The sequence below is a fragment of the Muscardinus avellanarius genome (assembly GCF_963383645.1).
Source record: "Muscardinus avellanarius genome assembly, chromosome: 1".
NCBI classification, from domain to species: domain Eukaryota; kingdom Metazoa; phylum Chordata; class Mammalia; order Rodentia; family Gliridae; genus Muscardinus; species Muscardinus avellanarius.
Window position 1 is genome coordinate 233,384,868 of NC_137786.1, and position 286,190 is coordinate 233,671,057.

At 49.0% G+C, this 286,190-nt stretch overlaps 6 protein-coding genes across 8 annotated transcripts; 3 read left to right on the top strand and 3 right to left on the bottom strand.

Annotated features, from left to right (window-relative positions):
* Positions 1-550: 550 nt before the first annotated feature.
* LOC308273676 (RNA-binding protein 4B) lies at positions 551-15,917 on the bottom strand (the record flags this gene model as incomplete). Its single annotated transcript, XM_080710931.1, has 2 exons — positions 551-1,218; positions 15,506-15,917. The coding sequence occupies 2 exons, from the start codon at positions 15,915-15,917 to the stop codon at positions 551-553; spliced, it is 1,080 nt and encodes a 359-aa protein (XP_080567057.1).
* A 7,991-nt stretch (positions 15,918-23,908) lies between these two features.
* SPTBN2 (spectrin beta, non-erythrocytic 2) lies at positions 23,909-63,329 on the bottom strand (the record flags this gene model as incomplete). Of its 2 annotated transcripts, none has more annotated exons than XM_080703042.1 (36): positions 23,909-24,142; positions 24,437-24,479; positions 24,955-25,128; positions 25,372-25,592; positions 25,760-25,810; positions 25,883-25,958; positions 26,049-26,191; positions 26,721-26,917; positions 27,135-27,219; positions 28,927-29,065; positions 29,153-29,397; positions 30,712-31,086; positions 31,655-31,859; positions 32,086-32,216; positions 32,302-32,562; positions 32,809-32,898; positions 33,194-33,418; positions 36,321-36,584; positions 39,337-39,483; positions 39,638-39,728; positions 40,938-41,140; positions 41,788-42,544; positions 42,732-42,869; positions 43,502-44,372; positions 44,542-44,695; positions 46,392-46,694; positions 46,984-47,142; positions 47,554-47,671; positions 51,708-51,895; positions 52,044-52,156; positions 55,042-55,157; positions 55,461-55,541; positions 56,792-56,883; positions 57,795-57,968; positions 58,381-58,532; positions 63,173-63,329. In XM_080703042.1, 36 exons carry the CDS (start codon positions 63,327-63,329, stop codon positions 23,909-23,911), a joined length of 7,173 nt encoding a protein of 2,390 aa, XP_080559168.1. The 2 variants fall into 2 exon arrangements, with proteins under 2 accessions (XP_080559168.1, XP_080559167.1); XM_080703041.1 differs by lacking the exon at positions 63,173-63,329 and adding an exon at positions 60,625-60,802.
* A 28,720-nt stretch (positions 63,330-92,049) lies between these two features.
* TOP6BL (TOP6B like initiator of meiotic double strand breaks) lies at positions 92,050-181,113 on the top strand (the record flags this gene model as incomplete). Its single annotated transcript, XM_080693503.1, has 17 exons — positions 92,050-92,079; positions 96,440-96,578; positions 111,941-111,994; positions 117,891-118,000; positions 129,798-129,881; positions 133,938-133,993; positions 134,346-134,417; positions 138,955-139,150; positions 141,145-141,304; positions 143,382-143,528; positions 152,052-152,173; positions 164,509-164,619; positions 166,252-166,350; positions 176,461-176,556; positions 178,756-178,879; positions 180,765-180,967; positions 181,048-181,113. The coding sequence occupies 17 exons, from the start codon at positions 92,050-92,052 to the stop codon at positions 181,111-181,113; spliced, it is 1,869 nt and encodes a 622-aa protein (XP_080549629.1).
* A 172-nt stretch (positions 181,114-181,285) lies between these two features.
* Positions 181,286-184,189, top strand: RCE1 (Ras converting CAAX endopeptidase 1; the record flags this gene model as incomplete). Of its 2 annotated transcripts, none has more annotated exons than XM_080703895.1 (8): positions 181,286-181,470; positions 181,563-181,665; positions 181,747-181,830; positions 182,080-182,158; positions 182,679-182,846; positions 182,965-183,036; positions 183,230-183,323; positions 183,877-184,189. In XM_080703895.1, the coding sequence occupies 8 exons, from the start codon at positions 181,286-181,288 to the stop codon at positions 184,187-184,189; spliced, it is 1,098 nt and encodes a 365-aa protein (XP_080560021.1). The 2 variants fall into 2 exon arrangements, with proteins under 2 accessions (XP_080560021.1, XP_080560022.1); XM_080703896.1 differs by having other exon boundaries at positions 183,261-183,323; positions 183,877-184,112.
* Positions 184,190-186,478: 2,289 nt separating this feature from the next.
* Positions 186,479-217,632, bottom strand: PC (pyruvate carboxylase; the record flags this gene model as incomplete). Its single annotated transcript, XM_080704816.1, has 21 exons — positions 217,558-217,632; positions 206,281-206,416; positions 206,015-206,199; positions 205,712-205,877; positions 205,453-205,598; positions 205,197-205,314; positions 204,790-204,941; positions 203,584-203,702; positions 200,915-201,077; positions 199,005-199,187; positions 190,451-190,595; positions 190,091-190,180; positions 189,784-190,005; positions 189,181-189,337; positions 188,503-188,743; positions 188,174-188,423; positions 187,760-188,004; positions 187,498-187,677; positions 187,173-187,421; positions 186,804-186,944; positions 186,479-186,727 (listed from the first exon to the last, which is right to left on the bottom strand). Exons 2-21 carry the CDS (start codon positions 206,414-206,416, stop codon positions 186,479-186,481), a joined length of 3,537 nt encoding a protein of 1,178 aa, XP_080560942.1. The 5' UTR covers positions 217,558-217,632.
* LRFN4 (leucine rich repeat and fibronectin type III domain containing 4) lies at positions 193,560-196,181 on the top strand (the record flags this gene model as incomplete). Its single annotated transcript, XM_080715118.1, has 2 exons — positions 193,560-195,139; positions 195,623-196,181. The coding sequence occupies exons 1-2, from the start codon at positions 193,791-193,793 to the stop codon at positions 196,179-196,181; spliced, it is 1,908 nt and encodes a 635-aa protein (XP_080571244.1). The 5' UTR covers positions 193,560-193,790.
* Positions 217,633-286,190: the final 68,558 nt, after the last annotated feature.

Here is a 286,190-nt window from a genome sequence, read left to right on the forward strand (position 1 = left end):
TCTGGGTAAAATTCTCTTTATGATACCATCGTTAACTCCTGAACCTGTAATCTTCAGGTTAACACCAGTGTCTTTGGTATAGAACAAGTCTGGGTTTTAGACTCATAGACTTGAGCTTGAATGCAGCTCTACGTCTCATACCAAATGACTGGAGGCAAACTGCTGAACCTCTTGAGCCTTAGTCTCATTCCCTGTGTAATACAATCCATACAAAGGGCGGGTGAAAAATGTTCTTTTAAATGCTTTTCTGTAACTTACATATGCTTACAAACCGATTAAAGAATAGTACCTCTAACAAATTGTTCCTTTTCAGAAGAAACAAGTTGGGGTTACAACTCAACAGGCCAAGTGAATTTGCAGTCTAAGGCAGAGAAATACTGAAAACTAACACAGGACTTTATACTTTTTGGATATTGTCCCAATAGCAAACAGGTGGCTGTATCCTCTATGAAACAAGGGTCATGTCTGCAAGGAAAGTAAATCTTATCATTTCTGCAAGGGAACTAAATGGGATCTCAACCAATGTGCAGCCCACTCTCACCTCCAGTTTTTAAAAGGCTGAGTACCGCGCTCGGTCCACATACTGCTCCCGCTCATATCGGGCCATGTCATACAGAGAATTCCGTGTAGCTGCTGAAGCCTGAGACAGCTCGCTCTCTGGCCCATAACCGTAGCCCTCTCCAACTGTGGGGAGCACGGCTGCAGCACGACGCAGCGGGCTCCTATCCCTTCCATAATAGGAGGAAGAAGTGGCAGCAGCAGCAGCCATAGCAGCTGAGGTGGCAGCAGCACCAGAGTTCGGCAATAAGTGTCTGTCGTAGGGATCAACAGAAGTAGAGTTGAGGTGACTGGTCACAGCTGAGCTCTGGACTTGAGGCAGATGAGACATGCCCTGCTCTGCATAGTTGTATGCAGAAGCAGCAGCTGCCGCTGCCACTGCTTCATAGGAGCGGACTCGGTAGCGCTTATAGTAGTCGAGTGCTCCGTAGGCATCGCTGTAATACATGGATTCCCCGTAGCCCATGGTGTAGGGTGTGCGCACTGCTCCATACTGTTCGTTATACTGCTCAGTAAAGTCTGCCACACGCCCAGTGCGGTCTACTGGGCACTCTTTGGACCAGTGCCCCTCTTTCCCACACCGATAGCAGCCACTCTGGTCCCCCATCCCAGGAGCAGTCCGAAGCCGGCTGGTAGACAACTGCACATGCATTCTTTTGCCTTGAGGAAATAGATTAAGAAGATTTATTATAACTCATATAACTCAATGACATTCATTTTTTTTGGGGGGGGGTACTGGGGATGGAACCCAGAGGTATTCTACCTCTGAGCTAAAACCCCAGCCCTATTTTTGAAACAGGGTCTCACTAAGTTGCAAAGAGCCTAAGTAGCTGAGGCTATCCACAAACTGTGATCCTCCTGTCTCAGCCTCCCAAATGCTGGGATTACAAGCATGTGCCACCACACCTGGTTTACTCATTGACTTTTTTTTTTAATGTGTGTGTGGGTCTGAGCATGGAACCTAGGGGCATTTGACCTCCGAGCTACACCTCCTGCCCCATTTTGTATTCTCTCTCTTTTTTTATTTCTTGTGGTACTGGGGGGGTGGAACTCAGGGCTTTCTACCTCCAGGCTACACCCCCAGCCCTATTTCATAATTTATTTGGAAACAGAGTCTCACTAAGTTGCTGAGTCTAAGTAGCCGAGGCTGGCTTTGAACCTGTGTGATCTTCATGTCTCAGCCTCTTAAGTGCTGGGATTACAAGGGTGTGCCACCACGCCTGACTCAACTCAACTCATTGACATTGTTAATCCTCCCCCAAATGAAAGTAAACATAGATGCACACACGCTGACAATCTACTGTCCATTTTGTTTCCTCTAGCAGTTTGTGCAAGTATCCCCAGAAGACTGTCTATGTTGGATAACCAAATCATACTGGCTCATCATCTCCTTCATCAGGGGATGAAGAGTTGTAACCCTTAAGAGTTGTAAAATCTTCTAGATTTTAAGCCTCCTCCTGCCATCCCCCCCCAAAAAAAAGGTGAATCCATGACTATTGCAGAAAACCATTTGACCAAGACCTTGAAACAGTACTGGCTTCTTAGGGAAAATGTGCTCCCATGCAATGAAATGATCATCCTGCTACATAGCTACGATTCTTTATAGGAGACTCTACACTTGTTACAATAAACGCAGCATTGGCCTACAGGCTTCTGGGCATCCATTAAAGTCAAACCCATCCGTCTAAGAAATGACCAGCTCTGAGAAGAAATACTCTTTGTCCAGAACCTTATAAATGAGAGCATCCATACTTTTTCTGGTACTGGGGATTGAACTCAGGAACATTCTATCTCTGGGCTGCAACCTTAGCCCTATTTTATTTCTTATTTTAAAACAGGGTCTCATTAATTTGTGGAGAAGATCTCTAATTTGCTGAAGCTGTCCCTCTAACCTGGAATCCTCCTATCTCAGCCTCCCAAGTATTGGAACCACAGGCATGCCCCACCATGCCCAGCTCCCCAAGCCCCTTTAAAAAACTTTTATGCTGGCCAGGTGTGGTGGCGCATGCTTGTAATCCCAGCATTCGGGAGGCTGAGACTGCAGGATCGTGGTTTGCGGACAGCCTCAGCTACTTAGTGAGGCCCTCCACAATTTAGTGAGACTCTTTCAAAAAATAAAAAAAAGCCGGGCGTGGTGGCGCACACTTGTAATCCCCGCACTTGTGAGGCAGAGACAGGAGGATCGTGCAGGTTCGAAGCCAGCCTTGCTGGCTTGAGACCCTGTCTCCAAATTTAAAAAAGTATAAAAATAGGTCTGGGAGTGTAGCCCGGAGGTAGAAGGGTTTCCAGGAACCCCAGTACCACCAAAATAAATAAGGCAAGGGGTGTATCGTGGAGGTCAAATGTCCTGGGTTCTATTCCCAGACCTGCAAAAAAAAATTTTTTTTTAAATTCTAAAACAGGGTCTTGCTAAGTTGCTGGGGCTTGCCTTAAAACTGCAATCCTTGTGTCTCAGACTCCTAAGTACTGGGATTACAGGTGTGCATCACCACACCTGGCTATCCCAGTCTTCAAAAGTATTTTAGGAAATGTAGTCTTAGCAGTAATACAGTTCCAAACTACCTAACTGTGGAGAACAGGGGCTTCTCATCACTCTTTTTATTTATTTTTTTGCGGGTCTTAGGATGGAACCCAGAGGCATTTGACCTCCGAGCTACGCACCCTGCCCTATTTTTTTTTGGAAATTTTTTTGGTGGTATTGGGGCTGGAACCCAGGGGCCTTCTACCTCCTGGCTACACTCTCAGACCTATTTTATATTTTATTTGGAAACAGGGTCTCTCTCTTAAGCCAGCTGAGGCTGGCTTCGAACCTGTGCAATCCTCCTGTCTCAGCCTTCCAAGGCGGGGGGGGGGGGGATTGTAAGCGTGCACCACCACGCCCAGCTACCCTGCCCTATTTTTAATTCTTTACTTTAAAACAGGGTCTCACTGAGTTGTGAAGGGCCTAAGTAGCTGAGGCTGCCCGCGAACCGTGATCCTCCTGTCTCTGCCTCCGACTCAGCCTCCCAAATGCGTGTGCCACCACACCCTACTTTCATCACTAAGAGCTGCTCAGAACGAAAACCTCCATGGACATCAGCATATTGCACTCTCTGTAACAGACCTTCTGGGTGCAACTATGTGACAGGAAGCCTCCTGCTTGGAATCGGATCCACTCAGGATGGCAGCCTGAGTGGTTTCACACACTGACACTCAGAGAAGAGCAGGTTAGTGCAGGTCTTAGTCCAACTCAGTTCTGCCCAATGTCTAAGACTCCTATTATTCCACTTTCCAGTACTTGTTGCCTCCAATTTAGAAGTCACTCTTTACTCTGGGCATGGTGGCACATGTCTGTAGTCCTAGTGCCTGGGAGGCTGAGACAGGATGATTGCAGGTTTGAGGCCAGCCTTGGCAACTTAGTGAGGCTGTCAACTTATTGACACCTTGTTTCAATATAAAAAATAGGGCTGGGGGTACAGCTTGAAGGTATAATGTTCCTGGATTCAATCTCTAGTAGCACAATCTCTAGTACAAAATATAAAACAAGTCAGTCTAAGCAGAAACAAAGGTGGCAGGCTTGTGACCTCCAGTTGCTACCAGACAGGCAGCTTGTCATGCCCTGATCCAGTCAACAGACATGAAACAGCAATAATTCTCTGCAAACAGCATTCAGCCAGTCACTCCACTGTGCTGAGATTTAAATATTACCATCTAATTTTTGCAAGTTATTAAGGGCCACAATGCTGCCTATACTTACAAGAGAAACAACGATTTCTGTTCCCATTTATATAAAATGGAGAGCTCTCCATAACTTAGAATAGAGGATTATAAGTATCTTGGGTTTTCAGACATGTATGGTGATGTTAAGCTATGGTAGACACAAAATGCTCCAGTTTAGAAGTCAGACTTAAAAAGCACCCAATCTAGAGGGCTAGAAGCAACATTTGTAGGAAAAATCCAATTAAACTTGTGCTTTTAGCTAGGCGTGATGGCACATGCTTGTAATCCCAGTACTTAGGAGGCCTGAGATGGGAAGGTCACAGGTTCAAACCTAGCCTCGGCTCTCGGTAACCTAGTGAGACCTTGTTTCCAAGTAGGAAATAAATTTGGAAGCTGGGTGTAGTGGCTTGTAATCCGAGTACTCGGGAGGTTGTTACAGGAGCATTGCAGGTTCAAGAACAGCCTCAGCTACTTAGTGAGATCCTGTTTCAAAATAAATAAATTTGGGCATGGTGTGCACACTTGTAATCCCAGCATTTGAGAGGCTGAGGAGGATCGTAGTTTGAGGACTGCCTCAGCTATTTAGTGAGGCCCTATTTCAAAATAAAGAATAAAAAAAAAATTAGGGCTGGGTGTGTTGCTTGGAGGAAGAATGCCCCTGGGTTCCATCCCCAGTACTTAAAAAAGAAAAGAAAAAAAAAGAAAAGAAGAAAAAAGGCTGAGGGTATAGCTCGGAGGTAGAATGCCCTCGGTTTAATCCTAAATCCCATAAAAAAAAAAAATTGAACTGGGAGTGTAGCTTGGAGGTAGAATCAATCAGCAGTGCCCCCCCCCAAAAAAACAATTTGTGCTTTTATAGATTCTTTTTTTTTGGGGGGGGTGGTACTGGGGTTCCTGGAAGCCCTTCTACCTCTGGGCTACACTCCCAGACCTATTTTTACATTTTTATTTGGAAACAGGGTCTCCTAAGCCAGCACAGGTGGCTGGCTTCGAACCTGCGCGATCCTCCTGTCTCTGCCTCCCAAGCACAGGGATTACAAGTGTGCGCCACCACGCCCGGCTGCTTTTATAGATTCTGAGTCTTATTGTTTTGTACTGGCGACTGAATGCAGGGAGTGGGGGGTTTAATCACCTAGCGATGCCCCTAGCCCTTTTTATTTTTTTGTTTTGAGACAGTGTCTCACCAAGGTGAACTTGTGATCCTTTTGTCTGGGCCTCTCATAGTACTGGGATTACAGATGTGGCCAAGGTGCCTGGCTCTGAGTCTATTGTTTAGCAAACAAAATCTAGTGATTTCGCCTTGATGTTTCTGATATTAAGCCCAATCTTCATTCATATTTGTCTTAAAAGGGAGGCACTGTTAGGTTTATAAACATCTGCGGCCAAATCTATCTCTATGTAGTTGCAAAGAGAATGTAATTTTTTTTTTTTTTTTTTTTGTTAGTAGTACGGGGGTAGGGGGAGTTGAAGCCCGGGGCCTTATTTTTTTTAAAATACCATGCCCTATTTTTTTTTCTTTTCCTGGTGGTACTGGGGATGGAACCCTTTTACCTCTGGGCTACACTCCCACACCTATTTTATATTTTTATTTGGAAACAGGGTCTCTTAAAGCCAGCGAGGCTTGCTTCGAACCTACGCGATCCTCCTGTCTCTGCCTCCCAAGTGTGGGGATTACAAGCGTGTGCCACCACGCCCAGCCAGTTACATACCCTATTTTATATTATTTTTGAAACTGGATCTAAGTTGTGGAGGCCTCTCTAAATAGCTTACTATGAACCTGTGATCCTCCTGTCTTAGCCTTCCAAGTACTGGAATTACACACTTGTGCCACTGCACCCAGCTACTTTTATTTTTTAAGTACTACAGATTGAACTCAGGGGCAATCTAGCTCCAAGCTTTACCTACAGACCTTTTTTAAAAAAATTAAAATAGGTCTCACTAAGTTGCAGAAGGCTTCACTAAACAGCTAAGATTGGCTGTGAACCTGGGATCCTGTCTCAGCCTCCCAAGTACTGGGATTACTCTCAGCTCTAAGTTGTTTTTTTTTTTAAAATCTCAGAACTAAAATCATCTGCAATAGAAATGATATTCTTTTAAATGATCTTTCCAAAGGTTATAACCAGGCTCCTAATTTATTTCATTTAATTAATTTTTTTGGTGGTACTGGGGCTCCTAGAAGCCCTTCTACCTCCGGGCTACACTCCCAGACCTATTTTATACTGTTTTTAATTTTTGGAAACAGGGTCTCTTAAACCAGCGTGGCTGGCTTTGAACCTGCGTGATCCTCCTTTTTCTGCCTCCCAAGCACGGGGATTACAAGCATGTGCCACCACGCCCAGCAGGCTCCTAATTTAAATACTCCAAAGTTCTTTTTTCCCCCCTCAATACTGGGGATGGAACCCAGGGACATTCTACCTCTAAGTGTCACCCCCAGCCCTATTTTTGATTCTTTTTTAAAATTTATTTTTATTTATTTATTTTGGTGGTACTGGGGGTGGAACTCAGAGGCTTTCTACCTCTGGGCTATACTCCCAGAACTATTTTATATTTTATTTGCAAACAGGGTCTCACTAAGTTGCTGAGCACCTCACTAAGTAGCTGAGGCTGGCTTCCAACCTGTGCGATCCTCCTGTCTCAGCCTCCCAAGTGTGGGGATTACAAGCATCCACCACCACACCTGGCTTATTCTTTAATTTGAAACAAGGTCTCAAGCCGGGTGTGGTGGGGCATGCTTGTAATCCCCCGCACTTGGGAGGCGGAGACAGGAGGATCGCGCAGGTTGGAAGCTAGCCGCGCTGGCGTAAGAGACCCTGTTTCAAAAATATAAAAGGTCTGGGAGTGTAGCCCGGAGGTAGAGGGGCTTCCAGGAAGAAAAAAAAAAAAAAAAAAAGAAAGAAACAAGGTCTCACTGAGTTTCAAAGGGCCTCACTAAGTAGCTGAGGCTGTCCCAAATGTTAATTCTCCTGTCTTAACCTCCCAAGTGCTGGGATTACAAGCATGCGCCACCATGCCTGGCTAAAGTTCTTATAATAACTAAAAAGTACTGGAGCAGGGCGTGGTGGCCACACTTGTAATCCCAGTACTTAGGAGGCTGTGACAGGAGAATCGCTGGTTTACGGCCAGTCTCAGCTACTTAATAAAGCACTCCAAGCTGGGCGTGGTGGCACAAGCTTGTAATCTCTGCATTCAGAAAGATGAGACTGGAGGGTCCCAGTTTGCCAACAGCCTCAGCTACTTAGCAAGGCCCTTTGCAACTCAGTGAGACCATGTTTCAATTTTTTTTTCCGGGTCTGGGGATGGAACCCAGGGGATTCAACCTCTGAGCTACACCCCCTGCCCTATTTTTTCTTCTTCTTTTTTTTTTTTTTTGGTGGTACTGGGGGTGGAACCCAGAGGCTTTCTACCTCTGGGCTATACTCCCAGACCTTTTTGTATATTTTATTTGGAAACAGAGTCTCACTAAGTTGCTGAAAGCCTCACTAAGTAGCTGAGGCTGGCTTCGAACCCCTGCGATCCTCCTGTTTCAGCCTCCCAAGCGCGGGGATTACAAGCGTGTGCCAAACCGGGTCTCACTGAATTGTAGAGGGCCTTACTTAAGTAGCGGAGGCTATCCAGGAACCGCAATCCTCCAGTCTCAGCCTCCCGAATGCTGGGATTACAAGCGAATGCTGGGATTACAAGCGTGAGACAGCTGTTTCAAAAGTTAAAAAAAAAAAAAAAAAAAAAAAAAAAACCTAAAAAGTAGAGTTGGACGTCACTTGGAGGTAGAATGCCCCTGGGTTCCATCCCCAGTACCCCCCCCCCCGAAAAAAAAAGGGTACCACACAACTTAGAGAGACCCTGTTTCAAAATAAAGAAAAAATAAAATAGGGCTGAGGATGTAGTTCAGAAGTAGAATGCCCCTGGATTCAATCCTCAGTACTACAAAAAACAAACAAAATGCTGCAGCTGAGCTGGGTGTGGTGGTGCATGCTTGTAATCCCAGTATTTGGGAGGCCAAGCCTAGAGGATCCCTGTTTTGTGGCCAGCCTCAGAAACTTAGCGAGGCTGACTGCAAATTAGTTGCACCCTTTCTCAAAATTAAAAAAAAAATTAAGTAAGCGGGGTGTGGTGACGCACGTCTATAATCCCAGTACTTGGGAGGCTAAAACAGGAGGATCATGGTTCTCAGACAGCCTCAGCTACTTAGTGAAGCCCTCCAGAACTTAGTAAGAACTTGTTTCAAAATAAAGAATAAAAAATAGGGCTGGGGGTGTAGCTCAAAGGTAGAATGTCCCTGGGTTCCATTCCCAGTACCGCGAATAAATAAATAAGCCATACACACGAAAATGCTAAGGCTGGAAAAATGGGACCCTAATTTCTGAGCTCCTATCATGTCCCAAATTCCAAGGATGGTTGGAAACAGAGCTGATATACGATAGTATTCTAACCCTGAAAAAGAGACATCTAAAATCTACTCTTCCCAATCTGGCTGCCTGATTAGTTTCTTGGCAATAGCTTTAGTGTTTTCTCATGCAACTATGTTCACAGCTATTTATGGAGAGAAAGAGATCATGAAAGGCCTAGGTAATCTCGGAGTCTATGCTGCGAGAGGCACTTTTTGTTATACTAGGGATGGAATCCTGGGCCTTCTACCTTGGGGCTACACTCCCAGACCCAATGTTTTATATTTAATTTGGAAACAGGGTCTCACTAAGTTGCTGAGAGCCTAAGTAGCTGAGGCTGTCTGTAAACCGAGATCCTCCTGTCTCAGCCTCCTGAATACTGGGATTACAATTGCACCACCACCAAAGAGGCACCTTTCAGCGACTACCTTCATTAGAAGATGAAAAGGCTTTATTTAGTGTGTGTGGGGTTACTGGGAATGGAGCCAAGGAGCTTTCTACCTCGGAGCTCTAGTCCCAGACCAATTTTACTTATCTAGAAACAAGGTCTTGCTATGTTACAGAGAGTCTCACTAAATTGCTGAGGCTGACTTCGAACCTGTGATCCTCCTGTATCAGCCTCCCAACTATTGGGATTATTGAGCATCCACCACACACCCAGCTGATTCAAAGATTTAAACTGAAAAATGTAGCCAGACCCAGTGGCACATGCCTGTAGTCTTAGTACCTGGGAGGCGGAGATAGGAGGATGCAGGTTTAGAGCCACCCTCAGTAACTCAGGCCCTCTGCAATTTAGTGAGACCTTGTTTCAAAATAAAATAATAAGCCAGGTGTGGTGGCCTCACTTGTAATCCCAGCATTTGGGAGGCTGAGACAGGAAGATCAAGGTTTGCAGACAGCCTAAGCTACTTAGTGAAGTTCTTTTCTTTTTCTTTTTTTGCAGGTCTGGGGATGGAACCCAGGGGCATTTGACCTCTGAGGACCCCAGAGGCATTTGACCTCTGAGCTACACCCCCTGCCCTATTTTTTATTCTTTATTTTGAAACCAGGTCTCACTGATTTGCAAAGGGCCTCACTAAGTAGCTGAGGCTGTCTGTGAACCGCGATCCTCCGGTCTCAGCCTCCCAAATGCTGGGATTACAAGTGTGCGCCACCGCACCCGGCACACAGTGAGGTTCTTTGCAACTCAGTGAGACCCTGTTTCAAAATAAAGAATAAAAAATAGGGCTGGAGGTATAACTCAGAGGTAGATTGTCCCTGGGTTCCATCCCTATTGAAAAAAAAAAAAAAAAAAGAATGAGACAGGTGTGGTGGTGCATACTTATAATAGCAATACTGGGAGACAGGAGGATCACAAGTTTATAGTCAGCCACAGCTACTAAGTGAAGCCCTCCACAACTCAGGGAGACCCTGTTTCAAAATAAAAGTAAAACAGGGCTGGGGGCATAGCCCAGAGGTAGAGTGCCCTTGGGTTCCATCTCTAGTACTACTAAATAAATAAATAGAATAAGACAGGGCTGGGGGCATAGCTCAAAGGTAGAATGACCCTGGGGTTCCATTCCCAGTACTACACCCCAAAATACTTTTATTTTGAAAATGCACTAGTATCAAATATAATATAAAAAAGCAAATGTAAATGTAAAACACAAATAAGGAAAGTTAGCTGGGCATGGTGACACATGATTGTAATCCCAGCATTTGGGAGGCTGACAGGAGGATCCAGGTTCGCAGCCAGCCTCAGCTACCTTAGTAATGCCCTTTGCAACTCAGTGAGAGCCTCTTTCAAAATAAATTTAAAAATAGGGTTAGGGGTGTAGCTTGGAGGTCAAATGCCCCTGGGTTCCATCCTCAGTACCACAAAAACAACAACAACAACAACAAAAAAAACAAAACAAAAAAAAGCTTAACACATCATTTTTTGGGGGTGAGTCTGGGGATGGAACCCACGGGCATTTGACCTCCAAGCTACACCCCCTGCCCTGTTTTTTATTCTTTATTTTGAAATAGGGTCTCACTAAGTTACAGAGTGCTTAAGTAGCTGAGGCTGTCCGCGAACCCCCGATCCTCCGGTCTCAGCCTCCCAAGTGCTGGGATCACAAGTGCACGCCACTACGCCCGGCTTAACTATCACATTTTAAATAAAATTTTAAGCAGAACAGAAACACTTTTGGTTGCAAATGGCACTCACCTTTCATCATATAGTTTTTTTTTTTGGGGGGGGGTAGTACTGGGGGTGGAACCCAGAGGCTTTTCTACCTCTGGACTATACTCCCAGACCTATTTTATACTTTATTTGGAAACAGTGTCTAAGTTGCTGAGAGCCTCACTAAGTAGCTGAGGCTGGCTTCAAACCTGTACAATCCTCCTGTCTCAGCCTCCCAAGCGCTGGGATTACAAGCATGCGCCACCACGCCCGGCTCATCATACAGTGTTTTACTATCAAAACATTTTCACAACTTATTACTTCACTGTTGTCTATCATCCCGTGAGAAATACACTACAAGAATTACTAACTCCTAAATTTAAAAACTGGGCAATTAGGCTGGGTATGGTGGCGCACGCTTGTAATCCCAGCATTTGGGAGGCTGAGACAGGAGGATCGGGGTTTGCGGACAGCCTCAGCTACTTAGTGAGGCTCCTTGCAACTCAGTGAGACCCTGTTTCAAAATAAAAAGAATAAAAAATAGGACTGGGGGTGTCACTTGGAGGTAGAATGCCCCTGGGTTCCATCCTCAGTACTGCAAAAACAAAAACAAAAAAACCTGGGCAATTAAAACACTTCTTCACTTACTAGTTAACAGCAGTCATGCCCCTGGTTTTGGGGATGGAACCCAGGGGCATTCTACCCCGAACTATATCCCTAGCCCCCCCCCTTTTTTTGCGGGTCTGGAGATGGAACCCAGGGATATTCGACCTCCGAGCTATACCCCCTGCCCTGTTTTTTATTCTTTATTTTGAAACAGGGTCTCACTAGGTTGTGGAGGGCCTTACTAAGTAGCTGAAGCTGGCTGTGAACCTGGATCCTCCTGTCTCAGCCTCCCAAATGCTAGGATTACAAGCATGTGCCACCATGCCCAGCTACCTGCAACTTTTGCCTTATGCTCCAAAGAGTAGCTAAAAGTCAGGGCATCACTGGCTTAAACCAAAGATACTTGATGGGGCTCCTCCACTAATCTCCTTTATTTTCACACTTTCTTACTTTTTGTGGTGAACTTTTCATTTTCTTCCACTATGTCTTCTAGGTTTAACAGAGGACTTTGTGTGTGTGTGTGTGTGTGTGTGTGTGTGTGTGTGTGTGTGTGTGTGGTGGTGCTAGGGGTTGAACCCAGAAGCATTCTACCTCTGAGCTACATCTCAGTCCTATTTTTTATTCTTTATTTTAAAACAGGGTCTAAGTTTCAGAGGGCCTAAGTAGCTCAGGCAGGGAACCCAGATCCTCCTGTCTCAGCCTCTCAAGTACTGGAATTCCATCGTGCGCCACCACATCTGACAGCAGAGTATTTTTGTGTGTGTTTGTGGGATTCACACACAAGCATGTGCCAGCTACCCATGGGTTCCAGGACTGAACCCAGGAACATTCTGCTTCTGAGCTACATCCAAGCCCTATTTATTTATTTATTTTTGCAGTACTGGGGATGAAACCCAGGGGCATTCTACCTCCGAGTTTCACCCCCAGCCCTATTTTTTATTCTTTTTTTTTTGGAAACAGGGTCTGAGTTGCAAAGGGCCTCACTAAGTAGCTGAGGCTGGCCGCAAACCACGATCCTCCTGTCTCATCCTCTAGAATGCTGGGATTACAAATGTGCACTACTATGCCCAACTTCTATTTTTTTTTTTTGGTGGTAGTGGGAATGGAACCCAGGGGCCTTCTGTCTCCGGGCTACACTCCCAGACCTATTTTATATTTTTTATTTGGAAACAAGGTCTCTTAAGCCAGCTGAGGCTGGCTTCAAACCTGCGCGATGCGATCCTTCTGTCTCAGCGTTCCAAGCACAGGGATTAAAAGCATGCACCACCACGCCCGGCTCCCAACTTCTTTTTTTTTTTTAATTTTGAAACAAGGTCTCACTAAATTGTAGAGGGCCAGCCGGGCGTGGTGGCACACGCTTGTAATCCCCACGCTTGGGAGGCTGAGACAGGAGGATCGCATAGGTTCAAAGCCAGCCCCAGCTACTTAGTGAGGCTCTCAGCAACTTAGTGAGACCCTGTTTCCAAAATAAAATATAAATGGGTCTGGGAGTATAGCCCGGAGGTAGGAAGCCTCTGGGTTCTACCCCCAGTACCACCAAATAAATAAATAAATAAATAAATAAATAAATAAATAAATAAATAGTAGAGGGCCATACATACTAAATTGCTGAGGCTGTCCTCAAACAACTGTAATCCTCCACTCTTAGCCTCCTAAGAACTGGAATTACAGACATGTGCCACCATGCCAGTCCCCCCCCCCCAACAACCGCAGTACTGGGGATGGAACCCAGGGACATTCTACCTGTGAGCTACACCCCAGCCCTATTTTTTTTTTTTTTTTTGGTGGTACTGGGGTTCCTGGAAAACCTTCTACCTCTGGGCTACACTCCCAGACACCTATTTTTTATATTTTTATTTGGAAACAGGGTCTCTTAAGCCAGCGCGGCTGGCTTGAAACCTGCGTGGTCCTCCTTTCTCCGCCTCCCAAGCGCGAGATTACAAGCATGCCCACCGCGCCCGGCTCATGCAAGCTTTTTAAGTACTTCTTAACAACTCTTTTAGTAGTACTCAGGGCAAGAAGAATGTTGACTTAAGAATCAGAAAAGTGGCTGCAAATGTGTAGTCCAACATAGCACGGTTAGCAAAAACCCTGGAGAAGAGTGCTACCCAAAGAACTTTCTGTAATGGAACTATTCTATACATGTGCTAACCCAGCAGCCATTACCCACAAAAGACTGAGTACTTGAAATGTGTCCAATACAAGTGAAAAAGTAAATTTTAGGTTTTACTTAACTTCAATTAATGTAAATTTACTAGTCACATAAGGCTAGTGGCTAACACCTTAGCAGAGTTTTCAAGACAATCTGTAATAGTCATACCAAAAACACATGTACTCTTTTTAGAGGGGAAAGGGTACTGGGGGTTGAGTCCAGGGACATTCTACCTCTCAGCTACACCCGCAGCCCTATTTATTTCATTTATTTTGTTGTACTGGGGATTGAACCCAGGAGCATTCTACCTCTTAGCTATACCCCCAACCCTATTTTATTTTGAAACAGGGTCTAAGTGCTAAAGGCTTGCTAAATTGCTACAATTAGCCTCAAACCTGTGATCTTTTTGTCTCAGCCTCCCAAGTACTGGGATTACAGGTGTGCAACGCTGCCTTGACCACATGTTCCTTATTTTTTTTCGGTTGTACCTTATTCTCCCCTCCAACCCCCGTACTGGGGATGGAACCCAGGAGCATTGTCCCTCCGAGCTACACCCAGCCTTATTTTTTTATTCTTTATTTATTCATTTTCTTTTTTGCGGTACTAGGGACAGAATCCAGGGGCATTCTACCTCCGAGGTACACTCCCAGCCCTACTTTTTATTCTTTATTTTGAGACAGGATCTGAGTTGCAAAGGTCCTCACTAAGGAGCTGAGGCTGTCCACAAACCTCAATCCTCCTGTCTCAGCCTCCCAAATGCTGGGATTACAAGCATGTGTTACCACGCCCAGCTTTTTATTCTTTATTTTGAAACAGGGTTTAAGTTGTAGAGGGCCTACAGGGTTTAAGTTGTGGAGAGCCTAAGTAGCTGAGGCTAGCCACAAATTTATGATCATTCTGTCTCAGCCTCTCAAGTACTGAGATAAGAAGTGTGAGCCACCATGCCCGGCTCTTATATATGTGCCTTTATCTGTGTAAGCAATCTGATATATTCTTTGATGTACTTAATGAAATCTCCTTATAAGCAAGGCTACCATTCTCATTCAACCTTGAATGTTTATGGAGATTTTCTTTTTACTTCCCTTAGTAAGGAGAGCAGACCTTTATTATCTGTATAAACAATATATGTTCTTTGATGTGCTTAATGAGATCTCCTTAGAAGCAAGGCTACCACTCTCATTCAACCTTGAATGTTTATAGAGATTTTCTTTTGCTTCCTTCTGATAGAGCAGAAGAGTTCATGGCATTTTTTGGCTTTGCCTGCATCGTCCAGACTTAAATTTGAGCTACCAAAAGATTATATCCTAACTCACCACCCAGATTTATAATATAGGGCAGCCTCTATATACCTTTTCCCCTCTTTCCTTTTACTATCACCCAAGGCAATAGAGTACAATTCTTAAGCATTTAAAGCCTCAAATGAAAGAAGACTTCTTAGTCCTAATAAAAGCAGATTAGCCATAAACCTTTACCCTATCTCTTCCCTTTGCCAAGGCAGATTAGAATGAAAACCACCAGATAAAGTAACCCAGTTTGTGATCCTACACAGTTGTTGAACATCTCAGCAAATCTGAAAAGAAGTGTCTGTTTCCCCAAGAGTAAATTATGCTTAAGAGCCAGGTGTGGTGGTACATGCTTGTAGTCCCAGTCCTTGGGAAGCTGAGACTGGATCACAGGTTGGAGGACAGCCTCAGCAAGTAGGGAGACTCTCATCCACTTAGTGAGACCCTGTTTCCAAATAAAAGTAAAATAGGGTTGGGGGTGTGGCCTGGAGGTAGAATGCCCCTGGGTTCCATTCCCAGGACCCCCCCAAAATTATGCTTAGGAGCAATAAACATGATCTATTATTTGTAGCTTAGAGAATGGAAGAGACCACCCTCCCAGCCCATGGTCTTGTGTTCTCGTCCCTGTCTTGAGCTAGACCCCACTCAGCTCTGCCACCCAGAACCCAGAGCAGTTCACCTTGAAACTCTGTGTTGTCAAGGCCTCTGATGGCCTCCACTGCATCCTCTGCCCGCTCCATGTGTACAAAGGCATAATCTTTCACGATGTCACATTCGATGACCGGACCATACTCTTCAAACTTGGCCCGAAGCTCTTGGTTGGTACAAGTGGGACTGATGTTGCCCACGTGTAACTTGGTTGAAGCTTTGCTCTTATTCTTGCTGGCTTCTACGTTGATGTTCACCCCATGCAGCTTGTAGTGGTGCAGGTTGCGTATGGCATCCTCGGCCGCCGTCTTGTCCTCTATGTGCACAAAGCCGTAGTTCTTAATGATGTCACATTCCAGCACCTTCCCGTACTGCTCAAAGAGTGAGCGGATCTCCTGCTCTGTGGCCTCCCGGGGCAGGTTTCCAATGAACAGCTTCACCATCCTGACAAGAGCCTGGGAGAGAAAAAAAACAAGATTTCAAGAAAGTCAGAGGTGGAGTGGGAGATTTCAGTGCACTGCAGCATTTCAGTTTAAGCCTCCAAAGTTCTCGGAAGATCCTCACAGAGAAGTTCATTATTCTTCGATAGCAGAAGAATGGTTTGTTAATGAATAAATAGTTCAAGCTGTGTGACATGTAACCGGGTGTCGGGGGTCAACAAGCACAACACCGTCCAACACCTTGGTGAGATGAGGAGTGTTTAAGTAGCCTGGCTAGCTACTACTTGTCTTTAAAAGAGGAGAAAGAAAATCCTAAGCAGAGGAGGCTTCTGAGTGTCCCTGGTAACAAGGTTTTGGAGGGAACTCCTGTGTACCTCTCCACCCGGCCGTATCACATTCCAGCTTATGCTAAGAAAAAAAAAAAAGGCCTCCTTGGCCCCAAACCGAGACCTTCCCCCCAGCCGCCCCACCTCCGTCTTTCTCACCCCAACAAAGAGTCGGGCCGACCCCTGCCCCGCCCCCTCCGGAGACCCGGCCCCGCCTCCTCTCGTTGTCTTCCCGGGACCTTCTGCGGCAAGATGAGGAACCCAAAGCTTAGGCCGTCCGGTCCGCGAGAGGCCGGGCCTGGCCCACCCGCGGGATCCCTGCGCACCCACAGGACCCCCTCATACCTCCGGGTGGCGGCGGCGGTGGCGGCGGCTCCCGCGTCAGAGAGAACCCTACAAAATGGCGTCGGCCGCTCGAGCCTCGGCGCGACCGGGCGCTTTCTCGCGCGCCAGCTCACGCACGCGCGGGTGCGCGCTGCCTCCTCCCTCTCCCTCGCGGTGGCGGGCGACCAATCACGCGGCGGCATGTAAAGGCCCGCCCAACACGGGGGAGGGGCCACCTGATGACGGCACTGCGGAGCGGACGTCAGCCCGCCCCCAGCCCCGGCTGGCCAATCACCGGCCTCGGAGGGGGTCGCGGCTCGCGCGTCAGAAGGGCTCCGGACGCTACCACGGCCCGGGTGAAATGGGAAGCTCGGGGAGTCGAGCCATCACAATGGGTCGTGCTATTGAGCCAGCTGGGGAGGGGGGGCTGATGACAAAGGGTTATCTCACTGGGTCCCCTAAAAGGGGCTTTTCTTAGCCTGCTTGCCAGCCTTTACGGCAGCTAAGGGCAACATTCCAAAAATACTGGCGCGCCACGTTTTGAGGACACCTAGATTTTTTTTTGCTAGTGCTTTAAACAATTTAAAATCTTTTCATTGCAAACGAGTTAATCATTAGTGATTAAACTGAGAACCAAGGAGCAGAAAGAGGATCTGTTGGCAGAGCTGTAGTAAGTCTAAGATGCATTTCTACCCAAACTACATTTCGTCGTGTTTTGTTCGATAGTGTACATGTTTTCTCTCTAGCTGATTATGTGTTCATCACGGTCCCTCGTCGGTGGTGAGCACGCCAAAGGAATACTTTGCAGAGACCCAGAGAGATCCTTTGAGTGGGGAGCGGCGGCAGAGGAACTGGGTGTCCCTAGTCCACACCGGGCCGCTGGAGTTCCGGATAACTGGCTCTCCACCGCCTGCCATTCAAAATTCAGCTGGGGCCCCAGGGCACCTCCTGGTGGCCAAAGGGAAACTATCCACTGTCACTCTCCCAACAAAGAACGGGCGCTTTGGGAGACTGCTGGATTGGATTTATCTCAATCCAAGATTTCAGGGTGGTTGTCAGTCGCCATTCCCCGTTGTGGTGGCTCCCCCACAGTTTCTCTGAAACCTGCAAGGCACAAATCTTCCAAGTTGCCCTCCTCCACTCCCGTTACTTGGGTCTGTTTTTTCACTGAATTCTTTTTGTTTCCTAGCCATTTCAGAAGAGGAACTACCCTTCCGGTTTTAATAACCTACACGCACGCTGTTTCCTACCTGATTCTCTGTACCTGTCCCCTTCCTTTTTCCAGATCCCTGACATGTCCAGTTTGTCTCTGCACCCGGAATTTCTACTCTCAGACACCTTTAGAGAGGTAATCATTTCTGAGATAGGTTTCATGAATCCACACTATTGTTATCTAATGGCTTCCTATGATGTTCCAGGGGAGACTTCTCAAAGACAGAGTCTTTATCTCCTGTCATCCACCCTCATGCAACTGTATTTTGGGTTCCATCCCCATCTTCAATTCCTCCAATTTTCTGAGGTCTCTGAACCTAATATCTCCTTAACCGTTTTTATCCTTCAAAAATTTCATTTCACTTACTATCCTTTCCGTGTGTGTGTGTGTGTGTGTGTGTGTGTGTGTGTGTGTGTGTGTGTTGGTACTAGAGACTGAGCCCAGGCCCTCATGAAAGCTTCACAAGGTCTATATTATTGAGATTTATCCCCAGCCGTGTGTGTGTGTGTGTGTGTGTGTGTGTGAGAGAGAGAGAGAGAGAGAGAGAGAGAGAGAGAGAGAGAGAGAGAGAGAGAGAGAGAGAGAGATTGAGATTAGGGATTGTACCTGAAGACATTCTACCTCTGAGCTACACCCCCAGACCTTTTTTTTTAGTGTGTGTGTGGTACGGGAGATGGAACGCAGGGACATTCTACCTCCAAGCTACATCTCCAGCCCTATTTTTTATTCTTTATTTTGAAATAGGGTCTTCCTAAGTTGCAAAGGGCCTCACTAAGTAGTAGCTGAGGCTGTCCTTGAACCGTGATCCTCCTGTCTCAGCTTCCCAATTGCTGGGATTACAAGAGTGTGCCACCATGCCCAGCTTTTTTTTTTCTTTTTTCTTTTTTACATTTTGAAACAGAGTCTTACTAGTGCTGAGAGTCAGGACAAGTTGTTGAGGCTGGTCTCTCAAACCTGTGATCCTCCTATCTCAGCCTCCCAATTACTGGGACTATAGGCATGTGCCCCCATGCCCACCTTGTCTTTTCCATTCCTTAAAAACTTATTATTAGCTGAGCGTGGTGTATGCCTGTAATCCCACTGCTTAGGGGACTGAGACAAGAGGATCACACGTTTGAGACCAGCCTCTCAGCAACCTAGCAATACCCTGTTTCAAAACAAAAAATAAGAAGGCCTGGGAGTATAACTCAGATGTTAAACACCCCTGGGTTCAATTTCCAGTACCACAAAAATAATAAATAAATAAATAAATAAATAAATAAATAAATAAATAAAGCGAGCTGAGAAGACTGGAACTCAGAGGTAGAACTGTCCTGGATACCTGCAATCCATAGTAAAAAAGAAAAAAAGAAGAAGAACCCTAAAACTTTTTTTTCTGTAGCACTGGTGATGGAACCCAGGGGCATTCTAACTCCGCTATACACCCCAGCCCTATTTTTTATTCTTTATTTTGAAACTGGGTCTCACTGAGTTGCAAGGGCCTTGCTAAGTAGCTGAGGCTGTCCTTGAACCATTATCCTCTTGTCCTAACCTCCCGAATGCTGGGATTACAAACCTATGCCACCACACCCAGCTACTCTAAAACTTTAATAGATGAAATTTTCAAAAGGGCACAGATAAGCCAGGCATGGTGGCGCACGCTTGTAATCCCAGCATTTAGGAGGCTGAGACTGGAGGATCTCGGTTCGTGGACAGCCTCAGCTACTTAAGCCCTTTGCAACTCAGTGAGACCCTGTTTCAAAAAAAAAAAAAAAAAAAAAAGACTAAAAAAAATGCTGGGGGTGCAGCTCGGAGGTAGAATGCCCCTGGGTTCCATCCCCAGTACTGAAAAACAAAACAAAACGAAACACCAGCGCTACAAAAATAATTAAACACTGGTGCTATGATTTTTTCTCTTTTTTTCTTTTTTTAGTGCTGGGGATCGAATCCAGGCCCTTCCAAATGCTAGGCAAGTGGTCTACCACTGAATTACACCCCAGCCCGTATGCTGTTACTATCTTCTAATATTTATGCTCAAATTTCCCCTAGATTGTCACAGACGTCTCTTCACAGTTGGCTTCTTGGAGTCTGGACCTAAACAAAGTCCACCCGTTGGATGTTTGCATAAATTATGTAAATGGTGTGGTGTTTTGTTGTACAGCTCATTGTTTCTGACTTTTTCCCACCAAACAGGGACGTTGAGTGATATCTAACTCCTGAGCCAGGCGTGATGGTGCACACTTGTAAATACTGTTATCCCAGTATTTGGGAGGCTAAAACAGGAGGAGCCCAGGTTTGCAGCTACCCTTGGCAACTTAACAAAGCCCTCTGCAACTTAGTGAGACCCGGTTTCAAAATAAAAAATAGAACTGGTGAATAGCTCAGATGTTGAATAACTGTAGGTTAAATCCTCAGTACCACCAAAAACAAAAATATTTTCCAGTAGGGCTAGGGATGTAGCTCAGCAAAAGCATTTACCTAGCATACACAGAAACCCTAGGTTCAATCTCCAGCAGGACAACAAAAAAAATGACAAAGAAAATCCCAAAGCTGGCATGGTGGTGCACCCTTGTAATCCTAGTACTTGGGAGGCTGAGACAGGAGGATCGCAGGTTTGTAGCCAGCCTCAGCTACTTAGGCCCTCTGCAATTTAGTGAGGCCCTGTTTCAAAAATAAAAAGAATTACGCCGGGCGTAGTGGCGCACGCTTGTCATCCCCGCGCTTGGGAGGCGGAGACAGGAGGATGGCGCAGGTTCGAAGCCAGCCTTGCTGGCTTAAGAGACCCTGTTTCCAAGTAAAAATATAAAATAGGTCTGGGAGTGTAGCCCGGAGGTAGAAGGGCTTCCAGGAACCCCAGTACCACTAAAATAAAAAATAAAAAATAAATAAATAAATAAAAAGAATTAAAAATAAGCCTGGAGGTGTAGCTCAGAGGTACAATGCCCCTGAGTTCAATCCCCAGTACCGAAAAACAAATTCCAATAAATATACCCAAAAGGCAAATATTTGAAATCTACTTTAATAATATTTTGGCTTATTATTTCAACACTTAATCAATATAAAATTTGAGATATTTAAAAAAATTTTTCCACAAAGGCCTTGAGATCCAGGGAGTATTTTCTCCTTGCAGCATATCTTGGTCTGGGCCTGCCACACTAACATCCTCAGAGTCACGTGAGGCCACGGGCTGCCACAAGGGCAACACAGGTCTTCGTCTGTTCCTGTTGGCAGTGTTCAGTAAGAACACAAACACGTTTATCTCTAAATGACTCACCCATATGTTTCTGTCTGTATCCCCCACACACGCAGTCCCTGCAGTAGTGGCATTTTGGGGACCTAACTTGTCACTGCCCCTTTCTACCCGTTCTCTCCCACGCACAGCATGGTGTCTCCAGTGACTTACTTCCTGACCCTCTGCTGCTCTTCTCCGTGCTGTCCTTTCAGAGCCATGCCCTCAGGTACCCTCAGCTGTCCTGTGTGTGCAGGTGATTCTTGGACCACGTTTTCTGTCTTACCTTTCCATCCATGACAGCTGTCCTGTAAGACCACTTCCATTGGCTGCCCTGTATACACATATTTTACATTACAATGACCATTTCTCTTCCCTGTGTCCATATCCTTCCGAAATTTCCAGTTTTTGCTTTTGTACCACGGCTTGCCATTTAGGGTTGCAAATACCCAGATTCCCCAAGCACTCTGCAATGTCTGACCGTCTCCTTCATACAGTGGAGGTTTTACAGCTGTACCCAAAGTACAAGAGAAGGTGTCTGTGCAGTGCTGATGCATTATTCCACTTGGTCCTATGACAGGCTCTTGCAGTTATATTTATCCACATGTTTACTGTGGAAGACAGAATCCATTCATCTTAAGAGAAAGGGGTAATTATCCTGTGAGCTATCTGGTCTACCAGCTTTCATGTCTGGACCCCATTCTGGGACTGTGCTGTGCTAGTCCTGGGCCTGCAGGCATCTGCCTTTCTTTGTCTTCACTGATGATAGTCATTTGGGGGTCTGTCTAGGGCCTTTGGCAGGATCCCAACCCACTGGTCAGTAGAATGACAACACGCTGGGAAGCCATGAGGTACATCCTCACAAACACATACAGGATGATGCATTCTAGATCCAGTGCAATATTTAAAAAGGAGCAGGGGGTGCTGGGCGTGGTGGCGCACGCTTATAATCCCTATGCTTGGGAGGCTGAGACAGGAGGATCGCACAGGTTCGAAGCCAGCCTCAGCTACTTAGTGAGGCTCTCAGCAACTTAGTGAGACCCTGTTTCCAAATAAAGTATAAAATAGGTCTGGGAGGATAGCCCAGAGGTAGAAAGCCTTTGGGTTCCACACCCAGTAACACCAAAAAAAAAAAAAAAAAAAAAAAGCAGGTAACCCAGGTGTGGTGGTGCACACTTGAAATCCCAATACTTGGAAGGCTGAGACAGAAAAATCACAGGTTTGAGGACAGCCTCAGCTACTTAGTCATTTGCAAATCAGTGAGACCCTGTTTCAAAATAAAGAATAAGAAATAGGACTGGGGGTGTAGCTCAGAGGTACCTGAGCTACATGCCTCTGGGTTCCATCACCTGTACTGCAAATAAATAAATAAATAATAATTTGTGAGCTCTGGACTCTGTTAGTGAGGCAATAGCACACAGCGCCAGCAGCCATCCTGTGTGTGCTCGGCCTTTTACTGTGAGCTGAGGGTGAGCCTACTGCTAGCAATTCCCCTCTTTCATGATTGAAGACAGTGGAAAGAATCGTGGTAGAAGAAAGCTGAGCAAGGCAAGCCCCCCCAGGCAAGGAGGTTCATGCCGCTTTTACACATAAATACAGTTGTCAGCATCACCCAGGCCCAACCCATGCTGGATCTTTGGGCTAAAGAGGCTTGGCATGTGCTTGTAATCCTAGTATATGGGAGGCTGAGACAGGAGGATCACAGGTTCGAGGACAGCCTCAGCAAGCAGCGAGACTCTCATCAACCTAGTGTGACCCTGTTTCCAAATAAGAAAATCTGGCTGGTAGAATGCCTCTGGGTTTAATTCCCAGTACACACACACACACACACACACACACACACACACACACACACACATGCACGCGTGCATACCCACACGTACACACATGGTTTGGCATCTCGTAACCAAGTAAGTTGCCGGGCGTGGTGGTGCACACCTGCAATCCCAGTGCCTGGGAGGCTGAGACAGGAGGATCACACAGGTTCAAAGCCAGCCTCAGCTATTTAGTAAGGCTCTCAGCAACTTAGACCCCGTTTCCAAATAAAGTATAAAAATAGGTCTGGGAGTATATCCTGGAGGTAGAAAAGCTCCTAGGTTCCACCCCCAGTACCACACACACACACACGCACGCACACGCGCGCCTTGGCATCTAGTAACCCAGCAAAATGGAAGTCACATCACGGGGAAATGAGACCTAGACAGGGAGGCGCTCGGGCTCCTTTGGCTCTGAGGGCTCGGAGGCTGGGGGCAGAGTGGAGGCCTGGCACGCAGAAACAGAGCTCGACGAAGAACAGGCTTTGGTGGAGAGGCTGTGGACGGGAAAGCAAAGACACCCAGAGGCAGTGAGAGAAGCTGAGCTGTTTAATCACCTCAAGGCTGTGGTTGCCTCTGGATACCCCACCTGAAAGCCACTGAGAGCAGCTGGAGATGGGGTGGCCCCTCGAGCCAGTGCTGAGGCAGGATGGGAAGGGGAGAGCCTCCGTGCCTCCGACTCCATCATCTGGCACTCCTGCCCGGGCCTGCGTCACTCTGAGAGGTTCCTGGCTGGTCCCCAGGGGCAAGGAGCCTGGCCGGGGTTGATGGCCGGCCCAAGCAGTGGTGGGAGAATGACCCTGAGGCGGGAGCACCCCTCCCCACTGGCCTGTCCACACTGGTGGGGGATGGAGCCTTGAGGCCTGGGGAGAGGGAGGAGGAGGTTGGGGGTTGCCTGGGTCCCACCACCAGTCTGGAATTAAATAGAAGAGAAGGTTGTTCTTGGGAACACTGGCTCGTCCCCGGTGACAGTTCCTGGCGATGGGCTGACCTTGGCAACACACCCTAGCAGCAGGCAGTTGTCCTGACAGGAGGGTGGTCCCTGTTGACAGTCCCTGGCAGTTTCCTGAACAGAGGGAGGGAGTTGGCCTGGGAGTCTTGCCCCCAGACTACTTGTTCTTCTTGAAGAAGCTGAACCGTTTCTCTCGCTCTCGTTCCCTGCCGTCCTTGCCACGCAGCACGACAGGCCCCTCCGCCCCCGCCGGTGATACCGGAGGCATGGTCATGGCCCGAGTCATGCCCCGGGTGACACTGGGCACTGCCGGCTCTTCTGGCTCTCCAGAGGCTGAGGAAGCGGCGGTGATGGCTGCGTTCACCACCCGCAGCCAGGAGCTCATCTCTGCCTGCGGGGACCGGGAGAGAAGCGGTCAGCCTCAAGGACCCTGTGCCGGGGCAGCCGGCGGCCGACCGCAGGGAAGGCAGGAAAGCGGTCAACTGGCTCATCTCATCAGGAAAAAAGGGCCCTTTCAAGACAGCAGGGTTTGCATGGCCCATGTACATCCCCTGGCACCGGGGGCCACACAGTCCGAGGAATGAGAGGCGTAAGATGAGGGAGGAGAGAGGGGAGAGAGGAAATCTGTCACTAGAGGGGCCTCAAAATTGCAAGGAGAGGAACACAGGGTGGGAGGGGACCTCACCTCATCCTTGGCCTGGAATAAATATTCTTTTCCATCCTGTAAGCTGTCAGGAGACAAAAGTCACAGGGAAGAGCTGAGTCTGCATTTGCCAGGCCAGTGCTGGGGAGCGCTCAGGCCGGGAGAAGACCCCAGGGCAGGGTTGGAGCCAGATCAGTCACTTTGCATAATTTTCAGATTCCCAGGATTTTGCAGCTGTGCGAAAGCAAATCCCTCCTGACTGGCTATGGAGGGCCAAGGTGAGCTCGCTTCCTCACCTGGGCGACCCGGAGGCAGGGGAGGGCCGGCACCTGCCTTCACACTTCCCACCCAGGATGAGTGCTGACATCAGATGTCAGCCTACACCTGGGGTCCCCGGTACCCCTTTGCTGAGTACACCCAGAATCTGGCCTCTCCCTTGTCTACAGTACACCTGGCTTGGTACTCCTCAGGGTGACTCCACTCTGTCTGACCCGGCTCGTGGTCCACCTGTGTCATGCCCCCAGGCCCCCTCCGGAGGGCACTGTGTACCCAGGACCTACCCCAGCTTGAAGACATGTTTGCGCTTCCGATAATCGAAGGCCACGCTGCCCTGGGCCCTGGCCAGGCTGACAGGCACTTCTCCGTGGTATGGCACTCCCGCACTGGCTGCCTTCGCGTCCTTATAGAAGCCGAGGCTCCCGTGCCGCAGGACGCAGTACACGTTCTGCCAGGACCTGGGTGGGCCATGGTGCAGGTCAGGCAGACCAGCCCGGGTGGGCCTGTGACCAGGGCTCCCTGGGTTCCTGGGGCTTGCAGTTCCACTGCTGCCCTGCCCCCTTCTGTCCTGAGTCCAACCCTGTTCCCAGACAGCACACTCCTACAGGATGCCCCCTGCCCCCAGCCTAGGAAGAGGCTCTGGGAAAGCCACCTGAGAGGCAGAACCCGAGGCCGCAGTGCTGCCCAGCCAGGCTGGGTACCTGTTGGCGGCCTTCTTGCCGACGGCCTCCATCTCCTGTTTGCGGCACAGCATCCCCTCCATCTGCTCCTGGGCAGAGAGCTCGGGGCCTCGGGCGGGCAAGGTGGCCACGTGGGCTGACTCAGACGACCTGCTCTGGGGCAGGGTGGGAGGGGCTGGGCCCCGGGGCCGGCTCTGCCTCTCTCCCCGTGGTCCATTGGCCTCATCCCCTGCGCCAGACCCCTGCGGGGAAAACAGTATCGGCCTCAAAAGATGAGACGACGTGCCGCGCTGAGGGCACCTCCAAGGGTTCTCCTGCACCCCAGTTTCCTTTGAGCCTCTGCCCTCGTCCATCCTCGGGATTCCCAGCCCCTCCCAGGCACCATGCCCACACCTCCAAGGGGACTCACAGGCCCTTCTGGGAAGCTGCCCTGCGCAAGTCTCTGCTGTTCCAACAGGAGCTGCAGGGACAGGATGCTGTGAGGGGTGTGGGGGTGGGGTGCTCCCGGGGAGGTTTGGGAACGCAGGGTTACCTGTGAGGACTCTGCCTCTGTGCAGACCCCATTGACACTGGGCACCTGTGTGGATGGTGGCAGCTGAGGCTGGGTTCTAGAATGGCCGAAAGTGGCACAGGATAATTAGTCCCTGGCTTGCTTGGGCTCAGCCTCATCCTCCCGGCCCAGGCATCCCGGCTCTCACCCGTCCCGGGCCGTGCTGGGAGCAGGCTGGCTGTCCACCACGTCCCCTGCGGGCAGACTGGCAGCGGGCTCGGGAGCAGGGGGCTGTTTCCTCCGTTCTTCTTCCTCCCTCTTTCTCTTCCTCTCCTTCTCCCGCTCCTCCAGCTGTGAAGAAAAGCTGAGGTCAGCGTGCGAAAGGCTTCATTTAAGAGGGGCAAGTGCTGGGTGTGGTGGCGCGCGCTTGTGATCCCCACGCTTGGGAGGCGGAGACAGGAGGATCGCACGGGTTCAAAGCCAGACGTGCTGGCTTAAGAGACCCTGTTTCCAAAAATAAAAATGTATAAAATAGGTCTGGGAGTGTAGCCTGGAGTAGAAGGTCTTCCAGGAACCCCAATACCACACACACAAAAAAAGAGGAGCAGAGCATGGGGGAAGTTAAAATGTCTGAGCTCTGGTTTGACAGAACAGGAAGGGTGGAGAAGAGAGGCTGAGAAGGAAGCAGAGACAAGAAGCCACAGGGGCAATGGGGTCTCAGCATCACCCAGGCAACTGACGGCTCCCAGAGTGGGGAGCTCTCAGCTGGCACCTAGGAGGTGCCGGTGCAGTGGGAAGGGAAGAAACGTCTTCTCCAATCAGAGAGGGCGCGGGCCTGGGGCAAGATGGGGTCGGGCACCCTGGGGTCCCGGGCCCTCACCGCAGTGAGTTTCTCCAGCGCGCTGAAACGCTCCTCCCAGGCCACCGCTGACTTCTGGAAGGCTTCGTGCCGCTTGATGAGGCTCTCTACTTCATCGACCGTGCAGCCCAGCTCCGCACTGCGCACTAATGGCTCCTGGCTGCACAGCCAGGCCTCTGCCATCCCTGCGTCTCTCCCAAACACAAGCACCTCCAAAACTGTTGGGATTGGGAGTCACAGATGGAAGGTCAGAGTGGGCACTGACATGACATAGTAGACACAGCAACCTCAAGACCAGGGACGGAGAAAGCCACTGGCCCAGAGCACTGCCAGGTGGCGCCAGGGATAGATGCCTGGACTTCCGTACCCACTCTGGAAACCAGAGCTCGGGGTTCCCAGCCCCTCCTCCCAGGGCCTGGTGCCCCAGCAGCTCACCAAGCTGGAGCCAATCCATCTTTTCCTGCCACTTGTCAGCTGTCTCCTGGCGCCGGGCCTGCAGCTGAGACAGCTTGTCCGTGATCTGGGGGACAGAGACGTGAGTGGGAACCTAACAAAGCCTTTCCCGGGCTCTTGGGGCTCGGCAGGGGGACTGGCAATTTCCTTTTAGTTTTTTTTATTTTTGTGACACTGGGTATTAAACCCAGAAACATTCTACCTCCGAGCTACACCCCCAGCCCTATTTTATTTTTATATTATTTTATTTTTATTTTTGTGGTACCAGGGATGGAACCCAGGGGCATTCTACCTCTGAGCTACACCCTCAGCCCTTTTACCTATTTTTGATTCTTTATTTTCAAACAGGGCCTCACTGAATTGCAAAGGGTCTCACTAAGTAGCTGAGGCTGTCCGCGAACCACAATCTTCCTGTCTCAGCCTCCCGATTTTATTTTTATTTGGAAACAGTCTCACTAGGTGGATGAGAGTCTCACTACTTGCTCAGGCTGTCCTTGAACCTGCAATCCTTCTGCCTCAGCTTCCCAAGTACTGAGATTACAGATGTGTGCCACCACACATCTGTAGTACTGGGGTTCCTGGAAGCCCTTCTACCTCCGGGCTACACTCCCAGACCTATTTTTATATTTTTATTTGGAAACAGGGTCTCTTAAGCCAGAGAGACTGGCTTCGAACCTGCGTGATCCTCCTGTCTCCGCCTCCCAAGCGCAGGGCATGCGCCGGGCATGCGCCACCACGCCTGGCCCTTATTCTTTTATTTTGAAACAGGGTTTCACTAAACTTCAAAGGGCCTCACTAAATTACTGAGGGTGGTTCAAACCTGTGATCCTCTCATCTCTGCCTCCCAAGTACTAGGAATACAAGAGTACACCACTACACCTGGTTGGGACAAGTGATTGTGTGTGTGTACGTATAGATGTGTGTGTGTGGTACTGGGGACTGAACCCTGGGGCATTTATACCTCTATGTTACACCCCCAGTCCTAATTTGTGTTTATTTTGAAACACAGTCTCACTAAATTGAGGGCATCTGACTAAATTGCTGAGGTTGGCCATGAATTTGTGATCCTCGTGTCTCAGCCTCCCAAGTACTGGAATTACAAGTAGTGATTTTTGTGTGTCTGTGTGGTAATGGGGGTGGAACCCAGAAGCTTTCTACCTCCAGGCTATACTCTCAGACCTATTTTCTATTTTATTTGGAAACAGGTTCTCACTAAGTTGCTGAGAGCCTCACTAAGCAGCTGAGGCTGGCTTTGAACTTGTGCGATCCTCCTGTCTCAGCCTCCCAAGCGCGGGGATTACAAGCGTGCGCCACCACGCCCAGCTACAAGTAGTGATTTTTAAGTCAAGAGGTAGACAGAGCCAGATGTGGTGGTACACTCCTGTAATCCCAGTACTTAGGAGACTGAGACAGGAGGATCACAGGTTTGAAGCCAGCCTCTGCTACTTAGCCAGGGTCTCAGTAACTTAGTGAGACCCTGTTTCCAAATAAAAAATAAAATAGAACTAGGGGTGTAGCTCAGCTATAGAATGCCCCCACCCCCAAATTCAATCCCCAGCACCGCAACACACACACACACACACACACACACACACACACACACACACGCCATACCACACACACGGGAAAGATGGGATTTGGGAAATCCCTGAACAGCTGGGGGACAGAGAAGAATTCTTGCAAAGAAAGAATGAGAGAGAGAAGGGAGAGCAGGAAGAATCAGCCAGCACTGCCCTTCTCTTGAGGCTGGCCGGCCTCGCCAGGTTGAACCCACCTCCTCGGCCGCATAGTGGCTCCTGGCCAGCAGCTCCTGCCCCATGTCGATGCAGGAGGAGAAGCGGTCTGCCCTGGCCTCTATCTCTGCTTTGATGCCTTGTTGGTTCTTGATGACGAGATCCGCAGAGGACACGTCCCTGGGGGAGAGAGACAGTGTCTCCCACTGCCCTCGCCCCATCACAGCCACCAGCGACACCACCTGAGGAGGCTGCTGGGCGTCTCACCGGGGCCGCTCCTGGGCATCCATCTGCAGGTTAACCCCGTCCATCCACAGCATAAGCTCCCGGACAGCCTTGAAGAAGCGGAACTTGTCCGTGGTGTCCAGCAGCAGCTGGCGGCGCGCGGCAGAGCTTCCCTGAAGCTGGGCCCAGGCTTCGGCCACAGCCTGCATGTGGCGGCCTATCTCCTCAGCCTTGTCTCCAGCGTAGGCCTTCTGGAGCCGGTGGCCATCATCCTGCACCTGCTGGACCTGCGGGGCCCAGGGCAGAGTCAGGCAGAGCAGGGAGCCTGGAAGGAGCTCCAGTGCTTCAGCCTCCCTTGGCCTCCATTTCCTGCTGTTCCACCAGCCAAAGCGGCAGGAGGAGGAACGGGGCAGGGGGCAGGAAGGTGAAGGCAGGTGCCTTGCCAACTCTGCCCTCTTGGATCTCGTGTGGGGCCAAGGCTCTAAAATGGTCACCAGCACAGGTGTGGTGGTGTACGCCTATAATCCCAGTACTTGGGAGGCTGAGACAGGAACATCACAGGTTCCAGGATGGATTCAGCAATTTAGCAAGGCCCTTAGCAACTTAGCCAGACTGTTTCAAAATGAAAAGTAAGAAGAGCTTGAGGGTGTAGCTTGGAGATAGAATGGCCCTGAGTTCGATCTCTAGAACTAAGCGAGGAAAAACAAACAAACAAACAAACAAACAAACAAATAAATGGACCACTAGCCAGATGAGCTTTCAAAGCCTATCTAGGACCTTGAACATGGCTAGAAGGAGACAAGCAGCGTGCAGAAGAGATTTGGGTGGGGCTGACTGGGTGTAACTGGATGAAGGATCTCTGTTTATTGGGTCCAGAGCTGTAGCTTAGATGGCATCAATAGGCAGATTTCATTAATACATAAAGAATCTTTCAGTCATTGGGATCGCTTGAAATTGTCATGAGCCCTCAAGGAGGTTTGTGATTAGAGTATGGATATGGCTGACGCATGCCAGTAATCCTGGGAGGCTGACATAAGATCGCAGGCTGGAAGCCAGTGTCAGAGACTTAGCGGGACCCTCACTCAGCAACTTAGTAAAACCCTGTTTGAAAAATAAAAAAAATACAGCGGAGTGCGGTGGCGCACACTTGTAATCCCAGCATTTGGGAGGCTGAGATAGGAGAATCATAGGTTCACAGCCAGCCTCAGCTACTTAGGCCCTTCGCAACTCAGTGAGACCCTTTTCAAAATAAAGAATAAAAAATAGGTCTGGAGATGTAGCTTGAAGGTGGAATGCCTTTGGGTTCCATCCCCAGTACCACAAAAATAAATTAAAAAAATAAAATAGGGCTGCAGGTCTAGCTCAGAGGTAGAACCCCTCTGGGTTCAGTCCCCCTAACCCCCCACCAAACACAGACAGAAAAGTGTAAATACAGAGGCTAGATGTCCTTTGGCTGGAGATGTATTCCTGGAGCGATTCTAACCTCATCTCTGAATGGCGCTCCAGGGGTGCCATCTTCTCAGCATCTCTGAGATCTGCCCCAGCAGCCAAGACACCCTCTCTCCCCACTTCCCCCACAGCCTCCTCGGCTCGGGTCAGACCTGGGCGCTGAGGGCCTGGATGTCGTGCTCATAGGCGCAGTGTCGGCGCTGCAGGGCCTCAGCGGCATTGAGGTCGCGGCCGGTCCCGTCTGGGAGCTGCTGCTGCTTGTGCTGCACCCGCGCCAGGGCTTGGCGGGCCCCGTGCAGGAAGCGCTGCAGCTCGTAGGCCGCGGCCAGCACCTGACCCCGTGTGTCCAGCAGCTCCAGCAGGTCAGCCCAGGCCTCGTTGAGGCTGTCCTTCCACTCTGCCACGGTGGCCCGCGCGGCGTGGCCACCCACAATGAGCCCGTTGGCCAGCGTGTTGGCACTGTCTACGCGCTCCTGACCGATGGTGCTTGTATCCCGGGAGAACTCGCGGAATTTGTCCCGGAGCATCTGGCGGAGGAAAGAGTTGTGGGGTCAAGGAGGTGATGCTGGTGGGTGAGGTTCCTGCCCGATGAAGCCAGCCCTCTCCTCCCCAGGTGTGCCAGAACAGGTTAATTCACCAGCGCCCCATCAGCAAGCAGGTGGCTGCTTCCCATCCACTGTTTAGTGTGTCGCTTGGTGAGCACACATTCTGAGAAGTGTGTCAGAGTGTGCTTATACAAACTAAGATGGCTGAGCTGTCACTCGGTGATAGTCTTATGGGACCACTGTGGGATGTGACTGCATGTGCCTGGTCCCCTTCCCCCAGCAAAGGCAATGAGGTACTGGAACCGTGAGTCCTCAGACAAGGGTACCCTAACATGGTCCTGATTTCCACACCATGAGAGTCTGCACCCCCAAGCCATAGAAGAGAATCTCAAGGCCTGTTTGGGAGCATTCTTTTGACAGAGTAATTGGTCATTAATCTCCTTTTTTTTGCCTATGCTCAGACCCATGCACCCCTTTCTGCACAACCTCCAAACCCCCAGAGGCTGGCGCCTGCTCTGCCTGGAACATGCCCTGGTCTCCCCACACTCACGGTCACGTGCTCGTAGTCCTGGCCCAGCTCGTGGGAGGCCGCCACCACCTCACGCTCCTGGATCCACTGCTCCAGGTCGTCCAGCTCGCGGCGGAGCTGGCACAGGCGGAGGTGCTCCTGCAGGCGCTCGCGCCGCTCACCCGCCAGCTCCTTCAGGCTGGCGTACAGCTTGTCCACCTGGGCCTGGCGGATGGATATCCGCGTGCTGTGGAAAGGGTGGGGAGGCTCAGGGGACATTGCTCTGATGCCCGGCTTGTTCTGTGGTGCCCCGACCCTCTTGGGCCCCCAGCTGCTCTCTGAGTCCCTGCTTCTTTGGCCTTCTGGAATGTCTCTCACATATATAGTACAGAAGGCGCCACAATCCCTGCAGGTCCCCAGTCCTGGCTCCCCCTTCCCCCGGGGCCGGGCCCCTCGGCTGGCTGCACGCTCACCTCTCTGGGTGCTCGTGGTCAATCATGTCTTGGCTGCTGGCCGCGAGCTGGTGGATGGTCCGGGCATAGTCGGCCAGGGCTTGCTCCAACACCTGATGTTTCTTCACTTCTGCCTGGGCGCTCAGCTCATCCTGGGGAGGGACGCTGGGCCTCAGGCAGTGGGCACCGGGGCGTGGGGAACAGGCCACGCAGCCCGGCCTCCGCCCCAGCCCCAACCTTGGCTTTCTCCTGGCCCATCATGTGTAGCTCCTGCTCGCCCATCCAGGCCTCCGCCTCCGCGGCGTCACGGTAGAACTGCTGGGCCCGCAGCGCGTCCTCCAGCCGCTTCCCCCGCAGCTCCAGCTCGTGGCCCAGGCGTTTCCACATTTCTTGGAGCTCAGCCAGCTCCGGGCCTGCCGCGGCTGTGCCGAGAGCCCGCTGCCGCTCCGTGAGGTCCGCGATCCGGGGCTCGTGGCCCTGGATCTCCTTCTGCAGGGTCTGCAGGAGGGGAGGCACCGTGAGGCCTCTTGCGTCCCCTCTCCCCAGGACGCATGGTGATGCCCCTTCAATCCTGTTCCCCTATAGAGAGAACCCACCCTCCCAAGGTAATAGAAAGCAAGTCACTGAAGTCTGGGGCTGCCCGGCTTCAAGGCAGAGCCAGAGAATCCTCCCCATCCTGAGAGATAAACGCCCCAGGCGGGCGGCTCTCGGGAGCTTTTCTTGCACCTGCAGCCCCCACCTCACCTGGTTCTTCTTCATGAGGAGCTGGACGCTGGGCAGGTCCTTGCCATGTTCCATGGAGCTGGCCATTGGCAGCCGCTCCGTCACCCACAGCTGGATGAAAAAGAGGGCGTCAGTGGAGGTGCACAGGGCAGAGCCAGCGCTGGGGATGGGAGGGGGGATACTGAGGGCCACAGGAGCCAGTGAGGAATGGCCACTTCTAGCTTTGGGACACAGGGATCTAGAGGGCATCCCCGAGGATCCTCAGAGGAGAGACCCTCAATGATGAAGGGAAGAGGGAGCGGAGCATTGCTGGCTTCTCCCCTGGTCCAGGAAGGTGGCTGGAGAGCCATGCGGAGGTGTCAACTTGCCAAGATGAAAGCTCTCCCTTCACTGGCCCGTGACTCACAATCTCATCCTCCACGTCGCGGTGGAACTGGTGCTGCTCACGGGAGGCTTGCAGGCGCTGGCAGCGCTCCTTCATGGGCTGGCACAGGGCCCTGAACTTCTCCTCTACAGCCCTCGAGGTCCTCTCCACCTCCCCTGCACCCTGGTCCTCCTGGGCCAGTGCCTTTGCCTGGGCCTGTATCTCCTCCACCTCCTTCTCTCTTACAGCCATCTCCCGTTCCAACATCTGAAAACCGGGAGGAGGAAGGATATGTGAGTGCGGTGCATCCACCTTTCAACCCAGTCTATTGAGCCAATCATGGTTTCTTACCCCTACGCCCACCAGAGAGAGCATCCCTTCATGGCCCGGTGGATCTTGAATTTGAACATACATAAGAATCCAGGGTTGTGTGGATTATGTACCTATTATGAGTTTGTTACCCCTCAGTCCCAAATCCACGTCTGGTCCAGATCCCTCTTTGCTGCTCTGTGATGGCAAAACGACCCTATAAACATTTCTTCTTTACCAGATGATGCAATACCAGGACTTGTCAATAGAGGGCACCAGAGATATCACAACACAGCTCAGGAAGCCTTCCGGGGCTCCAGAAGACTAAACATAGGTACTTCCCTTCTTACTTCTACAGCAGAACTGCCCCAAGTGCGCAAGAGATCCTGAGACGCTCCTCCTCCAGAAAAACTTTGCTGGGCCAAGAAGTTGGCCAACCCTGGCTGGCCAGCGGTAGACCTGCTCTGCCCTATGATACACCGGCAAGTTCTAGGGCCATTCAGTAGCCCTTGCCAAGGTGATCTGAAACTCAGCCACCTCATGTTTACCTTGGGTAATCCTTCTTAGTCCTAGAGAAGTAACTGCTCCCTCGTTTTCTTTCTTTCTTTCTTTGTTTCTTCCTTCCTTTCTTTTTCTTTCTTTCTTTCTTCCTTCCTTTTCTTTTCTTTTCTTTTCTTTTTTGTTCTGGGTTTAAACCCAGAAGCACTAGGTTGCTGAGGCTGTCCTGGAACCTGCAATCCTCCTATCTCAGCCTCCTAAAAATTGGGATTACAGGTGTCCACCACCACATCTGGCTTCTACTTTCTTTGATTTATTCTATATAGATGTTATTTTTTTAAACCTTACAAGGACAAAGTTGGATAGTTATGACAGAGACCATATAACCCACAAAATCCAAAATATTTATGATTTGGACCTTTACAAAAAAAAGCGTGTCCTGGCCCTGCTGTGGGCTCTCCTTCCACTTGCTAGGAATTAATGCAGCACCAAACCTGGCTTCCCTCCCCCCCCTTTTTTTTTTTTTTTTTTTGCAGTACTGGGGATGGAACCCAGGAGCTATACCCTCAGCTCTATTTTTTAGTCTTTATTGTGAAATAGGGTCTCACTGAGTTGCGGAGGGCCTCACTAAGTAACTGAGGCTGTCCTCGAACCACGATCCTCCAGTCTCAGCCTCCCAAATAATGGGATCACAAGCGTGTGCCACCATGCCTGGCTATTATTATTATTATTATTACTATTATTATTAATCACCATCATCATTATTATTTGTGGTACTGAGGGTTGAACTCAGAGGAGTTCAAAATCTGAGCTATGCCTTCAGCCCTATTTTACTTTTTTTTTTTTTTTTGGTGGTACTGGGGTTCCTGGAAGCCCTTCTACCTACAGGCTACACTCCCAGACCTATTTTTTATACTTTTTTATTTGGAAACAGGGTCTCCTAAGCCAGCGGTGCAGCTGGCTTCGAACCTGCGCGATCCTCCTGTCTCCGCCTCCCAAGCGCGGGGATGACAAGCGTGCGCCACCACGCCCGGCCCCTATTTTACTTTTTGAAACAAGTTCCCATTGAATTATCATGCACTGGCCTCTCATCTGAGATTCTCCTATCTCAGCATCCCAAGTACTGGGATCACAGGCCTGAGCCACTGTGCCCAGTTTAAAAGCTCTATTCTTTATCAATTACCTAGTCTCAGGTATTCTGTTATAGCAAGAAAAAAACGACTAAACAAAACCCTTAGTAGTTCACCATCTTTTGCTTATATGTTTGTTTTGAGCCGGGCGTGGTGGTGCACGCTTGTAATCCCCGCGCTTGGGAGGCTGAGACAGGAGGATCGCACAGGTTCGAAGCCAGCCTCAGCTACTTAGTGAGACCCTGTTTCCAAATAAAATGTAAAAAAAAGGTATGGGAGTATAGCCCGGAGGTAGAAAGCCTCTGGGTTCCACCCCCAGTACCACCAAAAAAAAAAAAAAAAGTTTGTTTTTCTGAAAGTTTCCCTGTCCAGATCATTAGTGTGGTCAGTTTCCTGACTTTGTCCTGACTGATAACCCAGCCCTGAACATTCGGATACCAATGGTCTGTAGAAATCACTTGAAAAATACAAGCTAATCTGGGCGTGATGGTGCAAGCTTGTATCCCAGTACTTGGAAGGCTGAGACAGGTTTGTGGCCAGCATTGGCAACATGTGAGGCCCTCTGTAATTTAGTGAGACCCTGTTTCAAAATAAAGAATAAAATAGGGCTGATGGTGTAGCTCAGAGGTAATTCTACCTCTGAGTAGATCCCTGGATCCAATCTCTAGTACCACAAAAGCAAAGCAAAACAAACAAAAATACAAGCTGGGTGTGGTGGCCCATACTTTTAATACCAATACTTGGGAGGCTGAGTCGGGAGGATTGCATGTTCAAGGACAGCCTCAGCAAGTTAATGAGGTCCTCAGCAAGTTAGTGAGACCTTGTGTCAAAAATAAAAAATAAACCAGGTGTGGTGGCGCACACTTATAATCCCAGTACTTGAGAGGCTGAGACAGGAGGATCGCACAGGTTCGAAGCCAGCCTCAGCTACTTAGTGAGGCTCTCAGCACCTTAGTGAGACCCTGTTTCCAAAACAAAATATAAAATAGGTCTGGGAGTGTATCCCAGAGGTAGAGGGTCCCTGTGTTCTATCTCCAGTACCACTAAAAATATAAATATATAAAAATAAATAAATAAAATTTAAAAATTAAAAATAAAAGAGGTCTGAGATGTAACTCAGAGGTAGAATGTCCCTGGGTCAGTCCCCAGTGCCCCAGTGTCATCTTCCAGACCTTAGATGACCTCCTCCTCTGTCCTGCTGTCATCCTCCCCCACAAAAGCCCAAGGCACACCTGCTGCTTTTTGAGCAGGATGTTGACACTGGTGAGGTCCTTGCCATAGTCGTCCGAGTGCAGCTGGGCCTGCAGGCTCTCCAGCCAGCTCTCCAGGGCAGAGCAGCTCTGGGCAAACAGCTCGGCCCGGTTGGCATCAAAGAGGCTGCGGGCCTTGGCCTGGGTGGTGGTCTCCAGCTCGTCCCAGCGTGTGTGCAGCTTTCCCAGCTTCTCCGACACCAGGGCTTGCAGCTCTGGCTTCTCCAGGGTCAGCTCCCGCCCTTCCTGGGTGGCAGGACAAAGACGTGTAAGTGCCAGAACTGGACACCACTGAACATTACAGGCCAATAGTGAAGCAGGGACCGAAAGGGTAATAGAGGGCCGAAGTGTGGGCAACAATTCCAGGAGCTCCTGTAAGCTCGTGAACGCACCGGGCGCTGCTTAGAAGAGATCCCTCATCAACTCCCCGCTGCGGGTTAAACCCCGCTCCTCCTTCAAGGTCCAGCTCAAACCTCGCTCCCAGGAGGTGCGGAGGCCCGCGTGGAAGGCCAGCCAGCAAGCCACAGAGCCGGTGCTCGAGCGCCCTCTGCTCTGGCCGATGGCCGCGGGGAGGCGAGGCCTGAACACTGGCACGCGCGGGTAGGATGGTGCTGGCACCTGTCCTGTGCTGTCTCCCCGAGCCCCGCTTGCCTGCCGGAATAGCCCACTTGAGGATGATCTGTCCTTCCTTCCTGTCTTCCTCCTGTCCTCCCTCCTTCTCTCCTGTTGAACCCAGTTCCTCACGCTCACTAAGCATGCTCTCTACCACTAGGCTCCACCCTCAGACCTGAAGTACCCTGCCGGGTCCCCACTGCTGCTTCCTGGGACCCCCCCTCCCCGCCCCCCGCCAGGCAGCCTGCACTAAAATTTTGGTTTCAGGTCTGCTTCTGGGGGCACAAACCCAGACAGCACTTCAAGCCCTTTTTCCATGGCTGTTAGGCTCAGACAATGTCACAAGCCAGGCGTGGCGGCGCATGCATGTAATTCCAGTACTTGGGAGGCTGAGGCAGGAGGATTGCAAGTTCATGGCCAGCCTCAGCAATTTAGTGAGGCCCTGTTTCAACATAAAAAGTAAAATAGGGCGTGGAGGGGGGTAGCTCAGAGTTGGAATGGCCCTGGGTTTCATCCCCCATAGCGCAAAAAAATAAAACAAACAAAAAAAGAGCGTCCCAGACGAGCAGGGCACAGGCAGCCTCACAGCCTTCAGCAACCCACTTCCAAGCAAAGTCCTTCTGTGCTGACCGGGCTCCCCCGGCCGGTCCAGCACGCTCTGCCCACCTTCACTTCCGGGGGCCCCTTCGCCACTGTGTTCTTGCTCCCGCCATGAGGACGTTCCCCTCGCCCCCCACAGGCACCCCCTCCACCCGTGGCTTTGTGTCCACACTCATCTCTATGTAGTGACTGAGGCTAGTCCCGAACCTGCGGTCCTCCTGTCTCAGATTCCCAAGGACCGGTGTGCGCCACCACACCCAGCTTCTTTTCCCTATCAAGATACATCTTTCTCCTCATAGCTCTGTTAGTCCACATTCTCATGGACCACCTTGATGGTCCTGCTCCCAGAATTCCCACTGGCCTCTCCTTCACGCCAGGCTTTCTCGACTCTCTCAGGTCACCCACTATCATCTGGTGTGGATTCAACTTAGCTGCCATGCATAGGTCTCGTGTCCTGGTCAGGATTGTTCCTGGAGGGTGGAGCCTGCAGCAGAATCGCCTTTCTCCCCACCCAGGGCCTCAAATAACGCTTTGTATATGGTGGCACCAAGCAAATATTTGCTGAACAAATGGAAACACTGCAAATGGTTTCTTCCTCTCCCGATATCATGATCTAAGGAGAGGAAAAGTGTTCTTTGACACATGTAGGACCTAGCAGAGTGCTGAGTCTGCTAGGTCCCCAGGAAATAATGGTCCCCAGGAAAACTTGCTGCATACAAGTAGTTTTACCTGTCCTTAGCTCTAGAGGAAAAGCTGCCTGGGAGAACCAGTCCTAGGAGCAGCACATCTCAAAAACAAGGGCGGGCAAACCAGGCCTATGATGGGCCAAGTCTGGCCCACTGCCTATTTTTTTTTTTTTCCCCCAGTTGTGGGGATGGAACCCACGGGCATTCTACTTCTCAGCTACACCCTCAGCTCTATTTTCTTATTCTTTATTTTGAAACCTGGTCTTCCTGAGTTGCAAAGGGCCTCACTAAGTGGCTGAGGCTGTCCATGAACTGAGATCCTCCAGTCTTAGCCTCCCAAATGCTACAAGCATGTGCCACTATGCCTGGCCGATTCTTTATTTTTAAAACAGTCTCACTGAGTTGCAAAGGGCCTCACTAAGTAACTAAGGCTGGCCGAAAACTGTGATCCTCTTGTCTCAGCCTCTCAAATGCTGGGATTTTAAGCATGCACCACACCAGGCTTATATTCTTTATTTTGAAACAGGGTCTTACTAAGTTGCAGAGGGCCTCACTAAATGGCTAGGGCTACTTGAGAACTGCGATCCTTCTGTCTCAGCCTCCCAAATGCTGGGATTACAAGCGTGCGCCACCAAGCCCAGCCCGCTGCCTGTTTTTATAAATAAAGCTTTATCGAAAGACAGCCATGCTTGTTTGCATATGTATTCTCTAGGACTGCTTTTGAACTACAATCGCAGAAACGAGCAGTTGCAGCGGGAACTCTGGCCTGAAAAGCCTAAAATATTGACTATACAGCACTTTTGCGGACCCCCCTCCCACCTCCAGTGAAGAGAATCATCCCACTCTGGACTCAGGAACAGGTGTGGCTTTGAACCACAGCTTGGCTTCTTAAGCTGAACTTTCTCAAAGTTCTGAAATCACTGTCCCACAGTCCCAAGACATCTGCCCCGCCCGTAGCTCTCTTGGCTGCGTGGCCCCAGAGGCCCACGCTCTCTCACCCTGAAAGGCCGGTGGCTGGGAGCAGGGCCCCCGTTGCCTGTGCTGGGCCGGGCAGCCCGGAGGCCATCCCAGTGGATTCTTGCTGCTTCCTGGCCACCCACCTCGTCCACCTTGCCCAGCCAGCCCTTGTTGGCGGCCAGCTCAGCCATGAACGCCTGGTGCTTCTGCCACTTGGTGTGCAGGTTGCGGGCCTCGTCGTAGGACACGTCCTGGGCCGTCAGCATCTTCTCGTCAATCCAGAGCTTCAGCTGGAGCAGACATAAAGCAGGGGTGGAGAAGGCGGGGGACGTGGGGGGGAGACACAGAAGACCAGGGAAGACGCTGTGAAGGGGCTCACAGGCGGCGGCCTGGGCCCGGGGGGTAGGGGGGAGTAGCGGGAGGCCCCAGGGGCGGGCGTCTCACCTCCTGGCAGTCTTGCAAGAAGTGCTGCTGCTCTCGGTTGTCCCGCAGGCGGCCCAGGAGCTGCTGCACCGCCTCTTGATTCTTCCTGTGTCTGCAATGGCAGCTCCTTGTGAAACCTGCGCCTCACAGCCAGGGGGCTGTGTCTCCCCCTGCCTTTTTTGTGGTATTGAAGACTGAACCCAGAGGCCTTCTACCTCCGAACTACATCCCCAGTCCTATTTTTTTAATGTATGTATGTATGTATGTATGTATGTGTATGTGTGTATAATGTGTAAATATATATGCACGTATGTGTGTTTTTTTGTGGTACTGGGGATTTGAACCTGGAGCATTCAATCTCTAAGCTACACTTCCAGCTCAGAGATTTCTTTTTTCTTTCTTTATTTCTTTCTTTCTTTTTTTTTTTTTTTTTTTTTTGGTGGTATTGGGGGTGGAACCCAGAGGCTTTCTACCTCCTGGCTACACTCCCAGACCTATTTTTTTATTTTATTTGGAAATAGGGTCTCACTAAGTTGCTGAAGGCCTCACTAAGCTGAGGCTGGTTTCGAACCTGCGCGATCCTCCTGTCTCAGCCTCCCAAGCGTGGGGATTACAAGCGTGCGACACCACACCCGGCTTTCATTTTTTTGAAACAACGCCTCACTATGTTGCTGAGTCTGTCCTCAAACCTATGATCCTCCTATATCAGTCTCCCAAGTACTTATTTTTTATTTTTATTTTTTTATTTTTTTATTTTTTGGTGGTACTGGGGTTCCTGGAAACCCTTCTACCACCAGGCTACACTCCCAGACCTATTTTATATTTTTATTTGGAAACAGGGTCTCTTAAGCCAGCGCGGCTGGCTTCAGACCTGTGTGATCCTCCTGTCTCCACCTCCCAAGGGCGGGGATTACAGGTGTGCGCCACCACGCCCGGCTTTATTATTATTATTTTTAAACAGGACCTCTTTAAATTGCTCAGAGACCTTGCTAAGTTGCTGAGGCTGGCCTCAAAACTGCAATCCTCCTGTCTCAGCCTCCCAAGTACTGGATTACAGGCATATGCCACCATGCCCGGCTGACTGTGGCTTCTTGAATAACTTAGAGGCCTCCACCTTCCTCCTGTGGGCTAATGTCTCCCAGGGGCCCTAAAGTCACCCAGGAGTCTGATTCCTGGGCTGCCACCCTGGCAGACTCCACTCTGCCTCTCAGTCCCTGGTCCAGCCCCCCTCCACCACCCTGCTCTTCCTCCTCGGGTTGCTGTCGGTCCCCCTCCTGCCAGCCTTCCTGTGCCCCACTCCCATCCCCGAACCTCGTCCCACCTCCTCTCGATGGAGTCGGCTTTCTCTTGGATCTTCTCCGCATGGATGTTACCCTCTGCCACCAGCTGGCGCCCGGCCTCCAGGAGCCCTCGGATGCGCTCCCCGTTGGCGTCCATGGTGCTTATGAAGTCTTCCAGCTTCTTAATGGCAGCGTCGGCAGCCTGGAGCGTCCCCGGCATCTCCGTGTGAGAAAGAACGTATTCCTGTGTGTGGGGGGAGCCAGCTCAATTCTCAGAACCCGTAGGCTCCAGCCTGAGGGGGGACCCCGCCAGAGGGCCAGAGGCCCGGCCTGGGCGGGGGGCAGGCTGGCTCTGAAGACAGAGGGGGAGGGTCACTCATATGGGAATCTCAGAAAGGTCCAGGGACGTTGGGCTGGAAGACCTTTTCAGTCCAAATCCTGCCCACCTTATTTGTAGCTACTTATTTGATTTTTTTTCAGTCCTGTGGATTGAACCCGAGGTGGGGGGGGGGGTCTATCACTGAGTTACACCCCCAGCCCTTTCTTATTTATTTTGAAACAGAGTCTTGCTAAGTTTGTCAGTTTGGACTCGAACTTTTGATCCTTCAGTCTCAGCCTCCCGAGTACTGGGATTAAGGGGATGTGCCACGGTGCTGGCTGATTTTTAAAATAGTTATGTGACTAGCCAGGTTTTCCATTTCTTCTAAAGTCAGTTTTGGTAAGTTGTGCTTACATTCTTTTTTCTTCCTCCGTGTTTCTATTTCTAAGGTGTTCTTCCTGCCCCTCTTGCTTCCTCACTGGCTCCACCCCCTGGTGCTGACCCCCCACGCCCCTCCCCTGGTCCCTCTTTGCCTCTTCCTCCTGGTTGGGACACTGCCCCTGGGCTCTCACCTGGCTGCTGAGCACGCCCTCGGCCTGGCGCGCGTCCCGCAGGAATCCCTGGAAGCCGTGGGCCTGAGCCAGGCGGCCCTGTCGGCTCTCCCACATTCGGCCCAGCTCCTCCCAGCCGGTTCCCAGGGCTTCTAGCCGCTGCCTTAGGAAGAGGCACTGGGGATCGGCCTGGTCCCGGGTCACCTCTTCGCCCACAGCCCGCAGGCGGCTGTACTCGCTCCGGGCCCGCTCCACCTCTTCCCGCAGGGCTGCGTGCTGGGCCAAGAGGGCCTCTGCCTCTGGCAGGGTGGCCGGCCCTTCCTCAGAGGCCACTGCGGTCTGCGTGCGGCCTAGCCAAGCCTGGAAGTCATCCAAGCTGCGTAGGAAGTCCTGCAGCCTCCGGGCCTCGCCCAGGGACTCCTCTCTGCGCCGCATGGTGGCTCGCAGATCCTCCCAGCCGGCTTGCACCTCTCCAAGCCGGGAGTTGATGGCTGGAGCTTGGGCCGGATGACCAGCAGCCAGGGCACTGGCCTCTCGGGTCAGCTCACCCACCCGGGCGGCGATGGCCTCCAGATCCCGCTCGGTGCCGGCCAGCTTCCGCTGCAGGGCCAGCACCCCGGCCAGGTCGTTGCCCAGGTCCTGGGTGGACTCGATGACCTTGGTCTTTTCTCTCATCCAGGCCTGGGTCTCCGTGCACTCCAGGTGGTAGTTCTGGATGCTCAAGGCCGATGTCAGAGCTGCCTTCTTGCCGTCTGCCAGGGACCGAAACTGCTGCCACCTGAGAGTGGAGGAAGGCCTGGCGTGTGGAGCTGTTCCACCTCCCTACCCTGGCCAGGTCATATTCTAGACAAGTTTCCTTCCTCATGTCTAGCTGCCCTTCTAGGCCCTACTGAATTCTCTCCTAATCACCACTCCCAGCTGCTTGCTGTTTCTAGGGTGCCTGGGGCTCCCCCTCCCCAACCCACCTGTGGTTGAGCTGCTTCTGGGTGTTGACGATTTGGTCCTTCCCTGGGGGGTTGGCCTTTAGCAACTGCTCGGCGATGTCATTGACAGCAGTAATTCTCGCTGCCAGGGCGTTCATTTCAGGCTCGAGGGTCTCAAACCTGAGTGGGTGAAAGAAGAGGGCCGTGGATGACAGGAGGCGGTGAGGCACCCAGCGCGCCTCCCGGGACCACAGGGACTTCCACGCCAGGCCTGTCCCTACATTGGTGTCTCTAAGCCTACAAGATCCCCAAAACCTGTGGACCAGGGGAGAAGCCCCTGTACCCCCTAAACAAGTACAAAAACTATCCTCTCTAGAGTTGCTCAAGTCAGGCGTGGTGGCGCACGCTCATAATCCCAGTACTTGGGAGACTGAGACAGGAAGACCACAGTTCAAACACAGCTTCAGCTACTTAGTGAAGCTCTCTGGAACTTAGTGAGACCCTGTTTAAAAATAAAAGAATAAAAAACAGGGCTGGAGGTATAGCTTGTTTGTAGAATGCCCCTGGGTTCTATACCTAGTACTCAAAAAAATAAAATAAAAAAGCAGGACATGCTTAAAGACAGAATCAGGGTGAGAGTGAAGAGAAATTTGTTGTAAAATGCTCTCTTACTTTTGAATAAGTTTAACATTAAAACTTAAAAAAAGATACCATTAGCATCCAGAGAATTAGAGTTAAGGCTCAGGGTGAAGCAGCGGGCAGTTTATGCCAGGAGCTGCCCCCGCCCACCCTGGCCCAGCTCACAAGCCTACCTCTGCTGTACCACCTCCAGGTCCTCCAGGCGCTCAGGCAGGGCCAGCCCATTGAGCCACTGCTCCTTCTCCTCCACCCAGAGCCCGCAGGCCCCCGCCTCGCTGAGCATGGTGTAGAGTGCCAGGGCGGCCTCCAGGGCCCGGGCCCGCTCGCCCGCTCGGGCCTGCAGCTCCTCATAGTGCCGCTCCAGCGCGGGCACCCTGCCCTGCACCTCGGGCGTGCGGCTGAGTACGGGGGGCAGGGCCGCAGCCTGCTCCTTCAGGGCGTCCAGGGTGGGCCGGTGGCCTCGGATCTCCTCCTCCAGGGCCCGGTGCTGCCGCGCCAGGGCCTGCGTGGAGAACTCGTCGTGCCCCAGCTCCGGGCTGGACACGAGGCGCAGCGCATCCACCAACCAGGCCTCCATGTCGTTGGCGTCTGCCTGGAACTGGTAGAGGCTGGCGGCCTGTTCCAGCCGCTGGGCACGCTCCTCCGCGAGGGCCTCCAGCCGCTCCCACTGGGCCTGGAGCTCGGCTGCACGGGCGGCGGCCTGGCTGGCTCCTGGGTGGCCCTCAGCAACCAGCTGCTGGCCCTGCTCCAGAGTGAGCTTCAGGGGCCCCAGCCGGCCGCTCATCTCGCCCCGCAGGGCCTTGTGTTTGTTGAGCAGGCGGAGGACGCCGGTCAGGTCCCGGCCCGTCTCGGCTGAGGACAGGAGGTGCTGCTGCTCCCGCACCCAGGCCTCCGTCTCGCCCACCTCCCAGAGGAACCTCCAGAGGCGTCGAGACTCCTCGAGACGGGCCCGCCGCGCCGCTGCCAGCTCACATAGGGCCTCGTAGCTCCGCTCCAGTGTGGCCACCCGCTCCGATACCAGCTGTGGGTCACAGGGTCTGTACTCTGAAAAGGTCATCCCGGAGGTCAAGAGCTCCGACTCCCACCCCTAGCCTCCCTCCCTGCCTCCAGCTCTGTCACCCATCAGCCCCTGAAGCCCCAGGTGCTCGTTCAGCCAGGCTCTTAAGGTTCCCCTTCCCAGCCCTCGGTCTCTAGGGCCTTCCCCGGGTTTCACCTTTCCCTGGCTCGCAGAAGCGCAGGGCAGAGGCGCTGACGGCCCGCACCCTCTCGGCCTGCACGGCGATGTCTGCTTCCACCAGCTCATGCAGCTGCAGCAGGTCCTCCACTCCGGCCAGGTGCTTGCCCAGGTCCTGAGACTGCAGCCGGCCCTGCCAGGCACACACCGCATGCGGTGCCCCTTTGAGAGCCGCGTGGTTCCCTCCCAGCCAGCACACATGCCAACTCCCCGTGTCCTCCTTCCAACCTCTCTGGGTGGCTCCAGGTGTTGCATCCAGGTGAGCATACCTGCCTAATCACACGCACGGGGATATCCCAGTTCCTTCCTGGCATCTGCTCCTTATCCTCAACTTACCTCCCATGGAACAGCTTCCTTACTCAGCCGCAGAATTACTGCTCCCCTCCTTTGTCCCTGCTCTGCCTCAACACTCCAGAACCTTCAGTGCTTCTCCCAAACTTATCCACACCCCGGCTCTGCCCTGGAAGAAGCCTCTAAGTGTTTTTTCTACCTCCTCTCTGGCTGCCCCCAGGCCTTCTCAAGGGATCCTTTTCAAAACCTTATAAGCAATTTTATTTTTTGGTACTGGGGATTGAACCCAGGGGCATTCTGCTTCCAAGCTACAGCCCTAGCCCTTTTTATTTATTATGCTGAAAAAGAATCTTGCTAAATAGCAGAGTCTGACCTCCAGCTTGGGATCCTCCTGTCTCAGCCTCCCAAGTACTGGTATTACAGGTGTTTGCCACCATGCCTGGCTTCTACTTACTTTAAGTACTCTGTGTTACTCTGAATAAAATTCAAATTCCTTGACCAGGACTGAAAAGCCCTAGTGGGCTGTCTGTTTCCTCCTTTCTTGTTCCATAGCTCTCTGTTCTCCTACAGCCCACAGTCCCTGGCCTGCCTTTTTTTTTTTTTTTTTTTTTTTGATGGGGCGGGGGGGGGATGGAATACTAGGGATTGAACTCAGGAGCATTCTACTGGCCCTATTTTACCCTTTTAAAAAAATATTTAAACGGGGTGTAGTGGTGCACACTTGTAATCCCAGTACTTGGGAGGCTGAGACAGGAGGATCTCAGGTTCATAGCCAGCCTCCGCTACTTAGTGAGGCCCTCTGCAACTTAGTGAGACCCTATTTCAAAATAAAGAATAAAAAATAGGGCTGGGGTGTAACTCAGAGGTAGAATGCTCCTGGGTGCCATCCCTAGTACCACAAAAAATTATTTATTTATTTACTTATGTATTTATGTATTTATTTATTTATTTGCCGGGCTATTCTTTCTGGGCAGAACTTTCTCTCTTCGCATCTCCCTGTACTGTTACTTACCTCATTCATTCATTCATTCATTCATTCATTCATTATGATGCTGGGGATGGAACCCAGGGGCATTCTACCTCTGAGCTACACTCCCAGCCCAATTTTACTCTTTTATTTTGAAACAGAGTCTCACTAACTTGCAGAGGGCCTCACTAAGTTGCTGAAGCTGCCTGAGTACCTGCCATCCTCCTGTCTCAGCCTCCCACGTACCGGGATTAAAAACCGTGTACGACCACGCCCGGCTCAGCCCTCGTCTTATTCTGATCTCAGCCCAGTGGCATTTTCTCAGAGGCCTTGCTTGACCACCCTGTCCCAGTGTCCTCAGAGGTTCTATGAGCACCTATCCTGGTGCCTGCGGGTTTTCACAGCCGTGTCTGGCTGGGCCGTGGGAGCCCTTGGTAGACAGGGGCCTGTCTGCTTGGTTCGTCAGAATGGGGGACCTGCATTGGTACATGCCCTACAGAGCAGGTGAGAGTTGCCACGTCGGGCCCCCACAATTCCCGACCACCCGAGTCCCACCAAGCGCGCCCGTTACCTTCATCTCTCCCATCCAGTCCATGAGGTAGAGCAGGTCCTGAAACACCTTCTGCAGCTCCAGGTTGAGGAGCAGCCGCTCCCGCCGCGCGGCCACCATCTGCCGCAGGAAGTCCCAGAGCCGCGCCACGTTGTGCTGCCGCGCGGCGATGCGCTTGATGTCGTGGTAGCGCTCGGCGGCCAGCTCCGCGGCCACGGCGTCCACCGCCTGCACCCGGCCGCTGTAGGCCGCGATGTCCGTTTCGATGGCTTCATGCTTCCGCACGGCTGCCTCCACTGCCGCCAGCTCCAGCCCAAAGTTGTCCTGCGGCAAAGGCAGCGGGGGAGGCTTGGGGGCCAGGGGCGACACTTCTACTGCAAGGGCTGACCCCCAGAGTGGCCGAGCTGTGAGATGCCAGCTCTCAACTTCCTCTCCATCCTCCCCTCCATCCCGTCTCCTGTTCCAACGGTGGCCACTGGCTCCTGGGTTCTTTCTACCTCTGTGATGGATTTCACGGTTCATCGTCTCCCCACCCTGAGGCCCCTAACCCACCGCTGTTTCCCTCCCTTGCCTCCCACCCGCCTGGATGTCCCTGGCACCCTCTGGGTCCTACCTGGGACACGAGGCGCTGGTTCTCACTGAGCCAGGTCTCCCGCATGGCGGCCTTGCGGTCGAAGCGGGCGGCCAGCTGCTCCAGCTTCTCCTGGCGGATCAGCTCCGTGCGCAGGGCCAGCTCCCGCTCATGCTCTGCCTTCTCCAGCCGCTCCCAGGCCTGCACCGGGCGGACAGGGTTGGTGCGAGGGTCAGGGCAGGGGGGGTCAACGGGGCGGGGCGGGGGCCGGCAGGTCCATGGACCGCTGGAGCTGCCTGCCTGTGCTTAGAAGCGTGGGAAACGGAGGCAGCGGGGCGGGAGGGTGCGCGACTACGTGGGCTTCCCGTGGGCTGGAGGGAAGTCAGCAGGAGCCAGCGGGAGCTGCTTGGGCTAGACAAGAAACTTAAGGCCTAAGTCCCTTATGTGACATAAGGGAAAGGGTGACGTGCGTCTGAGGGCAGACCAGAGTCACATCAGGGCGGGGACAATGAGGAGGAGTGTTTAGTTAGGGTGGCGGGCTCGGTGGCGGTCAAGACGGCCGGGCCTGGGGCTGCCAAGCGTGGCCGTCTGGGAGCAGGGTTGGCCGCGGACCTTGTTGATGTCGGAGATGAGCCGGCCCTCGCGGGGCGTGTAGACCTTCTGGTTGTTGGCCCGCAGCTTGCTCTGGATGGTGAAGAGCAGGACCTCTAAGTTCCCCTTCTCGGTGAACCTGACGGGGACCAAGGTGGGGTCAGAAGCAAAGGCCACGCGGGCCCGGGGACCCGACTCTACACCGCGGGGGGTCCTATGCTGCTTCTCTCCTCTCCGAGGCGATACACGCTCTTGTGTGGAAGCCAGACAGGCCAAAAGAACAGCCCTTTAAAGCAACCAGACGCCACAGGGAAATGACAGCCACTGCTACCCCTTTGCACACGAGCGTTGATTTGTGTTTCGCACACATGGGGTCCGAGGATCAAGGACTCCCTCGTGGGAAGACGGCTGCTCGAGGCGCTCCACATGCGGTGAGTCTTCTACCCCTCACTGTGGTCTGTGTTCTCCTCTCATTATCCCCATTTGACAGAGGTGGAAGCTGAGACACGACGCTTGCAACTGCTAAGTGGCAGGGCCGGGATCGGAACTCAAGAAGCTCAGAAGCGGGTCACCTAGCATTTTGTTTTCTGTGGCCCACAAAGATTATTTCTCCTGAATATATTTTCATGTCAATAAATACATCCATTCAGTCTATTCAATAATATTTTCAGTGGTTTTCTTATCGCCTTTCTTTTTTGTTTTAATTTTGGTCCTAGGAACTGAACCCACCGAGCTCTACACCCAGCTCTTTATATTTTGAGTAGGGTCTCCTAAGTTGCCCAGGCTGGCCTCAAACTTGAGATCTTCCTGCCTCAGCCTCCCAAGTCACTGGGAGTACAGGTATGTGCCACTGTGCCTGGCTTCATAACTTTCCAACCTTCCTTCTTTCTTTCTTCCTTTCCTTTTTCCCTCCCTCCCTTCCTTTCTTCCTTTTTTTATTTTTTTGTGGGTCGGGGAATGGAACCCAGGGGCATTCTACCTCTGAGCTACACCTCTTGCCCTATTTTTTATTCTTTATTTTGAAACAGAGTTTCACTAAGTTGCGGAGGGCCTCACTAAGTATCTGAGGCTGTCCATGAACCACAATCCTCCTGTCTCAGCCTCCCAAATGCTGGGATTACAAGCGTAGCCCCACCACGCCTGGCTTTTCTTCCTTTTTATTTTCCTTTGAAGACAGATATTTTTTTTGTGTGTGTGTGCGTGGTACTGGGGATTGAACCTAGGGGCATTCTACCTCAAAGCTACATTCCCAGCGCTATTATTTATTTATCTATTTATTTATTTATTTATTTATTTTTTGGTACTGGGGATGGAACCAGGGGTCTTCTACCTCTGGGCTACACTCCCAGACCTACTTTATATTGTATTTTGAAACAGGGTCTCACTGAGTTGCAAAGGGCCTAAGTAGCTGAGGCTGTCTGCGAACCTGGATCCTCCTGTCTCAGCCTCCCAAATGCTGGAATTACAAGTGTGCACCACCACACCCAGCTTATTCTTTGTTTTGAAACAAGGTCTTACTAAGATGCGGAGGGCCTCACTAAGTAGCTGAGGCTGGCCCTGAACCGTGATCTTCCTCTCTCAGCCTCCCAAGTATTGGGATAACAAGCATGCACCCTCATGTCCTGGGTCCTGTTTTATTTTTATTTTTTGTAAGGTTCCCAGAAGCCACTCAGAAGGTGTCCTCTCCCTCTGACTCCCTCCGAGGAGAGAGAAGAACGATCATTAATGGCAGATGGCGTCGCCAAGCAGCAACACCAAGGGCCGGCTTCACGCTCAGGAGAGAACACTGCGCCTCCTCCTCACGGTTTCCGGTACTCTACACAATCAGAGAAACTTTTCTAGTAACATACTATAGAAATGATCCTTAAAAGTATAGTCTTTTTATTTCTTATTCTAAAACAAATAAGACTTGTAGGTTGCTGACTTGCAGGTTGCTGAAGCTGGCTTTGAACCTGTGACCCTCCTATCTTAGCCTCCCAAGTACTGGGATTACAAGTGTGCACCATCACACCCAGCTTGAAGCCAGGGACTTCCTACCACCCTCAGCCCTATTTAAAAAAAAAAAAAAAAAAAAAAAAAGTACTGGGATCACAGGTATGCCCCCCAAAAAACACCTGCTGGCTTATTTTTCTTTTACAAAGTTCAAGCTGGTGAAGATCCTCAAAGTTGTGTCTTTGTTTATTGCCCAGGAGAGAACTTTCTAGGCAAAAGGCATGGTTCAAATCTTTCCCTACACTGAATAGGAACAGCTATTTTCTGTTTTAGAGCTAATACACAAAGTATTTTAATGAGAGCTCAACATTAGTAAAAGAGAAATAAGTTTAGCATTTACTGTACGGAACTGCCTAATAACAATTCCACACATAAAAACAACACATTGCAGCCAGGCATGTTGGTGCACGCCGGTAACCCCAAGACTTGGGAGGCTCCGCTGTCTTGTGAGGCCCTCTGCACCTTAGTGAAACCCTGTTTCAAAATAAAACAAAAAGCTGGGCGTGGTGGTACACGCTGGTAATCCTAGTACTTGGGAGGCTGAGAATGAAGAATCGCAGGTTCGAGGGCAGCCTCAGCAATTTGATGAGGCTCTAAGGAATCTTGTAAGACCCTGTTTCCAAATAAGAAATAAAATTGGTCTGGTGGTGTATCTTTTTTTTTTTTTTTTTTTTTTTTTTTTTTTTTTTTTTTTTTTTTTTTGGTGGTAGTGGGGTTCCTGGAAGCCCTTCTACCTCCGGGCTACACTCCCAGACCTATTTTTACATTTTTATTTGGAAACAGGGTCTCCTAAGCCAGCGCGCGCAGCTGGCTTCGAACCTGTGCGATCCTCCTGTCTCTGCCCCCCAAGCGCGGGGATTACAAGCGTGTGCCACCACGCCCGGCCTGGTGGTGTATCTTGAAGGTAGAATACCTATGGGTTCAATTCCCATATCACAAATAAATAAAGAGATAACAAAACATAAAAATAGCCGGGTGTGGTAGTGCATGTTTGTAGTTCCAGCATTTGGGAGGCTGAGACAGGAGGATCACAGTTTGCAGACAGCCTCAACTACTTAGTGAGGTCCTTTGCAACTCAGTGAGACCCTGTTTAAAATAAAGAATAAAAAATAGGGCTGAGGTTAGAGGTCAGGGGTAGAATGACCCTGGGTTCCATCCCCAGTGCTGGAAAAAAAAAAAAAACATAAAAATAGAGCTGGGGGTATAGCTCAGAGGTAAAATGCCTCTGAGTTCAATCCTCAGCACCCCAAAAAGCAAAATAAAATAAGTAAATAAGAAATAAACCAATTCATTGCTGGCCAGATATGGTGGCACATGCCTTGCAATCTCAGTACTTGGGAGGCTGAGACAGGAGCATCACAGGTTTGAAAACAGCCTCAGCAATTTGTCAAGATCCTATTTCAGAATAAGAAATAAAAGCTAGGTGTGGTAGTGTACACCTGTAATCTAAGTACTTAGGAAGCTGAGACAAGAGGATCAATGGTTTTGGGCCTTAGCAACTTGGCAAGACCCTGTTTCAAAATAAAAAATAAAGCCAGGCGTGGTGGCGCACGCTTGTAATCCCAGCATTCGGGAGGCTGAGACCTGAGGATTGCAGTTCGCAGACAGCCTCAGCTACTGAGTGAGGCCCTCCACAACTTAGTGAGACCCTGTTTCAAAATAAAGAATAAAAAATAGGTCAGGGGTGTAGCTCGGAGGTGGAATGCCCCTGGGTTCCATCCCCAGACCCTCAAAAAACTAACTAACTAACTAACTAACTAACTAACTAAGAAGAGCCAGCCGTGGTGGAGCACGCTTGTATTTCCAGCACTAGGGAGGCTGAGACAGGAGGATCTAGGTTCGCGGGCAGCCTCAGCTACTTAGTGAGGCCCTTTTGCAACTCAGTGAGACCCTGCTTCAAAATAAAGAATAAAAAATAGGGCAGGGGGTATAGCTTTGAGGCACAATGCCCCCTGGGTTTCATCCCCAGTACGGCCAAACAAAGGTTGATCATTTAAAAAATTAAAAAACGTTATTTTGGAAGCACTATGTTGTTTGGATATTTCTGGTGCTTTGAGCTGGGGAAATGAGCTTACTCTGCATTTATGTATTGCCAACGTCTGTCCCTCCCCAGAGGCTGCCCTGATGTAGGCTTCCTCTCTCGTGAGCGTGGCCTGGGGCGGGCAGGCCCGGCGGGCACCTACTTGGGTGGCTTCTCCACGGTGCGGTAGGAATTGAAGGACTGCAGCTGGTTCTGGACCCCGCTCAGGGAGTTGGCCAGCTGGCGGTCGTTGAGGGTCACGATGGTTTGCTCGATCCACTGCAGCAGTTCGGAGGCCAGGGACTCGTACTTTTCCACCAGCCGCTCTGCCTCCATGGCGTGGTCCAGCACCTGCGTGACAGGAGGCCGGGCCGTGGGGCTCTTGCCCACGGGACTCCCTGGCCCAGTCCCCAACGCCACCCTTCCCCTGCTTTGGGGGCATAGGCCCCCTGGACCGGGCTTCCTCTGGCCCCTCCAGTCCTCTCTCAGGCTGGGGTACCTTGCCAATTCTTTTGCCCTCCACAGCCAGGGCCTTCATCTTGGAGAAGTAGTGGTAGTACGTAGCCACATAGGTGATGATCGACTTCTCATCTGGCTGGTCCACATTCACATCTAAGACACCGGAACACTCGGATCAGACAGACATCAGAAACCTGCCTCCTGGAGGCAGGCCCCAAACCTGAATCCCTGGCCCCGTGCCTGGCCTCTCAGCCCTCAGGCCGGCATCCTTCCAGCTCCCTTTGGAGCCAGGGATAACTCAGCCATTCAGACTAAGACATCATGGAAAACGCTCGCTTGTTTTTTCTTTTCCCTGGACATGTGAAACGCCCTGCAAGCAGCAAGCAGAGTACAAAAACCCAGAAGCTCAGCCGGGCGTGGCGGTGCACGCTTGTAATCCCAGTACTTGGAAGGATCGCAGGTTTGTGGCCAGACTCTGCTACTTAGTGAGGCCCTCTGCAATTTAGTGAGACCCTGTTTCAAAATAGAGAATAAAAAATAGGGATGAGAGTGTAGCTAGGAGGTAGAACACACCAGGGCTCAATCCACAGTAACACACACACACACACACACACACACACACACACACACACAAAAGATAAAAAATAAAATAGGAACCAGGTGTGGTGCTGTAAGTTTGTAACCCCAATACTTGGGAGGCTGAGACAGGAGGATCCGGGTTCACAGCCAGCCTCAGCTACTTAGTGAGACACTCTGCAACTTAGTGAGACCCTATTTCAAAATAAAAATAATAAAAAATAGGGTTGGGAACGTAGCTCGGAGGTAGAATGCTCCTGGGTTCAGTCCCCAGTATTACCAATAATAATAATAATAAATTAATTAAATAAGTAAATAAATAAAATAGGGCTGGAGGTGTAACTCAGAGGTAAAATGCCCCTGGGTTTAATCCCCACTACTGCAAATCAAACAACAACTAAAACCCAAATCGATGCTGGAGGAGGCTTTACCCAGTACTCCCAGTGGACACAACAACTAGATGTTTGGGGAAGAAAAGCAAGGAACAAGGCAGCCTCCGCGTGCCCATCTGGGATAGCTCGTGGAGTTCTAGGCCGGAACGATGTCTAAGAAGTCAGCGGAGTCCAGGCTGTGGGACAGAAGGTGCAAGCTAACTCTCTGGAACCTGGCTGCAGCACAGCAGGGGAGACATCAGCTCCTGGCTGCGTCTTGGGACGAGGCTGTGGCTGTTTCCAAACGCAGGGCTCAGTGACGGGTCCTCCTGAGGAGGTGAGCACCCTTCAGGCCAAACACCTTTTTCTAAGTGAGCACGGCTACCTGTGACTTCAAATCCGTGGGTTCTTCATTAGGCCAGATTTTAGTAAAACTATGAGACTGGAAGCCCCTTACCATTTCTTTCTTTTTTTTTTTTTTGGTGGTACTAGGGGCTGAACCTAGGAGCACTTTTCCTCTGAGCTACACCCCCAGCCCTTTTTATTTTCATTTTTTAAAATTGGTGCAGTGTTGTCATACATCTTAATGGGGCCCCAGCCCTTTATAAAAAAAAAATTTTTTTTGTACTGGGGATTGAACCAAGGGTATTCTACCTCTGAGCTACACCTCCAGCCCTTTTTATTTTGAAATAGAGTCTCATGAAGTTGTTGAGGTTGGCCTCTGACCTGCAATCCTCCTGCCTCAGCCTCCAGGACTGGTATTACAGGCATGTGCTGCTGTGCCCGGCCACTCCTTGACTACTTCTAAAAACATATAGGTAGGCAGGAGCCGCCAGAGTCATCTCAAAAGTCAGGGTACTTCGCTTTACTTCTGTGCTCTCCATCCCAGCTCCGCCTCTCCAGTGCGCTTAGGAACTTTGCATTCAGCCTGCTTCTGTCCCTACGTAGCTGACGCTCATCCTTCAGTGCTATGAGGGCCCAGGAAGGACAGAAAAGAGAAAGTGGCCAAGACACAAACCCGCCAGCGAGTGTTAGCAGGAGCCTCAACAGGCCGGCACTTGGCCCTTCCCGTCTCTCCCTCTGGCTCCCGCGCCCTCTGGCTCTGCTCTGCCAGACGCGGCTAGGAAACGGGCTGTGGAGCCAGGCTGCCGGCACTCAGCTCGGCCAGTGGTATGACCTCGGCGAGTCGCCGAACCTTTATAGGCTCTGTTTTCTCTTCCATAAACCGAGGCTAATAATGGCCCAGATTTCAAAGGGGGTGTTGTGAGGACTCAATTCATTAAAGCCTATCAGGTGCAGGGCAACGCCAGGTTCGGAGTTACAGCCAAGTGGCCGTTACTGATCTCATCGCTTTCATGGCCAGAACCGCAGGAGCCAGGCAGCAGCGCAGCTGACCGCGGGCCAGTCCTTGGGGAGACCTCAAGGCCATGTGCTTAGTGAGAGCCCTAGAGGTTTAGGATGAGGAGGGCCTCAGACCACGTGGACCAGTCCTCTTATTTTAGAGATGAGGAAACTGAGCCGCGGAGAAACGACGAGCCTGGCTCTAAGTCACAGAGCCTCTCTGCTGGGCTCGCACAGACTCCCAGAACCCTGGATTCCTTCTCCCTCAAGTCTCCCTTTCTTCTTATGAACTATTATTTTAATTGAAATATAATTTTTCATAAAATTTGCCCTTCTAAAGTATACAGTTCAGTGGTTTGCAGTATATCCACAAGGCCGTGCAATCGTTACCACTACCTAATTCCAGAACATTTTCATTCCCCCATTCAAGAATCCGTGTGCCCAGTGGCAGCTACTCTCTCTCTTCCCCTCCCCTAGCCCTTGACAACCACCAATTTGCCTTCAGCCCCTGCCCTACGATGGTTTTATTTGTTTTTGTACTGGGGATCGAACCCAGGAGCCTTCTACCTCAAGCTACAACCTCCCTCCGCCCAGCCCTTTAATTTTTTTTTATTTTGAAACAGGGTTTTGCTAACTGGTTGAGGCTGGCCTCAAACCTGTGATCCTCCTGTCTCAGCCTCCCAAGCTCTTTAACGACAGGTGTGTGCAGCTGTGCCCAGCTGTTACCCATTTTACAGAGCTCTGTCTCACCTTCCGGATCCAACAGCTTGGTCAGTCCTAGCTCCTTTTCGGCCAAATTGAAAGCATTTTGCAGATTGTAATGCGCGTTACACTTCTTCAGGGACTCAAAATCCAGCAGGTCTGGCCTGGAGTTGGGGGGAGACAGAGATATCAGAAGCACGTGAGATCTTAAAGAGAAAAAGGAAGCCCGCTCCCTTCTTTATTCCTAAGACTCCAACTCAAGCTTGTTCAGAAGGAAGCACCCCAAACCCACGCCCTGCTGCCTCCAGCTCCTTAGTTCCACCCCGCCTCCCATCACAAGCCCTGGACACCTGCTTCCTCCCAGGGCTTACAGCGTGGTCTCGCCCCGCTCAGCCCATCCGGCCTGTGTGTCGTGTGCGCACACCCCTAGCCGCCAAGTCACGTGCTCCCCAACCCCATCTTCTCACCGGTGTTTGTGCACGATGGCGTTGAAGGCCAGTCCATCTCTCCAGCTGGTGGTGAAGTTGTGCACGTTGACGTTGGGATAGCTATAAATGGAGGGAAGGAAAAAATGGGGAGTGGGGCTGAGCCCTGCTCTGGGAAGCAATGGCAGTCCCCAGGTCATGGAGCCCTTCTTTCTTCTTCATTTTTAATTTTTTTTTTGTGGTACTGGGGTTCCTGGAAGCCCTTCTACCTCCAGGCTACACTCCCAGACCTATTTTTACATTTTTTATTTGGAAACAGGGTCTCCTAAGCCAGCGTGTACGGCTGGCTTCGAACCTGCGCGATCCTCCCGTCTCTGCCTCCCAAGTGCGGGGATTACAAGCGTGCGCCACCACGACCGGCCTTCATTTTTAATGTGTGTGTGGGGGTACTGGGGATTGAACCCAGGGGTATTCTCTTTTTTTTTTTTTTTGGTAGTACTGGGGATGGAACCCAGGGGCATTTTACTGCTAAGTAACACCTCCAGCCCAATTTTTTATTTATTTATTTATTTTTTGCAGATTTGGGGATAGAACTCAGGGGCATGCAACCTCCGAGCCACACTCTCTGCCCCATTTTTTATTCTTTATTTCGAAACAGGGTCTCACTAAGTTGCAGAGGGCCTCGCTGAGTAGCTGAGGCTGGCCGCGAACCGTGATCCTTCTGTCTCCGCCTCCCGAATGCTGGGATTACAAGCGTAATGCCATCAGGCCAGGCTCTCTATCTCACTTTTATTTTTTTTATTTTTTATTTTTTATTTTTTTGGTGGTACTGGGGTTCCTGGAAGCCCTTCTTCCTCCGGGCTACACTCCCAGACCTATTTTATATTTTTGAAACAGGGTCTCTTACGCCAGCGCGGCTGGCTTCGAACCTGCGCGATCCTCCTGTCTCCGCCTCCCAAGCGTGGGGATTACAAGCATGCGCCACCACGCCCGGCATCTATCTCACTTTTAAACAGAGTCTCACTAAGTTATTGAGGCTGGCCACAAACCTGTGCTCTTCCTGTCTCAGCCTCTCAAGGACTGGGATGATAGGCATGGGCCACTGTACCTGGCTGACCCTATCCTTTCTTTGGGTATGTGTGGGGGAAGGTTACTGGGGTACTGAAGATTCAGCCCAGGGGCATTCTACCTCTGGGCTATACCCTTAGCCTTTTTTATTTCTTATTTTGAAACAGGGTCTCACTAAGTTGCTGAGGCTGCCCTCAAACCTGCAATCCTCCTATCTCAGCCTCCCAAGAACTGGGAGGCCCAGCCTTTACCACATAACTGGGTGCAGCCAGCCCTCCACCGCCACGCTCCCTGCGTCTCCTCACCCTGCGGTCTTCATCTGGCACCACAGCAGCAGGGCGTCCTTGGCTGACTTCTTCTCCTTGTTGTCTTCTGTCTCCACACTGATGTCCTGGATCTAAGAAGGAAGAAAGCAGAGCCCTCACTCCCTGCACCGGGGCACTTGATATTGTCAGAGACTGGGAGAGATGACAGGAAACAGATTTGGATTGCTGTCACAGGGGCGAAGGGACAGCCCAGGGCTCTTTCAACCGGCACTGGTGATGTAGGAGCCTGAGGATCCGAGAAACCGCGGCAGCAGGATGGGGTAGGAGGCCAGAAGAGTGGAAGTGCCTGTGAGTGGAGGTAGCTGGTTCTCCGGGTGGGGACCGAGGGTGGGGAGTGTTTTCTGAGAGCTGGCTTTCAGGGGTAAAGCTGACCAGCCTTTGCTGAGGGCTGGAAGGAGCAGAGAGGCCAACCCAGGGAGGACCGGGGAGACCAGGAGAGTCAAGATGGCACCGGGCACTGAAGCACAGGAGGAGAGTTGAAGTTCTCCAGCTCTCTGCCATGAAGGACCAGTTTATAAAAACTTCTAGTCCACGCTGGTCGAGGTAGCACACGCCTGAAATCCCAGTACTTGGGAGGCTGAGATAGGAGGATTGCAGGCCTGAGGACAGCCTTAGCAAGTAGTGGGACTCTCATCAACCTAGTAAAACTCCGTTTCACAATAAAAATAAAATGGGCCTGCGGATACAGCTTGGAGGTAGAACGCCCCTGGGTTCAATCTCTATTACCAAAAACCAGAAACCAAACAAACAAACAAACAAACCCCTTACAGTCCCTATGGACCAACCCAGGGTCCCTGTCACACGGCAGGCTGTGGGAAGTTGCCCCAGGAGCTGCACAACTCCCGGTGGGGTGCGTGGAGGCCACGGCAATGGCGACCGCTCCACACGGTCCTCGACACGCCGTGCTTGCCCCGGCCGCGGGCCAGCGTTCCCGCTCATGATGCAGAACCGGCGCACGGCCCGACCCTGAGCGAGCCGGTACCTGGAAGCGAAGGATGATGGTCCAGACCAGCCCGAGGGTCAGCCGGTGGTTCCCGTCCACGATGTCATGGGAGCCCATGTTTTCCAGGTGTACCTTTTGCTCCTTCAGGAACTGCAGCGCCTTGTCCACGTTCTCCAGGCAGTGGATCCGCATGCGGCCCTTCGTGGGCTTTGGCTGTTGAGGGGTGGGGGGCACGGGGGCATGGGACCCGGGGCTCTTCCTCCCTCCCAGCCTTCCTGGAGCCCTGCTGTACACACCTTCCTGTCCTCCCGATGGAACCCAGGGGGGCAGCCCCGGGGCAGGGTCAAAGGTCATAGAGCCAAAGCCGGGGAGGGGGGTTGTTACAGATGAGGCTTGGCAGATTAAGATTCCCGAGGGAATTAATGGCACTTAGAGTGGGCGGGAAAAGCAAGGTTTTCAATGCAGCCACTGTTCCTGTCTTCATTAAGCAAGGCTCCTGTGCAATCCAGGCAGCAAAGCCCCTCGGGATGCCTCTGAGAGGCGTGCGGAGGGGATCTCCGCGCGCCCTGCGGCCACTCTTTCCTCTAGGACCCCTCCTGCGGCGCGGCCCGATGCCAGGGCTCACCAGTGTCTCTCCCGAGAGCACCTCCAGGAGCCTCAGGAGGTTGCGCCCATCGCGGAGGTCGCTGTACAGGTCTCCCACCCGACACGTGACCCGGGCCAGGTGCGAGTTGACCCACTTGGTGAAGGTTTTCTTCTGTACGGCTTCTCGCTCATCTGTGGTGGCGACAAGCGGTCATTACTGTCCTCAGAATACAGTTTGCCGGCTCCTAAAGGCCCGCTGGCGGGGCGGGGGCTGGGAGCAGGAGGGCCAGGAAGCTAACTGCTACCTTACACACTGGGGCTTGAAGAAATGGAATCAGCTCATAAAACAAAGTACAACAATAACAAAAAGGAGGGACAGGCACAGGCCTTGAGGAGGAAGAACGAAAGAAGCTGTCCAGGGAGGGCTGGGCTGGGCTCCACCACGTGACAGCGTGAGACCTCAGCGGGGTACCTGGCCATCAGAGCCTCACTTTCCCCACTTGTAAAGTGGGCACGTTACTCTACTTTAGCCGGTCTCTGTGTTTATTAAACCAGATAGATGGCTATGGGGCACGGAGTGGGGGCCTGGCGCAGCGTGGCTCCCTGAGGAGGTGCCGCAATAAAGGCGCATTCTTGTCCTGTCAGCTGTGGACGGAGCAGAGGGTGTGGTCTGAAATTACAGCAGCTGTGCTTCCAAGCCGTCATCAGAAGGACCTGACAGCCCTTGTCCTTGGATCATGTACAGAAAGGACGGGGCACTCTACTTCAGGGTGGGGTCACTCAGTTGGCTGGAGGGGACCCAGCTGTAGGGCACCAACTCCCAAGACTAGGGAGAGAAACTAGCCGGGCATGGTGGCCCATCCTGTAATCCCAGTACTCGGAAGGCTGAGACTAGATTACAGCGTGGAGGATAGCCTCAGCAGCACGGTGAGACTCTCGGCAGCCTAGTGAGACCCTGTTTCAAAAACAAAAAATAAAAAGAGCTGGGGTGTACCTCGGAGGTAGGATGCCCCTGGGTTAAATCCCTAGCACCACAAAAATAAACAAATGAATAAATGAATAAATGGAGAGAAACAAGATCTTGCAAGTTGGGGGGAGGGTCCAAGAAACAAAGGTGGGTGCAGGCAGAGTTAGGGGGCAATCTTGAAAAGAGATGGGGCTCTTGATGAGTGGATGCTGTTGAGCTCCACAGAAAAGTAAAAATTAAAGATTTTGAAAATGGCAATGGGAAGGAAGAGGGTGAGGTCTGCGGGAGCTGCCCTGGTGGCAGGATTTCTCCCCACGCCCCTCGCAGGCCCAGCCCGAGGACCCAGCCCAGGGGCCAGGTGTGAATTCACTTTACCTCCACCTCTGCACCAGTACCTCGGAAACCAGAGGACTCACCCCTTCATCTCACATTCCTGCGTACCGCACCCACGAAGAGCCACAGCCCCTGCCTATTCCTGTCCTTCTCACCTCCAGCCCCGGTGCCTGCGCCAGCCCGGGGGTCCTCATGACAGCCTGCCTCGGGGGCCCCTCCAGGGTCTAAACACCCACCTAAGCAGGAGATGGCTCAGGTCACCCAGCCATTACTGGATCCAGAGGGGACAGCCCTGGTACCGGGCACACTGGGGCGAGGCCATTTGGGCACACAGGTAAGACAGAAGGGGAAGACGTGGAAACACCAAGCACCAAAGCACGATGTCACAAGACACCCGCAATATCCCTAGAACTACACACCGCGAGACACGGCGACTGCCAGAAGTGCAACTAAACGTGTGTGTCAGGATGAACATGCCTGTTCAGACACCTACCTGGCCAGTGTGCACAGCCCTTTCCTTTGACACACTCTCCCCAGTTCCCACACACGCCCCCTCACACGCATTCACACGCCTGCTCAGAAGCTGGGGAAACACAGGCAGGCTGCGTCCTGGGCTCTGCCCACCCCTGGGGAGCATGGCCAGACCCAGGGAGCCGGCTGAGGCCTCCCTAGTTGATGACCCTAACCCTGAATCTGTCCAACCTCATTAACTCTGCATCCCGCAGCGATCCTCAAGGTCACCCCCACACAATACTCCCCCTGCACGGTCCCTTCCAGCCAGTGGGTCCCCATTTCTCCCAGTTCCATCCACATCCGTGGATTTCCTGGCCACCTGTAATGACTGCTTCCAAGCCTGGTCACACTGGCTCCCAACAAAACATCTGAGCCACAGAGAGTGTTGGGCTGCCGCTCCTGAACCCCGGGGCGCCTCCAGCCCAGGCCCCCCTCTCGCTCCTGGCGGCCCCTCTGCTGGGGGCAACTCACCTTGAAGCTGTTTGAAGCGTCCTTCCAACACGCTGGCATACTGAGCGGGGTTGATGAAGGCAGCTGGCGAGAGCAGGAGGCCCCCGGGGTTCTGAGACCCCTCCACAGCCTCATAGTAAAACTCCCCGGCCCCGTTCAGGCCGTTCCCGTGCGCCCTGCCCACTCCGTTCCCACTCATGGTGTCTCCTACACGGCCGGAGGCCCAGAGTCCATGCTCCCCTGAGCCTGGCTGGCTGGCAAGTGCCTGTCCCCTTGAGCCCGCGCTGGGATCCCGAGAGGCGGCCGTCCCAGGTGGGGAGGATTCAAGGATGCTGGGAGTTTCAAGGAGTGGGGGGAAAGAGATACGCGATGTCTGAGCTCCTGAGACGAGTGAGCCGGGCACACCTGGCCGGGCGAGGAGTCGAGGCCGCTCCCGACAAACAGGTCGGACAGTGGCGGGGGAGGGGCGGAGGCTCGGGAGGCGGAGCCGGCTGGGGCAGGGCCAGACCCTGCGGGGGCGGAGAAGGGCGCTGCCTGCGCGGGGAGACCTGCCAGGCAGGCCCCGAGTTGCCTAAGCCTACGGCGGACCGTGAGAGGGGCCCGAAGCCAGCCCCGGCTTCCCGAAGGTCTGCAGGCACGGCACCGCGGCCCCTCTCTGGGCGACTCTGGGCCGCCTGGCTCCGGGTCGCGGGCTTTGATGTGGGCTCAGAAAGGAGAGAGAGAGAGAGGGAAAAAAAAGAAACTGGAAACAAGGAGATCCTGGAAGAAGCAGGCCAGGCGCCCTTTTGTCGCCTCATCTGGGGAATAGGTTCTGCGACTGTCTTCTCCACTGTCTAGTTTTCACCCCTCACCAGGACCCTCCTCAGCCAGCAGCAGGTTGGGTGCATCTACCAGACCCCTTTCCCACCTCTCCCTGGGCTTCAGCTCCTGACACCTGCAGCCTACACCTGCTCCCCCCCTCCCCCGTTTGTGTGGCACCTACTGGTAGGGGGCAGATTGCTGGGCAAAGCCCGAGCAGAGATGCCTCTTCAGGGGAGCCCAGCTGAGTGGTGGGATAAGCACCTATCCAGAACTCCGAGTGGCACAGACACATGTCAGTCCTGGTAGTGCTGGTCTGTGCACACAGATGTCATGGAGGTACTGGGTGGCGTGTGTCATGTGCACATGGATGTCACGGCCATAGAGGTTGGCGTGCATCTCCTGCACAGACACAGTGACAGTCCTGGGTGGCGTTGTGTTATTGCAGACATGGGAAGCCCTGGGTGGCACATGCTGAAGATGCAGATACCATGATAATTGTAAAGGACACATGAATCTCAAAGCCGGGTACCAGATATGCTTTCCCCCCAGAGAGGTAGCATTTTCTATACCCACATCTTCTGTCTTCTCTTGAGCTAGAGAAGCGCTGGTGTGGTTTTTTGCCAGTCAACTAAAGACCCGACCAGGAGGACCAAAGACAAGAGGAAAAGCAGCTGGGGTCCGCAGAAGCTATGGTCACCACATGACAGGGGTCCTCAGGCTGGTGCTGGGCTGGCTGAGAATGATGGGGAGGGGGGCTTTTTAAATATTCTGAGTTCTGGATTATAGGTCCAAAGATTATAATTCACTGTGTCCGGGGAAGGGCGTGGGAACCTGTATTTGTCAAAATTGACCCTGGGTTAAAGATGCTGCCAGACATGGGAACTGTTTCTCGCTTCTTCAGGGACCAACGGCCAGGGCACCACCTCTAAGGTGAGGGCAGCCGAGGCTTCTCTCGCTGGCCTGGGCGGGGCCACCCCGCAGGTCAGTGGGCAACGAGGAGGCTGGCATGGAGGAGGCAGCCAGACAGGGTGGGTGGCCTTGGGTGTGTGGGTGACTCAGCCCCACGCCAGCCGCTGGTGGTGTCAGGTGGCAGCCGCACACTCTTGTTGCCACGACAACGCCTCCCCCGGAACGCGGGGAGGCCCGTTGGACGGGTTTGTTTGTGCTCAGAGCCACGGAAGGGGAGAGCCCTGGCTGCAGGGAAGGGCAGGGGCCGAGGAGGTGGAGAGCTACCCCAGGAGAACGGGCAGCTGCAGCTGTGGACAGCGGTGGTGCAGGGGCGGAGAGAACCCGCTTCGGGGAACAGGTAGATGAAATAAAGGGAGGAGCCGGCAGCAGGTGGAATGCAGGGGTGGGAAGGGTGCAGAGAGCACTGGGCCGGGAGGGAGAGCAGGTGTGGAGAGGACAGGGGAGTCAAGGCAGCCCGGAGCAAGCAGATGCAAAGCGAGGGAGAGGGGTGGAGACAAGTGACAGAGCCAGTGTGCACAGGCTGGAGGGACGTGACAGGCAGGGAAGCTGTTTCAGTCAGTGGAGCGTGTCCAGGGGCCACTCACAGCTGGCATCTCTGGGCTCGGGCTGAGGGGAGCTGGGGAATGTTCTGGATTGTGTGAAGTTTGTTTTCGAGGCTGGATACGGGGACCAGGGGCTTGGCAGGGGGCTCTGGGTCTCCTACTTTAGTGCAGTAGCTTAGAAAGAAAGATCCTCCCGTAGCGGTAAAGGACGGTCCACCCACAAGCGTAGGAACCGGCACGACACGCCCAGACCTCACCTGCCAGGGCCTTAATCCGAGACCTCTCAAAGAGGCGCGCCGAGCTGCTGTCATTGTCCCAGTCTGAGTCGGGCAGATCCCAGCGGTTGTTGATGTCACTGTATTGGCCCTGGATCTCCAAGCTGTCGAAGTCTGTGGGCGACAGAGTGCTGCTCATGGTGGTGGGTGGCTTCCTGCTCCTGCAAGAGACGTGGCTGGTGAGGGGCGTCTTGGGGCTGCCGAGCCCTCCGCGCCCCCATGTCCTCTGTCTTCCTGTCCTGGCTCTTGCTCTCCAGTGGCCAGGGGCTGTGGTTGGGCGCTCATTTCTTTAAATTAGTGGACATAAACCTCTGCTGGGAGAGGGGAGCCACTATGAGGAAGCAGAAAGACAGGAATGCAGAGAGACAGGGACATGACGGGTGCACGTGGAGGGAGGCAGGAGGCTGCAGAGCGCTGGAGACAGACAGGGCTTCGGAGCCTCAGGCCAGAGAGGGGCAGGCGGAGCAGGAGCCGGAGCGCTCCAGGACGTTGGTGGAGATACCGGGCGACTGGGCAGCAGCTGTGAGTCCCTTTGGGCAGTGATGAGTAGAAACTGGAGTTCTTTTGTTCCCCAGCTCTATCTCGGTTCTGGGCCTTCTATGTCCTGCAGGCAAATGAAGATGAAAAGACCCACATTCTGCTCTCCATCTAAGACAAATCTACAATAGCTACGCCAGGAAAACCCAGGCGCCGCCGACAGGCAAGCATGGAGGACGCGCCCGAGAATTCAGAGGAGGACGTGCTATAGTTCTCTCTCCTCTGGTCCCTTTTGTTTGCTACAGAAAATGCTTAACTAGTGCCCAATAAATGTCAGCTGTGATACGTGTCCCGGCCTTGTCCATGCGTCACCTTATCACAAACATCTTGGGGCAGGTCCATGGCTGGCCCCGTTTCATAGTTGGGGAAGCAGCGCAACAGAGGTTAAAGCACCTGTGCAGGGTCATGATAAATCCCAGCTAGGTTTTCATTTTTGTTGTGTTTTGCTTTGTTTTGTAGTACTGGGGATTGAACTGAGGGGCATTCTACCTCTGAGCTACATCCCCAGCCCTATTTTACTTTTTAATTTAGAAACAGAGTCTCACTGAGTTGCGGACGGCCTTGTTAAGTTGCCCAAGCTGTCCATGAACCTTCGATCCTCTAGTCTCTGCCTCCCAAATACTGGGATTACAAGTGTGAGCTACTCTCCCCGGTCCTTTTTATTATTTATTATTTTTTGGTACTGGGAAATGAACCCAGTAGCATTCCAAGCTTACATCCCATCCCTTTTATTTTATTATTTTTTGTTTTATTTTATTATTTATTATTTAATTTATTTATTTATTGGTGGTACTGGTGTTCCTGGAAACCCTTCTACCTCCGGGCTACACTCCCAAACCTATGTTATATTTTTATTTGGAAACAGGGTCTCTTAAGCCAGCAAGGCTGGCTTTGAACCTGCACGATCCTCCTGTCTCCGCCTCCCAAGCATGGGGATTACAAGCGTGCGCCACCACGCCCGGCTATTTATTTTGAAACAGGGTCTTGCAAAGTTTCTGAGGACCTCACTAAGTTGCTATGTCTGGCCTTGAACCTGCAATCTTCCTGTCTCAACCTTTCAAGCACTAGGGATTATAGGCTTGTACCAATATGATTGGAATGTGTGTGTGTGTGTGTGTGTGTGTGTGTGTGTGTGTGTGTGTGTTACTGAGGAGTGAACCCAGAAGCACTCTACCTCTGAGCTATATTCTCAGCCCTTTTAATTTTTGGAAATAAGGTCTCACTGGGTTGCTGAAACTGGCCTTGAACCTGCACTCCTTCTGTCTCAGCCTCCCAAGTACTTGGCTTATAGGCGTGTACTGCCATGCCTGGCCCGGTTTACTTTTTATTTTTTTATTTTTTATTTTTTATTTTTTATCTTTTGCGGGTCTGGGATGGAACCCAGGGGCATTCTACCTCCGAGCTACATCCCCTACTCTATTTTTTATTCTTTATTTTGAAACAGGGTCTCATTAAGTTGCAGAGGGCCTCACTAAGTAGCTGAGGCTGTCCGCGAACCGCGATCATCCGGTCTCAGGCTCCCGAATGCTGGGATTACAAGCGTGAGCCACCATGCCCGGCTCCAGTTTACTTTTTAATTTTTGAAACAGGGTCTTGCTAAATTGCTGAGGCTGGCCTTGAACCTGCAATCCTCCTGCAGTGCTCCCAAGAATTGGGATTACAGGCATGCACCACTTTCTTTATGGCTTTTAATTACATTCTTTGGGATAGAGACCATTTGCATATTTCCTGAACATCCTGGCTGTCAGTGATACCCCAGAGAGACCAGCACCTAGAGCAGCCCTCTAGAGCCTAGGCCAGGGAAATTTGGACCATGTATGCTTGCCAGGGCTATTTATGACCTTAACTTACGCAAACACATTCTGTCTTCTAAACTAACAAATGAGCTTTGGATTAGTTGTTGGGGAATTTTTTAAAACCTGCACGGTCCAAAGTTCTTGTGTAATGCAGCATTCGGCAGCCATTCAAGGGAATGGGGAGGTGGGGGGTAGAGGTTTGTAACTGGTAACAGGTTCCCAAACTCTGCATTGCTCATTTTCCTAGTGCCTCTCCAAGACGAAGGCATTCTAATCCTGTGCATTACTTCCTGTGTCCAGGCTGTGAACTCGGCAGTCTCTGGTTCTGCAAAGGAAGAAGGTAAGGAGAACCTCTCATGTGATTTGGGGCAGGAAGAAGGGAAGTGAGATCTGGGTGGGTAGGATGGTGTGTTCCCATGGCAGCGCAAAGGCAGAACTTGGCTTCTATCATTAACTGCTTCCATGAGCTGAACCTGACCTGCTCGGAGGGCAGGGGTGTCCGCCCCTCCCTTCTCTGCGCGCCAGGATTTCCCTGGGAGTAGCACTGATGAGAGTGAGGGAGCCGAGGTGGAAGGCTCCTAGATCTGGGCTTTTCATTCTCTGGAATAGAAGAAAGGAGCTTAATTTCCACTAGGCCTACGGCTCCTTTCCCATCGTTTTCCCCCAACAGATTCTTCTGGATTCGCTCTGTAAATATTTATATAAAAATAAATTCTAGGGCAGAGTTGAATCACCCAGAGCAAAGAACACTGCGGGCCAGGCATGACCTGAACCAGTCACCTTACATGCTCAGCTGCTGGAGGGGAGAGGAGTTGCGTCTCAGAGGCGCCACCCTTAGCCCTTTGGAGCAGGGCTTCCTCAGCAGCAGCCCCTCTCCTGCTTAGCTCGTGGACCAGCGCTCGGTCCACGCACAGACCTCCCCACGAACACCCACATCCAGCTGGGCATGGTGGTGCGTGCTTGTTATCCCAGTTCTTGGGAGGCTGAGACAAGAGGACCACAGATTTGAGACCTGCATCAGCAACTTAGCAAGAGCCCTAGCAACTTAGTGAGACCCTGTTTCTTTTTCTTTTCTTTTCTTTCTTTCTTTTTTTCTTTTCTTTTTTTGGTGCTGAGCCTTGAACCCAGGGGCATTCTACTTCTCAGCTACAGCCCCAGCATTTATTTTATTTTATTTTTTCATTTAAAATTGGGTCGTGTTGCCGGGCGTGGTGGCGCACGCTTATAATCCCCGCGCTTGGGAGGCGGAGACAGGAGGATCACTCAGGTTCAAAGCCAGCCGCGGTGGCTTAAGAGACCCTGTTTCCACATAAAAAAAAAAAAAAAGTATAAAATAGGTGGTCTGGGAGTGTAGCCCGTGGTAGTGTAGCCGGAGGTAGAAGGGCATTCAGGAACCCCAATACCACCACCACCCCCCAAAAATAGGGTCGTGCTAAATTGCTGAGGCTGGCCTTGAACTTGCAATCCTCCTGTCTTTGCCTCCCAAGTACTGGTGTGTACCACTATGGCTAGTTAAACTTACTATTTTTTTTTTTTTTTTGCAGTACTGGGGAGTGAACCCAGGGATATTCTACCACCGAGCCCTATTTTTCATTCTTTATTTTGAAAAAGGGTCTTACTAGTTACAGAGGGCCTCACTAAGAAGCTGAGGCTGGATAAGGGCCAACTGGATAATGTGTGCTTGGAAACCCTCACAAGTCTTGTACCCCGCTGTAACGTTTAACTACAATGCACCAATAAAAATATATTTAAAAAAAAGCTGAGGCTGGCTGCGAATCTGTGATCCTCCTGTCTTAGCCTCCCAAGTCCTGGGATTATAAATGTGCACCACCACACCCAGCTCACACTTACTATCTTTGATAATATATTCCTGACAACAACATTTTTTTTTTTTGAAAAGCTATTCTCTCAGTAAAGAGAGTTAGAGATTTGTATTTGTAAACAGTTTGTCAAAATGAAAATGCCAGCTGGGCATGGTGGCGCACGCCTGTAATCCCAGTACCTGAGAGGCTTGAGACAGGAGGATTGCAGGTTCGAGGACAGCCTCAGCAAGTAGTGAGACTCTCACCAACCTAGTGCGACCCTGGTTTTTTTCTTTTTTCTTTTCTTTTTTTTCTTTTTTTCTTTTTTTTTTTTTTTTTTTGCAGGTCTGGAGATGGAACCCAGGGGCATTTGACCTCTGAGCTACACCCCCTGTCCTATTTTTTTTCCTTTATTTTAAAACAGGGTCTCACTGAGTTGCAGAGGCCCTCACTAATAGCTGGGGCTGTCCGCGAACCGCAATCCTCCGGTCTCAGCCTCCCGAATGCTGGGATTACAAGCGTGCGCCACCACGCACGGCTGCGACCCTGTTTTCAAATAAGAAATAAAAACAGAAGCCGGGCATGGTGGAACCAACCAACCAACTAACCAACCAATCAATAAACAAATAACAATAACAACAACAACAAAAAACAACAACAACCCACACCCAGTGCCCCTTGATGGTCAGTTTATATGGTCCCTTTTCCTGGAGGCAGGCTAAACCCAGGGCATTCTACATCTCAGCTATGCCTGCAGCCCTTTTTCTTTTTCTTTTGGAACAGGATCTTGTTAAGTTGTTGCAGGTCTCTCTAAACTGCTGAGACTGGCCTTAAACAATCCTGTTATCTCAGCCTCCCAAGTACTGGAATTACAGGTGTGTACCATCATGTCCCACAGATTCCTTTTGTTTTTACCAGGAATCATAGACCTACTAAAGCCAGGCCCCAGGAGTATTTTGTTTGGCCAACAGCTGCTAAAAAAAAAAGAAAAAAAAAAAGGAAAAAAACAAAAAAAAAACAAAACCCGACTCTGAATTCTTTTAAGTGGGGCTGTGCTTCCTATTTCTCTGCACACCCTACCATATAAGCATCACATATTTATGTTACCTTCTTGGTCCTTAAGACCTGTGAGGTTTCCAAATGCTACCTAATGTCCCTGGACTCCACAAAGAACAGACACTTAAGGAAACCAGTTGCCTGCTACTGAGTCCAAATGACTGTCCCCACGCTCTCCCCAAGCCTGCACTGCTTTTGTTTCTTTTCAGTGATCCAACTCGGTCCTTCCAAGTACCTGTTGGGGTGCAGGCATGGGACCCAGACCTTCCAGGGAAGCCTGGATAGTACAGCCTCTCTGTGGGGTCCTATAATTTAGGAAAAATTGGATCTGGAGTTCCCTCTCCCCCCAAAACAAATTCAGCCACATAAATTCTCCTCTCCACAAATCAAGTTTGAGACACCCTGAGTCCCCAAGGATGCCATAATCTAGAGAAGGAACAAGATAGCCTGGTGTCCTTAGGCCACAGATCCCCATACTACCACCACGCTGCGACTCCCAGGAGCTTTTCCCCATAGACTTTCTGAGAGCAGTGCTCTCTGGCACTGTTTGTTACTGTGGCTCTGAGGTAGTTGAAAGTTTTGGTTTCCAAGCATTCTGGCTTGCCAGGCATGGTGGCGCATGCCTATACTTGAGAGGCTAAGAGACGAGGATCACAAGTTCAGCCTCAGCAACTTAGACTCAGCAATTTAGCAAGACCCTGTTTCAAAATAAAAAGAGCTGGAAGCATAGTTCAGAGGTAAAATGCCCCTGGGTTCCATTTTCAGTACCAAAAGAAAAAAAAAAAAGGCATTCGGCTCTGCAGAATCCTAAGTTTTTGGACAATATGTTCTTTACTGGTCTCCCCAGCTGCCATCTCCAGATAGATTCCTAAGGTCTTCTGAGTTTCTCCTACACAGACCCTGTTCTGGTCCCTTTTCACGGAGTAGATCCTCACTCGCCTATGACCTATCTCCCAGCTCAGACTCCCTTAGGCTGCCAGTGAGCCCGCCCTCCCCCCCCCCCGACCCCTGACCCTGTCTCTCTCTACATTGGAGAATCCCCAACCTCATTCCCCAAGGATTCCCAGACCCTATCGGGCGGGAGGTGCATCGGCTAATCCAGATTACAGTTTCACCGGTCCCTTATTCTTAGCCACTGACCTCGAGGCTGGACCCAAGTAGCTTATATCGTTAGTGTCAGAATAACACCAACTCCCACCAGGTGCAGACTTGCCATCCTGCTGGAACCAGCCCCCAAGCGAAGCAGACTCCACTCAGCCCTGTGCAGGTCCTTAGGAGCAGCCGTCCCTCTCCCACTTTCCTCTGTATTAGCTAGTGTGTAAAGCTAGAAATTGTGTCCCCTAGCTAGAGGCTATCTTATACCCTAATTCTTCTCTCACCACATCCTGCCCCTGATTAATTCTTTACCTCTCAGAGAGAGCTGATCACTCCACCTTCGTGCTCCCCACGGCGCCTCCTGTGCTGTGCTTATCACGTTATATTACAGTTAGATGCGTTCGTGTCTCTCTCCCCACTCCACTTTTAACTCATCGAGGACTGGCTCTTATTCCTTTTTGTGTTTTCTGGACCCGGCACAATAGGTATCAATAAAGAGTCACTGCATGAACTGACTAATTCATTTCTTTTTTTCCCCCCTTTGCTACCCAATCAATCTCTTTCTTAAGGATGGAGAACAGCTCAAGGAAAGAACAAAAAGGGGATCGCAAAAGACCTTCTGCCCATCAGCTAGAGTATTTTGAAGACTGAGCCCTATAGGCAGGACTAGGGATTCTCAAACTTGTATGAATCAAAATTAGTTGGGGCAGAGGGCTACAGAAACAGACCACTGGAACACCCTTCTCTCACCCCGGGCCCTATGTGTTTCTGGTTTGGCAGATCTGGCTTGAAGCCTGGGGATTTGCATTTCAAAACTGTTTCCAGGTGATTCTAAAGCTGCTGGTCTGGAGAGCACACTTTGTGGGCTGCTGTTGCCCAATGGTCACGGTAGCTGGGATTGGTTAGAGGATCTCTGGAGGACTGAGAAGCGGTCATTACAGGAGGGAGGGAGGGTTAGCTTGTAGGTGCGTCAGGTCCTATCCCAGGCTAAACTTGGATCTAACTCCCCCTCAGGAGGCACCCAGGCCCTGAGGGAGAAAAATGAATATGGAGTGGGCTCCAGAGCTCATGAAACCAAGCCGATGCCCTGACACAGCTAATCACAGAGGTACCGAAGGAGGACAGGGCTGGGGCGCCAAGAGACGGCAGAGTGGAATATATGACAGTAGGATAAATAATAGATTAGGAGAGGGACTCTGGCAAATTGGAAATCTTATTTGACTCAAAATGTAAATGGATGAACTGGCAGAGAGAGAAAGTAAAAGAGAAATCACAATTAAACCCAGGGCTGCTAAGAAGGGAAAAGAAACATGCTCCCAGGCCATTTCCCGGCCATGGACCTAAAAACCTCAGGCAGGCTATTCTAAAGAATAGAACCTGAACGGAAGAGGGAGGACTGAATTTTTTATTCTCTCGTTTAGAATCCTCCACTTAGGGAAGAATTATTCAGGCTCAATTTTTTCTTTCCCTTCCCCAATCCTGGGCTGAGATCAGCTTCTCTACCGGACAAATCTAAGATTCATCTTGACTAGCCTAAGCTCTTCTGAATGTGCCAGAGGCCGCCCCACATCTCGAGCTAAGAAACAGACTTAGAACTCATTCTGGCCTCCTCACCTTCAAGGAAAACTGAGTCTCTGCTACCTTGACCAAGCTGGTGACTACCAGCTTCCAGGGTTGGGATTGTGGCTGCTCTCAAAGGGGAGGGGGTGAGGCTGCTGAGAAGCCACCAGAACGGGGGGGGGGGGGGGCTTGGAGCAGGTTGGGAAGGAAGGGGGCGAGCCTTGTCCTCACACACAGGCACGCAACGCCAGGAGGTTGATGGGGGTAAAGTTGGAGTCAGAGTGGATGGCGATCGTGGGCCTGATGTGGAGGTGGACGGCCCCCTCCAGGAGGCCTTGCAGGCTAACTGTGTGTCAGCTGGACTCCATCCACAGCCCTGTACATGTCCCTGCGTCCCTGAAACATCTTACACAACGCTTCCCCACAGCCCGAAGGGAAGGGGCTTCACTCCGCCTCTGCCGGCGCTGCGGGCACCACGGCCGACGTGCGGCGAGCCTCCAGACGGCGCGAGGCGAGCTCCCGGGAGGCGAGGAGAAGCCCACGCAGCTCGGGAGCGAGCCCCCTGCAAGGGAGGTGCCGGGCGCAGCCGGCCGAGCGCCCCCCCAGCTCGGGACCGCGGCCAGCCGGCGCTGTCAGCCACGCGCGGGGCCCCCCGACCCCATCCGTCAGCGCATCTGCCCGCCCCAACTTCCCCGGGCTGCAGAGAGGCCCGCGCGCACCGAGCCGCAGCCCGCCGCCCTCCCCGGTGCCCGGGAGGCGGGCGCGTGCCGGCTCTGCACCCCGCGCCCCGCGCCCGGCGGGGGCGCATCCTCCCCCCCCCTCCGGGTGCGCACGGGCTGCACAAAGCCGGGACAAAGCGAGGGCGCGGCGCCTACCTGGTCCTGGCGGGCGGCGCGGGCGCGGGCGGCGCGGGGGGCGCGGGCGGCGGGACTGCGGCGGCGCCGCGGAAGGAGGACAATAGCCTCCCCCGCCGCAGGCCGCCGGCTCCCGCGGGAGGCCCGGGACCATCTGGAGCCCGCGGCCCCGCGGGGCCGGGGCGGGGCCGAGGCGCCCCCTCCCCGCCGGCGCCATGGCAACCGGGCCCCTCGCCGCTCCCGCCGGGTCCCGACCTTCCCCCGGCCCTCGGCGGCTCCGACCCCCACCGCCGTCCGCGTGGGCGCCCGGAGCCCCCGCCCTCCACCCCCGCGTCACCCCTCGGCCGTCGGGGACCCCCGCGCTCCCGCGGCGCGGGCGGGCAGTCCGGACACTCCACCTTTGTCCCCATCCGCAGCATCCCTGGGATGCGCAGACCTTTCAACAGTCACTCACCGCCGAGGAGGTTTCCCGAGATGCGGCCCCTGTTTTCCTCTTCAGATGCTCCTCTTCGGGCACCTCCAGGCCATCTCCCCTAAGCCTTCCTCTCCGCCAGCCCCCCTCTCTCGCGCCCTCCTTCCGGCAGGTAGGCTGGCCCGCTTCCCAAAAGCATCGCCATGGTCCTCCTGGAGATTCGCCTTCTCACAAATCAGATTCTCGAACAGTCATCGCAGCAGCTTCTCAGCTCCTCTCATTTATCAACCAGCAGAATTCCGGCCTAGTCACTGCCTTAAGGGGGGTGGGGGCGGGGGTGGACATTTCTAGGCCTGGCCCTGCTGGGTTTCTCCTTGGCTTGTTGGCGGCCGAGTGGTCCAAGGTCTAAGGTCATTAACCAAGGTGAACCGCGCTCTCTGCTTCGGAGAGAAAGCAACTGCTCCCGAGAATCAGAATGCATAGGGTGGGTGCTAGCAGTGGGTGCTAAAAGTGAATTCTGTCATGTGACTCCACCCCCACCCTAGCTCTGAGAAGTAGGCACTGTTCTTCCAGACTAGGAAACCAAGCTCAGAGATGATAAAGAGTGCGCTTTGTACAGAGCCAATAGGTTATATTCTGCCCATTTCTACCTGGGGAATGTCTGAAATAGCCATGCAAGGGTAACTGGAAGAATGTGCTTTCAGTGAGTTAGAGGGTTTAAGATGTGTGTGTGTGGTGGTGGTGGTGGTGGGGGTTAGCTGGGGTCTTAGTAAGTTGTCCAGGCCGACTTAGAACTCAGGATCCTCCTACCTGAGCCTTACCAGTACCTGGCATAACAGGTGTGTGCCACCCTGCCACGCTGGGTTTAAGGTTTTATAATGGTTTTATGGGTGAATTGAATTTTAGGATTTTGCTTCATTCTGAAAAGGTACACATACTGAAACAAATAGATGTCATCGAGCTATTTTCCAGATATGATTTTTGGCGAAGTGAACTTATTAAATGTACTTGAAAACATCTGGGAGGTAAAACAAAATCCTACTACCAACCCTAACAACTAGTTCACAGGATTAGTTCATGGAGTGGGGTGCGGTGGTGCACGCCTGTAATCTTAGTGCTCTGGAGGTTACCTGGCCGTGGTCTGCTAGTGTCTGAAATGGACTGGGACCCTGAAAGTCTCTTCCAGCTCTGATATCTGTGATTCTGCCACTAACCTGGAACTTGGGCTTCTGCTGTGCATCTTACCATTAGCTGTAATTCCAGGCTATTTATGATTTTTCCCCCCTCAACAGATCACTCCTTCAGGCCACACAATGTAAGAAGCAAGGGCATAAACTGCAACTGTCCTCAGAGGTACAAGTGTGTGCTGGAAAGTTCAGGAAGAAAGAGGCCAAGCGGATAATGGTCATCAAGGAGACTAGGGCATTAAACTTGATGGGATGACGATAGACGGGCCTTACAACGCTTGGGAAGCACCAAGTGCTGCTGCTGTACTGGGTGTGGAAAGTGAGGGGTCTCGGCGACAGCCTGTTAGACTGTGACCCAGTTAGAAGTCATGGATATCAGGCTTTATGATTAGCATAGCAATAGCTTTAGTAGAGTCATTTCCTATTTTTGGCGTTTCATAATCCTTCAAAAGGTCTTATGAAGTAAGCATTCTAATTTTCATTCTCATCTGATTGATGGGCAAACTGGTATTCGGACACCCAAGTGAATGTCCAAGTTCACAGAATTAGTTCATGGAGCCGCCTGTAGTTTCAGGACTTGGGAAGTTAAGACAGGAGGATCGCAGGTTCGAGGACAGCCTCAGCAATGTACCAAGACTCTCAGCAACACAGCGAGACCCCGTTTCAAAACAAAAAATAAAAATGGTTGGGGGTGTAGCCTGGATGTAGAATGAGCTTGGATTCAATCCCTGGTACCCCCCCCACCATACACACACACAGAATTAGTTCCTAGTAGAAATACCAAGTCTTTTGTGTGTGTGTGTGGGGGGGGGGGGGGAGTATACTGGGAATTGAACCCAGGGGCATTCTGCCTCTGAGCTACAGCCCCAGTCCTATTTTATTTTTTAAAATAGGGTCTCGCTAAGTTGCTCAAGTTATGCCAAGTCTTTTGTATCCTAATATGTTCAGAAAAGGAGAATGGCAGAATGATTAAAAGTACTATTATGGCTGGGCATGGTGGTACACACCTATAATCCCAAGAAGGCTGAGACAGGAGGATCGCAGGTTAGAGGCCAAACTCAGCAACGGAGCAAGATCCTGTTTCAAGATAAAAAGGAACCTTGTGTGGTGGTGCACATCTATAATCCTAGTACTTGGGAGGCTGAGACAGGAGAATCGCAGGTTTGTGGCCAGCCTCAGCAACTCAGGAAGGCCCTCTGCGGTTTTAGTGAGCCCCTGTTTCGAAAATAAAAAATAAAATAGGACTGGTGCTATAGCTCAGAGGCAGAATGCCCCTGGATTCAATCCCCAGTACAATACAGCAATAACAACAACAACAACAACAACAACAACAACAACACAACAAAAACAAGTAAAATAGGGCTGAGGTCTAGCTTAGAGGTAGAATAACCCTGTGTTCAGCCTCCAGTACCAAAAAAACAAAACAAAACAAGCAAACAAAAAAAAATGATTTTGGAGTTAGGCGCCTGTGTTTAAAATTTAGTTTTGACCGGGCATGGTGGCACACCCTTGTAATCCCCACGCTTGGGAGGCGAAGACAGGAGGATTGCGCAAGAGACCCTGTTTCAAAAAATAAAAAAATTGGTCTGGGAGTGTATCCCGGAGGTAGAAGGGCTTCCAGGAACCCCAGTACCACAAAAATAAATAAATAAATAAAATAAAATAAAATTTAGTTTTGTGTGCCAGGCACCGTGGCCCATGCTTGTAATCCCCCTACTTGGGAGGCAGAGACAGGAGGATCCCGCAGGTTCGAAGCCAGCCCCACTGGCTTAAGAGACCCTGTTTCCAAATAAAAATTTAAAATAGGTCTGGAAGTGTAGCCCAGAAGTAGAAGGGTTCCATCCCCAGTACCACCAAAATAAAAACAATTAGTTTTGTTTTTGCCACCTATTAGCTGTGTGGCCTTGGACACATACTTACCCTTCCTTTGATTCGGTTTTCTCACCTGTACAACACGGGGATCAGAATCGGGCGTGATGGCTTATGCACACTTATAATCCCAGTATTTGAGAGGCTGACACAGGAAGATCACAGGTTCAGGCCCGGTGTGGTGACACACGCTTGTAATCCCCCTTGGGAGGCGGAGACAGGAGGATCACGCTGGTTCGAAGCCAGACCCGCTGGCTTAAGAGACCCTGTTTCCAAAAATAAAAAAAAGTATAAAATAGGTCTGGGAGTGTAGCCCAGAGGTAGAAGGGCTTCCAGGAACCCCAGTACCACAAAAAAAAAAAAAAAAAAATCACAGGTTCATGGCCTGCCTTAGTTTCTTAGTGAGGCCCTTTGCAACTCAGTGAGACCTTGTTTCAAAATAAAGAATAAAAAATAGGGCTGGGGGTGTAGCTTAGAGGTAGACTGCCCCTGGGTTCCATCCCTAAAACTGTAAAAAACAAAAGAATAAAAAATAGGTCTGGGGGTATAGGTCTGGGAGTGTAGCTCAGAGGTAGAATGCCCCTGGGTTCACTCTCCAGTACCACAAAAACAAAACAAAATTCACGGGGATCAGATGAGTTACTGCGGGAGGCAAAGTGCTAGTAGGATATTCTGCCCATAGTAAGCATTCAATCAGCGTCAGCCATTATTATTTTACCATATTATTCCTTTACTGTACTGTTTCCCAGATTGGAAAGGAAGCCTGCTGAAAGGGAACACTGCGATCACTTGTCTCAGCTCTGCCACTGGGTTGCTTGGGAAACTTGTTATTTTGCTCTGTAGTGAATCAGTACAGTCAATGACGAAAAGCGTCTGCTTCCTTTTTTTTGTGATTTGCGAAAGTGAATGGAATGATGCCCACCAAGTATGCTGAACTTCTAGGAGAACCCAGAGTTGGGTGCCTAGATTCCCAAGATCCATGGGAAGGTCTTCGGGCTTACCACCGAGTCTATAGATGTAGCTGAATTCTCTAAGTTTCTGTTCCACGGAAGAAGGTGTCCCTCCTTCCATCTGAGATGGATTCTTCTGGTTCCTGCTCTAAGTCTCACTGCCTCCCACACCTTCGTGGTCCTCACTCCTTCTGGCGAGCTCTCTGCTGGCTCCTTCCCAGCAGAGAATGCTTGTTTAATTAGCATTTAAACAAGTTCAAGTATCTGCCAGCTTGAGAAGTAAGAAACCCAGATGCCCTGAATGCATTGCCCTTAGTTGTGTGTGTGTGTGTGTGTGTGTGTGTGTGTGTGTGTGTGTGTGTGTGTTTTGGAGGGGGTATTAGGGATTGAACTCAAGGGCATACTACCTCCAAAGTACACCCACAGTCCCCCTTTTTGTGGTACTAGGGATGGAAACCAGGGGCATTCTGCCTATGAACTACAACCACAGCCTTGTTTTATTTTTTTATTTTGAAACAGAGTCTCACTAAGTTGTGGAGGGCCTAAGTTGCTGAGACTAGCTGCAAACCTGTGATCCTTGTTTCAGGCTCCCAAGTACTAAGATTACAAGCATCCACCACCATGCCAATTCCCCCATCCCCTTTTTATTTATTTATTTTTTTATTTTTTGTGGGTCTGGGGATGGAACCCAGGGGCATTTGACCTCCGAGCTACACCCCTGCCCTATTTTTTTATTCTTTATTTTGAAACCGGGTCTCACTGAGTTGCAGGAGGTCTCACTAAGTAGCTGAGGCTGTCCGCGAACCGCGATCCTCCGATCTCAGCCTCCCGAAATCTGGGATTACAAGCGTGCGCCACCGGCACCCCCATCCCCTTTTTGATTCGGGGGCTCAGCAATTTAGTGAGGCCCTCCACAACTTAGTGAGACCCTATTTCAAATGTTAATAAAAGAGGTATTCAGGTGTAGCTCAAAGACAGAACACTCCTGAGTTCAATCCCCAGCACCACACACACATATAAAAGAAAATGTAACTCTAGGCTTAGAGTAGACTTGAAGGGGATGGGGACAGGGGAGCAGGAGAGTTTAGATGGACCTGTGGGGCTTTATCTCCACTACCAATAGTAGCAGATGGAAGAGGCCTAGGCTTCATTTCTTTCCTGGAACTCTGTGAAGATAAAGCTTTTGGGCCAGGCATGGTGGCGCACACTTGTGATCCCAGCATTTGGGAGGTGGAGATTGAGGATCGCAGTTCATGACAGCCTCAGCTACTTAGCAAGGCCCTTTGCAAGTCAGTAAAACCCTGTTTCAAAAATAAAAAAAGACTAAAAACTAGGGCTGGAGTTGTAGCTAGGAGGTACTATGCCCCTGGGTTCCATCCCTGGTACCACACACATACACACACACACAAATAATAGCTTTTCAGAGACCCCCATGCCACCAAGGGGCAACTGCCACAGAATAGAAGTAGCATCGTTACTGATAGGCAAAGCAGGCCTAGGATAATCATCTCCTCCTGCCTCACCTGGCTTTCCTACTTCCTAAACTCCAATCTCCTTGGCATTGAGGGAAGTCTGAAAAGTTTCTTGGTGCCAAACTCTGGAGAGGAGAGGAGAGGACTGAAAGCCAGGGTACCTGTGGGCACAGGTGTGAAATTTGGCTGAGGATGGATGGCCCAGGCCAGGGACCTGATGGAGGTTTAGTAGTTCCTGGAAGAGCTTAGATAGAAGCTCAAAAAATCATCACTGTATTTTGCCTACACCAAGAGCCCAGCTCAACCTGACAGGGACTTGGCTGAAACGCCAATGGCTGTAGAGCCCAAGGACCAAGACCAAGTGCAAGCAGCTGTGCTTTATCAGTTAAGCAAGACTGACAAAAGATGACAGACACCTGGTCTTGATGTCAGGAGGATACAAAAGCTCCCAACTAGAACATCATGAGAAGGGGACTGAGGTGAGAAATCTAAAGAGTTTAAAATTTAGGATTACGCCAGGCGTGGTGGCGCACGCTTGTAATCTCCACGCTTGGGAGGCGGAGACAGGAGGATCGCACAGGTTCGAAGCCAGCCGCGCTGGCGTAAGAGACCCTGTTTCAAAAATATAAAAAAATATAGGTCTGGGAGTGTAGCCCGGAGGTAGAAGGGCTTCCAGGAACCCCAGTACCACCAAATAAATAAATAAATAAATAAATAAATAAATAAATAAATAAATCTTAGGATGATTAAGCTGGGCGTGGTGGTACATGCCTGTAATCTCAGTACTTGGGAGGATGATACAGGAGGATCGAAGGTTCAAAGCCAGCCTCAGCTACTTAGTGAAGCTCTCTACAACTTAGTGAGACCCTGTTTTAACGTAAAGAATAAAAAATAGGGCTAGGGGTGTAGCTCAGGGGTGTAGCTCAGAGATAGAATTCTCTTGAGTTCAATTCCCCAATACTGCAAAAAATAAATAAATAAATAAATAAACTTAGAATGATTGAGTTGTCTCGAATGTTTTTTCTGCCATCAGTAGAAACAGGGGCTGAGGAATAAAGAAAAGATTTCCTCACCCATGACTTGAAATTGTAAACAAGCCTGCCACACAAGGAAAGGTTTTTGCAAGCAGAGCTGGTCATCTTTTAAGAATTGGTGTAGACCAGAACACCAGCATGATCCTGGTCAGCCTGGGACATGATTTGCAAAGGATAAATGTGTATTTGAAAGCAAAAGTCTACAGATAACACTGCAGGTAATGTCTGGTGTCAAACGAGCATAATAGGTGGAGGTGGGTTGAGGTGGGGCTTGGAGGATGGAAGAGAGTTCTTCCTTGAGCCTTCTCATACAGCATGAAAAAGGTTTGGGGTCTTGGGAGCCCCAAGGGTTACCTTCTGATATTTTTTTTGTGTGTGTGGTACTGGGGATGGAATCTAGGGGTCCTCTACCTCTGGGTTACACCCCCAGACCTATTTTATATTTTATTTGGAGACAGGTTCTCTTAAGCCAGCTGAGGCTGTCTTCGAACCTGCACGATCCTCCTGTCTCAGCCTCCCAAGCGCGGGGATTACAAGCATGTGCCACCATGCCCGGCTTACCTTCTGATCTGAACGGTGTTGAGAGTACATGCTGCTGTGGGCCAAATTGGGGAAACTGAAGCTGATTTGAGGACACAGAAATATTACATCCATTAATCTTTGTCCAGTTTGGATTCAAAACAACACTTATTATGGACTATCTCTTCCAAACTATTTTTAACTTTGAAACCTAAATGTCATTAAGAACTGGCCTGTTTGGATGATTCTGACCCATCTAGGAACAGGCTGGCACCAACCATGATTCTAAGTACTTTGGATTTTACCAGTCAATAATGAATCACTGTTTTTGTTTGTTTTTGTTTTGTTTTGTGTTTTATGGTAGTACTGGGGATTGAACTCAGGGTCATTCTACCTCTGAGCACACCCCAGCCCTGTTTTATTTTTTATTTTATTTTTGGTGGTACTGGGTGTGGAACCCAGAGGCTTTCTACCTCCGGGCTATACTCCCAGACTTATTTTATACTTTATTTGGAAACAGGGTCTCACTAAGTTGCTAAGAGCCTCACAAAGTAGCTGAGGCTGGCTTCGAACCTGTGCTATCCTCCTGTCTCAGCCTCCCATGAACGGGGATTACAAGCGTGCGTCACCACTCCCGGCTTATTTTTTGTTTTGAAACAGGGTCTCACCAAGTTGTGGAGGGTCTCACTAAGTTGCTGAAACTGGCCCTAAACCTGTGACCCTCCTGTCTCAGCCTCCCAAGTACTAGGATTACAAGCATGTGCCATCATGTTCAGCATTACTTCTTTGTTTAAGAATATCTGCCAGCTGGGTATGGTGGCACACATCTGTGAGAGGCTGAGACAGGAAAATCTCAAGTTTGAAGACAGCCTCAGCAAGTAGTGAGACTCTCAGCAACCTAGGGAGACCTTATTTCAAAATAAAAATATACCTTTTATTTCTTTTTTTAATTTTTTATTCTTTTGGTGGCACTGGGGGTGAAACCCAGAGGCTTTCTACCTCCGGGCTATACTCCCAGACCTATTTTATATTTTATTTGGAAACAGGGTCTCACTAAGTTGCTGAGAGCCTCACTCAGTAGCTGAGGCTGGCTTCGAACCTGTGTGATCCTCCTGTCTCAGCCTCCCAAGTGCGGGGATTACAAGCGTGCGCCACCACACCTGGCTTACCTTTTATTTCAAAATTTAAAAAATACCCCTAAGCTGGGGGTATAGCTTAGAGGTAGAATGCCCCTGGGTTCAAGTCCCAGTACAACAACAACAACAACAACAACAACAACAACAACAACAACACAGCAACAGAAACAGAAACAAAAGAGACCATGCCACTAACCCTGTAAAAACACACATCTTTTTTTTTCTTTTCTTTTTTTGGTGGTACTAGGGATGGAACCCAGAGGCCTTCTACCTCCAGGCTATACTCCCAGGCCTATTTTATATTTTATTTGGAGACAGGGTCTCTTAAACCAGCTGAGGCTGGTTTCGAACCCACATGATCCTCTTGTCTCAGCCTCCCAAGCGTGGGGATTACAAGCGTGCGCCACCATGCCTGGCTCAAAACACACATCTTTTAAAAATAGGTCATCTCATAACCATATGCCTGAAATAAATTTTGGGAGCATCTACTTAATGCTAACAGCTAGAGGGATAGTTTTGGAGTTTCTTAATCAATTGCACTGGAAGCTGAGTATGGTGGCATATGACTGTGAACCCAGTACTTGGGGGATTAAGACAGGAGGATCGCAGGTTCTAGGATCTAGATTTCAACAGCCTAAGTGATTTAGCGAGGCTCCCTGCCATTTAGTGAAACCCTGTCTCAGATTAAAAATAAAGTAGGGCTTGGGGTCTAGCTCAGAGATAGAATGTCTCTGGGTACAATCCTTGGTAACACACACACATACACATACACACACACATGTGCACTAGAAAATGTGAGTTGCTATGAGAAACCTACAGTTCCAGAACCCCCGCCCCCAAACCAAAAGCATAGGTTTTGTGTATATCATTGAAGACATTTAGGTCTTAGCCTAATTTATTTGTGCTGTGGTATATAACAAATAGTTGGTTCAACCATTACTAGCATCTGAAAGTTCCTGGTTGTTAAGACACCAGACTTTAGACTATCTGACCTTGTTTGAACTCTGGCCCATCACTCTCTAATTGTGTGACCTTGGACAAGGTATTTAACTTTTCTAAGCCTGAATTTCCTTATCTGTGAAAAAAAAATAGGGGATAATTTTACAGAAGGAAGTTGTGGCAAGAAATTAAATAATGCGTGTCAGGTACATGGCACCAGATGCCAGATAAGGGCCCAGTTGAATGTTAGCTATTTATCTCATCATTATTTTACATGTTTGGTATGCAGGCAAATCTCACCTTAAGTAAAACATAATGTATAAAAAGCCTGGGTTTGCATGAAATGTTAATGGGGAGATTACTTGCATCACCAAAGGTTTCTTCAGCTTATGAAAGAACTGATAACAGGATACTTTTTTAAACTGTCAACTTCCCAGCATGTCTAAAACGATTTTATTCAAACAAAACTTGATTGAAACAATGTTTTAGGAACACAGCTATTGTACCAAGCACAGGACATCTGTGATACAATCATTCAGGCCAGGTCTGAGCCACTGTGACACATTAACAATAAAAATCCTGAGTGTTCCCCAGGCCCCTTTATAAAGGGATTAGATGGATTCTCTGTGGTTGCAAAGAGTGGATCTGGGACCAATAGATGGAAGATGCAGGGCTGGGGAGATGGGAAGAGATTTTAGCTTGATATAATGGAAAACTCTCTTCTACCAAACCACTGCTGTCCGAAGCTGGAATGGGCTGACTCTGTGGTGGCAAAATTTCTAGCACATAATATTCAAATAAAGGCTAGATTTCAACTTGACGTGATGATTGGCATGACTGCTGTATGAAATAGGGAGGTGAAATAGGTCAGTGTTACCCAACTCTAAAGATACAAAGTGCCAAGATGGTGGCGCACATCTGTAACCCCTGTACTTGGGAGGCTGAGCAAGGAGGATCGCAAGTTTGAGGCCAGCTTCAGCAAGTAGTGAGATTCTCATCAACCTAGCAAGACCATGTTTCCAAATAAGAAATAAAATCAGGCTGGGAATGTAGCTCAGAGGTAGAATGCCTCTGGATTCCATCCCCAGTATCACACACAAAAAGATACATATACTAAATATGCTATGCAAATGAACAGTTCTCTACCTTGGATACTAAAAAGAGTTCAAGGAAGGAGATAGAGGGAGGCTATTCAGGAGGAGGTGTGGGATGAAGGAAAAAAAGGAGAACAAACACTGCTCCTCTGGCTAGGAAATACTGGATTAAATGACCTCTAAGATTTCTTCTAATTTAAAGATTCAAAAACTCTCAAATTGTTTCATAGATATTATTTTAACTATATTCCTAGGAGAATTTTCCTATTTTAGTTGTGGAAAACTAGAACATAACACCTAAAGTAAGTGGTAAAATGGGAAAAGAATATAGACATCCTGACCCCTTTTACACTTTTGATCCCACAGACTCTTTCAACTGGTAGGAATGAAAATTTGTGAAACAAATGGCCTGTAAGTTAGAACCGATGAAAATCAAGTCAACTTAAGAGATCAGTGTGAAATCAGCTCAACTAAGATTCCATAGTACCAGCTTTAAAGACTGTGACAAGAAGCCGGGCGTGGTGGCGCACGCTTGGAATCCCCGCGCTTGGGAGGCTGAGACAGGAGGATCACACGGGTTTGAAGCCAGCCTCAGCTACTTAGTGAGGCTTTCAGCAACTTAGTGAGACCCTGTTTCCAAATAAAATATACAAAAAGATCTGGGAGTATAGCCCGGAGGTAGAAAGCCTCTGGGTTCCACCCCCAGTACCACCACCAAAAAAAAAAAAAAAAAAAAAAAAAAAAAAAAAAAATATATATATATATATATATATATATATATATATATATATATATATATGTTGGGGGTGTAGCCCGGATGTAGAAGCCCCTGGGTTCCATCCCCAGGACCAACCAACCAACCGACAAACAAACAAGCAAGCAAAATAAAGACTGTGACAAGCTGGGTGTGGTAGTACACACTTATAATCCCAGTACTTGGGAGGCTGAGACAGCTACTTAGTAAGGCCCTCTGAAAATCAGTGAGACCCTGTTTCAAAATAAAAAAATTAAAAATAGGAAGCCGGGTGGGGTGGCGCATGTTTGTAATACCAGCATTTGGGAAGCTGAGATAGGAGGATTGCAGTTTGTGGACAGTCTCAGCTACTTAGTGAGGCCCTTTGCAACACAGTAAAATTCTGTTTCAAAATAAAGAATAAAAAATGGGGCTGGGGGTGTAGCCTGGAGGTAGAATGCCCCTGGGGTCCATCCCCAGTACTGTAAAAATATATATATATATATACATGTATATTTTATATATCTATATCTATATATATCTCAGAGGTAGAATGTCCCTGGGTTCAATCCCCAGTACCACAATAAATAAATAAGTAAGTAAATAAATAAATACTACACCACCACCATTCCTGGTAAATACCTCAGAATACTGGTTATCAAAGCCGGGCATGGTGGCGCACGCCTGTAACCCCAGTACTTGGGAGGCTGAGATAGGAAGTTCTCTGTTAGCGGACAGCCTCAGATACTTAGTGAGGCCCTCGGTAACTCAGTGAGACCCTGTTTCAAAATAAAGAATAAAATAGAGGGCTGGGAGGGTAGCTCAGAGGTAGAATGCCTCTGGGTTCCATCCCTAATACCATAAAAAAAAAAAAGGAATACTGGTTATCATGCAAAAACCAATCCAAGAATGAACATGTAGAGCCTCCATTGCTTTCTTGTATTGAACCCAGGGGCACTGTATCTCTGACCCATACCCCAGCCCTAGTTTATTTTTTATATTTATATCTATCTTTTCTCTCTCTTTGTGGTACTGGAAATTGAACCCAGGGGTATTCTCTCTCTGATCTACACCCCCAGCCCTACTTTAATTTTTAAATTTGAAACAAAATAAAGTTCCAGAGGGCCTCGCTAAGTTACTAAGCCTGGTTGTGAACCTCCGATCCTTCCGTCGCAGCCTCCCAAGTATTGGGATACAGGCACGGGCCACCACGCCTGCTGGCTGCCATTCTCTTCTTTCATGAGGTTTTTGGAAGAAGAATCTTTGTCCTCGTTAGACTATTTGTCTTTCAAATAATGTTGATCATCTGGCCTTTGGATCAATACACTTGGCCATGTGTGACCAGATGATACCGCCATTTCCTTCCCAAGGTCTCTAGGCCACCAAGCACACTTCCCTCCCAGTGGACATCAGCTGGCAGGACAAACTGAGCCCCGCTTAAGAGAAAGTAAGGAGGCAAGTATGAGGCAGAACCACCTTGAGATATAGATTTTCTTGGTGATTTAGGCAAAGGAGAATCGGGCATGAACAGGAAAGGAATGAAATCTCCCGGGTTGGTCCAGCACTTGCGACGGGTGGTTGAGAACCCAGAGACTGTGTGAAGGGTGACTCAGTCAGGAAAAGCATGCTTCGTGCTATCACAGTCGGATCTTCTAAGAAGGAGAGCGAGAAAGCCTGGGGAATGGGGGCGAAGAAGAAAACGTCAGTTCTGCAAACCTCGGGAATGTCCTGGCGAGAGCTCTTTCCTTTGCCCACGAGTCCCAGGAAGAGGAAGAATGTCCCATGGACTGGCACAAGAGTGGGCACCACCATGGCCTCTGGTCCCCCCTCCCCAACCACCCTGTGCGAGAGTATCCCGGTCTGACCCCTGAGAGGAAGGTGGTGGAGCGGAGCTGCCCCAGATTCTGTGCTCCAGGTGGAGAAGGCCTCGAGAAGGTGAAGGGATGAACTAATCTGAGCTTCATGGCCCCATTTCCAAGGATGTGATTAGTGGAGAGGCATCTGGGACCTGCTCCATTTTAGGAAACCCGGTTATGGGAGCTGATGGGGGACAGATTTTGCTTGGGATCCGATAGAAGCAGTTAACCCTTTCCTATTGCCTGCATGGGAAACAGCGTCTCTTAATAGTTGCTGGATTCTCCCAGGGGAGAAAGCCCTCAAATGGACATTGTTTTACATCAACCCTGAAGACTTCAAGGACATTTTCCACTTAAGTTTCTAGGGTCACCTTCTTCAGGGCATTTGACTGCTCTGGGGAAGCCTGAGAATAAGATGTGATCTAGGGCCGGGCGTGGTGGCGCACGCTTGTCATCCCAGCATTCGGGAGGCTGAGACCAGAGGATCGCAGTTCATGGACAGTCTCAGCTACTTAGTGAGGCCCTCTGCAACTCAGTGAGACCCTATTTCAAAATAAAAGAATAAAAAATGGGGCAGGAGGTGTAGCTCGGAGGTCAAATGCCCCTGGGTTCCATCCCCAAACCTGCAAAAAAAAAAAAAAAAAAAAAAGAAAGGATCTAGGAAGAGTCTGGGAATGATGTACACGGAGAGGTACATTCAAAAGGAAAGACAGTCCCTAAAATGTCACTGTTCCCTGGCTGCATTGCTATGATGGTGGGGCTCCATTCAAACTTTGGTTTTGGGTCAGAATCAATCTGGAGCTCCTGGGGTGGGGCCTCTTCTGGCCAAGCAGGAGACTTCTGCTGAGAGTAAACAGAATATCTAAAGTGGACAAGAAGCAGTAATTCAACTCCTGAGGTGAGTGGAAGGACAGAACAGAGTGTACCTCAGTCGAAGAACTGGGGAGAACTGATCCCCTAAAGACGCTGCAGTAAGACTGAGGACCAGGGTGGAAAATATACAGAGCCTACTCAAAGGCTTCTTCGTTGATCTGGCTGACTAAGTGAGCTTGACCTTGGGCAGGTCTTTTAATTTCTTTAGGCCTACCATTTTTTCATTTTTTTCTTTTCTTTCTTTACTCCTTTCTTTCTTTTTTTTTTTTGGTGGTTTGGTGGTACTAGTAATTGCCTCTAGGGGCATTCTACTTCTGAGCTATACCCCCAGCCCTATTTTTTATTCTTTGTATTGAAATTGGGTCTCACTAAATTGCTGCAAACCTGCAATCCTCCTGTCTCAACCTTCTAAGTACTGGGACTACAAGTGTGTGCCACCATGCCTGTCTCCACAGTCTCTTCTGACAGCAACATGCTATTGCTCTAAGAATAACATGGAGACACCTGTAATCCCAGTACTTGGGAGGCTAACACAGGAGGATCTCAAGTCCAAGGACAGCCTCAGCAAAGTAATGAGATTCTCAGCAACCTAGAAAGACCTTGTTTCAAGATAAAAAATAAAATGGGCTGGGGGTGTAGCACGGAGGTAGAATGGAGGGTTCAATTCCCAGTAAGCCCCCCATATATACACACAGTATGGAGACCAATAGCATAATAGTTACTAGACCGAAATGGGTTGGGACACACATTGATGGGTGAGAGAACTGGGAGCTGTGGCCCATTTGGCCTCGGTTTGTGAGATATGAGGATATCCGAGTTCATTAGTTCCTCAACTCTTGCATAGAGCGGGTGGCGTCTCAAGGTAACACGAATGCTCCCATACTGCAGGACTCCCAAGTGGCGAGGCAGGGCACATCAAGGCGGGGGTGCACTGGGTAGCTGTGGGGAAATGGAGAAGGGGTTAAGAGATTTTTGTTTCTGATGCTGGCTCTGAAATTTAATTAATTTTTTTGATTTTGTGATATTGGGGATTGAACCCAGGAGCATTCTACCTCCAAGCTACAACTCCAGCCCTGTTTTATTTTTATTTTGAAACAGGGTCTCACCAGGATTGGTGGCACATGCTTGTAATCCTAGTACTTGAGAGGCTGAGACAGGAGAATCACAGGTTCAAGGACAGCCTCAGCTCCTTAGTGAGACCCTGTTTCAAAATAAAGAATAGCTGGGCGTGGTGGCGCACGCTTGTAATCCCTGCACTTGGGAGGCGGAGACAAGAGGATTGCACAGGTTTGAAGCCAGCCTCGCTGGTTTAAGAGACCCTGTTTCAAACCAGGCGTGGTGGCTCACGCTTGTAATCCCAGCATTCCGGAGGCTGAGACCGGAGGATCACAGTTCGCGGACAGCCTCAGCTGAAACCTCTGCAACTCAGTGAGACCCGGTTTCAAAATAAAGAATAAGGCAGAGCGAGGTGGCAAACGCTTGTAATCCCCGCGCTTGGGAGGCAGAGACAGGAGGATCGCGCTGGTTTGGAGCCAGCCTTGCTGGCTTAAGAGGCCTTGTTTCCAAATAAAAATATAAAATAGGTCTGGGAGTGTAGCCCAGAGGTAGAAGGGCTTCCAGGAACCCCAATACCACCACCACCATCAAAAAAAAAAAAAAAGAATAAAAAACAGGGCAGAGGGTGTAGCTCGGAGGTCAAATGCCTCTGGATTCCATCCCCACACCCACAAATAAATAAATAAATAAACCCTGTTTTCAAATAAAAATAAAAAAATAAGTCTGGGAGTATAGCCCAGAGGTAAAAGGGTTTCCAGGAACCCCAGTACCACCACCAAAAAAAAAAAAAAAAAAATAGGCTGGGAGTATAGCTTTGAGGTATAATGTTCCTGGGTTCATTCCCCAGTTCCGCAGTAAATAAATAAATAAGAAAGAAAGGAAGGAAGGAACAAGGTCTCGCTAGGTTGATATGAATCTCACTACTTGCTGAAGCTGCCCTCCAACCTGTGTCAGCCTCCCAAGTACTAGGATTGCAGGCATGGGCCATGCCACCACACCCAGCCGGGCTCTAACATCTACCAACTGAGTGTCATACAACCTCTTCTTGGAATCTCATTTTCATAATGGATATGAGATAACACACTTCCCTTACAGGGGCGTATTACTGAAGATAAATAGGAGAAAGCCAAGCGTGCTTATCAATCAGTGCTCATCAAATGCCAAACCTGCATGAACCTCTCTGGACCAGGAGGGTAAATGTTAAGGAGTCCCGCTGGTGGGCCCTAATGTTGAAGGATTGTTTCTTAACTCCTGCCCATCTCAGGTAGGGAGGATGCTGTGTCCTTGGCTACCTTTGTTAGACCTCCTCTTCCTCCGATGGCACTGGGCATCCCCCTGCGGCTTCAGTCCTGAGGTTTTTTTCCAAGGACAATGGCCCACCCGCCTGAAGGGCTTTGCCTGGCAACTGTTCCTCCGCCTCTGTTCCTGCCGCCATTCCAAGGTGGAGCGTTTCTGTTTTTTTTTTTTTTTTTTTTTTTGGTGGTACTGGGGTGGAACACAGAGGCTTTCTACCTCTGGGCTATACTCCCAGACTTATTTTGTATTTTATTTGGAAACAGGGTCTCACTAAGTTGCTGAGAGCCTCACTCAGTAGCTGAGGCTGGCTTCGAACCCGTGCGATCCTCCTGACTCAGCCTCCCAAGCGCTGGGATTACAAGTGTGTGCCATCATGCCCGGCTTCAATGGGAAATATTTTAAAGAGTCATTCTCAGTACCTTGGTTTCTCACCTATCAAATAGCGAAGAGAATTATTTTACGAGAAAAGTTGTGAGTTTGAGAAATACTTCTTGTCAGAAGTCAGTTGTGGTACTGGGCCTGGTAGCGCATGCCTGGAATCCCAGGACTTGGGAAGCTGAGATGGGAGGCTGAGATAGAAGGATCACAGGTTCTAGGCCAGCCTCAGAAATATATCAAGACCCTGATTCAAAATTAAAATAAGCCGCCGGGCGTGGTGGCGCATGCTTGTAATCCCCGCACTTGGGAGGTGGAGATAGGAGGATCGCGCTGGTTTGGAGCCAGCCATGTTGGCTTAAGAGACCCTGTTTCCAAAAAAAAAAAAAAAAAAGGTCTGGGAGTGTAGCCCGGAGGTAGAAGGGCTTCCAGGAACCCCAGTACCACCAAAAAAAAAAAAAAAAAAAAAAAAAAAAAAAAATTAAAATAAGCCAGGTGACTGATGCATGCCTGTAACTTGGGAGGCTGCAACAGGGAGGATCCCAGATACGAAGCCAGCCTCAGCAACTCAGTGAGGCTCACATCAATTTAGCAAGACCATGTTTCCAAATAAAAATAAAATAGGTCTGGGGGTATATCTCAGAGGTAGAATGCCCATAGGTTCCATCTCTAGCACTACAAAAAAAAAAAAAAAAAAAAAAAAAGCCAGGCATAGTGGCACACACTTATAATCCCAGTACTTGAGAGGCTAAGACAGGAGGATCCCAGGTTTGAGGCCAGCCTCAGCAACTTAGGCCCTCCACAACTTAGTGAGACCCTATTTCAAAATAAAAGAATAAAATAGGGGTGGGTGTGTAGCTTAGAGGTTGACTGCACCTGGGTTCCATCCCCAATACCAAAAACCAAAAACCCAAACAAATAGCTGGATGTGGTGGCACATGCTTGTACTCTCAGGACTTGAGAAGCTGAGACAGGATGATTGCAGGTTCCAGAACCACCTCAGCAAAAAGACTCTCATCAACTTAGTGGGACTCTCTTTCCAAATAAAAATAAAGTAAGGGCTGGGGGTTAGTTAGAAATAGAATGCCCCTGTGTTCAGTCCCCCGTATCAAAATAAATAAGTTTAAAAAATAAAATAGGGCTTGGGGTATAAAATAAAAATAATAGGGCTGGGTGTATAGCTCAGAAGAACGATCACACACACACACACACACACACACACACACACACACACACACAGTAGTGGTCAACAACAATCATTTAATGTTAACTCCTTTCCCCTTGGCAAATCCTCTCCCAAAAGGGGTTGAGAAGAGAGAATGAAGAGGGCAAAAGGGTAAAGAGGACCTCTCCCCCCTTGTTCTCTTACCAAATCTGATAGAGCCAGGCCTGGTGGCACATGCCTATAATCACATACTTGGGAGGCTGACACAGGAAGATGGCAGTTTGTTAGTTTGGCAGTAAGGATTGAACCCAGGGACATTCTACCTCCCAGCTACACCCCAAGCCTATTTTTTTTTTTTTTTTTTTTACTTTGAAACAGAGTCTCACTAGGTTAATGAGAGTCTCACTAGTTGCTGAGGTTGTCCTCAAACTTGCAATCCTCCTGTCTCAGCCTCCCAAGTACTAGAATTACAGACATGCACCACCACGCCTGGCTAGGATGGCAGGTTTGAGGCCAGCCTCAGCAACTTAGCAAAACCCTCAGCAATTTAGTGAGATCTTGTTACAAAATAAAAAATAAAGAGGGCTGGAGTGTAGCTCTGAGGTGGAATGCCTCCGGCGCTTCAATCCCCCAAAACACCGCCCCCAGAACACCAAAACATATCTGATGGTTATGATGAATTTTCAAGAAGTAAAAGCTACCTTTTTCCAACAGGTCTACCTGTGAGCACCTGAGGTGAGGAGGAGGGGCACCAGCGCTGAGCAGAGTAGAGAAGGGTATGATTCAGGTCTCCAAAGATGTGTTCTCTGGAGCAGGACCAGGGCAGGCACTTGGCCAAGTCCGCAGTCTGTTCTATCCAATCCTGGCTTCTAGGAGCTGGCGTGGAAGAATTTTCCCTGAAGGAAAGTAGCCAACACCCTGTCCCACCCTTCTCCTTGGGCAACTCTTGGCCAGGCAGGAATCTCTCCAGCGTTTTGACTGCCCAAGGAACAAGCTCCCAGATCACCCGCAGTTATGGGCTTAAGCCCTTTCCTCGGTGTCCCTCCCGGCACCTGCTGGAGTCCCGCAGCTGGAGCCTGCAGGACTACCCCTTCCTCCCGGCAGGGAGCACTCAGAAAACCCTTTCAGGAGCTGCTTGTCAGAGTTTTGAGAGCAGTCAAACGTGGGGAAGGTGGGGCGGGGGAGGCTTCCGGGTCCCTCCCGGGAGAAGGCCTAGTCCCCTGAATAGGCTGGGGACAGCTTTGGGACAGATGACTAGATAAAATACAGGGCGCCTCGTTTTGAATTTCAGATTGACAAGTAATGTTCTTAGTACTTGTCTCAAATATTGTATGAAACAGACGTATATGAAAAAATATTTATTTTATCTTGCTATTAGGGATCGAATCCAGGGGCACTCTACCTCCGAGCTACACCCTGATAAGTAAAATAAAAAATTAAATGCGAGTAAAATAAAAATAAGTGAGTACGGCGGAGTGTGACCCAACTTAACACACCCCAAGCCCCTTTTATGTTTTCGGTTTGAGACGGAGTCTCCCTAGACTGCTGAGAATCTCGATACGTTGTTGAGGCTGTCCTCAAACTCGAGATCTTCCTGTCTCAGCCTCCCAAGTCCTGGGACGACCACCACGCGCGGCTGTGAAGTTCAGTCCTAGCAGGCCGTCGGGCGTTCCTCTGCTCCAGCTTGGAGCGGGAGGCTGGCCGGAGACAATCCCGCAGGAGGTGAGGCCAGCTGGGGATCCCGCACCTTCTCGGGCCGAGAGAAGGGCCTCGGAAAGCGCCGAGAGCGGTCAAAACGCCTTGAAAAGGGCCAAGGGCCGCGTCTCGGCGGGACCGTGGGAAAGTCTATTCGGGAGGAGCGGCGGCCTGGCCCCGATCCCGCTCGCCTCCAGCGCCGGCCGCGCCGCCAGCCCACCCATCCGCCCACGGCCCGCGCGGCTCGGGCGGCGCCTAGTGCGCAGGCGCGGCGGGCGGGCAGGGCGGGGCCTAGTGCGCAGGCGCGGTGGCCGGGGCCGGGCGGGGCCCAGTGCGCAGGCGCGGCGGGCGGGGCGAGAGCGCGCGCGGGCTGCGGGCGGGAAGGCTCGGGCTCGCGCGGCCGGGCGTGAGCGCCGCGGAGGTCGAACCCGGGTGGAGGAGGACGCGGCTGCCGCGGGCGGGCGCCTGGTGCGCGTCGCTGCCGCTTCCCTCTGCGGAATGGAGGGGACGGCCGTGGCCGTCTGCGAGGTGATGCGGAGAAGGGAGAGGACGCAGAGCAAGACACTTTTTGAGGAAAGGGGCGGTGTGACCGCGCAGTGGTCTGGCGAGGCCTGAGGTGGTGGAGGAGGGGTCGGGGATGCCGAGTGGCGGGGTCGGCCTCCCGCGGCCTGCGGGGCGGCGGGGCTGGGCCCGAGCCCCGCGAGGAGCAGCTGCGCACGTGGGGCGCGCCCCGCACCCCGCTCTCCGGGCCCGGAGGTGGCGGGTCGGTGGCCGCCCTGCTGGGGGGGCGTGGGAAGGGAAGGCATCACTGGGGACCCGGAGCCCGAGTGCCCACACGCCTGGGCCGGACGCAGCTGGATGATGGGCGGCCCCCACGTGGGTGCATTCCATTGCACACTTTGGCAACCATTACCAAATGGGCACCGAACACACACAAACACACACACACGTTTTGAACAGGGTCTTCCCAAGTTGCTGAGGCTGGGGTCCAACCTGTGACCCCTCCTGTTTTAGCTTCTTGAGTTTTCCCCAGTACCCCTACCCTTCGCGCCTTTTTTTTTTTTTTTTTTTTGCGGTACTAGGGATGGGACCCAGGGGCATTCTACCTTCGAGCTACACCCTCAGCCCTATTTTGTTTTCCTTTATTTTGAAACAGGGTCTCATTGAGTTGCAAATGGCCTCACTTAGTAGTTGAGACTGTGACCCGTGGTCCTCCAGTCTCAGCCTCCCAAATGCTGGGATTACAAGCCACCACGCCTGGTGTCTTTTTTTTTTTTTTTCTTCTTTTTCATCTTTAAAACAGTTGGAGGATGCCGGGCGTGGTGGCGCACGTTTGTAATCCCCGTGGTTGGGAGGCAGAGACAGGAGGATCGTGCAGGTTCGAAGCCAGCCTCAGCTACTTAGTGAGGATCTGGGCAATTTAGTGAGACCCTGTTTCCAAATAAAATATAAAATAGGTCTGGGGGTATAGACCAGAGGTAGAAAGCCTCTGGGTTCCACCCCCAGTACCACACACACACACACACACACACACACACACACACACACACACACAAAGCCGGGCGCACGGCTTGTAATCCCCGCACTTCGGAGGCGGAGACAGGAGGATCGCGCAGGTTCGAAGTCAGCCGCGCGCGCGCGCGTGCTGGCTTAAGGAGACCCGGTTTCCAAATAAAAATGTAAAAGTAGGTCTGGGAGTGTAGCCCGGAGGTAGAAGGGCTTCCAGGAACCCCAGTACCACCAAAAAAAATGTTGGAGGATTAGCTTTACAGCTGACCGAATTTAGAGTAGAAACCAGGGCTCTGACTCACAGGCCAATGTTCTTTTCCCAACTGTTTTCATATGGTTAAAGACACTGTGGGAAAATCTGAACAGAGGGAGCACAGGAAGTCAAAGGATGTGTGAAGGAAGATGTTAAAACTAGAAAATGCTTGAAAGAGCGGGGTGTGGTGGCACTTACTTGCAATCCTAATACATGTAATACATGGGAGGCTGAGACAGGAGGATCACAGGTTTGCCACCAACCTCAGCAACTTGGGCCCTCAGCAGTTTAGACCCTGCTTCAAAATAAAAATAAACCAGGTGTGATGGTACATGCTTATAATCCCAGTATTTGGAAGGCGGCTGAGACAGGATTTCGATTGGAGGACAGCCTCAGCAAGTTGTGAGACTCTCATCAACTCAGCGAGATCCTTTTTCAAAATAAAAAATAGGGCCCCGGGGTGTAGTTTATAAGTAAAATGCCCCTGAGTTGAGTCTCCAGTACCACAAAAAGGGGGGAGTAGAGCTGGGTATGATGGGACATACCTGTACTTGGAAGGCTGAGACAGGAGGATCATAGATTTGAGACCAGCCTCAGCAACCCAGGGAAACCCTGTTTCAAAACAAAAAAGGGTTGGGAGTCTAGCTTGGAGATAGAATGTCCCTGGGTTCAATCCCCAGTGTCACACAAAAAGGGCAAGTAATAATTTCCCTTGTGGTGCCTGAACTTAGGGTAGAAGTGAGTCTATTTTTCATAAATAATAACAGTTAAATATAATTTGTGTCATCAAGATTGAATGTTTTTAGCCATGCCTGGTGGCGCATGCTTGTAAGCCCTACGCTTGGGAGGCTGAAACAGGAGGATTGCGTATGTTCGAAGCCAGCCTCAGCTGACTTAAGAGACCCTGTTTCCAAGTAAAATATAAAATAGGTCTGAGAATGTAGCCCGGAGGTAGAAGACCCCTGGGTTCCATCCCCAGTACCACCAAAAAAAAAAAAAAAAAAAAAAAAATTGAAGGTTTTAAGTCGGGCAAGGTGGTACACGCTTGTAATCCACAGCGCTTGGGAGGCTGAGACAGGAGGATCACACAGGTTCAAAGCCAGCCTCAGCTACTTAGTGAGGCTCTCAGCAATTTAGTAGATCCTGTTTCCAAATAAAGTATAAAATAGGTCTGGGAGTATATCCCGGAGTTTGTAGAAAAGCCCCTGGGTTCCACTCCCAGTACCACACACACACACACACACAAAAAAAAAAAAAAAAAAAAAAAAAAAAATTGAATGTTTTAATCAGACATCTTGGTCTCATTCAATTTAAAATATTGGGTAAAGTGGGGGGGGGTTGGTGGCTCAGGCTTGTAATCCCAGTACTTGGGAGGCTGAGACAGGAGGATTATGCAGGTTTAAAGCCAGCTTTAGCTACTTAGTGAGGCTCTTGGCAACTTAGTGACACCCTCTTTCCAAATAAATTATAAAATAGGGCTGGGGGTGTAGCCTAGAGGTAGAAAACCCCTGGGTTCCATCCCCGGTACCACACAGACACAAAAAATAATCCTAAGATATTGTGTAGTTTTTTCTTGTTTTGCAGTGCTGGGAATGAAAGGCCAGTCAAGCACTTAACACCCTCAGATGTTTTGTGCAGTCTTTACTGCAGAAACACTTGATAGAAATTAGAGCTAATGAATTGGGCGTGGTGGTGCACGCTTGTAATTCCAGTACTTGGGAGGCAGAGACAGGAGGATTGCACAGGTTAGAAGCCAGCCTCAGCTATTTATTGAGGCTCTCATCAACTTAGTGAGACCCTGTTTCCAAATAAAATATAAAATAGGTCTGGGAATATAACCCGGAGGTAGAATGCCCCTGGGTTCCATCAACAGTACCACACACACACACAAAAAAAATTAGTGCTAATACCTATTAAACATTTACTATATGTTAGGCACTGTTAGACATTTTACGTGTATTAGTTGGGTGTGGTGATGCACACCTGTAATCCCAGTATTTGGGAAGTTGAGAAAAGAGGATCACAGGGTTTAAGAACAGCTTCAGCAACATAGGAAGACTTAGCAAACTAGGAGACCCTGGATCAAAACAAAAATGGGCTGGGATATAAATCTGAGGTAGAACACCCCATCCCATTTATTTACTTATTTATCCATTCATTCTATTTACACCCCCAGCCCATTTATTTATTTACTCAGTCTACTTCTGAGCTATTCCCTCAGTGTTATTTTACTTTTTTAGTTTGAAACAGGGTCTCACTAATTTGCAGAGGGTCTTGCTAAGGCAAAAATGTTAATGAAAGGTAAAATTCATAATGTCTTTTTTTCCCCAGAACTGGGGATTGAACTCGGGAGCATTCTATGAACTATATATCAAGTCCTATTTTTTTATTCTTTATTTTGAAACAGTGTCTGACCAAGTTGCAGAGGGTCTCACTAAGTAGCTGAGGCTGGCTGCAAACTTGCCATCCTCCTGTTTCAGCTTTCCAAGTACTGGGGTTACAGGTATGCGTTACCACACCAGGCTCCCATTTGAGATGTCACTCTTATTTATAGTCTTCATATTGGCTTTTATTTGAGAAGAAGAAAAATTCCCACATAATTTTTCCTTAAATTTTATTTTCAGATGCACTTAGCCTCTGAATATAGCAATTTATTGTCTGAATTTTCTGTCTTGGGCATTCAAGCATCTGGTTTTGAATTTTATTGTTCTTTTTCTTAGCTCACTCCCCTAGCTCTTTATTTTGTTTAGACAGTACTTTGCTCTAACCAAATGTAAATCTGATATTCATAAGCAAGTGTACAGTACTTTGGGGGAAATTCAATTTTATTTTTTATTTTTTATTTTTGTTGGTACTGGGGATTGAACTCAGGTGCATTCTACCTCTAAACTATACCCACAACCCTTTTTATTTTGAAAAAGTCTTGCTGGGTTGCTGAGAATCTACTTGCTGGGGGTCTCCTTGAACCTGTGATCTTCCTGTCTCAGCCTCCTAAATCCTGGGATTACAAGAATGTGCCACCATGCCCAGCTGAAATTAGATTAACTAATTTAGCTATCATACAAGCTTATTGCTACCAAGATTTTAAAAGAAGATTGTGCTTTGTTTATATTGTACTTTTTTCAGATTTTGAGATATTTAATAATTCACTGGAGATGTGAAACAGGAGTATCAAAGGGAGCGTTGCTAGAAGGGCAGCTAGTGATTTCCATAGAAGCATTCAATTCTAAGCACCAGCCAAATGCTCTTCATTGTGTAACAACTAGTAAGTAGAGGAAGAAAAATGACTGATTTCTATTTTTGTTTTGTTATGATGTATGTCATAGTTATGTAAATTTTTGTGTGTATGTGGTACTGGGGTTAGACCCAAAGGCAATCTACCTTTGAGCTACACCGCCATCCCTATTTTATGTTTTTTTTATCTTGAAACAGGCTTACTAAGCTGCTAAGGGCCTGGCTAAATTGCTAAGGCTGGCCTCCAACCTGTGATCCTGTCTCAGCCTCCCAAGTACTGGGATATGTAAAAATTTCAATTAATCATTTCAAAGACATGACATGATCTGCATCTCTCCTCCAAAAACTAACCTCATTTAAAAAAATTAGTTTTCTTTTCGTGGTACTGGGGATTGAATCGGGGGCATTCTACCAGTGAGCCACATCCTCTACCCTATTTTATTTTTTATTTTGCTTTTGTGTGTGTGTGTGGTACTAGGGATGGAAACCAGGAACATTCTATCTCCTAGCCACACCCCCAGCCCTATTTTAATTCTTTATTTTGAAACAGGGTCTCACTAGTTGCAAAGGGCCTCACAAAGTAGCTGAGGCTGTCTGCAAACTGCGATCCTCCTGTCTCAGCCTCCCAAATGCTGAGATTACAAGCCTGCACCAACATACCTGGCATCTTATTTTTTATTTTGAAACAGGATCTTGTTAAATTGCTAAGGGTCTGCTTCAATTGCTGAGTTAAAAAACCAAAACGAAGGGCCGGGCGTGATGGCGCACACTTGTAATCCCCACGCTTGGGAGGCAGAAACAGGAGGATGGCGCAGGTTCGAAGCCAGCTGCGTTGGCTTAAGAGACCCTGTTTCCAAAAATTAAAAAGTATAAAATAGGTCTGGGAGTGTAGCCCAGAGGTAGAAGGGCTTCCAGGAACCCCATTACCACAAAAACAAAAACAACAAAAACTGAGCCAAGCATGGTGGTATTTTCCTATAATTGCAGCAATTTGGGAGGCTGAGGCAGGAAGATTACAACCTTTGATGCCAGCTTAGGCTATTATTTATTTTTTATTTTTTTATTTTTTTTGAGGTACTGGGGTGGGACCCACGGGCTTTTTCTATCTCTGGGCCAGATCTATTTTATTTTATTTTATTTTAAATTTTATTTATTTATTTTTTTTTGCGGGTCTGGGAGTGGAACCCAGAGGCATTTGACCTCCGAGCTACGCCCCCCTGCCCTATTTTTTATTCTTTATTTTGAAACCGGGTCTCACTGAGTTGTAGAGGGCCTCACTAAGTAGCTGAGGCTGTCTGCGAACCGCGATCCTCCGGTCTCAGCCTCCCTGACGCTGGAATTACAAGCGTGCGCCACCACGCCCGTCTCCCAGATCTATTTTATACTTTATTTGTAAACACTAAGTTGCTGAGATTATAAGCATACACCACCACGGCCGGCTTTAATTTTTAATTTTTTTGTGTGTGATACTGGGGATTGAACCCAGGGGCATTCTACCTCTGAGCTATACCCCCAGACCTATTATTTATTTATTTATTTATTTATTTACTTATTTTTGTGGTACTAGTGGTGGAACCCAGGGGCTTTTCTACCTGTGGACTATACTCCCAGACCTATTTTACATTTTATTTGGAAACAGGGTCTCACTAAGTTGCTGAGAGCCTCACTAAGTAGCTGAGGCTGGCTTCGAACATGTGCAGTCCTCCTGTCTCAGCCTCCCTAGCACTGAGATTGCAAGCATGTGCCACATGCTCCACCACCTAGGCCTATTTTTTATTCTTTATTTTGAAACAAGGTCTAAATTGCAGAGGTTGTCACTAAGTAGCTGAGGCTGGCCATAAACCTGCTATTCTCCTGTCTCAGCCTCCCAAGTAATGGTATTACAAGCATGGCCACCATGCCTGGCTAGCAGTTTGGGCAATTTAGACTAAATCTCAAAATAAAAAATAAAAAGAAAGGAAACCGGGCATGGTAGCTCACACTTGTAATTCCAGTACTTGGGAAGCTGAGACAGGAGGAACACAGGTTCATGGCTAGCCTCAGCAGTTTGTGAGGTCTTCTGCATTTAGTGAAATCTGTTTCAAATTAAAGAATAAAAAAATAGGAGCAGGCGTGGTGGCGCGCGCTCATAATCCCAGGATTTTTTGGGAGGCTGAGACAGGAGGATCGCGGTTCAAAGACAGCTTTAGCTACATAGTGAGGCCCTTTGCAACTCAGTGAGACCTTGTTTTAAAATAAAGAATGAATAATAGGGCTGGGATGTAGCTTGGAGGTAGAATGCCCCTGGGATTGATCCCCAGTTCCACAAAAAACAAAATAAAGAAATAATAAAAATAGGGCTAGGGAGTCTAGCTCAGAGGTAAAAATGCCTCTGGGTTCAGTCCCTAGTACCACAAAAAAGAAAATATCTCTTCCACTTGGTTCTTATTTTTTCATCATTTTTTGCCTGTTTTTTCAAGAGAATGCTGATTGGCTCTGAATAAATGATTTTCTTCAACTTGTAAAGTGCTAGTGTTTTTGTTTGTGTGTGTGTGTTTATTTTATTTTATTTTTTTTGCGGGTCTGGGGATGGAACCCAGGGGCATTTGACCTCCGGGCTACACCCCCTGCCCTATTTTTTATTCTTTATTTTGAAACCAGGTCTCACTGAGTTGCAGAGGGCCTCACTAAGTAGCTGAGGCTGTCCGCGAACCGTGATCCTCCAGGTCTCAGCCTCCTGAATGCTGGGATTACAAGCGTGCGCCACCACGCCCCGGCTCGTGTGTGTGTGTGTGTGTGTGTGTGTGTGTGTGTGTGTGTGTGTGTGTGTGTTTATTTAAGGATACTTTGTAATGAAGTTGTCCCATCAGCTTTAGGAAAGTCTGAAAACCCCTTGAGCTGGGTGTGGTGGTGCACTCTTGTAATCCCAGCGATTGGGGGAGGCTGAGACAGGAGGATCACAGGGTCCCATCCAGCCTCAGCAACTTAGACCCTGTTTCCAAATAAAGTATAACATAGGTCTGGGAGTATAGCCCACAGGTAGAAAAGCCCCTGGGTTCCACCCCCAGTAACACATGCCCCCCAGTAACACATGCACATACACAGACACACAAAGAAAACCCAGTTGCGTTGGATACACTATTCTATATTTGCTTACCTAGAGCCAGGCATGGGCACACACCGCTAAGCCTAGTACTTGGGAGGCTGAGACAGAAGGATCATAGGTTGAAGGTCAGCCTCAGCAATTTAGCAAGACCCTATTTAAAAAAAAAAAAAAAGATAGGGCCAGGCATGCTGGCACATGCTTTGTGATCTCAGCATTCAGGAGGCTGAGACCAGAGGATCGCGGTTCAGGGACAGCCTCAGCTACTTAGTGAGGCCCTCTGCAACTCAGTGAGATCTGTTTTAAAAATAAAAAAGACTAAAAATAGGGCTGGAGGTGTAGCTCAGAGGTATAATGCCCTTGGTTCCATCCCCAGTAACAAAAAGAAAAAGATTGGGCTTGTGTAGCTTAGAGATAGAACATCCCTGGGTTCAAATCATAGTAACACACATTTGCTTACCTAAATTGGAATGACCTGCTTATTTACTTAGTATTAAACATCCTTAGATATGTGATAGATTGGTTTGCTGTTACTCTGTATGAACTCACTATGACTGGGCACAGTTCCCACCATTCATGAGAGAAATGCATGACTAGGGTGATGATTTGTTTGTATATAATTGGATTCACTTGTGCATTGACAAACTGTGGCCAGGGTCTTGAGCCACACTAACTTTTGGCAAGAAACCTAATTCCATAGGCATTTTGAGCCATTGAATGTCTTTAGCCTATCTTAATAGGCTTTTTTTTATTGTCTCTGATCATTATGTAAGTTTATATTTTTGGCAAAAAGTTGATGCATGCAGCCAGGCGTGTTGGCGGACGCTTGTAATCCCCGTGCTTGGGAGGCAGAGACAGGAGTATCTTGCAGGTTCAAAGCCAGCCTCGCTGGCTTAAGAGACCCTGTTTTCCAAATAAAAAATATAAAAATAGGTCTGGGAGTGTAGCCCGGAGGTAGAAGGGTTTCCAGGAACCCCAGTACCACCACGGGAAAAAAAAGTTGATGCATGCTAGACATAAAATATTACATTATAGAAACTTGGAGAGAGACTTTCTAGTTATTCTTTGAAATATTATTAAGTATATATTTCAGATTTTTCTGTGCATATGTTCATAGTTACCAGATGTGTGTGTGTGTGTGTGTGTGTGTGTGTGTGTGTGATTCTAGAGATTGAACCAAAGGCATTCCACCTATGAGCTAAACCCCCAGTCAGATTTTATTTCTTTGGAAACAGGGTCTCACTAAGTTGTGAAGGGCCTCACTAAGTTGTTGAGGCTGACTCTGAATCTGTGATCCTCCTGTCTCAGCCTCCCAAGTACTAGGATTACAAGCGTGGGCAACCATGCCCAGCCAATTTTTTGTTTTGAAACAAGGTCTTCCAAGGTTGCGAGAGTCTTGCTAAGTGCCTGAGGCTGGTCTTGAGCCTGCAATCCTTCTATCTCAACCAGTTTATGTGTCTGGGTAGGTATTGAACCCAGGGGCATTCTACATCCATACTACATATTCTTTTTCTTTTTTTCTTTTTTTCTTTTTTCTTTTTTTTTTTGGTGGTACTGGGGTTCCTGGAAGCCCTTCTACCTCCGGGCTACACTCCCAGACCTATTTTTTATACTTTTTTATTTGGAAACAGGGTCTCCTAAGCCAGCGCGCGCGGCTGGCTTCGAACCTGCGCGATCCTCCTGTCTCTGCCTCCCAAGCGCGGGGATTACAAGCGTGCGCCACCACGCCCGGCTTCTTTTTTTCTTTTTTCTTTTTTTTTTTTTTTGTGGTACTGGGGATGGAACCCAGGAGCATTCTTTCTCCGAGCTACACCCCCAGCCCTATTTTTTATTCTTTATTTTAAAACAGCATCTCATTAAATTGCAGAAGGCCTCACTAAGTAGCTGAGGCTGTCTGTGACCCACAATCCTCTTTGTGTCAGCCTCCCAAGTACTGGGATGACAAGTATTCTTTTTATTTTGAAGCAGAATCTATCTAAATTGTTGAGGGTCTCACAAAATTGCCCAGGCTGGCTTTGAACCTGTGATCTTGTCTCAGTCTCCCAAATACTAGGATCACAGGAATGTATCATAATGAGTGGCTATAGTTACTAGTTTTTTGTTTTGGTACAGGGGATGGAACTGGAGGCATTCTACTTCCAAGCTACTTGTTTTTTTATGTATGTTTGTATGTATGTATGTATGCATGCATGCATGTATGTATGTATTTATTTATTGTTTAGAAACAGTCTCGGCCAGGCGTGGTGGCACACACTTGTAATCCCTGCGCTTGGGAGGCTGAGACAGAAAGAGTGCGCAGGTTCAAAGCCAGCCTCAACTAGTGAGGCTGTCAGCAACTTAGTGAGACCGTGTTTCCAAATAAAATATAAGATAGGGCTGGGAGTATAGGCCAGAGGTAGGAAGCCTCTGGGTTCCCCTCCCAGTGACACACACACACACACACACACACACACACACACACACACACACAGGGTCTCACTAGATTGATTAGAATCTCAGCCTCCCAAGAAATGAGATTATAGGCATGCACCACCACACCCAACTACCAGTTTTTTTAAAAAATGGGATTTACACCAAGCATAGTGACTCATGCTTGTAATCCCAGCATTTGGGAGGCTGAGGCAGGAGGATTGCAAGTTAGCGGCCAGCCTCAGCTACTTAGGTCCTTTGCAACTCACTGAGACCCTGTTTCAAAATAAAGAATAAAAATAAGGCTGAGGGTATAGCTTGGAGTTAGAATGCCCCTGGGTTCCATCCGCAGTAACACACACACACACACACACACACACACACACACACACACACACACACACACTAAAACAAAATAAAAATGGAATTATATAGGCTGATGGCTATGCTATGTGTTTTTTGGTAACAATACTTTGTGGGCAGCATTTCATGTAAGCTCACAGAGTTCTTTTTTTTCCCAAACAAATATGCACACAAATTTATTTAATTAATTAATTTATTTTTGTTTGTGGTACTAGGGATGGAAACCAGGGGTATTCTAGCTCTGAGCTACACTCTCAGCCCTATTTTTTATTCTTTATTTTTAGGTTTGTCCGTGATACACATGCACATGGGTGTTGTTTTGTTTTTTGGTAATGGGATTTAAATCAGGAATTTTTCTTTTTGGTGGTGGTACTGGGATTGAACCCAGGAGCATTCTACCTTTGAGCTATATCTCCAGTCCTATTTTGTTCTTGATTTTGAAACAGGGTCTCACTAAGTTGCAGAGGGCCTCACAAGTTGCTGAGGTTGGCCAAGAACCTGTGATCCTTCTTTCTCAGTCTCCCAAGTACTGAGATTACAAGCATGTGCCACCACGCCCAGCTTCTGAACATAGACATTCCCTCCAAGCTACACCCCTTGCCCTTCTTCCTTCCTTCCTTCTGTCTGTCTGTCTGTCTGTCTGTCTATCTATCTATCTATCATCTATCTATTTATACTGGGGATTGAGCCCCCCAGGGGTATTCTACCTCAGAGCTACACCCTCAGCCCTATTTTTTTTTTTTTTTTGTATTGGGGATGGAACCCAGGGACATTCTACCTCTGAGCTATACCCCTGGCCCTATTTTTTATTCTTTATTTTGAAACAGGTTCTTAACTGAGTTGCAGAGGGCCTCACTAAGTAGCTGAGGCTGGCTTCGAACCTGTGTGATACTCCTGTCTCAGCCTCCCAAGCGCTGGGATTACAAGCGCGCACCACCACACCCAGCTGCAAACATGGTTTTAAAAGTGGAATAGTTTGCCGGGCGTGGTGGCGCACGCTTGTAATCCCCGCGCTTGGGAGGCAGAGACAGGAGGATCGCGCAGGTTTGAAGCCAGCCGCGCGCGCTGGCTTATGAGACCCTGTTTCCAAATAAAAATGTAAAAATAGGTCTGGGAGTGTAGCCCGGAGGTAGAAGGGCTTTCAGGAACCCCAGTACCACCACAAAAAAAAAAAAAAAGTGGAATAGTTTAGCCAGGCATGATGGTGCATGCTTATAATCCCAGCATTTGGGAGGCTGAGACAGGAGGATCACTACTTAGGCCCTCTGCAACTCATGAGACCCTTTTTCAAAATAAAGAATAGAAAAATAGGGCTGGGGGTGTAGCTTGGAGGTAGAATGTCCCTGGGCTCCATCCCCAGTACGGCAAAAAAAAAAAAGTAAAAGTGGAATAGTTCAATGAGACTTGTTACAAAACCTATAATTCCCTGTATGCTTCCACTGTTCAAGCATTTTTCTTTCTAGAAGCCAATACTTTGAACTCTTTTAGATGATAATATTAGCCTGTTTTTATTTATTTATTTATTTATTTATTTTTAATGAAAACTTAATAATTTATTTCCAGTCATTTTACAGTGAAAACTTTTAGCATATCTCTTCTTAATATTATAATTTTTTAAACAATTTTTTTATTGAACATAAATAGTATACATTTAAACTATATTTGGTGCCCTCTTCCCCCCGCCCCCGTTTTCCCTTCCCCCCTCCCACCAATGGTTGTCCAGGTTAACCATGTCTTATTCATAATTTACACATGTTCAGATGTAGACCCTCATTAATCAAGATCAGTCTTCCTCCTCTCCTATCTTTCCATTCAAACTTTGCTGGTATTTCCCCTCCATTATCTGGAGTCCCACTGGTATCCTTTGTGTTTCCTAGTTTGGGCATATTAGAGGAAACATATGTACCTTCTCCTTCTGTGCTTGGCTGATCTCACTTAACATAATCTCCAGGGCTTTCCATCTTCTTGCAAATGATATAATTTTGTTCTTCTTTATGGCTGAATAGAATTCCATTGTGTGTATTTCCCACAGTTTTGCTATCCATTCATCTGTTGATGGTGGTCTGGGTTGGTTCCATATTTTGGCTATTACAAATTGCGCTGCTATGAACATAGGTATGCATATGTTGCTGTATTTCTCTGAATTCAACCCCTTTGGAAAGATACCCAGGAGTGGGTATAGCTGGATCATATGGTGGATCTATTCCCACCTTTCTTAGGAATCTCCACACAGATCTCCATAGTGGTTGAACTAGTTTGCATTCCCACCAACAGTGTAAAAGAGTTCCTCTTTGCCCACATCCTCGCCAGCATTTGTTGTTGTTTGATTTCTTTATGCTTGCCACTCTGACTGGGGTTAGATGGAATCTCAGTGTAGTTTTGATTTGCATCTCCCTGATGGCCAGTGATGAAGAACATCTTTTCATGTATCTATTGGCCCTTTGTATCTCTTCTTTTGTGAAATGTCTATTTAGTTCATTTGCCCATTTCTTGATTGGGTTGTTTGTTTTGTATTAGCCTGTTTTTAAACATGTTTGTGTTGCTATATCTGGATTTTCTTCTTTTTAGACATTATTTATTGACCTCCCATATAGAAGAAGATGATAGCTGTGTGTGTATGTGTGTGTGTGTGTGTGTGTGTGTGTGTGTGTGTGTGTTCGTTCCTTGGGATGAACACCAGGGGCATTCTACCTCTGAGCTACACCTAGTGCTATTTTTATTTTTATTTTGAAGCAGAGTCTCACTGGATTGATGAGTCTTACTACTTGCTGAGGCTGTTCTTGAACCTGTGATTCTCCTGTCGCAGCCTTCCAAATACTGGGATTACAAGCATGTGCCATCATAACCAGCTTGGTAGCTGTCTTTCTTATTTCCAACTATACTATATGTGTTTTTCTAATATAATTTTCCCATCAAAAATAAGCATCTATATTTATTTGTTAGTGTGAGCATAAAATGCTATTAATAGTTTAATTTTATGGAAAGCTATGATCACTTTTCTTTATATTTTCTCTGTGGTTAATAATTTTTTGTGCTTTTATCATCTGGGCATTGCAAAAACTTCCAGAATTTGTCTAAATCTATTTTCTTTCTTCCTGTTTTTTTCCCTTGCATTAGAGGTTGAATATACAGAGGCATTTTATTTCCAAGTTACACTCCCAACTATTTTTTTTTTTTTTTTGGTGGTACTGGGGTTCCTGGAAGCCCTTCTCCCTCTGGGCTACACTCCCAGACCTATTTTATATTTTTTTAATTTGGAAACAGGGTCTCTTAAGCCAGTGAGGCTGGCTCCGAACCAGCACGATCCTCCTGTCTCCGCCTCCCAAGCCTGGGGATTACAAGCGTGCGCCACCACGCCCGGCTCACTCCCAACTATTTTAAGTGTGTGTGTGTGTGTGGGGGGGGGTTCTGGGGATTGAACTCAGGAGCATTCTATCTTTGAGCTATACCCCCAGCCCCACTTTTTTTTTTATGCTTTATTTGAAACAGGGTCTCACTAAATTGCAGAGGGCCTCACTAAGTAGCTGAGGCTGGATGGGAACCTGTGATCCTCTTGTCTCAGCCCCTTAAATACTAGGATTATAGGTGTGCACTACCACAACCAGGCTTTTATTTTTTTATTTTATTTATTTACACATATGCATTTATTTAATGGTACTGGGGATCGAACACAGGGGTATTCTGCCTCTGAGCCTGGTGGTGAACCTGTCTCAGCCTCTCAAGTACTGAGGTTACAAACATGTGCCACCACTCCTGGCTCTATTTTTATTTTGAAACAGGATCTTGATAAGTTGCTGAGGGTCTCACTTAAATTGTTAAAGTGGTCTTTGAACCTGTGAATTCTCCTGTCTCCGTCTCCCGAGTACTGGCATTACAGGAATGCACTACCACGCTCAGCTTAAATCTACTCTTAATCTATTCAATACATTAAATAGGTTGTCACTTTCATCCTCATGAAAAACTCCTTCCCAGAGATTCTGACCTGCTCAATTATTGACTTGATGTGTTCTGTATGTGGTACATACCTTTTTAATTTATTTATTTATTTATTTTGGTGGTACTGGGAGCCCTTCTACCTCCGGACCTATTTTTTATATTTTTATTTGGAAACAGGGTCTCTTAAGCCAGTGTGGCTGGCCTCGAACCTGCGCGATCCTCCTGTCTCCGCCTCCCAAGCGCGGGGATGACAATCGTGCGCCACCACGCCCGGCTGGTACATAGCTTTTCACTTCATCATTATTCAGAATGTTTCTTCTGTTTTTCTCTTGTGTTTGATTTTTGATTTAGTTTCCTAAATCCCTATAACTTCTTTTTTCTTGGCTTACTCCTTATTTTTGATGGTTCTGAGGCTCTACTCCATAAAAATGTTTTGGGGAAGTAAATTTCTTGAGTCTCTGAAAATATCTATGCTTCATAACTAATTGATAATTTGAGTATAGGAGTCTAAATTAAATTTTATTTTAGATTTTTTTGGATGTGTGGTACTGGGGATTGAACCCAGGGGCATTCTACTTCCAAGATACACCCCCAGCCCTATTTTTTTATTCTTTATTTTGGAATAGGGTCTCACTAAGTTGCAGATGGCCTCACTAAGTAGCTGAGGCTGGTGCTGAATCTGTGATCTTCCTGTCTCAGCCTCTTAAATACTAGGATTACAGGGATGTACTTTCATGCCTGAGTCATTTCAGAATTTTGGGGGTGTTTTTAGGATACTGAGGATTGAACTTAGAGGCATTCTACCTTCGGGCTACACTCTGAACCTGATTTTATTTCTTATTTGGAAACAGGGTTTCACTAGATTGATGAGAGTCTCCCTACTTGCTGAGGCTGACCTTGAACCCATGATCCTCCTGTTCTAGCCTCCCAAGCACTGGGATTACAGGAGTGTGCTACCACATCTGGATTTAGTTGAGATTTTTTTTTTTTTTTTTTTTTTTAGGTACTGGGGATGGAACCCAGGGTCATTTACCTCTGAGCTATACACCCAGCCCTATTTTTTATTATTTATTTTGAAACAGGGTCTCTGAGATGCAAAGGGCCTCACTAAGTAGTTGAGGCTGTCTTTAAACCCCAATCTTCCTCCCAAATGCTGGGATTACAAGTGTGTCACCATACCTGGCTTTATTTGAGATTTTGATGACATTGTGACATTGTTTTCTAACTTCAGGCGTTGCTATTGAAAATTCTAAGTCTTTTTGATTACTCTGTATGTGACCTGTTGTTCTTTTTTTCTTCTTCTTTGTAAGCTTACATGATCTTCTCTTTATCTTTGTATAATTACAGTAAGTGATACTAGGTGCTGTAACAGATAAACCCTGAAATCTCGGTGGCTCAACACAAACTGTTTGTTTTCATTTCACTATCAGATGAGTGTGTGTGCAGGGATGTACTTTGTTTCATGCAGGATCCAAGCTACTTATCTTGTGGCTCCATTCTTCCTTATGCCCTCTAAGGTTTCTCTGTTCAGCTAAGGATGGGGAGAGAGAACATGGCTTATTTTAAATCAGAGGTTTTCATGGTATATACCTGGAAAGTTTTTTTATTACCTCCACTTCCATTCCATTGGCTGGTACTTGGTCTTGTTGCCACAATTGTCTTGCAGTTGCAAGTGAGACTGTAAAATGTAGTCTAATTGCATGTTCAGGAACAGTGTATTTGTGAACACCAGCAACCTCTGCTTTAGTCCTCATTGTTCTGAAGTTCACAGCTGTGTGCCTTGCTGTGGGTCTGTTTTCATTCATTGTGCTCAGCACACAGTGGGCCTTTTCAATCTAGAAAATTATGTCCTTTGGCTCTGGGAAATTTCCCCCTGTATTCCTTCTTTTTCTCTTAACTTCTATATTTAGATATTGGACTTACTAAAGAGTTTTTATTTCTTTTCAGTATTGGGGATGGAACCCAGGGGCATTCTACCTCCGAGCTACACCCCCAGACATATTTTTTATTCTTTCTTTCTTTTTTTTTTTTTTTTTTTGCAAGTTTTGGGGATGGAACCCAGGGGCATTTGACCTCTGAGCTACACCCCCTGCCCTATTTTTTATTCTTTATTTTGAAACAGGGTCTCACTGAGTTGCAGACGTCCTCACTAAGTAGCTGAGGCTGTCGAATGGCGATCCCCTGGTCTCAGCCTCCCGGATGCTGGGATTACAAGCGTGCACCACCACACCCAGCTTAGTCTTTTTATTTTTGAAACAGGGTCTCACTGAGTTGTAAAGGGCCTCACTAAGTAGCTGAGGCTGTCCGCAAACTGTGATCCTCCAGTCTCAGTCTCCCGAATGCTGGGATTACAAGTATGTGCCATCACCCCCGGCTCTAAATACTTTTTTTTTTTTTTTTTTTGGCAGTAATGGGGTTCCTGGAAGCCCTTCTACCTCCAGGCTACACTCCCAGACCTACTTTTATATTTTTATTTGTAAACAGGGTTTCTTAAACCAGCGAGACTGGCTTCGAACCTGCACGATCCTCCTGTCTCAGCCTCCCAAGCGCGGGGATTACAAGCATGCACCGCAAGCCCCGCTTTTGTGTGTGTGTGTGTGGGGGGGGGGGGGGTCTGGGGATGGAACCCAGGGGCATTTGACCTCTGAGCTACACCCTCTGCTCTGTTTTTTATTCTTTTTTTTTTCCTGAAGATTTAAAGAAGTTTATTAAAAAGATAGAAATACAGAAAATAGAAATACAGAAAATAATTATAGCCCCATGCCAAAATGGCATGAGGGGGGAGGGTGGCCCAGGCCAACTCACCACTCCCCTTATTCTTTGTTTTGAAACAGGGTCTTACTAAGTTGCGGAGCACCTCACTAAGTAGCTGAGGCCATCTGTGCACTGGGATCCTCCATTCTCAGCCTCCCGGATGCTGGGATTACAAGCATGTGCCACCACGTCCGGCTAAATACTTTTTAAAAAAATATTTTTTGTCCCCCGGGCGTGGTGGCGCAGGCTTGTAATCCCTGCACTTGGGAAGCGGAGACAGGAGGATCGCAGGTTCGAATCCAGCCTCTCTGGTTTAAGAGACCCTGTTTCCAAAAAAAAAAAGGTCTGCATCCCCAGTACCACCACCAAAAGAAAAATTGTCCTGTTTTTCATCTTCTACTTTCTAGGCAAATTTCTCAAGTTTTTCTTCCAATATTTTATGGACATTCTCATTCTGTTATCACTGTGTGTGTGTGTGTGTGTGTGTGTGTGTGTGTGTGTGTGTGTGTGTTACTGAGGATTGAACTCAGGGGCATTCTACTTCTGAGCTACACTTCCAGCCTTTTTTTAAAATTATTATTATTTTTGTTTTGTTTTGAAACAGGATTGCTAGGTTACTGAGGGTCTCACTACCTGCTGAGGCTGGCCTTGAACCTGTGATCCTCCTGTCTCACCTTCCCAAGCACTGGGATTACAGGTGTGCATTACCACAACTGGCTTGCTATCACAGTTTGTTTGTTTGTTTTTTGTTTAGTAGTACGGGGGGATTGAACCCAGGGGCGTTCTACCTCTGAGCTATACCTCCAGCTCTATTTTTTATTCTCTATTTTGAAACAGGATCTCACTAAGTAGCTGAAGTTGTTCTTGAATCGAGATCCTCCTGTCTCAGCCTCCCAAATGCTGGGATTATAAACCTGTGCCACCCTGCCTGGCTAACTATCACAGTTTGTATTAACAAGAGCTCTTTATGACCCTTTTTATTCTCAGCTTTAGCATCTTTCATGTATTTTTTTGTGTGTGTGGTCCTAGGTATTGAAGCTAGGGGCATTCTACCTCCAAGATACGCTCTCAGCCCTACTACTTATTTATTTATTATTTATTTATTTATTTATTTTGAAGATTTAAAGAAGTTTATTAGAAAGATAGAAATATAGAAAATAGAAATACAGCTCCATACCAGACTGGCATGGAGGGGTGACTCGAAATGAATACACCCTACTACTTATTTATTTATTATTATTTTTCTGAGATACTGGGGATGGAACCCAGGGGCATTCTACCTCTAGCAACACCCCCAGCCCTATTTCGAAACAGGGTCTCACTGAGTTGCAAAGGGCCTGACTAAGTAGTAGCGAGGCTGTCGGCGAACTACGATTCTCCTGTCTCAGCCTCTCAAGTGCTAGGATTACAAGTGTGTGTCACCACTCCCAACTCTTCTTTATTTTGAAACAGAGTCTCACCAAGTTGCAGAGGGTCTCACTAAGTAGCTAAGGCTGGCCTGGAACCTGCCATCTCCTGTCTCAGCCTCCCAAGTACTGTAATTATAAGCCTGTGGCACCTAGCCAGCTCCCTTTATTATTATTATTATTATTTTGTTTTGTTTTGTTTTGTTTTTTTTGGTGGTACTGAGGTTCCTGGAAGGCCTTCTACCTCTGGGCTACACTCCCAGACCTATTTTTTATATTTTTTTATTTGGAAACAGGGTCTCTTAAGCCAGCACGGCTGGCTTCGAACCTGCGCGATCCTCCTGTCTCCGCCTCTCAAGCGCGGGGATTACAAACGTGCGCCACCATGCCCGGCTTCCCTTTATTATTTTGAAACAGGGTTTCGCTAAATTACAGCACACTGGCCTTGAACCTGTGATCCTCCTGTCTCAGCCTCCTAGCATTATAGGCATTTCACAGTGCCCTCAGCAAAATATCTACTTAGGAGTGAAATTGGTTAAAAGATGGCCAGCTGGGCGTGGTGGCACACGCTTGTAATCCCCGCGCTTGGGAGGCGGAGACAGGAGGATCGCGCAGGTTCGAAGCCAGCCGTGCTGGCGTAAGAGACCCTGTTTCAAAAATATAAAATAGGTCTGGGAGTGTAGCCCGGAGGAAGAAGGGCTTCAATTGGCTTTTATGCTGGCGTATGAATTATTTGTATCATATACTCAGATTACTAACTGCAATTTGCAATTTCTCATAATCCTTTTATGTCATATATGGTCGAATCCAAAGGGAAGTCCTGATATTAATTGTAAGTAGTTGTTAAATACAGGTAAAAAGATTTGCCACTTGTTTATCATCTCCAAGAAAATATTTTGCCCCCAAAAAGTCATTGTAGACGTATAGCAATTCCTTAGTACTTTCATTTTCTCCTAAACTCACTAGTAGGGTCAATTTTTTTAATGTTATATAACTATAAGTAATATTTTCAGACTTGCATTTGTGTGTGTGTGTGTGTGTGTGTGTGTGTGTGTGTGTGTGTGTGTGTGGTGTTCTGGGAATGAGCCTATGGCCTCACATGTACTAGATAAACTACCACTAGCCTTGATTTTTAAAATAAAATCCATTTAATTATTACTTGTGATATTTCTTTTTTCTTTCTTTCTTTTTTTTTTTTTTTTTTTTGGGTGATACTGGGGGTGGAACCCAGGGGCTTTCTACCTCTGGGCTATACTACCAGACCTATTTTATATTATTTGGAAACAGGGTTTCACTAAGTCGCTGGGAGCCTCACTAAGTAGCTGAGGCTGGCTTTGAACCTGTGTGATCCTCCTGTCTCAGCCTCCCAAGCGCGGGGATTACAAGCGTGCGCCACCATGCCCGGCTTACTTGTGATATTTCCTTGTATTCCATTTTTTACAGTTGCTTCTGCCCGAAGCATTTATAGTGACTTGGTCTGCAAGAAACTACTAAAAGGTAATGAATTACCAAACTTCTGCATGTGTGTGGGCAGGGGGTGGAGGTGCTGGGGATTTAACTCAGGAATATTCTACATGCTACATGTCCAGCCCTATTTTCATAATTTATTTATTTTATTTATTTTGTGGTACTGGGGATTCAACCTAGGGGTATTCTAAATTCAAGCTATAACCCCAGATCTATTTTTTATTCTTTATTTTTTCAATCAGGTTCTCACTAATTTACGGAGGGCCTCACTAAGTAGCTGAGGCTGGCTGTGAACCCACCATCCTCCTGTCTTAGCTTCCCAAGTACTGGGATTACAAGCATGCACCACCATACACAGCTACTTTTTTATTTTGAAACAGCGTCTGGTTAGATTGATGAGAGTCTCACTACTTGCTGAGGCTTTCCCCAAACCTGTGATCCTCCAATTTCAGCCTCCCAAGTACTAGAATTATGGTACATGCCACCACACCAGGCAGAATTATCCAACTTCTACAAGACTAAATCTCTTCCTGGCAATGAATTTTTTTTTTTTTTTTTGAGGTACTGGGGATGGAACTCAGGGACATTTTACCTTGGAGCAACACTTCCAGTCCTATTTTTTATTCTTTATTTTGAAATAGGGTCTCACTGAGTTGCAAAGGGCCTCACTAAGTAGCTGAGGCTGTCTGTGAATTGTGATCCCTGTCTCAGCCTCCTAAATACTGGGATTACAAGTGCACCACCACACCCAGGTTGAATTTGGTATTTTCTAAAACAAACTTATACTGAAAGTTAGAGCTGCCAGATTTAGTAAATAAAGATACAGGATGCCCACTTAAATTTGATTTTTTTTTTTCTGTACTGGGGATGGAACCCAGGGGAATTCTTTCTCCAAGCTATACCCCCAGCCCTATTTTTTATTTTGAAACAAGGTCTCACAAAGTTGCAGAAAGCCTCACTAAGTAGCTGAGGCTGTTTGAGAATCTCCATCCTCCTTTCTCAGCCTCTGAAGTACTGGGATTACAAACCTCTGCTGCCAGGGCCCAGCTACATTTGAATTTCTGATCATTTTTAGTATGTGCCATGTAATACTTCTATATTTTATCTGGGAACTCCACTGCACTATAATATATAAAACTGTATAGATTCAAGAATGAGCAAGATACCAGAGATGTAGCTTCTCTGAATACAACCTCAGGCAAAAGTTTCTCATATATAAAATCAAAATTTTAGCAAAGTATTTGTTTTCCTCTACTTTAAAGAAAGAATATGTAGAGAATGCTTTTACTGTAAAAGATTTGGGCTAGTTTTAATACTATTTCTCACATTATATGCCAAAGTTGGAATGGTTAAAGAACTTTTGGTGATCTTTGTTTTAAGAATTTCTTCTTTCCTTTGACTTAAGAGTAATTTACAAGCCAAAGAACATAGCATTTACTTTAAGGAAGCCAAAATTATCTAAAGATTGTGTTTTCATTTTTATTTCTGTGGTCATTTGGTTCCCAAATATCCATTAAGCCTATCTTTTCCTACTGACTTGTTAAATTACAAATTTTACAAAATAAATTTGTGTGTGTGTGTGTGGCACTGAAGATTGAACCTAGGGGCATTCTACCTTTAAGCTATACCCCTAGCTCTTTTTTTTAATTAGCAAGTTAGGATGCAAAGTAACTAACTTTATTGTTAAACTTATAAAATGTGAAGACAGAGCTGGGCGTGGTGGCGCACGCTTGTAATCCCAGCATTCTGGAGGCTGAGACCAGAGGATCGCAGTTCGTGGACAGCCTCAGCTATTTAGTGAGGCCCTCTGCAACTCAGTGAGACCCGGTTTCAAAAATAAAAAAGAATAAAAAATAGGGCAGGGGGTGTAGCTCGGAGGTCGAATGCCTCTGGGTTCCATCCCCGGTCCCACAAAAAATAAAATAAAATAAATAAATAAATAGTGAAAACATGATGCCGAGGCTAAATATTACATAGCTCTCCCAAACTGCACGCTCTGAGAAGCTTGGGTTCTATGTGAAATACAAAACGCCTCCGAGGGCAGCTGGGTGGCCTGGCTGCTCTGAGGGCCTTGACTAGAGGAACCATAGGTTCAGTTGGTAACATCCCTTTTTCTCCTTGGTGAGGGTTTAAAAAACTTGAGATGCACGGTTCTAGTCTCACGCTGAGTGCTCCGTGCCAAAGGTCTTCTGGGAGGCATACACCATGTACGGGAACCTGTCTTCGTCCTTCTTACTCTTGTACACCTCCGAGATGGGTGAGGACACACTAACCTTGCTGTGCCCATTCACCAGGAGAAAGAAGCCTTGCTTAGTGTTGAGCTGCAAGTGCCTTCTAATTTTCTTGATAAGCTAGCTCATGTTGACGTGGTCAGGTACGAGGAACTTGGACTGGCAGCAGTTTCTCACCCTTGTAGCATCTATTATCACTAGGATCTTGGTGGGATGCTGTGGCGCTGCTTGAAGGCCTCCGATGGCATGGTGCAGGAGGCCCTGGGATGGTTCGGAGGGTCCAACTCGGGCACGACGACTTCCCTTGTCTATAGCCCTATTTTTAATTTTTATTTTGAAACAGGATCTCATTAAATTGATGAGAGTCTCACTATTTGCTGAGGCTGTCCTCAAATCTGTGATCTTCCTGTCTCAGCATTGCAAGTACTAAGATTACAGGCCTGTGGCACCACACCCAGCCAAAATAAACTTTTATATTGTTGTTGTTGTTGTTGTTGTTATTATTATTATTATCACCCCAGTATTTTATTGTTGTTTTGGTACAGGGGATTGAACTCAGGAGCATGCCACCTCCAAGCTATACCCCAGATCTTTTTATTTTGTAACAGTTCTCACTAAGTTGCTGAGAGTATTGCTAAATTGTTGAGGGTAGCTTCAAACCTGGAGTCCCTGTCTCAGCCTCCTAAGTACTGGAATTACAGGCATGTGCCATCATATCTGGCTACTGCTGATCTCAAACCAGTGATTTTCCTTTCTCAGCCTCCCAAGTTCTGGGGTTATAGGTGTGTACTATGGTACCCACCTTTTTTTGTGTGTGGTACTGGAGATTAAATTTAGAGGCATTCTGCCAGGCGTGGTGGTGCACGCTTGTAATCCCCACGCTTCGGAGGTGGAGACAGGAGGATCGCGCAGGTTGGAAGCCAGCTGCGCTGGCTTAAGAGACCCTATTTAAAAAAAAAAAAAAAAGTGTAAAATAGGTCTGGGAGTGTAGCCTGGAGGTAGAAGGGTTTTCAGGAACCCCAGTACTACCAAAATTAAAAAAAAAAAAAATTAGAGGCTACACCCCTAGCCCAGATTTTTTCTTATTTGGAAACAGGGTCTTGCTAGGTTGTTAAGAGTCTTACTTCTGCTGGGCGTGGTGGCACACGCGTGTAATCCCAGCATTCAGGAGGCTGAGAACAGAGGATCGTGGTTCGCAGACAGCCTCAGTTACTTAGTAAGGCCCTCTGCAACTTAGACCCTATTTCAAAATAAAGAATTAAAAAAAATAAGGCAGGGGGTGTAGCTCGGAGGCCAAATGTCCCTGGTTTCCATCCCCAGACCCCCCCACACACAAAGTCTTACTTTTGGCTGAGGCTGTCTTGAACTTTTGATCTTAACTCAACCTCCTATGAACAGCAATTACAGGAGTCATTACTACACTGGCCTACCCAGCTATCTTAAAAGTTCTTAGTCCTCTCTTATGTACCTGTGTGGAGATGATGTAAAGAGTGGCATTTTTTTTTTTTTTTGGTGGTACTGGGGTTCCTGGAGACCCTTCTGCCTCCGGGCTACACTCCCAGACCTATTTTATACTTTTTTATTTGGAAACAGGGTCTCTTAAATCAGCGTGGCTGGCTTTGAACCTGCGCTATCCTCCTGTCTCCGCCTCCCAAGCGCGGGGATTACAAGCGTGCGCCACCACGCCCGGCAAGAATGGCATTTGTTTGTACTACAGATTGAACCCAGAGCCATTCTACCTCTGCACTATACTCCTAGCCCAATTTTATTTTATTTTATTTTTAATTTCTGAAATAGGGTCTTACTAGGTTGTGGAGTTTACAAGGTTACCAAGGCTGGCCATGAACCTGCCAAAGGATAGAATTTTACAAAAAGTGAGATTTGATTTTTTTCCTTTGTAATATGAGTGCCAAAGTATGGAGAAGAAAGATGGTGCATACTTGATGCTTTTTTCTTTGCTTCCTTCTTCCAAAGCTTGAAAAGAACTTTAACCAGTGTAGCTATAGTGAGAAGACAAGGGGATCTATGTCCTTAGCCCTCTCTTCCAGAGACTGGCAATGATTTTGAGATGTTTCTTGGATTTGTTTTTTGGTACTGATGATTGAACTCAGGGGCATTCTACCTCCAAGTTATACCTCTGGTCTTTTATTTATTTATTTATTTATTTATTTTTGTTTTGTTTTGCTTGGTTAGAAACAGAGTCTCACAAGATTTCTGAGAGTCTTGCTAAGTGTTTGAGGCTGGTCTCAAGCCTGGATCCTCCTGTCTCAGCTTTCCAAGTACTGGGATTACAGGTGTGCACCACCACATCTGGCTGACTCTTAGGTCTTTAGAAAGGAGAATGAGAGCCGGGCGTGGTGGCGCACGCTTGTAATCCCCACGCTTGGGAGGCGGAGACAGGAGGATCGCAAGGGTTCGAAGCCAGCCTCAGCTGCTTAGTGAGGCTCTCAGCAACTTAGTGAGACCCTATTTCCAAATAAAATATTTAAAAAAGGCCTGGGGGTATAGCCCGGAGGTAGAAAGCCTCTGGATTCCACCCCCAGTACCACCAAAAACAAACAAACAAACAAACAAAAAAAACAAAGAAAGGAGAATGAGGATCTGGGCATGGTGGTACATGCTTGTAATCCCAGCATTTGGGAGGTTGAGACAGGAAGATCACAGTTTTCAGACAACCTCAGCTACTTAGCTACTTAGTGAGGTGCTTTGCAACTCAGTGAGACCCCGTTTCAAAATAAAGAATAAAAAAATAGAGCTAGGGGTGTAGCTCAGAGGTAGAATGCCCCTGGGTTCCATCCCTAGCAACACACACACACACACACACACACACACACACACACACACACTATTAGATACATGCCTGAGACAATCATTCTTTAATTTTTCTTTTTTCAGTTGTAAATGAGTTCACTTACCTAGATTTGCGTTTATTAAATAACAAATTGATTTATTATTATTATTTTGTGTGTGGTACTGGTGATTAAACTTAGGGACATTCTACCTTTGAGCTATGCCCTCAGTCTCTAGTTTGCTGAGAGTTTCTCTACCTGCTGAGGCTGACTTTGATCCTTCTGTGTCAGCCTCCCAAGTGCTGGGATTACAGGTATATGCCACCACACCCAGCATGAATTGATTTATTGAAAAATACACTAAGCCAAGAGTGGCGGTGTGCGCTTGTAATCCCAGCATTTGGGAGGCTGAGACAGGAGGATCGTGGTTTTCGCGGCCAGCCTTAGCTACTTAGTGAGTCCCTTTGTAACTCAGTGAGACCCTGTTTCAAAATAAAGAATAAAAAATGGGGCTGGGTGTGGAGCGCGGAGGTAGAATGACTGGGTTCCATCCCCCATACTGAAAAACAAAAAACAAAAACCCCCAGTAATATCAGCTAGAGCTATCAATTCTGAAGATTTCTGGCCTTGAACATAATCTTGTAGAGATTAACTCAAGATCAAATTGATTTAGTAAATGTGAAAAGTTGAAAATATGAGATTAAATTTCTTAAACCCAGAAAATAATTCTAAATGTTCAAACAATTTGCTGATGCACAGCCATTTCTAGTCATATTTAAAATTTTGCAGGTCAATCTTTTCATCAGGTAAAAGCTTTCTTGGCTCTCTAGTTTAATAAACTATTCCAAACACCTGGTGCATATCCAAACTGATCATTCTATCTTGTTGCCATTTCTTCTTACACAGAAATACAATCTATAGTGCCCAGATTTTCTGCAAAGCTGGTTTGGACTTCTGAGGAAAGTAGCTGCTCTCAGGACACATCAGGGGCAGCACCCTTCCAGATTATTTTTGAGGCAAGTTTTGTTGTAATTCTATAAACTATTGATGATTTCCTTCTTATTTTCCCACAAATCTAAAAACAATAAGGAAAAGCCTAGGCCCATCATAGTTCCATGAAAAGTTGCATTGCTTCTCAAACTTGCCTCTGCAGATTACCTCGGAGCTTATAAACTGCTCTCTGTAAGAGGTTGTGATTTAATTGATCTGGGCAGTTGCAGTAGACAGCTTGGGCTGCCAAAACAAAATACCACAGTCTGGGCAGCTTAAACAACAGACATTTATTTTCTCACAGTTCTGGAGGTTAGAAGTCCAAGATCAAGGTGCCACCAAGGGCAGGTATTATGGTTTGTGCCTGTAGTCCCAGCACTTAGAGGCTGAGGCAGGAGGATCGTTTGAGTCCAGCAATGCGAGACCAGACTGGACAACATAATTGTCTCAGAAAAAAGAAAATAAACTGCTGTTAGGGTTGCTTTCTAGGGAGGCCTCTTCCTGGCTTGCAAACCACTGCCTTGTCAATATCTTTACATGGCCTTCATCAGTATTTGTGTGGGGAGAAAGAGAAAGAGAGATTGCTGATGTCCTTTTTTTGTTTGTTTTGTTTTGTTTTTGTTTTTGTTTTTTGCAGGTCTAAGGATGGAACCCAGGGGCATTCGACCTCCGAGCCACATCTCCTGTCCTATTTTTTACTCTTTATTTTGAAACAGGGTCTCACTTAAGTTGCGGAGGGCCTCACCAAGTAGCTGAGGCTGTCCATGAACCTCGATCCTCCTATTTCAGCCTCCCAAATGCTGGGATTACAAGCTTGCACCACCACGCCCATCCTTTTAAGAGTCACCTTGATACCTTATTTATTTCTGTAGCGCCTTCACCTTCAAATCAGTCATATTGGGAGTTAGAGCTCCAATGTATGAATTAAGGGAAACACCATAGAACTGGTGTGGACTAGACTTTTTAATATGGTTAAATTTTATGTGCATACTTGTAATCTCAGTACTTGGGAGGCTGAGACAGGAGGATCACCGGGTCGCTGCCAGCCTCCAGGTACTTAGTGAGGCCCTCTGTAACTTAGTGAGACCCTGTTTCAAAATAAAGGATAAAAAAATAATGGTGGGGTATAGCTCAGAGGTAGAATGCTTTTGGGTTCAATCCTCAGTACCACTAAAAAAAAAAGTTGGTTTTTTTTTTAATGTGTGTGTGTGTGTGTGTGTGTGTGTGTGTGTGTGTGGCACTGGGGATTAAACCCAGGGGCATTCTACCTCCGAGTTACTTTTTGAGCTCTATTTTATGTTTTATTTTGAAATAGGGTCTTTCTAAGTTGCAGAGGGCCTCTAAGTTGCTGAGGATGGTTGTGAACCTATGAATCTCTTGTCTCAATCCCCCAACTACTGGGATTATAAGCATGCACCACCATACCTATCTTGAATATTTCTTAAATTCCAGATGATTCCTACTGTACAGATAAATTTTGGAACTGCTGAAGTAAAATCTTATTTGATTTGGATCTCCTGACATAGAAAATAAAAATTGAAGCCAGGTGTAGTGGCACATGCCTGTTATTCTCAAACTTGGGAGATGGAGACAGGCGGATAGCAGGCTGGAGGACAGCTTTGGCAATTTAGTGAGGACCTCAGCAATGTAGCAAGACCCTATTTCTGCCGGGTGTGGTGGCGCACGCTTGTCATCCCCATGCTTGGGAGGCGGAGACAGGAGGATTGCGCAGGTTCGAAGCCAGCCATGCTGGCTTAAGAGACCCTATTTCCAAATAAAAATATAAAAAAATAGGTCTGGGAGGGTAGCCCGGAGGTAGAAGGGCTTCCAGGAATCCCAATACCGCCAAAAAAAAAAAAAAAAAGAAGACCCTATTTCCAAATAAATAAAAAGGCCTGGCGGTGTAGTTCAGAGGCAGACTGTCCCTGGGTTCAACCCCCAGTACCATAAATAAATAAATAAATAAATAAATAAATAAATAAATAAATAATAAAATAAATCAATAAATTAAATTATAAATTAATAAATTATTAAATAAATAAACAAATAAATTATTTTGCAGTACTAGAGATGGAACCCAGGGGCATTCTACCTCTGCGCTACACCGCCAGCCCTATTTTTTATTCTTTATTTTGAAACTGGCTCTCACTGAGTTGCAAAGGGCCTCACTAAGTAGCTGAGGCTGGCTGGAAACTGCTAATCCTCTTCCTGTCTCTCCGCCTCCTAAATGTTGGGATTACAAGTGTTCGCCACCATACCCGACTAGTTAATTTTAAAAAGAAAATAAAAATAGATTCTCAGTGCTGATCCTTTTGTGTAAATTTTTATTTGGTTGGTTTAGAGGTCTCTTTGTTGATCTACTTGTAGTACACATGTATGAGAGTGGTAATTGAGTTTTCCATTTTCTTTAACAATATTCTGGCCCCCTCTCTTTCCTTCCTTGGGGTTGATGGAGATATAAAGAATTAGAGTACTTTAAGCACTCAAGAAGCTTTTCTCCATGTTTGAATAATGATATGTTCCTTCTGATAGGAATGGATACAATATCAGCACAGCATTACCCCTGGCTGTGCTTTATCATGGTTAAACAATGCGGAAAATTAATGGTTAGTCAGCTCTGAAACTACTAATGTCAAGTAGCGTAAAAAAGTGGTTCCAGTGAAGCAAGGACAACAGTTCTAGGAAAGAAAGCCCTGTGTTTTAGCCAGTCTGAACAAACATAACTTGTATACCTAACATTGCTAGTATTATTTATGTCTCCCGACAGCTCTATGAAGTGGATAGGATAAGTAGTTTTGCAGGTAAGAAAACTGAGATCCAGAAAATTTGACTGACTTTCCCAGTATCATACAAATGTTAACTTGAATCAAAGTCTGACTTATATAGGTCAGTGCTACTTCAATATTTCTTTGTTCATTCATAAACTTGTGTTCTGTGCAAGCCAGTCTTTGAGCGCTAGGGACTGTAAGTACAGAGTTCCAAGCCATGTGACATGATCCCAAGGAATTCACATCCTGACAGAGGTAAGCACTAAGTGCTGTGGTAGCACTGAAGAAGGGCACCTAACCCAGCAGGAAACAGTCAAGGTCTAGAAGTGTTGATGAAACTGAAAAGTAGACTTACTGGGCACAAGAGGTTTAGACATTTGCGAGAATAGGAGGTTGTTATTAGGGAGATAAAGTTTCACTTACTTGTTCCTTATTGCAATAACATGTTTCCCTTAGAAAAGTCAATCCCAGAACCGGGCCTGGTGGTGGATGTTTGTAAGCCCGGCTTTTGGGAGGTTGAGACAGAGGATTGCAGTTTGCTGATAGCCTCAGCTACCTAGTGAGGCAAATGGCCTTTCTTTATTTTGAAACAGTGAGACCCTGTTTCAAAATAAAGAATAAAAAATAGGGCTAGATGCATGCCTATAATCCAAATAGGCCAGCTTTATTTATTTATTTATTTATTTATTTATTTATTTATTTTGGGGGTGCTGGGGATGGAACCTAGGGCATTGTATCTCTGAGCTACACCCCCAGTCCTTTTTTTTAGTCTTTTTTATTTTTTGAAACAGGGTTGCGAAGGGCCTCACTAAGTAGCTGAGGCTGTCCACAAACCACCATCCTCTGGTCTCAGCCTCCCGAAAGCTGGGATTCCAAGTGTGCGCCACCATGCCCCGCTGAAGCCTATTTATTTTTATTCTGGGTTTCATCCCAGTACCTCAAAAAAGAAAAAAAGAAAAAAAAAAGAAAAGAAAAAAAAGAAAAAAATAGGGTCTTGCTAAGTTGCTCAGGGCCTTGCTAAGTTGCTGAGGCTGGCCTCAAACCTATGATTTTCCTATCCCAGCCTCCTAAATTCTGTGATTATAGGCATATACCACACACCTGGCTTAATAGCTTTTTCTAATTACCCACACCTATTATGTAGCTCTTGACCTCTTTTCAGCAAATTTATAAAAATATAAGTTTATTCTTTTAGATAATTCCATATTTCTTTTTATTGTATTATGAGATTCTGAACTCTGGGACCATTTTTCTCTCCAAAAATATACCTAGTACATACCTCTATCTTCTGAGCCATTACTAAGAACGTGCTGGTCATCCCCTCTTTCTCCTCCTCCTTCTCCTTTTTGATTGAACCCAGGGGCATTCTACCTCTGAGCTGTACCCACAGACCTTTTTTTTTTTTTTTTTGGTGGTAATGGGAGTGGAACCCAGGGGCTTTTTTACCTTCAGGCTATACTCCCAGACCCCCCCTTTTTTTTTTTCCAATTCTTTATTTGGAAACAGGGTCTCACTAAGTTGCTGAGAGCCTCACTAAGTAGCTGAGGCTGGCTTTGAACTTGTGTGATCCTCCTGTTTCAGCCTCCCAAGCTTTGGGATTACAAGCATGCACCACCAAGCCTGGCTCTTTTTTTTTTTTTTTTTTTTTGGTACTGGGGATTGAACCTAGGGGCATTCTACTTCCAAGCTACACCCCAGCCCAATTGTGTTTCTTATTTGGAAACAGGGTCTCATTAGGTTGCTAAGAGCCTTGCTAAATAGTTGAGGCTGGCTTTACACCTGTGATCCTCCTGTCTCAGCCTCCCAAGTCCTGGGATTATTGGCGTGCGCCACCATGGCTTCTGACTGTACTCTCATCATTATGTATTTCTCTAATTTCTAGGATTTTTTTTTTCTGGTGGTACTGGGGTTCCTGGAAACCCTTCTACCTCCAGGCTATACTCCCAGACCTATTTTTTATTTGGAAACAGGGTTTCTTAAGCCAGCAAGGCTGGCTTCGAACCTGTACGATCCTCCTGTCTCTGCCTCCCAAATGCAGGCATTATAAGCGTGTGCCACCACCCCCAGCCAATTTCTAGGATTTTTGTTTTTTGTTTTTTGCGGCACTGGGGATGGAACCTGGGGGCATATTCTACCTCTGAGCTACACCCCCAGCCCTAATTTTTATTCTTTATTTTGAAACAAGCTCTCACTAAGTTTCAGTGGGCCTCACTGCAAACCTGGGTTCCTCTTGTCTCAGCCTCCCAATCATGGGGATTATGAGCATGCACCACCACATCTGGTTCTAACTTTGGTTTTAGGGATACTGTATTAAATGCAGTGAGCCAATGTGGGGAAATGGGTAATAATAAAGGTCTGGAGCCACATTGACATGATTAACTTGGGGCAAGTTGTTTAACCTCTTTAAGTCTCTCTTTCTGCTTTCATTTATAAAATGTGGGTTATATATAAAATTTAATAGGGTTTTTGTGAAGGTTAAATGAGGTAATATAAGTGAGATACTTTAGCACCATTCCTACAATGGATAGAAAACCATTCCTAAATGGCAAATCTTACATTTGTAGTAAAGCATAGTATATTTCAAAAGCCATGGACAGTTGGTCTTATAAAGATTTAGGATAGCCGGGCGTGGTGGCGCACGCTTGTAATCCCCGCGCTTGGGAGGCAGAAACAGGAGGATCGCGCAGGTTCGAAGCTAGCCCCGCGCGCTGGCTTAGGAGACCCTGTTTCCAAATAAAAATGTAAAAATAGGTCTGGGAGTGTAGCCGAGGTAGAAGGGCTTCCAGGAACCCCAGTACCACCAAAAAAAAAAAAAAAAAAAAAAAGATTTAGGATAAACTAAGCACAGGGACACACACCTGTAATCTCAGCTCTTGGGAGGCTGAGACAGAAAAATTACAGGTTCAACACCAGCCTCAGCAACCCTATTTCAAAGCAAATAAATAAACGGGGCTTGGGGTCTAGTTTAGAGATAGAACTCTGTTGGTTTTAGTCTTAGTACCAAAAGAAAAAAGAAAAAAGGAAAAAAAGGAAAGACTTAGGGTAAAATCCATCTCTGAAGAGCTGAGTGGCATAGACAAGCTGCCTAAATCCTCCAAGCCTTTTTTTTTTTCAGTCTAGAAATTGGGGAAGGTAATACTTACTTTACAGGATTGTTATGAGGTAATGTATACATTAGCACATACACAATTCTTTTTATATAGGATTGTGTGTGTGCTTTGTGTGTGGTATTAGGCATTCTACCTCCGAGCTATACTCCCAGCCCTATTTTATTCTTTATTTGGAAACAGTGTCACACTAAGTTGCAGAGAGGCTCTCAGGATTGCCGAGGCTGACCTTTAACTGCATCCACTTGCATCAGACTCCCAAGTACTGGGGTTACAGGTGTGCACCAACACGCCTGGCTGCTTTTCTTTTAAGAACATGCAACAGGCCAATTTATTTTTTATTTTTGTGTGGTACTGGGAATTGAGCTCAGGGGCATTCTATCTCTGAGCTACACACCCCATCCCTATTTTTTTATTCCTTATTTTGAAACAGGGTCTCAATAAGTTGCTGAGGGTCTCACTTAAATAGCTGAGCCAGGCCATAAACCTGTAATCCTCCTGTCTCAGCCTCCCAAGTACTGGGATTACAAGCATGTGCCACCATGCCTATTTTAAGTCAGTTTAAATTGGCAATTTTTTTTTTTTTTTAGTTTTTCTCAGTGTTTTCCCTTTTTTTGTTTTTGTTTTTGTAGTCCTGGGGATTGAACTCGGGGGCATTCTACCTGCAAGCTCCACCCCCAGCCCTATTTAATTTTTATTTTGAAACAGGGTCTCACTAGGTTGTTGAGTCTCACTACTTACTGAAGCTGTATGTCTCTATCACTATGAACTACATTATGTGAGACTAAAATGCACCAATAAAAGTATTTTAAAAAAAACGGGCTGGGCCCACACCTATAATCACACTACTTGGGAGGCCAAGACAGAAGGATTGCAGGTTCAAGGCTGAGACAAGAGGATTGCAGGTTCAAGACTCAGCAACCTAACAAGATTCTCAGTAACCTGGCAAGACCCTGTTTCAAAACAAAAAATAAGCCAGGCATGGCGCACGCTTGTAATCCCTGCATTTGGGAGGCTGAGACCGGAGGATTGCGGTTCATGGACAGCCTCAGCTACTTAGTGAGGCACTCTGCAACTTAGACCCTGTTTCAAAAAAAAATAAAGAATAAAATAGGGCAGAGGGTGTAGCTCGGAGGTCAAATGCCCCTGGGTTCCATCCCCAGACCCGCCCCCCAAAAAGAAATTTAAAAAAAAATTAAAATATGGGGTTGTGGATATAGCTCAGAGGTAGAATGCTCCTGCGTTCAATCTCCATCCAGTTCTATGACAGCAACAACAAAAGATGGAATTTATTTTGACACAGGGTCTCATTAAGTTGCAAATGGCCCCACTAAGTAGCTTGACTACTGAATTAATTTAAAATTTGTTCTAAACCGGGCGTGGTGGCGCACGCTTGTAATCCCCGCACTTGGGAGGCAGAGACAGGAGGGTCGCGCAGGTTCAAAGCCAGCCGCCCGCGCTGGTTTAGGAGACCCGGTTTCCAAATAAAAATGTAAAAATAGGTCTGGGAGTGTAGCCCGGAGGTAGAAGGGCTTCCAGGAACCCCAGTACCACCAAATATATATATATATATATATATATATATATATATATATATATATATATTGTTCTAAACGGCAGTTTGAAGCTGGGAATGGTGGTGAATGCTTGTAATCTCAGTATTTGGGACACGGAGACAGGAGGATTGCAGGTTCAAGGACAGCCTCAGCAACCTAGTGAGACCCTCATTAACCTAGTGAGACCCTGTTTCAAAATAAATAATAAAAAATAGGCCTGGGGGTATAGCTCAGAGGTAGAATGCCCCTGAATTAAATCCTTAGTAACACACACATACCACAGGTGGTTTGACATTTTGGGTTTTACACTAATTTTTGCTTATATGTCTCCTATAGTTCCATGAAATAGGTGCTTTAACTCAAGAAATGATTGCTATTCTGAGTCCCTTTTGTGTACCCTTCTCATTCTTGAAGATGGTTCTCGCCAGGCATGGTGGCACACACCTGTAATCCCAGTATTTGAGAGACTGAGACAGGAGTACAGTAAGTTCAAGGCCAGCTTCAGCAATTTAGCAGACACCCTCAGCAACTTAGTGAGACCTTGCTTCAAAAACAAAAGAGTAGCCAGGTGTGGTGGCGCATGCTTGTAATCCCAGTATTTGGGAGTCTGAGACAAGAGGATTGCAAGTTCAAGGCCAGCCTCAGCTACTTAATCAGGTTCATAATGAGCTCTCCATAACTTAGTGAGACTCTGTTTCAAAATAATAACAAATAGGGCTGGGAATGTACCTCAGAAGTAGAATGCCCCTGGTTTCAATGCCCAGAATGGCAAATAAATAAATAAATAAATAAAAATAAAATTGGGAGGCTGAGACAGGAGGATCATGGGTTAGAAGCTAGTCTCAGCAATTTAGCAAGGCTTTCAGCTTAGTAAGGCCCTATTTCTAATAAAAAGATAAAATAGGGTTGGGGTATAGTTTGGAAGTAGAATGCCCCTAAATTCAATCCCCTGTTACAACCAGCAAACAAGGGCCAGTGGTATAGCTCAGAGGTAGAACACCCCTGGCTTCAATTCCCAATAAAATAATAATAATAAAAAAAGATCTTTCTCAGCTGAGCGCGGTGACTCACGCTTGTAATCCCAGTGCCTGTGAGGCTGAGACAGGAGAATCATAGGTTTACTGCCAGCCTCAGCTTCTTAGTGAGGCCCTCTGAAACTTAGTGAGACCCTGTTTCAAAATAAAGAATAAAAAATAGAAGCCAGGCATGGTAGCACACACTTTTAATTTCAGTACTTGGGAGGCTGAGACAAGAGGGTCACAGCCAACCTCAGCTACTTAGTAAGGCTTGCCACAATTTAGTGAGACCCTGTTTCAAAAATAGAGAATAAGGGACTTCCGGGAAGATGGCGACCGAGAAAAGCGGGGCTTAAGAGTCCCGCTAACAACCAATCTCCATTACCACAAAAAGAGCACCTTTCATAGCCAGAAAACACCATCACCAGAAAAACAAAAAAACCACCAGGCTCCAGAGAGAAAGCGGACTGAGAACAGAGCTCAGGGCCACAGAGGAGACACACACGCCCGAGGACGCGGCAGCAGCGCCATACTGCCGGCGGCAGCGGCAAACTCAGCGGACGGCTACAGCAAGCCGAGGTGAGCCGATGCGGAACAGCCAGGTGGGATCTTTCGGCGCAGACAGCATTTAAAGCTCCCAGTGGCTGAGCTCAGCACACGCTGCAGGGATTCAGAGTGGAAATCAAAACCAGAGAAGAAAAAATACGCCAGCCTCATGGCCGAGGGCGTGACAGAGGCGCCATATTGCCACCGGCGGCGGCAGCAGCAGTGAATTCACCGAGTCCAGTACAGCTACATCTACGTACTCAAGAACAGTGAGTCAAATTGCGGGTCACAGAGGAGAAATCCCAGTATTGTGCCTCCTGGGACTTGACCCAGTGAGGGAGTGGTGGTGGCAGAGATATCACACCATAGGAGAGCGTGCAACCTGGCACCCCCCATAGTTTAAAGCAGCCTCTATCGACTCCCTGGGTCGGAGACTCTGTGATACAACCCAGCAAAGGAGTAGTAGGGTCTGAGATAATACAGACTCGAGATCCAGAGCACCTTAAGTGAAGCCATAGTGACCCAAGGGAAGAACCCAGAGAAGGCACAAACCTCCGAAATCATGGGAAAGAGGAATAACACTGAAGTAATGAAGGTGCACAACCCCACAACATCAGAACCTGATAAAACAGAAAATCAGAGATTTCTAGAAGATCAAATCAGGAAAATAACTGTAGAAATAATAGAGGTGCTTCGAAAAGAACTCAGAGAGAGCCAAAAAGAGATAAAGGATGCAATTAATGAAGTAAAGGCCTCAATTCAAAGCACAAACAACCGATTAGACCACATGGAGAACAGAATCTCGCTCTTAGAAGATGAGCAATCCAAAAATGAATGCATAGTTTCTAATCTAGAAAAAGATATCCAACAGCAGGAATCTGACATTGAAGAAATATGGGCCCATCTTAAGAGAGCTAACCTAAGAATAATTGGAATAGAGGAGGGAAAAGAAAGTGATACCAAAGGGATCAACAATCTCTTCAAGGAAGTAATAGCAGAAAATTTTCCAAATATAGAGCAAGAGGTTGATACACAGATCCAGGAAACTTATAGAACTCCCTTTAGACAGGATCCGAGAAGAGGATCCCCACGCCATATAATTGTCAAAATGACCAATGTGGAAGCCAAGCAGAGAATCTTAAAGGCAACAAAAACAAAGGGCCAAGTGACATTCAGAGGCAAACCAATTAGAATCACTCCAGACTTCCCAAACCAAGTCATGAGAGCCAGAAGGGCTTGGAGTAACATATTCCAAACTCTGAAAGAAAACAACTTTCAGCCAAAAATTTCCTATCCAGCAAAACTTTCTATCAAATTAGATGGAGAAATAAGAAGCTTCCATGACAAACAGAAACTGAAGGAATTTATGTCTTCAAAACCAGCGCTAGAGAAAATACTCAAAGAGATTAACTACAAAGAAGAAATAGGTAACACTCACCAGAACCAGAGAAACAAGAGTTTCCATCCAACAGACAACTAAGATTGGTTATCTGTGGAGATTCATTATTTATGTTAGTCTTTTACCTATCTCTAAATTGTATTGTTTGCCTTTATTGTTGTTAATTTTTAGGATTTCTAGTTGGAATATTAATATACCTTCAGATAGAGCATTTGGAAATATTTTATCCAATTCTATTAGTAACTTTTAACTCTGTTTACATTGTCTTTGGATATACAATATTTTCTTTTATTTTTTAGGGAGTTTGTATATTCTTCTGTTGCCTGTGCCATTGAAATCATATCCAAGAAATCACTGCCAATTTCAATGTTGTGAGGTTTTATGACCCAGATTTTCTTCTAAAAGTTTATAGTCTTAAGATTTATATTTAGGTCTTTTATCTAGTTTGAGTTAATACTTGTATGTGGGATTAGGTAAGGGTCCAATTTTATTCTTTTCCATGTAATTATTATTTTTCAACAATATTTAGTTAAAAGATTATTATTTCCACCACCAAATCTTCGTGGAAACCTTGTCAAAAATAACTTGACAATATAGGGAAGAAGTTAGCTCTAGGCTTGCATTTAACTCCAATGGTCTATATATCTGCCTTTATAACAGTACTACACTGTTTCAATTATTGTAGCTTTATATGGTATGAAATCAGAAAATATACATCTTCTAGCTTTGTTTTTGCTTCGAGATTGTTTTGGGTAACTAGAGTCCATATTCCATATCAGGATAGATTTTTTTCTGAAAAATAAATATATGATAGTTTCACCTAAAAAAAAAGAAAAAAATATTCTCTGGTAAGAAAGAAAGCAAAAAGAAATATTGAAATGTTATCTTTAAGACATCAAAAGCTTGGTATCAGACAAATAAAACTGTTATGTGAGATTATCATTTTTAATTTTGGATAAATTGCTATAATACTAGATGTCAACCACTAAGCCAAGCATGGGAGGGAGGGATGGGGAGAGAATGGGGTGGGGATCGGGTGGGGGCTGACTGGGCGATGTGTGCATGTATGTCTACAAAAGTTTGTATCCCACTATAATGTATGAATACAGTGCACCAATAAAATAAAATTTAAAATAATAAAAAAAAATAGAGAATAAAAAATAGGGCTGGGGGTGTAGCTGGGAGGTAGAATGCCTCTGAGTTTAATCCCCAGTACTGAAAAAAATAGAGCTGGGGTATAACTCAGAGGTAGAATGCACTGGATTCCATCCCCAGTACTGGAAAAAGGAAAGATGTTTCTCTTTGGATGTCCAAAAATATTTCTGAGGTATAGCTATCTTTTTTTTTTTAGGAAGAAACACCATATTTGATTCATTAATGATCTTGGTTTTGTATATAATGTGATGGGTGTGTTTTGTTGTATTGTTATAGGTTGATGAAAAGCCCAGAACTTTGATGACAGATTGTCTGGTTATAAAGCATTTTTTACGCAAAATCATAGTGGTATATCACAAGGTAAGCTATTTTTCTGAATAGTAATGATTATAATACATATGACTTAAACATAAGTTCTCAAGAAACCTTTACTATGTAGGACATGGAAGGTTATGATTGCTTTTCTTTTTTTCATTATAGATGATTAAAACTCTTAATATTTGAACTGATTTGGTTTCTATGCCCTTAAGCCAATTATTCTTTTCTTGGGGATTAAACCCAGGACCTGTACATGCTAAGCACACACTCTACCACTGAACTGTAATCCCACAAGGGCAGTCTTATTGTTGATCATGTGACATAACTGAGAATAAACTTAATATAGAGAATTTTTTTTGGTGGTACTGGGTGGGTAGAACCCAGGGGCTTTCTACCTCCAGGCTATACTCCCAGACCTATTTTCTATTTTATTTGGAAACAGGGTCTCACTAAGTTGCTGAGAGCCTCACTCAGTAGCTGAGACTGGCTTCAAACCTGTGCAATCCTCCTGTCTCAGCCTCCTAAGTGTGGGGATTACAAGCGTGCACCACCACACCCGGCTTAGAGAATTTTATTAAGATAAAAACTTAATATAGAGAATTTTCTTTTGGATCGTTTTATCACCTCCTTACTGCTTCATTATATCACTTTAGATACCTCTTTTCTGTCCTCTGTGTCCTTTTTGTGTATGCGCTAAACATAGATAATAAACCTTACAGATAGTTACCTTTTCTAAAGTTACTGTGAAAGCAAATCAGGAACTCGAGATAAGATATTTTGAACACTGAAAAGCTAAAAAGTTTATGATTACATATGGTTAGATATATTTAGACATGTAGTTAGATCTATTTATAAGAGGAATACGGAATACAGTTAAGTATGTCATATAACTTTGTTCTTTTCTCATGCTCTCTTCCTACTTTTTCTATTTTCCCTTCTTTTCCTTCTTATTCCTTCTTCTCCTTCTCTCTCTCTTTCTCCTTCTTCTTTTTGAAACAAGGTCTCACTAAGTTGCACGGGGCTTCACTAAGTAGTTCAGGCTGGCTGTGAACCTGCGATCCTCCTGTCTCAGCCTCCCAAGTACTGAGATTTCAGGTGTGTGTCACCACCACGCCTGGCTTACTTTTTCTACTCTCAGCAGAGTTCAGGGTTTATTTATATATTTATTTATATATTTATTTATTTATTCATTTATTTATTGCAGGTTTGGGGATGGAACCCAGGGGCATTAGACCTCCGAGCTACAGCCCCTGCACTACTTTTTATTCTTTCTTTCTTTCTTTTTTATTTTTTTGGTGGTACTAGGGTTCCTGGAAGCCCTTCTGCCTCCGGGATACACTCCCATGGGCTACACTCCCAGACCTATTTTTTAACTTTTTTATGTGGAAACAGGGTCTCTTAAGCCAGCAAGGCTGGCTCCGAACCGGTGCGATCCTCCTGTCTCCGCCTCCCAAGCATGGGGATTACAAGCGTCCGCCACCACGCCCGGCTTTATTCTTTATTTTGAAACCGGGTCTCACTGAGTTAGTTGCAGAGGGCCTCCCTAAGTAGCTGAGGCTGTCTGCGAACCGCCATCCTCCATTCTCAGCCTCCCGAATGCTAAGATTACAAGCGTGTGCCACCATGCCCGGCTTCAAGTATTTTCATTCATTTAACCCTCACAACAGCCTTTATGAAGTAGGGTTTGTTGTTATTATCCCCATTTTATAGCTGAGAAAACTGTGTTACAGAGTTTAAGTAACTTGCAGAATCAGGATCTGAACCAAGGAAATCTGGCTCTGGAGTCCTTGTTACCTTATGTTACACAAAAAGAAAAATGTAGCTTGATGGCAGGGAATAATTAGAACAGTGATGTATACTGGAGAGAGGACATAAAGTGAGATGAAGATGGGAAGGAAAAGCAAAGGAAAGCCCCATAGTGATTCATGTATATAAAACAATAGACATAAACATTGAAGTTCCTTTAAAATCAAAAAAAGGGAAATAGGTTGGAAGAATGGAAAAGAGGCAGGGTTTTCTTATAACTTGAGACCACCTGCAATTGTAGGATGGGACTCAATGTATTTAAGACTGAGAGTTTGAACAGAGGAAGGTATTAAGTATGTTTAGTGAAAGTGCAAGTGGAAAAGGGTGATAAAGAATATCTTTTACTTCCAGGTTCATTTATGTTGTCACAAACAATAGGATTTCTTTCTTTTTTTTTAAGGCTAAATAGTATCCCATTGTGTATACATGCCATTTATATGTTTGTGCTGGAGATTGAACTCAGAGGCATTCTACCTCTAAGATATACCCCCAGCCATATTTTATTTTTGAAACAAGGTCTTGCTAAGTTGCTGAGACTAGTCTCAAACTCTTGATCATCTTGACTCAGCCGCCCAAGTACTGGTATTACAGGTGTGCCCCATTGTATCTAACTACCATGTATTCTTTTTCCATTCAATAAGTCAAGCATAGAAATAAAAATAACACATGATTTTCACTTATATATGGAATCTAAAAAGTTGAATTTAAGTCTGGTGTGGTGGCACATGCCTATAATCCTAGTACTTGGGAGGCTGAAACAGAAGGATTGCAGATTGGAGGACAGCCTCAGCAATGTAGCAAGACTCAGCAACCTAGTGAGACCCCTGTTTCAAAACAGAAATATTAACAAAAAGGGCTGGGGATGTACTTGGAGGTAGAATACCCTTGAGTTCAATCCACAGTAACACACACACACACACACACACACACACACACACACACACACACGAATTCATAGAAGTAGAGAATAGAAGCCGATGTCATGGCACTTGCTTGTAATTCCAGTACTTGGGAGGCTGAGACAGGAGAATCCAGGCTTACAGCCAGCCTCAGCTACCTAGTGAGGCCCTCCGCAACTTAGTGAGATCCTGTTTAAAAAATAAAATATAAAAAATAGGGCTGGGAGTGGAGCTCGGAGGTAGAATGCCCCTGGGTTCAATCCCCAGCACCACAGACAGACAGACACACACACACACACACACACACACACACACACACACACACACACAGTAGAGAGAAGCTGAGAGAAGGTGGGAAGGTGGGAAGGAGAGAATAGGGTCAGAGGGTACAAAGTTTCAATTAGATAGAACTGATACGTTGAACATTTTAAGTATCTATTACTATTCCAGAGCAACCCAGCCCTAGTGTATGAGGACCAGCCCTCACTGTGCAGTGAGACTGAAGAAAGAGAAACGGGCGTTCTAGGATGGTGGGGAGTGCAATTGGGGGACATCTCAAAGCCTGGGCAGAAAGAGAGGTTGTATTTATGGGCACAAAAGTGACGTCGTTCTAGCTGTAATGAAGTGCCTGGTTTATCCTAAGATAATACTGAGGAGTCAGTATATCCTTTGAGCCAAGGATCCAGTTACAGAGCTCCATATATGACTCTAACGATTTTTATCTATTTTAGTTCCTGGGAAATTATGCAGGAAAACCCAACTAGGATCACTCCTGGCGATCCTGGGAGTTCTGACTCAAGACGGCTGTAGTCATGGCAAACGGAATTTATACAATTGCACAGCAGGGTGACTGTAGTCAATAATAATACATTATGTATTTCAAGATAGCTAAGAAAGTAAATGTCAAAAGTCCCACCACACATACAAAATAAGCAAATTAGGTGATTGATTTAATCATCCCATGCCATATCAGCTTGACTTAATCATTCCATATTGTACACATATATAAAAATATCACATTGTGTCTCATTAATGAATATAATTATGGCTTATAAATTATATGATAATAATTTTTTTGAGGGTCTGGGGATGGAACCCAGGGGCATTCAACCTCTGAGCTATAGCCCCTGCCCTATTTTTTATTTTTTATTTTGAAACTGGGTCTCACTGAGTTGTAGAGGGCCTCACTAAGTAGTTGAGGCTGTCTACAAACTGTGATCCTCCGGTCTCAGCCTCCCAAATGCTGGGATTACAAGCGTGCGCCACCACGCCCAACTTTATGATAATAATTTTTATAGTTAAGTAATACCATTTTCCTTTAGGGATTAGGTATGGACATTTTCATCTCTGGCCTGGCTCACATGAAGTCTCTCCCCTCATTTGTTTTTTGCAGGTCAGGTTTCACTTCAGTGTGAAGGTGAATGGAATCCTTTCCACAGAGACCTTTGGGTATGTCCAGGACTTAAGATACCATGGCTCTGCAATTTTTCTCACCCATAATTATCCTATTTCCAGTAGGTTCACATTTTGTGATCCTCCTGTCTCAGCCTCCCAAGTACTAGGTTTACAGACGTGTGCTACACGTCTGCTACCATGCACAGATATTATGGTACATTAGCTTTTAATGAGTAAACTCTCTCACTAGAGAGGGTAGATGAACTAAAAAATTGCTTTTTCTCCTCTCTTTATGTGGTTAGTGAACTCCAGTACTCTCTGGGGTGGTAGTGGTCACGGGTCAAGCAAGCTTTGTATCAAGCACAGCTGGATTTGAGAGGTGGCTTACTTTTCCTTTGCTTTGCAGGTTAGAGAATGAACCCACTTTGAACCTGTCGAATGGACTTGCTCTTGTCGTAAACTATCAACATTATGTGAGGTGAAAGCCAAAGCATTATTGACCTCTTCATCTTTTACTCTGTTATGTGTATGAATGTGGGAAAAAGTTGACAACAGTCTCCTTTGCCATGTGTTTTGACATTTCTTTTCCTGCAGTACTGGGGATTAAACTCAAGGGCCCTCTACTACTGAGCTACATCCCAGCCCTCCTTTTAGTTGGTACTGGAGGTTGAACCCAGAGGCATTCTACCTCTGAGATACATCCCCAGAACTATTTATTTATTTATTTATTTATTGTGGTACTGGGGATGGAACCCAGTGGCTTTCTACCTTCAAGCTACACCCCAAGCCCTATTTTTTCTTTTAATTTTTTTTTTTCGTGGTACTGGGGTTCCTGGAAGCCCTTCTACCTCTGGGCTACACTCCCAGACCTATTTTATACTTTTTTATTTTTGGAAACAGGGTCTCTTAAGCCAGTGCGGCTGGCTTCTGAACCTGCGTGATCCTCCGGTCTCCACCTCCCAGACCCGGGGATTACAAGCTTGCTTTTGCCACCATGCCCGGATTTATTCTTTTAATTTGAAACAGGGTCACACTGACTTGCAAAAGACCTTACTAAGTAGCTGAGCCTGTCCTTGAACCATATCCTTCTGTCTCAGCCTCCCAAATGCTGGGATTACGAGAGTGCACACCATGCCCGGCTTTATTTTTTATTTTGATAGAGGGTCACTCTAAGTTTCTGAGTCTCTCTAAGTTTCTGAGACTGTCCTTGAACCTGTTATCCTCCTGTCTCAGCCACCAAGTAGTAGAATCACAGTTATTACTGTTTTTTTGTTTTGTTTTGTTTTGTTGGTTTTTGTTTGTTGGTTTTTGCTGATGAAGGATCTCACTATGTTATCCAGGTTTGTCTTGAACTCCTGGGCTCAAACGACCCCCCCCCCCCTTAGCTTTCTGTGTAACTATTGGTATGCACCTCATGCCCAGCTACCCTTGTAATTTCCTTTCCTTTTTTTGCATTAAGGATCGAACCCAGGGGCATTCCCAACCCACACCCTCAGCCCTTTCTGTGTGTGCATAAATATATATGTATATTATTTTGAAAATAAATATATTATTTTGAAATAAGGTCTCACTAAATTGCTGAGACTGGTCCTAATCCTGCGATCCTCCTGTCTCCGCCTCCCAATTACTAGGATTAATAGGTATGCGCCACCATGCCCACCTACCCTTATCATTTTTCTGTGTGTGGTACTGGGGGTGGAACCCAGGGGCTTTTTTTACCTCCGGGCTATACTCCCAGACCTATTTTCTATTTTATTTGGAAAAAGGGTCTCACTAAGTTGCTGAGAGCCTCACTTAGTAGCTGAGGCTGGCTTTGAACCTGTGCGATCCTCCTGTCTCAGCCTCCCAAGTGCTGGGATTACACACATGCGCCACCACGCCCGGCTACCCTTATAATTTTTAAGTGCCAGTTTTAGCTTTTCAATGAGAAAAGTAGAAGCAAAGCTTTTAGGTTATTTTGTTGAAAACTTATTATTCCTGTTTCCTTGAATATATTCTAATTGGCCTGAGGGTATGCTTCTCCTCTCCGTGCCTTATTTTCTTCTGTAAAGGAAATAATACAAGTTCTGCTAATCCCAATCCTATTTAGACATGAAATTTTTAAAGCTTACTTGAACTCATGGCTACAGAGATACTATGAATGCCAAGGACTTTGTTCTGTATATTATTATTTTGGGGGCATCAGCCTTTTGCATAGGTTTGGAAATTATCTTTCTCCTCAGCTCTACCTCCTTTCGACTCTAAAAAAATAAGTCTGTGGAGGAGATGATAAATAATCTAGACAGACTCTATCTTGTTTTCCATTGCATCCAGCTACCAGAGAGAAAACATGAAGTATATCAAGGAAAGAACTAATATGTGCTTAACTTCAACCAGAGGATAGCGGTTCGCAGGCAGCCTCAGCTACTTAGCAAGGCCCTTTGCACTCAGTGAGACCCTGTTTCAAAAATAAAAAGACTAAGCTGGGCATGGTGGTGCATGCTTGTAATCCCAGCATTCAGGAGGCTGAGACTAGAGAATCGCGGTTCACAGACAGTCTTAGCTACTTAGTGAGACCCTCTGCAACTTAGTGAGACTCACTTTAAAAAAAAACAAACTAACTAAAAAATAGGGCAGGTGGTGTTGCTCGGAGGTAGAATGCCCGTGGGTTCCATCCCACAAAAAAACAAAAACAAAATATTTTACTTTTTTTGTGTGTGGTACTGGGGATGGAACCCAGGAGCATCCTACCTTCGAGTGACACCCAGCCCTATTTTTTATTTTTTATTTTGAAACAGGGTCTCACTGAGTTTCAAAGGGCCTCACTAAGTAGCTGAGGCTGCCAGCAAACCATGATCCTCCTGTCTCCAGCCTCCCAAATGCTGGGATTGTAAGTGTGCACCACTATGCCCGGCTCAAAAAACAAAATATTTTAAAAGGGCAGGGAAGTAACTCAGAAGTAGAATGCCCCTGGGTTCAATCCTCAGTACCATACATACACATAAAAAAAAATAATAAGCCAGATGTGGTGGCACATGCTTATAATCCCAGCACTTGGGAGGCTCAGACAGTAAGATCGTAGGTTTGTGGTCAGCCTCAGCTACTAGTGAGGTTCTCTGCAACTCAGTGAGGCACTATTTCAAAATAAAGAATAAAAAAATAGGGCTAGGAAGTGTAGCTGGGATGTAGAATGCCCCTTTGTTCAACCCCCAGTACCGCAAAATAATAATAATAATAATAATAATAATAATAATAATAATAATAATAATAATAAATATAATATTCCTGTAGTATCATTCAATCTTTACAGTAAGACAGATCCTTATCATAGCTTTACTGAGAAGAGTTTAAGCCTTTAAATCAATGTTTATGGACACGTTTCCTTGGATGACCTGATTTGTTTAGAAGATCTAATTTGTTTAGAAAATGTTTATTAGCAGGGCGTGGTGGCGCACGCTTGTAATCCCTGTGCTTGGGAGGCTGAGACAGGAGGATCACACAGGTTCGAAGCCAGCCTCAGCTACTTAGTGAGGCTCTCAGCAATTTAGTGAGACCCTGTTTCCAAATATAATAGAAAATAGGTCTGGGAGTATAGCCCGGAGGTAGAAAGCCTCTGGGTTCCACCCCCAGTACCACAAAAAATAATTTAAAAAAAGAAGATGTTTATTAGAAGCTGGGTATGGTGGCCAGCCTCAGCTACTTTGTGAGGCCCTATTTCAAAATAAAGAATAAAAAATAGGCTCAGGGTGTAGTTCAGAGGTAGGATACCCCTGGGTTCTATCCCTAGTAATGGAAAAAAAAATAGGGCTAGGGGTGTAGCTCAGGGGTAGAATACCCCTGGTTTCAACCCCCAGTATGAAAACAATAACAATAAGGATAACAACAAAATAAATATTAGTAAACATTTTCTTTTTTATTATTTATTTTGAAGCAGGTCTCACTAAGTTGTTGAGAGCCTCACTAAGTTGTGGAGGGCCTCACTAAGTAGCTGAGGCTGGCTGTGAACCTGGATCCTCCTGTCTCAGCCTCCCAAGTACTGGGATTGCAAGCATGCGTCACTATACATGGCTCTAATAAACATTAAGATATAAATAGAAAAGAGCTTTTGAAAAGTAAACAAAGTTTTACTAGATTCTTTCTAGGAGAAAAGACAACTAATCTTTTCTTATCATTCCTAAACAGTAACCTGAGACCTTGGCCAGGGAAGGTGAGGCACATACGCAAACAGACTTTTGAGCATCACAGGGCCGATTTTAAGTGATTTGTGATTCACAGACCCATCACACAATGCTGATATTTGAATGATCTTTGAAACTTTTGCTCAGAACCAGAGAGTAATTTAGTGAAAGACTGAGAATAAGAAACTGCCACTAGAAATAGCAAAAGCAAGCCGGGCGTGGTGGCGCACGCTTGTAATCCTCGCGCTTGGGAGGCAGAGACAGGAGGATCGCGCAGGTTCGAAGCCAGCCGCGCTGGCGTAAGAGACCCTGTTTCAAAAATATAAAAAATAGGTCTGGGAGTGTAGCCCGGAGGTAGAAGGGCTTCCAGGAACCCCAGTACCGCTAAAAAAAAAAAAAAAAAAAAAAGAAATAGCAAAAGCATGAGCTATGATACCATCTCTGAAATGTTTTCTCCCCTTTCCATGGCTGTGATTCCCTAAGTGAGACACAAGTTACATTTGCTAGCAAAACTGGTATTATGGGTTATATAGCCATGAATCTCCTGAAGTTATAAAAGGAATTTCGAATGCTTTTAAATAAGTTCTTGCCAGGTGTTGTGGCGCATGCTTGTAATCCCAGCATTCCAGAGACTGAGACTGGAGGATTGAGGTTGGCAGACAGCCTCAGCTACTTAGTGAGGCCCTTTGCAACTTAGTAAGACCCTGTTTCAAAATAAAGAATAAAAAATAGGGGAAGGGGTGTAGCTTGGAGGTTGAATGCCCCTAGGTTCCATCCCCAGACTCGCTAAATAAATAAATAAATAAATTCTTAAGAGAGACAAGAGTTAAATTTGTCATGTCTGTTTTCTGATTATAGACCAAAATTTGTTACAAGTGAATCACACTGCAGCAGAATCCACCCAGTGGTAGGACATCCAGTAACACTTTTCATCCCTGAGGATGTGGCTGGCATGGACTTGTTGGGAGAACTGATACTGACTCCAGCTGCTGCTCTGTGCCCCAGCCCCAAGGCCTTCTCCAGCCAGCTGAACAAGCAGAACAAGATTTCTTCAGTTTCCATATCCTTTTGATGACAGATTCCAGCCAATTGCCATTGGAGATGGGTTTTTATTACCCCAATTTTAGGAAAGACGTTATATACTAATTCTTTATCTAGAAGCATGAATGATTTGTGTAAAAACATATAATCCAAGATAAAAGCCAAGTTGAAAATTTTGTCAGGGAACTGAAAGCTGTAAAACATGACACATGTGCCATGCATTTTTTTTTATATATATAAACCAGTATGACTGAACCATGGACTGGATGGTACAAGGAGGAGAGATGAAGCCAGCGTGGTGGTACACACTAGTGATCCCAGTACTGGGAGGCTAAGACAGGAGGGTTGCAGGTTCAAGACCAGCCATAGCAACTTAGCAAGGCTCTCAGCAAACTAGTGAGACCCTGTTTCAAAATAAGAAATAAAAAGGACTGGGAGGCTGGGAGTGGTGGTGCACACCTGTAATCCTAGTACTTGAGAGGTTGAGACAGGAGGATCACAGGTTCAGTGAAATACTATTTCTAAATAAAAAATAAAAATAAGACTAGGAGTATAGCTCAAAGATTAGAGTACCCCTGAGTTCAATCTCTAGTACCACCTCCCCCAAAAAAATAATAAAAAAATTTTAAAAATTTAAAAAGAAGATGGGCGTGGTGGCACACACTTGTAATCCCAGCACCTGAGAGGCTAAGACAGGAGACAGGAGGATGGCACAGGTTCGAAGCCAGCCTCAGCTGCCTAGGGAGGCTCTCAGCAACCTGTTTCCAAATAAAGTATAAAATAGGTCTGGGAGTATAGTCCAGAGGTAGAAAAGCCCCTGGGCTCCACCCCCAGTACCACAAACACACACACACACACACAAAAAAAAAAAAAATTATAAAGAAGCCAGGAGTAGTGGCACACGCTTGTAATCTCAGTACGTGGGAGGCTGAGACAGGAGGAGCCAGGTTTGTGGTCAGCCTCAGCTATTTAGTGAGGCCCTCCGTAACTTAGTGAGACCCTGTTTCAAAATAAAGAATAAAAAATCGGCTGGGAGTGTAGCTCAGAGGTGACATGCTCCTGGGTTCAATCCCCAGCACCACACACACACACACACACACACACACACACACACACACACAAAATTAAGCCGGGTGTGGTGGCACAAATTTGTAATCCCAGCATTTGGGAGGCTGAAACAGGAAGATCTCAGTTTGCGGACAGCCTCAGCTATTTAGTGAAGCAACTCAGTGAGATCCTGTTTCAAAATAAAAAATAGGTCTGGGGGTATAGCACAAAAGAAGAATGCCCCTGGATTCCATTTCCAGTACTGACCCCCCAAAAAATTAAAAATAAACCGGGCATGGTGGCATGCGCTTATAGTCCCAATAGGACAGGAGGACAGGAGACAGGAGGATTGCAGATTTGAGGACAGTTTCAGCAAATAGTGAAAATAGTGAGACTTTGATCAACCTAGTGAGACTCTGTTTCCAAATAAAAATAAAATAGGGCTAGGGTTGTTATTTGGAGGTAGAATGCCCCTGGGTTCAATCCACACATACACACACACACACAGAAAAAAAGGAAGCCAGGCATGGGGGCGCACGCTTGTGATCCCAGCATTCGGGAGGCTGAGACCGGAGGATCGCAGTTCGTGGACAGCCTCAGCTACTTAGTGAGGCCCTCTGCAACTCAGTGAGACCCGGTTTCAAAATAAAGAATAAGAAATAGGGCAGAGGGTGTAGCCTGGAGGTCAAATGCCCCTGGGTTCCACCCCAGACCCGCAAAAAAAAAAAAAAAAAAAAAAAAAAAAAAAGGAAAGAAAGAGAAATTAGGCTAGAATAGAAAAGTAGTTGGAATTGAATAACCAATAGTGGGTTCCGTACACACACACACACACACACACACACACACACACACACACACACAGATGAGGCTAGAAAAGTAGTTGGACTTAAATAACCAGTGTTGTATTTGTTTTATACAAGTGATATAGTCATAAGAAATAAATTTGGCAGATTTCTTTAGCAACTCTACATATTTCTCTATGGACCTTCTGGTCTGCCTCTGATATTGTCAGATCAGAAGGAGCCAAGCGCCTCTGTCTTTAAAGATACCTCATGCTTCATTGACTGGAAGAAATACCACTTGTGCATGGTGCCCAATCTGGATCTTAATTTGGATGAAGGTACAGCACTCCTTAGCCGGGCGTGGTTACGCACACCTGTAATCCCTGTACTTGGGAGGCTGAGGCAGGAAGATCACAGGTTCGCGGCCAGCCTCAGCTACTTAATGAGGCCCTCTTCAACTTAGCGAGACCCTGTTTCAAAATAAAATAGGTCTGGGGGTGTAGCTCAGAGGTAGAATGCCCCTAGGTTCCATCCTCAGTGCCCCCCACACAAAAGAAAGTTGGAAGCTATTCTGGTCATGTGGAATCTGAGGAAAATGACCAGTAGGCAAGAAGTGTTCTCAGGAGTGACTGGCTTGAAAAGACTGAAGTCTGCTGGGGTGGGCAGTGTCTCAGGGAAATGCAGAACCTGCACCTAGCAACTAAGCCTCTGAATAAGGTTTCTTTTTCTTGAGTGAATAGTTTTCCAGAGAATGGGTATGAGAGGAAGTGTCCTTAGACAGTGTATGGACATTAGTTTTGTGAGGAAAGAATGTTTGGTCTTAAGAGTTGGGATGTTCAGCCAAGCGTGGTGGCGCACGCTTGTAATCCCCGCGCTTGGGAGGCTGAGACAAGAGGATCGCACGGGTTCGAAGCCAGCCTCAGCTACTTAGTGAGGCTCTCAGCAACTTAGCGAGACCCTGTTTCCAAATAAAATATAAAAAAATAGGTCTGAGAGTATAGCCCGGAGGTAGAAAGCCCCTGGGTTCCACCCCAGTACCACAAAAAAAAAAAAAAAAAAAAGAGTTGGGATGTTCTGCCATCGGGGTTTTGAATAGAGGAATTTCTAGAGATTGCCATAACTCTTTAATCTTTATTTTCAGACTTTTTTTTAAACTTTCCTTTAGTTTTTTCCCCCAATCTATGATGCCTGAACTTGCTCACTTAACTTTGGAAATGAATAGTTTTGAAAATATCCCTTCTTCTTCCTCTTTTATTTCTCTAAAGGACAGAGCCAGGATTCATATAGAAGTACTTCTCTGTAGCCTGGTGGGGTGGTGCATGCCTGTAATCTCAGTACTTGGGAAGCTGAGACAGGAGGATTGCAGGTTTGAGGCCAGTTTGACCCTTTTTTAAAAAAAGAAAGGTCTGGGGTATAGCTCAAAAGTATAATGCCACTGGGCTCAATCCCTAGTACTGTTCCCCCACATCCCCCCCAAAAAAGTACTGCCTTATGTGGATCTGGAATATAGAACTATCCAGACTGCATGCTAAAGGATCAGCCTGGTAGAAAGTGACCCCAGGGCATTACTTGGGAATACAAATGTCATATAATATTGGTATTAGTTTTTTAAAAATTATTTATTTATTTATTTATTTGGGTGGTACTGGCGGTGGAACCCAGGGGATTTCTACCTCCGGGCTATACTCCCAGACCTATTTTATATTTTATTTGGAAACAGGGTCTCACTAAGTTGCTGAGAGCCTCACTAAGTAGCTGAGGCTGGCTTCGAACCTGTGCGATCCTCCTGTCTCAGCCTCCCAAGCTCGGGGACTACAAGCGTGCGCCACCACTCCCGGCTTAACATTGGTGTTAGGAGCACAGATTTTGGAGTTAACCTGGCAAGGCCTTTAACTTAGTTCCACCATTTCCTAGTTCATGTTGAGAAAGGTATTTAACCATCTATGCCTTTTTTTTTTTAATCTACAGAAGGGCATCAGAATAGGCCCCACTTCAGAGTGTTGTGAAATCGAAACGCTGAGATAGTACATGAAAAGAATTTAGTACGGCACCTGGCATGTAGAACAATTAGCTGCATCGCTGTCATTATTCAGAATTTGACCTCCGCCTCTTGTTAGCCAGATCTGCCTTTGCATGAGGAGCAGACGCGTTTATCGTGCAGCGCTTCCCAGTGAAGGCAAAGGAGTGCTGTTTGGTTTGTTTTACATGCTCGGTTGTTATTTTGAGATTCTTCCTGTGACTCACTATTTTTTGCTTCTATCTTATAGATAAACAAGTTTAGGAGTAGGACTGAGTGTTCAGATTTAGCTCTCTTATTCTCCACTCCATTTTTGTTCAGGATGTGAGTTATTTTGTCACTTAGCCCTTGGGGAGCTAAACTTACCCTATAAATCTGTGTAAAATCTGATCCTCTAGATCTGGTGCTTCCACATGTGAGTTACCAGGTGGAATCCAGTGAGGGTGGTGAGCCTCAGAATATGGACACTCAGGGACAGACTCTGCTGCTCTTCCTCTTCGTGGATTTCCACAGTGGGTTTCCAGTCCAGCAAATGGAAATCTGGGGTAGGTACAGGAAAATGGGATGTCCAACTCAGTGTGCCAAGTACTAAAAGGATTAAGGAAGGGGAGATGTTTAATGCACATAACTGAATTAGATATATCTGTGTAAAATAAAGAGTCCCAGTAAAAGACCCACCTTAACAAATAAAATAAATTATATGCCTTATGGAAAAGTTAAGTATGTTGATGCATCAGTTATACAGTGCCATTTCCAGATTTGACTGACCAGAAGTCAGCAGACACTCCTATAATGTGCTTTAAGGAGTATATTACCTTAGAATATTAGCTCTCGACTTTAGTTCACAGTACCTTACCTGGGGAGCATTTAAAAAATGCCCAAGCTTCGCCCCAGGGCTGGGGCTCAGGTTTCAGTGGGTGTATTTGTTTATGCTTGTTTTTGGTGCAGGGAATCGAACGTAGGGCCTCGTGCTTGCAAAGCACATGCTCTACAGTGACTCACATCTCATCCCCTCTCAGCATGCATTTGTTATTTATTTATTTATTCATTCATTTGTTTGTTTTTGGTGTATGGAAATGGGGATTGAACCCAGAGGCATTCTACCTTTGAGCTACCCTCCCTCTCTTTCTTTCTGTCTTTCTTTCTCTCTTTCTCTCTTACTTTCTCTTTCTTCGTAGTGGGGATTGAATCCAGGGCTTCCTTTCTTCCTTCTTTTCCTTCTTTTTTCTTCCTCACTCTCTCCTTCTGCCCTTTCCTTTCTTTGTGGTACTGAGGATTGAACCAGGGGCATTCTACCTCCTAGCTACACTAGAGCCCTATTTTATATTTAATTTTGAAACAGGGTTTAAGTTGCGGAGGGCTTCACTAAGTAGCTGATGCTGGCAGCAAACCTGTGATCCTTCTTTTTCAGCCTCTCAAGTACTGGGATTACAAGCTGTGCTACCATGACAAGCTCTTATTCTTTATTTTGAAGCAGGGTCTAAGTTGCAGAGGGCTTCACCAAGTTGCAGAGGCTGTCCTTGAACCTGAGGTCCTCCTGTTTCAGCCTCTCAAGTACAGGAATTATAGGTGTGAGCTACCATGCCCAGCCAAGACATTGTTTTAAAATTAAAAAACTACTGAGTGAGGCTCTCAGCAACTCAGTGAGACCCTGTTTCCAAATAAAATAGAAAATAGGTCTGGGAGTATAGCCCGGAGGTAGAAATCCTCTGGGTTCCATCACCAGCACCACCAAAAATAAATAAAATAAAATAACAAAGTAAGACTGGGGATGTAGCTCAGAGGTAGAATGTCCCTGGATTCAATCCCCATTATCAGCTGGGCATGCTGGCACACACTTGTAATTTCAGTAGTTGGGAAGCTGAAACAGAAGGATCACAGGTTCCAGCCTTGGCAATTTAGTGAGGCTTTCTGCAACAAAGTGAGACCCTATTTCCAAATAAGAAATAAAATCAGGCTGGTTGTGTACCCCAGAGGTAGAATGCCTCTGGGTTCAATCCCCAGTACCACAAAAAAAAAAAAAAAAAAAAAAAAGCAAAAACGAGGTAAAGCGGTGCTTTCAGTTTGTGGTCCATAAAACGCATGCATCAAAATTTTTTCTTTGGTGGTACTGGGGGTGGAACCCAGGGGCTTTTCTACCTCCTGTCTATACTCCCAGACCTATTTTATACTTTATTTGGAAACAGGATCTCACTAAGTTGCTGGAGAGCTTCACTAAGTAGCTGAGGCTGGCTTCGAACCTGTGCAATCTTCCTGTCCCAGCCTCCCAAGCCTGGGATTATAAGCGTGCACCACCATGCCTGGACACCTAGATTATTTGAAAATGTGTAGTTTCCTCGCCAAAATTAATTCATGATTTTGCTATAATATAAAATATTTGAGTCAGTGTGGTGGCTCATGCATGTGATCTCAGCATTTGGGAGGCTGAGACAGGAAGATCGCCATTCACGGTCAGCCTCAACTACTTAGTGGGGCCCCTTGCAACTCAGTGAGACTGTTTCAAAATAAAGAATAAAAAAAATAGGGCTGGGGGTGTAGCTCAGAGGTAGAATGCCCCTGGGTTCCATCCCCAGTACTGGAAAAAAAAATCTGGTATGGCTTTTCAGGCATGGTAGAACACACCTGTAATGCCAGGTGTGGTGGTGCATTCTTGTAATCCCAGTACTTGGGAGGCAGATACAGGAGTATTGTGGACTTGCCTCCAGCCTCAACTACTTAGTGAGGCCCTAAGTGAGGCAATTTAGTGAAACCTTGTTTCAAAATAAAATAATAAAAATAGGGCTGGGAGTATAGCTCAGAGGTAGAATGCCCTTGGGTTCAATATCCAGTACTGCTCAGCATGATGGTGCATGCTTGTAATCCCAGTACTTGGGAGGCTGAGACAGGAGGATCTGGGTTTGCAGCCAGCCTCAGATACTTAGTGAGGTCATCTGCAACTTAGTGAGATCCTGTTTCAAAATAAAGAATTAAAAATAGGGCTGGGAGTGTAACTCAGAGGTAGAATGCCCCTGGGTTTCATCCCCCATACCAGAAAAATAAAATCCAGTACTTGGGAAGCTAAAACAGAAGGATTGCAGGTTTGAAGGTAGCCTTAGCAACTTAGTGAGACCCTGTTTTAATATAAAAAATCAAAAAGGTATAGCTCAGAAGTAGAATGAAGTCAGGCATGGTAGTATACACTTGTAATCCCAGTATTTGGGAGGCTGACACAGGAGGATTGCAGTTTGAAGACAGCCTCAGCTGCTTAGTGAGTCCCTTTGCAATTCAGTGAGACTCTGTTTCAAAAAGTAAAGAATAAAAAGTAGGGTTGGGAGTATTGCTCAAAGGTAGAATGCCAAGCCGGGCATGGTGGCGCACACTTGTAATCCCAGCATTCGGGAGGCTGAGACTGGAGGATCGCGGTTCGCGGACAGCCCCAGCTACTTAGTGAGGCCCTCTGCAACTCAGTGAGACCCGGTTTCAAAATAAAGAATAAAAAATAGGGCAGGGGGTGTAGCTCGGAGGTCAAATGCCCCTGGGTTCCATCTCCATACCTGCCAAAAAAAACAAAAAACAAAAAACAAAAAACAAAGGTAGAATGCTCCTGGGTTCCATCTCCAGTATCCCCCCCCCCAAAAAAAAAGTAGAATGCTCCTGGGGTCAGGTTCTCAGTAACACTAACACACACACACACACACACACACACACACACACACACACACACACCTGGTTTGGTTCTGTCTGCATTTTTAGCAACATTCTCAAGTGATTCTTAAATATAGTAAGATTTGGAAACCACTGAGTGTGAGTGGGAGTTGGTGTATGCATTTTAACACAATAAACCATGGGACATAAGAATTTTTCAATGTCTTCCTAAACTTTGAGGAAGATATGCTGTGCAGTGAAGCTTCTGTATGTTTGGGGAAAGGTCCATAAGCCTCCCTTTTGGTGCTCCTTTCTCTGTGGGCTGGTGTGTTTTCTGGTGCTCTGTCCTTCAGGAGTTCTAATTACTCTTTGGTGTGGTGCTGCTCTGAGTCCATCAGGAAGGAAATAAGACCCCTTACAACCCCAAATCAGAAACACTGTGTTGACTGGTGCCAATTACTTGTTATTGTCAGCTGTGAGATTCTTCCTGTGGCCTGCCTTCCAAGACTGTGTGTGTGTGTGGGTGTGTGTGTGTGTGTGTGTGTGTGTGTGTGTGTGTGTGTTACTGGGAATTGAACCCAGGGGCATTCTACCTCTGAGCTACACCTCCAATCTTTTTTATATTTATTCTGAAACAAGATCTTACTAGGTTAATGAGAGTCTCACTATTTGCTGAGGCTGTCCTCAAACCTATGATCCTCCTGTGTTAGCTTTCCAAGTACTGGGATTACAGGTATATGTAATGACACTAAGCTTTTCCAAGATTCTCCCACCTTTTCCCAAAGCATGCATACTTTGGAAAATCATTACTATTTTTCTGGGCTTGGCTTGCACTTGATTTGAGGAGTGTTCTTTGCTGCCCCTATGCCATTGATTAAAGCCAGGAGACTCTGAAATAGAAGAGACCCAGACTAATGAGGCTTCACCACCGAGGGCTCAGGTGAATTACCTGATGTGTGCACACAAAAACAGAAGCTGATAAGAGCAGCAGCTTAGTGTTGTTGTGAGGACTTTAGGAACCAGAAGAGCTGTGTTTAATTTTAGCTCTGACACTAACTTCCTTAATGATGTTTTAGAAGCAAGTCACATAAATCATCTGAGCTTCTCTTTTTGTTTAACATGAGATTGTTATACTAGGTAATATCAAAGGCCCTTCCAAAGGCTCTTTGAGATGTTTTAAGATCTGCTACCTTCTGAAATTAAAAAATAAAATGTCTGCCAGAGGATAACCCTAGGGTAATTCAAGCCTGCCATCATGTTCTGAGTTCTATTGAACATACCTTAAGAACTCAGATTCCTCAGAAACAGTGTTACCTGTCATTTTTGGAGTACTGTGATACCTTATACACCTGTGTTTAGTTTTTTTTTTTGTGTGTGTGTGTGGTACTGGGGGTGGAACCCAGGGGCTTTCTACCTCTGGGCTATACTCCCAGACCTATTTTATATTTTATTTGGAAACAGGGTCTCACTAAGTTGCTGAGAGCCTCATTAAGTAGCTGAGGCTGGCTTCGAACCCGTGCGATCCTCCTGTCTCAGCCTCCCAAGCGCTGGGATTACAAGCATGCGCCACCATGCCTGGCACACCTGTGTTTAGTTTGACTCTAAAGGTCTGCAGTGTCTCAGTAGTTGTATTCAGTATTAAATTAAAAAGAAATTCATCACTGCATTAGTAAACATAGCAAGTGTGTGTGTGTGTGTGTGTGTGTGTGTGTGTGTGTGTTACTGGGGATTGAACTCAAGGGATTCTACTACCTCCAAGCTACACCCCAGCCCTATTTTTATTTTTTTGCGGTACTGGGGATGGAACCCAGGGGCATTCTACCTCCGAGCTACACCCCCAGCCTTATTTTTATTCTTTATTTTGAAACAGAATCTCACTGAGTTACAAAGGGCCTCATTAAGTAGCTGAGGCTGACCACGAACCTCAATCCTCCTGTCTCAGCCTCCCGAATGCTGGGATTACAAGCGTGCGCCACCATATCCGGCTCCCTATTTTTATTTTTGAATCAGAGTCTAGCTAGGTTGATGAGAGTCTCACTACTTGCTGGCACTATCCTCGAACCTGTGATCTTCCTGTCTCTGCCTCCCAAGTACTAGAATTATAGGTGTATACCACCATACCCAACTTAGCAAGTGTCTTTTTAAATCTCACACATCTGGTGATTTAGGATTAGCCTCTGGAGAAGATGTACAGAGCGGGGAGGTAGAGGGAGACATGCCAGTTTTACTTTGTTTTTCTCCCTCTTTCTCCTATTCTTGAATGCTATCTCCAGAGCTCCTTCTTTTAGAAAACAGATTGTGTAGAATTATAGCCTGCTTCCATGTGTCTTTTTAAAAGTCACTTAATTGGCCTTCTGCCCACCTTGTCATGGTAACTTTTCTATGATTAACTCATTTTGCTACAACGTCAGATGCATCTGGTGGTACCCACATTTTTAGAGATGAACTCTGGCTTTTTAATTAAATGCCTACTTTCAGAAGGGATTTGATTTTTTTTTTATTTATTATAGTCTAGGATCTGACTTTCTGAGGTTCTTCTTAGGACCAAGCAATTGGAAATAGTAATCCATATGCTTTATCATCATAACAACTGCAGTATTCCCCCTCTGGGATATTGCATGTACATTTTTTTGTGTGTGTGTTAGAAGGTTCTGGGGATTGTTCTGCCTCCGAACTACACTCCAGCCCTTTTTATTTTTTATTTTGAATCAGGGTCCCACTAGGTTGATGAGGGTCTCACTAGGCTGAGGCTGTCCTCGAATCTGCAGTCCTCCTGTCTCAGCCTTCCAAATACTGGGATCAGAGGCATGTCCACCATGCCCAGCTTTGCATGTGTATTTCAAAACACTTTATATATACTATCGATGTGTATCTACACAACACATCTGAGAGAGTAAGTAAAATAGAGCCATTTCTGTACCAAAATGAGAAAAGTGCTGTGATCTGGTTACCACTATCTGGTAGCAGACGTGACCCTCAGTTCCAGACTCCTTTGAGTTCACATGTAGCCTCTACCAGAGGAGTATCATGGTGCCTTGTGGTAGGAAATGTTCCTTCTGACTTGCATTTTTTATTGAGGCCCTAAGAAAATCTATCCAGCCTCAGGCTGCTCTACCATGGAATCTCTTAACAGCTTATCCAAAAGGACTAGCTGGGCGTAGTGGTGCACACTTGGAATCCCAGATCTTGGGAGGCTGAGACAGGAGGATCGCACAGGTTCGAAGCTAGCCTCAACTACTTAGTGAGGCTCTCAACAACTTAGTTAGACCCTGTTTCCAAGCAAAATATAAAATAGGGCAGGGCGTGGTGGCGCACGCTTGTAATCCCCGCGCTTGGGAGGTGGAGACAGGAGGATCACGCAGGTCCGAAGCTAGCTGTGCTGGTTTGGGAGACCCTGTTTCCAAATTTAAAAAAAATATAAAAAATAGGTCTGGGAGTGTAGCCCTGAGGTAGAAGGGCTTCCAGGAACCCCAGTACCACCACCACCACCACCACTACTACTAATACTAATACTAATACTAATAATACTAATACTAATAAATAAATAAAATATAAAATAGGGGGGCCGGGATGTAGCTCAGTGGCAAAGCACCTGCTTTGCAGGTGTGGCACCTTGGGTTTGATCCCCAGTTCCAAAAAAAACAGAAAAAAAGAACCCCTTTTAAAAATATATAAAATAGGTCTGGGAGTATAACCTGGAGGTAGAAAGTCTCTGGGTTCCAACACCAGTGCCTCCAAACACACACACACACACACACACACACACACACACACACACACACACACACATAAAGCCCCTTTAAGAAACATTTCTCCAGATACCCTGTAAAGTGAGTTTGTCTTTCTGTCTTCTGCATCTGCATTAGGATCATTAAAAGCCTATTATTTGACAACTTTTTTTTTTTTTTTGGTACTGGGGATCAAACTCAGGAACATTCTATCTCTGAGCTATAACCCCAACCCTTTTATTTTATTTATTTTATTTTTTATTATTTTTGTGGTACTGGGGGTGGAACCCAGGGGCTTTTCTACCTCCGTACTATAATCCCAGACCTTTTCTTTTCCGGTGGTACTGGAGTTCCTGGAAGCCCTTCTACCTCTGGGCTACACTCCCAGACCTATTTTATATTTTTATTTGGAAACAGGGTCTCTTAAGCCAGCAAGGCTGGCTTCGAATCTGCGCGATCCTCCTGTCTCCGCCTCCCAAGCAAGGGGATTACAGGCGTGTGCCACCATGCCCGGCCCAGACCTGTTTTTTATACTTTATTTGGAAACAGGATCTCACTAAGTTGCTGAAAGCCTCACTAAGTAGCTGAGGCTGGCTTCGAACCTGTGCGATCCTCCTGTCTTAGCCTCCCTAGCACTGGGATTACAAGCATGTGCCACCATGCCCGGCTTTATTTTTTATTTTGAAACAGGGTCTTGCTAAGTTGCTGAGGCTGGCCTCAAACCTGTCTTAGCCTCCCCAGAACTAGGATGACATATTTTGCCTGTGTTTCTCACATGCCAGCTTTTCTGAGCGATGCTGAACTGGAGCACCTGTTGTTACTTCATCAGAGATCATTACCCACTTAAAAGGACCTATCAGAGTCATCTTTGTGCATTTTAACCTCTTCACCACAGCACATCTGAAAGAAATGGCAGTGCTGATTACAGTGGCTTGCCTCAATGGTGGTGTTCAAGAAGGAATGGAGGAGAGACACAGTCTTTAGGAGGCTTTCCCTTCCCCCCTTTCTCCTTCCCTTTGAGAGTCACAGGATCATTGTTTTTCATTTTGTTTTTGTTGTTTTTTTTGTGGTACTGGTGGTGGAACCCAGGGGCATTCTACCTCTAAGCTGCACCCTCAGTCCTATTTTTTATTCTTTATTTTGAAATAGTATCTCACTGAGTTGCAAAGGGCTTCAACTAAGTAGCTGAGGCTGTCCTTGAACTTCAGTGCTCCTGTCTCAGCTTCCCAAATGCTGGGATTAGCCACCACACCCAGCTTCTTTTTTGTTTTGTGTTTTCATTTTGTTTCATTTTGTGATACTGGGGATTGAACCTAGGAGAGTTCTAGCTCAGAGCCATACCCCTAGCCTTATTTTATTATTTTTTAACACAGGGTCTGGTTAAGTTGCTGAGATTGGTCTTGAACCTGTGATCCTCCTCTCTCAGCCTTCCAAGTACTGGGATTACAGGCATGAGCCATCATGCCCAGCAAGTGTCACTGTTTATAGCATGAAGTAAGCAGGATCCTTCATTTATATTTAAGAAATAGTGTAATTCTTCAGTTTAATTTAACTGAGCTTTCTTTTAAGTAGGAATTGGTTGGGTTTGTAAATTGCTGAGGGGTATCTAAACAACAATTACTTATGGGTAGGCAGAAGTGGCTGCTTCTTCCAGGACGCATTTTCCCTGGTCTCAGCCTCCTCACTCGTGGCCACCCACATTCTGTGTCCTCTTAGGAGTTCATGCCTTCCTCACCGCTCATCTCAGCGCCATCCTTATGGAGAGCCACAGTGTGGTACAAGACTCCATCCAGCTCACTGTGGACCACGTCTTAGAGCAGCATCACCAGGCTGCCAAGGTAATAAGAAATTCACAAGTTCCTTTTTTTTTTTTGTGTGTGTGTGTGTGTGCGCTCATTGTACTGGGATTGAATTTAGGGGCATTGTACCTCTAACTACACCCCCAGCCCTATTTTATTTTTTAGTTTGAAATGCTCTCACTAAGTTGCTGAGGCAGGCCACAAACCTGTGATCCTCTTATTTCAGCTGCCCAAGTACTGGGATTACAGGCGTGGGCCACCACATCCAGCTCCTTCTCCTACTTTCAAAGGAAAGGAGAGTGTATAGCAACAGGGCCTTAGAACTCCTCCTCCCTTAATGCCCCTTCCTCTCTTCTCCTATCAGCTACATGATGTTGTGACACTGCATCTAGCCTAGAAATTCATGCTTTCACTTAGATGGGTCATCTAGCCAGTTTGCTTACTTTTACCCTGTTCTAGGTAGGGTTGAGTAAATAGGGACAGAAATAATATAGAAAAATAACTGGAGAGTGGTGAGTTGGCCTGGGCCACCCTCCCCTGTCATGCCATTTTGGCATGAGGCTGTAACTATTTTCTGTTTCTATTTTCTGTATTTCTTTTCTATCTTTTTAATAAACTTCTTTAAATCTTCAAAAAAAAAAAAAAGAACTACTTAGTGAGGCCCTTTGCAACTCAGTGAGACCCAGTTTCAAAATAAAGAATAAAAAAAAGGGCAGGGAGTGTAGCTCGGAGGTTGAATGCCCCTGGTTTCTATCCCCAGACCTACAAAAAAAAAAAAAAGAAAAAAAAAAGAAAAAAAAAAAAAAAAGAAAAAGAACTGATACAGGATCTTTTCCTTATCTGTACATCTCCCTGTCCTATAGTACTCTAGAGCTTCTGTTTTACTAAGCCTTACCTTCTTTCCCCATTTCCCTGATTTTTAAAAAAATATATTAAATTAAGCTGGGCATGGTGGCGCACGCTTGAAATCCCAGCATTCAGGAGGCTGAGACCGGAGGATCGCGGTTCATGGACAGCCTCAGCTACTCAGTGAGGCCCTCGGCAACTTAGTGAGACCCTGTTTCAAATTAAAGAATAAAAACTAGGGCAGGGGTGTAGCTCGGAGGTTGAATGCCCCCAGGTTCCATCCCCAGACCCGCAAAAAATTAATTAATTAATAATAATACTAATAATAACAATAATATTTGTGGTGCTGGGGATCAAATCCAGGGCCTTGCATATACTAAGCAAGCACTCTACCATTGAGCTATACCCCTACCCTAATAATAACCTTTTTTTTTTTTTTTTTTTTTTGGTGCTGGGGATTGAACCCAGAAGCATTCTACCTCCGAGCTACATCCCCAGCATTTTTTTTTTTTTTTTTTTTTGGTGGTACTGGGGATGGAACCCTTCTACCTCTGGGCTACACTCCCAGACCTATTTTTATATTTTATTTGGAAACAGGGTCTCATAAGCCAGCAAGGCTGGCTTCAAACCTGTGAGATCCTCTTGTCTCTACCTCCCAAGCGCAGGGATTACAAGTGTGCGCCACAACGCCTGGCCCAGCCAATTTTTTTTTATCCTTTATTTTGAAACAGGATCTCACTAAGTTGCAGAGGGCCTTACTAGGTAGCTGAGGCTGGCTGTGGACCTGTGATCCTCCTGTCTCAGCCTCTCAAATACTGGTATTACAAGCATGCACCACCATGTTCGGCTCCCATAATACCTATTATATGTTTAACACAGTTTTAATCCACAAACACAAAACTTTTTTTTTAGTACTGGGGATTGAACCCAGTGGCATTCTACCTCTGAGCTACACTCTCAGCCTTATTTTTAATTTTTTTCTGGTGCATTTAGTCATACATCATTTATTTATTTATTTATTTATTTATTTATTTATTTATTTATTTATTTTGGTGGTACTGGGGTTCCTGGAAGCCCTTCTATGTTAGGGCTACACTCTCAGACCTATTTTATACTTTTATTTGGAAACAGGGTCTTTTAAAGCCAGCGCGGCTGGCTTTGAACCTGCGGGATCCTCCTGTCTCTGCCTCCCAAGTGCGGGGATTACAAGTGTGTGCCACCACGCCCGGCATAGTCATACATCTTAATGGGGTACAAGATGGTAGAGAAATACATGTACACATCATTCATTTAGCCCTTCCCCACTTCCTACCCCATTTCTTCCCCTCTTCCCTCCTTCGCATGTTTGGCTTAGTGATTGACATTGATATTTTTGTGAATGTACATCATGTACATTATGGAGTTTCCCTCTTCCCCCACTCCTATCAACCTCAGTTAGACTGTCTTATTTTTGTTGTTGTTGTCCTCCTCCTCCTCCTTCTTCTTTTTCTTCTTCTTCTAGAACCAAGGGCATTATACCTCCGAGCTACACCCCCAGCCCTATTTTTTATTCTTTATTTTTGAAACAGGGTCTCACTAAGTTGCAGAAGTCCTCACTAAGTAGCTGAGGCTGTCCCATAAACTGCAATACTCTGGTCTCAGCCTCCCAAATGCTGGGATTACAAGCATGCGTCACCACACAGCCTTATTTGTTCTTCTAATGTTTCTCCTTCTTTGTCTAGAGTTCCTTATGACCCATTGTCTTCCTAGATTCCACATATTAGGGAGAACATCTGACTTTTTAATTTTTGTGACTGTCTAATCTCACTTGGCATAATGTTCTCCAGTTCCATCTATTTCCCTGCAAATGACATAATTTTGTTCTTCTTTATGGCTGAGTAAAATCACATTGTATACATATCTCAGTTTTGTAATCCATTCCACTTACACTTCAACACATAGGCATAGGTAAAAACTTTCTCAACAGACTCCAAAGTACAAGAAGTTAAAAGGAGGATCAAGCCGGGCGTGGTGGCGCATGCTTGTAATCCCCTTGCTTGGGAGGCGGAAACAGGAGGATTACGCAGGTTCGAAGCCAGCCTCGCTGGCTGAAAAGACCCTGTTTCCAAATAAAAAATGTTAAAATAGGTCTGGGAGTGTAGCCTGGAGGTAGAAGGGTTCCATCCCCAGTACCACAAAAAAATTTAAAAAAAGGAGGATCAATACATGGGATTGCGTTAAACTGAAGAGCTTCTCAACAGAGAAGCCGACAGAATGGGAAAAAGTTTTTGCCAACTCCTCCTCTGGTAGAGGACTAATATCTAGAATATACAGAGAACTCAAGAAACTCACAGCTAAGAAAAAAAACACTCAAAAATTGGGCAAGTGAACTAAATAGACACTTCACAAAAGAAGAAGTACAAATGGCCAATAAATGTATGACAAAATGTTCAACATCATTAGCAGAGAGATGCAAATCAAAACTACCCTGAGATTTCACCTTACTCCAATTAGAATGGCAGTCATTCAAAACACAAACAACAGCCGGGCATGGTGGCGCACACTTGTAATCCCAGCATTCAGGAGGCTGAGACTGGAGGATTACGGTTCACGGGCAGCCTCAGCTACTACTTAGTGAGGCCCTCTGCAACTTAGTGAGACCCTGTTTCAAAATAAAGAATAAAGCCCGGAGTGGTGGTGCACACTTGTAATCTCCGCGTTTGGGAGGCAGAGACAGGAGGATCACGCTGGTTTGGAGCCAGCCCCGCTGGCTTAAGAGACCCTGTTTCCAAAAATAAAAAAGTATAAAATAGGTCTGGGAGTATAGCCCGGAGGTAGAAGGGCTTCCAGGAACCCCAGTACTACCAAAACAAAAAACAAAAACAACAACAACAAAATAAAGAAAGAAAGAATAAAAAATAGGGCAGGGGGTGTAACTCGTAGGTCGAATGCCCCTGGGTTCTATCCCCAGACCCGCAAAAACAAACAAACAAACAAAAAATAAAACCCACAAACAACAAATGCTGCTGAGAGTATGGAGAAGTGGGAACTCCAATACATTGTTGATGGGATTGCAAATTAGTGCAACTACTTTGGAAAACAGTTTGGAGGATCCTCAGAAGAATGGGAATGAACCTACCATATGATCTAGCAATACCACTTCTGGGTATCTACCCAAAAGAATGGAAACCAAACTATCAAACGAATGTATGTGTATCTATGTTTATAGCCACACCATTTACAATTGCCTAACTAGGGAACCAGCCAAGATGTCCATCAACAGATGAGACTCTAGCCAAAATAATAAGGCAAGAGAAGGAAATCAAAGGAGTACACATAGGAAAAGAAGAACTAAACTATTCCTATTATTAGATGGCATGATACTATACTTAGAAGACTCAACAAATTCAACCAAAAGGCTTATAGAACTGATAAAAAAAAATTCAGAGGCTGGGCGTGGTGGTGCATGCTTGTAATCCCAGTGCTTGGAAGGCTAAGACAGGAGGATCACATAGGTTCAAAGCCAGCCTCAGCTAATTAGTGAGGCTCTCAGCAACTTAGAACCTGTTTCCAAATAAAGTATAACATAGGTCTGGAAGGATAGTCTGGAGGTAGAAAAGTCCCTGAGTTCCACCCTCAGTACCACAAAAAGAAAAAAAAATCAGGAAAGTGTCTGAATACAAAATCAATCTTAAAAAATCAGAAGTTTGCTAGAAGATGGCGGCGGCTGTGGTCCCAGTGGCAATAGCAGCTGCAGCAACAATAGCTGGCAGCAGCCAAATAGGACAGGTATTCCTCTGAGAAACCCCAGACATCAGATTTTGGTTTAATATCTGATCGGGGCAATATTATAGAGACATTTATAGCCATGACTTTCTAACTAAAATATAAAAAAGAAGAGACAGACCAAGATGGTGGAGACAGCCATGGCGGCGGCCAGTATTCGGGAGGGGTAGATAAAACCAATCCAACCTGCCTTGAACTGTTAGAGAAATCTCCCCCCCAAAAAAAGACTGCTCCTGCCCCACATGCTCAGGAATTCTGGACAACATACTATGTAAGAAAAATAGCCCTTTCTGCACCAGGCCCCAGACAGGAGGGGGACTCAGAATGGAGCTCAGAGCCACAGAGGAGATACGCCGGCCTCACGCCCGAGGACACGGCAGCAGCGCCTTACTGCCAGAGGCAGCGGTGAGTTCACCGGACGGCACCAGACCAACGCACTCAACAGCCCACCAGGCTCTAGAGAGGAGTGGCGGACAGCGAGCCGAGGTGAGCCGCTGCGGAACAGCCGGGCGGGATTTGGCAGATTTTTCGGTGCAGGGAGCATCTAAAGCTCCCAGTGGTTGGGCTCAGCATACCCTGCAGGGACCCAGAGTGGAGCTCAAAACCAGAGAAGAAATACACCAGCCTCACAGCCGAGGGTGTAGCAGCGGCGCCATATTGCCACCGGCGGCAACAGCAGCAAATCCACCGAGTCCACTACAGCTCCATTGGCGCACGCATCAACAGTGAGTCAAATTGCAGCCCCTAGAGGAGAAATCCCAGTACTGCACTCCCAGAGACTTGACCCAGTGGGGGAGTGGTGGTGGCAAAGATATCACACCATAGGAGAACGCCCAACCTGGCACCCCCCCCCCATGGTCTAAAGCAGCCTCGTTTGACTCCCTGGGTCTGAGACTCTGCGATACAACCTAGTAAAGGAGTAGTGGGGACTGAGATACCACAGACTCGAGATCCAGATTAAGTGACCCAAGGGAAGAACCCAGAGAAGGCACAAACTTCCTAAATCATGGGAAAGAGGAATAACAATGGAGCAATGAATGCCCACAACCCCACAACATCAGAACCCGATAAAACAGAAATTCAGAGATTTCTAGAAGATCAAATCAGGAAAATAACTGTAGAAATAATAGAGGTGTTTCGAAAAGAATTCAGAGAGAGCCAAAAAGAGATAAAGGATGCAATTAATGAAGTAAAGTCCTCAATTCAAAGTAAAAACAACTGATTAGACCACATGGAGAATAGAATCTCGCTCTTAGAAGATGATCACTCCAAAAATGAACGCATAGTTTCTAATTTAGAAAAACAATCCAACAGCAGGAATCTGACATTGAAGAAATATGGGCCCATTTTAAGAGAGCTAATCTAAGAATAATTGGAATAGAGGAGGGAAAAGAAGGTGAAACCAAAGGGATCAACAATCTCTTCAAGGAAGTAATAGCAGAAAATTTTCCAAACATAGAGCAAGAGGTTGATACACAGATCCAGGAAACTTATAGAACCCCCTTTAGACAGGATCGGAGAAGAGGATCCCCACGCCACATAATTGTCAAAATGACCAATGTGGAAGCCCAGCAGAGAATCTTAAAGGCAACAAAAACAGAGGGCCAAGTGACATTCAGAGGCAAACCAATTAGAATCACTCCAGACTTCCCAAACCAAGTCATGAGAGCCAGAAGGGCTTGGAGTAACATATTCCAAACTCTGAATGAAAACAACTTCCAGCCAAAAATTTCCTACCCAGCAAAACTTTCTATCAAATTAGATGGAGAAATAAGAAGCTTCCATGACAAACAGAAACTGAAGGAATTTATGTCTTCAAAACCAGCACTAGAGAAAATACTCAAAGAGATTAACTACAAAGAATTAGGTAACACACACCAGAACCAGAGAAACAAGATTTTCCATCCAACAGACAACTAAGATTGGTTATCTTTGGAGATTCATTATTTATGTTAGTCTTTTGCCTATCTCTAAATTGTATTGTTTGCTTTTATTGTTGCTAATATTTAGGATTTCTAGTTGGAATATTAATATACCTTCAGATATAGCATTTGGAAATATTTATCCCATTCTATCAGTAACTTTTAACTCTGTTTACATTGTCTTTGGATATACAATATTTTTTTATTTTTTTAGGGAGTTTGTTTACCCTTCTGTTGCCTGTGCCATTGAAATCATATCCAAGAAATCACTGCCAATTTCAATGTTGTGAGGTTTCATGATTCAGATTTTCTTCTAAAAGTTTATAGTCTTAAGATTTATATTTAGGTCTTTTATCTAGTTTGAGTTAATATTTGTATATGGTGTTAGGTAAGGATCCAATTTTATTCTTTTTCATGTAATTATTATTTTTCAACAATATTTAGTTAAAAGATTATCATTTCCTCCACCAAATGTTCATGGAAATCTTGTCAAAAATAACTTGACAATATATGGAAGAATTTATCTCTAGGCTTTTTAACTCTGATAGTTTATATATCTGCCTTTATAACAGTACTACACTGTTTCAATTATTGTAGCTTTATATGGTTTGAAATCAGAAAATATACATCTTCTAGCTTTGTTCTTTTTCGAGATCGTTTTGGGTATCTAGAGTCCATATTCCATATTATGATAGATTTTTTTTCTGAAAAATAAATAAATAAATAAATGTATGATAGTTTCATCTAAAAAAAAAGAAAAAAAATATTCTCTGGTAAGAAAGAAAGCAAAAAGAAATATTGAAATGTTATCTTTAAGTCATCAAAAGCTTGGTATCAGACAAATGAAACTGTTCTGTGAGATTATCATTGTTAATTTTGGATAAATTGCTATAATACTAGATGTCAACCACTAAGCCAAGCATGGGAAGGAGGGATGGGGAGGGAACGGGGTTGGGATCGGGTAGGGGCTAATTGGGCGATGTGTGCATGTATGTCTACAAAAGTTTTTTTTTTATCCCATTATGATGCAGGAATACAGTGTACCAATAAAAAAGTAAAAAAAAAAAAAAAAGAACTAGCACAATATACCAAACGAAGTAGACACAGGCATGAATAGAAATTTTTAAGCATCCTTGAGCAAATCCACGCTCTTATCAGGGGAATAATCCATATCCATATGCTCAATGTCCTTTTTTCCTAACAATCTTATCTAAACCTCCATAGCCACTAACAATAAGAGATATTTAATCAGTTTAAAACCCATTTCTGTGTTTAAAGTATAAGTGCCAAAAATGACTTTCGAGATTTTATTTCATTTAAATAGAGGTAGAGGTGAAAGGAAATGTTGGGTCATGTTTAACTAAAAACTAATTTATTTGCAAAATGCAAATAACTTTCCAAAGATGAAAATTCAGATTATAAAAGATCTTTCAAAAAAAAAAAGAAAAAGAAAAATGGTCGGGAGGAGGGCCAAGATGTTGGCGGCGGCAATGGCCAGTATCAGGGAGAGGCAGCTATGACTTCCTACATAAAATGTAAGAGAGAAGAGATGGACCAAGATGGCGGAGACAGTGGCAGCGGCGGCTAATATTTGGGAGAGCTAGATAAATCCAATCCAACCCACCTTGAACTGTAGGAGAAATCTCCCCCAAAAAAGACTGCTTCTGCCCTACATGCTCAGGAATTCTGGACAATATACCATGTAAGAACAATGCTCAGGAGGGGGGCGAAGATGGCGGCGGCAGCAGTGGCCAGTATCAGGAAGAGGCAGGTAGATTCATTCTAATCTACCCTGAACTTTTGAGGAAATCTCCCCAAAAGTAGACTGCACCTGTCCCACATGCTCAGGAACTCTGGACAACATACAATGTAAGAAAAATGTTTGGGGCACATCAGATGGAGCCCCGCATAGTTGGGTCGGCTGGCGCCATGCATCCAAGGAGCCAAGGGTGCTCCTGGATGCCGCGCTCCTCTGCACAGCGCTGGGGCTGGGTGAGCTCGAAACAGCAGAATCCGCTCTCCATGGTGAAGCTGTGGGCCTCCACTCTTGGCGGGGAGATAAAACACATTGCTACTAAGTACTTGGGCCCCCGACTCCTGCAAAAGACATGTACTGTTTTCTTTTATTAAAAAATATTGAAGAGGGAGGAAGATGGCGTGGCTGCAGTTGCAGCTGCAGCAGCGACCACGGCCATAGCAGTGATGGTTAGCAGCGGCCGAATAGGATGTGCATCCCCCTGAGAAACCCTGGACAACAGATTTTGATTTAACAGCTGATTGGGACAACACACAGAAACATTTCCAGTCATGACTTCCTATCTGAAATATAGGAGAGAGAGTGGAAAATGGTGGAATTAGAGGCAAGACTGCAATACGGCACCCGCCACTGCAAGAAAAGTGATTTTTGGAGGGATATTGCAGAAGAGATCAGAAAGCAGACTGTTCCTACCACACATGCACAGGAATACTTAACAACAACATACTCTAGGAGAGACCAAGAAGGTGGCAGTGGCGGACAGTATTCAGGAGAGGCAGACAGATCCAACCAAATCCACCTTGAATTTTTTAAGAAATCTCTCCAAAAGTAGACTGTACCTGCCCCACATGCTCAGGAACTCTGAACAACATACTATGTAAAAAGAAGTTTTGCGGAGACGAACAAAATGGCGGTAGTGGTGGCGGCCAGTATTCAGGAGAGGCAGACAGATCCAATCCAATTCACCTTGAATTTTTGAAACTATCTCCCCAAAAGTAGACTGCTCTTGCCACACATATGCAGGAATTCTAGACAACATATTATGTAAGAAAAATTTCCAGGGCAAGTCGGAGGGAGCGCCTCCCATATTGCTGGGCCAATTTGCTGTACCGGGTGTGCCGGGAGACTTCAGCTCATGGCCGCTGCGCTCCTCTGTGCTGCACTGAGGGTCAGGGCGTGCTTGGAGTAGTGGATTTCACTCTCCATGGTGAGGCTGAGTCTCCTCTTTCAGTGGGGAGATAAAATCCATTGCTGCTAGAGAATTGGTCTCTCAGCTTCTACAAATGACACATACTGTTTTGTCTTACTAAAATATATATGGAGGGAAAAATGGGAACCTCTGTAAACTTCATGCCCACAGTGACAGGAACCAGAGACTGCCAGGCAGCGAGGCCAGTTTTGGAGCCAGCAAGGCTGGGCCCAGAGCCTGTCGCAGGGTGAGGCTAGGTCTGGAGTCGGCTTCACAGCAAAGGGCCAGCGGGTTTCTACAACTGTGTGGCCAGGAAGCAATAGAAGCTGCCGCTGCCTCACCTAATCCCTTAGCAGATTTCCAGATCCAAGTGACCTCTATTTAAAAAACACTTGGTTGTGAGTGGATCATCCTGTCAAAGTTACTCACCTTCTGGCTTTCAGGCTTTCAGTAAATGGGAATAAGTGTGGAGAAATAGAAGCTCTAATACATTGTTGGTGGGATTGCAAGTTGGTACAACCACTTTGGAGAACAGTATAGAAGATCCTCAGAAGAAGGAAAACAAACTTACCATATGATCCAGCAATACCACCTCTGGGTATCTACCCAAAAGAATGAGAACCAAAATACCAAACTAATGCATGAATAACCATGTTCATAGCTGCACAGTTCATCATTGCCAAACTGTGGAACCAGCCAAGATGTCCTTCAACAAATGAGTGGATTTCAAAACTATGGGATAGCTTGTAATCCCCGCGCTTGGGAGGCTGAGACAGGAGGATCGCACAGGTTCAAAGCCAGCCTCAGCTGGCTTAAGAGACCCTGTTTCCAAATAAAATATAAAATAGGTCTGAGAGTGTAGCCTGGAGGTAGAAGGCCCCTGGGTTCCATCCCCAGTACCACAAAAAAAACAAAACAAAACAAAAAACTATGGAATATGTACACAATGGAATTTTGCCAAGCCATAAGGGAGAACAAAATTATGGCATTTACAGTGAAATGTCACACAAAAAAAAAATCAAAAAAAGAAATCAGATACTTTTCTTCTTTCTTTCTTTCTTTCTTTCTTTCTTTCTTTCTTTCTTTTTTTGCAGGTCTGGGGATGTAACCCAGGGGCATTCGACCTCTGAGCTATACCCCCTGCCCTATTTTTTAATTCTTTATTTTGAAACCGGGTTTCACTGAGTTGCAAAGGTCCTCACTAAGTAGCTGAGGCTGTCTGTGAACTGTGATCCTCCAGTCTCAGCCTCCCAAATGCTGGGATTACAAGCGTGCGCCACCATTCCTGGCTTGATGCTTTTCTTAATGTGCAAAATATTAAGAGAAATGGATAACAGGAGGAACTCTAGATGAAGAAGGGACCCTATAGAGGAGCAATGAAGGTGACATATCTGAGGGGATAAGACGGAGGAAAAGGGAAACTCTTTAAAGTACATGATGTGCTTAAACATAGAGTCAATCAGGAAGTCAAGCATGGGTAGGAAGGAGGAGGGAAAAGGTTAGAGAGTGGGTAGGGGCTGATTGGGTGATGTGTGCATGTGTATCTCCACAAGTTTTTTTTATCCCATTGAGATCTATGACTACAATGCACCAATAAAAATTTATTTTAAAAAATCAGAAGCTTTCCTGTATGCTAGCCATAAATCCACTGAAAAATCCAGAAAACACTTCTATTCATGATATCCCACAAAAATGTAAGATACTTAAGAATAAACCTCAACCAAGGAGATAAAATTCCTCTACAAGGAAAATTATAAAACATTGAAAAAAGAAATCAAAGAAGACCTTAGAAAATGGAAAGCTCGTGGACAGCCTCAGCTTAGTGAGGCCTACCGCAACTCAGTGACACCCGGTTTCAAAATAAAGAATAAAAAATTGGGCAGGAGGTGTAGCTTGTAGTTCAAATGCCCCTGGGTTTCATCCCCAGACCTGCAAAAAAACAAAGGAAAGCTCTTCTATGCTCTTGGATAGGCAGAATAAATATCATCAAAATGGCCATTCTTCCAAAAGTGATTTATAGTTTCAATGCAATCCCCATTAAATTACCAAAATCACTCCTCACAAACATACCATAGAAAAATCAGTCCTTAAATTCATTTGGAAAATCAAAAAAACCAGAATAGCCAAAGTAGTTCTTAGCAACAAGAACAATGCAGGAGGCATCACAATACCTGACTTCAAACTATACTACAAAGCCATAGTAATAAAAACAGCATGGTACTGGCTTAAAAAAACAGACGCATAGACCAATGGAGCAGAATAGAAGAGTCAGAAACAAATCTACACTTACAGACAATTGATTTTTGACAAATGAGGCAAAAACATATACTGGAAAAACTCCTGTTCAACAAATGGTGTTGTCAAAACTGGTTAACCATATGTAGAAAAATGGGAATAAACCCCACTTTCTTAACCTGCACGAGAGTCAATTCAAGATGGATCAAAGACTTGGAAATCAGACCAGAGACCTTGCAGCTCCCTAATCCTTTAATATTGCCTCATTCTCTTCTTCCCTGACTTCCTCCGCCCCATGCCCTTTTGGAAACATATTTTCTATTTGGTATAGCTCCTTTTTTTCAGAGAAAAAGCCATCCATCCAAAGAAAGCAAAACTTAAAGCCTTTTTAAAGAACAGAAAATGTACCTGTTTTATTGCCTGTTTAATGTCTATTTTTGCTGAATGTGCCTGTATCCGTAATCTCTGTGGAAGGAAAAAGCATAACATTTTTATTTTAAGGGTCATGACGTAAAGATATATCATGATCTCAGTAAGTATTGTTGTAGGGGGCAGGGACTGTTGAGGTCCTGCTGGTTCTGAAATCCTTGGCCCTTTTGGGATTCTCTGAGCCAGCAGTTTGGGCTTAATGCAGTCTTCTCCTCATTTGTCATATCTCCAGGCTCAGCAGAAACTTCAGGGCTCACTCTCTGTGGCTGTGAATTCCATCATGAGTGTGGTGACTGGAAGTACCTCCAGTAGCTTTCGAAGGACATGTCTCCAGGCCCTTCAGGTTAGTAGGAGATTCAGGATGATTAAGAGTGCCAGGGTGTTTTATGTTTTTTTATTTTTATTTTTATTTTTTTGGTGGTTGCACTGGGTATTGAACCCAGAGGCATCCTACCTTCAAGCTATACCTCCAGCCCAATTTTTTTCCCCCTGTTTGGAACCAGGGTCTTGTTAGGTTGATAAAAGTCTCACTACTTGCTAAGGTTTTCCTCAAATCTGCAGTCTTCCTGTTTCAGCCTCTCAAGTACTGGAACTACACGTGTGTACCATCATACCTGGCAATAAATGCCAGAGTTTTAATGACATCCTACTACCTATCTTTATAACATGTACAATGCTTTAGAAACATTATTTTGTTTTCTTTTACTATAAAGCTGTATAGTACCAAGTCTAAGTGTTTTAAGACATATTTGTAGCTGGTCATGGTAGTGCATGCCTATAATCCCAACGGCATGGTGGCACAAGCTTGTAATCTCAGTACTTGGGAGGCTGAGACAGGAGGATTATAGTTCACAGACAGCCACATCTACTTAGTGAGGCCTTCTGCAACTTAGTAGTGAGATCCTTTTTCAAAATAAAGAATAAAAGTTAGGGCTGGGGTTGTAGTTCAGAGGTAGAATGACCCTGAGTTCTATCCCCAGTACCGCAAAAGAGAAAAAAAGCATAAAAAATAGGACTGGGAGTATAGTTTGAAGGTAGAATGCCTCTGGGTTCAATCTCCAGTACCACAAAAAAAAAAATTTTTAAATAAAACAAAGAAAGAATAATAAAAGGCTGGGTGTGGTGGCTCAGGCTTGTAACCCCACCATTCGGGAGGCAAATACCAGAGGATCACGGTTCGAGGACAGCCTCAGCTACTTAGTGAGGCCCTTCACAACTCAGCGAGACTCTGTTTCCAAAAAATATAAAATAATAATAATAATAATAATAATAATAATAAAAATAAAAATAGGGCTTGGAGTGTAGCTCAGAAGTAGAATGCCTCAGGGTTCAATCCCTAGTACTGAAAAGAAAAAGAAGCCCTAACTTTTGTTCTACCTGTGAGATCGTAGGGGGAGGAGGGGTTACTTATTTTTGAATTTCATTTTCTCCTCTATAAAATTGCTATGTTGTATTAGGTGATTACTCAGGCCTCCTTTCATAATCTCTATGATTCTATGTTTAAGTGTCAAGAGATGTTACCCATTCTCATGTGTGCAGACTACTATTCGGTTGCTTTCCTCCCTAAAGGCTTGTCTGAGGAAGAGCTCTCATATCAGCCTACCTGGCATAACAGAGCCTCTGCTCTCTTGGTACTTGTTTTATAGAAGAGCAATTTATATAACCCCTTCATGAGCGGATGAACCTCTGGGATATTTATTTGCTATAGACACAGAAGAGTAAAAACGTTGGTTGAAGAATATTGTCTAGTGACAGAAATGGGAAGACACATGGGAGCCATTATAACCTATCCCAGGCCAAGTATCCCAGGCCCTTTTATTGTATGTGCTCCCGTACAGATGCAGGAAACTCTGGACACAATGTGAGGGATGTCAGTGCCTTGTCTGCCTCATCCTTTCCCCACTTACCCATCCTGTGAATACTTCCTCCTTGGTTTCATACTGGAACTCAGTACCTTCTATCTGGCCTGTTTTAGGCAGCTGACACACAGGAGTTTGGGACCAAACTGCACAAAATATTTTTTGATATCACCCAACACCGATTTCTTCAACAATGCTCATGTAATATAAAGCAAGTAAGTGTAAAGTAATAATCAGTACTTTGGTCAGCATCTTCCTTTTTTTTTTTTGGTGGTACTGGGGATGGAACCCATGAGCTTTTCTACCTCCGGGTTATACTCCCAGACCTATGTTTTATACTTTATTTGGAAACAGGGTCTCACTAAGTTGCTGAGAGCCTCACTAAGTAGCTGAGGCTGGCTTCGAACCTGTGCGATCCTTCTGTCTCAGCCTCCCCAGCGCTGGGATTACAAGCATGCGCCACCACGCCCAGCAGCATCTTCCATTTTGATATATGGGAATTCTGAATTCAGGGTGGGGAAGTGCTTTAGACTGCACAGTCTGAGGCTGGCCTTTGATCAAGGAAGACTGTGGTCTGGAAAAACTTTATAGAACAAAATATTACATGGAAGTTGAGAACATGGTTAGACATGCTTGAATTCCAGTTCTGCCACCAACTAGTTGTTGGCATTATTGTGGAAGCTACTTAAACTTTCTAATCCTCAGTGTGTGTGTGTGTGTGTGTGTGTGTGTGTGTGTGTGTGTGTGTGTATTTGATATTGAACCCTTAAGCTACACTGAGCTACATCCCCAGCCCCTCTCCTTTTGTATGGTACTTAGGATTGAACCCAGGGTGGGATTTTACCTTCACACCATACCTCCAGCCCTATTTTATTATTTATTTATTGGTACTGGGGATCAGTCAGACCCAGGGGCATTCTACCTCCAAGCTACACACCCAGTCCTATTTTTTATTCTTTTTTTTTTTTTTTTTTTGGTGGTGGTACTGGGAGTAGAACCCAGGGGCCTTCTACCTCTGGGCTACAATCCCAGACCTATTTTATATATTTTTTTATTTGGAAACAGGGTCTCACTAAGTTAATGAGAGCCTCACTAAGTAGCTGAGGCTGGCTTCGAACCTGTGCAATCCTCCTGTCTCAGCCTCCCAAGCACGGGGATTATAAGCGTGCGCCACCACGCCCGGCTTTATTCTTTATTTTTTGAAACAGAATCTCACTGAGTTGCAGAGGGCCTCGAGGTTAGCCTTGAACCTGCAATCCTCCTGTCTCAGCCTCTCAAGTACTGGGATTATAAGTGTGCACCACCATGCCCAGCTTTATTTACTTTTTATTTTGAAATAGGGTCTTGCTAAGTTGCTGATGGTCTTGAGAAGTTACTGAGGCTGTCCTTTGAACCTGTGATCCTCCTGTCTCAGCCTTTCAAGTATTGGGATTACAAACACTCACCACCAAGCCCAGATCCCCAGATCTTTTAATTTATTTACTTATTTGTTTTTTGTGGTATTGGAGACTGAACTCAGGGGTATTCTAGCTCTGAGCTACACCTCCAGCCCTATTTTTTATTCTTTATTTTAAAAGAGTCTCAGCCGGGCATGGTTGCACACGCTTGTAATCCCCACGCTTGGAAGGCTGAGACAGGAAGATCACACAGGTGTGAAGCCAGCCTCAGCTACTTATTGAGGCTCTCAACAACTTAGACCCTGTTTCCAAATAAAATATAAAATAGGTCTGGGAGTGTAGTCTGGGAATAGAAAGCCCCTGGGTTCCACCCTTAGTACCACCAAAAACAAAAAACAGAGTCTCACTAAGTTGTGGAGTACCTCACTAAGTAGCTGAGGCTGGCCATGAACCTGCAATTCTGTCTCAGCCTCCCAAGTACTGGTGAGGGAGAAATCAAGAGAGAGAAGACAATGCTATTACATTGAGGATCAAGCCTCCAGCATGTGAACTTCTGGGGAACAAACCATGGCCAAACCAAAGCAGATGCCAGGGTAGGTAAAGTTTTAAGGGAAAAGTGCCAGAGAGGAGAGCATTGCACAGAAAATTCTGGAGACCTGCCATACAGTTCCCCCTCTAATAGTCAGTCCAATTCTAATCAGGCCAGTCCTGTGACAAAACTATTCCGGTAAAGAACCACTCAGAAAAATTAGAGAATAATATGTAGGGCTTACAGGGCAACAGATAGGCTGTTCCCACCATCCAGAAAGGAAAACCTCATAATTTGTGGAACATCAGGTAGAACACTAAAAAGAGGCTTACCTCAGAAGTGGGGAAAAATTAGACCTGTAATAAACACTCCTCTGGTCCTATCTAACAAAACTTAAAAGTAAGAGCAAGACACAAAAGGATGGAGCTGTTCCCAAGTAACCAATGGTTTTACAAAACGAAGTTCAGGAACATTTATAGGAACAGCCCGTTAGGGTTGTGCACCACCTACATGGGAGACTGAAGCAGGGGGATCACAAGTTGGAAGCCATCTCGGGCAACTCAGTGAGATCTTGCTTCAAAATAAAAAATAAAAAGGGTTAGGGGTGTCTCTCACTGATAGAGTGCCACCAGGTTCAATCTTCAGTATTTAAAAAAAAAACAGGCATGGTGGTACACGCTTATAATCCCAGTACTTGGGATGCTGAGACAGTATTTCAGGGTTAAAACCAGCCTCTGCAATTTAGTGAGGCTTTTAGCAACTTAGTGAGACTCTGTTTCCAAATAAGAAATTTTAAAAATCAGGTTGGGGATGTAGCATGGAGGTTGAATGTCTATGTTGGGGTCATTCTCAAGTTGGATCTTTACTGTAATTTATTTTTATTTTTTAATTTTTTATTGGTGCATTGTAGTCATACATCTTAATGGAGTACAAGATCTTATTGTAATTTTTTTTGTGTGTGTGGTACTGGGGGTTCCTGGAAACCCTTCTACCTCTGAGCTATACTCCCAGACCTATTTGTTTTATATTTTTTACTTGGAAACAGGGTCTCTTAAACCAGCACGGCTGGCTTCGAACCTGCGCGATCCTCCTGTCCGCCTCCCAAACGCAGGGATTACAAGCGTGTGCCACCACGCCAGGCTATTTTTATTTTTAAAACGGGTTTTGCAGCTTGTAATCCCCATTCTTGGGAGGCTGAGACAGGAGGATCACGCAGGTTCAAACCAGCCTCAGCTACTTAGTGAGGCTCTCAGCAACTTAGTGAGACCCTGTTTCCAAATAAAATAGAAAATAGGTCTGGGGGTGTATCCTGGGGGGTAGAAAGCCCCTAGGTTCCATCTCCGGTACCACACACACACACACACACACACACACAAAATAGGGCTGGGGGCTACCTTCAAGCTACAACTCCAGCCCTATTTTTTTATTCTTTATTTTGAAACAGGGTCTCACTGTGTTGCAAAGTGCCTCACTAAGTAGCTGAGGCTGTCCTTGAACCACAATCTGATCCTCCTGTCTCAGCCTCCCAATGCTGGGATTACAAGCGTGGGCCACCATGCCCAGCTTATTCTTTGTCATTTCAAATGAAAGAAATGATTAAAAGTTACTGTATAAGCCAGGAGTGGTGACTCATGTTTGTAATCAGAGTACTTAGAAGGCTGAGACAGGAGGATCACAGGTTTAAAGCCAGCCTCAGCAAGTAGTGAGACTCTCATCAACCTAGCAAGACTCTGTTTCAAAATAAAAATAAAATAGGGCTGGGGGTATAGCTTGGAGGTAAAAGGCCCCTGGATTCGATACCTAGTACCGCAAACAAACAAACAAACAAACAAACAAACAAACATAGCTCAGGTCCTGGTTTATCATGTGACACAGATTTACAGGACAGGATCAGAGATCTGTTTTGTAGTGAAATCTTTCAAGTGATAAAGACAAGATATCAAGGTTGAAATCATTTCTGGATAAACCGTGACAGTTTCTGCACAAATACACCTGTTCACATGCATAGATCCACATTTTTAGATGAAAGGAGTGTGTGTGTGTGTGTGTGTGTGTGTGTGTGTGTGTGTGTGTGTGTGTGTAGGGATTGAACCCAGGGGTACTCTATCTCCAAGCTACACCCCTAGCCCTATTTTTTATTCTTTATTTTGAAACAGTTTCACTAAGTTGTGTAGGGCCTGACTAAGTAGTTGAGCCTGGCCTATGATCCTCCTGTCTCAGCCTCCCAAGTACTGGGGTTACAAGCCTATGCCACAACACCCAGATGAAAGAAGAGATTTTATCTCCTGGGGAAGGAAGCTATTGTTGACTTCTTTTTCAGAAGTCTTGGGACATTTGTTATTTTAAATATTTTCTTCATGAGCTGGGTATGGTGGGACATGCCTGTAATCCCAGTACTTAGGAGGCTGGACAGGAGGATCTCAGGTTCGCGACCAGCATCAGCAACTTAGTGAGACCCTGTTTCAACATAAAAAATAAAAAGGACTGGGGGTGTAGCCTAGAGGTAGGCGCCACTGGGTTCAATTCTCACTACCACACACACACACACACACAAAAAGACACTTGTCATTGGACTTAAGGCTCACTCTAGGCATGAAGTATTGATCCCATCTCTAAATCCTTAATTATATCTACAGAGACCTTTCTAAATAAGCTCATATTCACTGGTTCTGGGGATTAGGATTTGGTGGATATGGTGGCACATGCCTATAATCCCAGTACTTGGGAGGCTGGACAAGAGGATCTCAGGTTCGAGATTTGGAAATATCTTTGGGGTAGGGCACAATTCACTACTGCTATCTATATCTTCAGAATAGGCATGTGCCGTTGTCACAGGACCCAGGACATACAGGCAAAGAGGGACTCCTTGGGATCTAAAAGTGTTTCAGCTTGTGAAGTCTTTTGCGTGCGCATGTGTGTGTGTGTCTGTGTTACTAGAGACTGAACTAGAGCATTCTACGTGTGAGTTACACTCTCAGCCTTATTTTTTTGTTGTTGTTTTGAAACAGACTCTATTAAATTGTGGAGGGCCTCATGAGGTTGCTGAGGCTAGCCACTGTGATCCTCCTATCTCAGTCTCCCACGTACTGGAATTACAGGCCTGTGCTACAGTGCCCAGCTGGATCTTTTTGATATCTTGGTGAGAGCTCAGAAGGAAATGATCAAGATGGTTCAAGCCTGTAATCCCAGTACTTGGGAGGCTGATACAGGAGGATTGCAGGTTCAAGGACAGCCTCAGCAAGTAGTGGGACTTTCATCAACCTAGCAAGACTCCCCCCCCCCTTTGGTACTGGGAATTGAACACAGGGGCATTCTACCTCTAAGTTACACCCTCAGCCATATTTACATAAGTGTGTGTGTGTGTGTGCGCGCACGCGCATTTTTTTGAACTACAGTCTCACTGGGTTGGTGAAAGTCTCATTACTTGCTGATGCTGTCCTTGAACTTGCAATGCTCCTGTCTCAGCCTCCCAAGTATTACAAGCATGTGCCGTGCCTGGCTAAGACCCTGTTTCAAAATAAAATATAGATTTTTGTGGAACTGGGGAGAGAGAGAGAGAGAGAGAGAGAGAGAGAGAGAGAGAGAGAGAGAGAGAAGGGAGGGAGGGAGGGAGGGAGAGGGAGAGAGAGAGAGAGGGAGGGAGGGAGGGAGAGAGAGAGAGAGAGAGAGAGAGAGAGAGAGAGAGAGAGAGAGAACACGAACTGGCTCTTTACCCTTACTCTAGTCTTTGGCTCTAGTGATGTCTCAGAGCCTCAGGCCTTTTATAACCCAAATAATTAGGCAGTAGTCATAGGTCTTGGAAGAAAGTATTTAGTGAATTTCTAATCTGTGCCAAGATTTCCACTTTAATCTCCACAAAGATAATTTGAGTTAGGTCATACTTTTCCTACTTTTCAGATAAAGAAGCTGGTTATAAAAGTTTTGTAATCTGCCGAGAGCTGCACAGCTATTAAGTGGCAAGGCTACAGTGTGTACTGAGATCTCCTGGCCTCCAACTCAGTAACACTTGGCTATGTGGGACTGGGCGGCAAGGCCGGGAAGAAGAGGGGAAGAAGAGTGGCCCGGGCATGGGCTAGATCAGTCGGGAGCACCGCTTCCCTCCACTAATGAGCACTTGGAAGTAATAACTTGTTTGTGGCACAAGAGTGTCACCTGGTGGCTTTAACTACAAACTACAAGATCAAGGATCTTTCTAAAGAGGACAGTTGATCTTCTTGAGTAATATAGAATAAAACCATCTATAGCCACTGGAGAAATGGAATAAATGAGGGACTAAGTATTTAGAGTGCTCTAGAGCATGTTCAGGGAAAGGTCACACAGGAGTGGAAACGTTAAGCCTCAGTGTTGGAAGTGCTTAGTGCACAGTTGTGTTTGAGGATTGAGAGCTTACGCCCAGAATGGGCAGAAGACCCAACAGGAAGGCTGTTTTCTAAGGAAAAGCCCTGTTTCCTAAGGAGCAGACTGGAGTCAGGTGTCCCAGGAGAGTGTTAAGTCCAAGGAGGTATATCCCGAGGACAGGCCTGCCTCTTCTAGGGGCTTGGATGCATGATGGGCAGAGCTCTTATAGGGCCAGGGCTTTATATGTCAATGTGGAAAGTTCTTTGATAAGACCAATTTCAAAAAGGAGAAAATATGTTACACAAGATTTTCCAGACTAGAATGAAGTGGGAGGTGGCAGGTGGGGGGGAAGCTTTCTTGAAGAAGAAGAAAAAATGTTTGGAAAATTTCCAAATACTAGCCAGGTACAATAGCATCTGCCTGTAATCTCAATACTTGGGAGGCTGAGACAGGACAATCACAGGTTTGAGGCTATCCTTGGCAACCTAGCAAGACCCTTTTCAAAATAAAAAAGGTAAACTTAAAAGTGATAGAATTTTAGTACAATAAGATTTACTATTTTCAAGTATACAATTCAGTGGTTATAAGAAAATTAACTGTGTTTTGAAAACATTATCACTAAGTTCCAGGACATCTCCATCATACCAGGAAAAAACCCTGGAGATAATTAGTCCTTTCCCTCCAACTACCCCTGGTAACTACTAATCTACTGTCCATTTCTTTGGAGTTTCCTACTTTATTTATGTATTTGTTTATTTATTTATTTATTTATTTTTGCAGTACTGGAGATGGAACACAGAGGCATTCTGCCTCTGAGCAACACCCCCAGCCCTATTTCTTATCCTTTATTTTGAAACAGGGTCTCACTGAGTTGCAAAGGGCCTCACTAAGTAGCTGAGGCTGTCTGTGAACTGCAGTCCTCCTGTCTTAGCCTCCCAAATGCTGGGATTACAAGCGTGCATACCACACTTGGCTTGGAGTTTACTATTTTACACAGTTCATATAAATGGAATAATAAAATATATGAATCCTTTCCGGGCGTGGTGGCGCACGCTTGTAATCACTGCACTTGGGAGGTGGAGACAGAAGGATCGTGCAGGTTCGAAGTCGCCTCGCTGGCTTAAGAGACCCTGTTTCCAAATAAAATATAAAATAGGTCTGGGAGTGTAGCCCGGAGGTAGAAGGGTTCCATCCCCAGTACCACCACCAATATCTATCTATCTATCATCTATCTATCTATTTTGCAGGTCTGGGGATGAAACCCAGGGGCATTCGACCTCTGAGCTACACCCCCTGCCCTGTTTTTTATTCTTTATTTTTTGAAACGGTCTCACTGAGTTGCAGAGGGCTGCACTAAGTAGCTGAGGCTGTCTGCGAACCGCAATCCTCTGGTCTCAGCCTCATGAATGCTGGGATTACAAGCGTGCGCCACCACACCCGGCTGGATCCTTTTATTTTACACGTTTACAAGTTTCATTCACACTGTAGCACATAACAGTACTTCATTCATTTTATGGCTGAATAATATTTCATTGTGTGGACAGACATTTTGCCTGTCTAGGAATAATGCTGCTGTAAGCACTTTGTAATTCTCTTGAATATGTATCTAGGAGTAGAATTACTAAGTCATATGGTAACACTATGCTTAACTTTACTGGGTGCTAGGTATTGAACTCAGGACTTTGTGAATGCTAAACTAAGCATGTGCCCTATATGCCCAGCCTGTTTAAATTTTGGAGAAATTTCTAAAGCATTTTCCAAAGTGCCTGCAACAATTTATATTCCTGCCAGCACTGTAATGGTTATAATCTCTTCACATCCTCATCAACAGCTGTTTCTGTTCCTCTTATTATTATTGAAATCCTAGTGGGGAAAAAGTAGTATCTCGCCGGGGTGTGTTGGCGCATGCTTGTAATCCCAGCAGTTGAGAGGCTGAGACAGGAGAATCACAGTTCGAAGACAGCCTCAGCTACTACTTAGTGAGGCCCTTTGCAACTCAGTGAGACCCTGTTTCAAAATAAAGAATTAAAAAAAAGGCTGGGGGTATAGCTCGGAGGTCAAATGCCCCTGGTTCCATCCCTGGTACTGCAAAAAATGAAAAAAAAAAAAAAAACAACAACAAGTAGTAGCTCATAGTGGGTTTTCTTTTGCATTTCCCTTATAAAACAATGTTGAAGAGCTAGGCGTGGCGGCGCACGCTTGCAATCCCAGCATTTAGGAAGCTGAGACCGGAGGATCGCGGTTCACAGACAGCCTCAGCTACTTAGTGAGGCCCTCTGCAACTGAGACCTTGTTTCAAAATAAAGAATAAAAAATAGGGCAGGGGGTGTAGCTCAGAGGTCGAATGCCCCTGGGTTCTATCCCCAGACCCACAAAACAAAAACAAAAACAAAAAACCAGTGTTGAGCATCTTTTCATGTGTTTATTGGCAATTTATACATCTTCTTTGGAGAAATGTCCATTCATTTTTTTGTCCATTTTTAAATTGGGCTGTTACTTTATTGTTGAGTAATGAATTCTTTTTTCTCTCTTTTTTTCTTTTTGGTGGTACTGAGGGTGGGACCCAGAGGCTTTCTACTTCCAGGCTATACTCCCTGACCCATTTTATATTTTATTTGGAAACAGGGTCTCACTAAGTTGCTGAGTCACTAAGTAGCTGAGGCTGGCTTCGAACCTGTGCGATCCTCCTGTCTCAGCCTCCCAAGCACGGGGATTACAAGCATGCGTCACCATGCCCGGGGAGTAATGAATTCTTTACTCTGGGTAAATTAATTTTGTGATGCTGGAGATTGAACCCTAGGGGTTTCTACCTCTGAGCTATACCCCCAGCCCTGTTTCATTATTTTGAATCATGGTCTCATTAAATTGCAGACCTCACTAGGTTGCTAAGACTGGCCTGCAAACCTGCAGTTCTCCTGTCTCAGCTTTCCAAGTACTGGGATTACAACTGTGTACCACCACCTGTAAAAAAGTCGCTTATCAGATATGACTTGCAAATGTTTTATCCCATTTTTGTGAGTTTATTTTTCATTTGCTTCACAATGTCCTTTGAAATATGTGTTTAATTTTGATGAAGGAGCTATATATTTTTAAACTTTGTATTCTTGAAAAGAAAAGTGAGGAGTTTGGGATGACTGGGTTCTCGTCTTAGTAAGTACCTCTGTTTCTCTATCCCGATTTGACCAGCCAGGGTGGCAGGGCTCTGAAAGGTGGGGGATGTGCCTTCTGCTTCCTGGGTTTGACTCCCCCGGTCAGTCCTTTGTGAGCACTCAACTGCACAATGCTCTCTGCTAGCTGTAAAGAGACAGAGGCAGGAGGACCCCACCTTCTAAGTGACTTAAGGTGTAGAAAATGGCCGGGCGTGGTGGCGCACGCTTGTAATCCCCGTGCTTGGGAGGCAGAGACAGGAGGATCGCGCAGGTTCGAAGCCAGCCGCACTGGCGTAAGAGACCCTGTTTCAAAAATATAAAATAGGTCTGGGAGTGTAGCCCGGAGGTAGAAGGGCTTCCAGGAACCACCAAAAAAAAAAGTGTAGAAAATGGACACATGGAGCCACGCGCGTTGGTGCACGGTTGCAATCCCAGCGGTTGGGAGGCTGACATAGGAGGATCCCACAGGTTCGAAGCCAGCCTCAGCTACTTAGGGAGGCTCTCAGCAACTCAGGCCATTTCCAAATAAAATATAAAATAGATCTGGTGAGAGTATAGCCCAGAGGTAGAAAGACCCTGGGTTCCATCCCCAGTACCACAAAAAAGAAAAAAGAAAATGGACATATGTACATAAAAAGGATGAGCAGGGCCATGCGGAGGGGGCAGGCATGGGCAAGCACCTGGAGTTCAGAGGACAGGGCAGCAGTGCTGGTGTGGGCTGCAGAGGAGGCCGCAGAAGAAGGCAGCCGTGAAGGCTGGAGGCCGGGCAGGGAGCTCCATGATCCAAGAAGAAGCTCCGGGAGAGGGAAGACGGCCCCGTGAAGTCAGCCATGCCACCAGGCTTGCTCTGGACTCATCAGGCCCCTTCATGCTTCTTCAGACCTCACTTGCGACTTCTAATGTTTTAAGCAGCCAGACCCAGAGAGAAAGGACTCAGCCCAGACCACTGAGAACGCGCACGAGAACAGCAGCCCCGAGCCGCCCGCAGGTAAGGCTGCGGCTTTTCAGGTGAGCCCGGGGGGTGAAACACACGGCTTCAAGCTTCAGAGGATCCTGCTGCACCTTCTGCCGCAGTGACTCCTGACTCCTCCGGGGCTTTGCCTGGCCCCCACGCCTTGTGGGTCTTTTGGGACAAGTGCAGGCATTCCCTCCCCAAAGCTGGTAGAGCAGGACTAAAAGTTTCTGATATGTGCAGTTATAGATAGCCACACACCACGGCAGGGGAGTGACAAGCAGGTTTGGGGCCTGCAGCTGATTCCTTCACATCGTTTCTTTTTATTTTATTCTATTTTTGGTGGTACTGGGGTTCTTGGAGGCCCTTCTACCTCTGGGCTACACTCCCAGACCTATTTTTTATACTTTCATTTGGAAACAGGGTCTCTTAAGCCAGCGCGTGCGGCTGGCTTCAAACCTGTGCGATCCTCCCGTCTCCGCCTCCCAAGTGCGGGGATTACAAGCGTGCGCCACCGCGCCCGGCTCACATCCTTTCTTGATCCTTAGTGTTCACGTTGCAGCCCCCCCCCCCATCTCGGCGACTACTCTGTTCTGGGCTCTGGAGGCTGCTCCCACCTCACACACAGATCCCACCTCAGTGTTGATGTTGATGAGGAGGCGTCAGAGTGTGCCGTGATGCGGTCATGTCAAGTCCTTGCCTTGAGGGCCAGCGGCTGCGGTGACTGCAGTTCTCTGGTGCAGTCTCTGGCAGGTGCCAGGCACTGTCCGGGGCTTTTAAGATGCAATAGTGCTGCTCTCAGTTCTCAAGACAGTCCTGAGGTAGGCACTATTATTATTCTCACTTTACAGATGAGGAAACTGAGGCTCAGAGAGGTCAATACATTTTCACAAGGTTGCAGAGCTCGTAAGGCACAGAGCCAAGTACAGATCCCCACTCTGGTCTGTCTCTAAGCCAGTTTAGAAGAGACACCCCACTATAGATCCCGAGTCCTTCAGACAAAACAGCGAGTGCGCGGGGACTTGGGACTGCGGCATTGCCTCTTCTGCATTGTTTCCAGGGTACGACTATAAGGCGCTGCGTTCTGTCTGTGCCTGGGCCCAAGATGTGTTCCTGAATCATGCTGTCAACTGAACTGTTTTCAGTGTTGTGGGGGCTGTTGCTACTGAAAAGAATCTTGCAGTGAAGGCTTATAAAGCACATAATCTATTGTTACAAATTTAGATTAGGGTATTAAAAACACAATTTTTTATGCAGTGAGTAAAGTAAAAGAATAAGAACCTTCCTTTCAAAGGAAGAAAATTATCATTTAGTTCAGTACCTTCTGCAGACCCTGGGGAGATGCTGGGCTCGTCCACAGACCTGCTCATCTAGTCCTTGTGGTGACCCGCAGGTGGCATTGCTCCTCTCACAGATAAGAGAGCCCAGGCTCCAAGCACAGGCAAAGGGCACAGCAGGAAGAGGAGCTGAGTTTTAGTTCCTCCAAAGCCCATGCTTTCTTCATTGTGCAAGAAGAGCCTTAAAAATCTAGGTACCTGGCAGGGCATGGTGGTGCTCACCCGTAATCCCAGTATGCAGGAGGCTGAGACAGGAGGATCGCAGGTTCGAGGCCAGCCTCAGCAACTTGGTGAGCCCCTCTGCAGCTTAGTGAGACCCTCAGGTGCTTGGGCTCATCAGCCCTTTCCCGTGTTTTTCTGGCTTCTGTCCTCAGTGGATTCTGCATCCTTTCACCGACCCAGCCCCGTCCCGATCTCAGCCTCCCACACCGAGTCTTTTCTCGTCCACTCGTCCAGCTTGTATTTCTCCCGCTACAGAAACTCAGCAGCTTGGGGACCTGTTTGTATCAGTTATCACGTCCGCACCTTCCGCTCTCTTCTCAGTTCTTACTCCTTAGCAGGTCAATTTCTCATCTCTTCAGGAGGACATCTCCCATGACCTTGAACGTCCTCCACCAATCGCCGAGCTCTCCCGGCCCATCTGAGCCCACATTCTCAAAGGAGCAAGCTGCCTGCGCGCGCTCCGCCTTTCCGCCCCTCTCACCTCCCTGAATCCCGGGCACTTGCTTTCCCTGTGGCTTCTGCAAGGTCTCTCCTTCAGGAAGTCCTCTTAATTACCAAGCTGTGTACTTACCTTTATCGTGTCTGAACTACTTGGCAGAATTCGGCACTGTTAAGGCCACAGCTCACCTCTTCTGAGCGTTTCTCTTCCACCCTCTCTGGCGTCATCCAGCGGTGCTCACCTGCGCTCCTCTCTAGCTTCTCTCCCATTTGCTGACCACTGTCTCTGGGCTTCCGACTCAAACTGGAGAGACGGCCCAGGGCGCTCCTGAGCCGGAGGGAAGCCTGACCTGCTGGCTGCAGCTCGCTGGAGAGCCCCGCTGTACCTCGGCTCCCTCCAGACGCCTCGTCTCCGGCAGCCCCAGGCCTCTCACTTTGCCATCAGTAGCACCACTGTCTATGCTGCTTTTCACATGTGAAACCTGCTTCATCGCAGAGGCGCACGGCCGCGCCCCACATCCTGCTGGCCGCCACACCTGCCAGTTGGTCCCATGAGCCGGTGACTCCTGTGGCTTCTCCGCCCCTGCTGCCTTCGCTTCTCCGGGCTCTTGTCTTCCTGCCGCTAGCTTAATGCCAGGCGACCTTTGACAGGGTTGCCTTTTCAAAAATATAAAACCCACACTGTATTTCGCCAGTCACCACACGCAGCTTATCTTTTGTTTTGAAACAGGGTCTTGATAGGTTGCTGAATCTCACTACAATGCTGAGGCTGCTGTGGTCCTCTTGTTCCAGCCTCCCAAGTACTAGGATTACAAGCATCTGCTACCATGCCTGAATATGTATGGGGGGGGGGGAGTTCCGGAGGTTGAAACCAGAGAAAAGCTATCTCCAAGCTACACTCCCATTCTTTTAAAATTTTTTACTTAGAAACAGGGTCTTACGAGTTGCTGAGGGATCTTGCTAAGTTGCTGAGGCTGGCCTTGAACCTGTGATCTTCCTACCACCACACCTGGCCCCTATATATTTTTGCATAGCTTATTTGCATGGTTTTCAGCATAAAACTCCTCTCCCTTATCTGCCTGGCACATTTCTCTCCATCCTTCCAACCCGCCTCAGTGTCCTCGGGGCAGCCTTTCTCCTCCCATGGTTACAGCTCCACTCTGGGTTCTGCTCCAGCCTTTGCGCACACTTCCTCACTCCTCCCGACGCCTGTGATCTTTGAACCACATTTCTAGCACTTGCTCAGGAAAAATCTATTGATAAAAATGTGCTTTAAGTGTGCATAAGCAAGTCAGCCAAGAATAGGAAAACCTATAGGCACAGCCCAGCTCAGCAGAAGAGAAAGGCGAGGCCGGGCGCGGTGCGCATGGCTGTGATCCCGTACCTGGGAGGCTGAGAAAGAAGGACCGCAGGTTTGAGGCCAGGCTCCGCAACACAGGGAGACTCTCAGGAACCTAGCGAGAACCTATTTCAAAACAAAAATAAAAAGGGCAAGCCGGGCGTGGGGGCGCACGCTTGTAATCCCTGTTCTTGGGAGGCTGAGACGGGAGGACCACAGTTTGCAGCCAGCCTCAGCTACTTAGTGAGGTCCTCCACAACTTAGTGAGACCCTGTTGCAAAATAAAGAATAAAAAATAGGGCTGGAGGTATAGTTCAGAGGTAGAATGCCCCTGGGTTCAACCCCCAGGACTGCAAATAAATAAATAAAAATAAAAAGGACTAGGGGTGTAGCTCAGAGGTAGAATGCCAGAGTTCAGACCCTAGTACCACAAAACAACAAAACAGAAGAGAGAAGTGAGGCCTGCTTTGGGTCAGGCAGAGTGCAGCTTGATAGTGCAGACTCCGTGAACAATCTGTGGGCAGGGTCACTGAGGGAGCCCGAGACAGGAGGATCGCCGGTTTGAGGGCAGCCTCAGCAAGCAGTGAGACTCTCATCAACCTAGTGAGACCGTCTCCAAATAAGAAATAAAATCCAGCTGGGGATGTAGCTCGGAGGTAGAATGCCCCTGGGGGTTCAATCTCCAGTACCGAACAACAAACCAACAAAACTCGCTGGAGGGCCGGAGTCTCCAAGAGAGGGCTGGGCAGGTTCCCAGCCGCCGCTCCGGGAGGGTGAAGCCTGCAGTCGTTCTGCGGCCCCGCCGGCTCCGGAAGGCCCCAGAGCTGCGGGGTCCCGGGATGTGCTGACAGGACTGGGCGGAAGGCGGGTGCCGGGCGAGTCCGGCTCCCGCCGGGGAGCAGGGTGCAGCGGGCTTGTTTTCTCCTAGACACCAGCGGGCAGGCAGAACCCAAGAGGATTAAGAGGGGCAGCCTCCGCCGGGGCGAGGAGATGCCCGCTGTCCGCCCTGCCAGGGCCCCGCGCTGCCTGGAGCCCACCGCAGCCTCCGCGGCCCCGAGCGGAGGGGAGGCCCGCGCGGCCCACACCGGGCCCCCGGCGCCGGGACGGGCGAGCCCCGGGGGCGCCTTCGAGGTGACGGGGAGGCGCGGCGGGACGTGCGGGGACCCCGGAAGCCGAGGGGTCCTCACCCCGGGCCCCCTTTGCTCCCTCAGGACGCGCTGTGGCTGCAGGAGGTCTCCAATCTCTCCGACTGGCTGAGCCCCGGCCCCGCGCCCTGAGCGGGGCCCCGGCCCGGGCAGCCGCCCGCGAGCGCGACGAGTCTGGGCTTCCATAAAGACGCTGGGCGTGCGCCGCGCCTCGAGCGCCGGGCGGGGCGGGGCCCTGCAGCGCCGCCTGACGTCACGCGCCGCCGCGGTCGCGTCATTGGTGCGCGCCGCGGGTCCGGGCGCGATGGCGGCGCTGGGCGGGGACGGGCTGCGTCTGCTGTCGGTTTCGCGGCCCGAGCGCCAACCCGAGTCCGCGGCGCTGGGCGGCCCCGGCCCCGGGCTGTGCTGCTGGGTGTCCGTGTTCTCCTGCCTCAGCCTCGCCTGCTCCTACGTCGGCAGCCTCTACGTCTGGAAGAGCGAGCTGCCGAGGTGCGGGGGCCGCGCGGAGCCGGGGCGAGCCGGGGCGGGCCGCGCGCACAGCTGGCGGCTGCGGGTCCCCTCAACTTACTGTCCCCTCGCAGGGACCACCCCGCCGTCATCAAGCGGCGCTTCACCAGTGTCCTGGTGGTTTCCAGTCTCTCGCCCCTCTGCGTGCTTCTCTGGAGGGAACTCACGGGCATCCAGGTGCGAAGGGGCGGGGCTCGGTTACTGGGGGAGAGGATGCACGGGGGGCCTTCGACTGATGCCCCCTTTCCTGTGGCTCAGCCAGGCACATCCCTGCTCACCCTGATGGGCTTCAGGCTGGAGGGCATTTTCCCAGCCGCTCTGCTGCCTCTGCTGCTGACCATGGTGAGCTCTGCATTTGTTTTCTCCTCTGTTCTCTGTCATTGGCATGGTGTGCCCTCGATTGTGTCTGGCTTTCGCTAATGGGAGACAGGAGTTAAATCATGCCCCAGAGCCCTTACAGGTGCATGGGTGGGAAATTCCAGAATTCAGGAAGCCTGAGGTCTCAGGAGGCCGGCCGAGGCACAGGCCTGGGCAAGGTGAGTGGGTACACTGAGAGCCTTTCCTTTGACCTCTGCTGGCTTTCTGCCCTAGATCCTTTTCCTGGGCCCACTGATGCAGCTCTCTATGGACTGCCCACATGACCTGGCAGATGGGCTGAAGGTTGTCCTGGGTGAGTCTTCAAGACTGAGGGGAAACAGTAGGCACAGCAGTTCAGGACGAGAGGAAGGAGAGTCAGTGGGCTCATGGTTGTATCCAGACAGGAAACATGTCTCTCACTGCCTCCTCATCAGTAAAATGGGGTGTATTGCTTGTTGGCACCTAAGACTTGGTTCCTGGTGTTCAAGGAGGTCCCTCTGGATCTCCAGCAGTACTTGGCGTGGGCCGGGGAGCATTGTCTGTGGCTTCCCCAGCCTCCGACTCCCCAAAGCAGAACTGGTCTTGGTTAAATTTTGATGTCTTCAGAGTTTAGTTCCACTGGCCTGCCTCAGCGGCTAATGCCTTCCCTTTGAGTCATCTTAGACACTGTTTTGGTTGGATCTGGACAGTTTGCTACTGTCCTTCCTCACTTCTATTCACAGGAGCCCTGGTGCCTGACCTGCATTTGGCTAGGGAGAGCTGTGGAGAGGGGCTCTTGGATCTCATTGTTGAATAACTAGTCACTTATTGCTTGTCCCGAATCTGCTCCTTAGCCCCTCGCTTCTGGGCCCGCTGCCTCACAGACATGCGCTGGCTGCGGAACCAAGTGATCGCGCCCCTGACAGAAGAGCTGGTGTTCCGGGCCTGCATGCTGCCCATGCTAGCACCGTGCACGGGCCTGGGTACTGCTGTGTTCACCTGCCCACTCTTCTTTGGAGTTGGTGAGTTCGTCTAGCCTCATCCTACTAAGATGCATGAGAGTTGAGAATGGGCCACCGTGAGAGGTGGGCCTAGAGGCAAGGCCAGAGGGATACGATGTGTTCCTCGCCTTCCTCCCAGCCCATTTTCACCACATTATTGAGCAGCTGCGTTTCCGCCAGAGCAGCGTGGGGAACATCTTCTTGTCTGCAGGTGAGTCCTAGAGAGCTTGCCTGGGGCAGTCCTGGTTGGGGTTCCCCTAATAGCCACTCTGGAGAAAGGATTGGAAACAGGGCCGTAGTATTGGAGGGGCACTGGGAGTTGGGGTGCAGAGGACAGCTGTTGGTGATGGGCGAGGGGATGGTCTCTGGCTGATGGGTGTGCAGTGGGGCAGGGGAGTGTGCAGGTGTGGTCACTCGCGGCCTCCCCGTCTCCAGCGTTCCAGTTCTCCTACACAGCTGTCTTCGGTGCCTACACTGCTTTCCTCTTCATCCGCACAGGTTGGTCCTCAGTCTCTCATGAGCTCCAGGGGCTCAGGGGCCCACAGGAGTGGGTGGAGAATGGGAATACTCTGTTTGCTCCAAGAACAAGAAGTGTCTTTTAGCCAGGCGTGGTGGCACACATCTGTAATCTCAGTACTTGGGAGGCTGAGGCAGGAGGTTCGCAGACCACCTCAGTTACTTATTGAGGCCCTCCGCAACTTAGTGAGACCCTGTTTCAAAATAAAGAATAAAAAATAGGACTGTGGATGTAACTTGGAGCTAGAATGCCATGGGTTCAATCCCCAGTTCTGCAAAACACACACACACACACACACACACACACACACACACACACACAAACACACACGTTTCTTTTACCACAGTCCTTGACAGTCTGAGCCAGAGCCCTCGGCTTGGTGAGGCCTGGGGGGGCAGAAGCAAAGTCACGGTCTGCCAGTGGCTGGGGTTGACGGGGAGGCACTGAGGTGCTGGGGTGCTGAGGGTCACTAGCCCTGGAAGGGCCAGAGGAGGGGATGGGCTGCCCCACGAGCTGTACTGTCTCCCTCCGCAGGACACCTGATCGGGCCGGTTCTCTGCCACTCCTTCTGCAATTACATGGGCTTCCCTGCCGTGTGCGCTGCTCTGGAGCATCCGCAGAGGTGGCCCCTGCTGGCAGGCTACACTCTGGGCGTGGGACTCTTCCTGCTTCTGCTCCAGCCCCTCACGGACCCCAGGCTCTACGGCAGCCTTCCCCTTTGTGTACTTTTGGAGCGGACAGGGGACTCAGAGGCCCTCCTGTGCTCCTGACCTTCGCTCCTGTGTGCACTCCGGTGAACTCTGATGGCTCTCCAGCCCCTCCCCATCAAGGAGTACTGCAGGGGTAGGGCTGGCTGGAGTCCCCGAGATCTCAGGAATTTTTGTAGGGGATTGAAGCCAGAGCTAGTGGAATAGCAGGGACCAAGAGAGAGGAGCAGATATCCAAAGGCTGCAGCCCCCCTCGCACGGGGGATGAGCAGCTGGGAGCGCGGGGACGCGGGCAGGTCCCAGGAGCCGCGCACGCCCTCGCTTTGGACTGCTGCTGTTTTTAGCTCCTCTGCCCCCTCTGCTTCTGAAAAGCTGCTCGGGGGTTTTTTATTTATAAAACCCTTCCCCTGAATCTCCCAGGGTTTTCTCATTGTCTTTTTGCATCAGAACTTTGTATTGGGGTATTAAAGAGATTTAACTTGGGTAACACGGCCTTGGAACTGTGGAATTGGGGGTCTTGGAGGAAGATTCCAGGAGCTTATGGGACAGTGCCCCCATCCCAACTGCCTGAACACTGACCTCTGGGCAGTTCACCCAGCAGGCAGCTCCTGGGAGTGGGGGCCTCTGGCTGCTGAGGTGATGCTTCCTCCCTGAGCCGCCTCCTTCCTGAGCCGCGCTCCAAGTCCTAGCACAGGTGGGCCTGAAACTGCAGGTACCACGTGCAGGCCCAGCTCTTCTTAGGGCTTGGATCTTGGCTGCCAAGGCCAGCGAGTGGCGCCAAGGGGCCCCAGTAACCCAGTGACAACACCTCCAGCCTGTGCCCTTTGGCGCCTCCAGAGTCCACCAGCCTCATTCAACACAGAGGTGCAGAGTGGGGGAAGAACACTCCGTCTCCCAGGAGTAGAGGCTTCTGATAATTTCCACCAGATCTCCGCTGCCATTGGCCCCTGGAGGAGCCCAGAACGAAAGCCCTGTCAGACCTGAGAGCAGCAGGGATTCTGCCCAGCAAAACGGCAACCCGAGGCTCTTAGGACCTGCTGGGTTCTACTTGGTCCTTACTTCATGTTTAGAATGCTTCTCACTGTCCTGCCCGGGAGTCACACTGCCTCCTTTTCTGATTCTTAACATTCTTTGAGGTCCCTGTCCCTGAGGCTGCTTGAAGGAAAGGAAATGGACGTGCAGTCGCTCTCCCATGATGCCCCGGGGCAGCCACGGCTGAACCATGGTCACCCGGGTCTAAAGGGCAGCGTGGCGCCATACATCTGCCTCCTTGGGGCGCTTTCCTCTCCCCAGCCTGTGTAGCAGCTGTTGGGAGCAGGAGCCTGTTTAGTACATCTGAGATCCTGGGTCTGAAGAGGACAGGCTCGCAGGCTACCAAGGATGCGCTTCCTGCCTTGGTGTCCCTGGGCCCAGAAGGTCTGGGCTTCATCCCTCTGCCCGGCATGCCTCGCTGTGCTGGTGCCCGGGGTGGGGGTTGCAGTGCAGCCAGGGTCACTGTCCCCACTGCAGGTGAGGGGACTGAGTACTCCCTCGAAGGCCAGTTGTGGGGCTGGGACTCAGTCCAGTTTGTTTGCCAACATCCCACTAATGTCTTCACACCCGGAGCAGCCACAAGAGCCTCCATGGTGACCCAGCCCCTGCGGGACTCCAGTGCCCAGAAGGTGCGACTAGTTCTGAAGTAACGAGGTGAGGCTGGCTGCAGGTTGTGAAAGTAAACCAGCCTGGCTAGGAAGCAGGTCTGCCCACAGCCTGGGTGTGCCCTCTCGCTCTTCTTAGTTACGGAGTCCTGGGAAGTTACATAATCTCCCTGTGATTTGTGTACAGAAGACGGGGATGGAATGAGACCCTGCATTATAGTTCACTGCTTAGAAGGAACCCCGCCCCTAAGCAAGTTCATTGCAGCTGGCCCTCTCTGGGTAGTGTAGCAGGCAGGCAGCAGTGGCATAAACCTCAGCCCTGAGCGCCATCTCCAGGAGTTGAGAACCACCGTGCCAATGAGTGAGAGGCGGCCGCCCAGCTGCCCCTGGCTGGGGTGGCACTAGGGCTTGGCAGGCAGTGCACAGGACCAGCATGGAGGGCAGGGCAAAGCCAGTTTTATTGAGTGAATGTCCCAAGACCTTGGGAAGTACCCCCAGGAGGCAGGACCCCTGACCTTTCCCCGAGGTCAGAAGACACCTGCTTCACCACCTACAGTCCCCCACAGGAGAGGAGCCTTATTTGGCAAGAGATGAACGTGGCAGCAACTGTCCACCGCGGGGAAAGGGCAGCGGCGGAGGGGAACGGCTGCTGCAGGCGGTGTCTGCGGTCCCACTGAGGACGGGCCCGATGGGCCGCCTGCCCCCAGGCGCTGGCTGGCCCAGCCTGCCCAGTACACAGCTGCTGTTGAAGGCATGGCGATGGCACGGCCAGGCTGCCAGTCCGGGGCAAAGTCACTCGATCTCCAGGATGAGGTCGTCGCCTTCTAGCGTCATGTCCTTGGCCACGTGGACCTTCGAGACGGTGCCCTCCATGGGCGAAGTCACCACAGTCTCCATCTTCATGGCGCTGAGCACGCACAGAGGCTGGCCCTTGGATACCTTGGCTCCCGCTGCGACCTTGATGTCGATCACCTTCCCGGGCATGGGCGCCCCGATCTGGCCCTTCACGTCCTTCAGGGCCTTGGGGTGGAAGTGCATCTCCTGCAGACAGGGCAGAAGTGGTGTGAGACGCCGCCAGCCCAGCCCCACCGCCCGGCGGGCCCTGGGGAAGCCGCACCTTCATGGCCTGGGTGTCCTTCACCAGGATGGATCGCAGCTGCCCGTTGAGCTCAAAGAAGACCTGCCGCTGGCCAGCCCGGTTCAGGTCGCTCATGGCCAAGGCTTTGATGTGCAGCGTCTTGCCCCGCTCCAGCTCCACCTGCAGGGAGGGAATGGGGGCCGGAGGTGGGGGCCAGCCGGGAGAGCAGCCTCTGACCCCGCCACGGGGGCTCCTACACTGTAGGGGCGGTCACAGGAAATGGCCTCGCTGCTGTCCTCTCAAGGGCCCTTTCTGCTTCTGAAGCTCCTGAGGCCGGGTGAGAGCCAAGCCATGGTCTGGAGCCCTAGGGCTGGGTGCTGGGACAGTGGCCAGCACCGGGCCACTGACCTCAAACTCCTCTGCGATTTTGGGTCCCTGCAGGAAGAGGCGGGTGTTGAGGCTATCCAGGGGGCCAAAGGTAGCCGTGAAATCCTTGAACTGGGCGAAGACGTCAGGATACATGGCGGCTGAGAGCACGTCCTCCGGGGTCACCTCGTCCCCGTGCCGCTCCACCAGCTCCTTCTCCAGCACTTGCAGGTCGAGGGGAGGCAGGGAGGCTCCGGGCCGGCCCTCCACCCTTGGCAGGTCCTTTAGCACCTAGGGAGCCGAAGCGGAGGCTCAGTCCTGATTCCTGTGCCCAGCCCCCACCCTCGTCACACTGGGCCCCCCCTACCTTAGAGCGAAAGGGCTCCGGGAACCCCCCATGGGGGACACCAATGTAGCCCTGCAGGAACTCCACGACAGACCGCGGGAAGGACAGCTCTTCCGCCTGAGCCTCTGCGTCGGCCCGGCTCAACCCGTTCTGCACCATGAACTGGGCCAGGTCCCCCACGATCTTAGAGGAGGGCGTCACCTGAGGAGGAGGTCTCCGGAGGTTAGGAGCAGGCCCTGGCGGCGGTGCGGAGGCAGGCTGTGCAGGCTGTGTCCCGGCTCACCTTGATGAGGTCGCCCAGCATCTGGTTGGCCTCCACGTAGGCCTTCTTGACCTCCTTGAACTTGGAGCCGAGCCCCATGCTGTGAGCCTGGAAGTGCAGGTTGGTGTACTGGCCCCCTGGAATCTCGTTCTCGTACACGTCGGAGTTGCCGGACTTCATGGTGGCCGTGCAGTCGAAAGCTGCGTACAGCCCCCGGGCCCCCTCCCAGTACTCGCTGTAGTCAAACACGCGCTCCAGGGGCACCTCTGCAGGAAGCAACGCCAGAGGGGTGGGATGGCACCGCGCTGCGCTTACGGGCCCCCCAGGCCCAGGCCCGCAGGCTCCGGGTTGGGCGGGGCATCCAGGTGCGCCTGACTCCACTGGGACTGGGGGTGGCCGCAGCTTCGAGCGGCGAGGCCACGGGCCGCCTCTTACCTGTGTCCAGGGAAGTCCCTCTGGTACAGGCCACCAGCGCGCCCATGCTGGGCTGCGAGGTCATCCCAGACATGGAGTCGGCGGCCACGTCCACCACATCAGCCCCGGCCTGGGCGCAGGCCAGCATGGCTGCGACGCCTGCCCCTGAGGTGTCGTGCGTGTGGATGTGCAGCGGGAGGTCGGGGAAGCGATCCCGCAGGGAGCTGACCAGCATGGTGCAGGCCGCGGGCTTCAGCAGCCCCGCCATGTCCTGGAGGGAGCGGGGGAGGAGTCAGTGTGAGCCCGGAGGGCGGGACGGGGGCAGCGCGGGCATCGGGGTGGCCAGGCACCTTGATGCACAGGATGTGGGTGCCGGCTCGCACCAGCTCCTCGGCCAGGTCCATGTAGTACTGCAGCGAGTACTTGGTGCGACTGGGGTCGGCCACGTCGCCGGTGTAGGAGATGGCGGCCTCCACCACGCCCCCGGCAGTGCCCGCGGCCTCCATGCCAAGCAGCATGTTGGGCAGGTAGTTGAGCGAGTCAAAGACCCGGAAGATGTCCATGCCGTTCTCCTTGGCCACCTCACAGAACCTGCGCGCGGGGCACCGTGAGGGAGGGACCCTGCGCTTCCCCGACTCCTGCCGCACCCAGGATGAGGCCTGGCCTGGCCGGGGTGTGGGAGCCGGCCGCGGGGCCAGGCTCTGCCAGGCGGCCTGCTCCGGCAGAGCCGGCTCCCATGCTAGTAAGGGCCAGGAGTTAGCAGCCTGTTGGGGCTGCGGGGTCGGCTGGGATGCCTGGATTTGGGAAGGAATGGCTGTGGGAAAGAGCACTGAACAAGGAGTCCTGAAGCCTGGGTTCCAACTGTAGCTGTAACTGTGAGGCCTGGGACGAGCCATCTTCTCGGGGCCTCCAGAGCCTCCTGCGTGACCTAGAAGCCCTCGGGTCCTGCCCTGATTCTGCATGTCACGACCCTTCATGGCCCTCGCGGGGAGGCCTGGTGCCCGCTAGGCCCACCTCCCCAGACTCACTTGAAGACCACGTTGTCGGGGTAATTGGTGTAGCCCACGGCGTTGGCCCCCCGCAGCAGCATTTGGAACGGGATGTTGGGGATGAGCTCCCGGAGCTCCTGCAGCCGCCGCCACGGGCACTCGTACAGGAAGCGCATGGCGACGTCAAATGTGGCTCCTGCACGGGGTGGAGAGGCCTGGGTCAGCTCCCTGCCATCTCCCGCGACGCTGCGGCCTGCTCCGGCCCCTGCTCACCGCGGTCCCGCACGCGCCAGCCCTCTGCCTCAGCTGCTTGCGCCCTCCCTGCACCCCAGCCCGGGACCCTCCCGCCTCTCTCCGTGGAGGGACCGCAGGCTGGGTCTCTCCCTGACCGAGTGCTGGGCTGGGTGCCTGGGCCACAGCCCTGCAGCCTCTGCCCAGCACTCACCCTGGCTGCAGTCAGTCCCGGCTGGCATTTGTGGTAAGAGGGAGCGCCGCACCTCCCCCGTTCTCACTCTTAGCTTTCCTCGGTGTCAACGGCTCTGGTTCCCCCAGCGGGTCTCAGTGGCTTGGGCCTTTGGGGCTGGCACACAGGGGTACCCGATTCCTGCCAGTGCTGTCCAACACCAGCCCTCTCCCGCCTACCTCCCCAGTTCTCCATGCTGAAGAGCTTGTTGAAGTTGTGGGCAACATAGGGTGCGATCTTCTTGAGATCGTGGGTGCGCACACGCGTGGCCAGCAGAGACTGGTGGGCGTCTCTGAAAGTCGTGTCCATCAGCAGCAGCCCCGGGTGGCTCCGCACAGCTCGAGCGAAGCCCTCGGGCCCTTCTCGCAGGAGGATGTCTCTGAAACCAGCTGGGGGTGGGCCTAGGGCAGGCAGGGACGTTAGTGCCCTCCGGTGGGTGGCAAGCCCCCGTCTCCCTCATGAGCTGGCAGAATGGCTCTCACCTACCTATGGGCACTGCAGGGACAACGGGGTCCGTGGGGCTGGGGCTGGCCTTGACGGGGATCGGGGTGGTGGGGCCGTTCACCATGACATGTCCTGGGGAGAGAGTGGGCAGCGGGTCAGGGCAGGCAGGTCAGAGGCAGAGTTGAGAGCAGCGGTGTGAGTCGGTGGGCTTGGGGATGGGGCATTCCTCCGGGACACTCGGTCCTCCAGCTGCCCCGTCTCCTCCAAAGCCAGGATTTCTTGGTCCGGGCAGTGGAGACCTACTGAAGGTGACGTGGATACAAAGAGGGTCTCAGGGGCAAGGAGGGGCGGGGCTGAAGGGCAGGGGCGGGCGTGGGGAGGGGAGACGGGCAGGGAGCAGACCCAGGTAGTGTAGCAGCTTCTGGGCCCGGTTCTGCACAGGCCGCAGCTGGAACAACTCGGGGTTCTCATCGATGAACTGGGTGTCCACGGTGCCTGCCAGGAACTGCTGGTTGTTGAGCACATTCTGCAGGAAGGGGATGTTGGTCTGCAGGACAGAGGTGGGTGGGAGGCGTCACCATGCAGCATGGACAGGAGGAAGAGCGCCATCCCAGAGCAGCAGAGCTTGGGGGCCTCCATCTCACCCGCCGTCTAGTAGAGTTCTGCAGCTGCCAGGGGCTGAGCCCTTGCCCTCCGACCTAGTTCAGCCAGAACACACCTGAATGCCCCCTGCTGCCTCCTCTGGGTCTGCAAGCCTGCGCCTTCACCCCATGGCCGAGAGCCCGCTGGCCTCTCCAGCACTGCGGCAGAGGAGCAGCACCCTCTCGGCCCCACCAGCCACACTTCTCCAAAGAGGCCCCTAAAGCCGGGTGTGGTGGCGCACGACTGTAAGCCCAGCTTTTGGGAGGCTGAGACTGGAGGATCACAGGTTCATGGCCAGCCTCAGCAACTTAGCAAGGCCCTCTGCAACCTAGCCAGACCCTGTTTCAAAAATAAAACAGGGCTCCGAGCTACACTTACAGCCCTCCCGTCTTGGCCTCCCAAGAGCTGGGACTGCAAGCAGCACCATGATGCCGGGCCGCACCAGGTCGCCTCCTGGCCAGGTCCAGCGGGCATTCTCTCCACTTGCTACCAGCTCCCGCCTGTCACTCCCCAGCACGTACGTCTTACTCTTCTGGTCTCCAGCTCAGGCCCTTCTTCTCCTCTCATGCCACGCTCTCGCTGGGTGGCCTTGTCCTGAGCCCGTGGCTCCAGTGACAGCCTCTGTCACTTGAACCAAGGCCAAAGGTGGAAACACTTCCTGACATTTCTGTGCCTCCGGTGACCTCTGCGAGCCGGAACCTGGCTTCCCTCTTGCCTGGTGGATACCCCATATCAAACCCACACTCCAACCCCCTCGCCACCCACTCCCCATGTCACTGGCCAACTGAGACAGCTGTCCCATGGCCACCTCTGGGGCTGACCTCTTCACCAGCTCAGGCCACACCTTCCGCTGGCTTCCTCACCACAGCCACCCTGAGCCACACAACCGCCGCCACGCCACCCCCTGCGCCTCCCGGTAAGCTCTTCCTGGGTGAAGTCTGCTGCACCCTCCCCCACCTCTGGGCAGTGCAGGTCCCCGCAGGGCCAACTGTGGCCGAGCCCGCCCCGTGGCCTCATCAGTTTGGGCTTGTCTTCCTCCCTCACAGCCTGGAAGGCTTTGGGAACAAGGGAGCTGCCTGTGGTGCCTGGGTCCGTGTGCCAGGTGCATAGGTGCCCATTCTGCTCTAAACAGCTGGGGCAGAGTGGGTAACCCGCGTGTCACATGGGACCTGGGGACCAGCACTGGGAGAAGCGCCCCAGGACAAGGCGGCATGGCCAGTGGCCATCTGCATGTGTCACCCTGCAGCTTTGAGACTCTACCTGTTGCCCAAGGTCTCCTGTTACCGGGAGGCCCGGATAGGAAGCGCGCCTCCCCCAGGTGGCCGTGGGCACTGGCACAGTGGGGCCCAGCCGAGTGCCTCGTGCCTGACCGTGACGGGCCTACTGTCTGCTCCTGAGACCAGCCCCCACCTAAAGAGAGGGACACCTCAACTGGGCCATGCATAGAATCTATGAAGGGAAGCAACCATCTAAAGAGCCTAGAAGCCCAGTGTGGTGGCAGACACCATGATCCCCACAGCTGAGAGGCAGAGACTGGAGGATCCCAGGTTCAAGGCCAGCCTCAGCAACTTAGTGAGACTATGTTTCAAAAATACATACCCAAAAGGGCTGAGGGGATAGCTCAGAGGTAGAATAGGTAACACACACAGAACCTAGAGCTCAGGAACAGTGAGGAGCCTCCTCAGAGGCCCCGTGCGGGGCCATGCAGGGCGCCCCAGACCCCGCCAGAGCCAGCGGGCCTCCAGCTGCAGGTAGCCAGGCCCTCCAGCTGCAGGTCTCCTCTCGCCCCTCCCGAGGCCTGCGGACCGCACTAGTACCCCCGGGTCTACGGTGGAGGCTGGACTGGTCCAAAGCCGCGCGGCTGTACTGGGAGGACCCCAGTTCCAGTCTGGTTTCCCAGCTCTGCACCAGCTCCCCACCGGGTCCGGTCTGGGGCCCTGGGGAGGCGGGGGCGACTCCGTTTCCCACCGGGCGCACAAGAGTGCAAATGAGCACGGGGTGCCCCGCACCGGTGCGGGCGGGGTGGCTGCGGCGGAGGGCGCGGCCAGCCTGGGCCCCTCCCGGCGCGCAGGGTGGGGGGGCGCCGCCCAGCCCCCCAGGGCCGCGTCTGCCGGCCCCACGTGACCGCGACGCGTGGTTGTGACCTTCAGCGCTGGGCGGAGGGCCCGTCCCGCCGCCCTGGCCGCCCTGCCGTGGGCGCGGGCCGGTGCGGGCACGTGTGGGCGGCCGGGGGGGCCGGCGGCATGTGACAGCCCGGTTTCTGGGCGACGGGGAGGCTCGCGCGGCGCTTTGTCTGGCGCGGCTCGCGCGGGGCGGGCGGGCGGGCGCCGGGATGCCGGGCCGGGGCCGGGGTGGGCGCTGCGGCCGGGCCGGGCGCTGCGGCGGCGGCGGCGGCGCGTCCCCGTGACCTCGGAGCCGCCGCGCCCGCGCCTCCGCCGCCCTCCACGTGCGTGTCCGCGGCGCGCGTGCCCGCGGGCGCGCCCCCGCCTGCGCCGCCGCCACCGCGAGCCGCGCCGGGGAAGGTGCGGGAGCCGGGCGGGCCGGGCCGCGGCCCCGCGCCATGGGCCGGAGGGCGAGCGGCGGGCGGCCCGGGCCTCGCCCCCGCGGGAGAGCGGCCTGCAGTCGGCCGCGGCCGGCCGGGCCCGCGGGGAGGCCGGCCCGCGCCCCCTGAGCGACGGACACCAGGTGAGCGCCGCCGGACGCTGCGGCCGGCCTGGGAGGGGCGCGGGCGCGGGGCGGGGGCTCCCCTGCCCGGGAAGGGGATGGCGGAGGGTGGAGGGGGCTGGCGATTCCCGGGGACGCCTGGAAAAGGAAGTTCCGGGACCCTCCCTGCTCTCGGCCCACCTCCGCTTCCTGCCTCTGGCCTCACCTTGTCCCCAGCCTGGACTCCCCCGATTGCTGGGGAAATGGAACCTTTACCCCGGGGGCCCGGCCCTGCAGCCGGCTCCACTCCCCGGGGTGCTCCTTGAGCCTCTAACGCAGCCCATCCCCAGGCCAGGCTCTGGAAGCTGGCTCCCGGGACTCCGCGCTGGGCACAAGTGGGCACTCGGGCCAGCCTCACCTGTGCCCGGCTGCCACCCTTCCCCACAGGGCGCTCACCATGGCCCCGCCGCTGCTGCTGCTGCTGCTGGCCAGTGGAGCGGCTGCCTGCCCGCTGCCCTGCGTCTGCCAGAACCTGTCGGAGTCGCTCAGCACCCTTTGTGCCCACCGAGGCCTGCTATTTGTGCCACCCAACGTGGACCGGCGCACCGTGGAGCTGCGGCTGGCAGACAACTTCATCCAGGCCCTGGGGCCACCTGACTTCCGCAACATGACGGGGCTGGTGGACCTGACCCTGTCGCGCAACGCCATCACCCGCATCGGGGCCCGCGCCTTCGGGGACCTGGAGAGCCTGCGCTCCCTGCACCTGGACGGCAACAGGCTGGTGGAGCTGGGCAGCAGCAGCCTGCGTGGGCCTGCCAACCTGCAGCACCTCATCCTGAGTGGCAACCAGCTGGGCCGCATCGCGCCGGGGGCCTTCGACGACTTTCTCGAGAGCCTCGAGGACCTTGACCTGTCCTACAACAACCTCCGGCAGGTGCCCTGGGCGGGCATCGGCGCCATGCCGGCCCTGCACACCCTCAACCTGGACCACAACCTCATCGACGCGCTGCCCCCCGGGGCCTTCGCGCAGCTCAGCCAGCTCTCCCGCCTCGACCTCACCTCCAACCGCCTGGCCACGCTGGCCCCGGACCCGCTCTTCTCCCGGGGGCGCGACGCCGAGGCCTCGCCTGCCCCCCTGGTGCTGAGCTTCAGCGGGAACCCGCTGCACTGCAACTGTGAGCTGTTGTGGCTCCGGCGCCTGGCACGGCCCGACGACCTGGAGACCTGCGCCTCGCCGCCAGGCTTGGCCGGCCGCTACTTCTGGGCGGTCCCCGAGGGCGAGTTCTCCTGCGAGCCACCCCTCATCGCGCGCCACACACAGCGCCTCTGGGTGCTGGAGGGCCAGCGGGCCACGCTGCGGTGCCGGGCCCTCGGAGACCCTGCGCCCACCATGCACTGGGTCGGCCCTGACGACCGGCTGGTTGGCAACTCCTCCCGAGCTTGGGCTTTCCCCAACGGGACCCTGGAGATTGGGGTGACAGGCGCCGGGGACGCAGGAGGCTACACCTGTATTGCCACCAACCCCGCCGGTGAGGCCACCGCCCAGGTGGAGCTTCGAGTACTGGCCTTGCCCCATGGCGGGAACACCAGTGCCGAGGGAGGCCGCCCCGGGCCCTCGGACATTGCTGCCTCGGCTCGAACTGCCGCTGAGGGTGAGGGGACTCTGGAGTCTGAGCCCGCTGTGCAGGTGACAGAGGTGACTGCCACGTCGGGGCTGGTGAGCTGGGGCCCGGGGCGGCCCGCCGACCCCGTGTGGATGTTTCAAATCCAGTACAACTGCAGCGAGGATGAGACCCTCATCTATCGGTGAGGATGCGCCCGCCACCACAATGCTGCCCGCTCCCTGCCCTCTGGCCTGCCAGGCCGGCCCCTCAAGCAGTGCCTGCCCCTCCCTTCCTGGGGCCCTTTCCCCCTCCTCCTCAGCTCCTGTGCTTGGGGGAGACCCCTCGGGTGTGGCTGCTTCCAAGAGCTCCGTGCCACCTGCGGCAGGTCTGTGGAGGGCAACTGCCCAGGCCCACGGGTTACTTATCTCTGCCCCTGCTGGCTGCCATGCCCCTCAACCCGCGCTGCCGGCCAGTGCACACACCTGTCCCCAGCACTGCTTCCGTTCTGCACATTTTCTCGAGTGAAGAGAAAAGGCCCCGCAAGGCCCCACGCTGTTGGGGGCCTGGGGCAGTGCAGAGGTTTAAGCATGGGGCTTAGGGGCGGAGGGCAGCTCTGAGGTCCCGCTGTGACCGAGGGGAGTGGGAGCTGCCCCCTCCTCGCCTCTCACACCACCCTTGCCTGCAGGATCGTCCCCGCCTCCAGCCACCACTTCCTGCTCAAGCACCTGGTGCCGGGTGCTGACTACGACCTCTGCCTGCTGGCCCTGTCGCCCGCCGCTGGACCCTCGGACCTCACGGCCACCCGGCTCCTGGGCTGTGCCCACTTCTCCACGCTGCCATCCACGCCCCTGTGCCACGCCCTGCAGGCCCACGTGCTGGGCGGGACCCTGACCGTGGCCGTGGGGGGTGTGCTGGTGGCCGCCTTACTGGTCTTCACCGTGGCCTTGCTGGTTCGGGGCCGGGGAGCCGGAAATGGCCGCCTCCCCCTCAAGCTCAGCCACGTTCAGTCCCAGACCAACGGAGGCGCCAGCCCCACACCCAAGAGCCACCCGCCGCGCAGCCCCCCGCCCCGCCCCCAGCGCAGCTGCTCCCTGGACCTGGGGGACGCGGGGTGCTATGGGTATGCCAGGCGCCTGGGGGGGGCCTGGGCCCGGCGGAGCCACTCTGTGCACGGGGGGCTGCTTGGGGCAGGGTGCCGGGGTGTGGGGGGCAGCTCAGAGCGGCTGGAGGAGAGTGTGGTGTGATGGACGGGGCAGCTTCCCACGTACACTGAGGCACAAGTGGCGTGGTCAGAGGGCCCAGGCGGTGGCTCCCACCCAGTAAGCAGCTGCCCGGGCCCCTGGTTTTTATCCTCGGTACCTCAGGCTCCCCATGTGCTGGGTGGGACAGCAAGCCCTTGCCTTGGTCCTAGTCTCCAGACTGAGGTGAAGGGACAGGTCCCTCCAACAGGTGCTCAGAGCCACTAAGGCCAGGGCTGCAGCCACCACTGGGAGTCTTGTTTCTATTTATAATAAAATTGTTGAGGGCGCCTCAGTGCTAGTCTTTGGTCTCATCCTACTTGGTCCCTGAGAGGGAGGGCAGGACACGGACTGGGAAGGGCTCACAGGCCAGCACAGGCATCAAGGCTGCGTGCCAGGCCAGCAGCGTGGGGGCCTGCGCCAGGTTTATCCTGAGGGGCCAGCCCAGCGCAGTGGTCAGGTGCGGGGGTCTGGTGTCTCCTGACCTGGGTGAGCCGAGCTGGGGTGACCTTGGTCGGCACCTGAGCTCTCTGGGATTTACGTCTGTCAGCGTGGAGGATACCCCCCTCCTGCAGGCTGCCCAGGCCATGGTGCTCCAGCATGAAGCTTGGCACAGGGCCTGGCACCTTCCCCAGCGCTGCAGCAACACCAGCAGGCCTGGGGACCCAGTTAGTAATGTCCGCCTGAGTACAACTCAGTTAAGACTCTCCATGGCTTCCATCAGGGAAAGCCCCGCCCACCACTTCCTGGGCATCTTCTAGAGCTGTCAATGCCCCCCCAAGGGCTGGAACCCCACTGGCTCCGGCCAGAGACCCCGGGAAGGCCCATCACTCCCAGGCCTCCCGGTGGTTCCTCCAGGACCTGCCCTCCCTATGGGGACGGCTGGTGACAACACGTGTGCCAACCTCCCATGCCAGTCCACACTCAAGAGCCAGACAGGCCAGGGCCCGGCCAGCCCCTGGCGGCCTCTGACCCTGCGTGGCCCTGTAGCCCTCCCCGGGGGTTGTCTGGGCTGTGCATAAGCACTGCACACACGAGCCCTCTGGACGCACGGCTCTCAGCCCTGCTGCAGGTCGGGGGCACCTGGGTGCTGATGGAGATGCAGAGGGTGGTGTGCTGGCCTGGCCTGGGGCTGTGGCAAGCCGTTGCGCATGGGCTGTGCTGGCGCTTGACGGGGCCAGGTGTGTGTGTGCCTGTGTGTGCGTGTGCCTGTGTGTGTATGTATGTGTGTGTGTGTGTGTGTGTGTGTGTGCATGTGTGTGCAGGCCGAGCTCATGCTCCTTGATGTGACCAAGGTATATGCTGGTTCAACCCATTATCCTGGCATTCCATATACAGGATGCCTATAAATCCTAAGTTTATGACATATATACATATGTAGTTTAAGTGATATATATTTGTTGCATAATTTGAGTTTTTATAGGTGCCCTGTATACAGAATGCCAGAACATAATGGGTTAAATAAATGGCCATGAGGTCCTCCACAGGAGAGAGCTGTGAAGTGGGGGGGGGCAGAGGGCGGAGGGGAGAGCAAGGAGGCACAGGACTCAGGGCCGGGAGCCGGGGCCAAGGCTCAGGCTGGCAGGAGTCAGCTGCCTGGTCTGGGTGCACATCTGGGAAGGACATGGTGCCCCAGGAACCCTGGTCCTGCTGCCGCCTAAATGGCCATGTGCCCCACAGTGTCTGAGGGCGAGGAGGGAGAGCAGGGTGCCCCCAGGGGCCAGCTGGGATCGCCACCGGGCGGGTCACCGGGGTGTATGGCCACATAGCCCCCATGCAGATGAGCCACAGGACACCCGAGAGGAACACTGGAAGCGATGTCACACACGCCTGTCCCAAGGTCAGGAACACACCCTGCTAAGGAGCCCATGAGGCTCCCCATGAAGAGTGGGGCCCCAGCACTGGGAAACACTGAGCTGGTGTTGGGAGCCGTCCAGCCATGCAATGAGGTCACCACCGAGATGGGCTGCAGGGAGGCGGGCTGGCCCGGCCTGCGGGCACAGGCAGCCCCCTCCCCTCCACACTCTTCTAAAGGTCTCTGCACCCGTTGGGGCCACTGCCAGGACATGCACAGGGCACTGTGGACCGGTGAGAGGAGACAGCACTGCTACGCCTGACCCATCAGCCAGTCCCCAGTGGCAGGCAGGGCTGGCAGAGCCGTGAGGAGCTGGAGGCCAGCCCCATCATGGCCAGTGGGCAGGGTGCCCCCGCTGCAGCAGCTGGGCTATGGGAAGCCCCAGAAAAGGAGACAGGCCAGCCTACAGGGGCTGAACACCCAGACCCAGTCCCCGATGCCAACTGCAGGGCTACGTGGGCAGGTGCTGGCTTCAAAGGACAAGACTGTTTCTTGGCTCTGAATTCATCTCGAGCCAAGCCCAGCAAAGAGCGCTTAGGATCCTCGCTGGCACCATGTGCCCGCCCATCGCTGCCCCAGCAGCAGCCGCACGCTTTGGCTGCCATTCTGCAGGCACTGGGCAGGGGGGAAGGGCAGGCAGGGGCTGCGGGAGGGCCTCAGCCACACAGGGCTGGGGCTCCTGCCCAGGGTAACAAGTCTCCTTGAAATTAAGAATTTCCTGGGCAGCTTGTTCAAAACACAGGCTTTGGAGGCTCTACTCAAGCCCGTGGGGTCAGAATTCCCAGAAGGGGGCTGACAGCACTGAACACACCGTAGGTGGCTCACCCGAGGGGGCCAGAAGCCGCCGGTGGGGGGCCTTTGGGCGGGGCTCAGGGCATCTGTGAGGAGTTGCAGGGCTGCTGGGGCCCAAGGTGTGGCCAAGCTAAGGAGGCTACTGCCCTGGACAGAGCCATGGCAGGGCAAAAGCCTCTCACCTTCACGCCTCGGACGCGGAACTCGGCGAGGGCCCTGCTCATCTTGGTGGCTGCCGTTGGGTGGTCTTTGCCGTGGGCGATGACTTTGACCAGCAGGGAGTCATAGTGGGGTGAGATGACAGCTCCCTGGAAGGCCGAGGCGTTGTCCAGGCGGATGCCCATGCCCTCTCCGCTCCGGAACACCTGCGGCGAAGGGAAGCAGCAGTCACCCAGTGTCACCACAGGTGCCATGCGGGTCCCAATGCTGACTGTCAGGTTTTGTTCTTTTGCCAGCAAATCTGGGCACACCCCTCTGAGTCCCAGGCTCAGGGGAGCCCTGGGGGACAAAGGAGAAGCCTGGCTAGCCCAGGCGGAGCAGAGTGGGAGGGACGGGGAGGTGAGCACCAGACCCCTCCCACCTCCCCCACCCTCCTGAGCGACCCTCCCTAACTTTGGGGCCGGTCATGCCTGTGGGAGGATGTGCGGGGCTTCTGCTCCCAGACAGGCACTGCAGACCTAGCAGCCCACACCGAAGTCCCTGCTTGCATGGGCTCTGGGACAAACGAGGAGACAGGCTGCTGGCAGGGACACTGCGGGCCGGGAAAGGAGGTGAGGCTGGCTGACCAAAGGGCTATCTTTGTTTTTAGCACACAGGGGGATGAGGAAGGCCTCAAGCTCCTTCCTTCTCAAAATGGAGAGTGAAGGGAAGGATGGGGTGGGACAGAGGAAGAAGCCGACCAGGAAACATCCAGGACATAGGAAACATGAGCACAGGGCAGGGTGGCCGTACATGCAGCACTGAGGTGAGGGGACAGCAGGGTGGTCGTGTGAGAGAGGGTGGACGGGGGGGACAGCTGGGGCATCCCAGCTGACCGACACAGGCACAGGGCGGGAGGGAGGAGGGCAGCCCAGGGGCCTGGGGACACCCAGGGCACCACTTTTCTGCCTCCAAGGGGCACAGGCCTGTGCTCAATAAAGAGGAACTTAATAAAATATTTACAGGTGGACACTCGGCTGTGCACAGGAACTATCGGCTAAAAATACCCTGTGGTGGACAGGCCCTGAGCAGCCGGCGGAGACGGAGGGCTGCCGGAGCCGGGTCCCCAGCGGCTCCCTCCCACAGGCGAGGGGGCAGCCCAGCCTAGGTCCCCAGCTGCTCTCTGGGCCTTCCACAAGGATGCGGCAGTCGGCCCTGTCGGGCCCAGGGCTCCACACTGCTCAGAATCCAGGCAGCCCGTCCTGCCCTCCACCCCGGCATCTGGCTCGTCCCTGCCGTCCCCACCCTGGCTCTGGAGCGGACCGGAGCGCCTCGCCATCCTCAGGGCCAGGCCAATGGGGAGCAGCTGAGCAGGGACCAGGCACAGCACTGCCATGCAGAGGACCCCGAGGGCAAGGCAGCAGCCCGGGACGTGAGGGGACCGAGAAGGATTCCAGGGACTAACTGGCTGGGCTTCAGCACGGTGAGAAAAGAGAAGGTTCAGGATCCACAACCCCAAAGTCTGTCTCCTGAGTGCTGCCCACCGCGGTGGTTACCCATCCATCCTCAAAGGGCACTCAGCCTGGCTCACCCTCCACGGGACCCCAACCCTCTGCTCCCGCCCTGGGATCCTCTCCTGTCCTGCCAGCCACCCGAGCCCAGAGCGAAGGCAGGAGGCCAGCGGCTCCTGAAGGGTGAAGCCCAGGCTCTGGCCCTGGGGATCAGCACTGCTCTGCCAAGCTTGGCTGTTCTACGTGATTCGCTTACTGGCTTCTTCCCGGACGGCCCACAGGGCAGCCTCTCCCCAGAGTGCCCCCTACTCTTAGAGGGGGCCTGGCTCCTATGTGCTCCAGGCCGGCTTCAGACGGAGCCTCCTGGCTGCTGCAGCAGCGCCCTGGAGAGGCGGCAGGCCCGGCACAAGGCTGAGTGCCACCACACTGTCAACGTCACCCACCTCGATGCGGCCAGTGTCGGGCTGGAAGCTGCGCGCTGGGTCCTCGGTGGTGACCCGGCACTGGATGGCACAGCCATTGATGCGGATGTTCTCCTGCCGCAGGCCCAGGTCTGGCAGGCTCCTGCCCTCGGCTACGTGGATCTGAGCGTGGACCAGGTCCACACTGCAGTGGGAGAAACGCGGGGTGGGGGTGAGGCAGGGCACAGGCGACCGGCCCACAGTGTTCTGTGCCAGACAGACAGCTTCCCCACATGCCTCCCAGCCCACGCGGCCCGTCCTTGACAGAGGCTCCACTGCAGCCGTCGCTACCCAGCAGCCCTGGAAGGGCTCTGCAATCCACCCAGAGAGTGTGGCGGCCACTGGGGCTCAGGAACACGGGATCCTCTGGCTCCTCACCCCAGTGCTGCTGTGTCCCTGCTCAGCCCGCCTATTCCCCGGCCTCCCATCTCCGCCCTCTCCCTGTCCCTGCCCCTGTGAAGCTCGGGCTAGAGCCTGGTGAGGACGGTCAGGACACTCCGCCCGACATTCCTAAGTGCGGCCCCACACGGGTGGGCGCGGGGAGTCTGGGAGATGAGGACTGTGGCAGCTGGAGGGCCAGCACTGGGGATGGTCTGCCCAGGCTGGACCCTCGGGGTGATGTCAAGAGCCCATTTGCATGGTGTTATAAGCTCAGCCTGACTGCCTGATGGCAGTGTTCCTGCAGACGGCTGTGCTGAGGCAGCCCGTCCTCAGCGCCGGCACCTGCGGTGCTACCTCTGCAAAGCAGTGGCAATGGTTGAGCGTGTGGACCAGGCCTGCCGTGGACCGAGACTCCACGACAATACCAGCCGTGTCACCAGCGTTCCATCAGAGGAGCCCAAGGTCCAGAGAGGCTGCGGCTAGCCCAAGCTGCTCCACACGCTCAGGGCCTGGGGCACCTGCACCCAGTCTGTCTGACAGAACCTTCCCTCCTCAACAGCGCAGGCTCCAGGCGGGCTCAGGACTGAGTGTCCTCAGCAGCAGCATGAGGAGGGCCCCGTGGGGCCAGAGCACACAGCTGGAGCACCGCCTGGACTCCAACCCTAGCCTCGAGGAGTCTGAGGCCTCTGCACACCAGAGCAGTGGGGCCTGGAAAGGCGCTGAGGTTAGAAATGCTCGGTGGTGAGGAGCACTGGGCCAAAGCCCAGGCTTAGTACATGGCTTAAAGTGTGCGTTCTGAAACAATAAACGCCATTTTCATTGTTGTTTAGAGACTGGGCAGAGTTTTTTGTTGGGGGGGGGTTAGTAGTGGTGGAGCTGGGGATTGAACCCAAGGACATTCAACCTCTGAGTTACACCCCCAGTCTAATTTTATTTTTATTCTGAAACAGGGTCTCATCTAGGCATGGTGGTGCACGCTTGTGATTCTAGTATTTGGGAGGCGGAGACAGGAGAATTGCAGGTTTGAGACTAGGCTCAGCAACCTATCAAGACCCTGTTTCAAAACAAAAATAGAAAAAAGGACTGGGGAGGTAGCAGCTTGGAGGTAGAATTCCTCTGGGTTTAATTCCCTGTAACACAAGAAAGAAAAGAAAAGAAAAAAGAAAAGAAGAGGGGAAGGGGGAGAGAGGGGGGGAGGGAGGGAATGAGAATGAGTGTATGTGTATTACTGGGGTTTGAACCACACAGGGGCATTCTACCTCCAAGCTACACCCCCAGCCCATTTTATTTTTATTTTGAAACAGGTTCTCACTAGGCTGTTGAGAGTCTCACTACTTGCTGAGACTGTCCTGGAACTTGCGACCATCCTGTCTTGGCCTCCCGAGTACTGGGATTACAGGCGTGTGCCACCCCGCCTGGCTGGCAGATATTTTGAAATGCCTATGCCCAAAGCTTGTGGGGACTGTAGCGGTACTATCTGGAAAGCTCGAGGCAAGATGCTGCTTATTCTGATCAGGGAAGCCCACTAAGGTGACTCTCCGCAGAATGCTCCAGAAATAGAGTCAGAGATTGGGGCACACAGATGTTAATGGGCACAGCCTGAACCACAAAAGCCAGAAACCACCGACCTGCCTAGCAGAGGACGGCAGGACTGGATTTTGAAATATATAGATGGTAGAATAGTATGTACCTGCTAAAAGTATTTAGAAAGAATAATGGCCTGGGGCAATGCCTTCAACAAAGTAAATTTTAAATCAGAATAAAAATTCTACATAAAATATCTCAATTGCATCAAACTATTTGTGTGTGTGTGGGGGGGTACTGGGGATTGAATCCAGGAGCATTCTACCTCTGAGCTACACTCCCAACCCTATTTTTATTTTGAAACAGGGTCTCTCTGGGAATGTCGCTATTTGCTGAGGCTGTCCTTGAACCTGCAATTCTCCTGTCTCAGCGCCCCAAGAATTGGGATTACAGGTGTCTACCATCAAAACTACTTATATAGTAAATACAAATGGAAAGAAACATACCAAAAGACCAAGAGTGTGCATGGGGGTTCAGCACCGCTGGAGAGAGGACTGGGGGACAGGGGGGGTTCTAGCTGAAGCCATGCGACCTTGGCAAGCCTCTTAATCCCTCTGAGCCACTTTTGCTTTCTCTTTGTATTAATACATACAATGACAATGCAATACTTTTATGATAATTTAAGCAGCAGCCCTGGACCCTCACCGCCCCAGCCCCAGGCCCGCGCCCGCCCGCCCTGCGCTCACTCTGTGATCTCCTCGGTGACCGTGTGCTCCACCTGCAGGCGCGAGTTGACCTCAATGAAGTAATGCTTGCCGTGCTTGTCCACCAGGAACTCCACGGTGCCCGCGTTCTCGTAGCCCACCTGCAGGTGGCCGGCGGCCAGTGAGCGTGGCACAGGCAGATGGGAACCCGAGCCCCCCCACCAGGCCTGTCCGGGGCCAGAACAGCCTGCGGCAACCCTGCCCAGCGGACACAGGTGGCGGCCAGCCTGACCCCAAGGCCGGCACCCAGGATCCAAGACTCCCTGAGGACCCCACGCCCAGTGTGTCGGGGTAAGACAGCATCAGAAGCTCCCATCTGCCCCCTCCAGCCGGGTGACCTGGGCCTCACAGACCCACCCTCCAATGTCATTGACGGTGCTGGCCTCAGGAGAGGTCACAGGGAGGCCATGGGAGGATGCTGCTGCTTGTAACTCAGATTGCGGCCCTAACTCCACCTCATTCTGTCCTCTGGGACCGCACCAGACTCCCACTGGCTCCCTAGCGGGGAGGAAGATGGAAGGCTAAGCCAGAGGGACGGAGGTGAGGCTGCTCCTTTTTGGAGGCTGCCAGACACCAGCTCTGCCTGGCTGCAGATACCCCGCCTGCTTCCCCTCCTTTGGGCCCAGGCTGCCCGGAGACCACGGCAAGTCTGGAGAGCTGAGGACTAGAGCCTGGCACAGTGAGACACCCCAGGAGCCGGGAAGCTGCGTGCAGCCCTGGCAGGCCCAGGGAGCTGGGAGGGGGCACCGCACCCCTGCCACAGCGATGCTCCCGGCCAGCTGGGACAGGTCACTGCTGGGGCACACAGCTTGCTGCCTCTGCCTCCTCCACATCGGGACCCACTCCACTAGAGCTCCCAGGGGAACAGAGACTGGCGGGGGTGGGGGACTCAGTGACTAAAGTGACGCACAGAAAGCGCCAGTGAGGAGGAGCTGCCTGCATCCTGGGAGAATCCTCGGGTCCTGTCCCTTCTCCCCGCGGGAGCTGGCGCCACAGAGGGCGGCCGGGCTCTGGTCCTCCCTCCCTCAGGGTGTGGGGCAGGAGTCCGTGTCTCACAGAGAGGGTGACAGGACTCTCCCCGTCCCTGCAGGTCAGCCTATGCCTTTCTGCTCCCAGCAGCTGCCCACAAGGGACCCCACCACCACGTTGGGAAGCTCCTGCCCAGGTAGCAGGTGGGAGAGCCCTCACGTGCTTAGCAAGTTTCACAGAGTCGCTGGTGAGCTTCGAACGGAGCTGGGGGTCCAGGTGGGCGGCGGGGGCAATCTCGACCACCTTCTGGTGCCGCCGCTGGATGGAACAGTCCCGCTCATACAGGTGCAGAATGTTCCCGTACTGGTCCCCTGAGGTGAAGGGACACTGGTTTCAGCTTTTTCTGGAATCTAAACACCTCCTGAAATGTCCCAAGGCCCCTCCTGGGCCCGGTAGCCGGGCAAGGCCTGCCTGAAATGGGAGGAGGCAGCCAGGGGCTGGTGAGCGGGATCCCCTAGGCTGAGGGAGGCCCCTGGAAGGGCTCCACCCACAGGCCCGACTGTTCAGAGGCTCCTGGGCTCCTGCCTCGCTGCCCGGCTGAGGCTCTGGGGACACTGCATACACACCCAAGATCTGCACCTCGATGTGGCGCGGCTTCTCGATGAACTTCTCCACAAACAGAGCGCCGTTCCCGAAGGCGGCCAGAGCCTCCGAGTAGGCGCGGGTGTAATTCTCCTCCAGCTCCTGGGAGAGCAGACAAGGCCAGGCGGCAAAAGTCACCCTGTGCCACGACCCGTGCCTGCAGCCTCATCCCCAGCACCCTGCAGCCGGCTGCCTGCCATGCTTCCAGCCTGAGGTGTCTGTGCCCTGCGCCCCGCTCACCTCGTAGCTGTGCACGACCCGCATGCCGCGGCCCCCGCCCCCATAGGCGGCCTTGAAGATGATGGGGAAGCCGTAGGTGTTGGAGAACTCGTGGGCCTCGTGCAGGGACGTGATAGGGGAGTCAGTGCCGGGGACCACTGGGACTCCTGTGGGGGACAGGTATGGGGTGGCCTCTGTAAGGGGTGGACTCCCTGCCACGGCTGTCAGGGAAACAGACACTCCTGTGGCCCCGCCTGACCGCCCTTAGCGGAGCTGTCACCTGCGGCAATGGCGATGGCCCGGGCCTCCACCTTGTCCCCCATCTTACGGACCACCTCTGGGCTTGGCCCAATGAACCGAACCCCAGCGTCCTGGCAGGCTTGGGCGAAGTCAGCTCGCTCGGAGAGGAAGCCATAGCCGGGGTGCACGGCATCCACGTTGTTCTCCTGCGGGGTGAGGGGCCAGAGACGTGTCGGCCCTCAGTTCCTGCTCAGGTGCTGGCCGCCTCCCCACCCCTCCTCACACTCAGTGCTGGCTGTGCCCTCAGCTCCTGGCCCCAGGCTCCCTGGCCACGCCTGCTCACCTTGGCCACCTTGATAATGTCGGGGATGTGCAGGTAGGCCTGCACCGGGGCCAGGCCACGGCCGATGAGGTAGGCTTCATCGGCTTTCTGCCGGTGCATCTGGCCTGTGTCCTGCTCGGAGTAGACAGCCACGGTGCGGATGCCCAGCTCTGTGCAGGCCCGGAATACACGGATGGCGATCTCACCTGGGATCACGGGGCCTGGAGTTAGACTCAGGTTCTGGGAGAAGTGGAAGGGGGTGGGGTGGGCCGAGGCACGAGACTCACCTCTGTTGGCCACCATGACTTTCTTGATGGGCTTGTACTCCAGGCGCCGGACACTGGGGGAGGTGGCGGGGGCGGTGGAGGTCCGGCGGACACCCAGGAGCCTCAGGCCCCCTCGAATCGTTCGGAACTTCAGCATCTGTGAAAGGCAGAGACCAGGTCAGAGGGGCCTTGGCGCCGAGGCTCCCTAGGGAGAAAGGGTCCCAAACCCCACAGCAGCCCCACTGGGGGCCACAGCTACTCTCCCACCTCTATCTGTGTCTCAAATACAGAGACCCAATTCACCTTAATATTCAAATATGAATGTTTATGATCACTGCATTTCAAGCTCATAAAGCAAGATTTTGAGGCAATGGAGAAGTCCTACAAGGGTATAGCATGTGCCTTGTCATGGTACCACCCAGGCAGGCCTGGGCAACAAACCTCCCCCCCCAAACACCCAGCCGGGGCCTCTCCCAGGGTCCCGCAGGCCAGGCAAGAATGGGAATGAAGAACAGAGAAAAACTCTGGCATAGTGACACACGCCTGCAATCCCAGGGCTTGGGAGGTTGAAATGGGAGAATTTCAGGTTCAAAGAATGCCTCAGCAACTTAGACCCTCGGCAGCTTAGACTCAGCTTCAAAATGACACAGGGTGTGGGGGGTGTAGCTTGGAAATAAAATGCCCCTGGGTTCAATTCTCAGTACAAAAGGAGAGAGAGGAGAGACAGACAGACAGACAGACACACACACACACACACACACACACACACACACACACACACACGAATTGAGCGCAGTGGTGCACACCTGTACTCCCAGTACTTGGGAGGCTGAGACAGGAGGATTGAGGGCCTCAGCAATTTAGCAACATCCTCAGAAACTTAGTGAGACTCTGTTTCAAAAATTAAAAAAAAAAAAAAATTTTAAGGGCTGGGGCTATAGCTCAGAGGCAGAATGCCCCTGGGTTCAATTCCCAATACAAAAAAAGAAAAAATAAAAAAACTTTTGTGTGTACTAAACCTCATCAGCTTGCTCTCTCAGGAGACGGCCTCGGCCCAGTTACGATGCAGGTTTCTCTGAACAGTGGAAGAAAACTTCCTTTCCACTGATGGCTATAAAATAAATTATTAATAAAACCCACCCAAGGGCAAGTGAAATCAGCCATCACAGAAAGACAGATGCCGTGAGATTTACTTCAAGGAGGGCCCTGGAGTGGTCACAGTTGAAGAGACAGAAGGTAGATGGTGGGAACTGGGCTTGGGGTTGGGATGGGGGCTTAGAGTTTAATAGGAACAGTTTTATACATTCCTTCCTTCCTTCCTTCCTTCCTCCCTTCCTTCTTTTTTTTTTTTTTTTGGCATTGGGAGTTGAACCTAGAGGCATTCTTCCTCTGAACTATACCCCCAGCCCTATTTTATTTATTTATTTTTTTTGTGTGTGTGGTACTAAGGACTGAACTCAGGGGCATCCTACTTCTGAGCTACACTCTCAGCCCTATTTTTATGGTTTATTTTGAAACAAGGTCTCACTAAGTTGCAAGGGCTTCATGAGGTTGCAGAGGCTGGCCAGGAACCTGCTGTCTTGGTTTTTTCTCAAGTACTGGGATTACAAGCGTGTGCCACTACGCCTGGTTTATTCATTTTCGTATGTATGTATGTATGTATGTATGTATGTATGTATGTATGTATGTATGTGATACTGAGGTTCCTGGAAGCCCTTCTACCTCCAGGCTACACTCCCAGACCTATTTTTTATATTTTTTTATTTGGAAACAGGGTCTCTTAAGCCAGCACGGCTGGCTCCGAACCAGCGTGATCCTTCTGTCTCTGCCTCCCAAGCACAGGGATTACAAGCGTGCGCCACCACGCCCGGCCATTTTCTTTTATTTTGAAACAGGGTCTCTCTAGGTTGATGGAGTCTCACTACTTGCTGAACCTGTCTTTGAACCTGTGACCTTCCTGTCTCAGCCTCCCAAGAACTGGGATTACACATGGCTGAGTTTCACATCTTTAAGATGAAAAAAGTTTTGTGGATGGACGGAGGTGATAGTCATACCAGAGAACTGTGCACTTAAAAGTGAATGTTGCGTGTATTGTACCATAACATAATAACAATTTTTATTTATTTATTTTTGGTACTAGAAATTGAACCCAGGGACATTCTAACTTTGAGCTACACCCCAGCCCTCGCCTTTTTTTTTTTCCCCCTGAAACTGGGTCTCGCTAAATTGTTGAGGCTGGCCTTGAACCTGTAACACTCCTGTCTCAGCTTCCCAAGTACTGGGGTCACAGGTGTGCGCCACCACACTCTGCAAAAATTTTAAAATTAAGTGAGGACAATTTATATCACCAGAGCAGCGTAGAGGCCTCAGAGGTTAACCCCTCCGTTTTACAACTGAAGGAAACGGAACCCAGCAGGTCTGAAGAGAGCCGCTGGGTACAGGGCTGAACCAGCCCCTCGCGGGTGACAGGCTGTATCTGACCATGTGACTCATTGCTGAGTAAAAGTTTAAAACGCTTGACTCGGCCATTTTGCTTTAAGTACGGCACATAAAAACAAATTCAATAAATAAAACAAATATTGCAAAAACCCTGGTGTCACACAATGGCCATAAATACAGAGAAGGAGAAATAAAGCTAGAATGGCCAGGAACAAGAAGACCTAAGAAAATAAGCCTTAGAAAGAGAAGATGAAGCCAGGAGTGGTGCCGCACACCCCTAATGCCTGTAATCCAGGACTTGGGAGGCTAAGACAGGAGGATCGCAGGTTCAAGGACAGCCTCAGCAAGTGGTGAGACTCCATCAACCCAGCAAGACCCTGTTTCCAAATAAGAAATAAAATTGGGCTGGGGGGTGTAGTCTGAAGGCAGAATGCCTCTGGGTTCAATCCTCAGTACCAAAAAAAAGAAAGAGAAGAGGAGAGGCCTACAGACAGATGGCGGTGGGGAGGTGAGGACCCCCGCAGGCTGCACTGCCAGGCACGGGGCAGCCTTAGGACACAAAGGGCCCTCTGTCCTGGGAGGCTGAGCCAGCGAAAGGAGAAGGGACAGAAAATGAGACGTACGTGAGCTGATCGCTTCCGATCACGATGAGTTCCTCGAAGAAACCTGTGATGTTTTGGGAATAACCTGAGGCGGGCTTCCTGGAGCCGGATGTTAGAGATGCCTAGGGAGGGGACACAGGAGGTGGCCGAGTGCAGACGCACGGGACAGCAATGGCCAAGACAGCGAGGGAACAACCTGGGCAGGGCCGGGAGCCCAGGCCTCTTCTCTCGGGCTGTGGGCAGGACTTGCAGGGACAGGAGCTAATGTACATTTGGGACAGGCTTCTGGACAGACAGCAGGAGGGACTGACAGGTGGCATGCATCTGGGCAATGCAGAGGCCGGGGCAAGAGCTTCTGGTTAGGTGGGGTCGGGAGAGGTTTGGGGTACAACAGGCCAAACTGGTAGAGAGGTCACTGGCACGGAGGAAAGGAAGGAATTCTGTACAGGGGCGGAGGCGACTCTTCCTGTTCCAGAAAGACTAGAGACGGGAAGGGCTGGGAGTGGGGCGGAGCTCGCAGACCAGGGCAGAAAACCCGGCACCCCAGGCGTGGGGGCGCACGCTTGTAATCCCAGTACTTGGGAGGCTGAGACAGGAGGATGTGGGTTCGCCGGCAGTCTCAACTACTTAGTGAGGCCTTCTGCAACTTAGTGAGCCCTTGTTTTAAAATAAGGAATAAAAATTAGAACTGGGGATATAGCTCAGAGGTAGAAGCCTCTAGGTTCCATCCCCAATACTGCGCAAAAAAAAAAAAAAAAAAAAAAAAAAAAAGCCTGGTACCCTTGAGGATGGATGGCGTATGGGGCCAGGAAGAGAACATTCTCAACACTGACTAGACCAGGAGGAAGTCAACGCGGAGACAGTGAGGGGCTGCCCAAGAGCAAGGAGGAAAGCGGTGCTCTCGGGAGGCCGGGCAGCCCTGAGCTCTGAGGCGCACAGCGAGGTGGCCCGAGGGTGGCGGGCGGGCAGCGCCTTGGACTGCTAGGGGCGTCTGCATTGACCCAGCTATATGGACGAGGCTAGGGCCTCCTTCTGAGCTCCGGCTCCTCGCCACTCTACTGTAGAGAACAATGCTAAGATCTATACTGTGTCTTAATCACAAGGGAACCCCGATTCGAGGGAATATGTCCAAGACCCCAGAGGGTGCCTGAAACTGCAGACCATACCAAACCCCCCACCAATGTGTTCCCTCTATGTACACACCTGGGGTAAAGTTTAATTTATACATTTGGCTCAGTAAGAGATGAACAACAATAAGTAATAAATAATAATAAAATAGAACAACCATAACAATATACTGTAATAAAGGTTATATGAGTGTGGTTTCTCCCTCTCTTAGTATCTTATTAAACTGCAGATCTTAGCAGCCTCCACATTCCATTTCCTTTTTCTTAGTAACTTGACAACTTTCATTGGAATTGCCAACATCCCTACACTAGTGCTTTGGGCCATTAAAGTCAAATAAGGATCTTCTGAACCGCACACCCCGGCAGTCAGGTAACCAAGAAAGCTACTCAGTGACTGCTGGGTAGGCGGCGAATACAGTGCGGATCCGCTGGACAAAGTCACATCTTTAAGGGGGAAGCAGGATGGCGCAAGAGTTCACCACACTACCCAGCACAGCAGACCGTTTAAAACTTACGGCGTTATTTCTGGAATTTTCCATTTAGTGTTTTTGTAACCTGACTGACCTCGGGTAATAGAAACCAAGGAAAGCGAAACTGGGAACAAGGGGCGACCACTGTAATTACAAAGTAGCAGAGAACTGGGTAGATGCCACATGGACCAAGGCTCACATCACCAGCACCAAGCCAACATCCCGGGGTGATGGGACCCACCATGGTCACTGCACACCTGCAGGCTCCCGCCTCAGTGCTGAGGGTCTGACTTCTGGATCTAACCAGGAGACAAGAGGCAAACCCAAATTAAGGAAAACCCCATGAAATAACTGGCTTCCACTCTTCAGATATGTCAAAGGCCAAGAAAGACAAAGCCACGAGGACGGTTTCAGATGAAAGGAGGTCAAAGAGTCAACGCACAAGTCAGAATGGACCCCGCTGTCCAGGACACGGACAGAGTGTAAATAAGGTTTGCAGATTAAACAGTGCTGGGCCGATGTTCACTTCCTGATCCTGTTCAGTGGACTGTGGTTACGTGAGAGAACGTCCTCATCCTTAAGGGAAAATGCTGACCTAGTCCAGGGCTCAGGGGCACCATGTCTGGGATTTGTACTCACACGGTCCAGGGAAAGATTTGAATAATGAAGCAAGCTATCATATTTGGGGAACTGGGGAAGAGAGAGAAGAGAATTCTCTGTACTAGCAATTTTATGCTAAGTCTGAAATCATTTCAAAATGACGGGAACAGTTGGGCATGGTAGTACACACCCGTAATCCCAGTTCTTGGGAGGCTGAGACAGGAGGATCATAGGTTGGATGACAGCCTCAGCAACTTAGTGAGGCCCTTTGCAACTGAGACCCTGTTTCAAAATCAAAACTAAAACAGACAAGATTAGCCTGTGCTGCTGCTGATCCTGTGAGAGGAGTGGACCTCAGGGAGCGCACAGCCAGCCCCTGCACCAGGGCTGCCCATCTTCAGCCCGGAGCTCGGGAGGGACACATGGCCTCAAGCCCCGCGTAGAGCAGGGTGAGTGTGATGTCAGCTTCTGCCACCTCCCGCCAGCACATCTCCCAGCAACCACTCCGGGGGCTGATGAGGGGCTGCCACCAGGAGAGCTTTTCCTCCCTGGGAGCAGTGGCACCGCAGTCTAAGACACACACCAGGGAGCAGGTGTGAGGTGCAAACCTGGCCCTCCTCCTGGGCACCAAGTGCCACCCTGCACGGGCCAGGGGCCTGCTGAGCGAGCCCAAACCACCAGGCAGGGAGAAGTCAAGAAGCACAGGGCTCTGCTCTGGGCTCCTCTGGGACAAGCACAGCAGCAAAAGAGCAAAACACTCGTGCCTTCCTCTCACCAGACATCGAGCCAGTCAAAACAGAACGGGGAGGGGCCACTCTTGGCCCGGAATTGACAACTCTGGTGAGGCCCGCGGGAAGCAGACCTGCGGCCCTGTCTGGTTATCAGGGCTGCTTCACTGGAAGCCCTTCGCAGATCTGTCAAGAGCCCTTAAAATATTTACACCCCTTGGCTCAGTTGTGACCATTCTAGGAATCCAACTCAAGGAAATACTCTACAATGAGAACCAAGCTGGGCACACCTCTGTGGTCCCAGTACTTGGGAGGCTGAGGGCAGGAGAACTATAGGTATCCAGGTAAGCCTCAGCAATTTAGTGAGGCCCTGTTTCAAATGTATTTATTTTAATTAGTTAATTAATTTTTGGTACCAAGGATTGAACCCAGGGGTGGCCTACCTCTGTGCTTTTTAAATTTTCTACCCCAGCACTTTTTTTTTTTTTTTTAGTTTTTTTGTTTGTTTTGTACTAGGTTCCATCCCCAGTACCAAGGTCACACTAGGTTGCTGAGAGTCTTGGTATTTACTGAGGCTATTCTCAAACCTGTGATCCTCCTGTCTCAGCCCCCCAAATACAGGGATTATAGGTGTGCACCACCACACTTGGCTCTGTTTCAAATTTTTTTTTTTTTTAATTAAAAGGGCTGGAGGTGTAGCTCTGAGGTAGAGTGCCCCTGGGTTCAAGCCTCAATACCAAAAAATAAGTCAGAGCTGGGTGTGGTGGCCTACGCTTGTAATCCCAGCATTTGGGAGGCTGAGATAGAAGGATCACGTTTTGAGGACAACCTCAGCTTAGTGAGGCCCTTAGCAACTCAGTGAGACCCTGTTTCAAAATAAAGAATAAAGCCAGGTGTGGTGGCGCACGCTTGTAATCCCCGCGCTTGGGAGGCAGAGACAGGAGGATCGCGCAAGTTAAGAGATCCTGTTTCCAAATAAAATATAAAACAGGTCTGAGAGTGTAGCCCAGAGGTAGAAGGTCCCTGGGTGGTTCCATCTCCAGTAACACAGAAAAAGGGGTGGGGGGATAAAGGAAGGAAAGGGAGGAAGGGAGGAACGAAGGAAGGAAGGAAAGAAGGAAGGAAGGAAGGAAGGAAGGAAGGAAGGAAGGAAGGAAGGAAGGAAGCCAGGTGTGGTGGCACATGCTTGTAATCCCAGCATTTGGGAGGCAGCAACAGTAGTAATGCAGTTTGAGGACAGCTTCAGCTACTTAGTGAGGCTCTTTGCAACTCAGTGAGACCCTGTTTCAAAAATAAAGAATAAAAAATAGGGCTGGAGTGTAGCTCAGAAGTAGAATGCCCCTGGGTTCCATCCCTAGTCGCACACAAAAAAAGGGAACCAAGATGTGAGCACAAAGATGTTCAAAATAGTGCTATTTATAACAGCAAATAGCAAGAAGCAACTGAACGCTCCGACACGTACCGACGGCAAGCAGCCACTAACAGGGCACATCATGGGAAACGCCCAGGATCGCGCGGAAGCTGAGAAGATGCAAAGGTAAACAGCACCATCTCAGGACGTTTCTTCTATGCAAGGGCAACAACGGCGGGCCTGCATAGGTGCGCCGCCATGCTCACGCCCGTGTGCCCACATGGCGCAGTGCTGTTTTTTTCTCTCCTTTATGCTTTTCCATATCCCCGTTGGAAAAATCCCCATATTTTTCTCCACTGGAGACGCTGTTGTTATTTATTGCAGCACTGGGGACTGAACCCAGGAGCGCTCTACCACTGAGCTACATCTCCAGCTCTTAATTATTTTATTTTGAGCCTGGGTCTTGCTAAGTTGCCCAGGCTGGACTTGAAACCATGATTCCCCTGCCTCAACCTCCCTATTGCTCTGGGATTTCAGGGATGTGCCATCCACCTGATGTAGGAAATGCGCTTTTTAAAAAAATTTTTTTTGGTACTGGGGATGGAACCCAGGGTTATACCCTCCAGCCTATTTTTTTATTCTTTATTTTGAAACAGGGTCTCACTGATTTGCAGAGGGCCCAAGTAGTAGCTGAGGCTGTTTTTGAACAGCAATCCTCCTGTCTCAGGCTCCCAAATGCTGGGATTATAAGCATGCACCACCACACCCAGCTGAAAATATGCTATTTATAATGTGAAAACATATATTGAAGACCATGGCAGCAAAAGACCAAGGAGAATCTGAACCTCTTTTGGTGAGGACATGACTGGGTCACCTGCGACCCCTACCCCAGCAGCGACACCTCACCTGCCCACCCGCTGCCCTGGCTGAGCCTGTCCCTCTGCAGGTGAGTGGCCTCAGGCTGGGGACAGCATACTGGCACCAAGATTCCCAACCCTCCAGGGAAGTTTCCAGCTGCTTCCAGTCCTGTCTCCCAGCTGGGCAGGTGTGCTCCTGCAACCCACTTGGGCAGGACCTACTGCGTTAAGTAGGTCAGTGCTGCCTGGCTCCTTTCTCCCTGCCACACACACTCCCTGCCTCCCTTTCCGAGTAAAGAAAGGAGGTTCCTTGGACATTATGCCAAAAGGCTGGTGAACTCCGGAGCCCCTGGAAGGCTGATCCCTGCCCCACCAAGTGGTGACCAAGCGTCTCCTGAGCTGGCAGGAAGATGACAGAGAGCTGAACTCGCGCCCCGGCCCGGCGTGCCCTTTCACACACATTCCTGCAGATGGTTCTCCTGAAAGTTCTGAGCAGGCCAGGGATTCCTTGGCAGAACCGCTTCACAAAGAATCCAGGGTTGTGGACATGGAGGGAGTAAGACTGCCCCTCTTGCCAGATGCTGAAGCAGGATTGCAAGTTTGGGACCAGCTTGAGTAATTTAGCTAGACTCTGTTTCAAAATAAAAAATAAAGGGCTGGGGTGTAGCTCAGTGGTAGAGTGTTTCTGGGTTCAATCCCCAATAATACACACACACACACACACACACACACACACACACACACACACACACACACACTGCCCCTGAGCCCCAGTGTCCCAGCAGAGGGTAATAAAACAAACCTGGACTTGAGGCCTGAGCCACAGCCCCTGGGTACGGAGCTTTGGGCAGGCAGCACCCCGGTAGATACTCACAGATGGGAAACAGCTCCTTCTGGCTGAAGTCAAGCGGGGTAAAGCAGGGCGGGTGCAGTCTGCTCCCCTGCAGGTAGGTGGCCTAGCACGAGTCTGCAGGCAGCAGGCCTCCAGGCCCAGCTCTCCTTTCCCCTGCTCTGTGCTTTGGCATCTCTGAGGCCCAGTGTCTTCATGAGGAAACTTGGGTACCCCCACCCCAACCTAGGCAGGTTGTCCTGGGAATCAATTGAGAATGCACCTGGAGCACCAGGCCCGGGGCGCCAAATGCCAGCCACTGGCACTCTCTTCCCCATCCTTTCCTCCTCCCAGATGAATGCAGGATGGAAAAGGAAACCCCGACACATTCCACCCAGCTCTGCACAGCTTGCACCAGCAGCCCTCGTTCACAACACACACACACGCTCCTGCTGACCTCTCAGGTCCTTTGAGCACCAAACGCCAAGCAGTTTGCCGAGCAGGACACCAACGTGGGTCACGCTGCCACACAGAGCAGCCCACGGGCCTGAGCGCACCGTGTACAAACCTGTCCCTAGAGCTCTAGTCAGGTGTATATGGGGTGCCCGGAGCTCTCAGCCTGGCCTGCAGCACACAGAGGACGTGGCGAAGTCACAGCCAGCTGCTGTTCCGCCTGAGGTCACTGGCCCCAGGATACAAAGTTCTCCAGCACCAGGCTGCTGGAGGTCTGGGCTGCAGCCAAGGCTGGAATCAGGGGAAGGGGCGCTGCCCCTGGAGGCCAGTAGGGCCACTGTGCAAGGGAAGGGAGGCGGGTGCTGCAGAGAGGAGGTAAAACGCAGCAGAGCGCCTGCTCCCCGCGTCCCCAGGATGGGCACAATCACAAGGGGCTCCAAGGCTGGGTAGCAGCCTCGGACTTCTGCAACGGATTTAGGACATGCTGCCAATGAAGGTTAAAGGCACAAAAATGTGGAACAGTAGACAGAGGGGGCCGGGACGGCCGCTCAGGAGGTGCCGTCCTGCGAGTGATGGAGGGCGAAGCTTGCACGGCCCGAGTTCAGTTCACCGCCACAGTCACACCCGACCACCCACCCACCCATCTCTCCCCCACTCCCCCACAATGCCAGGCCTGGAGGAGGCATTGCAGACATGATGATAAATACAACACCACCTTATTCCCAAACGTCTTCACCCATTTTTAGAAAATAGTTAACCCAGCCCTTTCAGACCTAGAACCAAGGTCTTTACAGAATCAACGTCAGCAGGAGAAACCCTGCGAGGAGGGCTGTGGGCCTCTGGCAGCAGCGCCCTGACTGGAAGCAGAGTCCTTGCAGGCTGGGCTGCCTGGATCATTTGGGGTGGTGGGTTTGAAGAGTCTGGAATCGTCTAAAGGAGCAGCTGAGTGGGCAGAGTCCACAGCACAGGCCCGGGGTGGTGAAGGCCGTGGGTTGGAGACAAGTGGAACGCTTGCGGCGGGAGCAGAGGACGGCAAAAAGGCCTCAGGCACCAGGAGCCTTAGCACCCAGGAGTCCGCCTCTAGATCAAAGGGGACCCATCCTCGGCCTGGCTGGGACCACGCACACCCGGGCCTCTTTCCTCTCCATGGTGCCTTCCCAGTCCTTTCCAGACACGCCCCCTCAGGCCAGCACTGTCCCACTGTCCTGCCACCCTCACACAGGGCACTGAACAGGCACAGGGGCAGCTCGGGGGCAGGCTCCACTCGGAGCTCTTGAAGTTGGCAGGTCTGGCAGACCATCTTCTTTATTCTTTATTTATTTTTTGGTGGTACTGGGGTTCCTGGAAGCCCTTCTACCTCCGGGCTACACTCCCAGACCTGTTTTTTTTTTTTTTTTTTTTAAATTTGGAAACAGGGTCTCTTAAGCCAGCGAGGCTGGCTCTGAACCAGCGCGGTCCTCTTGTCTCCGCCTCCCAAGTGCGGGGATTACAAGCGTGCGCCACCACTCCTGGCAGACCATCTTCTTTAAAGACTGAGGGCCACATCACGGAGCCCGGTTTGTGGCCACCCCTCAGACTTGCTGCATCAGCTGACCTGGAACCTGTCCCCACTCCCTGTGCTGAGCCGCAATGCTCGACACAGAGGCTGGCGTGGGGACAAGGTGGGAGGGGCACTTTGGGATCCTGCTAGCACAGCAACCGGCTCAGGTCACATGCCTCGGGGGACACCACACTGTCTAGCTTGCTGCCGGTGCTGCCCACAGCAAAACTCTCTTCTGACTGCAAAGATGGGGGTGATGGAAAGTAGGAGAAAGACGGCCACACCTTCCAAAGCTCCCTCACCCTGCTTCCCTCTCCAGAGACCTGACAGCCCAGAAAGGCCTGTTTGCTATTTTCTGCAAATGCCAGCTGACAGATCCCTTTCTTGGCCTTGGGTTGTGCACTAGAGACAGGGACGTCAGACGGCTGTGACTGTCACTGGGGATGTGTAAATAACTCCTCGCGATCAAGAACGAGCCGCAGTGAAGCATGGAGTGTCAGGCGCACCTCTTTCTCCACTGATGCCTCTCAGGATGGCTCACGGAGGGCTTCCCTCTCCTTTGGCTTCAGTTTTCTCCTTGACACTAGATCCACAGATTCAGTGTTCTCCCTTTCAGAAAGGAGTGAAGATCAAGTCAGGAAGGTGCCTATGACAACATGGGGGATGAGACAGGGCAAAGGTCTTGAGAGCATCTGGCCCGGTCCTGCTGAGCTGCCTGCGTGGCTTCTACCACACACAGTGATCACAGAGCTCCACCCACGCGCCTGGCCTGCTGCTGGCAGGCAGGGACAGTGGACCGTGATCCTAGAAGAGCCTCTGCACCTCGCTGGGCTCCATGTGGGGTGTTTTGCATGTACTGATACACGACCCCATCCTCCCCTTTTACAGATGTGGAACCAGGCTCTGTGGGATAAACACGGCCAAGGTCACCAGCTGAGCAGCCAAGGTCGCCAACTGAGCCAGGCATGAGTCCAACTCCTAAGTAGGAGCTGTGACCTGTCATGGATTCAAGTCCCCACCCAACTATAAGACTAGGTCGTGGCCTGCATCAGAGTGTGACAGGCACTTGGACACCAAAAAACCCCTCTTCTGATAAATACCGTCTGAACTCCAGTGGAGCTACCAGCAGTGCTCTGCACTGGCGTGTACAGCATCTACTGTGTCCCAGATAGGCCAGGGCAATTTCAATCAGCCCGATAAATCATCAAATGTCCCAGAAAGCTCTGTTACCTCCAACTGAAACTACATCTCCCAGTCTGCCTCTTGCAACCAGAAGTGGCATAAATTTCTGTTGTCGGGCCATTTGTGGTCTGGACAATATGGCCACTGTGGCGAGCAGACAGGCGGTGGTCTCAGCCGTGGGGGTCAGAGCAGGGCGGCCCTCGCAGCTGCTGTGCCAACTAGCAGGCCCTGGACTGTCCCTTCTAGGAGCTAGGTCGCTTTGGTCCTAGATATCCCTGTTCTCACACAGCATCTCCTGCAGCCTCAGAGTGCAGCAAGGAAAAGAAGAGAAAGTCAAGACCTGCCTGGAGGCAGTGGGCAGCCTGGGGCTCTGCAGGCCAGGTCCCAGCGCCTCAGCAAACCATCTCAGAGGTGTGCTGAAGCTCAGCGCTGATGTGGTAAGGAAGGGCCAGGATTCCCTGACTTAGCAAACAGGCCCCTGCCGGGCTCCCTCCTGCCACCCCCAGAGCAGCACCCTGCCCCCCGCCCCAGCCAGCCTGGGCCGCCGCCAGCCAGTGCGGGCATATCAGAAGGCCTTGGCAGAGGAGTCCACAGCGGCCTCTGACGGATGGGCCTCTCTCTGTAGGCTGCTCCACGCTGTCCTGAACGTGTCCGCTGGGGACCCTGGGGCTGGCAGCCAGCAGGGACAGATGAAAGGAGGACGTGCCTGGCTTTCAGGCGGCAAAGGCAGCTATCAAAGCGTCCCAGAGAGGACAGACCCTGGCTGAGATTTCTGGGTAGTGGGAATTGAAGGGAGGGCAGGAGGAACAATGCAGGTGACAGATACAGATGACGGAGAGAGAATACCAAAGGCTGAGACGCAGCAGGAAGGCGCCAGCTGAGCCTTCTGCCGCTGGGGCCACTTTAAGGAGGTCTAGGCAGCTGAGGCACTGATCAACAGTCACCACGTGGTACTGCAGCAGCGGAGTAGAAGGGCGGCCTGTGGAGCTGGCACTGCGGAGGGCTTGGGGGCTGTCTGTGCACTGAGGGCCTGAGAGCAAGGAGGCAAATGAAGGGTCCTGAGGGACCCAAGGGGAGGAAAGGGGGCCAGGCCCCAGGGGAGGAGGTGGCTGCTCAGTCCCAGCCTCATGGGAGGCAGTGAGGATCTCAGGGCCAACACTGCCCCCTGGTGCAAGGAACCTCCACGCCAACCCGCAGCCACAGCCCCGTGTCTGGGGAAGGTGCACAGGCAAAAGCTGCTTGCCCTAATTGCTCCGTGTCCTTTAAGACTTAGCTGAGAGCACCTTCCTGGACTTGCTATGTTCCCGGATGGTTCTGAACACTGCCCCCAGGACAGCCAAGTCCCTCTGGCCAGCTCTGCACTGTCCTTGTTGCCATACGCAATGTCCTCCTGCGTAGGGGGCTCTTCATGAGGTCGCCTCTGTGTCCTCGGCCAGGGGCACAGTGCTCCAACCATCGGTTGACCGGAGGACTTGGGCACAGGATCCTCGGACCACTGGTCCCTGTAGTGTCCCTAGCACTCTGCACAGGGCCTCACACCAAGATTAAACGAATGTCTGGGGAATGAATGAACAAACGTTCCATACCACAAAATAAGTTTACCAAAGAGCATGAGGCTGTGTTACGAAGCACTGAGATGAAGATTAATAAGGCAGGGCCTTCCTAGGGCAGCACATACAAGTTCATGAGACACACATCCCTGCCCTGACACACAGATCAGAGCCCAAATCGCTGCTGACAGGACACAGGAAGGTCAAAGGGCAGGCTAACAAAGATTCCTGACAGACTGAATGTTTGTCTCTCCCCAAAATCACATGTTGAAACTTTGCTCTCGGATTTTCCAGCCTCCAGAACGGTGAGAAAGAAACCCCTCAGACACAGCCCAAAGGGGAACCAGGAAGTCCAAGTTTGGGGCTGAGTGAGGGGAGTGTGGGGGTGCTAAGGTCCAACTTCTCAACACGTCTAGACATTGCTTCGCAGGGAGACAGATGTCTGTAGGTGGTCTGGAAGATTCCTGACCCCCTCTGCCAACCCACCCCACTGCACAGTCGACTGGGACCTGCTCTCCACACAGTGGTTCCTCTCCCTTGTTCCAAGATGGTGGGCAGTGGGCACCAGTTGGGTTAGAGAGAGACTCTCAGAAATCACAGGGACTCTGGGCCTGGTGAGTTCATGATAAGTGGGTTTCACTCAGTGTTGTGGGTTGAACTGTGTCCCCTCAAAAAGAAACGCTGAAGTGCTAGCCTCAGTACCTCAGAATGTGACCTTCCTGGGAAACGGGGCCTTTGCCCAGGCACAGGTGACAGAGGAGCCCTAACCCATATGCTCGGTGTCCTTATATAAAAGGCAAAGTAGACATTAATGACAGACGCCGAAAGGAAGACGCTATGAAGGTATATGCCTGGAGCCAGGTGCCCACAAGCTGAGTAAGCCAGGACAGGCGGCCAGGACCCTTCCCTAGAGGTCAGAGGGAGCATGGCCGGCCATGCTGAGGCCTTGACTTTGGACTTCTAGCCTCCAGATTGTGAGGCAGACATCTCTGTCATTTAAGGCATCTATGTTGGTCCTTTGACTTGGAGTTTTTGTTTCTTTAGGGGTTTCTGGTACTAGGGATTGAACCCAGGAACATTCTACCTCCAAGCTATACCCCCACCCTAATTTTTTTAAAATTTAAAACAGGGTCTCTCTAAGTTGCTGAGGCTGGCCTCAAAACTGTGATCCTCCTGTCAGCCTCTCAGTACTTGGATTACAGGCTTGTGCCATCACACCCAGCTCATGTTGATCCCTTAGTTAGCAGCCCTGGAAAACAAAGGCACCCAGATTCCCCATGGTGACCTCTGCAGATTCCAAAGCCAGGGCCTAGGAAGCTTCCTGGTGGGACAACTGTCTCCTCTCATTGCTCGGCCGCTGCAGGCCACAGCGGTGGCTTGAGCGTGTAGCTATTTAGGATGGCAATCAGCCGGGGAAGCTGAGTGGGAGGCAGCAGGAGGAGGACTGAATGGTGATGGCGACGAGCCGGCACGCGTGGCTGCTCGGGGAGCAGGGCTGAGGTAGCGGGGAGGCCTCTGGAAGGGAGATGCCAGGGAAGAGCGCAAAGGATGAGGAGGAGGAAAACTGCCCAAGGGAGGAAGGAAGGGCCCAGGCAGGAGGGCGGGGGAGGCTCAGGTGTGGGGCGCAGGAGCTGGCGGGTGGGGGGCAGAGGGGAAGACACTGGAGAGGAGCCCCAGACTCACATCTGGAAACTAGATGTGACGCCCAGGGAGAGACAGATTTGCAGTTTACGGGGAGCACCCTACAGGTTCTGAGGAAGCTGGGTTTGAAGGGGAAAGACTAGAGGACAGGAGGATCACAGGTGTGCAGCCTGCCTCAGCAACTTAGCAAGACCCTGTTTACAAAGAAAAACTAAGAGGGGGGAGAGAGAAAGAGAGGGAGAGAGAGAGAGAGATTGATTGATTATGAATGAATGAGGACCTAAGCCCTGGTGGGAGCAGGAGGAATGGAGGTAGGAGCCAGGCACTTGCCTAAAACTTCAATACTTGGGAGGCTAAAACAGGAGGACTGCAGGTTCAAGGCCAGACTCAGCAATTTAGCAAGACTGTTTCAAAGACAAAAAAGGCTGGAGATTTTAGCTCAGAGGTAGAATATCCCTGATTTAATCCCCAGCACCCTTCACCTCCCCCCCTTAAAAAATAAAAAAAAAAATCACAGAAGCAGAATCTGGGCCTTGGCTCCAGGAAGAGCGCCCAGCTGGAGATAGAGATCGGGGAGTCATCCCAGTGGGATGGTGTGGGGACACCCACAGATGTGGATGGAGCAGAGAGAGCAGAGACACAAAGGGGCCAGCCAGGACCCTTGACAGCCCGTCGAGCGCTGAGGAGGACAGAGGAGCGGGGTAAGGCAGCAGAGCTCTGCTAAGGAAGAGAGGCACGGGCACCCGTCTTGCGCCAGAGGCTCCCAGGTAGCTTGAGGGTCCAAGTCCCTCAGGGAGGGAAAGGCGAGAACCAGAGTGCAGGAAGGTGACGTCCTGCCTTTTCAAACTCCCCAACATTTGGAGGACTTTTAGGAAGTTTGTGAAAGCAGAGAAGGCAGGGTGAGCCAGAGGGATCAATGGGCTCTTTTTCTTTTGTTAATGAAACACTAAATAGATCTGGTGGGAGGGAACGGATCAAACACAAGAACTTGGTTCTATTCCCTGCTGGAATCTACTAAAGCATCAGTAAGGGATTTCCTTCACAAAGAGCATGAACCACAAGGACAGAGAGCGGAGAGCTGGCGGCAGCAGACAGCGGGAGGAAAACTCTGCATGATGGCGGCGGTGTGTGGCTGAGGGCATGGTGGCAAGCGAATCGACCAGGACACCCAGAAGCCCGGACCTTCTGGCCTTAGAAGGTCGACTGGAGCAGGGCTGTGAACAGAAGCCAGGCTAAAGTCTGAGGGTGTCGACCCTGCAGATGATCCTCCTTGTCACACAGCCAAGGGACTCTATGGTCCCCAGCGGAACAACAGTAACAGCGGACACCCTGGGCCCCTGCATGTGCCTGTGCAGTTCTGAGTGTTCTTACAGACAAGCTCTGAGACAGTTGCCTGCTGCTCCCAGGTCCAGAGCTGCAGAAACTGACAGAGCAAGACAGGTCATCACGCGCCCAGGAGCACTGCCAGAGTGCCAGGGAGCACACCCCGGCCGTTGGGACCCAGGGCTGCTCTTGAGCCCTGCAATGGTGTTTTCAGAAGACAGGAGGCATGGCCCCTGGAGAGACTGCAGCCCAGCTACCAGGGCTGGCACAGGCAGAAGGCACCAGGCTGTACCCCGGGAATGAGGGCCAAGTCCCACCTGGAAACAGCCAGTCCTCAGCTCCATGGGGTGGTTACCTAGCTCTCCTCCAGGGGGCCAGAGAGTGGCTTTAGGAAGCTTTCGGAAGCCACTATATAGTTTGGACCTTGGGTGCCTTGGAAGGCACACGTGTTGAAGGCTTGATCCCCAGAGTGGCACTCCAAGGAGAGAATGGAACTTTAGGAGGTGGGGCCTTTTTATTTTTTATTTTGAAATGGGGTCTTACTGAGCTAGCATATGCTGGCCTCGAAAGTGTGATCTTTCTGCCTCAGTCTCCCAAGTCCTAGGATTACAGACGTGCATCACCGCACCGGGCTAACGTCTTCTCTTTATCTGTTGACTATCTCAGGTACTTATTATAGTGACAGAAAGCACATTAACACAGAAACCAGCCAGCCTGCGACAGAAGTCCTAAAGCTGCTGGCACCGGGCCCCCCAAGAGAAAGCCTGCCTGCAGTCCCCTCTCACGACAGGGGTGGGGGCCGGCTGCCAACACGCTCCAGCTGCCTGGACTTCCTGATGGGTGTTGGTATAAATGATCAGCCAAAAAGCACCAGATATTTAAGGAAAGCACCAAAAAATTTACCAAAATAAGCAGGATTTTTTTTAAAAAGGGGGGACTCTGAAAAGTAATACAGAAAGCAGACACTCAGAAAAACTATAATTAATCTTCTCAGAGAAACAAGAAAAGCAATTGCATCCATTAAGTAAGAGGCGGCAGTTATTTTAAAAAGGCAACAAGAAAGAGCTCTAGGAAATTAAAAATAGAGTGGCAGAAATTTTTAAACATAACAAATAGAATTACAAGGCAGGTCGGGACATCACCTAGGAAGACTAACTTGTGGGAAAAGGAAGAAAAGGTAAGAAAACAGGAGCCTGAGTGCAGCAAGTTCGATTCCCAGCTGCCTGGGAATCCCAGAAAGGAGAACAGAAACCGTCCACACAAGGCTCCCGGGACCGCGGGACATGTGTTCTGTCCAGCATGATGCTGAAAGTTCCACCTGGTAAAGGGTCAGGAGCGGCCTCATTAGCTTCTGATATTAGTTTCCTGTGGCTACGGTAACAAATTACAATACATGTCGTGGCTTAAAACAACAGAAATATATCATCTTTGTCGGGGAGGATGGAAACTCAACATGGGTTCTAGTGGAGTGAAATCCTGGCATGGTCAGGCGCTCCCCCCAGAGGGGAGCGTCCACTCTGCACCCCAACTCCATACCACCCTTCCCACCCTCCACCTGCTGGGACTCCTTGGCTTGTGGCCACATCATTTCTCCACATCTCTTCCTCGGGAGAGGGAATAGATGGTGCGGGGCGGGGGGGTGGTGGAGATAGAGATTGATTGAGTGAGTGTGTGTGTGTGTGTGTGTGTGTGTGTGTGTGGTGTCCGTTACTGGGAATGGAATGAAACTCAAGTTGTGAGCAGAGTCTTCCAACTTGCTGAGGCTGTCCTCAAACCCATGGTCCTGTCTCCGCCAACCAAGTACTGGGATCACAGGCATGCACCACCATGCCTGGCTAAGTCTCTGACTTCTAAGGACACTTGTGATGACATTTAGGGCCCACCTGGATAACCCCAGAGAGTCTTCCCATAGCAAAATCTTTAATCACATCTATAGAGGCCTATTTTCTTATAAAGTGACATTAGATGAGCCCTGGATATCCTTGGGGACATCTTTCAGCCTGTTTCCATTCTACAGAAAAAGAAGGTCACCAAGAACACTCTTCTACAGTGGACCAGAGCAGAGGCTACTTCATCCTGTCTTTGAACTTGAGAGAAGCCAGGTGTGGTGGCGCTTGGCTGCACTCCCTACTTGGAAGGCTGTCGGGAGGATTGCAGGTTTGAGGCCAGCCTCAGCAAGTTAGAAACCCTCTTTAAAAAATAAAGCCAGGCGTGGTGGCACACACTTGTAATCCCAGCATTTGGGAAGCGGAGACCAAAGGATTGTGGTTTGCGGACAGCCTCAGCTACTTAGCAAGGCCTTTTGCATCTCAGTGAGATCCTGTTTCAAAAATTAAAAAAGACTAAAATATAGGGCTGGAGGTGTGGCTCAGAGATACAATACCCTTGGGTTCTATCCCCAGTACCATAAAAAATATTTAAATAAAAAATAAAGCTGGGCATGGTGGTGCATGCTTGTAATCCCAGCATTCGGGAGGCTGAGACAAGAGGATCATGGTTCACAGACAGCTGCAGCTACTCAGTGAGGCCCTCTGTAACTAAGTGAGACCCTGTTTCAAAATAGAGAATAAAAAATAGGGCAGAGGGTGTAGCTAGCTCAGAGGTCGAATGCCCCTGGGTTCTATCCCCAGACCTACAAAATTAATTAATTAATTAATTAATAAGTTAATTAATTAAAAAGGGGTATAGATCAGAGGTAGAATGCCTCTGGGTTCAATCCCCAGTACAATCAATAAGCAAGCAAGCAAGCAAGCAAACTTTGTTTTTTGTTGTTTTTTTTTTTTTTTTTTTTTTGGTGATACTGGGGGTGGAACCCAGAGGCTTTCTACCTTTGGGCTATACTCCCAGACTCATTTTTATATTTTATTTGGAAACAGGGTCTCACTAGGTTGCTGAGAGCCTCATTAAGGAGCTGAGGCTGGCTTCGAACCTGTGTGATCCTCCTGTCTCAGCCTTCCAAGCGCGGGGATTACAAGCGTGCGCCACCACGCCCGGCTCGCAAACTTTGGAGGGAGAATGCTTTCTAACCTGTAATTCTCTATCCACTTAAGACTGTCAATCAAAGTTTGTAAACTACACAAATCCTCCCGCCTGGGCTTGGCAGGTTCACCTCACATGTGCCTGTTGACCTGGGAAGCTTTGAGAAGGGCACTGGCAAAATGAAGGGGCTGGGCAGAGCCCCTGACTCTGGTATCAGTGCCGCAAACAGACAAAACAAAGGAGCCAATAAGCCAAGGCCTCGGAGGACTCAAGGGCCTACACTCCGGAAGCCCGCACGGAGGCGGCAGAGGGACCTTGCAGGGGGAGGGTCCAGGCGACCCCAGACCACGTGCTGCCCAGCAGGCCTGCAGCACAACCCTACCAGAGACAGAAGACGCCGAAAGCTCCCAGGAGAAGGCTCCCAAGGGGGACCGGTGCTAAACAACAAAAAGGCAGACAGCCGAGCCGTGTCTCCGAAAGCAAAGCAAGGGGAGGCGGCGGCATGGTGGAAAGTTCATTGAGGAATGAGGAGACAAGACAGACAGGAGTGGCAGGAGGAGGAGAGTCAGAAGAAAATGCTGCCCCGGCGTGCGTCCTGTGTCTCCAGACCTGACTGTTCACTTGATCTGAATGATGTAAAGTGTGAGAATGAATTTAAGCATGAGCGGACGCACAGCCCTGCTGGGAGGGGAGGCTGGCAGAAGACCGCTCTTCCACAGGAAGCGTGGAAACAAGGGAGGCACCGGGAGGAGGTGAGGAGACCGCCAGCTGGCCGCAGGCTGCCGGGTGGGTCGGCTGGTTTTGGTAATGGGGACTGAGCTACACCTCCTGCTACAGTATCTCGTGCAGGCCTTGAGCAAAAGCTCGGCCAGGGGACCCACAAAGGCTGGAGCCCCCCCCCACGAGAAAAGCTAGCCCTTCCCCCTTCAAAAGAATTATTTTAAATTTATTTGAATTATTATGTGTAATTGGAATTTTATGAATAAGCATTATAACTAATGGGCAGCGGCGTATGAGAGACTGAGTCAGCAAAAATCTTTTTTTTTGCCCAAGGATAAAGTTTGGGCCAAAGATGAAGCTGAAGCTGACCTTAGTTTGGGCCAACATATAAGAGTAAGTTCAAGCTGGCCTTGTGATATGAGGCAAAGCATACTTTCTATCATTTATTAGATGTCTGGCACCCTGTCCTGAAGTCTGTTAAAGACTTTTTCTGTCCTTGAAGTTTCCTGCTTGCATGACTGTGGTTTTGTCTATCCTGCCAAGAAAGTATAAAGATTATACAAATCCTGAATAAAGTTGGAGACGCTGCCATCTGGTCTCGTGTGTCAGCCTTCTCTCACTCACCCTCGACTCTTCTCTCACCAACACACGACCCCCGACTCCTGCTAGGGCTGGACCCCAGCATAGTGGTGCCCAACGTGGGGCACAACTGGTGAGTAATCCCCTCCTCAATTTCAGGGAGTCAGGTAGATTGCTCAAGGGTGCTGCAGACCCCGTCTTGGTAAAGCAGGTAAAGAGGGGCAATTACGTTAAAGATGTGTCATACTGAATCAAAAAAAGGTCTTTTCATCGATATCGTTAAACATATATTTAAAAAAAGAGGTATCTCAGTTTCTACTAAGCAACCTAGGCAGTTTCTCTCCTTTTTACAAGAATGCTCTCCTTGGTTTCCTGATGAAGAAACTTTAAACTTAAAAATAGGGAACAAGTTAGGAAAGGAAATGAAACTATACTGTACTAATCATGGACTGGAAAGGGTCCCTGTAGATGCTTTTTCTCTATGGAATCTTTTTAAAGATGCCTTAGATCCAACTCATGAGGCAGTCTGTCTGGCCACTAGAGTGGCTACCTGGGAGCAAGCACCTCTGCTCTCTTCTGAAACAAAACCTGATATCTTATTAACCTTTGGCCGAGGGCGTGCTTTTATTTTTCCACAGGATGCTCAAGCACCTTTGTGGATTCCTGATGGATTAATTCGCCATTGACGGACACTCGCATTCCACCTCGCCCATATCCACAGACCTTCTGGACAAGGCTGACCATCTTCAACGCGAATTTGCTAATCTCAGACTTCATTCACCACGACAGCTCAGACAACTTGCTCTTCTCAACCTCCTACTTGGGGACAGTTAAAACAACTGACCTCAAGGGCTAAAAAATTTGGTCCTGTTGCAAGGGGGCTCTCTTACTCCTAAAAAAAAATTTTTTTGTAGCTATGCTAATTATTCTTGCTTGTCAGGTACTTATTGTCTTTGCCTCTAGTTCTTATTGGGCTTATTTCCAGATCCTCCTTTATTGGAAGTTATTGATTGGAGTCATAAAAATGTTAAGGTTTTTATAAAAACCACCCTATGTGGACAAATACAGTGACAACAGGTTCTTTCCAATTTTTAGCTATTAAAAACACTATAAACTGGGTGTGGTGATGCACACTGTAATCCCAGTAGGTGGGAGGCTGAGACAGGAGGATCACAGGCTCAAGGTCAGTTTCAACAACTTAGCGAGGCCCTCTGCAATTCAGTGAGACTCTAGTATCCAAAAACAAAAAATAAAATCGTGCTAGGGGGTGGAGCTCAAAGGTAGAATGCCCCTGGGTTTAATAGAAAGCAAGCAAGAAAGAAAATAAGAAGAAAAAAAAAAAGAAAGAGAATGAACAAACATTGTGTAGATTGGCAAAATTATAATTGTTGAAATTGGGCAACAGCTACATGGAATTCATTATACTACTTGTCCACTGTCTGACTGAAAACAGTCACAGTAACAAGCCAATTTAAAATGTTAAAAATAATAACTTTGGTTGGTCCCATATAAAAGATGGGCAAGGAGCTCTCTAGGATGGAGACCTGGAACTGGAACTGCTGTATCAGACAGCAGGTACATTTTAACATCAATATTGCCTGTCATGTCTCCAAAGTTATTGTTCTAACACAGACCTGAAGTACAACAGAACCTTCACAGCCCCACAGCTCTGTCCGCTCTTACAGTGTCAGGCTGACTTCTGTCCATTGTAGGTGTAAAGGCGTACAGTTCCTTGATTCTTACTGAAGTTGAGCACTCTCCCCATGATCGTAGACGCTTTGCTAGAGTTTTCTCTTGTGAACTGCCTGTTCATATCACTTGCCCGCTTTTCTGCTGACCTAGTTGCTGTTTTTACTGAGTGGAGTATGTACTCCAGACACGAATGGGGTCTCCTCTGCTATGATGTAGTGGACTGATGCCCTCCTGCGGGAGGAAGTTTATTTAGCAAGTATTTGGAAGAAGGGCAAACAGCTGCAAGGGAAGGAGAGGTTGAAGGAGAGAAGGAGGGGAGAAGAGATGAAACCAGTCTAGGAAGGAGGCCAGAGACTGGCCTTGAGTGGATGACCCGCCTCCTCCCCTGAGACCAAAGGCCTAAGTCTCTGGGACAGGCCCAACAGTGCCACATCGCAGGGTCTGGCCATAGGCGCCACCCGGTGCAGGCTGGGCGGTGTAGATGGCACATCCCAGGAGGCACAACCAAAAGGGCACGCAGCAGCCCAAGACAGATGGGCTTGCAGATGACTGACATCCGATCTACCTGTCACGCAGCTGCTCCAAGTGCCCAGTACACCGGTGTCAAGCTGCACCAAAGACTGCAATTAAACTTTAAGAAAAACGTCTGGCAGTCCGATCAGCAAAGATACAGACTAGGAAAAGCAGTGGCATTTCCCTCTGAGGGAGTTTAAATGAATTTAGTCTTCTGAATGAGTGGGTTTAGGGCGACTGGTTCTTCTGGAAGAGCAAAATGTTAGGCTGATTATGTAAGCGATATCTTAAATTTCTGTTGTGATTATCTAACCTCGGAGAAAGGACCCGAAGCGGTTTTCATTTTATATTCTCATATGGTCTTACAGAATGCTGGTTTAATATTCTTGCTTTAGAGGAAAAATGCAAAGTTAGATACATCTGGGGTTTAGACATTAAGTAAGTTCTAGCGTAAAATGCACCCAGAATCAGAGCTTGGTCACCCTCAGGACGACCTGCCAGCCGTGGCTTTGACTACCTCTCTGCTCCTGATTCTTCCCAAGCAAGGAAACTGCCAGGTTGATGGCTGTCAACATCAGCAAATTAAAATGCAAGCTGCTCAGTTAAAATCTGAATTTATCCTGTAATCCCAGCAACTCAAGAGGCTGAAGCAGGAGGATAGTAAGTTCAAGGCCAGCCTTGAAAACTTACCAAAACCCTGTCTCAAAACAAAAATAAAAAGGGCTAGGAATGTTGCTCAGTGGTACAGCATCCATGGTTCAAAAAAAAAACAACCCCAGCAAACCACAATTTCAGACAAATAGGAAAAAGGAAAGAGAAGGAAGGAAAGAAATAGATAAAGAAAAAGCAAAAAGAAGTCTAAGTATATTCCATACAATATTTGGGGCATACTTATGCCACAAAATTATTTGTCATTTACTTGGAATTTAAACTTCACTGGGCATTCTGTATTTTCTCTGCCCTAATGAGCCAGCCAACAGTGTTGAGGCCTTCATAGGATTTTAAAAGAAAATAAGCAGGTGAGGAAAATTCACTGCTTTTGATAAACAGAGCAGGGAATCACCGTGGGTTAGATAACAGGTGCCTAGGTTTGAATCTGCGCTGCACAAGTCACTTCACCTTTGGGCCTCAATCTCTTCACCTATAAAGTCAGAGATAAAAAATAATAATTGCCTCGGAGGATTGTTCCAGAGATCAAATGAGCTGAGGCATGTAAAGCGCTTGGAGTGGAGCCTGGCACATAACAGGCCTTTATTCTAAATGGCAGGTTTTGGTATTGGGAGCAGCGTTTAGTATTAATGCTACATCTGCTGCTGCTGAGAGGTGGGGCTGAGAAGGGACAGGGAGACCCCAGGGCCCTGGTGGAGGCCCGGGCTGCTGCATGGGCCTTGTTGCTGATGATGCTCTGAAATTCAACCTGGACACCCCTTGTTCAGAACAAGTTAGAGCCAAGCGTGGTGGCACACACTTGTAATCTCAGTACTTAGGGGGCTGAGACAGGACGATTACGGGTTTTAAAGGCCAGCCTCAGCTATTTAGTAAGGCCCTCCACAACTTAGCGAGACCCTGTTTCAAATAAAGAATAAAACAGAGGGATGGGGGTGTAACCCAGAGGTAGAATGCCCCTGCGTTCCATTCCCAGCAATACTGGAAAAAAAAAAAAAAAGTCAGAACATCAGGGTCCTGCTGCCAGTGCTGTGTTGAGAGAGAGGACCTCTGTCCCCTGGGAGCCCCATGCTGCCCACCAGCTCACCTGCAGCTCTGCCCCCGGGAGCCCCGTGCTGCCCACCAGCTCACCTGCAGATGAGAATTTCTCTAGCTCTCTGCTCAGTGGCATCATGTGACTGGCCTAAAATTGGTCCCAGTGGATATTTTTTTTTCTGATGCCACTGGGAATTGAACCCAGGGGTATTCCATTTCTGAGCTATAGCCCCACTCTATATTCTGTCCGTCTGTCTCTGTCTCTCTCTCTCTCGTACTGGGATTGAGTCTAGGGATATTTTATCTCTGAGACTGGCCTAAATCTTGTGATCCTCCTGTCTGAGCATCCCAAGTATTGGGATTATAAGCATGTGCCACTATGCCCAGCTTATTTTATTTTGAAATGAGGTCTCACTAAATTGCTGTGGGCCTCGCTAAGTTGCTGAAGCTGACCTTGAACCTGCAATCCTCCTGTTTCAACCCCCCTCCCCAAAAGTACCTGGACTGCTGGCCTGTGCCACCATGCCTGGCTCCCAGTGGGCATATTTATGCCACAGAAATTGGGAAATGCTAGGACCAAGGCCCTTTCCTCATCTCCCTGGGAGGCACCACTAACAGAACACCCAGATGGTGGCACGCATACCCCAGAGAGCACCAGCCAGGACGTGGGGAGGGGGCTGGGTGCACACATGACCCCTTCTCCACTTCCCCTACAGAACCCAAATAAAGAGGCTTCTCATTCTGTTTTAGAAGACCCAGTGTACAGGGGGTTTAATTTGTTGAAGACAGACATAAAGGAGAAAGAGCTCAGGAAGAAAGGAAGCAGGCTCTGTCAACACCATCAGGCAGCTGTGAAGCCACTTGGCAGCACTAATTAACCTGTGGACACATCAAAATAAAGGCTTTTGATCATCACACTTAACTCGAAAATTCTTCAGTCTTCTAACTTCCTTGTTCCTACCCTCGGCGCCTCTGCGTCTCCCCCTCCCACTAACATAGGCAACTGCAGGTTGAGGAATGAGGGTTTGAAACCACAGCTTTGGGGGGAGGGTACTAGAGATTTCTTAGGGGTGTTCTACCTCTGAGCTATATCCCCAGCCCTTTGTGTGTGTGTGTGGGGGGGGGGGGGTACCGGGGATGGAACCCAGGAACATTCTATTCCGAGCTACACTCCCAGCCCTATTTTTTATTCTTAATTTTGAAACAGGGTCTCAGTGAGTTGCAAAGGGCCTCATTAAGTAGGTAAGGCTGTCTGTGAATCGCAATCCTCCTGTCTCAGCCTCCCAAATGCTGGGATTACAAACATTTGCCACCACACCCAGCTCTTTTTCTTTATTTTGAAACAGGGTCTCACTAAGTTGCGGAGAGCCTAAGTAGCTGAGGCTGACCACAAGCCTACCATCCTCCTGTCTCAGCCTCCCAAGTTCTGAGATTACACATGTACACCACCATGCCCAGCTGCATGTGCTCTTCTTGAAGACTGTCTATCACCTCTAATACACACACACACTTGTGTAAGAATCTATCCCCTCAGCCCTCCACCAAGATCTGGCCGCCTGCGTCCCAGCCTGTCTCCCTCCCTCTTCAGGCTCCTTGACCCTCTGAGTCCAACCCAGCTGCCTCCTTTTTGTTTCCAAATGGTCCCAGCACCTTCTGGACATCCTAAGAGCACTCCTGGATGGCCCCTGGAGCGCCCTCCTCTCCTGAAATGGCGACCAGAGAGCTGATAATCCCTCTGATTTCCACCATAGATCCTAGAAAAGCCAGGGGACGGCAGCCCCAGGTCCCCAGGACGGGACAGAAGTGCTGACACATAACTGAGGCAGGTGAGAGCATCCCCGCCCTGAAGAACAGAGTCAGTGCTCTGGAGAAGGGGAAGCCAGGATCTCTGAGTAGGGGGTGTGAGATACAGTGAACAGCTTGGAGATCTTGCCAGAAACAGAGGAGGAGGTAAGCGCCCTGTGCACCTTGTCCCCTTCTCTCACTCGGCTCCCAGAACCCAGCAACCAAGGAAAGGCCTCCGATGTGGACGCTGAGGCTCCCCAACAAACAGGCCATCTACACGGAGACGGGTCCTCACGTGCTCTGCATGCACAGACATCTCTTGAGCCCCCGCCAGTCATCGCAAGGCCACACGGGATCACCAGGCAGATTCACTCACTGAGCACATGCAAGAATATAGGTTTGAGGCCAGCGTGTGGTCATTTAGCAAGAACCTGTTTCAAAATAAAGGGCTGGGGTGTCGCTCAGCAGTAGATCACCCTCTGGGATCAAACCCCAGTACCCCCCACCCGCACACAAATGGAAAGCCTCAGACAAAAACACTTGAAGGAAGCCGACTATGCAGGGAGAAGAAAACTTACAGAAACAAACACGGCATTAACAACATCACAAACGGAAAGATTACATCCACACAACAGGGCGCTATATGCACATTTTTAAAGAGTCATTCAGGGAGGGAATAAAGACCTCTTGGAAATTAAAAATATGATAGGAGGAGCAAACAAAATGTCAATGGAAAGGTTGAAGTTCTGATGAAAGGAAACTTAGAGACTGAAGCAAAAGGACAAAAGAATGGAACCTAAGAAAGGGGGAAAATACAAGGTCAGCCCCAAAGATCCAAAAGCCACATAATAGAAGCTTTAGAAAGAGGGAACAGTGAAAAATGAAGAGGGAGAAATGAAATAACCCAGGAAACTCCTGGGATGGGGCAGAAGGGCGGGCTGAGCGCCTCGCAGACCTGCACCGGGCCCTTGTCAACTCAGATCCTGGATACTGTCAGAGAGGGCAGAGCCAGGAACACAGAGTCAGAAATCAGAAAGGCTTTGGATTTCTCAGCAATTTGAGAAGTTAGAAAAATACAAAGCAATTCTTCAAACTTGTCAAGGAAAAAATGCTTTCCAACCTGAAATTTCTTATCCAGGGAAACTATTGATCGTGTATGAAGGTAAAATAGAGACAAGAGCAAAGGCTAAACACTCCTGCCCAGGAACTGCAGGGACGGGCTCTACCCTAAACAAGGGAGCAGGAGTGGCACAGGGGACTGGACAAGGGACCCTGAGGGGGGCCGGCAAGGTAACAGTGGTGTGCAGAGGGCTGAGGGCGCTGGCCCCACTTCACGGGCATCTTTAATCCAGAGGGGCTGAAGGGAAATAGAACCATTGCTCCTACTGCTGAGCCCATGGTGGTGAAGGCCTTTGGCTGAGCCTAACTGTGAGGCTGGGACTTGCCAGCCCAGGTCACACTTCTAACCCACCATTCAGCAGGCATCTTCTAATCCCCTCCAACTTCAACATGGACGATGTCGAAATCTGCCCAAATGAGAGGCATCCAGCTATACGGGCACACATATGGGCCTACACACGCAGAATGTTTCTAGAATGAGATTCCAGGAGTGCTTGCCTCTGGGCAAGAGAAATGGAGGAAAGGTCTATCTTTCACTGTTTGCGTTTTGAATTTATACCACATACTTGATTATTATAAAAACGAATATATCCAATATATGAAAAGCATATCCTCCTACCCTTTAAGACCCCAATTCATCACCTCCTCCCTCAAGAAGCTTTCCCTGGCCAGGCACAGTGGTGCACACCTGTAATCTCCAGTACTTGGGAGACTGAGACAGGATCAGAGCCAGCCTAGGCGACTTAGGAAGGCCCTCAGCAACTTGAAATTCTGTTTCAAAATAAACAATAAAAAGGGCTGGAAGTATAGCTCAGAGGTAGAATGCCCCTGGTAGAATGCCCAGGTTGGTGGCCTCTTTTTGGCTGGCTTCTCTCTGGGCCCTACTTTGCGAGTACAGGTTGTATGTCCAGCCAAGAGATTTTTGGGAACAGATTCAGTGGTTCCCCTTTTATCTATAGTTTGGCCTTTCCTATTATTAGTGACCTGAAGTAAACTTTGGTCCATGAATATTAAATGGGAAATTCCAGATACAGACAATTCCCAAGTTTTAAATTGTGTGCCATCTGAACAGTGATGAAGTCTCTGTCCTGCTCCGTACTGTCCGAGATATGAGTGGTCCTTTGTCTGGCATATTCATGCTGTACATGCTGCCTGTCTGCCCACTCATCTCTCAGTTATAGATGGCCGCTGCAGTATCATAGCTCTTATGTTCAGGTAACCCTTATTTTACTTAACATTGGCCCCAAAGTACAAGGGTAGCAAGGCCACTTCAGTGTGCCAAAGTACTTCCTTCAAGTGAGAAGGTGTCAGTTCTTGATAAAAAAAAAAAAAGACAAAAAATCATGTGCTGAGGTTGTTAAAATCTTTGGTAAGAAGATCTCTTCTCTGTGCAACTGTGAAGAAGAAGAAAAAAAGGAATCCATGCTAGTTTTGCTGTCGCCCCACAAACTGAAATAATTAGGGCCAAGGTGGGTGCTGAGTGCTTAGTCATTCGCGTCTCTTCATCTCCTCACAAGAGACGGCGAGTGCAGAACAATAAGATATTTTGAGCAGGGCATGGTGGCACACACTTGTCATCCCAGTACTTGGGAAGCTGAGACAGGAGGATGGCAGGTTCAAGGACAGTCTCGGCAAGTAGTGAGACTCTCGTCAATCTAGAGAGACCAAATATAAATAAAATAAACCTGGGGGTAGAGCTCAAAGGTAGAATGCTGCTGGGTTCAATCCTCAGTACACACACACACACACACACACACACACACACACGCACGCACGCACGCACGCACGCACACACACATTTTGAGAGAGACCACGTTCACATACTTTCATTCCAACATATTGTTATAATTATTCTATCCACTCATTACTTATTGTTGTTAACCTCTGACTGTTGCTAATTTATAAATTAAACTTTATCACAGGTCTGGACATACAGGGGAAAAAAATAGTATAGGTAAGAGTCAGATACCACCAGAGGTTTCTTCCTCCCCCAGAAGACAATGGCCTATGGGGCACATCCAGCTTGTCTTTGTTATATAAACTCGGTGTGCTTGGCTTCCCAGGGGCACTGGAGGGGAACTTTCATTTCCTGCCTACTCCATGCCAGGCACCTTCGGGCTCACTTAATGTTCACCACACCCCCCTGGGGTATTATCAAGCCCCAGCTGAGTGATAAGAAAAATGAGGCTCAGAAGGAACTCACAGGAAGCAGTGAGCTCAGGAATAATGAAGCCGTCCAATTTCAGGGACCCTGGTTTTTTCTCCAGAGTAACCTGGCCCGATGCCTGGCTCACACTATGGTTCCAAAAATGTTTAATTGAACCAAGATAAAGTTGAATTCCAATCCAAATGTTCTACAGGAGCTGGGATCTTCCCAAGCTCTAAGATGAAGAAAGGTGGCGTCTCCCCAGCCAAGGTGACTCAGGCCAGAATCTTCCCTACCGACAGTAGGGAAGCTTCTCTACTTGGCTGATGTTTTAGCCTACTGGGTTACCCCAAGGGCCAAGCTTTTTTTTTTTGGGGGGGGGGGTCTGGGGATGGAATCCAGGGCATTGGATCTCTGAGCTACACCTCCTGCCCTATTTCTTATTCTTTATTTTGTTCTTTTTGTTTTTGTTTTTTTGTGGTACTGGGGTTCCTGGAAGCCCGTCTATCTCCGGGCTACACTCCCAGACCTATTTTATTTTTGGAAACAGGGTCTCCTAAGCCAGCGCGCGCAGCTTCGAACCTGCGCGATCCTCCTGTCTCTGCCTCCCAAGTGCGGGGATTATAAGCGTGCGCCACCACGCCCGGCTGTTATTCTTTATTTTGAAACAGGGTCTCACTAAGTTGCAGAGGGCCTCACTAAGTAGCAGAGGCTGTCCACAAACCGCGATCCTCTGGTCTCAGCCTCCCGAATGCTGGGATTACAAGTGTGCGCCACTACGCCCGGCTCCAAGTTTTTGTTAACAGCTTTCTTGAGCTGTCATTCACATACCACAGAGTTCATTAATTTTAAGTACAATCCAATGGCTTTTAGTATAGTCACAGATACATGTGTCCATGACCACAATCCATCTCAGAATAGTTTTCTCCCTACCCCTAGCTATCGCCCTCCAATACCCCCCGCTCCCCCAGCCCTAGCCGTCCTTAATCCACTCTGTTTCCACGGACCTGCCTATTCTAATCTCTCATATAAATAAAGTAAATTGCATGGCTTTTTGTGTCAGTGTATCACCACTCCCCCCCCCCCTTTTTGGGTACAGAGAATTGAATCCAGTGGCATTCTCCCTTCAAGCTACACCCCCAGCCCTTTTTGTTTTGAAACAGGGTCTTGCTAAATTGCCGAGGCTGGCCTTGAACCTGTGATCCTCCTGTTTTAGCCTTCTACAAACTGGGATTACAGGTATGTGCCACGATGCCTGGCTTTTGTGGTACCAGGTACTAAACCCAGAGGCATTCACCTCCAAACTACACTCCCAGACTGGTCTATTTTCTATTTGGAAACAGTAAATTGCTGAGGCTGGCTTCAACCTTGCAATCCTCTTGTCTCAGCCTCCCAAGTACTGGGATTACAGGTGTGTGCCACCACGCCTGGCCCAAAAATATTTTTTAAAAATATGCGATGCTGTTGCTGATGTGTGCTCTGCAGTTAGGCCTGTGCTGGTTCCGTATATACTGAGCATGTACAGACTTTTATTTCCTGTCCTTATTCCATAAACAATACAGTATAACAACTATTTGCCTATTCCATTGTATTAGGTAAGAGTAATATAGAGGTTGAAGCAGGTGGAGGAGCATAGGTCATATGTAAATACTACACTTTTTCACATGAAGGACTTGAGCACCGTGGATTTGGGTGTCCATGGGGCCCTAGAACCAATCCCCTGAAGATACCCAGACGACTAGACAATTGATTTTTCCATATTGATCTTGTTTCCTGCTGAACTTGTTTATTAGTTTTAATGGCTTTTTAGTGGATTCCCTAGGTTTGCTGAACAAGAGCATGTCAGCTGCAAATAAAGATACTTTTACTTCTTCCTTTCCAACGTGGATGCCTGTTATTTCATTATCATTCCTAATTGCCTCTGATGGCCAAATTTTGAACTGGTGGCTAGTCCAGATTGGGAAGCAGCTGCCAGGTTCTCATCCCCCCACCTGCTGCACCTGTTCCACCATGTTTGGCCCTGCTCACCTCCCTGCATGCCCTTCTTCTCTGTGTCCACGGACGCTGGCCCTGTCCCCATGGCGGGAGGCTCAGGGTCCCTTGCTGGCTGGCTTCAGCCAATAGGCAGCATGGGCAGGAAAGGAGAGCGGCAGGACAGAGCACGCAGGTGACGTCTCACCTGCCGCAGTCGGGCCAGGGCTGCATCTTGCCCCTGGGACATTTCTTGCTGGAGGCCCCAGCCCTTGCAAGAAACACGACTCCCTCCCGTGACCCCTTCAAGCCCAGTGGTGATGATGGTGCTCTGCTGTTGCTGTCTCTGGGGCCTCACCTGCCCTCCCTGGGCGCCAATTCAGCTTCTTAGAAACCATGTGTGACCCTCTACCATCCCACCTGTTCTTCTTCTTCTTCTTCTTTTTTTTTTTAATGTACTGGGGAATTCAGGAGTATTTTACCTCCAAGCTACACTCCCAGCCCTTTTTATTTTGAAACACAGTCTAAGTTGCTGAGGCTGACCTTGAACCTGTGATCCTCCTGTCTCTCCCAAGAATTAGAATATGCCACTAGGCCCAGCTGCCCGGCGAGTCTTTACTGCTATCTGCAAGGCCCCACACCCCCAAACATCCCCATGGAGGAAGGCACTGTGCAACCTCAGATAGAATGAAAACTTGGTCCTCTAGGCAAAATAATTACCAGTGTAAACCCACAACCAAGCAGATAGTGGGGGATTCAGTGACAGAGCGCTTCAGCTGCATGAAGCAAGAGGGTAAACAGCAGTTCGGATACTCGGCTGTCTCTCCTCACCTTTGACCGCCCCTGGGGGAACAGACCTTTGCTGCCTCTTGATCTGATTTTTTTCATCCTATGCTTGAATTTGAGAATAAAAAACAGGGCCAGAGGCCTCCCAGAGGCAGGGTCCTAGGAATCCACGGTTGCCACTTTTGTGCTAATGGCCACGTGGCAAAAGTGTCCAAGTCTCTAAACCTCTGGGTGCACTTGCTTCTGAGTGCCAGCTGATACATTAGGTGCTTTTTTATTTTATTTTATTTTGGTACTGGAAATTGAACCAAGGGCCATTCTACCTCCAAGCTACACATCCAGTCCTATTTTCTATTTTGAAAAGGCTTCACTAACTTGCTGAGGCTGTTTTCAAACATGGAGCCTCCTGTCTCAGCCTCCCAAGTGCTGGGATTACAGGGGTGTGCCACCATACCTGGCACGTTAAATGCTTATATTTGATCTCATTTAACCACCAGAAGCCTTGGATGTTGAGTGTTATTTTAGGCAAGGAAATAAAAACCCAGGATAAACAGCTCGTCATGGTCTCAAAGCTCAAAGCCACAGAGTCAGCCAGGCTCAGTAAGTAGAACAGCCTCAGCAAGTAGTGAGACTCATCAACCTAGGGAGACCATTTCAAAATAAAAATAATGAAATAGGGCTGGGGGTGCAGCTCGAAGGTAGAGTGCCCCCGGACTTCATCCCAAATAAAACACACGCACACATAAACAGCCACACACTCCGTCACCGCCGGCCCTGCCGCCCAGCAGCCCCCGTGTGCAGGTGGTGCAGATCACTCACACTGTGGCAGCTTCCAGTTGTCACGTCACACCTTCCCTCTGTCCCACCTTGACTGGTCCTCTTTCCCTGGTCACCTTCAGCTTTGGTTTTGTTTTTTGTCTTGCTTTTTTGTCCTGGGGATTGAACTCAGGAGCATTCTACCTCTGAGCTACACCCCCAACCATAATTTTTATTTTGAAACAGCATCTAAGTTGCTCAAGGCCTTGCAAAGTTGCTGAGGCTGAACCCGAGATCCTCCTCTCTCAGCCTCCCCTGGGATTAGAGCTGTGCTCCGACGAGCTTGGTTGGGCCTGGAAATCACTGAAAGGTGGCTTCCTCCTCCCCCAGATGTGCTCTGATCACACCTTTGTCTCCTGCCACCTCTGACCAGAGCTTCTCCCTCACAGGTGTGGTGGTGGGAGCCCAACTGGGGACCCAGCTGAGTGGACATTTCATCCTCTTCCGCAAAACCAAGACTTCTTGGTTCAAGCTGGCCTGGAAGTGCAGACCCAGGTGAGCAGTAGAGGTCAGTGGCTGCCCCAGCTGGGGGCGCAGCTGCCACCACATCCAGGCCTTCTGGCTGCCCCAGAGGCTTCTGCCTGGCCAAGGCTTGCAGATCTGCTCACCCTGGGTGGGGTGTGTTCCTCTGCACACAACAGCTTCTCCTCAGGGTGAGAGGTGAGACTACAACACCCTGGGAAGGAAGGAGGTCCCAGCTGAGACTTTTTTCCCCAAAAAGGGAGGACAAATTATAATACTGTATTTACTATTGTGTGTGTGTGTGTGTGTGTGTGTGTGTTACTAGGAGTAGAACCCAGGGGCTTTCTACCTCTGGGCTATACTCCCCTCCCAAACCTACTTTATATTTTATTTGGAAACAGGGTCTCACTAAGTTGCTGAGAGCCTCACTCAGTAGCTGAGGCTGGCTTCGAACTTGTGTGATCCTCCTGTCTCAGCCTCCCAAACACTGGGATTACAAGTGTGCGGCACCACGCCCGGCTCTGTACTTATTATTTTTAACTATTGCAAAATTTAATAGTTTTTAACATTTTGCCACATTAGCTTCAGAACTTAGTTCCTTCTTTTTTTTTTTTTTTTTTTTTTTTGGTACTGGGGATTGAACTAGGGGAATCCTACACTCCCGGTCCTTATTTATTTAATTAATTATTTTTTTGGTGGTACTGGAGTTCCTGGAAACCCTTCTACCTCCGGGCTACACTCCCAGACCTATTTTCCATATTTTTATTTGGAAACAGGGTCTGTTAAGCCAGAGAGGCTGGCTTCGAACATGTGCAATCCTCCTGTCTCCGCCTCCCAAGCGCGGGGATTACAAACGTGCACCACCACGCCTGGCTCCTCTCTCTCTCTATGTGTGTGTGTGTGTGTGTGTGTATGTATGTATGTATTGCGGTACCAGGAATGGAACCAGGGGCATTGTACCTCTGAGCTACACCCCCAGCCCTATTATTTTTTAGTCTTTTTAATTAATTAATTAATTAATTTATTTATTTATTTATTTATTTTGGTGGTACAGGGGATGGAACCCTTTTGCCTCCAGGCTACACTCCCAGACCTATTTTATGTTTTATTTGGAAACAGGGTCTCTTAAGCCAGAGAGGCTGGCTTCGAACATGTGCAATCCTCCTGTCTCTGCCTCCTAAGCGCAGGGATTATAAGCGTGCGCCGGGCTAGCCTTTTTTATTTTTGAAACAGAGTCTCACTGAGTTGCCAAGTAGCTGAGGGTGTCCTTGAGCCACTATCTTCCAGTCTCTGCCTTCCCAATGCTGGGATTACAAGTGTGGGCCACCACAACTGGCCCCTTTTTTTTATTTTTCAAAAAGGGTTGTGCTAAGTTACTCAGTGTCTTGGTGAGTTGCTAAGGCTGGCCTTAAACCTGTGAACCTCCTGTCTCAACCTCCCAAGTACTTTTATTTTTTTAAATTCAAAAATCTAATCTTGTACCCCATTAAGATATGATTACAATGCACCAATAAAAATAAATTAAAAATCTAACGGACACATACAAACATAAAAGTTGTACATATCAGTGGGTACCACGTGCTGTTTTGATACATGTAGGCACACACACTGTACACTTTTTTTGGTTTGGGAGTGCTGGGGATTGAACCCAGGGCCTTGCGCATTCTAGGCAGGTGCTCTGACGCTGAGCTGCATCTCCAACCCCTGTGAAATTTTGAAATCAGGTTAAACGTTTCTGCCTCCTTAGATGCTTATCATTTCTTTACAGTGAACACACTGCAAATATTTTCTCCTAGCCTTTTGAGATCTACAGTGCAAAACTGTGACCTATAGTCATGCTCCTGCACACCAGCACACCAAAACTTCTTGCTCCATCTAATTGCAATCTAGTACCTGCTGACCAGCCTTCCAACTCCCCATCCTGCCTCTGGAACTCTCACCTTCTCTCAACTAGTGTGTGTGTGTGTGTGTGTGTGTGTGTGTGTGTGTGTGTGTGTGTGTTTTACTGGGGATTAAACCCAGAAGCATTCTAACTTCTGAGCTACAACCCCAACCCCCCCATTTTTTTTTTGGGGGGGGGAACAGGGTCTCACTATGTTGCTGAAAAGTCTTGCTATGCTGCTGAGGCTGTCCTTGAACCTGCGATCCTCTGGTCTTAGCCTCCCCAATACTGAGATTACAGGTGTACATCACCATGCCCAGCTCACTCTCGCCTTTTATGAAACCAGCTTTTTCATATTCCACGTATGAGTGAGATCATACAGTGCGTGTCCTTCTGTGTCTGGCTTACTTCACATGACATGATGTCCCCAGTTCCACCCATGTAGTCACAAAGGACAGGATTTCGCTAGTTTGTACAGCGGAATAGTATTCCACTGAGTATATATGCCACATTTTACTACCCATTCATCAGCTGATGGACAATTGTTTCCATTTTTTTGTTATTGTGAATAGCATGGCAATAAATATGGAAGCACAGATGCCTATTTAACGCACTCACCTCCCTTGGATATACATATGGCAGTGAGGCTGCTAGATATATGGTAGTTCTGTATTTAATTGTTTGAAGAACCTCCCTGTTGTTTCCCATAACAGCTGTACTAATTTACATTCTCACCAAGTGTGCAAGGATTCTCTCTTCTTCATATCCTTGCCAAGACTTATCCTTTGTCCTTTTTTTTTTTTTTTTTTTCCTGGTAGAAATTGGAGATTGAACCCAGGGGCACTCTATCTCTGAGGTACAACTGCAGCCCTATTTTTAAGTTTTTTATTTTGAAACAGGTCTCACTAAGTTGCTAAGGGTCTAAGCTACTGAGGTTGGCCATGAGCCTGCGATCTTCCCTTCCTAACCTACCAAGTATTGGGATTACAAGGTATGTGCCACCACGCCCAGCTCTCACTCTCTTAAGAATTAGAACGAAGGGTGTGGTGGCGCAGGCTTGTAATCCCCGTGCTTGGGAGGCGGAGACAGGAGGATCACACAGGTTCGAAGCCAGCCTCGCTGGCTTAAGAGACCCTGTTTCCAAAAAAAAAAAAAAATTATAAAATAGGTCTGGGAGTATAACCCGGAGGTAGAAGGGTTACATCCCCAGTACCACCAAAAAAATAAATAAATAAAATAAGAAATAAAAAATAAGGCTGGGGGTGTAGCTCAGAGGTAGAATGTCCCTGGGTTCAATCCCTAATATTAAAAAAAAAAAAAAGTCAGCCTGGACAACTTAAGAATCTGTCTCAAAATAAAAAATAAAAAACAGTGTGTTGGTGCATACCTGGTAATCCCAGTATTTGGGAAGCTAAGAAAGGAGGGTTGGAAGAATTTTGCAAGACTCTGTCTCAAAGTATAAAAAATAAGGAATAAAAAGGGCAGAGCATCCCTGGGTATAATTGCTCTTACTGCAAAAAATAAAACAGGAAAAAGCTAAGACCTCTACTGTGATCATGGGGATATCAGGTAAAGCGCATGCTAGGTCCTTTCTCCATCTGCTGGATTGTCAGCTAGAAGATATAACTTAAAACAGTCCCCTGTGCCAGGCACAGCTGCATATGCCTGTAATCCGAGTACTTGGGAGGCTGAGACAGGAGGTCACAGGTTTGAGGTTAGCCTCAGCAATTTAGTGAAATCTGGTTTCAAAAAAACAGAAAAAAAGGCTGGGGATATAGCTCAAAGGCAGAATACCCTTGGGTTAAACCCCCATCCCCAGTACTGGAAAAATAAAATAAAATAGGGCAACCTAGTCCCCTATACAGGCCAGGGTACCTGATATTTTCTGCAAATGCAATGATCAAATGCCCAAGTAACCTCCTCCTTGGGGCAACTGAAGATACAGGCGCCCCAGGAATACTCTGTACAGCTGCAGAGAGCCCTGTGAGAAGGGGACAGCAAGTCAAGAACACTGCCCTCAGCAATGCACTGAGTGGCAGGACCACCGACTGGGCAACAGCACTTCTGGGAGTGCTAAGGACACACAAAGGCCTGTGCAGACTGCGGGCGCGGGGGTAGGGGGTGGACAGGGGAGGCTGATTTAAATACTACTTGCCCAAACTGGAAGCTTGAAGGGGATCCTTCAAGTTTTTGCAATACTGGGGATGGAACCCAGGGGCATTCTACCTCCAAGCTACACCACCAGCCCTATTTTTTATTCTTTATTTGGAAACAGGGTCTTACTAAGTTGCAGAAGGCCTCACTCAGTAGCTGAGGCTGGGCATGAACCTGCCATCCTCCTGTCTCAGCCTCCCAAGCACTGGGATTATAATCATGTACTACCACGCCTGGTGCTCAATAAATTTCAAAGCACAATTTAGTTTGATCCTGCCAGTCACAATACTCCAGTCTTTCCAATTATAAAACCCACTCGGATGAATACAGATTTCTTCAAGACTTGTGGGCTACTCACCCCATGCTAATGTCCAAGAATTCAAGAGTAGTTCTCAGTACTGAATTTATTATTATTATTATTGTTTGTTTGTTTTGGTGGTACTGCGGGTGGAACCCAGAGGCTTTCTACCTCCGGGCTATCCTCCCAGACCTATTTTCTATTTTATTTGGAAACAGGGTCTCACTAAGTTGCCGAGAGCCTCACTAAGTAGCTGAGGCTGGCTTCAACCTGTGCGATCCTCCTGACTCAGCCTCCCCAGCGCGGGGATTACAAGCGTGCACCACCACGCCCGGCTCTTATTGTTTTTTTGGTTTTTTTGGGTTTTTTTGGTGGTACTGGGGGTGGAACTCAGAGGCTTTCTACCTCCGGGCTATACTCCCAGACCTATTTTATATTTTATTTGGAAACAGGGTCTCACTAAGTTGCTGAGAGCCTCACTAAGTAGTCGAGTCTGGCTTTGAACCTTTGCGATCCTCCTGTTTCAGCCTCCCAAGCGCTGGGATTACAAGCATGCGCCACCACGCCCGGCCCAGTACTGAATTTTTTAAAAAGATATATATTTTTATACAGATATGCATTTATATGTATATATATTTGGTACTGGGAATTGAACCCACAGACATTCTGTCTCCAAGCTACACTTCCAGCCCTTTTTTATTATTTTGAAACAGGGTCATGCTCAGTTGCTGAAGCTAGACTTGAACCCACAATCCTCCTGTCTCAGCCTCCCCCCTCAGTCCTAGATTTAAAAGGTGCTCTTCTCTGTGTACCACTGGAAAAGGAATCTTAACTTGTATTTGCCGTTACCTGGCAGAATCCTGATACGAAGGCAGCGCAGCAGTGTTCCTCGATGATACTTCTCCAGGGACTGACTGACTGAATGATTTGGTGCTAGCAATTGAGCTCAGGGGTGTTCAACCTCTGATCTATACCCCCAGCCCTTTCTATTTTTTATTTTGAAAGAGGATCTTGCGATCTCACTAAGATGTTGAGGCTGGCCTTGAACCCGAAATCCTCCTATCTCAGACTCTCAATGTTTTTTTTTTATTTGTTTGATTGATTTTGGTCTTGTGGATTGAACCCTGGGGCATTCTAACTCTGAGTTACACCCCCAGCCCTATTTTATTTTTATTTTGAAATAGGATCTCACTGCCGGGCGTGGTGGCGCACGCTTGTAATCCCCGCGCTTGGGAGGCAGAGACAGGAGGATTGCGCAGGTTCGAAGCCAGCCGTGCGTGCTGGCTTAGGAGACCCTGTTTCCAAATAAAAATGTAAAAATAGGTCTGGGAGTGTAGCCCGGAGGTACAAGGGCCTCCAGGAACCCCAGTACCACCAAAAAAAAAAAAAAAAAAATATATATATATATATATATATATATATATATATATATGATCTCACTAGGTTGATGAGAGTCTCACTACTTGCTGAGACTGTCCTCAAACCTGCGACCCTCCTGCCTCAGCCTCCCAAGTACTGGGATTACAGGTGTGTACCACTGAGCCAAGCTACCCCAGGGATTTAAAAGCTCTTCCACTTTATTCAGGAAAGTCCTAGCAAGACATTTAAGTCACCTGACATCAATTCAAGGACTCCAATTACAATATGTGAATGGAATGTTGATGCTAACCCTTACATCTAATTCAAATGTAACCAATTGGCCTATAAATAACATCCTTCAAACTAGGCATGGTGGCACAAGCTTGTACTCCCAATACTTAGAAGGCTGAGATAAGAGGATTGCAGGTTCGCGGCCAGCCTCAGCTACTTAGTGAGGCCCTCTGCAACTTAGTGAAACCCTATTTCAAAATAAAGAATAAAAAATAGGGTGGAAGAAGCCAGAGGTGGTGGTGCATGCTTGTAATCCAGCATTTGGGAGGCTGAGACAGGAGGATCACAGTTCACAGAGAGCCTCAGCTACTACTTAGTGAGGCTCTTTGCAACTCAGTGAGACATTGTTTAAAAGTAAAGAATAAAGCCTGGCATGGTGATGCACGCTTGTAATCCCTGCGCTTGGGAGGCGGGGACAGGAGGATCATGCAGGTTTGAAGCCAGCCGCCACGCTGGTTTAAGAGACCTTGTTTCCTAATTAAAAAAAAAAAAGTATAAAAATAGGTCTGGGAGTGTAGCCCGGAACCCCAGCACCACCACACACACACACAAAAAAAAAAAGAATAAAAATGGGGCTGGGGGTGTAGCTTGGAGGTAGAATGCCCCTGAGTTCCATACCCAGTACTACAAAATAAATAAATAAATAAATAGCATTCTTCAATAACTAAGCCAAAGAAAATTTCTCCCGAGATAAGATTGTATCCCTCGTGGAAGCCCAATTAAAGGAATCTAAGATAAAATATATGAAGGTGCTACCTAGCAATCAAAGATATAAGGATGCATATTTCGAAATTTGGGATAAATATATATGGCTTATGCTAACTACAGGTCAACTGAGTCAAAAGACCCCTCTTTGGGACAAGAGTAACCATTCATGTGACCAATGGCCAAATTTCACATAATTCAAATTATTAACCTTTTTTTTTGGGGGGGTGCAGAGTGGCACATGCTTGTAATCCTAGTATTTGGGAGGCTGAGACAGGAGGATCACAGGTTCAAAGCTATTCTCAGGAACTTAGTCCCTCGGCAACTTAGCAGGACCCTGTTTCAAAATAAGAAAAGGGCTGGGGCTGCAGCTTGGAGATAGAAAGTTACTACCAAAAAACCAAAACAAGATGTATGACTACAATGCACCAAAAAAAAAAAAAACAACAATAAAAACAAAACAAAAACAAAAACCCGCCTGTGGTAGAGTTTTAGTAGATTAGCTGCCTGATTTAGCATCTTTATCCAGTGTTCCTGGATTCAGGGGTATACCATAATGCGTATCCCCAAATACTGTAGCGGGATCTGGCCTGTTTGATTCCACATACCCACTGAGTCCCATTTGGTGGCAGCCATCTCACCTGTGTGGTAACTTAGGCAGGTGGGTGTGGCTAGAGGAGTCAGGTCACCAAGTGGTGTGGCTTTGAGGACTAGATTTGTCCCTGGTGCTTCCTCCCTCCAGCCTCTGCTATGGAGTTCCATTTTTCTCCACCATGATATGTGCCTTAGAGTTGGCCAACTTTGGACGGACCTCTGAAACCATGGGCCAAATAAACTTTCCTCCTCTATGCTGCTCATGTCAGGTATTTCAGCCACAGCAATGGAAACAGACTAAAAGAGATATACACAGCCCACATTCTAGAAGCTAGAATGGACAACCGAGGTGCCCACCTGCCTGGAATCCACACCCCGTCCTTTGAAAAATCATATAAAAAACTCCCTCAGGGCGAGGGGTAAGATGGTTATTGAAAAGCGAGTGATTATCATCTTCCAACATGCTGGGTGTTGCTAATAAAGCTTTGTCCATCACACTGCCCCTCGTTCAGTCGCTCCAGCAGGTAGCAATGAACCAAACCTTTTGCTGTTACCGTTTTGATTTGCATTTCTCTGATGATGAGTGATGCCAAGAATTTTTTCATATAACTGCTGGCCTACTGTATGGTCTTTTTTTAAAGAAATGTTTATTTTTTAATCATTACTTGTTTTTTTTTGCTATTGAGTTTTTATAGTTCCTTGTATATTCTGGATATTAATTACCCATCCCATAAATAGCTGGCAAATATCTCTCCTGTCCTATAGATTCTCTCTTCATTCTGGTGTTTCTTTGCTTGCAGAAGCTTTCTAGTTTGGTGTACTCCTGTCTATTTTTACTTTTGTTTCCTGTGCTTTTAGAGTCTTGCAAAAGAAAAAATAGTCCTTGTCCATTTACTGTGCTGAGGTATTTCCTCTGTTTTCTTCTAGTAGTTTCATTGTTTGGGGTCTTATATTTAAGTCTTCAATCAATTTTGAGTTGATTTTTTACCTGATGAGAGATGGGGGTCTAGTTTTATTCACCAGCTGAGAACTTTAGATCTTGTGGAAAATAGAGCCTGAGGTAGTGAGAGAATCTAGAAAAGCCCAGGAAGGCCTTCCTCTCCCATCTTCTCAGTTCCAACTCAGAAGGGAAAGAGATGCTTTCTCAGCACACTGGTCCCCTTTCCCACACCTGAAAGAAGAGGTTTTCTTTCTTTTTTTTTGTGGTACTGGGGTTCCTGGAAGCCCTTCTACCTCCGGGCTACACTCCCAGACCTATTTTAACATTTTTTATTTGGAAACAGAGTCTCCTAAGCCAGCGCGCGCGGCTGGCTTCGAACCTGCGTGATCCTCCTGTCTCTGCCTCCCAAGCGCGGGGATTACAAGCGTGCGCCACCACGCCCGGCAAGAAGAGGTTTTCTAACAATAACTGTAAAGACAACACAATTACACCTATAATCCCTGTACTTGGGAGGCTGACACAGGAGGATTGCAGACTCAAGGTCAGCCTCAGCAATTTGCCATGACTTTCAGCAACCTAGTGAGATCCTGTTTAAAAGAAACAAACAAAAAATATGCGAGGCATCGGGTGTGTGCTTTGTAATCCCAGTACTTGGGAAGTGAAGACAAGAGAATCACAGGTTTGCAGCCAGCCATTTTAGTGAGGTTCTCTGCAACTTAGTGAGACCCTGTTTCAAAAATAAAAAATAAGATCGGGCTAAGAGTGTGGCTCAGAAGTAGAATGTCCCTGGGTTCAATCTCCAACACTGTGTGTGTGTGCGTGTGTGTGTTGCTAGGGGCACAGCTTGAAGGTAAAATGCCTCTGAATCCAATGCCTTCAAAAGATTTCTTTTTGCCCCTAGCATCTTCTTACATCTCCTGCAACCTTTCCCAATTATACTGTTATTTGTGTATGTGGTACTGGGCGTTGAATCCAGGTGTATCTCTGAGCTACACCTCCAGCCTTAATTTTTTTTCTTTCTTTCTTCCTTTCTTTCCTTTTCTTTTTTCTTTTCTTTATTTTGTGGTACTGGGGGTAGAACCCAGAAGCTTTTCTACCTCCAGGCTATACTCCCAGACCTATTTTATATATTTTTGGAAACAGGGTATCACTAAGTGGCAGAGGGCCTCACTAGCTGAGGCTGGCTTCAAACCTGTGAGATCCTCCTGTCTCGGCCTCCCAAGTGCTAGGATTACAAACACGCGCCACCTCGCCCAGCTTTTTTATTCTTCATTTTGAAACAAGGTCTCACTAAATTGTGGAGGGCCTCACTATGTAGTTGAGGCTGGCCACAAACCTGTGATCCTCCTGTCTCAGCTTCCCAAGTACAGGGATTACAAGTATGTGCCACCACAACCTGCTATCCAAAATGATATTCTGCCTTAACACAGTCCAGCCAACCAGGACAGAAACCTCTAAAACCATAAGCCAAAATAGATCTTTGCTCCTCTAAGTTGATATTTTCAGGTATTTTGTCACAGCAACAGAAAACTGACTAACACAACCTGTAACAGCTATAATGGTGATGGTGCCCTGGATGAGGCACCATCCGGGTCATCCTCCCACACTTGCGAGGTCAGTATTATTCCTTTTGACAGTCTTACTGAATGATGACCTACATCTTATAATTATATTTAACAAGACTATTCCCAGCCCTCTCCTCTTCAGTACAGAAGGCACTTACGACAGCCTTGCCTAGTGAGCAGGGGAGGTGTTATCTTCATTTTATAGATAAGGAAGATGGGGGCTCTGCCACCTCCCTGGGCCTCCTCTGCCCAGCTCCCTCCCTCTGACTCTCACTGTTGACTCTGGTCTCCTAGCTGCACTCAGGTGACTCAGGGAGTAACTCACTGTGTCCACTTCTTTGAGGGAATCCTTTTGGGCCCATGGCACCAGAGCTGCAGCTTTGGAAGGATAAAGGGAAATGCAGCAGACATTGCTCTCAAGAGACAGAAACTCAGGTAGGACCAGAGGGAAGCAGGGAAGCAATGTGTACATATATAAATTTATCACTGAATTTCACTGCCTTATATAATTATAATGCACCAATAAAATTCTTTTAAGAGAGAGATGTGGCAGCACAGGTCTGTATCCCAGTGCTTGGGAGGCTGAGACGGTAGACTGTGGGTTTGAGGCCAGCCTCGGCAATTCAGCAAGAGCCTCAACAACTAGCAAGACCACATTTCAAATAAAAAATAAAAAGAGTTGGGGTTGTAGCTTGGAGGCACAATTTTCTTTTTCTTTTTATGGTGCTAGGACTGGAACCTATGGCTTTCCACACACTAGGCAAGCACTCTAGCACTGAGCTATATATCCAGTCCAGAGGCAGAAATTCTAATTTAAAAAAAGGACAAATATAAATGACACAGACACGACCAGGGGAGAGGCAGGGTGAGCAGGAGGGAAATGGATGGTGGGGTGGCAGAATGGTCAGCTAGGACATGAGCCAGGGCAGGAACCTCCTCCAGGGGAGGAGAGGCCGGACGAGGCACAGGAGCACTCCAGGTAAAGGCAGAGCGGCAACCTTCACTGACTTCTAGCTTAAGACTGATCAGATTCCAAAGAGGGATTGAAAATGGACCAATCAGGGCCTAGAATTTAGACCAATCAGAAGAGGTGCCAGGCTATATAAGATAGCCACCTGAGAGGAAAGTAAGCAGAGCAGCAGCAATGAGCGGGAAGAGAGGAGGATCAGCCTGCAAAGCTGTAATGCACCAGGTAACCCCTGGGCTGTACCACTAGCACCAGCACCAGCAGCAGTAGCAGGAGAAGAGCTGTACTCCAGCAGCAATGGAAAAGCAGCACTCGCAGCTGGGAGCAGAACAGCAGCAAGAGTAGCTGCAAGAGCGGTCTGGCCACTTGACTGCACCTCCTCAGCGGCAGTGGCAACTGGTTCCTGCCAGGACCCTGCCCTGTGCAGGAGCCCTGCTGCCTTTCCCTGTCTTCTTCTCTTACACTGTGCCCTGACTGCTGTCTCCTGTGCTGAGGTGAGCTGTAGATCCCAGTTGAGACCTCCTCTGTGGAGGCCCCTGTCTCATCTGGACCATGTTCCTTCTCTGTGATTTGAGACAAGGAAAGGCTTTTTGGAATCAGAAAACTGGGAGCCAAAGCCGGGCATGCTTGTAATCCCAGGAGGATCACGGTTGGCGGAAGGTTCCCGGACAGCCTCAGCTACTTAGTGAGGCATCTGCAACTCAGTGAGTCCCTGTTTCAAAACAAGAAAGAATAAAAAATAGGGCTGGAGTTGTAGCTTGGAGGTAGAATGTCCCTGGTTTCCATCCCTAGTACTGCAAAAAAAGAAAAAAGAAAAAAAAAAAAAAAGAAAGAAAGAAAACCACCAGTCACATGACTTTGTGGAACTCCCTACCTCTCTAGACCTATTAGTCCATCTACAGAATACGTTAATCCCCAACCCCGTTCCCAAGAACAAAGGGCTGACAATTATGGGACTAGTCACATGTGAAACTTCAGACTCTCCCTCCAGTTTCATAAACTACAAACCGCAATATACTGTTCACCAATTATGATCAGATTTCCTACAATCAGAGCCATAGGGTGTTTATTAAGCACTAGTGTTGATCACAACTGAGGGTAATATGAAACATGGCCTCTTCCAGAAACTCTCTCAAAATATTGGGACTCTGAAAGCCCTCATGCGTGCAAAGGTACTGCTGTGAGTGGAAAAGGGAGTTGGAGGACGCTGGGACAAAACTGAAAAGAGAAAAGTCACCATGACCAAAACACCTGACACAAACAATGTGAGGAGTTATTTGGGCTCATGGTTTTGCAGGTCTGTCCATGGCCGGCTGTTCCTTTGCTGGGGGCCTGAGGTGAGTGAGGCAAAATGTCACAGCAGAAGGGCGCGGTGGAAGGAATGTTCTCACCTGTGACCGCTGGGAAGCAGAGAGAAAAAGGGGCCAGGGACAAGGAAGAGGTCCCAGCGGCCCACCTCCTCAATGGTTCCCACACACGGCCTCTACCACCTCCACCAGTGGTCCATAAAGCCACAAGTGGGTTGTTCACTGATGAGATCAGCACCAGGGCCTGGCTGGCGCGCGGAGCCTGGCACACGGGGCCAGCACGTGCTCAGTGAGCGCACAAGGGCGAAGGACAGCTGGCCTGCAACCCCACCCCGAGCGTGCTCAGACTGGCTCTGTTCTCGGTCAGGTTCAGCGGAGCTGGTTCAGGATCCTGATCTTGACCCCTGTGCTTAGGAACTGGGTTCCTTGGGGAAATTAACAAGCTCAAGACACTGAAAACTTAGAATAGTTCAACTTGGACTATTCACTGGGAGGATTAATAGACTTATGAGCTAGTCTACAGCACGGGTATGTGGAATCCTGTAGCCAACCAATCGTCTTCAGCATCCAATAAAGCCGTACAGCTGCCCATGGTGTCATACACCTGTAATCCCAATACTTGGGAGGGTGAGGCAAGAGGTTCTCAGATTTGAGGCCGGCCTCGGCATTTAGCGAGACTCTTAGTAACCCAGTGAAGTAGAATGTCCTAGGTTCAATTCCCAGTACCAAAATAATATAAAGCTTTACTGTTATGCTGGAACCAGGCTTTGGAAGGTCATAAATCCCAGTAGGAGAATGCAGACATATCGGTTTGGGGGTGATAAGCATTCAGAAGTAGAGGCAAAATCATGAGAAAGAGCTTGGCCTTGGCAGGGGAGAGTGCTTAGCCCCGTGTTACTAGTCATTCTCCTCCAAAAACTCTTCCAGAAGAGCAGAGTGGCAGGACATAGAAACTGCAAGGAGCACACACTTGTATTCCCTGCATTTAGGAAGCTGAGACAGGAGGTTTGCAGTTCAAGGCCAGCCTCAGCAACTTAGCAAGATACTCAGCAACTTAGTGAGACCCTGTTTCAAAAGAAAAAATAAAAAGAGCTGGGGAGGGTGGAGCTTGGAGATACAAGGCCCCTGGATGTGATTCCCAGTACAAAATAAAATTGCTTTTAAAAGGATGAGGAGGAGAAATCAAGCCAGGAATGAACCTGAAGGGATGGGGTGAGGAGGAAAAAAAAAATACAGTCAGACAAATGTTACAAAAAACAAATATTACAGGATAGGAGCCCAAAGCAAAGACTTCAGAGCCGGACATAGTAGTGCATGCCCATAATCCCAGCAATTGGGAGGCCAAGACAGGAGGATTGAAGGCTCCAAGCCAGCTTCACCAAGTTACTGAGGCCCTCAAAAACTTAGTGAGACCTTGTTTCTAAATCAAAAATAAAACAGGGCTGCAGGGAGGTGGGTCCAAGCAGGGAACAGGGGTGTCTCATAGTAACAAGAACCCTAAAAGCAGCCAGGCATAAGCCGTAATCCTAACATTTGGGAGGCTGAGATAGGAGGATCACAGGTTCCAGGCCAGTCTCAGCAGCCTAGTGAAACCTGTTTCAAAACCAAAACAAAAGAAAAATTAACCAGGCGTAGGGGTACACACTTACAATCTCAGTACTTGGGAGGTTGAGACAGGAAGATCGTGGTGTGCAGCTAGCCTCAGCTACTTAGTGAGGCCCTCATTAAGAATCTGTGATCTCTTGTCTCAGCCTCCCAAGTACTGGGATTAAAAGCGTGTGCCACCATGCCCGGCTCATTCAACCAATCTTGACCAAGCCTTTCCAACATACTAGGGAAGGTTAGGACCTGGAGATGCACTAAACAGAGAAGAGGCTCCGCCCTCACAAAGCTGACGGGAGGAGGGCAAGTGTGCAAGGAAGACCACCCCACACTCACCCAGACCCACAGTTACTGTGTCCGCGCCTCGGGCCCTCCTGATGACAGGCTCCCTTAGGCCACAGAGGAATGACACTGGACAAGAACACGGTCATCAAAGCCAAATGCTGCCAGCCCTGCTCTAGAACATGGGGAGTTGGGAACCAGGCAGAGAGAAAGATGAGACACATCTCCCCTCTGGCTTACCCTTCATCTTTCCGCAAGCAAACACACACACACACACACACACACACACACACACACACACACACACACACACACAGCCTCCCTCCTCCTGAGTTCTTATCCCATGACTTAGCAGGGAGTCTGGTCTGTTTGCAGTTCCAGATAAAGAGCCAGAAGCTGGCTTATCAGTCCTCCTCCTCTTGAAGTGAGGGAAAGGTTTTCTCCTAAGCAAAGAGGCTGTTCTGCCTAGATGCGGTCCTACCCCTGTGGTGACATGCCTCCCTCACTGCTGGCCTGCTGCCCCAGGACTGCCCCACCTTCGGATGTTCTCATCTAGTGGAGAGCCACACCTTCTGTTCTGCAGCCCCAGGGCACAGTGGCAAGGCCTGGATGGCCAGGGAGCTGGAGCACAACGCCCTGGGCCCCTGACCTGGAGCTGGACAAAGAATCAGCTGGAGCCCTGCCTGACCACTGGCAGCTGTGCCACTTCCACAGGGGCCCTGCAGCCTTGCCCTCCACGTCACCACACAGAGGCGTTTTGGCCCAGAACTGTGGGATCCAAGGCCCTTGCTCCTCTGTCCCAGGTCTCAGGCAGACTCCGTGTTTGTAGTCAAGTAGGGTTTGCCTGTCCCTGACAAGTGTCCCCACAGGCCCGTGAACAATGATCTAATCCAACCCTCTGCCAGATTCCTGTTCTCCAAGCACCAGAAGCCCCCATCCTCTCCTTTCCTACTGGAAGGAAACTCCCATGTTCCAGAGGGAGGAGGGGACAGGCAACCTGTGTGCACGCCCACCCCATGGCGCTCAGAGGCGCTGAAGTTGGTTGCAGTCCCTGCACAGCCCCTGGGAGGTCAGGCTGCTCCTGGCACCAGAACACCCAAGTCAGGTGCCCTGCCCCCCGCCTGATGTTCATAACTGACACTCTAGGTTAAGGCCCCGTCGATGACCTCCCAGAACTTCCCGGGGCTCAGAGGGGGAGAGGTTGCTTTCCAGCCAATCTCATTCAGGTGGGCCTTGAGTGACTGTCAGGAAGGAAAAATACAAAACAAAACCAGGCCAGGGGTCAGCTGGGAGAGGAGGGGTCAAAAGTCACTGCTCATGGGTTCTGGTAGAAGGAGTAAAGGGCAGTGGTATTTGAGCTGTTTTTGTTTGCTTTTTTTTTTTCTGTGTGTGTGTGTGTGTGTGTGTGTGTGTGTGTGTATACAACTAGGGATTAATCCCAGGGACATTCTACCTCTGAGCTATACCCCTGGCGCTTGCCTGCCTGCCTTTTTCTTTTCCTTCTTTCTTTTGAAACAGGGTCTCACTAGGTTACTGAGACTTGCCTAGAACCCACCATCCTTCTGTCTTAGCTCCCAAGTACTGAGATTACAGGCATGAACCACCATCCTCAGCAGTATTTGAGTTTTACAAAAGAGGGGACCAGTGGCAGGAAGGCCAACCCAGAGAGAAATGGGCATCTGGCCGAAAGAAAAAGGCAGTGGATCTGTAGGAAGAAACAGTGAGAGGAATCTGTGTCTGCTTCTCACCCAGGCCTCATTATGCCTCTGCTTGGCCACCTGGGGCTGGAGCCATGACAAGCCAGGAGACCGGTCCCTCATACGGCATGTGTTACCTGTGGTCAGGGTAAGCTGGTGGCCCAGTAGGATTTCATTAGCAAGTAGATTCTTTTTTTTTTTCCTTTTTTTTTTGCGGGTCTGGGGGTGGAACCCAGGGGCATTCGACCTCTGAGCTACACCCCCTGCCCTATTTTTTTATTCTTTTTTGAAAGCGGGTCTCACTGAGTTGCAGAGGGCCTCACTAGGTAGCTGAGACTGTCCACGAACCGCGATCCTCCGGTCTCAGCCTCCCGAATGCTGGGATTACAAGCGTGCGCCACCACGCCCGGCTAGCAAGTAGGTTCTAAATGCTTGACCATGCTGTTAAACAAACCTGGGTCAATGTTGGCGAGGATGTGGGGAAACAGGAACCCTTATGCACCGTTGGTGGGATTATAAATTAGTACGGCCACTATCGAGATCAGTGTGGAGGTTCCTCAAAAGACTGGGAATGGAACCATGTGACCCAGCCATACCACTCCTCAGTATCTTTCCAAAGCAATCGAGGTTAGAATCGAGGTGATCCATGCTCGTGCATACAGCAGCACAATTCACAATCACCAAATTATGGAACCAACCTAGGTGTCCATCATAGATGTTGAAAATGTTGTATGTACACACAGTGGAATTTTACTCAACCACAAAGAAAAAATAAAACTGTATCATGGCAGGAAAGTGAACGGGACTAAAGAATATTATGCTAAGTGAAATCAGCCAGTCTCCGAGAGTCAAGGGCCATGGGTTTTTTCTCGTTTTTGGAAGCTAGAACAAAAATAGGACACAAAAGGGACTTCAGTTAAATGAGGAGAGAAAACAGTAGCATGTGGAAGGCGTTTGGGGAGGACGGTGGGGAAGGGAAAAATGTGGACTAAAGAAGGGGACTTTCAAATAAAGTTACATCCCCACAAGGTTTCACTACTAATCCCAAGATTAGATGAAAGGAAAGAAGGGAGAACGGGGGGTTACATAAGGGAAAACCCACTAAGTGCTGTGTGCATGTGTTTGCATCACGTTGAATCTATGATGTAAAATTACATTCTATCAATAAAAGTATTAAGAAACCATGCCAGCGTCACAGCATTTCAGTGGAGACGACCAGCAGGAAGAACCACCGGCCACCACCGCCCGCCATCACAAACACAGCGTCCCAGCTGAGCCCCGCCTTGGGGAAGCGCAGTCACCGGCTCACTGTTTTAATGCTCGTGTGGCCTCCTGAACTGGATGCTAATTACTCAGAGAGGGCCTTGCCTGGGTCAGGGCGCCCGTGGCACAATGGGCGGGCATCCAGGAGGCTGCTAATGAAACGCAAGTGCGCCCTGAGCCAGGCCAAGGTCCGAGGTCAGTCAGAATGCACCCTGGAGAGCCGGGCCAGAACTGAAAACTCAGCATGATGGGGACTGGGCTGTCCTTCAGGCCAGGATCCCAGGCACCAACCTCTGCTTCTAACTCTCCTCCATCTTTTCCTAGTGCTGACAGCAAGCAGTTTCTGCTTCCTTCCCAGTTAAGAAACCTGCTAAGAAACCCTGGCAGAGGTGGGCAGGTAGAGATGCAGGGATGTGAGCCCGGACACTTCAACAGAGCTGTGCCAGGAGAACGGGCGGAGAGGACCAGTTTGGATGCACCCGTGAGAAACTGCAGAAGCCCAGCCCCCAGCACTGATCCTGGCCCTTCTCTTGAGTTTCTTCATATCTACTACTTCAACCGCCCTCGGCCACCAGGCAGAAGACAGGATGGGGACATTTACCCTCACCATAGAGGAAAGGGTTGAGACTCCTGTGACAACATGTAGGGCACAGGTTACTCTAAGAGGAGCTGACACATGGAATCTACTTGGGAACGGGTACCAGCTCTGGGGTGACTCTCACTGGGCTAGGAACTGGCCGAAGCCAGGAAGGAGCGCACCCTCCCAGGATGCTCTGAGATGCTGGCAATGCCTGGGTTCCTGAGCTGGGTGATGCTGTGGTTTCTGCAGAGGATGAGTCAGGCCCAGAGAAAAGAGCATGGCCTCAGAGTCAGACAGACCCAGCTTGGATCTTAAGCCTGCCACTGTGCGTGACCTTGGGCAAGTCACTCTATTCAGAGTTTCTGTTTTCTCACTTGTAACTGGGGAACCAACAGCACATTTCTTCCACAGTTACTATTCATTAGGATGCAGTGGACATGATTATGAAGAGCTAGTTTCTGTTTCCAAATGTTCCCTGTTTTTCTCCCAAAATAAGACCTTCCTCATGAAAGAGATGGACAGACGGGAAGGAATCAAATACTGAACTCGGTATGGAGGAGGACAAGAGTAAAGAGGGCCGAGTGTGAGCACACGCTGTGATCCCAATACTTGAGAGGCTGAGACAGGAGGTCTGCAGGGTTCAGGGACGGCCTCGGCAACTTAGCAAAACCCTGTTTCAAAACAAAAAAATAAGCCAGGCATGACAGTGCATGCTTGTAATCCCAGTACTTGGGAGGCCGAGACAGGAGGATTGCAGGTTTGTGGCCAGCTTCAGCTACTTAGTGAGACCCTCTGCAATGTAGTGAGACCCTGTTTCAAAACGAAGAATAAAAAATAGGGCTGGGAGTATAACTTGGAAGTAGAATGCTCCTGGGTTTCATCCCCAGTACCACAAAAAATAATTAACTAAAAAGTGTTGAAGATGCAGCTCAGAGGTAGAATGCCTCTGGGTTCAATCCCTAGTATAGCCAAGGGGTGAAAAAAAAGTAAGGGGAGTCAAACAGGCTTGGGGGATTGCCGGGCACACCCTTCCTCTCACCTTCTCATGGGTGGCCGGCAGCCCAGGGGAGCTGCTATCTCCCAGCACTGAGCACCTCCATGGTGGTCTAGGAGCGCAGAGAGAGGCCTGCATCCTGGGAAGAAATAGGGCCCTGAGAGAAGCAGGTCTTTGCTGGGGCCTCTCTAGTACAGGGGGACCAGGACAATGTCCAGTGGAACTCATGCCACTCCTCAGGGACACTAGTCACGTACCCAGCCACCCCTGCTCACGCCTCATTCCCAGCACGTGGAGACCGCACAAGGCCTTCAGAACAGGTGTCTCCTCTCCCGATCAGAAGTGGCTGGCGAGCCGGACCCCGGCTTACTCAGCTTTGCCTCTCGTGAGGATGGCCCTACTTTCATGTGAAAAACAGGAAGCAGTTTGAAATAGAAACTGGCTATTTACAACCAAAATCACAATGTAGTGGGCATTTTACAAGCTGTTACTGGAGCGGACCAAAAGATCAGCATGGCCTCGTGTTGAGCCCAGCGCAGCTGGCCTGGGTCCGTCTCTGTCAGCACTGGGCCCAGAGCTGCCTGAGCCATACTTGGTGCGGTTCTCAATCAGGAAAAGTATCGACTTGTAAACAGAGGTGGAATCCAGTGTGGGGGTGCTACTATACAGCGGAACAGAGGGCGGCGGCAATAAGGTAGCAATCAGGGCCCGGCTGGAGGTGGGCGGGCAGGAGCAGAGATGCTCCTCAGATGAGAAGCCGGGAGGCGAGCCGACTAGGGAGGAAAGAAGAAAGAAGGGAGGGGCAGGGTGTCCGCCACAAACCACGTGGCGTTTGGCACAGCGGACGAACCAAACAGTCTGAGAAGCAAGGCGAGGGCCCAACACTCGCTCATCAGCAATGCCTACTGTGTTCCATGCTGCTGGCTTCCGTTTCAGCTGAAAATTCAGCATAAAAAAAACCCAACAACTAGCCCTCTATGCAAATGTGAAGTCCCTCAAAGCCCACGATTACTAACAGAGCTGCCCAGTGTCACTGGAAGACTAGGACTCCTGCACACACTCAAATCCATGGAAGCTCAAGACCCTTACATGGAACAGCACCGTATTTGCATCTAACTTACAATGCACATCCTCCGTATACTTGACATCATCTCTACATGACTAGTAATACCTAATATAATGGAAATGATATAGTCATCATACTGTATTGTTTAGGGAAGGACAGAAACAAGTCTGCCCTTGCTCAGTACAGACACAAGCAGCACAGGCCTAGCCACACGGGACATATCAGCAACAACCCAACTCTATTTCGTGTGTGTGTGTGTGTGTGTGTGTGTGTGTGTGTGTGTGTTTAGTATTGGAGACTGACCGCAGGGATGCTCTACCACTGAGCTACATCCCTAGCCCTTTTTTTTTTTTTTCATGGTACTGGGGATAGAACCCAGGGGCATTCTACCTCCGAGCTACACACTATTTTTTACTCTGAAACAGGGTCTCACTGAGTTGCAAAGAGCCTCACCAAGTAGCTGAGGCTGTCCTCAAACCGCAATCCTCCTGTCTCAGCCTCCCAAATGCTGGGATTACAAGTGTGCACCACCACGCCCAACTTGTCTTACTGTTTTGCAACAGGGTCTTGCTAAGTTGCTGAGGTTAGCATCAAACTTGTGAGTCTCCTGATTCAGCCTCCTGAGTTACTGGGTGCACTGCCAATCCTGGCTTTTCATATATTTATATTTTGTACTGGGGAATAAACCCAGGAGCATTCTACCTCTGAGCTACATTCCAGCCCTTTTTTAATTTTGAAATGGCATTTCACCAAGTTGCTGACTCTGACTTCAAACCTGTGATCCTCCTGCCTTAACCTCCAGAGTCTCTGGGATTATACCACGCCAGGCTTTCCAATTTTTATTTATTTATTTATTTATTTATTTATTTATTTATTTATTTTTTACAATACTGGGGATGGAACCCATCGGGCATTCTACTAGCCTCCAAGCTACAGCCCCAGTCCTATTTTTTTAGTCTTTTTAGTTTTTGAAACAGGGTCTCACTGAGTTGCAAAGGGCCTCACTAAGTAGCTGAGGCTGTCCGCGAACCTCAATCCTCTGATCTCTGCCTCCCGAATGCTGGGATTACAAGCGTGTACCACCACGCCCAGCTCCAAATATTTTTGATCCATGGTTGGTTGAATCTGAGGATGTGGCCTGTGGATACAGAGGGCAGGCTTGTTTTTATAGTTGTTTTCTTCATCTCAGAAAAATAGAAGATGGGGGGAGGGAGGAAGAGTCTGGCTCAGTTAAACGGATGGTTAAGATTATTCACCACAGCCTGGTTAATGGTTTGCTGGATTTTGGGGTGGGTGGGGGTGGTACTGAGGATTGAACCCAGGGCATTCTACCTCTGAGATATACCCACGGACCTTTTTTTTTTTCCCTTTGGAAACAGAGTCGTGCTAGGCCACTGAGAGTTGCTGAGGCTGTCCTCGAACCTTTGACCCTTCGGTTTCAGCCTCCCGAGTACTTTGACTAAAGGTGTACACTGCCATGCCCTGCAGCTGCTCAGATGTTAAACAGCACTGTTAACCCTGATGTGACAGGTACAACCAGCCAATCAATGATTCCAAGTGGAGAACAAGGCAATCCAGGCTCAGCTCTGGGACATGCAGGCAAGAGGTAGATCATGCACCTGTTCTATCTGTCGTCCTGGCTAACGGTCCATCCTATATAACCTGCTCATGCCACAGAGGCTGGACCCAGAGCCAATCACCACAGGGTAACAACATGGTCCCTGAGGTCACTGGGCGGAGGTCCCAGGCCTCTGCTGTCTCTTCCCCATCCCAGAAAGATGCCACAAGCTCTTCACATTGCAATACCAGGTTTAGGCCAGTGAGAAATGCTTCTAGACTGACCCAATCCAGATCCTAGTCTAGACGGAGCTTAGAGTTTCGGGAAGTCCCCATCCCCATTTCCTCCACCCGAGTCCATGGATCCCCCGCTTACCTCTTCTCTGTTTAGCTGCAGCTCCAATGCTGAAGTTGCTTTCTGCCTTGGTAATCTAAATAACCTGCTAAACCTTAGTTTCCTGATCTATAAAAGCAGAATGACCCACATCATCTTATGGAGTCTCCGTGAGAACTCCGTGAGGTGTAACTCCTAGAAGAGTGCCACATCTGAGAGGCACAGCGCGATGACCCAATGGCCAGCCTTTGTGACATCAGTCTTAATCCTTCTCACTCCCATCATGCTATTGGGCTGCAATATAAGAGACCCATACAGAAGCCCTGGGGATCTGAAAGTAGAATGTTAGCCCCAGGTAGGGTGACTAGAAGGAGCAGCGAGCTGTGAACCAGAACATCCTAGTCCTCCCAGGCATGGTGGCTGAGATGAGAGGATCGGGTTCGCGGACAGCCTCAGCTACTTAGGGAGGCCCTCTGCCACTCAGTGAGACTGTTTCAAAGTAAAGAATAAAAAATAGGGCTGGGGGTGTGTTTTGGAGGTAGAATGCCCCTGAGTTCCCTCCCTAGTAGTGAAACAAAGGGGGGCCTGAGGGTGGAGCTCAGAGGTAGGTGCCCCAAAGTTCAATCCCTAGTACAAAAAAAAAAAGGAAAAGGAAATGACCCCTGGCCCTTCCTCTGTTCCTACTGACCAGAACTGTGCCTTACACAAGTCACTTCACCAACCTGGCTCCAGTTGGTCCCCATCAGACAAGGGAAAGTAAATATGGCCCCTTTCAGAGGTGCACGGTGGACAAAAAATAAACCATTAAACATTTACTAGAGTGTTTGGTATAAGACGCCAGCCCTGCAGAGACACATCTCTGCCCTCCGTCTAGCTGAGGACGGCCGAGGAGAAACTTAAACAGGTTAAATCAATAGAAAGTAACAGGAGCACGGAAAATAATCCCATATTGAAGAAGAGGTTTAAAAGAAAAGTGCAAGACGTGTACACTGACAACTATAGAATGTCATTGACACACATTAAAGATCTAAGCAAAAAGAAAGGCATTCCACGTTCACGGCTGGAAGACAATACTGTTAAGATGGCAACACTCAAGCCGGGCGTGGTGGCGCCGCTTGTAGTCCCCGCTCTTGGGAGGCTGAGACAGGAGGATCACACAGGTTCGAAGCCAGCCTCAGCTGGCTTAAGAGACCCTGTTTCTAAAGAAAATATAAAATAGGTCTGGGAGTGTAGCCCGGAGGTAGAAAGCCCCTGGGTTCCACCCCCAGTACTACCAAGTAAATAAATAAAAATAAATAAATAAATAAAAAGGGCTTGGGACACAGCTTAGTGGTAGACCATTCTTTGGGTTCAATCCCAAACACTGTCCTCTCACTCCACAAAAAAAGAACAAAGTTGAAGACTCACGCTTCCCAATTTTAAAACTTAACTTCAAAATTTTAACATAAAATCAATTTGAGACCAAACATAAGAGCTAAAACTGAGCGGGACACGGTGGCGCACACTTGTCATCCCAGCATTTGGGAGGCTGAGACCGGAGGATCGCGGTTCACAGACAGCCTCAGCTACTTAGTGAGGCCCTCTGCAGCTCAGTGAGACCTGTTTCGAAATAAAGAATAAAAAACAGGGCAGGGGGTGTAGCTCAGAGGTCGAATGCCCCTGGGTTCCATTCCCAGACCCACACACAAAAAAAGAGCTAAAACTGTAAAAGTGTTAGAAGACATTATAAATTTTAGCCAGATGTGGTAGTACAAGCCTATAATCCCAGTACTTGGGAGGCTGAGACAGGAAAATCTTAGGTTCACAGCCAGTCTCAGCAACTTACTGAGACCTTCCAAAACTTACTGAGACCCTGTTTCAAAACAAAGAATAAAAATAGGGCTGGAAGTGTAGTTCAGAGGAAAAAAAAAAAAAAACCCTAGGTTCAATCCCAAGTACCACAAAAAGAAAGAAAATTAACTTAGCAAAACCCTCAGCAACTTAGACCTTGTTTCAAAAAATAAGGAGGCTGAGACGGGAGGATCACAGGTTCATGGCCAGCCTCAGCTACTTAGTGAGACCCTGTTTCAAAATAAAGAATACAATAGTGCTGGCCTTGAACTTGAGTTGCTGAGAGCCTGACTGAGTTGCTGAGGCTGGCTTTGAACCTGCAATCCTCCTGAGTCTTCCAAGTACTGGGATTACAAGCATGCACCACCATGCCTGGATTCAGATTTTATTTTGTAAATATAACACCACAATAAAGTGAACGTAGAAATGCAAATAGAAACTTCTTTTGGTTTGTCCCTGTTTTCAAATAAAGAAATAAAAAATAGGTCTAGGGGTGGAGCTCGGAGACAGAAGACCTGTTGGTTTCATCCCTACTAACACACACACACACACACACACACACACACACACACACACACACACACGATCTGGACTCACCAGACATGCAGTTTCAAGAGGGAGAAATGTTTTAATAACCTTGTGAGATGATTATGCTCACTGGTCCCTGACACCATGCCCAAACCCAACAAATAGTAAGTAGTTCGTTGTGACGTGGAATCTGGAACCCTGTGACCTTTTCCAACTGTGTGACAGTAAGTCCGCTGGCCTTTCTCAAATCATAAATGGGTCTTTTCACCCAACATGCTTTTGTAACCTCTTGTTCTGGTCATCTGGGAAACACCGGCTCCCTGAGTTGGGTTAATCTTTGAGATGCTGGCACATTTTGTAGCGAAGTGCTAAAATATCACCCGTGCAGCATCACCGCCCGTGTCACTGGAGAAGCTGTGCAGCTCAGGACACTGGAGACAAGCTTCCTCAAATTCTAATTTAGAAGCTCTAACTTGGCCACTGGTCACAAGTTGTTTTCTTTGAAGCCACAGTTTCATGTCATTCATTTTCAAGAAAAAGCTGCCAGCCACCCAAGTCTGAGGAATCACGGTTCTCTGCCAGTTATCTGTTCAGGTAGAAACTGAGTCCTGAAAACCCAACTAGCGCGGTGTGCAGCTCCCACAGCCCTCACAGAGCTTTATTCCAAGGCGACACAGAAGTTACTTCCCGTTTGCTAACAGGCGCTGCCTGCACGCACACCAGCAGAGCGAGGTAATGAATCCGTTTTACTGCTTCATTAAGGCCATCGTTAAATGGGGTGGAGGCACCTTCCACCAGGCGGTTGGTGCCACTGCCCTGATCCCCGCAAAGGCCCAAGCAGTTTTGCACATCACTGCTTTTGCACCAACGGTACAAATGTCAACACACGGAAAGTAATGTTAGTGTTGCCAGGAGAGCCATGACGTGTGGGCGTCCCTAAGATGTTCTTGAGCACCTGCGGGGCCTGGGGGCCACGGCGACATCCACTGAGGCCGATCTGGAACACAGCGTCCAGCCTCTTCACCTCTGACATGAGAGGTGGTGAGCGGACGTCCCTGCACACTCTGGGGCAGGGCTGACAGCCTTAAAGGGCACGGCAGCCTCCGCTGGACAACTGCCTCCCGGAGTTGCCCAGTCTAACACCACATGCTCCTGGTCCTCCGCCCGCACCACCTTTCCCTTCCGGTGTTTCAACACGGACCAGGCACCACTGATGGACGGTTCTCCTGCTTCCACACTGCAGATGGCCAGGGTGACCGTGTGTGGCTGGGGAAGGAGGGCCGGCGGGCAGGACAGGAAGGTAGTACAGCCCACCATCTCCGGCCTTTGCCACACTGCCCCCAGCCTCAGTCCACCCACCGGTGCCCACATTCCCTGCCCACAGGCTCGGGGCTGCCCTAGATTGCTGCCATCTTACCCCGGTTCAATATTAGCCAGGGGCTGCCCCAGCCAGCCCCTCTGCTCAGGCCTCTTGGGGAAGGCCCTTTCTCTCAGCCCTGCAGTTATGAGCCCCCAGCGGGCAGTGACCAACTGCAGACCCCAAGCTGGCGCAGAGCCCGGCCCTCCCAGGATGCGCAGGGAACAGTGGCGCTCCCGTGGGAAGGGCTTTCTCACAGGGACGAGGCTGTTACAACTGCAGCCGCAGTAAAGCCGCTTGGCCAGGGCAGCCCAGGCAGAAACAAAGTGCCATTCAGGCTCCAGGGACCAACAATAGGCCCTTATCCTCTTTGCTGGTCCAGGCCCAGGGCAGTTGGGCAGCTGGAGGGTTCAATGGATAGCTCCTGGGCAGGGTCTCCCTTAGAATACATGGAACTCCAGACAAACATGACTTGTGAATCCCTCTATATAAAAACTTTAGGTCACTCTAAATTAGTGTGCCAGTACCATTCTGGTACCTCAGTCTCCTGGAATTCCACAGAATAGAAACTGCGCTGGCTCCCAAAACAGCTGGGACATGAGTCTATGGGACAACCCCATAGGACATCTGTTGTCCCTGCACAAGGACGAGGGACCCAAGCACTCAAAAGGGGCAGTGGAGGAGGACTGACAGTTTGGAGAGGGATACTCCAACGTGTGGGCCCCAAGGAAGAGCCTGGAACAGAGGCCACTTGTGCCAGGCCTAAGAGGGGAACTGGCCCTGAGCACAGCCACGATCGTGGGCTTGAAGGGTTAAGAGTGCAGTGGTACACACCTGAAATCCCAGTCCTTGGGAGGCTGAGACAGAAGGATCTCAGGTTTGAGGCTATTCTCAGTAACTTAGTGAAACCCCTACCAACTTAGCAAGACCTTGTAAAAAATAAAATAGAGATAAAATAGAGAGTAGCCCGGCATGGTGGTGCACGCTTGTAATCCCAGTACTTGAGAGGCTAAGACAGGAGGATTCTCTGACAGCCTCAGCTACTAAGTAAGGCCCTCTGGAACTTAGTGCGACCTTGTTTCAAGCTAAAGGATAAAAAAAAAATAGGGCTGGGGGTGTAGCTCAGAGGTAGAATGCCCCTGAATTCCATCCCCAGTACCAGAGAAAAATAAACAAATAATAAATAAATAAAGCCAGGTGTGTAGCTGAGAATAAATAAAATAGAGCTGGGGGTATAGCTCCATGCCAAGGGCACACACACAATAAAAGAGCAAGTCTAGAAAATGTACAAACTGAGAATCTGCTGCCTGGCGAAGACATTTAATTCAACTTTAAACAGGCCTTGTCCCCTGGGGGCATTTCTGCCATCAGCTTCAGTAACACTACCACGGGCTGGTTAAGGGATGCCACCCCGGGTCCTAGGCTGCACCAATGGGAAGGGCTTCACCAGTAAACAGAATGCCAGTGAAGGGACTCCGGCCAGAGGCAGGCGGAGGCTGCATAAGCTCCTCTCGCCCTCAGCTCCATTTCACAGAGAGAGGGAGTGCCTGAGTATCTGAAAGGAGCCTCAGGTTCCGGTGTCCTGCCAAGATCCACACCCGGCTGCCTCCGCTGCGGGAGCAGATAACACCAGGGTTAGGGCCCTTCCATGGCCCACTGCTGTTCTCTCCCCTGTGCTGATCACAGCTGTCATTGCCCAGAGCCTGGCTGTCTGCCTGTCTCCTCTGATGACAAGAAATTGCGAGGCTTCCTTCTCTTCCCTGCTGTGTCCCCCACAGGTAGCAGGGGCCTGGAACACAGGTGGGAGCAAAGGCCAGCCTTCCTCAGCCGCACAGCTGCAGCTGAGGCCGCTGCAGACCGCTCTGTGCACGGCGGCCACGCTGGACCAAGGGCACCAGGGCAGTTGAGCTCCATCACGCAGTGGCTGGACCAGCGCCCTCTGCTCGCTGGTGGGAACCACTGGGACCCGGGCCAAAGGCCTCAGCAGGCCTGCAGGGAGCGGTTCCTCAGGAGGCGGGCCAGGCTCCAAGGCTCCTACTACACATCCCCAATCTCATGCCAAAGAAACAGAGAGGGTAGCCGGGCAGCGGCCCTGGCTCCAACAAGCACGCGTCGGTGGGGGCGCCTGGCTCCAGGCCTCTGCACCCCCAGATTTGGCTGCATCCTTTCTCAGTCCTTCAAGGCACCAGCTACTACACCCTTCAGCACTTCAAACTAAGTGCTGCCTCGGCCTCTCCCTCAGTGCTCCTACGTCCTCGCCCCGCAGCCTCTGAACACAGGCTCACCCACCTGCATTTCACCCGTGCTGCTGGGACTCACGCCAGTGCTGCAGGGACTTGGCAAGAGCGAGCGACCTTTGTGCAGGGGCCGAATCTCTTCTCCGGCTCTCCTGTCAATTCCAACTGGGTAAATAGTTACAGAACCACCGAGGCCTAGAGGGAGAAATAATGGCATCGCAGGAAGGGCACGAGATCTGGTGGCAAAACACCTGGACCCCAGCCCTGGTCCTTTTATGACCTCTGGTGAATTATCTCTAAAACCAGAACCCTGGGCCCCTGGGGAAGGCACGTGGACACGCTCTGCTCCCACGCAGGCCCTCTGCACACTGGCCTCGGTTTCCAGAGATGGCCCTTGCCCTCTCCTACCTGGGATAACGGATATAGAGAAGTGGTATGCTAAGAAAAGAGATCAAGTCTGAATCTGGCTCCAAGAAAAGCTGGTCGGGGCCCAGGCAGACTGACCCCACCGCAGAGACTGATGTGAGAGGCACGTCCACCGCCCTCGGGCTTTGTCTGGTGCTTGGCCGAGTTAGGCTTCAGCCTCAGAATGTCTAACACCTGAATCAACATCCGTCCGCTCGCCTTGCGGACACAGGACAGTTACCGACAAGAGGGAAAGATCTGGAAAACCGCTGGCTCTGTGTGCACTACGGCAGAGATTTGTTCAGCTGTGCTTGGGTGACCTGGGGCAAGAGACAGCACTGCGCGGCGTGGCCTTCCACGCCTGTGGCGCTTGCAGTCCAGGGTGGGCAGCAGGGAAGGGCTGCAAGGGCTGCCCAGAGCGCGGGTGGTCCCGTGGACCTCCTGCTACAGGAAGGGGACAAACTGAAGGTGGTGAGCTCTTTACTAAGTTAGCGTGTCTTTTCTTTCCTTCTTTCCTTCTTTTTGGTACTACCTTCAAGCTACACTCCTGCCCCCCTTTTTTAAACACGTCTAAGTTGCCAAGGGTCTCACTGTATTGCTGAGGCTAGCCTCAAACCTGTGATCCCCCTGTCTCAGCCTCCCAAGCACTGGAATTATAGATGTGCGCCACCAGGTCCAACTTAGCTTGCTTTCTTATTCCTGATGGAGCACCACCATCAACTGCAAAATCTTTAGTCAAATGTCCTAATCCATCCTCTCCCAGCCGCCTGTGGGTACTCCAGAAGGGGACAGAAACAGCAAGGAGGAGACTCTTTTTTCCTCCCAAATAATTCTGCACTAAAGAAAAATGCATGTCTAGTGCAATTAGAAATTTCCCTTCCAATCAGGCACGTGTGTGTGTGTGTGTGTGTTTGCATGCGTGCATGCATGTGTGCAAGTGCCCGTGGTGCTAGGAATTGAACCCAGGGGCATTCCACCCCCAAACCCCAGCCCTATTTTTTATTTTGAAACAGGGTCTAAATTGCTGAAAGTCGCACTAAGTTGCTGAGGCAAGCCTCAAACCCGCTATCCTCTGTCTCAGCCTCCACTTACTGGGATTACAGGCGTCTCCCTTCCAATTAGAATTCTCCCTTCCACCCAGGGCTCCTACTGAAGGAAGAACACAAGCCACCCTGCGCCGAGTCTGCTGGAGCAACTCCGCTCTCAGCATTCTGCTTCTAGCATTCTCCTTTTGGGGTGTGGGTGAGATGAGAAGCAGGAACGGACGAGAGCCTCCAAGCTGCGCTGAGATGCGGGACCGCCTGATGTCCTCACGCTGAGCCACCGCCACGCGGAGCAGCCCAGGAGGGTGACGGACGGCAGCGCCTAGAACATCGCCCTGGGAGAAAGAGCTCCTCCACCAAGAGGCTGACAAGCGAGGCAGCTCGCCCCCAGCACCTGTGGAAACAAGATGGTGCCAGAGGCCGGAAAGAAAGGACCAAAGTGGACTGACCAGAGCCCTCTGCGTAATTCTCAAATGGTACAAGAAGCCAGGTGTGGGGGCACATGCCTGTAATCCCAGTATTTGGGAGGCAGAGGCAGGAGGATCCCAGGTTCAGGCCAGTCTCGGCAACTTAGTTACATCCTTTCAAAATAAAAATTACAAAATTGAGCTGAGAGGTGTAGCTTAGGGGTAGAATGCTCCTGGATTCAATCCCCAGTGCCCCCCCCCATACACACAAAGATACAATAATATCAAGCATGGTGGCACACACCTGTAATCTCAGTAAGTGGGAGGCTACAGGAGGAGGATCACAGGTTCAAGGTCAGAAGCAGTAACTTAATGACACCCTCAACAACTTAGCAGACCCTATTTTTTTTTCTTTTTCTTTTCTTTCTCTTTCTTTCTTTCTTTCTTTTTTTTTTTTGTGGCACTAGGAATTGAAGCCAGGGGCATTCTACCTCAGAGCTATACCTCTTGCCCTATTTTTTATTCTTTTTTTTTTGCAGGTCTGGGGATGGAACCCAGAGGCATTTGACCTCTGAGCTACACCCCCTGCCCAATTTTTTATTCTTTATTTTGAAACAGGGTCTCACAGAGTTGCGAAGGGCCTTACTAAGTAGCTGAGGCTGTCCGCGAACCGTGATCCTCCAGTCTCAGCCTCCCAAATGCTGGGATTACAAGCGTGCACAACCACGCCCAGCTATTTTTTATTCTTTAATTTGAAATAGGGTCTTGCAAAGTTGCAGAGGACATTACCAAGTAGCTGAAGCTGGCCCTCAACCTAAAATCCTCCTGTCTCAGACTCCCAAGTACTGGGATTTATAAGCATGTGCCACCATGCCTGTCAAGATGCTATTTCAAAATAAAATATTAAAAGGGCTGGTATAGTTCAGAGGTAGAGTGCCCCTGGGTTCAATCCTTGGCAGCTTAGGACTTTCTTTTTATGTTTGAAACAGGTCTCACTGAGTTGCAAATTGTCTAGCTAAGTAGCTGAGGCTGTCCACGAACCGTGATCCTCCAGTCTCTGCCTCCTGAATGCTGGGATTACAGGTGTGTGCCACCACACCTGGCCAATCCTCAGCACCTTAAAAAAAAAAAAAAGTGTACAGTAAATAGAGAACTTTTTTTTTGTGGGTCTGGGGATGGAACTCAGGGGTATTCAACCTCTGAGATACACCCCCAGCCCTATTTTTTATTCTTTATCTTGAAACAGGGTCTCACTAAGTTGCGGAGAACCTCACTAAGCAGCTGAGGCTGTCCGTGAACCACCATCCTCCAGTCTCAGCCTCCCGAATGCTGGGATTACAAGTGTGCACCACCATGCTCTGCTAATAGAGAACTTTTTCTGTGTGTGTGTGTGGGGGGGGGGGGAATTGGGGTTCCTGGAAGCCCTTCTACCTCCGGGCTACACTCCCAGACCTATTTTATACTTTTTTTAAATTTGGAAACAGAGTCTCTTAAGCCAGCGCGGCTGGCTTCAAACCTGCGTGATCCTCCCATCTCCGCCTCCCAAGCTCCGGGATTTCAAGCGTGCGCCACCACGCCCAGCGAGAACTTTTTCTAATTGCCCTTTTACATGCATCCTTAAATAAGGTAGAGTGGGGGGTGGGGAGTGGTGTGCTGATGCGGAGACTCCGAGACCTCCTGAGCATGACAAGACGAGAAGTTCCAAGGATAGCGACAACGACAACGGTGGAACAGCTCCAGGCCAGAGGCAGTGCCCGGCCTGTGGTGAGAATCTGCGCTAGGAACAGCAAGCGCACAGCGAGGGAGGGGCAACGCTGATAAAAGACCCCCGGGGCGTGGCAGTGAGGGCCGGCTCCCCACACTCCTTCAACGTGAGAGCAGACTTCAAATCTGGGCGTTAGCTCTTTGGGGCAGAGATACCGATTACTCAAGAGGAAGAGCGGGCTTTATAAAATGAGCACCAGGTCAAAGGCGCATTAGTGGCAGGTGACCCCAGCCCGGTAACAGCACAGGTTAGCGCAGTGCTCGGCAGGAATGCCCGCCGAGTAAACACAGGATTGGATGGACGCAGAATGAGGCTGGCGCCATCTGAGGTCATCAGGTCGGCAGACAGGAGCAGGTGTGTGTAAGCGGCGGGGTGGCTCGGAACATGTCATGCTTTGGGCCCGGCATGGTGTACATCTCTAATTCCAGTACGTGGGAGGCTGAGACAGGAGGATCACAGGGTCAAGGGAGTGCATGTAAAAGGCAGCATGCTTAGGGCAGAGAGAAAGGGGAAGGGAGGCGGGAAAGCAAGGTCAGGGGTGTTACCAGACCCCACAGACCAACAAGACACCCGGCTGACTGGGAAGAGCCCTGCAGAAAGGGGCCAGGCTCCTCCTCAGCAGGGCTGTTCCTTACAACCAGAAGTATTCGCCCAGCATCTCGGCACCCTCCTATGGCAACAGAAGGCCATCTTCTTTTTCTTGCCACTAGCTCCTACCTGAGTGCTGGAAAGGAAGAACCTTCTCCAATGACTCAGTTTTGAGAGGAAGCCCTGATCTCAGAATATGGGACCAGGACAAGCACAGGGAACAGGAGAATGGGCACGAACCTAAAGCCAGATACAGCAGCGGTCCCTGGATGGCCGCGCTCCGGGAACCTCTCTGGACCCCCAGAAGGGGCAGAGGAGCAAGTCTCAGCAAGGGCTCCCACTGCGCCAGCGCTAGGCTCTCTGGGCCACTCCCGCCCCGCACCTGCCCCCTCAGCCTCGCCCCTCTGGCCTTTTTCCTTCCACTGGGGTTGGAATTGGCCTCCTTAGGAGATGGAGCTGGGCCCGGGTCCAATTTTAATTTGTTCAACACATAGAAACACAGGGATGTGACAACAGAAATGTGGCCAAAGACAAGATGCCTTCCCAGGCCCTTGGCTCCTCCGCCAGCTAGCCGCCCCTTATCTACTCCTCCGCGCAGGGGAGGGAGAGACAACCACCTTGTACCAAAGCAGTGAGGGGTGTGCAAACAGCCCCGCCACAAAACTGGGCTGTCTGCTCAAACATCTCTCCATGTCTTCAAACCCTGGGGCAGGATTATCTTTATCTCTGCTGTGGCCTCAAAGAAGCAGCGTCCTGGAGAGGAAATGAAAGCAAAAGAAGAAGAGAGGCCAGGGCTAATTTTGTAAAAATAGATGAGAACCAAGATGTCCGAGCAGAGAACCCTGCTCCTGGACCCCAGGCATCGCGTCTGATGCTACCAGCATGGGAAAAATGAAAGGAAGTTACAGGCTTTGCAAAGGATACGAGCACAGAATGACAAAGAGAAAACCTGAGTCATTCAGAGAAGCCGGCACACAAACACGCAGCCTTTGGGGTGCTCTCTTCTGGCCAGAGTGGGACAGTGGGGGGAAGGTCTGGGCGCGGGCACAGCCGCAGCCACAGGGTCCAGGAGCCCTGCCGCTTCCCCGCAGGATGACCTCGGCCAGTAGCTCCCCCTTGAAGACTCAGTTTCCTCTAGGTGATACTGTGTGTGTGTGAGTGTGTGTGAGTGTGTGTGTGTGTGTGTGTGTGTGTGAGTGTGTGTGTGTGTGTACCTGAGACTGAACCCAGGGGCATTCTACCTCTAAGCTATACCCCAGCCCTTTTTTGTGTGTGTTTCAAAACAGGGTCTTGCTAAGTAGCTGAGCATGGCTTTGAACCTGTGAACCTCCTGTCTCAGTGTCCAAGGCGCTAGGATTCCAGGCATGTACCAAGAGTGATCATCTTTACCCCTAGGATGGTTGTAAGAAAGCAGAGATGATGTACAGAGACCCAGGAGAGCAGAACAAACTTAGTTGCCGTTATCATTTATAGATGCCATGATATTTCACTGTTGTATTCTTTTACATAAATTTAGTTCTAAATAAGGAAAACCAACCAGCAAATATAAAACCACCCAAGAACTCTGACCTCATTTTCCCCACACTTTGGGACTACTCCTGAGGATTTCAGACCAAGAATCTCCAACTCTGCACGTCTGGATCCTGAATGTCCTCTAAAGGCCGAGTGTCGAAGGTCCAGGGCCCAGTCCATAGCCACTGAGAGGTGGTGGAACCTTAAAGACGTGGGGCCTAGTGGAATAAAGGACGCCGGGGGCCTGCGCCTGAGGGACGCTGGAACCACAGCCCCTTCACTTCCCAGCTACCATGAAATGAGGAGCATCTTCAGCCAGCACATGCTCCTGCCACAATGTGCTACTGTGCCCTTGCAGGCCAGAGCAACATGGCCAACCAGCCTTGGAATGGACTCTGAAACCATGAGCCAACAGAACCTGTCCTCCCTGTAAGCTCTTTAGCTCAGGTACTTTGTCACAGTGATGGAAAGCAGACCACACGCCTGCCTACCCCCATTCACTCACTATTCACTCAACCCCTAGCTGACTAGACAGGAAAAACAAGACCCACCATGTTCACTGCCCTAACTACAACCCCTGTGCTGCTGGATGATGCTGGGGTCCCTTTGTCTGCATGAAGCTCACCTGGTACCTACCATCTCAGGACAGACTTTCTAAAGAAGTAAGGGATTTCAGATTGTCTTGATCTAAGTTAGAGGGGAGAGATTGGAAAAAAGGCTTTGGGGCTTGAAATAAAAGTAAACAGAATGAAGAGACAGCTATGGACAGATGCATTCTCATTCAACAAATAACCGCCCATTACAGTGAAGACGCTCAGTCATCAGCATCGGTGAGAAAAAGCAACGAAGCCGAGTGCAGTGGCGCGCGCCTTTAATCCCAGTGCCTGTGAGGCTACAGAGCATCACAGGCTTGAGGCCAGTGTGTGGTAGCTTAGTGTGACCTGGTTTTAAAACTTAAGGGGGGCTGGGGGAGTATAGCTTGGTGGTAGAAAGCCTCTAGGTTCAATCTGAGAGAGAGAGAGGAGAAATAGAGATGGAAGGAAGAAGGAGGAAGAGAAGGAGAGACAGACAGACAGACAGAGAGGGACTGAGAGGAAAGCAATGAGCCCAGCTCCCCCAGAAGTACATCTCAGACTCCGGGGCCAAGCACCTGGTCTTCCTCAGCTCCATCCTCTCACTCCTGTTTCTCTGTGGCTTCCAGCAACATGGTCATGAGTTGCCCAGCATTCACAAGGATGCAAAGATTCCTAAGAGGGGCTGGCGAGGAGGCTTTGCCATCTTCTGGAAGGCCCATGGAGAAGAGGACTTCATTGTATTAACCCTGACTCCAATGAGCAATCATCTCAGTTTGCTGTTAGCTACAAAGTGGGTTTCTGATAAGAAAGCAGAGGCGTGAGATTATCCTCATTCCTGGAGAAGCCACTCCACAGAGAAAAGCAAGGCAGAGGTCCATCTGCAGGGAATGGCCCAGCACTGCCACCAGGTCCCACTGCATGAAGTGGCCAGAGAGCCACTGTGCTGCAGGACAAAGGGAAGGAGAGGTCCTAGAAGTCGCCTCCTTCCTTTCCGCAAAAGAACTAGGTAATGAATGAGAGTTTTAAATAGGACAAGGAATCGACACAGCTTCAGATGTCAGAAAATCTTAAGGAAAAAAATAAAAGAAGAAGCTGAGCATGGTGCCACACACCTGTAATCTCAGTACTTGGGTGGCTGAGACAAGAGGATCACAGGTTTGAGGGCAACGTCAGCAACTTAGGCCCTCTGCAAATTAGTGAGATCCCATTTCAAAATTTAAAAAAAAAAATTGTTTTAAAGGGCTGGCGGTGTAACTCAGAGGTAAAATGTCCCTGGGTTCTATTCCCGGTACAAAAAAAAGAAAGAAAGAAAGGAAAAGCTAGGGCCTGGCAGAACAAACCAACTCTCCCTCTTTATTTACAGACAGGCTAGACATGTTCTTTGGATAAGATGACAATGCACCCTGGGATTCTCTCAGGGAGGGCGTCTAAGAAACTATTTGGGAGGAATGACAAAAGTCAAGCTAATTCATGATACAGAGAAGACAGTGACAGTGATACGGTGGGTAAACCGGACTGCGGGTCCCTCCTTTGCAGATGTGGAACTGGAGACTGAAGAATAAAGGCCACATCTGGAGACTGAAGAATAAAAGCAACATCTGCATCTCCGACGCTCTATCCAGGAAAGACACAATACACAGCTTACAAATGTAAAGTGGACAGCTCCTACTAAAAGCACATAATTTAAGGATCATCTTTTTTTAAACAATCTGGAACAATAGGTAATTATAACTAAACTGTAACTTGTTGATGCTAATGAAATGGGAATAGCAAGCAGAGATAATTCAATAAATATTTATAGAGCCCTTCTTAAGTGGCTGGCATAGCGTAGGAAGTAGAATTTTTTAAAAAACTGTTTTAAACTTTGAAAATAGGGCTGTCAAGATGGGCATGGTAGTGTACACTTGTAATCCCAGTACTTGGGAGGCTGAGACAGAAGGGTTGCAGGTTGGAAGCCAGTCTCAGCTACTTAGTGAGGCCCTCTGCAACTTAGTGAGACCCTGTTTCACAGTAAAGAATAAAAGTAGGGCTGGAGACGTAGCTTGGAGATAGAATGCCCTTGGGTTCAATCCCAGTACCACCACCACCACCACCACCACCACCACCACCACACACACACACACACACACACACACACACACACACACACACACAACTGTTACAGTTTGGGTCTTGAATGTCCCCCACAGGTCCATATGCTAAAGGATTGGATGGAGCCAGGCGTGGTGGCCCACGCTTGTAATCCCCACGCTTGGGAGGCAGAGACAGGAAGATCACGCAGGTTCAAAGCCAGCCTCGCTGGCTTAAGAGACCCTATTTCCAAATAAAAATATACAAAATAGGTGTCTGGGAGTGTAGACTGGAGGTAGAAGAGTTTCCAGGAACCCCAGTACCACCAAAAATAATAATTAATAATAATAATAATAATAATAATAATAATAAATAATAACAATAATAATAAATAAACGATTGGATGGCAACCTGTGTTGCTACCAGGACGTGATAGACCGTTTAGTAGATGGAGGCTAATGGAGGAGGTTAGGTCATTGGGGACATGTTTGTAAAGGGAATATTAGAACCCGGAAGTGCCCCAAAGCAAAATGGCCACCCAACCATAGACTGAAATCTTCAAAACCATGATCCAAAGTAAACCTTTCTTCCTTATAAGCTCATTATCCCATGTTCTTTGTCACAGTGACAGAAAGCTGACTAACACACATGCTCTCTCTCTCTCTTTTGCCTCCTGACCGCCATGATGAGCAGCTCCTCCACCAGGAAGTATGCCCTCCATGATATACTGCGCAGCCACAGCCCCAAAGCAAGAGTCAAGCGGCTACTGGCTGAAACCTCTGAAACAAAAGTCCTGCTATGAGTAATAACACAATATCCTGGGGATATTAACCTGTTAGCGTTCCAGCACTATGACAAAACACCTGAGAAAATCAACTTAAAGGAGGAAAGTCAACTGAGACTTGTGTGGCTTGCTGTTTCAGGGCCTCACTCTAGGGTGGCTGTCTCCATCGCCACAGGCCTGGGGTGGGTGAGACAGACGGCATGGTGGAACAGAGCTGCTCACCTCATGGTCAGGAAAGAGAGGGACAGAGCGTCCGGGGACCACATATACCCTGCAAAGGCATGCCTCCGGGAATCCAGCCCCTAGTTCCCTCCTCCTCCCAACAGCAGTACCAGCTGAGGACCACACCTTCAACACTGGAGCCTTTGGGGGACATTCCAGATTCAAGCTCTAATATGACCCACATGATTGAACAAGAGCTGGGCGTGGTGTGCATGCCTGGAATCCCAGTACTTGGAAGGCTGAGACAGGAGGACTACAGGGTTGAGGACAGCCTCAGCAAGGCTCCCAGCAACCCAGCAAGACCCTGTTTCAAAATTTAAAAAAATAGGATTGAGCCAGGCGTGGTGGCGCACGCTTGTAATCCCCGCGCTTGGGAGGCGGAGACAGGAGGATCGCGCAGGTTCAAAGCTAGCCCCGCGCGCTGGCTTAGGAGACCCTGTTTCCAAATAAAAATGCAAAAATAGGTCTGGGAGTGTAGCCCGGAGGTAGAAGGGCTTCCAGGAACCCCAGTACCACCAAAAAAAAAAAAAAAATAGGATTGAGGTGTAGCTCAGAGGTAAAATGCCCCTGAGTTTAATCCTCAGTACCACACACAGACACAAATCTTGGTATGTCATTATGACTAGAAAAACAGACATAATCAACTAAAATCCTTTGGCACCTGAGCTTAATAATGCACATAGTTATCAGAATGTGCAAAAGATAGAGGCGCACTGGCAAAGAGCTGAAAAAAGTCTTAGCAGGATGTGATTAAACTTTCAGTTTGTTACTTTTGTTAAGTATTTTCTTTCTTTTTGCCACTGTAACCATTTTAAAGTACACAATTCAGTGGGGTTTATTATATTTGCAATACTGTGCAATCATCTCTACTTTGTAATTCCAGAACATTTCATTCCAAAAGAAACCTGACATCACTCCCCCTCTCCCCTCTGCAGGCCCTGACAGCCACTAATCTGCTTTCCGCCTCTATGGCTTTGCCTGTTCTGGACAGTTCACAGAAGCTTCATGGATATACAACCTTTGAATCTGGCTTCTTGGACTTGGCAGAATGTTTTCAAGGTTCATTCATGTTGTGTGTCAAAACTTCACTCCTTTTTATAGCTGATTAATATTCCATTTATCTGTTGCTAAACATGCAGGTTATTTTGAGACCATTATGAATAATGCTGCTATGAACACTCATACTACATATGTTATCTTTTTTTTGGGGGGGGGGGGTCTAGAGATTGAACCCAGGGGATTCTATCCCTAAGCTACATGTTCAGCTTTTTTTTTAAATCACATTTTGTGTGTGTGTGGGGGGGAATACTAGGGATGAAACCCAGGGGCCTTCTACCTCCAGGCTACGCCTCCAGACCTATTTTATATTTTATTTGGAGAGAAGGACTCACTAAGTTGCTGAGAGCCCACTAAGTACCTGAGGCTGGCTTCAAAACTGCACGATCCTCCTGACTCAGACTCCCAAGAACTGGAATTACAACCGTGTGCCACCACACCCGGCTTGTATTTATTTATTTATTTATTTATTTATTTATTTATTTATTTATTTATTTTGCAGTACTGGGAATGGAACCCAGGAGCATTCTACCTCTGAGCTACACCCCCAGCTTTATTTTTTTTTTCCTTTATTTTGAAACAGGGTCTCACTGATTTGCAGGGGGCCCCGCTAAGTAGCTGAAGCTGATCTTGAACCGCAATCCTTCTGTCTCAGCCTCCCAAATGCTGGGATTACAAGCATGCACCACCATGCCTGGTTACCTTATTTTTTATTTTAAATCAGGGTCATGCTAAATTGCTGAGACTGGCCTCAAGCCTGTGATCCTCCCCAGCCTCCCAAGTACTAGGATAACAATATGCCACCATGCCCGGCTCATATGCTATTGTTCTATTTTTTTTTTTTTTTAATGTGGTACTGGGGATTGAACCCAGAGGCATTCTACCTCTAAGCTATACACACCCAAGCTGGGGATGGAACCCTTCTACCTCTGGGCTACACTCCCAGACCTATTTTATATTTTTTTATTTGGAAACAAGGTCTCTAAAGCCAGCAAGGCTGGCTTCGAACCTGCAGGATCCTCCTGTTTCCGCCTCCCAAGTGTGGGGATTACAAGTGAGAGCCACCACGGTGGTACTGGGGTTCCTAGAAACCCTTCTACGTCCGGGCTACACTCTCAGACATATGTATGTATGTATGTATATATATATATATATATATATATATATACACACATATACACATATATATGTGTGTGTGTATATATATATACACACACATATATAAAAAATAAAATAATATATAAAAATAATATATAAAAATAATATAATATAAAAATATATAAAAATAATATATAAAATAATATATTTTTAAAATTATATATATATATATATTTTTTTTTTGAAACAGGTCTCCTAAGCCAGCGCGGCTGGCTTCAAACCTGCGCGATCCTCCTGTCTCCGCCTCCCAAGCGCGGGGATTACAAGTGTGCACCACCACGCCTGGCCCTTTTTTTTTTTTAACAGGGTCTCACTAATTTGCAGAGGGGCTGATGAGATTGCTGAGACTGGCCTGGAACCTGTGATCCTCCTGTCTCAGCCTCCCAAGTACAGAGATTATAAGCATGTACCACTGTACCCAGCCATATGCTAAACACTTTTTGTAGGAGTACTGGGGATTGAACCTCGGGCCTTGTGTATGCACTCTACTGTTGAACTACACCTCAACCTCTAAATATATCTTCTTTTTTTTTTGGGGGGGGGGGTACTAGGGATGGAATGCAAGGGCATTCTACCTCCAACTTATACCCCCAGCCCTATTTTTTATTCTTTATTTTGAAACAGGATCTTGCTGAGTTGCAAAGGGCCTCACTGAGTAGTTGAGGCTGTCCACGAACCACGATCCTCCTATCTCAGCCTCCCAAGTACTGGGATTACAAGTGTGTGTCACAACGCCCGGTTAAATATGTAATTCTTAACCCTCCAGGTTGGTGTTCCTAGTTAGGCTTTCACTAGTCAAGGACTCAGCCCAACAGACTGACTCTGTAGCTCAACTCCCAATCACAGTGCTAGAGTTTGAATCTGGGGTGCTCCCCAAAGGCATATGTGTTAAAGGCTTATATCTTCCTAGCCCATGACACTTTTGGGAGGTGGAGGGACCTTTAAGAGAAGTCTAGAAGGAGGTTTCAGGTCCCTGGGGGCGTGACCTTAAAGGGAATTGTGAGATCTTAGCCCCTACTTCCTCCCATCTCTTCCCCCCTTTTTTTTGGTAATAGAGATTGAATTTAGAAGCATCCACTCTTTGAGCTACACTCTACATTCTTTTTATTTTATTTATTTATTTATTTATTTATTTTGCAGTACTGGGGATTGAACTCAGGTGTATTCTCCGAGCTACACCCGAGCTGGCCACAAACCTGAGATCCTCCTGTCTCAGCCTCCCAAGTACTAGAATTACAAGCATGTTCCACCACACCTGGCTTAAAATTTATTTATTTAAAAAATAAAAAAAAGACCTTGCTGAGGCTGTCCTCCTGTGATCTTCCTGTCTTAGCTTCCTAATTACTGGGATGACAGTGTGCACCCCAACACCCGGCTTTCCTGTCTCTCTTATATGGGGCCATGAGGTCAACAGGTTTCTTCCCCACACACTGCATTACCATAGGCCCAGAAGGAACAGGCCAAACCCACTGTTGACTGAAACCTCCAAACCTATGAGCTAAAATAAATGTTCACTCTTTATAAGCTTGTTTATCCCAATATATGGCACAGTAATCAAAAGCTGACACACTAACATATATATAATATATACACACACATATAAGTATATATACATATATACATATATACATATACATACATACATATATACGTATATATATACACATATATACATATATATTTTTTATTATTTTTATTTATTTATTTATTTTTTTGGTACTGGGTATTGAACCCAGAGCCTTGGACTAGCTAAGGAAGAACTCTACCACGGTGCTACATCCCCAGACAAACACATATTTTCATTCTGTGATATGGAAGATACAGCAGCCAGTAATATGCTGGATGACAGGGGGAAATAGCAGAAATTTAAGTCATTGTTAAAAAACTTCAGCTGGCACACATTTATAATCCCTACACTTGAGACAGGAGGATTCCAAGTTCTCTGCCCGCCTCAGCTACTTAGTGTGGCCCTTGCAGTTTAGTAACATCTTGTTTCAAAATAAAGAATAAAGGCTGGGCGTGGTGGCACAAGCTTGTAATCCCAGTTTGTAATGCCAGTACTTGGGAGGAAGAGACAGGAGGACCGCACAGGTTCAAAGCCAGACTCAGCTATTTAGTGAGGCTCTCAGCAACTTAGTGAGACCCAGTTTCCAAATAAAATAGAAAATAGGTCTGGGAGTATAGCCCAGTGGTAGAAAAGCTCCTGGGTTTCACCCCCAGTACCACAAAATAAATAAATAAAATAAAGAATAAAAAATAGGACTGGGGGTATAGCTCAGAAGTAGAATGTCCCGCGTTCTATCCCAGTACCACCACCACAACAACAAATACGAACACACAGCTGTGTGCAGTGGCACACACCTGTAATCCCAGCACCCAGGAGGCGGAGACAGGAGGATCTCAGGCTTGAAGCCAGCCTCAGCAACTTAGGCCCTCGGCAACTTAGCTAGACCCTGCTTCAAAATAAAAAGGGTTGGGGATGTTTAGACAAAGAATGCCGCTGGGTTCAATCTCTAGCACCAAAGAAGCACTAGCTGCATGAACAGAAAGGAGCCCGATTATCTGTATTCTTTCCAGTCCCCACAGCCCAATAAAGGAGTTCCTGGGCATCACTAGGAAGCTAGACGCTGCCCTGGTGGATGCTTGAGGAAAGCAGGGATGCCACTGCGGGTACCCAGGCCACCTTGGGTACCCATGCCACCAGGAGGTTACCAGAGTCCAGGCATCACCAGGTAAGCAAGCACGCTCCCAGGCAGGCAATGGGCTCATGGGCAGGCTGTGTGTCCCCACAATGAGCAAAGGGATAGAGGGTAACAGGGAAGGCACGGCTCCGGGTCATGGAAAACAAGAACCGTTTACAGAACCGAGGCCAAGAGAAAGAAAAGGACACATCAAGAAATAGAAAAACCTACATGGAGAAACAGGAAGGGAAATATATTTAACACAGACAAACAAAACACACACACACACACAAACGTATAGATTTGTGTGGGGACATAGCTCCGTGGTAGAGCATTTGCCTAGCATATGTGAGGCCTTGGTTTAAACCCCACACCACACGCGCACATGCGCGTGCACACACGTACACTTTCGTCTCACCTGCAGAAGTGAGCTGACGAAGGGATGCCATTGTTAGGAAAGTGCCACAGACAGGGCCTGTGCTGTGCGCTCCTGTGGCCTAAGGCCTGCCAGCTTCAGAGGGGGACCTGTGGCAAAGGTGGCCACCCCACCAAGTGCAAGAGAAAGAGAGCGCTTTCTCTTTCAAGTGCAGAGGCTGAGAGCTGACAGCCCATCAGGGCCAGCCCAACACCTAAACCACGGCCAGGCTGAGGCGGGGTCCCGGAGGGCGGCTGGCTCAGGAGGGCAGCGGCTGCAGCAGCCAATGACTAGTTGTACAATAAATGTTCTGGTTTTCAATTTTTTGTTGTTGCTGTTGCTGTTGCAAAAAAGAAAAAATCTTACTGAAATGGCCCAGGGAATAACATATTGATGTTATGTGATAAGCACAGCAATGGAGGCTGATAAGAAAAGGACAAAAGAGATCAGAGACCACCTCCGAGCAGGCTCGAGCCACTGAGGACCCAGGAAGGCCTTGGGTGCGCCCCATGCTGGCAGCCTTCCCAGACACAGGAGGGAGGGCCAGCCAGAAGAAGGGGGCTCGCAGATAGGACGAGGTGAAGGGACAACTAATGGACAGCACTAGGCGAAGCTTCACAGCACAGACAGAACATGCTGGCAAGGGGACGGCTGGCATGTGTGGGCTTGTAACCCCAAAGACTCAGGAAGCTGGAAAAGGAGGATCGCAAATTCCAGCCAGCCTGGGCAACTTGGTCCGGGTGTTGGTGCACGCTTATAATCCCAGTACTTGGGAGGCTGAGACAGGAGGATGGCAGGTTCACGGCCAGCTGCAGCTACTTACAGTAAAGTCCTCTGCAACTTAGTAAGACCCTATTTCGAAATACAATAGGACCGGGGGTATAGCTCAGAGGCAGACTGCCCCTGGGTTCAATCACCAGTACCAATTAATTAATTTAATTAAAAATGAAAAGGGCTGGTAGAGTGCCCTTGGGTTCCACTCCCAGTACCAAAATATAAACAAATAAAATAAGCGGGGACTTGGGGACAACATGGCTGCAACTGCCAAATGCAAAAGGCAATTTTTAACTGAGGCAATGAAAACTTTAAAATCTGGGCTGGAGATAGAGCTCGGTGATAGAGCGCTTGCCTAGTGAAGGTGAGGCCCTGCATTTGAGCTCTGACACTGCACAAAAAAAACAAAAACAAAGGGAACACTAGACAAGGCGCACGTGAAAAATAAGACATTCTGGAGCAAAGCTTTTGTGGATTTTTTAATGTAATTATGCACCAAAAAAGAACGTCGACATAGGAAATAATAGTTGTATATTTATGAACACGTTGACGTGCGATGGCCCTCACGCTTTGCTGGGGAAATGAGGGAAGAAGGAGGCCAGGTGCTCAGGAAACAGAGCTCGGTGTGGGCCAGGAGCAGGAGACTCAGAAGCTGTACTGTTCTGCGGGGCTGGTCCTGCCGATCCTCGGCAGGCCTGAACAGGATCGCACAGGTGCAAGGGCTTGGGAAGCGGTAAGGCACTACAGAAAGATACACTGGATGTGTGTAAAATAAAAGTAGGCAGCCTTTTTAGTATCCAGACAAAAGGAACACAACATATTTAGAAAACAAGAATCAAGCCGGGCGTGGTGGCCACGCTTGTAATCCCCGCGCTTGGGAGGCTGAGACAGGAGGATCACATGGATTCGAAGCCATCCTCAGCTACTTAGTGAGGCTCTCAGCAACTTAGTGAGACCCTGTTTCCAAATAAAATATAAAAAAAAAAGGTCTGGGAGTATAGCCCGGAGGTAGAAAGCCTCTGGGTTCCATCCCTAGTACTACCAAAAAAAAAAAAAAAAAAACAAGAATCAAGCCAGGAGTGGTAGTGCACGCTTGTAATTCCAGCACTGGGGAGGCTGAGACAGAAGGATCATGGTTTGAGGACAGCCTCAACTACTACTTAGTGAGGCCCTTTGCAACTCAGTGAGACCCTGTTTCAAAATAAAGAATAAAAAAAATGGAGCTGGTGTGTAGCTCAGAGGTAGAATTCCCTTGGGTTTCATCCTCAGTACTGAGAAAAAAAAAAACAATTAAAATAAAGAATAAAAAATAGGGCTAAGGGTATCGCTCGGTGGTAGAATGTCCCTGGATTCCATCCCCAGTACTAAAAATAAAAATAAAATAAAAAATAAAAACAAGAATCAGGCCAACCTGAAATTCACAGCTACAAAGACAAGCTTGGCAGTAGTAGAATAACAATGGGTTTCACATAGGCTACAGAGGAATGTGAAAAATGTGAGAATTATTATGGGGAATTTCATGAATCAAAAGGCTAAAATAGAAAATATTAGAAAAAGCATTATGTGAAAGTCGGAATCGCAGCCAGGGACAAGGAGGATCAGAGCCTGACATGGGGCAGTGTTACAATATTTGGGAGGGTACTGGGAATCGAACCCAAGGCCATTCTACCTCTGAACTATACCCCCAGTCTGATTTTATTTTTTTATTTTGAGACAGAGTCTCAATAAGTTGCTGAGGGTCTCACTAAATTGCTGAGGTTGGCCTCAAACCTGTGATCCTCCCAAGTGTTAACATTGCTGGTGTGCGATTCCTGCTTTCTAAGCAACCCTCCCCATGTTACCCAATGCTAGAGTAGACCTAGCCCCAAGGTAAGGCTGGCTTGGCACAGAAGAGTCCGGCGCCGAACTTTAAGAACAGAAGCGACACCGGGCGTGGTGGCACACGCTTGTAATCCCAGCATTCCGCCTCGGCTACTTAGTGAGGCCCTCCGCAACTTGGTGAGACCCTGTTTCAAAATAAAGAGTAAAAAATAGGGTTGGGGGTGTAGCTCAGAGGTCAAATGCCCCGGGGTTCCATCCCAGACCCACCAAAAAAAAAACAAAAAACAAAACAGAAGTGGCAAGCCCAGTGATCCAGCGTCTACTACAATTCACCAGGTGGTCTTCTGGGACAAATCTTTGTCACAGGAGTTCGATGATCAGACTTCCAGGCCCCATATCAAAGCAGTACCGCTGGCAGGGCAGGGGACACAAATTGCTTTCATCACATCAGTAGCCTCACTTCTCAAACATGAAACGGAAGTCCTCAGAGAACGGAAGTCACAACCGAGGGATGCAAGGGCCCTCTCTCAAAAGCACTACTTCAAAGAGAAATGGGTTCTCCAGATGAACTAGACAACGGGAGCCCCCTAAGCCAGGCACAACGAACACCTGTAATCCTAGGGAGGCTGAGACAGGAGGATCACAGGTTCAAGGCCAACCTCAGCAACTTAGTGAGACCCTGTCTCAAAATTAAAAAATAAAATAGGGTTGATGGTGTAGCTCAGAGGTAGAACACCTCTGGGTTCAATCTCTAGTCAGTCTGTGTGTCTGTCTCTCTCTCTCTCTTACACACACACACACACACACACACACACACACACGTACCACCTTTAAAAGGATAGACAAAGTAATACCAGAGGCAGCCTCCAGGGGGCAGAGCTGGGTAACTGGGGAGACAGGAGAAAAGGTGACTTAATTTGTGTGTGTGTGTGTGTGTGTGTGTGTGTGTGTGTGTGTGTGTGTGTATGTGTGTTAGTACCAGGGACTGAACCCAGGGGAGTTCTACTTCTGAGCCATACTCCCAGCCCTGTTTTATTTTTCAGTTTGAAACAGGATCTTACTAAGTTGCTACCTTCTCAAGGCTGTCCTCAAACCCACAATCCTCCTGTCTCAGCCTCCCAAGTACTGGGATTACAAGTGTGCACCACCCCACCCAGCTGAGTGACTTATAATTTTAAATGTCTGTACCACATACACTATTTCTCAGCCAAAATTAGTAACTTAGGGGAAAAAAGCTAAACACTAACCCTTTGGGTCAGCTCTCGGTAACATGTTGCTAGACTCCATTAGGTTCAAAGGCGGCCT